Source organism: Echeneis naucrates, chromosome 4, assembly GCF_900963305.1.
Source record: "Echeneis naucrates chromosome 4, fEcheNa1.1, whole genome shotgun sequence".
In the NCBI taxonomy this organism is placed as follows: Eukaryota; Metazoa; Chordata; class Actinopteri; order Carangiformes; family Echeneidae; genus Echeneis; species Echeneis naucrates.
This window is the reverse complement of record NC_042514.1, coordinates 12,542,501-12,790,391: the sequence shown is the minus strand read 5'-3', so window position 1 is coordinate 12,790,391 and position 247,891 is coordinate 12,542,501. Positions and strand designations below refer to the sequence as shown.

The following is a 247,891-nucleotide window of genomic DNA, read 5'->3' as shown; positions in this document are numbered from 1 at the left end:
TGCAGTTTGAGCAATTGATTTTGAAGGTCAGTGTGTTCCTTCTCATCTTGTTGTGTTTTATCTTGGGCGGCAGTGAGATGATGAACGAGGTGCTTTTCCCACACACACAGGTGGCATCCCAGCATATCAGGATTGTTTTTCATGGCCTGTTGCACTGACTCAGGGACTCCATTCAAAACAGCTTGGCGGAACCACTCGGCCTGAGAGCCACTATTTCCTGGATGCAGTCCTGTTTGAGTGGTCCAAATGTCTTTTGCTGCACTTAAAAATTGACGAGGGTTTTGTTTTGGGTCCCATGTGATTTTAGGTATAGCAGTAGCGTTGGGCAAAGGGAAGTGAGTACGCATGGCAGCTCCAATTTCAGTACAGTGGTTTAAGAATGGGCTATTATTAGGTAAATGGTGAATGTGCGTGTCTGTCTCAGTGTTTTGTGTGTTGGGTGTTTCAAGGCTCATTATGCCTTTATCTATGTAAAATGTTGACACAGGATACATTCCTAGCGCTGGAGGTGCATATGGCGGGGGACATGTGTAGGTGTCAGACGCAGTTACCAGTCCGGAGAGTTGCTCCTTTTGATGCAGGTGTTTGGTGCCTTGCCAGTGAACCAGCAGCTCAGACCACTCCTGTCGCTCCTTCTCCCCCTCCTGCTCCTTCTTCTTCCAGCTCTGTCTCTGCAACATACCTGCGCTCTGACCCTGCTCTGCCGCTTCCTGCTTTTTGTTTATGGCTGCTCTGTCTTTATCTACGATGCCAGATAATAGTTGTGTTCTAATGTTTTTATATTGGTTGCGTACTAATCCGTCGCACCCTCCATACTCCCCACACTCCCTCTCGAACTCTCCCTCCATGGTAATGTAACAATGTAGTCACACTTTTACAAGAATTATCAAACTATGTTCCTTTGTAACTACACGCCACGTGACTGCGACTGCATGCAGATCACCGCGGACTTACTCTTCCCTTTTACTGCTGTGATTCTGCTTCTCAAGTTCCACTAGCTGCAGGCCGACACATCCAAGCTTCTACACCTCTCTCCTAAGAGGGTGCGGGATGCCTATTGCTCGGCGACAGTTAGCTTCTATCTTGAGGCAAAATTACACAACTTCCTCCCTTATGCCCCACCGAACACGACACCGCTCGAGATCCGACAAAGCGCTGGAATTTGGGCCACCTCTACTAGGCCCTACACAGCACTTCCGCCTCGTAAAAATAGCTGGTTGTCGGTAAACCACCCACACAATTTATACCACAATTATTTTATACAAACCAACAATACTTCATATCTTACACTCTCCAGAAATGGAGTGGTTTTGCAAGCCGCTGAATATACGTGTCTCAATTTGAGCGATAGTATTCAGGTTGAGGATCACATGGCACACGCTCCCCCGCTTACAAAACTCCGTAACCTCTTTTCTGTGTTTCCACAATCAACACAGGGGTCTTTCAACCTCTTTTTCACTCTTTAGTACTTCTCTCAGGACGCTCACGACTATACCACCAGCTGTCCAAGGAGCCACCTTATGGATGTCTCCCCGAGCTATCTATATCATTACCTGTCCAAGGGACCACCTTATGGATGTTCCCCCGAGGCGAGGTCACCTCTGTAGAGACTGGATGGCACACCCTAAGTCTCAGGGCCTCTTAGACTATGTTTAATATTTAGGAGATGATTTTATGAATCATTCCAGGGCCATTCCCCCGACTATGTCTCGTGTTTGGAGAGAGTGCGGACTTAAGGTCCGTCTCCGGGCATCTCACCCCCGTCCTGTTGTCGACAACTTATCGTTTTAAGCTTTATTCTTTCTGCTTTAGGTTTACTAGGAGGCTTTAGTTAAATGACAACACACTTTTGGTATGTCCAATTGCAGAACTTTTGATTAAACAGGCGTCTGCTTACCTTTCGTTTGTGGCCGGCCAAGTGTTGTCACCGAACTGCGATCCTCCGCTGTGTACTCCTTTTTTTTTTTTTTTCTTTTTCTCCGTCACTTCTCCTTCTTCATCACGTCGGGGTCACCAATTTGTTGGAGAACAGTGTGCTCAATCTACTAAACAACGTACTCTATGTGTGAGCCGTCTCCAGCGCGTTCTTTTATGAAGAGAATAGGAGAAGATATTCGGTCTCAATTCAAGTATTTATTTAATCCAGCAGAAGAATAAAGCTTACAGAGCTCTGGGTCGAAACTTCTTTCCCTAACACCAACAAATGTGTGTCAGTTCACGAAGTCTCACACTCTGTATTTCCCTGACCCAGTATATAAGACGTAACAGTTCAGATAAAATGTGCACGCAAGCCGTTGTCCTCTTCTGATTGGTCCGTTGTCGATGTCCCCGCGTCGTCTTCCACTTCTGATTGGTCTGCTATGAATCTGCGTGCAGTGCACCTGTTTTCTCTCTGATTGACCTAACCTCGCTGCTATCTGACTCCTCTTTGTCTGTCTGTGAGAGATATTTCCTTTCTGTCACAAGTACGCACACTCTCTGTCATTTTCTGACGCACACACTTTACAAGGACATCTACTTCAAACCATGTGTCTTCTGTATGTTCATTTCTAACGGACACTCTGTACTTTTCCACTATCCAAGCAACTACATATTCTTCATAACACATCAAGCTTGGAAGCACACATCTTAATACAAAAAGGCATACTGGTGATTAACTGTTATCTGAATACATACTTTTAATATGTACAATATCCCAACACTGGAAACAGTGTCAATATTAAGTTAATAAATTGTTTTATAGCTGTGTTTCTGTGAGATAAATATCCATCAAATGCAAGAATGTTTTGTACTTTTGCCTTTTTTTTGCTTTTTCACCTCTTTTTTTCATTTCCTTTGAAAGAGTAAAATCTCAAGAAATAACTAGTGCTTCGTGTAGTTGGTTTTGATTGTTTATTGTTTTTCACAAAAACATATTCATCCGAATATGCTCCTTGTCACAGTCCACTCCTCAGTTTCCCCTCTACCTGCCTGCCTTCCTCTCCCAATCAGTATCATTAGACTCACCTGCCACCTGGGTGCCGACACCCAGCCGGCTCTTAACCAGCTCCTCCACACTCACTCTCTGTCAGATTGTCGTTGCTTCATCAACTACTCTGCAGCACTCTTTTCTGGACGGATGGCCTGGTACCTAACCTGCCTTCTGCCCCGGTAACCTGACCTGCCTCCTGCCTTTGGACTTTGCATCTGCTTGCTCCGTGTCAATCTTCCGCCTGGACTCTTTAAGTTCCTGGACCTTTATTAATTTTTGTAATTCGCTTCCCCCCCTCCATCTTTATTTATGCGTAATACAATACAATACAATCATCATTCTAAAGTGAGCTTTAAAAAGCGTGTCCGTCTTTCCCCCTCCATAAACAAATCATCTCAGTTCTTTTACTGGTCTAGTCTGTGGACGCGTCCTGTCTCTGGTCGTCTGGTCTCGGTCCGTTCCTGGAGAGGGTGCCGTCACCCGTCTGGTCTGGTTCGGCCTAGGTCCTGGGGGGGGCGCCGTATCTGCATTGGCCCAGTCCATTACTCGCAACCAACTAACTCCGTAGACACGTTCAGGTGCCCACACCGGGAATGGACCTTTACATTACATTATACTACATATACATTATACTACATACATTTAGGGGTACATTACATGATACAGTATATTTACATCACATATAGGTATTACAGTCCATTACATCAATTAACCCCGGGGTTACATTACATTACATCATACATTACATCATACACTTACAGCGCTTACCCTAGCCAGGAATCGAACCCCTCCCTCCTGGGGGCGGGGCGGCAGCGCTACCACTGCGCCACCGTGCTGCTGGAGTTGCCGCCCACATTTGCGCTATTTCGCCGTTTCCCGTTTACGTCACCTGCCCTAAAGCCGTGCTGCTCAAGTTTGAAGGCAGAAAAAAAAAATCGGTAGATCAGCATCCTCCAGCTGTATTTTTCATTTACAACCCGAACTGGGAAACAGAAATATTATATTTTTTGATTTATTTTTTATTATAAAAATGATAGAAAACTACGTTATTTGTCCTGAGGGACATTTACATGCATCACTCATACAACAGACATACAGAGACATCTTCTGTGTGAAATTAGCCCGGACTGCTCGTTACCGTGCTTACCGGGTTTACCGGCGTCCACGAGCCGAACTGAGGTGAAACGAGACTTAGCTTTAGAGCTAGCTACACTAGCATAAGCTGAGCTAGCTAAAGTCATCCTGCATCTACGACAAGAAGTACTATCATAAAAGGAGGCAGGGGAGGAACTAGACATGGAGCACATCAATCAAGGTGAAAACACAGCAAAACCAGCAGAGACCGGCGTGTTAACCGACTTGGTTCCCCCCAAGTTCCTGTTCCTCTTTACGCCGATTTACTGCTGAGTCGTGCGTAGGTGCTAAGTTACCGTGCGCACTTAAGGAAGAAACGCAAATAGAAAGACAGCTGGCTGATACACACCAGGTAATAATACGACCAAGATGTATGATGTAGAATTAGCCGATCGTTATGGAGAAATAATCCAGGTAGGATGAGGATTATACATCGTGGCCATGTTTTTACCTGGAACACGTACAGAGGTGCTCACGTTACAAAAAAACCCCTTTACAATTAAAAATAATGAACGAGTAATGTCAGATTAGATCAAACTCTTGAAAAATATATTTAAAGACCCAACAGATCAACTTCCTCCTTCCGTAGACATAAGGCAGTAACCAATCAGGTACGAGTTCCAATATTTTCGACCAATCACAAGCGATTACGCTAAAGTCCCAATGACGTACAACTCCCTCACTTCTCAGCGCGACAGCGAACCACTGTTCCGCCGTGCTTTATTTTATATCTATTTATTTTTTATTTGATTTAGCTGCAAAGCTAAATCAAGCTGTAAAGTTAAATCACCCTTGCGGGAGGCAGGTGACACTTTTCTGACGACATCTGCCCATCTCCCTGACAGCTCCGGGTTTTTAAGATTCGGTAGACATAAGGCAGTAACCAATCAGGTGAGAGGAGAACTGCATCATAGAGACATAAAAAAGTAAGAACCTCAACACTCTCAAAATGTTTGCTGATTACATCCAGACGTTGTAACTGAATAATTACAAACCATTTTTTCTGGTTATACGGTATATAATTCTTAGTTTGATGAAAGGATAAGATTAAAGTTAAATCAACATATGGGATTGCAATATTGTGACGTTATGTTGTTTTCACATGGTCTGATAATGAAGAAAATTAAAGGAGCATTACAACATTTTTAAAGGAAAAATACGAAAACAACTACCATCAATATGGCTCTTATATTTACTACAATCATTTTTAATTCTTTATTTGAATTCTTATTTCATCAGTAACAGTACATATTAATGAACTGTTCAGTAAATATGCACAAGATAGCCAGAAGGCCAGTTTCCATTTGCTGTCGCTGGCCAGATGTTACAATAGGCTCCCAAACTGCCTGTAACTGCTGCTGCCATCACCTTGTGTGTAATGCTCACTTTGCTGTGAAGACATACCCACATTTGCACGCTTCAATTTCAAAACAATAAAAATTTTGAAGCAGCCAGGACTCCACAAACTCACACACGCTCACACAAACAGGGAGGCAGAACTCCATAACACCCACTTATAAACAACCAGTGAGTCCGGAGTCTTGATTGCCACTACATTTGTGCAATTTTACACTGAAAATAATGCACAAAATAAAATCGCTCTTGAAACAGTTCGCACAAAATTCATTGTGAGTACAATGTACTCTTTGGGAAAAGTAACCAGTAGCTACAGCTAATGACGTGCCCAACTCTAGCGATTACCCACAATACCATGACACATGACGTCACACACGGCATATTTCCCATCTCCCTGACAGCTCCGGGTTTTTAAGATTCGGTAGACATAAGGCAGTAACCAATCAGGTACGAGTTCCAGTGTTTTCGATCAAAGCCCCAATGAGGTCTACCTGCCTCCCTGGAGGAGTATAAATAGCAGCTGTGAGCTCTCCCCTCTTCACATCTGCCCTCAGGGTTGGAGGTGAACGTCCTGAGACTCTGGGGGACGCTCAGGCTCCGGCCTGAGAGCCACTGACAGCGCCTTTAGGTAAGGGGCGCTGTTGTGGGGGCCTCTGTATCAACTTGGACGATCTGAGGCTCGTCCTGAAAAGCCCCCCAGAAGAACAAGTACAGGGAGGAGTGCGTCGGCGGCCCTGTATTTGGAAGAATCTGGGTGTGTTGCGAACCGGACCAGGCGCCTGGCTGAGCTTTTTAAAGCTCAGTTTAGAACGGTTATTGGATTGTATTGTATTGTATTGCGTTGTATTGTATTGTATTGCGAATAAATAAAGATGGAGGAAAAAAAAACCCAATAAAGATAAAAATAAAGCATGGCGGCACACAATAAAAAAATAAAAACAAAAAGCTCAGTTTAGAATGGTTATTGCATTGTATTGTATTGCGAATAAATAAAGATGGAGGAAAAAAAAAACCATAAAAAAAGAATAAAGATAAAAAATAAAGCATGGCGGCATCGTGGTTCGCGCTGTCGCCACACAGTAAGAAGGTTTCGGGTTCGGTTCCGGCCTGGAGCCTTTCTGTGGAGTCTGCATGTTTCGTCCGGGTACTCCGCTTTCCTCCCACCATTATGCAGCCTGAGTCTGTGTCCCAGAGTAAACACTTATTCACATACGGCTCAACCTCAGTAACAGTAACTTACCAGAGACTTTGGCCAGGATCCACAAGAACAGCAGCAGACCAGGTGAGTAACCAAAGGCAGTAACCAATCTCATGAATCTTTAGTCAAACTATAATACGCTACTGTGAGGAGCAAGGAGATATAAATCATACTGTAAGAGTGGCATCCTGTCAGCCCCTTTTTCATTGTCACAATTTCAAACTTACCCTGGTGTTATGAGTTCATTATTTAATACATTGATCATTTATGTTTTGGAAGTTTATTTGTGTCTCTGTTTTTGTTTGGAAAGATGCCGATCGATCTGTCCAGTCTGTCCGAAGAGGAGCGTCGAGCTCGCTTGAAAAAGAGAGATACCAAGAAGGTTAAGAAACAGACAGCCATCCACTATGAAGATGACTTTACAGTTGACAAATACAGCAAATTCTGGCAAAACAAGTAAGTGGACGTAAAACAGGACCAAGCCAACATCCAGAAAAACCACACCCTTGTGCAAAGCTTCATTTTGTCCATACACAGTCTATTTAAAGTGAGTCCTTCTCATTCCAAAAATAGAGATTCCCCTCCAAAAGCAGGACATGGGCTGAAAAAAGAAATTCTAGTCAAGTGTAAATAACATTGAAGCTGGAAACAGTGTCAATATTAAGTTAATAAATTGTTTTATAGCTGTGTTTCTGTGAGATAAATATCCATCAAATGCAAGAATGTTTTGTACTTTTGCCTTTTTTTTGCTTTTTCACCTCTTTTTTTCATTTCCTTTGAAAGAGTAAAATCTCAAGAAATAACTAGTGCTTCGTGTAGTTGGTTTTGATTGTTTATTGTTTTTCACAAAAACATATTCATCCGAATATGCTCCTTGTCACAGTCCACTCCTCAGTTTCCCCTCTACCTGCCTGCCTTCCTCTCCCAATCAGTATCATTAGACTCACCTGCCACCTGGGTGCCGACACCCAGCCGGCTCTTAACCAGCTCCTCCACACTCACTCTCTGTCAGATTGTCGTTGCTTCATCAACTACTCTGCAGCACTCTTTTCTGGACGGATGGCCTGGTACCTAACCTGCCTTCTGCCCCGGTAACCTGACCTGCCTCCTGCCTTTGGACTTTGCATCTGCTTGCTCCGTGTCAATCTTCCGCCTGCCTGGACTCTTTAAGTTCCTGGACCTTTATTAATTTTTGTAATTCGCTCCCCCCCCTCCATCTTTATTTATGCGTAATACAATACAATACAATCATCATTCTAAAGTGAGCTTTAAAAAGCGTGTCCGTCTTTCCCCCTCCATAAATAAATCATCTCAGTTCTTTTACTGGTCTAGTCTGTGGACGCGTCCTGTCTCTGGTCGTCTGGTCTCGGTCCGTTCCTGGAGAGGGTGCCGTCACCCGTCTGGTCTGGTTCGGCCTAGGTCCTGGGGGGGGCGCCGTATCTGCATTGGCCCAGTCCATTACTCGCAACCAACTAACTCCGTAGACACGTTCAGGTGCCCACACCGGGAATGGACCTTTACATTACATTATACTACATATACATTATACTACATACATTTAGGGGTACATTACATGATACAGTATATTTACATCACATATAGGTATTACAGTCCATTACATCAATTAACCCCGGGGTTACATTACATTACATCATACATTACATCATACACTTACAGCGCTTACCCTAGCCAGGAATCGAACCCCTCCCTCCTGGGGGCGGGGCGGCAGCGCTACCACTGCGCCACCGTGCTGCTGGAGTTGCCGCCCACATTTGCGCTATTTCGCCGTTTCCCGTTTACGTCACCTGCCCTAAAGCCGTGCTGCTCAAGTTTGAAGGCAGAAAAAAAAATCGGTAGATCAGCATCCTCCAGCTGTATTTTTCATTTACAACCCGAACTGGGAAACAGAAATATTATATTTTTTGATTTATTTTTTATTATAAAAATGATAGAAAACTACGTTATTTGTCCTGAGGGACATTTACATGCATCACTCATACAACAGACATACAGAGACATCTTCTGTGTGAAATTAGCCCGGACTGCTCGTTACCGTGCTTACCGGGTTTACCGGCGTCCACGAGCCGAACTGAGGTGAAACGAGACTTAGCTTTAGAGCTAGCTACACTAGCATAAGCTGAGCTAGCTAAAGTCATCCTGCATCTACGACAAGAAGTACTATCATAAAAGGAGGCAGGGGAGGAACTAGACATGGAGCACATCAATCAAGGTGAAAACACAGCAAAACCAGCAGAGACCGGCGTGTTAACCGACTTGGTTCCCCCCAAGTTCCTGTTCCTCTTTACGCCGATTTACTGCTGAGTCGTGCGTAGGTGCTAAGTTACCGTGCGCACTTAAGGAAGAAACGCAAATAGAAAGACAGCTGGCTGATACACACCAGGTAATAATACGACCAAGATGTATGATGTAGAATTAGCCGATCGTTATGGAGAAATAATCCAGGTAGGATGAGGATTATACATCGTGGCCATGTTTTTACCTGGAACACGTACAGAGGTGCTCACGTTACAAAAAAAACCCCTTTACAATTAAAAATAATGAACGAGTAATGTCAGATTAGATCAAACTCTTGAAAAATATATTTAAAGACCCAACAGATCAACTTCCTCCTTCCGTAGACATAAGGCAGTAACCAATCAGGTACGAGTTCCAATATTTTCGACCAATCACAAGCGATTACGCTAAAGTCCCAATGACGTACAACTCCCTCACTTCTCAGCGCGACAGCGAACCACTGTTCCGCCGTGCTTTATTTTATATCTATTTATTTTTTATTTGATTTAGCTGCAAAGCTAAATCAAGCTGTAAAGTTAAATCACCCTTGCGGGAGGCAGGTGACACTTTTCTGACGACATCTGCCCATCTCCCTGACAGCTCCGGGTTTTTAAGATTCGGTAGACATAAGGCAGTAACCAATCAGGTGAGAGGAGAACTGCATCATAGAGACATAAAAAAGTAAGAACCTCAACACTCTCAAAATGTTTGCTGATTACATCCAGACGTTGTAACTGAATAATTACAAACCATTTTTTCTGGTTATACGGTATATAATTCTTAGTTTGATGAAAGGATAAGATTAAAGTTAAATCAACATATGGGATTGCAATATTGTGACGTTATGTTGTTTTCACATGGTCTGATAATGAAGAAAATTAAAGGAGCATTACAACATTTTTAAAGGAAAAATACGAAAACAACTACCATCAATATGGCTCTTATATTTACTACAATCATTTTTAATTCTTTATTTGAATTCTTATTTCATCAGTAACAGTACATATTAATGAACTGTTCAGTAAATATGCACAAGATAGCCAGAAGGCCAGTTTCCATTTGCTGTCGCTGGCCAGATGTTACAATAGGCTCCCAAACTGCCTGTAACTGCTGCTGCCATCACCTTGTGTGTAATGCTCACTTTGCTGTGAAGACATACACACATTTGCACGCTTCAATTTCAAAACAATAAAAATTTTGAAGCAGCCAGGACCCCACAAACTCACACACGCTCACACAAACAGGGAGGCAACTCACAACTCCATAACACCCACTTATAAACAACCAGTGAGTCCGGAGTCTTGATTGCCACTACATTTGTGAAATTTTACACAGAAAATAATGCACAAAATAAAATCGCTCTTGAAACAGTTCGCACAAAATTCATTGTGAGTACAATGTACTCTTTGGGAAAAGTAACCCGTAGCTACAGCTAATGACGTGCCCAACTCTAGCGATTACCCACAATACCATGACACATGACGTCACACACGGCATATTTCCCATCTCCCTGACAGCTCCGGGTTTTTAAGATTCGGTAGACATAAGGCAGTAACCAATCAGGTACGAGTTCCAGTGTTTTCGATCAAAGCCCCAATGAGGTCTACCTGCCTCCCTGGAGGAGTATAAATAGCAGCTGTGAGCTCTCCCCTCTTCACATCTGCCCTCAGGGTTGGAGGTGAACGTCCTGAGACTCTGGGGGACGCTCAGGCTCCGGCCTGAGAGCCACTGACAGCGCCTTTAGGTAAGGGGCGCTGTTGTGGGGGCCTCTGTATCAACTTGGACGATCTGAGGCTCGTCCTGAAAAGCCCCCCAGAAGAACAAGTACAGGGAGGAGTGCGTCGGCGGCCCTGTATTTGGAAGAATCTGGGTGTGTTGCGAACCGGACCAGGCGCCTGGCTGAGCTTTTTAAAGCTCAGTTTAGAACGGTTATTGGATTGTATTGTATTGTATTGCGTTGTATTGTATTGTATTGCGAATAAATAAAGATGGAGGAAAAAAAAAACCCAATAAAGATAAAAATAAAGCATGGCGGCATCGTGGTTCGCACTGTCGCCACACAATAAAAAAATAAAAACAAAAAGCTCAGTTTAGAATGGTTATTGCATTGTATTGTATTGTACAAACTTACTCATAGAGCCTGCAATCCTGCATGAAGCGAAAAGTGACATCTTACCACTCAGATATTGATACGCTGTCCAGTGAAGTGAAGTGCAGGTGCATAATTCCCATTAACGGGTGAGAGAAATAGCTATTATTATGAAAATATATATTTCTATCTTGGACCTGAACTGATTTACTATATTTGTTTCATATTGAGGTTGGCTGTTGGCTTCTGCACGTCACCTGAGGAAATAATTACGCCACACGACTTAAACTGGCATTTTCTGTTTGCCCTTATTAATATTATATTATGACTTTACAATGAATCAAACAGGCCTGCATTAGTTGAAAAAGTAGAATTGCCAGTGTCTTTTTTTTTTCAGAATTCAAAATAATTTGATGTTTGGTGTCAATAAATGGAGAAGAAAAAAGTCAGTCATTTTCTGTTCATACTTTATTTCATAAAGGTAACACACTGTCATAAAGCATAAGTCAAAAGAAACTATATGTATTAGCTTCAATTTAGTGGTCAAATAGTTTTTGTGGCTCCGAGTGGGTTTTAATTTGGTGGAAATGGGCCCAAATGGCTCTTTTAGTGCTAAAGGTTACTGACCCCTGGTGTCGAGTTTGCATGGGTTTCCTCCAGGCACTCCGGCTTCCTCCCACCGTCCAAAGACATCATGTTTGGACTCACTGGTGACTCCAAATTGTCGGGAGGTCTGAGTGTGAGTGTGTTTGTGAACAACAATGAGAGCTTCAATTGGGTTTGATTCTTGTCGGGAGTAACTGAATCAACTACCTACCTGAGTGAATTGATTTTATTTTTTATCTTTCCACTTTATGAACGAGTGACTGCAGCTCCAAACTCCGGTCCGGTAGGTGGCCGTAGAGCATTACAAACTGTCCCAGAAGTCACCTCACACAAAGGGGAGCAACAACACACTTCTCGCGAGAGTCTCGTCCTCCATACTTTGTCCTTGCTCAGTCTGAAATGGGGTACTGGGACGAACCGGAGGGCACGGACTGCGTCGGCAAAACATGGATCACCACCAAACTCGCCGCAGCTCTGGGTAAATATCAGCATTATTGAAAGTGTTCCGACTCGTGTGCACTCCGGATGCTCTCTGATAGCGTTAAACATTTTAGCTGATGCTAACGCTCGTCAGCTAGCAGGCTAACCTCTGGCTGCCTTCAAACAAGATGCGTTCAGTTGACTGCAGAAACTCTCCGATTAGTGAATTTTATTTGATCGAACTGGAGTGCTGTAATTTTGGCAGTATAGCCGACAACGTATCAGTTGACCGACCAGTGGTGCATTTGGTGTCTTTATGAAGGAGACGACGAAGACAACAACTCCTCACACCGGCTCTGGTGTTGTGTAGCTGATTGTTTTCACATCCCAAGTTTGCTGAATTGGAGATGAATCTATTGTACTGGACCCCAACTGAGTTTATTCTCTAAAATAACGTCTATTCTATGCAAAATCTGTCAATCTATGGAAACTTATCAATAAAAATGTAGTGAGTAGTCATCCATATAGATAAATGAACCTGCTGGTTCAAACCCGTTTTGGGACAGTAAATATTTGTGAGAGGGGCTAAGTGGATTTACAATCTGTAGCATAGTACAGCCAGTCCAAGGATTCAGATCAATGCCCTCAATACATACATTTGTTGTAATGACTACAGACAAGTAAACTAACGATAACTAATAATAACTAAATGCTGTAATGTGTGTCTTTGTCTGTGCTTTCAGGCCTTGCTGGTTCAGCCTACCACATTATGGCATTCCAGCCTGACACTGCATTGGAAGCACTGCAGAGGGCAACCAGCACCACTGTTACCTTGGGTATTACTATTAATATTATTATTGTTATCATTATTAGTGCTGTCATTGTTGTCCACCTTTAGCTTTCTGATAGTCTTTTTGTGACACAGTGTGAACCATTAGAGGTGTGGGGTTAGTGTTTAATCCAATAAATTTAGTTATTCCCACAAAGTACTTGCCAATTAAAATACTTGTAGTGAAGCACCTTATGTTATTTAATAAGAAATTCAGAAAGCACCACAAAAAAATCAAATTTTGTGGGGAATTCTGGTTCCCTCTGTTGCTTCTGTGCTGGAATCCACCAGGTTGTGTTTCAAATTCAATGAAATTTTGAATTTGAATTTAATTGTTTTATTTTACATCCAAAGGGTTGGTGTACAGAGTCAGGACCACCAGGTTTTCAAGTCATGTTACAGTTTGTTTCAAATGAGCTTATGTACTGACCTATGGATGCCACACATTTCTCTGGTTGGTTGCATAAAATTGTGTAAGGCTGACATGGATGTCTGTTTGTGTTTGAATCAGCCTCCATGGGAGCCATCTTTAGCATGGCAACATGTCTCACTGCTCAGGCTCGTGAAGCTCCAGATGACCCTCTGAATTACTTCATCGGAGGCTGCGCCTCTGGGATCTTCCTGGGAGCCAAAAGTAAGAATTAATTCTAGCATTGGAAATACTGCATGTTTCTTTTCAAGCCTATTTTTCTTCCACCTCCAGTCTGAAACAATCACCTCTGAGTATGTTTTTAACCTCCAGTTAGTTTTAAAGATAAGAAGAGTGGAGGCTCCTGATAGAATTTCTATATCCTATCCTGTAGTTTTGGGAGTTTTCCTCTCGGCTTAATTTTTACATTAAAATTTGAGGTTAAAGGCAATTTAGTTGTGTGTTGTTTTTTTTGTTTTTTTTTTGGTTTGTTTTTTTTTTTTATGTGAGTGAACCTGCTAAAAGTAGTCGTCAACTGTTTTTGCACTGGTCACTTCAGAGCATTATCATTCCATACACATAGTGGGGACACACACAGATATGTGAGCTGTTTTGGTCTGTGGTTGTGGGCTGCAGCTCACTTTATCGTCCCCATGTTCCGTGTAGCCACTATGTTAGTTGTTTAACAGCACAGTGCTGGGCAGGCTATAGGCGATAATTGCGATAGTCAATAAAGATGCTTGAGAAATCACTCATCTGAAACCAGTATGCTTACATCCAGGTAGAAATAGAGTTTGAGGTCATAGTTCAATGAGCGTTTTCTCTATCTTATGATCACGTCATCTAAATCTTTGAATTCATGATATCTGTTGCTTAGGAAATGGTTCAACACAAAAATAAACTGGAGGCAAAAATTACCATCCAAACAAATACCCCATGGAGACAAAGGGATTTATTTCTAGCAATTAAGTTTATAACTGTTTCATAGCAAATTAAGTGTAAATATTTTTGGTAATACTCCACCCAAATTAAGCTATATTGTCTTCTGTGTATGTGTGTCTGTACATCTTCAGCCCATAGTGCTATAACGGGCACATCAGCGTGTTTGGGTCTGGGAACACTGGCCTTCTTCACAAAAGTGGGCAAGATGGAGGGATGGAGGATAGCTGGACCGCCCAAACTATAAGGAGGAAGATGGCTGTAAGATTTCCTAAATGGTGTACAAAGAATTCATGTAATAAAGTTATTGTGAAAATTACAACATAAACTCTGCATCAGTGATGATTTCATTGCAGTTGTAGAAAATTATATTCAGTTGGTTCCGGGAGTATTAAATAGTGTCATCTTGAATGCATTTATGTGTGAATAGTCGTGCTGGTTAAGAGCATTTCAGTACCGAGTTCTGAGGTAACCAAAGTATTATAGTTTCAGCGCCCTACAATTCAGGCTACATGAACATAATCTGTACATGCATGCGTGGATTTATGACTTAAAACTGAAACCCAATCACATCATGGAAACCTAAAATTAAGTCCATACGGGAGGGGGGCGTTAAATTGATGTTAAATTGAGGGTTAGCCAACAGGAAATAAATTACAAATAGGTAACGGTTGTTGCCGCTGATCTCAGATGCCTGGGTTGTATTTCTCACATTTCAGTAGCAGCATCTTCATTTCAAAGAAGAACCATCTGTCAGAGACGGACAGCAGTTCAGGAGATAAAGACAAAAAATGTACTCAAAGTACTCAAAGGTTCAAAGTCATTCAGTGATGAATCCAATAAAGACCAAATATTTTTATGCTGGATACAACACATTCAACTTTGCATCCAACAGACTTGTGTGTTTTCGGCTGCTAGTGAACACTTGTTGTAAATCACTGGTCTTTGTTCGGTGTCATGTGTACAGCTGCTCACTGAACAGGAATGTGTTGTGTTGGTTTAACACAAAGGGAGCTAATTAGCTGACGTATCTGGTCAGTTACAACCTGTGTATCAGACAGGTAATCATTAAGAGTTCAGCACTACAAACCTTTATTCCTGACTTGGCTGCTGATGATTCCAAAGGACCTTTAGATGCTTCTTTATTGAAGCATTAAATTAATATGCAACTTAATGTTGTAATGACCTTTTAAACAACATGCCAAACTAAAAACCTAACTGTACAACTGACATAAAGGACTAGCATATACCTCTTTGCAATTGCCTTTGAGCATTCCAGCATTGACCAATTAAATGTGTATTCAAACTACATACATTATCTAATGAACTTTTACTGATTTTCTGTATGTTCAGTTTTTGCCAAACCGATTATTACCACTCAGTGAAGTTTGACCATATTGGAAACAAAGTGATTAATAATTAAACTAAAGGCTGTCTTCACACATTCACATACCTCTCCCGTGTTTACCAGCAGGACTGACAAATTCTGTTAGACAGACTGAGAGGAACAAAATAGGTGAAAAGTAGGAAGACTGAGTGTTTGTAAGAAGTCAACAGGATCTGGAAGACTGGAATAAACATGTCCGGCAGCCTCACTACAGGTATGAACCTGCGTTCTCTCAGTTTTATGCCCATAAAATCTGTGTTTGACTGCTTCAACAACAAACTGTACTTTTATGGCAAGTAAAATGCAGATTTTATGTACAGGTGGAAACAGGGATACTGTATACGAGACAAATTCAAAGTGATTAATAATTTGTTTTCTATATCCGAAAACAAATGTTCAACAACATTTACCACCTGTTCTGATGTTATGCATGACCATGAACTTGGAGTTCTTTAAGGAAAGCCCACAAAGCAATGTATAGGCATATGGCCAAGCTAACAATTCACATTTGAAACAGTGGGGAACTTCCGGGATCTGTTTTTCCTAAATCAAGCTTGTTTTTCTTGTGGAATATTCTTCACTCTGATTTTTTTTATTTAACAATAGAGTACACTAATAATACAATGACAGTAATAATGTGATTATAATGTAAGAACACTTCACAAAGTCCATGTTCCTTACTTATTTGGAAACCTGCCCACATGGATCTGTAGTGGTTATTCATTCGCAGTTACTGATTACTGCCTTTAGTACAATAACAACATGTCATAATGATCTGTGTTCTAATCCTAACTGTGATATCTCACCCCTTTTCAAGCTCTTTTTCTCCGTATGCTGTAGTTTACAAGCAGCTTTAATATAATACCCTAACTGAGGCTAAAGGAGCTGAACTTTATTATATTTAAGAACACATTATCGTTCCCACAATGAAAAAAAGCCTTCCTTAGCTGTGCAAGAAAACAGAACTAAATAAGAAGTCACTAATTTCAGTTTTGTTTGTGTAATCTGAAAGTTCTCACCTTCCAGTTTACTATTTCAGCAGCTGTAATCTATTTTCTGATCCAACAGTGTAGTGCTACAAAAGCAAATCGGCCTGAGTGTAAATGTAGTAAATACAGTAAAGACACATAATGTATTAATTATGTTGGAAGGACAGGAGGTTCATAATGTTAAACCAAATGTGACGACGTAGCTCTGATGTAGGTGAATTTACGACGTAGCTTAATTATGCTGTTATATTACAAATGATGCAAAAATGCTCTAAACTGGGTTCTTTGGATTGAGCAGCCTCTTTCCATCCCTCCACCCATTCATTTTCTGCTGCTCATCCAAAGCTGCAGCAGTAGAATGTCAAACAAAACATTCCAGCTGTCTCCCTTCATAGGATCCTTTTTCAGCTCCTCCTGGGGGATCCTGATGTGCTTCCAGGCCACATGAGATTTGCACTTTGCGTTGCTTTTCATACAGTTGGAAATGATGTGTCTGCCTGTTCTGTACAGTCGGCAGCTCCTCTGGGGTCACGACTGCAGCACCTCCCAGCACACGTCTCAGTTTGGATGCTATTGACATCAGTGTGCTTGTGGTCTACTTTATCTTTGTCATGGTGGTTGGAATCTGGGTAAGATGTTTTTTTTACACTCACACCTTCAGCATTGTTGTTAGTATTATTAAAGAATCAGAAATATGCAAAAGTCGATAATATCTTGGAGGAAACCCAATTTGATCTTTTCTTGATCTTTGGCTCTGTCTCTTCTTTAGTCATCAGTACGGGCCAATCGCAGCACTGTAGGGGGATACTTCTTGGCCGGTCGTTCAATGACATGGTGGCCCGTGAGTACCTGTTGTGCCTGATGTCCATATGTTTTATATCCCTCTTACTGTCAACACACTGCTGCATTGCTGCTTTTACCCTTAGCGTAGCATTGTACTGCACCTATATTTTGGAATTCAAAGTGTAGCTTTAGGAACAGCACAAATAACAAAACAGTTATCCATGATAAGGTAGCAAAAAAAGCAGAAAAACTGTGTGCCACGTTCACTTAATAAATGAAAAAGAAAATAGAGACCTTTCTAAACTTGTTGTCTACGTCCATACTTATTCACTGCCCGATAATATGTCACTGAATGGCAAACAGCATGAACTGAGCTACAGTAGCCATTTTTGTCCAGCAGGAGGTGGTGGGGCTGCATTTTACACCCCCGTTCTTTTGCACCTTCTGCACTTCACACTTCATTTCCTCTGGGTCTTACTGGCTGTAGGCATTTCTCACACCTCCTTCTGTTGGTGACATAGTACCACAGTAATCGAATATGTAGTCGAGCAGTGATTCATTTAATGTCACAATGCTAAGAAGATATGACTGAGGCTACATTTGACTGACATTTACATATTTGGAATAAATAACCAATTATTGACTGACTGAGTCATTTGTTTAAGTAAATGTAAACTTGTGTCGTTATTTTTCTATTACACGCATGTGTTTACAGATTGGAGCGTCGCTGATGTCCAGTAATGTGGGCAGCGGGCTGTTTATTGGTTTAGCAGGAACAGGAGCAGCAGGAGGAATTGCTGTTGGAGGATTCGAATGGAATGTAAGACGTGATCTCATACAATATGTGATGTGCAGTGCTGTGGTTTCACAAAACATGGGGTTTAGTCTGATGGCTAAATAGCTCCAATTTTAGTCTCATCAGACCTTCCAGCTCACCTCAGAGTTTTCTGGGCATAAAATTTTATAAAACAGTGTTGCTAAGTATGAAATGATTTCATGCTGATTGCTTGTGATTTACATGAAATCAATTAGACAACCTGTGATGATTCAGCCAAGCATCATTACAGTAAGGTACAGTATTTGTGTAGGCTCAGCCTTTTTGTCTTGCTTTATTTTAAAATTTTGTGGGTAAGATGAGTGTGTGTGTTTGTAGGCGGCATGGGTCCTGGTGGCTCTGGGGTGGATCTTCATTCCTGTCTACATCTCTGCGGGTGTAGCGACCATGCCTGAATATCTGGCCAAGCGCTTTGGAGGCCAGAGAATACGAATTTACATGTCTGTTCTGTCACTCCTCCTCTACATTTTCACCAAAATATCTGTAAGACATTTGCAAGCCCATTTATTCATTTGGCCGATTCTTTTGTGTAAAGTGCCATGTAAGAAAGATACAAACTAAGACTGGGTGTGTGTGTCTTTGTTACCCAGACAGATATCTTCTCAGGGGCTTTGTTCATTCAGGTGTCTTTGGGCTGGGATCTGTATCTGTCCACAGGCATACTGCTGTTGGTCACTGCTGCTTACACTGTGGCAGGTAAACACACACACACACACAGCTCTACATGCTTTTAGATAAATAGGAATCTTCATTTGTTCAATCCAAATTCAGTCATCTGATTTTTAATGTGGTGAATTTTGAGTTATTTTGTGGAGATGTGGAGTAAATCTGTCATCTCACTCAGGTGTAAAAGAATTTGAAACAATGAAGACATAACTGTGTGTGTGTAGGTGGACTGACAGCAGTGATCTACACTGATGCCCTGCAGACTGTGATCATGGTTGGGGGAGCCTTTGCACTAATGTTCATCGGTAAGAGTCACAGAATACTGCTATGTTTTGTATCAGCAATGAGTATCGTAGAATAGAAGAAGAAGAAGAAAAAAAAACCTAATAATTGCAAGTCAAGTTTGTGTTTCTATGCTTTTTGCAGCCTTCTCCAAAGTTGGCTGGTATGAGGGCCTGATGGAACGTTACATGTCAGCAGTTCCCTCAGTGACGGTGGCCAACACCACCTGCCACCTACCTCGTAGTGATGCCTTTCGCATGTTCAGAGACCCGATCTCAGGGGACATACCCTGGCCGGGTCTGGTGTTTGGGCTCACGGTGCTGGCCACATGGGTCTGGTGCACAGATCAGGTGACTTTGCTAAGACACTAAGACACGTAGTTCATGGATTTAAATGTTTTACCAGACATTGTCAACATTTTAAGTGGTTGTCCTTGTGATATCTCATGTGGCGGTTGGGTGTTTAGTGGTGGTCCTTAGAGGATTAAGGAAAGAACATCTAGGTTATGTGAAAAATGAAAGAGCATTTCGGTATTTTATGGTTTTAGGTGAAAAGTTGTGTCCATCTTTAACATGATGGTTCAAACAGCATGTGGAATACACCTTCATGAAAACATCTGAAACTGTTTCTGCGTTAGCTCAGGTTGCCATGACCATTCCCTCTCTCTCCCCCTCCCTGTGCATGTACATGCATGTAGGTTATAGTGCAGAGATCTCTGTCAGCCAAGTCTTTGTCTCATGCCAAAGCAGGCAGTGTGCTGGGAGGCTACCTCAAACTCTTGCCCATGTTCTTCATTGTCATGCCAGGCATGATCAGCCGAGCGCTGTTCCCAGGTCAGTCCCTCTGCCTCTCTGAACTGTCATGTCAGGGGTTCTTTATATTTAATTTCAGACACCATGTGATCACCGCATCATTAAAGCACACAACACCGATGTTTACTTCTACCTGTGACACTGGCAGCCGAGGGAGAGATACAGGGTTTAGCCCTAAAATCAACTAAACGTACATTACTGAGGTCATTGGCTCAGTTTCCTGGTGTAACTGGTGAAGTTGTCACTGTTTATGTGAAACTAACTAAGACAAGTGATGCCTGTAATCTGACTGAACTGCCTTATCATTTCATTTTGAAACACCTGCTGTGCATCAGGGAACAATAATCTGGACCTGGAGGGGCAAGTCAGGCATCCTGTGACTCCCACACCGTCCTATCATGATTGTTTACCAGGGACAAGGCAGTGACACTGATGCTGTTTGGCTTCAGACATTTTTTTTTATCTCCTGAAAATATAGAATACTATAAACCTGCACAAACCAACATGATCCATTTAGCTGCTCATGTGTTTGTGCTACCCTTAAAACTGTATGCGCCTAACTGCAGCCTGTATGCTGAGAAAGTTTTTTTTATTTATCTGTGTTTTTGTTGTTTGTTTGCTTTTTTGCGTAACAAAGTTGCTGTTGTTTTTTTTTTAGATATTGTCAAATTACACACATCTCTTCACACCAAATTGCAATCAAAAAGTGTTTAGTTTTTTTTTTTTTTTTTGTCAGTTTTCATGTAGCCCATAGATTTTGGGATCAATTATGTGCACTGCATGAAGTACAATAACACTTGAACCGACATCACTGTGCTTGTGTGTTTGTAGATGAAATAGGCTGTGTGGCTCCTGAGGTGTGTCAGAGTGTGTGTGGCGCTTCGGTTGGTTGCTCCAACATTGCCTACCCGAAACTAGTGATCGAGCTAATGCCTATGGGTGAGTTTCACACACGTACATGAGTTTTCAGTCCAGCTCCAGTTGGACCACGGTATTCTAAGAAAGCAGTATACATGTTGAGACAGTTTATAGAGAAATCAAATCGCGATGAACTATTGCTGCGTTTTTGACATATTGGACAGTCATACGTTTGGTATTTTGTCATTAACTTCTGTCTTATCAGGGCTGTTCACCTGCGAACGCTGAATGCTTTCTGTGCGCAGGTCTTCGAGGCCTGATGCTGGCAGTGATGTTGGCTGCTCTAATGTCATCTCTGACCTCCATCTTTAACAGCAGCTCCACTCTGTTTACACTGGACCTCTACCACCGATTCAGACCTAAAGCATCAGAGAGGGAGCTCATGATTGTTGGAAGGTAGCGGTGCAAAGATGAACTTACACTTTTTCATAACAAAAGGACCCTCTCACTCTGCACTCCTGCAGTGAGTGTGTGTGTCTAGTTCACTCCGATTTCCACTGACACGGATCACACCACCCCAACAATCTGACAATTTTGTGCTCCCTGCTGCTTAACACGGAAATCCATTGGATAATGAAAGTCATATTAAAGTCATGGGGGGCTGAAGTCAAATTCAGCTGACATGGCAGGTAGGGCAGGCCTGACATATAGAGACCAAACCAACAGCCATTCACACACACACACACTAATGACCAATGTGGGGGGGGGGGTTAGAGGAATCCCTCGCAGAGAGGATGTGCAAACCTTGCACAGAGAAGCCCAAAAGTTCGAGCCCAGATTACACTTGTAGTGAGGCAATAGTGTTTACCAGGCGAAATCATGGTGATCAGTTATATATAATTTTTTTAAATCATGGACCATTTCATGAATATATTATTACGAAATTCAAAAAATTTAATTAAATTGGATATGATTGATTATAAAAAAAGATGGTGAACATTTTGGGAAATGACTGTCCCTTATTTAGTCCAAAAATCAAAAGCTGTAATTGATGACGATGTTTTTCAGTTTCAGTTTTTGTGGTGACATTAATACTGTGTGTGTATTTTCAGGCTGTTCATCCTGCTCCTGGTGTGTGTCAGTCTGTTGTGGATTCCCATCATCCAAACAGCCAATAGCGGCCAGCTCTTTGATTATATCCAATCAGTGACCAGCTTTCTTGCTCCTCCCATTACTGCTGTCTTTCTAATGGCTATCTTCTGGCCACGTGCCAACGAACAGGTAGGTTTCTCTCTCTCTAACACACACACACACAAACACATACACACAAGTTTAATTCCTCATGAGATTAGGTTTAGTCTCAAAAATTGCCACTGCTCTTTTGATAAAATACAGACTTTTGATAAAATACAAATCTCAACCTTTACACAAGGAGCTGGAAAACTCACAGCCCACTGGCAGCCAGGAGTGTAACTTGTACTGTCATGTTGTGACAATGCTTGTTTGTAGATTATAAATGAACATAAATAAATGTTTTTACACATATGAATGCATTAACCTCATCACGGCTTCTTCTCCTGTGGTGATAATGTGTTAGTTTCTAGTCATTTTGGTGATTTGACTTGACGCAAATGTATTTTTTAAGATTTAGCCTCACTGCTATAGTTGCAGTCTTTTTTCTGCTGCTGAATGTGGTGTATTGCTATTGGTTGTGAAGTTATACTATGTCTTCTGAACAATGCTATGTCTTCAGGACAAACCAAAAGCTACAGTGTGCTGCTATTGGAAAGTTTCAGATTCCGTAGAAGGACTGAAGCTGTTTTTCACAACACAGAGCCACAAGATTGAAAATGCTGAATCTTCCCTTTTTACTTGCCGTTTTTTTGATCAGTTTCATGTGTGTTTGTTTTGAATATTTTGTCTTTATATATCTCAGGGAGCATTCTGGGGTCTGATGTCGGGACTAGTGGTGGGACTGATCCGCATGATTCTGGAGTTCTCCTACTCAGCTCCTTCCTGTGGTCAGCCGGATCGTCGGCCTGCTATCCTGGCCGATGTCCACTACCTGTACTTTGCTCTCATCCTGTTGGCTCTCACCTGCCTCATCATTGCTGCTGTCAGCTTGGCCACACCCCCAATACCTAAAGAAAATGTAAGGAACAGAAAGAGAAGATAACCTCAGCACCTGTATGTTTTTTTCCTTCCCCATTTCAATGAAAAGGTCTATACTTGCCAGGGTTGTGGATTGAGCTCTGGCTCGGAGTGGTCTCATCTAAACTGGGTTAGACAAACAAAAGACACATGCTGGACTCATGCAGTCATGCTTCTAATGTATCATATCTGATTATAATGAAGGCCTTGTGCATAGAAGACTTTAATTACATGACTCAAAGCTGTGGTTTCAGGTTTTATGATACATTTCCAATGTATCATAAAAACTAGATTGTTTCCTATGTTAATCTTTAAAAGAACTGCAGTGGGATAATCATAATTCCAGTTTGCAACACAGACACTTATATTTCAAACTGTACCACTTTGATTTATACCATTTTAATCTTGTTAATGATTCTTTTGAAATGTATCCTGCACTTGTCTGACTGTGTTCTAGCCTCATCTTCCCTTTTGTGATCCTTCCTCAGTCCTTTATGTTATATATTCTTTATTCAAAACAAAAGCAAAGCTGCTGATAGCTGAAAGCACCCACATACTGAACATATACAACTAATATGTTGTATGTTTTATGTTCTTCCTCCTCTTATCCAGCTGCACAGGCTCACCTGGTGGTCCAGACATAGCCAGGAGCCTCGGATTGACCTCACAGGACCTCCAATCACTTCTGACCCAGCGACCTCTGACGTCAGCTCTGACTCTAGCCCTCCGCCAGAGCCCAGGTGGCGGAGAGCTGCTCTGTGGCTCTGTGGTCTGACCGGTCCGAACTCTGGCTCTGCACCACCAGTGAATGAACATGATGGACTGGACTCACTGAAGGAGAATCCTTTCTGGCAGAGAGTCTGCAATGTTAATGCCTTGCTACTGCTGACTGTCAATGTGTTTCTCTGGGGATACTTTTTTTAATGTGCAGGTGTCGTGAACAGCACAACTTAATACAGGTCTGACTGGTGTTCAGGCATCTGCTCCTCTCATGCTGAAAATATTTGATGAAGTGAAAGCTGGCTGGTTGCTGTGGATTTATATTCTGTGCAGCAAACGACTGTTGATTTATAAGTAACTTATCAGTAAAGGTATTTAGTTTGTAATGATTGGGCTTCACTTTAATTTCATCACTGACAGAATCTATAAGTGACTTACAGGTTCTGTTTAAGTTATCAGTTCTTAAAAGAAAAGCTGAGGGGCATTCATTCACTGAGAGTGGTGGTTAAAATTCAAATGCCCTTATAGAGGGAATGGAGATTATTTACTCTCATATTTCCAGAACCCGCTGATGTAAAGTGGTGCGACCGCAGAAGTATTCTCCGAAATCCCTGGTAAGTCACAAGGTCTCATGTGTGGTTGGGATAATTAAGCAAAAGAGGCCTGTGGGAATTCTTTTTTTCTCCACCCCAAGTTAAAATGCCCTCAAATTTCTCTGAATTAGTAATTACTCTTAATGTTGCAGCTGCCCACATTAACGACTAGTTTGATGTATTTATTGCAGGTTGTGCAAAGAAGAGATATAAATGTTTAAGCTTTGAGTATTGAGGGCCATAGACTGGGACGAATACAAATAATCCAACAGAGTCAGTACTTCACATTTTATATCACAGATAAAGCTGTAGTTGTTTTTGTTTGTGCAGAATCAAACCTGAACAGCTGGAACTACACAATTAGTTATCCACAGTTGGAAATCTTTTTTGTGTTATTTCCTCTACGAAAATGACTAAAACACAACCCTGGGCCTGCAGACACTCACACACTCCAGAAAAATGTGGACAACAGCTCTAAGCAACAGAAGTGTCTTTTAAAGCTAAAAGGTATTGATGTGGATATAACTTCAGCTCGTGCTGTAATAATGTAACATGACTTCATTAAACAGATACAGAAATGTATTTATTACTTTCCAAAATTCAAAAAGTACAAATAATTGTTGGTCAGCAGTTACATGAATGAAATAATGAGACGTGGAATTTGATTTATCAGTAAAGGAGATTTTGATGGCATGTTCACATTGTTGTCTCTAATTTACTGAAATGGTCACCATAGAGTAGAGGGAAACAGGAAATAGAGTTTTTGACAGTGAACAACATCACTATCATCTGGTATCCACTGCTAGACACGTGGTCCCAAACTTAAAACTGAACAAACTCAGTTTTTTCCCATGTCTCAATGACACCATTGGTCCTATTAGAAGCAGTTGGCAGTATTCGCTGAGGAGGGGGGTGCTGTTGTGACGTTTTAGCTGTTTTGGGAAGCCTGTTGCATGATGACTGAACAGAGACTCAACATCTGCAGGTACTCATCTGCCCCATCTGCCAGGCACTTACTCACAACCTGAACAAGAGAGAAAAACAAGCTGAAACACTATTCAACTGAGTCAATGTATGACTAGGGAACTTATTTCTTGGGAAACTAGACAGGCTAAAATTAAACCTTTTAATTTCTTCTATCCCCACACTCTTTGGTTTTCCACCAATTACTGACATCTCTATTGAAGTACATTATAGTGAACCTCTTTGTGTTAAGCTCAGTGAGATAGTAAAAGATTCCCACCCCTTCTTGACAGTAAGTAATTTTTCCCTCTCAGCTTCAGGACCACTGGAGTTGCACCGAAATGAACACTTTCTAAAATCACTTACTGCCATTTTCTCTGTGATGGCTGACTTCTCCTTGTCACCCAGGTCCCTCTCTATGATAGACTCATGGAGCTGACTCAGGATCTGCGTAGCTGCGTAGCCATCATCCACCATATTCTGACAGGAGACACTCAATGTGTAAGTATGTGACATACAGGTAAAGACTAGTTTAGTCATTTAATGTATGTTACAGATGAAGCTGTTTTCTATTTATTGTAAGAACTCTTTATTAATTAACATCTTTAATTTTACATCTTGAATATTGCATTTGGAAAAACTGACATATCAGCACCTACCCTGATTGCAACCTCTAGTTTCTCAAATGTTCCTTTGAAGCTGATTTGGAGCAAATTGTCAATCATTTTTGAAGGGACAACCTATAAAACAGAACAACAGAAACACAACGAATAGAATATAGTGAGATTACAAATATGCAACGTGTTTTAATGAAAAAAATAAACCACAAATATATACAACATCATAGAGAAGTATATCTCACCCCAGCTATTTCAATGACTGCTTGCTCTGTGATCTCCTTGTTGCTGTTGAGGCGTGCGGCGCATTGGAGGAAGGTGATTGCTTTCCGCAGGTCTCCTTCAGACACCTTCACCAATGCTGTTATACTCTAAGTAAACAAAAACAATAATTAGACCTCCCTAACACTGGCTGTGCAAAGAAAAAACTGAAGTGAAGTGAACTTGAGACATGTGTCCTAGACTGATGAATAAACAGCTCTTGATGCTAAAGCTGGCGATTTAGAAATAGCAGCACATTTATTGCTGCAAAGACTGTAACATCCTCTTGACCCTCTGCCTAAAAAGATGTATTTAGGTCCCAACTTGATTTGAAACAATTAATTTTCATTGCCATCACGAAACTTTGTCAGAGAAAAGTATCTTTCAGGTCAACATAACAACAACTCAGCCATATCCTTAATTTTGTTTTACCTCTTTGGTGTACTTGAGGTTCTCCTTGTCACAGATTTGCAGCAGGCGCTCTTCTTGGATCTGATTGGCTAGAGGTTTAAAGCGAAACTTGGAACATCTGGAGGTCAGTGGTTCAATAATCCTATAAAACACAGACGTATGGCAAAGCCAGGATCAGTCAAAAAGAAGAATGTAAGCCTGGTGGAAACTGTGTTTGGTGAGCTAACCTGCTGATGTAGTTACAGATAAGACAGAAGCGAGTGGTGCGTGATTCCTTCTCCATGGTCCGTCTGAGTGCAGCCTGAGCTGGTGCTGTCATAGAGTCTGCCTCATCCAGGATGATGATCTTAAAAGGAGGACATGGCTTCCCACTGACACAACAGAAAAACACAGTGAACTTTCAGCAGTTGTTCTGAATTCACTGACAGAAATAGCTGAAAAATTATTCATCATAACATTGAAGGTTCTGCCAAAAAGTAAGACTATTTTCAGTTTAGCTAGTTAGGGAACAGCTTCCATCAGGAAAACTACACCATGTTATTATCTCCATTCTGACTCACTCTGATCGAGTTCCAGCCACAGTGAGCTGGGCAAAGTTCTTGACTTTCTCTCTGACAACCTGGATGCCTCGTTCGTCTGAGGCGTTGAGCTCCAGCACTCTCTGTCTGAACAACTCTGGACTGATTGAGAGACAGTGCAGAAGGAGGAGAGTTATACAAGAGAGAAAATTAAATGAATGAGCAGAAACGTGAATAACTAAATCAAAAAGGGTAACTGTGCTCAAGTGCTGAAGTCTCTGCTTCTTACCCCCACCCTCCATTCACAGATCACTCACCCATAAAGTTCTCTGGCAGCAGCTAGGATGGTGGACGTCTTTCCTGTTCCAGGAGGGCCATAGAAAAGCAAGTTGGGAAGCTGCAATCAAAACATAAACCGCAATGAGACTTTACCCTTTCAACTTTTTTTCAGGACATCACAGAATTAGCTTTTGTTTATGCTGATTTAATTTTGTTACTAAGGCCTTTATTTGTAGGCAACATTACTGCTTATTTTAATAATGATATGAAGATTTTTTTTTTGTATCCACACAAATGTGGAAAGAGGTCCACTGCAGAACTTGCAGAACATATGAAATCTTACACTTAGCATGTAGTCAGTCACTTTTGCACAGTCGGTCTAAACGTGGTTTGCCAGGCATACTTTTTTGCTAATACATATTCTTCCCGTTCTTCAAAGAGTTAAATTTGATTTTAGAGGGAGAAGGGAGAAACTACTCGATCGTGGTCCTAATAAAAATGCATATTAATGTAAAGTCTTATACGTACATCTGCTCCTTCCAGAGACTTCTTCAGCACTGCTACCACCTCCTCCTGAAAGGCAACCTCATCAACTGACTTTGGTCTGCTGGGGTGTGCAAAAATAAAGTCTGTTAATATTTATTTACTCTACATCACTGAACAATTAGACACATTATGATATAACTTTGCAAGGATATCATTCATCCTCACAGATTACACGCACTTAATGGTCATTTCTTTTTTAGGCAAAACTGCACAATATATTGTGATCCAATACAACAGCTCTGCCATTGCATTAGGCTGCAAAATCCATGTAAGAGCTGATGTATTGATGCACTAACTTCTCTACTCTATCTGTAATTATTGCAGTTCAAGTCTGTGTTTTACTCGATTAACTCATCTGAATGCTGACAGTCCATAGGTATATGGGATAAGATTTGTAAGTATATCCAGACTGATGACTGCATTGTGTGCGGTGAGTGTGCATGTGCATTCATTCAAACGAGAGAAGTCAACGGTTTAAAATAGAGTTGGTTCTTTTCTATTTTTCTTTCACTAAGAATTGTGAGATTGCCTTTGATTACTTCTTGTAATGTACACACTACCTACACAAAAAATCTATGTGTAACAAGCTTTAAAAAACAAACAAAAAAAACCCAAAAAAAACAAGTGATTTCTTTTCTTGGTCATATCACCCTATGTAAAAGCTGGTGATCATGGTGGATTCACACAATCCAATAGACACAGCACACACAACACATACTTACTATTTTTCAACCCAAGGAACAGCCTTGGCTTTCTTCTCTGTACTTGGTCCTGCAGCTGTCTTGTCTTTCTGAGGTCTGGCAGTGTGAGCAGTCGCTCCTTTCAAAAATGCCTGCATGTCTCCTGACTTCTGATTTCAGTGAAAACAGCAGCAGAAAAATCCAGGATTGATCAGCATATAAATGCAGTGACAGGTACACAGGTGAACAAATACTACTAAGTTTCATTGACTGTTGGTCATTAGCTTCATTTCAAAGTAATTATATGAGCAGGAGAAAGTGAGAATACAGTCAAAATGTCAGTTTATATTATCAACTCATTCATAAACACAAGTGATTGTCTTCTTGGTGACGTTTAACTCTTAGTGTAGCTCGACCTTATCCAACGAGTTTAACTTTCCAAAAGAAAACATTTGCTACTAATTAGCCGGTTGGTTATTTGTATGGTAGGTGGTGGAGTTAGCATAGCTACTTTAGGTAGAATAAATATAATTTTAATAGGTTTTTTTTAACTAGGTTTGGCAGGATAGCTCTCAATAGCGGGTGTATTTCTCCGCCATGTAAACCGTACCCTGACCGCGAAGCATTAACTTGACAAATATGGATGTAAGATGGTTTAGTTACGATAAAATACAGAGTAGCTAACGTTAAATACCCTGTTAACAGTGGTTAGCTGGTACTGGCCTGTTTACTATGGATTGGCTAATAACATTAGCCAATCGTTTACATGTTGTTACTGCGGATAAAACCGTCGAGCTTACCCTATATATCAGCCGCTTTTAGGACAAGTGCTGAGCTTAAGTATTCTGCGGGCGGCCAATGTTTGATAAAGCCGAACCGATTTTAGTTTGTGTAACGTCGCAGTGTTGGACACTGTCCGGTTGTTGACATGCGTAACAGCGGTGGTGGCGTTTCCCGCTCTGCCTGCAAACACCACTTCCGGTGACGGCTTTCTTGGCCTCCAATCAAATTCCGCTGACGCTTTTCTCACCGTGTGTCCGCGTGTACTATTTTTCTATTTATTTTTTTTGTAAGTAAAGGTTTTCCAATGAGCCTTTCATTTCACATTTAAATAAAAGTTATAAAATCAAAAATGTTGTTCAACTTTATTTCTTTTCATGATACTGATTTCAATAAAACACATTTTCATTGAATCCTTTAAAGGGCTTATTGCAGGTTAAAGACCACTTTGAATCAAAGTTTAGAAAAATAATATAGGAACAGTTTTTTCAAAATAAATCGGTAAATACATTAATTATACTTCTAGAGTCGTTTTTGTGAGAAATCTTTACTTCCGCATCCGAAAAAGCTAAAGCGGAAGTGACGTAGGCAGAGGGAGCGCAGTGAACCTGTGCAATCGGAACCCGGGATTTGATGCTTGCTGTCTGAATCCCTCCGTGCTTCAGACAGGTAGGCCAGCAGACACGATGTTATGCAGGACTTCAAGTACTCCGACGACGTGCCAGATCTCTGGAGAGTGTCCTTGGACTAGATTAAAAAAAGATCAAGATAAAAAGATAAAAAAAAAGAAAAAAAAAAAAGATATAAGATAAAAAAAAAAACAAAAACAAAAATACGGGATACGGGATATTGTCCGGTTCGAGCAGTCAACTGAGTTCATCTATCAACAGAATGAGAGTAACCAAACTAACTAACTATCAGCCAATCAGCAGGGGTGGACAGGAAGGAAGTCAATTTACTTGAGTATTGTATTTAAGCACAGTTTTTGAGTATCTGTGCTTCACTTGAGTATTATTTTTGGGGGATATTTTTATATTAACTTCACCACATTTGAAGGGCAAATGTCATACTTTTTACTCCACTACATTTCTATTGATGCTCTCGTTACTCACTCCTTTCGCACTAATCTGACATTACTCGTTCATTGTTTTTAACTGTATTTTTTTTTTTTTTTTTTTTTGTAACATGAAAACCTCTGTACGAGTTCCAGGTAAGAATATGGCCACGATGTATAATCCTCATCCTACCTGGATTATTTCTCCATAACGATCGACTAATTCTACATTATACATGGTGGCCGTATTATTACCTGAACACGCATTAGCTTATATCCAGAGTTTGGATGTCTTCTGTGGACATCACTGACAACAACACGGTCCAACTCTTCATCACAGAATACAGGTCTGTCTGTCTGTCTGCACACACACACACAAAACATTAACACCGAGCAATGTCCCGGTCCTTGTGTGTGTTGTTGTGTCTGAAGCGGTGGAGTACTTCTTCTAAATTTGCTGTCAATATCTTTGTGCGGAAATAAAGCCAACAAGTTAAATAAATGCCCTCCACGTCACTTTCTCTGTGACCTGACTGCAGCTGCAGCCCTCTCCTCTCTGCCTCTCTTCCTTTCTGATGGAGCTACCAAACTCAGCTGTTTCTGTCAAAGATACTTTAATACTAATGACGTTAGCATTAGAGCTGGTCAGTTAGCTTACGTTACAAGCTATCTGCGCTGTTTCTTGCTCTATTTCTGTTTCTCGTCCCAGCTTCATCGTCACCACCTTTAATTCATTTTTTCAAAAAATGTCTTCGCACCTTTTCCCACCGTATTTCAGACTTCAGAAAACAGGCTAGCATAGTTTAGCGAAGGCTCGGTGGCCTAATCATTTGTTGGAGGTGGGGGGGTCCCTGCAACAGGATCTTTAAATATTGAAATAATTATATGTATGTTTATATTTGATGAACGGGTATTTTAAATTCTCCCCCTTGTCCTACATAGATAAGTCATCTCAGTGGGTGATTCGTTCTTTTTTTTCTGGTCTGATTTTGTCTAGTCTCGGTCCAGTACCTTGCGTTAGCCCGGTCCATTACTCGTAACCAATTACCAAATTAACCTAGTCGTGTTTGGTGCCCGCACCGGAAATCCAACTGCGTCTCTCTGGTCTTTTCTGGTCTCTTTTCCGGTCCTGTTCACCGTCTGTCTACTATCCGCGTTTCATTGCTGTAGCCCCGTCAAAAAGAAGTGAAATTGGGCTTTCAAGTATTTTATTTTAGTAATTATCATTATTTATTTATCAATTTATTTATTATATTTCATACCCATGAGTATTTACTACAAATGATCTTTTTGAGGATTTTGTGCCAAAATTTACACTAGCTTTTTGTGTATGTTGAAGTGGATTAAAAACTTTATAGGCATCAGGTGAATCCCTGGAGCAGTGAAGATGAGGATCGTGGTTTGAGTAATTTGGATTTCATTATTTTTGTTATGATCATTAGAGCAGAGCCATTTTTTTACTCATACGGATTTCATTTGAATATGGCTTTTTGACACATAAAACTGCCATCTTTCCGCTCTCTGTTATGGTAATAATTATAGTGCAACACAAGTAATATAAAAAATATTTAGCAATATCTTTCATTGTAGCCATTTTGACATGCTTTGGAAAACAAGTTTCTGGTTAAAACTGATAATTTAGGTTACCAATGTATCTCAAAACTAACTTACCACCATCCACGGACTAACAGACTGACCTCTGAAGTCGACATAGCTTGTGCAGCTCAGACAGTGCGGAAAGTCTCTGTGGGCAGCGAGTTGCAACATTTTGATGCCTATTGCATTTTTATATGTTGATATTTTTGTTAATTTGGTATTTACAACAAGTAATTCAAATTAAATCCATTGTTGCGTATATAGTCAACAAGGTAGGCATATTGCACCCATTATAACACGTTTGGAATTATTGTTTGCTTTGTTTGGCAGCTGCTGCCATTGATTCTGCATGTGTCTATTGTCTGGGAGGTTTCAGTTGGCAGGGCGCACAGTGTCAGGCTTAGGCTGTGCGCAGATGTCTCTGGTTAATGGTTGTCTCCCAGCAGTCCACAAGGTCCCAGGAGCCTTACACTGATGGAGAGATGCTGATGCCCCGCCCAGGCATCATTGCTTCAGTCACAATGGAGAGGGAGGGGCGTTGAATGAATCCTGGCAGCATGGATTATTGACAAATTATGGAGGCTATTGATTTGTTTTGTTTGTGGTGAAATCAGAGATATTTGGCAGTTATATTGTCTTTGAAGTGACTTAAAAATCCATTAATCATAAAAAGAAAAAGAATTTCAGTTATTCCCCCTACACTGGATTTTGTCAAAAAATTAAGAGTGTATCAGTTTGATTTTTCAGCCTGTGTCAGTGGCTCCGATCCATGTGCAGTTTAGCTCCAGACACCAGGTTTTGTGTCTTAAAACCAGCCCCCACCCCATTATTCATCCACCCTCCCATCTGTGTCTGCCTCTCCCTCCGCCCTGCAGGTATAGCAGCTCTCTGATTCGCTTTCCCTCTACGTGACTCATCTTCTTTATTATAGCCAACAGAGCATCATCAAAGCAGCAACAACAGTGCTTTCCTACACAGAGCCTGAAGGGTCTTACTGTAAGTGGAGTGGACTCACATTATATATATATATACACATACAAATATCTGTAGAGAGAGAACTATAGGAGCAACCTGTGTTTTTTGTAGGTTTGCCATGTCTTAAACATCTTTTTTGCTGTGGGGATTATTGTGGTTTGGACTTGGAGAATAGGTGTGAACGCATCATGAAAAGGTCTGAAAACTGTCTGAGTAGCTGATGTTTTGCTTACATCTAATTAAATCTTTTTTGTGCAGTTTCTTACAAATTTACTGACTGTCTTTTTTTAATGGCTTCCTGACAATTTTTTCTTTGATTGCGTAGTTTGCTAACTGACAGGCTGATGGTCCCTTATGCTACATCACTGTTTGACTGACTGAAATTAACTTAATTATTATTGTAATTTTGATCACTTAATGCTGGCTAATCATTTATCTTATTTGCTGACTGGCTGAGCTACCTCCTGTTTGATTATCTCATCCATGCTTGGCTTACAAACTGATTATTTTATTCCCAGTTTACTGTTTTGCTGTTTGGTTCAAAGTCACATCATCATCATCAACATCCTCAGGATTTTTGACTCTTTGGATTTGAAGGAGCTGCGATAAAGGAGAGGAGAGGCTGGACGGAAGAAAAATAAAAAAAGAAATAAAGACAGAACAAATCAGAGGGAATAAAATCAGAGAGGAAAACTCGGAAGGAGAGAATCAGATCAGGAAGCATAAACGGCGGAGATTGTTGAGGAAGGGAGAGTGATCGGAGGAGGCGTGGCACCGGAGAGAGAAGGAAAGGAGAGTGGATGCAACCCACACCCTGAGATGCTGTGCTGGCTGAGAGAAGACGAGATGTCGGCTCAGGAGCTACTACAGAGGGTGCAGTGTGTCATCACTCATGTTGGTAAGTCATTTCTGTCCCTTTTTCATCATCCTGTGTGGATTTCACGCTTCGAGTTGGTTGGATTCAGAAGAGATTCTGGTCCTGGTCTATTATGGGTAAAATGTGGCGTAAAAAGGCAAAACCTCTTCTCTTTAACTATCACAGTTAGTTGAAGCAGAAGTGGGGGATGTACAATTGCATGTCTTTCTTTGGAAATCCTGAACTGTTTGTAAATGCGAAGAAAGAGAAGAAATGAAAGGAAGGCTGAGAACCGCCATCCTCTCATTAGGACTGCAAAGTGAGGAGAGATGCTGCGGGATGCTTTGGACAAGGGCAGAGGGAAAAGAATATCATCAGCATACCACAGGGGAGTGTTTGAATTTGATTAGTGTTTCAGTTGGTTATCAGCCTTTCACTGTACTTAATCTTTGCTGCGATGCTCTATTTTGCTGTATAGCTGGATTGTGATTGTGTGGATTGGAGTGATTATTTGCTGATTGCAGTTTGCAGTATTTCATTTACTGCTTCATTTTGAAAGATGGATTATCTTTAGTGTTGCTGAGGCTTCCAGCTTTTATCAAATTAACTATGTTTAAATTGCAATGTCGGAGAATAGTCATGAATCTTATTCACATATTTTTAATTAAAAGAAATACAAGCTCAATATCTATCGCATTTACAATCTTACATTGCTATTAGCTACTTCAATTTATCCTATACCCTGTTACCTTTTACCTTACTTTCTCGTCCTTATTTTCCTTGTCCTTCCATTTCTTGCATTCCTTTTTTTTTCATGGTCATTTTCCTTCATTGCTAATTTTTTCTTTCCCAACTCCATCCTCCATACATCCTCACCATTCTTCAATCCCTCCCTTGCCATCCCTTCTGTCCTTTCTTCTGCTTTCCCATCTCCTCCTTTCCCTCACTCGATTCTGCCTTCCTTTTCTCCTTCCATCCTTTTCCCTTGTCCTCCTCCTCCTTTTCTCTTCTGCGCCTGGGTCTTTTTCCGGCTGGCGCGGGAAGTAGGTTAATGTGCCACGCTGGAAACTATGGCATAGCATCTTCCATGCTGCACTTCCTGTATTGCGTCGCAGCCATTTGTTAGTAGGTGGGTGGTGGGGGTTGGGGTTATTACAAAGATGATTACCATGGAAACTGAGCTAGCTTCTCCTAACCAAAGGGGCTTGTCTCAGTTATTGATTTCCTAGATGAGGAAGATGTTTACTATTGCTGTTTACTTTGACATAGGGGAGTAGGATGGAAGATCTTATTATATAATCACAATTGCGGTCAAGACTCATGTGCTTTTAACACTATAACCACCAAGAGGTAATTTTGACCTTGCTTCACTACAGGCTTTATAATTGCAACTGTGCCGTAACATAAACACCCCCCCATCCTCCCGTGCCCTCGTGCCCTCTTGGCGGTTCTTTTTTTATTGAAGAATCACGAAAATGCATAAGATGATGTAGAACACAATTTTAGGAAAAGTCATGGACTGGGAGATATAGGGGTTTTACGCAAACAGAGTTACATGCATTTTAAGTGGCAAGAGAGGTCAAAATGACCTCACAGCGGTTCTAGTGTTAAATGATACAAAAGGTGACACGGAAGGAAACACATTGTGGCATATTTGTAAGATTATGTGAAGTTAAAGTTGTTCTGAATCTCTACTGTCAGTATATAATTTGTTAGATAGTAGCTTATGGGCCATTACTCTTTTCATGTGTATTTCATGTATTTCTCTCTGTTCAACATCACACATAATATTCCTTCACCAGCAGGGAGCTCACTTGTTCCTATTTGAACCTCAACACATCTTCAGACAGGGCTACATTGAATAACCACATGCATGTCTTTCATGTGACTTTGTCAATGACATAACCATCCTTTCAAAATATAAATGAAACAAACTGATCTTGAGAAAGGAATTCCCCCTACTATTTAAAAGCAATGACAGCCCATCCTCTTCTCTTTACATTTCTATTAACTTTTTAAGACATCCTATTGTCTGATTGTCATGTTGGCTCTTCATTAGTGTCATGTAGAACAGAAAGATCAAGTGAGGGGAAATAATACATCTCATTTGACTGAAGCTCTCCTCACTGTTTTTGTCAAACATCACATAATCATCTGATGCTGCTATCTTCTTGTCAGTTTTAGCCAATTTATATTGTGTTGATATTCTTGCTTGGGGAATTTTAATGTAGCTTTTTATATTGATTTAATGGTACTGTAGTACTTAAAAAAATTGTTTGAGTACATTATATAAATTTTGTTGAAGACACAAGGAGCTGAAATGAGGACTAATAAGATACGGACTAACTTGTCAACAAATGTGAAGCTATGTAGCTGATCTTTGTATTTGTATATGATCTTTGTTCATACACCATGTAATAATATGACTCACAGCAAAATCCTGTATTGGTGGGCAATGATGTCAAAGCAGCACTAGCATGTGTGATTTCCCGTAATGTCTGTGTTCCCCTAATGAATAATTCATGACGGCACAGGCTGCTTTAAGAATGCCCGATCTAAAATGGCTACGCACGTCCCACTAAAGCGTGGTGATTGAACAAGCGGTTCTGAGGTCTGCAGACAAGAGCTGGCTCCTCAGACAGCAGTGACATTGTTAATCAATGAAGATCCTTTGAACAGCAATCCACGCCCCCTACTCCGCTCTGTCTGCAAGTCCTCGGTCAAAGGGACCCTATGAGTAGCGTTAGGTTCTAATGAAATGGTCATGGTTTGTCCAATTGATTAAAAAAAATAAAAAGATTTTAATAGCACCCTCAATTAGTAAATTAAGTGGATTCTCTTCACGCCACGCAATTTTTTTTTTTTGAAGAAAGAAATTAGCTTCAAAGTCAAATCCTATCCATTAATATTGAAAATATTTTCTTGTTTTTATGTGACGATTAAGAGAAATTTGTACAACTTGTAATATATGCTCTTAAAACATTTTTGTGCTCCCTTAAGTTAGAAATTAGACTAAAACTAAAACTAAAGTTACTCTATCAAATATCCACCAAACTTTGCCTCTTTAATTTAGCATATGCAGCACACTTAAATATCAGATAACACCTTCTTTCCAGTTTAAAGTATGTGCATATTGGTTAAGCACACCATTTCCCATACAACACACATACAGGGTTAATTTTATATAACAAAACTATGCTAAATGAATATAGAGGCTTAAATGAATGAGTTAACTTGGTGAGGTAGAAAACTGGTGAAATCTTTTAAGTAGGCTACAGACTGTGACATAATAGTAAAAAATTACAGTTAGCGGCCATGTAGGACATAAAACTTCTTTAGGAAGTGAGCGTCTTCCTCTGTCTGCAGTGCGTGATTACAAAAACTAGAAAATTTTGACCATGATGCATTGCAGATCTGCAGCTTCTTGCTGTGTATTGGTGTTAAAGAAAGGATTTCTGCTGTATACACTAATAATGCTGTGAATACTACAGAAACTTGTTCCAGTGTAAATAGAGAAATGGCAGCTGTGGGGTATTATTTTCGTACATTGGCTAAAGGGGCCAAGAGGATTAGTATTATAGCCACAACTTGATCTGGAGCAAGGCCTTTTTCTTTGCATATTTCTCCAGAATAATTCAATACTCAACAGCAGGAATGGGGATGCTGAATGGGAGAGCATATTTATAAACTTTAACAAACAGTCAAGAGAGCCATTATGGGAGCTGAAGCTCCCATAATTTTCAACATGTGACAGCAGTTTTAAGATATGTGCAGTCACTTCAGCCAAGAAATGGCTTCAAAAATGATCTCTCTACTACACAACAGGCACATTGTGGGAAGCACACTGAGAGTTTGGGTCTCCACACCTGCTAGTTTGGCACATCAAATCAACCATGTAGTTTTTCTTCAGAGATGGACTTTTGAAAACATACCTGTGCAAAACCTGGGACCCAGTTTTCACCTGCTTTAGTATAAACCTCCTATCGAGGGTTGCATAATTCTGGAAATTTTCAAAGTTGGAAACTTTCTGTGGGAATTAACAGCAAAACATAGGAATTAATGTGAATATAATGGAATAAACTGTAAATTTAGCTTTTTGATTGGGTGGGGGTGGTGTATATGAGCAATATTTTACTTCACATTCAAGGTTTTTGCTGTTCAATGAAAGAATTGATTTTGACGTTCAATACAGTTGAGCCTCCCATGGAAAGTTCCTGGAAATTTACCAGAAAATGTCTACCCCTTTGCAACTCCTACTTTATCCTGTATTTCCTTCCCCCTAAATCTGTACAAAGTGCGTTCTGGACAAAACACCTCAATACCTTCCAGTCTGGCAAAGCAAAGTTTTAAGTTGAGCAAAACTCCACTGCAGCAGTTTGAGTGTTGACGTTGCTCCTGCAGTCTTGTTTTAAGAATAAAAATACTGATATTTTCTTTCAATGTGGCTTGTTTTTCTTTTTTTTGCCCATCAAATCTGAATAAAACATAGCCAAAGCTCCAGTAAACATATGGATTAACAGAACAATCACTTAAGTTAAAGTCCATCTGGAAAATGGGTAATATCCTGTTTGCAATAGCAAAGTAGCATTACTCTGAAGTGAAGTTGTTGAGGCCTGGAATAAAGAAAGGTGAATAACCTGTGTCCTAAACAGGGAGGTGTCAAATGGGAGGGTCAGAGGCCACAGCTGGGACAAATTCTTTCATTTTTAATCAAATAGTTTCCTTCCTGCCCATTTCAGGCTTCACTGGTTACAGTAAAATGAAGGAAATTTTAGGTATTGACAGCAGCAGATATGTAACCATGTGATGTGTTTTTAGAGTAAACCTGAGCCCATTTACAAGACACTTTGCTTTGAAGTATGCAACTGCCAGCTTATGGTAGCTGCAAAAATATGTATGAACTGAACCATATACAGTACAGGCCCAAAAGTTTGGACACACCTTCTCTTTCAAATGAATAGGAAGGTGTGTCCAAACTTTTGTATATTAAAAACACTAAATATTATTATTGATAATATTATTAATTGGAAGCTGTTGTTCCTTATACTTTTGTCTAACTACAAATGCCTACTTTTTACTAGGAATTGTCTATTCACATATAAGTCACTATCCACAGGATGGTAGTAGAAACCCAAGCACAGGTAACTGGAGAGGGATCATTAGAAAGACATCACTAGAATGCCATGTTGAACTACTTTTCCTCTCAATGTGATTTGGGGATGCTACTGCTAATTGCCAGTTTTCCCCTTGTCCTTCTCTTGCAAAGCTAACCATATCCTTACCCCAGCTCCATACTTAACATGGACATAGATTGATACACATTTTTAAAGCGAAATAGATATAATTCCCAAGGTTAGATTACACATGAAACCACTGCATTTCCAAACACAACTTCAACACACATTGCATTATCATTGAAGCTAATAGATGACTATGTAACATTGGCCTTGGATAGAAAATGGCATGTTTTTGTTTGGATATTAAAAGGAAGATTTTCTCAAGCCCCCATGTTGTTGTCGTCATGACGTCAGAGCTGTATTCTCTCTGCTTCCTCTTCCTCTCTATGATGGTGTGGCGGTAGTGGAAGAGAGGGTTAGGTCACTATATCTTTTGTCTTACTTTCTGTCAGCTGGACTGAGGCCAGCTGACTGGTGTCATTCAGAACAACACAGCTGAACAATAGAATTGATCCACTGGGCTGCAGGAGGAGTTTGATTTCAAATCTGTCTTAGTTTTGCTTCACACAGTCAACATCAAGATGAGACTATACTAAACAGCCAACTGTATGCCTTTAGTATAAAGATCAAAAACCACATGGTCAGGTTGGGATGAATGAATGGGCTAAAAAAAAAAAAAAAAAAAAACAGGACTGTGATGCAGAAAAAATTACTATGTTCATTATTCTAGCCATTATGATGGCTGTATCACCTCATCATCCAACTCAAACACCTCCTAGAAACTCTTCTGCCATTAGCCATTTTGGCACTTCATTCATTCAAAGGGTTAAACTATGGGTATGAAAAACTAGAAATATAAAACCCTCCGCCCTCTCCTTCTCCCTCCACCCTTAGTCTCTTATGTGCATCTTAGTGATGGATTACAAAAGCATCACCTCAGAATATGACTCAGATAAAGAAATGTCCTGTGCTTTGTCTTCAAAAGCATAGTTATGGCTTCATAAGTTACACTTAAAGAATGGAAGCCACGGAAAATCTAAATGTTAAAAATATAGCAAAATGTACTTAAACCTCTAAAGCTCACTGAATGATTAATGGAAAGCAACACATTAAGTAACATGCATATGGACTATAGTAATGTAGATAATGGTAAAATAATAAGATGCCTAACTGTATTCCATTGTTGAACTACTGAGTTGACAAATCTATAGACAAATCATAGATATATGACTGATGCAGATAAAAAATGAATATAGTATTTGATAGTCTTGTCTTCTGCAGCCTCCTCCCTTCCGTTCGGGACTATAGTGCTGTTGCTGAGCTTTATTATTATCCCAATATTACTTTGTTTAGACTATTTGATTGAAAACCAAATCTCCGTTCCCACATTTGACTGTTTACATACTGTCGTGGGTATCTCTTATGTGAGTTGTCTATTTTTGGAGAGACTTAACTGGAGACAGTGGTTTGTGGAAAGTGTGTGTGTGTGTGTGTTTGTCTTGCAAGGCTGCACCCTTTTACATTGTTTCTACATGTACAGTACATGCACATGGCACTGAAATAACAAAGCTGTCTTGACTGATGATTTATTGAGGGAAAAGTTCAATTTCAATGAGCAGACCTCTGATGTGTGTTTACTTCAGGAGCAATTGCCCCTCAGAGTGGCTACCGGGACAGCAGAGGAGGCGGAAGAGGTGGAAGGAAGAAGGGGGGACAGTTTAGACATGTGTTCCTGGGAAGGGCTGAGACTCTGGACACATAGGTTGACCTCAACGAAGAGAGCTTGGACTATGAGACAGGCAGCATTATGATTTGGCTCCAGATGTCTTTTCCTGGCGTTTACATGCGTTGGTTTTACTGCGATACCTATAAAAATACTTAATGAGGAAAATGCATGGCAGTTTATTGACAGTTTGTCTCAAGTCAATAGAAATGGGGGCAGCAAGGAAATTAAGTTTTGAAGAAACATGATTATCGTTACCTAATTAAAAGCATAGGAGGCCCATCTTTAATCCGAATGACTGCGGTCTGATCTTTGAATTTGATGTGCAGGTCTTCATAAATCCATCAGAAAACTATGTGAATAACATCAGGAATAGGATTAGCATAGATTTTGTCCTTGTATGAATTTGAAAAAGCAGTATGATTTCACATGATGCTTCTGCGCCCACTGCATGACGCTCATTGGTACAGATGAAAAAATTCCGGGGAAGGATGCAGAGGGAGGTCCTTGCAGCCTAATGGGAGTGTTGCTGACCATAACTGTCTAAACTATAGTAAGAACTGAGCCGCTCAGCTGGTCACAAGGCTACCAGAGAGGCTCAGACCAAAACACACACACTGAACAACCTTCACGCACACATTAACACACACACACTTTGGCATTCCCCTTGTTTCTCCAACCCAGTCACCATCTCTGTCTCTTGCTCTCACACTAAAGAAGTGGTCTTGTGCTACAGTAGTATGGTAAAAGTGACAGCCCTTAGGACCGGACTGTAGTGTCGCTGGATTTGTGTGTGTGTGTTATGTTGCCGTGGACTTCTGACTGGAGGCTGGTTTAGCTGCACGGTTCAGCCCCGTCTCTATGTGAGGACTGCCTCAGAGCAAAAACAGCATCAACATGGGATCCGTAATGTGTAAGTGATGAACATGCTGACTATTTTTTACAGTGTTACCTGGGTTTTTGTGGCTGATATACTTGCTCACTGCTGGCTTGGTGTCACTTTCGAACTATCAGCGATGGGGATAGTGATTTCTAACCTCTGCCACACATCGGAGTGTGTGCCAGGAATAATTTTTTTTAAGGTGAACTTTTAAACAACTTTAAAATTAGTTCAGTGTATATAGAGAAATCTAGGTTGTTTTGCTAAAGCTAAACAAAGGTCAAGTGTCTTTGGTATGGACTGACAAAATGCACTGCTTGTGTTTGTGTGTATTATTTTAAAATTTCATGTTTTAAGAACATTTGTCATTCGCCATGTCCTCACAGGAAAAGAACAAGATTTGTTGCTCAGGTCTGGCAGCATACTAAGAGTAACAGGGTCAAAGTGATTGTCTGAAGAAAGAATACTTTAATAGAATCAAAATAAAATGAAGTGAAAAGACTAAATGCAAAAATTGAGAAGTTTCATTTCTACTGGGAATTAACCCATCTCACAGCTTTTGGGACGAAGCTGTTTTTCAGCTGTGATGTTCTGGCTGTGATGCTCCGCAGCCTTCTTCTTGAGGGGAGTCTGTTTTTTGGGTAAATGGGACCTGCAATCCCCATTTTTCTCAATTGCTATACCCAAAAAGACTTTCTTGTCCTTTCATAAAAAATGCTGAAAGAAGTTCAATCCGTAGAAAGACTTTTTTTCTCAAACTAACTGAATCACAATTTGAGAAACAAGGTTACATGTTAGTTTCAGAGCGTCTACTTAACATGAGGCGTTTTGAGGGCGAGTGTCATCATCCTCAACCGCAGCACCCAGTTTAATTGTCATTATATTTACACCTTAGCAAAGGAATAGAGTTGACAGAGGTTAAATGAACCACCACCTGAGTGTCATTTCCTTACAGTTGTAGCTGTTCTTGTGGCTGTGGGTGTTTGTGGTCATCACTCAGGACAGGCATATGCAAATGTGCTGTAATTGGCTTTACTTCTTTACTTTCTAATGCAGAGATTACAACAGAGAAAGACAGGCTGAGAGTGGCAAGGAGCTTAGAGGCACATTGGTGGCTCTACAGGGACACATGCAAGAACAGCTGCAGTCACATTGCCACAGGGAAGTGAGTGTCTCTGCTGCAGAGCCAGGAGACAGGCTTGATGTGTACAGTCGTTTGGAGAACAGTCACTCTCATCCCAGATGAAATTAGGATTTATCACAGGAGATGGATGCTCCAGGCAGGTTGGGATACCAGACCCTCTCGTCTAGATGTCCAAACTGTGGTAAATATGGACGAGCTTATTCCACCGTACGGATCTCTACTGCTGAGATGCAGTGTTATCACCACTTCCTGGGGGTGTGTCAGGAGACTGAATCAACCATACTAAGAAGTATGTCTACACAGCCCTCACCCTCCACCGCTCATTCCATGCTCCCTTCAGACATATCAATTTGTGTTTTAGTATCTAGAGCCTATGTTTGTTTTGAGATATCAGCTTTACAGGTGCATCACAAATGTCTTTGCATTGTGTCGTACTGATGTTGGTCAAAAGAAAGTAGCTACTTGGTTGACACTTTGCCACTGTAGGTCTTTTTTTCCCAGGGCCTTGTAGCTTCTGTAGGTGTTAATATTATTGTAGGCAGTGGCATACAGATTGGCTTCTATGGTTTTTAGTTGGCATCATATTTCATTGCTATACTACATCAGCATGAGACAATAGTCTCAATAGTCTCAGAATAATTGATTATAGAAGCTCAGGGGTAGTTTGTGAGGTGCTGTATATGTACCTATATATACCTATTGTTCTGTGGACTTCACTTTAAATCCAAAGTCATAAAAAGCAGGAGTGCTTAGGAGTGGAAGGGACTTAGTATCAGCAAGACTGCATGGACTACAGCTTTGGAGTTGCTTTATGTGACCGTATCATGCTGCTCTGAGATTTCGCACTAATGTCAGTTTGCAAGTCCCACTATCTTGGACAGCTATATACAGCAACAACACAACAATCCGATATTATGTTTGACCTGAAGAACTCCAACCTTATGAAATGTAATATTTCATGAGAAGACAGAACACATAGAAAGCCTGGAGTGCAAATCGGAAACAAGCCTATGTCTTGTCTGTGTGTGTGTGTGTGTGTGTGTGTGTGTGTGTGTGTGTGTGTGTGTGTGTGTGTGTGTGTGTGTGTGTGTGTGTGTGTGTGTGAGCAAATGCAATATAATTGCATTTGCAACACATTTGCAATTAATAATCATAAAGAGAATGCTGTATAAAGACTTAGGTGGTGTCAGGTACAGCAAAAGTAAATTCTATTCCTCTTCCAAAGCAACAATACATGTACAGACTTCAAGTTGTGTAAATTGTAGTGAATGTGTTGTGATCTCTTTGTGTGTGTGGAGATTCAGTTAATATAAATATGTAAACGGTGTAAACAACTTCCCATTTTTAAACATTTGTGTTCCACATTAAGACAGAATAGAAATACAATATACAGAAACCCTCTGCTCAGCGTAATATGGATGCTTAATGGCCATTTCTGTCAACCAGTGAATGATTGTGCTGCCCCCAAGGGGTCAAAAATACCACTTATTGCAGCTTCAATACATTTTTTGAACCCAGAACACAATGAGACCCAAACACTGTCACACAAAGACAGTAGTCCAATAACAGAAAGAGCAGAGTCATATTCATCGTCATCATCATAATCATCATTATAATTTGGTGCAATTTACAAAATATGTTAGTGTGTTTTTCAGTGCTTATTCAGAAAGTTTAAATGACAAATCTTTTTATTTTTATACTATACACATGATTCAGAGCCAATTTCAGTGTAAAGATAAAATTCACAGCAAAAGTTAATGATGAATCTTCTCAAATTATACAGGTGTCAAATTGCCATCAAATTCCACATGACCATAAACAGCTTTGTTTGTGTGTCTAAGGCCTGATATATCTCATGTGTCTGTGCCACAGAGATACATTGCGATCCATCTGATATAAAAAAAAAGAAAAGAAAAAAAGTGAGGTATACTGGGTGACATGTTCTGCCACAAAATAAAGTCCCCAGTACAGTAAATGTTGTTTTTGCTCCTGTTTCAGTGACATTTAAAAAAAAAATACGTTTAAATTTTTTGACTGAACATGTCCATTGACTTACGACAAAATCTCTGAAACCTCTTTCATGCTCAGATTTATACTTGAAGTGATGACAACAAAGACATGTACACTTTGTCACTGCTCTGAACTTGACACATGACATGACTTGGTCAACCCTTCTATTAGGACACCATCAGGCCCATGCTTTTTTGTCCGGAGCATATATTTCACAGGCGATGATGATATTCATTGTAGGTATCTTTGTGTGTGTATGGTATGCGTGTGTGTGTGCCCTGTTATCAGCAGATCCTGTCATTAGACATCCTCTGATTGTCTTCTTGTTCTGACGCCTTTTTCCTGAGGACCAATAGGAAACCCCCCTTTCCTGGACCTTGAGGTGCAACCACCCAAAAATAATACAAGTTCTCTCTCTATCTCTACGTGTAGGACAGTGTGCAGCATTTATTTCCATTTGGTGCATTTTCTCCATTGAAATCATCTCAAGAATCTTTATTTTGGACATAAAAGATCTTGTTGAGCTTAGTCTTCAATTAAAATTGCTTTTGATATTTTAACAAACCAAGATGCACATAAATAAAAACGTAAAAATATCAGCCTTTAACCTCAGTCAGACCCATAGTGGCTGAAATCCACTGCCTCAGGACAAAGGATTAGCTTTAGCTGGAGAGAGAGGAATGACACAGAGAGGGACAGAGAGCTCTACAGTGACTCATGATGATGTCACATAGCAGTGATGAAGTTCATGGTTTTAATATAAAGTAGGCAAAGCATTTTTCTGCTAGGCTCTCTCCCTTAAGGCAGTAAGCTCTATGAACATGTGAGAATCAACAGAAACTGCTCTTACTTGTCTCAGGAGTTCACACATTTATAAGGATAGTTTATGTAAGACTGAGACATTAATTTTGCAGTAAGAGGAGTGTCAACTGAACCTTTTACCTCTGAGACAGTTTTAGAGCTGTTCACTGGTGTTCAGAGCTCTTACCCAAAGAGCCAAATGGATATTGTCTGTAAACATATAATATTGGACAGGGGTAATAGATGGGAATAGCCTGTCTGATCTGAACATATGGGTTTGTGTTGTTGGGCTTGCTTGCAAAGGATTATTTATGACAAGCACCATGTGTGAGTATCAGGTGGTTCCAAACTGTATTTGTTACTGGGCCCAACTGTATTCTATTATCAGGTCTGCTGTCTTCACTCTTAGACGCTGCTGGACAAATCTGCTAAACCCAAATATGTACTACAGCCATCTAGCTGAGGCCCATATCCATAAAGTCCTCAACTCTCAATCTCCCAAATCTGAATGTGTGTTGTGGACCTGAAATCTTGCGGGTTGTGTTGAGAATTGCAGTCACTAGCGGTGGAAGGGTGATTAAAGATAAAGGCTTTGAGGCATAATTTGAAATAAATAAATTCACTTATTTGAGTTGATTTTATGAGATTTGAGAAAGTATCATGACAAGTTAGTAGTATGTACATATGTTGTGCAAATTCACTAATGTGTCTCACTTTCAGTGTGTCTGTCCATCTGAGTGTGTTACCTGCTATGAGAGGACAGGCTCTGTGTCTGGTTTTTCCCAGGTCATGGGATGTTCTGCTCTGCAGGCTCAGGGTGTACGGGTCACATGTTGACTCTTAAGTGTAGGCCTGCTGAGAAGAAAGACAAGGGCCTTTTATAACTCAGACTTAAAATCATTCTTACGGAGTGGGGGCTAATGTCAAACCAGCTAAACAATGCAGCCTAACTTGGAACTTTATGTGGGAATGGCTCTGTTTTGAACAGGTCAATCAGCTTTTCTTGTAGAGTTCACTTTGTTTTTATTGAGATCAGAACGGGCATCTGGAGGATAACAGACTCGGAAGCAAATGTAATGTGATTAGTTCTGTAAAGTGTTCAAATGGTTTCAGACAGCCCTGATATGTAGAAAGGAACGTAGATATACATTTCAGCTATAGGGGAAAAAGTTACACCAAACGCCAAAACAAAAAAAAGAGAAAGTATACAGTGAGATCAAATGTTTTCAGCCCCAGCCCCTAAATACCTTTCCTCACATTTTTGATTCAATTTGATAAATCAGGATGCAGTTACATATTACACCAATAATTGTAGATGTGCAATGTGAGAATCTGTGGTTCTCTTTGCATGCTATTTTTTTTCTACTTCCTTTGCCCAAAGTCCTTGATTTTGAAAACTTATGTAGAGTCTGGGAGTGAAACAAGCACTTCTTTCCTGGGAATACAGTAGTGTTTATGCACTTGTAGGAAGTAGTTCCCAACGGACATTCAACAACTCAATACACATTGTATTGAAAACAATGCAGTGCGTCAGCAAGTGTGTCTGTGTATGTGTGCAGTGTGACTGTGCATGGGTGTGCATGTACATGTGTATCTATTGGGTGTGTGTTTACAGTTTATTATTTCACTGTTTACTGTTTATATTACTGTTACTGTTTATAATAAAAGTGGAAGGAACATGTGCTTCCTTCATTTATTGTATTAAAATATAAATCCACATGCACAGAAACACATGGAAACATACATCTGAACAATGTCAACATTGTTATAAGGTAATTTTAATACAAGAGAAATCACTGATCAGTAAAAATGGAGGAACTTCATCAATTTTATTGGAATACCTCAACCGCAGACTGAATCCTCCTGATGACTGATTCTGCGTGTAATACTGGTGAAAGAAGATTTTAACCTTTTGCATTATAGATACGATTAGTGACATGAAAAGACTTTTTCTCCTGTGCTGTTATTCCCCGGACAGGTCTAAACTGATGTCTTTGCTCCATGTAGTCGAATGGCCTTGTGATCAAACTCCTGGGCTTTACCGAGGCCCGACTAACACAGTGGATGCAGCAATGTTTTCTTTGTTGATGTCAGCTCAGAGAAAAGAAGGCTGTCACAGTAGAGAAAGTGATCCATATTTTCAAAACTGATTTTGTGAATGTGGAAATACTGATACTCAAGGGAAGTATGGTTTAGCTAATCTATACACTGTAGATCTTCTCCTAGGGGAAAGCTGTTGGAATTTGGCCATAAGCCACAATAGGTTTAAAGAACTTGATGTTTTGCACAGAACTTAAACACCAGGTTGTTGGTAATTCGGCCTTGACACACACTACCACTAACTGCAGTCTAGAGACTTTACACAGCTTAAAAAAGGGGGAAAAAAGCTGCTAAATGTTACATCCATCTGAACCAAATATCTTATTTTTAGATTCTCAAAAAGGACCTTTAAAAAAAAAAAAAAAAAAAAAAAAAAAAAGTAAAAAGATGGATTTTGTGTTCATTAAGATTTTGTATTTGGTTATGCCAGTGACAGTGAACTTCAGTCCCTCATCTGGTTTATGAAGCCTACTTCGACAGACTGCACACAGATCTCATAAAACACCACAGACGTACCAGCACTCAGGTACTGTGTGAGCCATCCGCACACGCAGACACAGCAGCGCGGCCCCAATCTGTGGTTTTCTTTCTCCCTCTCCCTCTCTCCTTCTCCTTACCCCTCCCTGCCTGTCTTTTATTTTTCACATGCACGAACACCCTACCCTGTCTGCTCTGATAGGCTGCTGCTCACAGTAGAGCTGTTTCACTACAGCTGGAGCTGGAAAAACTGACCACAGTAACAACTATAACACACTCAGTTCAGGGCTCTGCTCCAGTTGTTTGTGTGCTCTTGAGGCTGGAGAAGCAAAGAAAGGGCAAAACAAAAAACTCAACGTGCTCAAAGCTGGTTTGTTTGGATGTCAGGAATCGTCTGAGTTGATGTGGAGAATGTTGATGGTGATGAAGGAGCAGCTGCTGCTGACAGACTGATATTGCCGGGTTGCCCTCACTGGATGTGGATACCATGAGATTACTGCCATTTAATTGGATCACTGCTTTTCCTGGAGGGATTTACATATACGCCTGCGCGTCTGTTCAAGCCAGGAAGACGTTGAATGGCGATGAGTGTCAAACACATTATAGGTAAAGCTCACACACTCACTGTAAAACTTAACAGACAAGCACAAGAGTTTGGTCTAAGGCCGCCACTTCTCAGTTAACTTTGATATGTCTCAATCTGTCACACTGTCTCAAAACCAGCTGAGAAGTTGTGTCTCGCTATAGATTTACAACTGTAAATGTTCGTGTGCTTATAAACCGTCTTGTTCTATTGGAAGACTTTTGGTCAGGAACACAAACACACACAGACACAGAAACACACACACACACACACACACACACACACACACACACACACACACTTCTGCTCCCAGCCATGCTTCTTTCTTTCTGTCTGCCTTGTCATTAATTTTCCATTTCCTCATCTGCTGGTTAAAGTGACCAAGTCCCCAATTATTCCCTTCACCTTTAAGTGGAATCTTAGATGGTGTGAAAAGTGGACACAGCTTGTGTTGACAAAGAAATTTCTAGATAATATAAAGTTTCAATAGAGTGCAAGTTAAAATAATTAACAAGTATCAATTAGTCTGTTTCTATCACAATTAGAAAATAAATAAATAAAAAAGTCCAATAAAAAAATAGCCGTTGTATCCTTGTATTTAATCGAAGATTATTTTGGTATTCACTTCAATGATGACTGGATGACAAGGCGCGGTATTCAGACTGTCTCTGAATACTGGCAGCAGTGACAGTGTGTGAGAGCATGCTGCTTAATCCTTTTAAATTTAGAGCAGATGGGTGAAGGAAGGTGTCAGCCAAAGTGTCTGTGTTGTATCTGTGTGTATGTGTGTGTAGACACAGGGTGAGGTAGTGATGGCACCATCAGTGTGTTGCCATGGAGTTTCGACACCTGACAGTGTGGCAGAGGATCATCCATGGGTGTCACAGCTGAGCCAGTCACCTCCTTGAACCGCTTTTTGAGATGGTTACCTCCACATGATGGCGTTTCATGAATCTTCTGTTTACCAGTGGATTGGTTCATTTGTTCTGTTTCTGAACACAGGACAGCATCTCTGTCAGCCTTTTTTCCCATCTGTTTGAATGTTTTTTAAATATTACAGTGAGCCAAAGCTTGTGTTGCTTTAGTTGTAAGGAGTGCACGTGCAGCCAAGGGTGGAGTGGGAATGCAGCTCAGCCTGGGACTGCCCCACCAAAACCCAAAACAGACTTGTGTCACACTTCACTGTCAATGAAAATAACGTTGTGAAACCTTGTTCATCCTTTCATAAGTTGTATGCTGTATTTTTAAGAACTGTAGTGAACCAATGACAGTTTCACAAAAAATAATTCACACAGAAGGATTTACACAGAACCAAGGAGCCAAAATAAACCCAAATGTGGTGTTACCGCACGTTTATTATTATGCTATTTTTCATTAGGTAATTAATAAGTAAGTACTCCTGTCGTTCCATATGATTTAGGAAACATATATCATTTGTGCTTTTAATAGCCAGAAATATTTAATAGTACTCTGAATACCATATACTCACAGGCAAGCGTTGGTGGTAAAATGTATTTGTTTAGGCCATTAAACAGAATATGAAATTGAAGTTAAACTTAAAGAAGCTAAAGGCACCACACGAGAACAGTATTTAGTCATTTGGAAGGGCTTGTGCATGTCTTACACCAACTATGTAATTGTTGAGCGTCTGAAGGAAACTATGACACGATGCCTAAATTAGATGAGTATCTTTTAGTTACATCTCTTGCTGTTTGTGTCAGAGTTGACCTTTCTTAGTCTCTGAAGAAGCAGCATGGTCATTGATTAAACACAGATGCATTGTATTTGAAAATGGACAAGCATGCTTGGTCATTCTTTTTAGCTCAAATTATGGTCTACTTCCAGATTTACAACTGTTGTATTATAGATAGTGTAATTGACAATTTGTGATCAGTGATCAAACTACGAATTCGACAAGGAAACCTATACTCTGACGAAATTTCATTACCTACGATTTGTCTCATTTTCATTCTTCTTTGAGTGTTCTCATTTTGCCTTCTAAACAGGAAGTCCTTTGTCAAACTGAGGAATGTCCCAGCCTTTGAAGAGGCCCTTCAGGGTTTCCATCTTTACCCTGACAACCATAACTTCAATTATTGTAGGATGGAATAGGACTAGCCCAAAACATATACAGAAAGGCAGGCACGGTGCTTCCTAAATACTCTTAAAATTTAATCTCCAAAATCAAGAACCTCACTGGTCCCATTCATGTGTTTCTGCCTATGTAACCTGACATCTGCTTATGCTCTCACCCTGTGTCTCCTCAGTTGCCTGTCAGTTTCTAAAAACAGAGCGTGTCTGTCTAGGCTCGGAGTGGTCGTACATCAAGGCTGCGTCCACCACTCCCTTCTACTTTGATGTTGCAACAATGCAGAACATCCTCCATGCTGAAAAGCAACACATTGGTTCCATAACCCTGTAGTTCCATATGTTCCTGAGCAGCTCAAAGAGATTTCCTTGATCCTCTTCCCTATCCCTCTTCTTTTGCACAGACATTTTACAGATGATGCAGTCAAATCGACACATCATAAACGCACACTTTACACCGGAAGCATCTAATAACCAGTCGATGAACAGTGTGAGCAGCATAATTTTCCATGGTGTATTCACCAATTTGTGAGTAAAAACATTGTGATGTGTGTACATTGTTTATTGATAAAATTCCACACTTTGGAAATTCAACAAGTTCATACTGAAAGACTTTTCACCTATCTCTATCTATTATGATTTGTACTGGATAAAAAGAACAATTTGGTATATGTAAATGGATTTTTTTAAACACAGCAAAATAGCTTCTTTCAATGTGAAGTATGTGCTTTCTTTCTCAGGTCTCAGGTCTTAATCATGACATAAATCAAACCCTTTGAGTATCTTTGATTTTCTGTGGAAGCTTTATGTGAAAAATTTCATGATTCATTCAGAATTAGCAAAAATAGAAATCGTCTGTGTGGGAACGTGTCTGTAAGGGAAACTACCATGATACCCTTGGTAGGTCAGCAGACTGGGATACTAAGAACAGATGTGCATTGACAGTTAGGGGCCAGTTTGACTATCAGCTACTGTGTTCTTCTCTTTCTGTCCTTCCAACACACATGGATGTTTTAGCATAATAAATCACCGTCAGTGTAAAACCATGTCTTTATTCTCAGTGACAGAGAAAGGTTTGTTCACGATACACTGTGCTTTAAGGAATCATAGCAATCATTAAACTTGAACAGGCAAGAGTCAAATTCATGGTTATGTATGCAGACATGTCTGAGAATGCTTAGTCCTGGTTTACAATATATGGGACCGCCCATATGGATACCAGTCAAAAATAGTTACGGGACAGGCAACTTGTGAAGACAGTCTGCGACCAATTATCATTTTCTGAATGAAGTAGAAAACAACTGTTCAGTCAAAATAATTTGACTCACTCCCCATTTAGTCTGCATTTTTCACACGCATGCACGCACAGTTTTCTACTGTAGTCACTTTGGCGAATGTACTCGACAGATTACCGCCATCTTGTTTTCACCTCAGCTCTAAACAAAAGGTGAACTGTGAGGTTGGACATTCCTTGGTGGCCTGAGGATTTCTCAAGCCTGTGTATGGTACTTACCTACCTTGTATTGTGTGTTCACACTACTGCCAGTGCGGCATATCAACTTCCCACATTGCCTCTATTCAATGAAACAGCTAGCACAGACCACCTGTTTTTTTTTTTTTTTTGCTACTGAACAGTGTGTTGCAGTGAATAAGAAATTGTTGTGGTTAAGTTTGTTGCCATCTGGAAAGTGTGTTTTCTGTGATCACATTATTTTTTATAATTGATCTGGTCTTATGCTTTGTCTGTCATTCAGCTAATTTGGTATGGGGCCTGTGTTTCCTTTCACCCTGGCTGTATTTGTTTTAAGTCTTTCAATTGATTTTTACCATGAATCTGATCAGGGTTAGTGTTGTTGCCCCACAATAAGAAGGTTGCGGGTTCAGTTCCTGGCATGAGGCCTTTTCCTTCGTCTGTCTCTGTGTGTTGGCCCTGTGATGGACTGACAACCTGTCCAGGGTGTACCATGCCCTTGCCCAATGTGAGCTGGGATTGGCTCCAGCAACCCTGAGACCTGGAAATGGATAACTAGTAGAAGATGAGCGAATGAATGAATGTGTCTGATCAGCATGTCTCTCCTTGCAGATGAGATCATGCAGCAGGAGATCAGGCCGCTCTTGGCTGTGGACATCATAGAGCAGCTTCATCGCCAGTTTGCCTTGCTTTCAGGTATGTCACACAACTCTGCTTTTGCACTGCCCACACCTGAGGTTTATGATCAAGAGTTTGGGAACCTGAGCATTTAGATGGAAGACTGGGAACATTAATATCAGTTATGCTGGCAAGTTGCTATTATGACAAAACCTTACGTGGTAATCTGATCAAATAAAAGGTAGTCGCATCAAGTTGCAAAAATTTAACACTTAAGAGGTCTATTTTGTGTAGTAAAGTCACCCTTTACATAATCAGCAAAAGCTATTTCACGACTTAAGAAGAGCATTTACCTTTGGTACTCGTTTAAAGTTGAAAAACTCACACAAGTCAAATAAGGGCATTACCTATTATATCCTCTCAGATAAACGTTTCTACAGGGACATATAGGACTTACAATCATACAATTGCAATTACACCCCACATTAGCCACACCCAATCTGTACATTACATTAGATGACGTTTCCTTTGTAGTTTCACAAATGTTACTTCCAACAGACCAGTTTTGTTAGATACTGACCACTTCAGAGCAGGACATCCCAAAAGAGCTGCTGAGATGCTCTGACTTAGGCCCTTTTCACTCAAAGCGACTGACGTCCTTACACTTGACAGTTTTTGCAATGTCCAACACATCAATCTCAGGAAAAATTGTTCACTTGCTATTACATATCTCACTCACACATACTGTTGTTGCTTTTTGTTATGCAAAAAGCTGTTGATGCATGGGGTCAGCAGTCCATGTGCAGTACTCAAGTCTAAACTGCATTTAGTTTGATTAGTACTTTAAACATTGAACTGAACGACTGAATGTTGAATTTATAATAGCCAGTGGTTGTTACTGTAATCTGCTGCTTTGCAACCTGCAGCTCTGTACAGGTTAAAGATGCACTGATAATGGCTGAATGGGCCAAGAACAAGTAATGCACATCCATATAATATCAATATAAAAGCAACTATCATAAATGCTCATAGGAAAGCTGCTATTCCACTCCAAACCCTAGCAGAAAGAACCGTCTACTCCCCTCAACTAGCTTGGACTGTGTGTTCAACACTCCCCTAATAAGCCTTTCTCACACATTTGTGATATAAGTGAAATCAAATAACACATCGTGCCAGGCAAAGACCTTTCATCTTCAGCAAGTTGATAGGATGGATAAGTGTTGATTGACATGACTTGTAAGTGAGAGAACAGACAATAAGTAATACAGTATGTGAAATGTGGCCTATAAAACTCTACACTGAGTCATCTAAAAAATTATCGGCAGAAATAGTCCTCTGTCTAGCCACAGTAAAGAGAGAAGATTTTTAGCTCGAGGTTGCCATCTTGTGGACGATATTTCATCAGAATCTGGAAGTCCTAAAAAAAAAAAAGACTTTTGCAGGCTGTTCCATGACTAAGTTACTTACCAACGGCTTTAAGATGGTCCAATTTTCCTGGCTTTAAATGCTGTCTTTAAAGAGACGAACAGTTTAAGAGTTAAGAATTAAGAGTTTATATTGGGCTTTGCAGGGGGACGAGGGAAAGATGGTGCTCCCATCATCACTTTCCCAGAGTACTCAGGCTTCAATGACGTGCCAGATGAAGACTTCCTCAATGTAGTTACTTACCTGACCAGCATCCCCAGGTAAACACCCTCTCATACACATCAAACCCAGTTTTTCCCGTGGCCACTCTGCTCTTTGGGCATTATTGAAATATATGGTGCAACTTATTTCTTGTCATTTGCCTGAGCTGGAACATGCATGATATTTAGATTACTGGAATGGAATCAGTATATTTTAAAATATATTTTATTTTAAAATATTAGCAGCAGTGCTCATTAAAAAGCAGTTGTACACAATACAGTAGTTCCTCATTTGTAAGGCTTGTATCTATTTTCAAGTGTAGAATTAAACCTGTCTAGCTAATTATGCCTTCACTTGTTCTGGTTACACTGCAATTATTTAACATGTATTACACTGTTTTATATCTTCATTTAAATGAGCAAAATGCTCCAGTTTTAGGGAATTTGATCAACCTGACTTACACACATGCATTGGTCCAAAAGTAGCACTCCAGTTTACATCATACTGTTTCCAGTCTGGATGCTGCCAGTATCGGCTTCATTATCATCATTGATCGGCGGAAGGATAAATGGAGCTCAGTGAAGGCCTCTCTGTCAAGGATCGCTGTGAGTTCTTCAGGATGCCCGATATTAAAATCATTATTACAGTGAACACATGGATGTTTACACATAAATAAAGATGTTATTATCCAATTAAGCAAATGCCAGATGTTATACACTTATAGGCTGTCTATAACATCTGAGAGAGACCCTTTGACTTGCTCACACATAAGCAACTAAGTTACATTTCAGTGTCACTCAGCTGCTGCAGTAATTTGGTCCTTTCATGATTTAATACCAGAGATATGTCTGCTTCTGCCATTGTGGTCTTAGTAATTCTCTGCTTGTTGTTGTAACCTAGTTAATGTGAAATTGCTGAATGAATGAGTGAATACACTGATGAAATGGCTGAAGCATGTTACATCCTTATCTAGGGGGCATTTCCTGGAAACCTGCGGCTGGTGTTAGTGCTGAAGCCATCAAAGTTTTTCCAAAGAGCCATAGCAGAAGTTGGGATCAAGCTGCATAAGGATGAATTCAAAATGAAGGTACTGATAAGCATGCTTGAATTACCATGAACATCATCTGCAATCACAAGGAAAATTGATTTATTTGTTGCCAGAAACGAACCATAAATGAACAGAACATAGTTGAACAGATCTAACTCTACCACCAGTTCCACCAGCAAGTACATATTAAAATATTTTTATAATTTAGATTTAAAATATATTTTGGTGATCACATTTGTGCTATCATATTTATTCTCATAGTTAAATAATGCCAATTATGACATGAAAGTGTATTATGTTGACTGTGTTTGCAGATAGTGATGCTGAACTCTCTGCCTGACCTTTACGGGTATGTGGATAAAGGCCAGCTGACCCCAGAGCTCGGAGGAAGCCTAGAGTACTGTCACAGCCAGTGGATACACCACCGAACTGTGAGGAACCGTACTAGCACTAAATACTGATACCATAATGTTGATAGTAGTATTTCGCAAAAAATGCTTACCCTAACAGCTTTGGACAGACAGAAGCAATTGCACATTTGACTCCACAGCAGCTGCATGGTCAGTAAAATTGAAGGACACGCATGTGGGTGCTTTTCCTTAGGCCATTGAGAACTTTGCCATGACTGTGAAAACAACAGCCCAGATGTTACAGAAGTTTGGGACAGACCTGGCAGAGACGGAGCTGCCCAATGACGTTCAGTGCACCAAAGACCTGCTCGCAGCACACGCAGACAAACACAACAGCCTCCAGGTGATTTAGCACATTTAATACACTATCTCATAAATCCAGACACACACATGCAGAATGCAATATTCATGTTATTTGTAATGTGTCTCTACTCTAGGATGAACTGAAGCTAGCTTTAAAGCAGGGCACCACTTTGTTAGGTTGTATCAAAGAACAGGCAGCGAAGTCAGAGAATCACAAACCCAACCCAGATGAGATGGAGAATCAAACCACTGTGGAAAGGTGAGAGTCTGCAAATCTGTTCACATGTATTTGATATTGGTTCTCAGATTTTCTGATGGCCATGTAGTTGCACAGAACCTCCCAGTGTTTGTCTGTGTAATAAGCTTCCTGTTGTGTTTCAGGCTCCTAGCCCAACTGGATGAGACAGAGAATGCCTTTGAACAGTTTTGGTGTAAACACCATCTGAAACTGGAGCAGTGCCTGCAGCTACGTCACTTTGAACAGGACTACAGAGAGGTATATCTGTAGATCTGTCAGTCTCTGTCAGCCCTGCGCTCACTAGTGTCTCTTCTTCATATAGCTTCAAAAGACGTCAACTGTGAAATCATGCTTTAACAAAAAAACAAGCTTTATAAAACATTGTCCGGTTGAGAAATACATAACTCTGCTTTACACCCTGCCTGACACCTCTTCTCTTAAACTGTATGGAAAGCTCTGCATTCCATGTTTTCCATTGCAATGTCATTGAATATGAGCATTTGCTTGGCTTAGGAAATTAAACCTTACTCAGGATCATTCAAGTTCAAAAGGTGAAACTCCCTCAATATAACTTTCATTCATGAGATATCTATGGAAAGATCTTGTGCTTTAGGTAATCAGTGATTACATTATTTGACTTGAACTATGCTGAAGTGAAACTGATTGTGGATTATGTGAATAGTTTTTTGTCTCTTTTTTGCTCTCTGTTTCCTCTCTCCATTTTCGCTTTTCCAGGTCAAAGTGTCTCTGGACAGTTTAGGGGAAAGTCTAAGCAGTTTATCAGTCATTGGTGATTGCCTGGCCAGAGTTGAGCAGCTTCTAACAGAACTGAAAACATTGGAGGAGAATGCTCGGGTCAGTCCCTGGTTATTTCTTTTTGATAATTCATTTTTTAATTCTTGATAGATCACCAACAAGCCATTAACCAATAATGATCTAGTAAAATTACACACTGGCATTACTAATACCAATGTGAGTACAGTATTCATGTATTTACTGTTTGTATAAATTATTTGGTCACATTTTCAACAGCCACCTTAAAGGTTCTGTAGCCCATTACCACTGACACTAGATGTCATACTAGACCACTGGTTTCATTACAAATCATTACAAAAGTAATGATTTGTCAAACATACTTGAGTCCTCTGTGTGGCAGCAGCTCCACAGCTTATGATTTTATTGTCCTGTGTCTGGTAACTGATGAAAACAGACATGTAGCTTTAAGCAAGTTGATATTGAATGTTGTGCAAGGTGTTTAGACAGGGATGGGAGAAAGGCCAGTTCTGGTGCCCTCCAGCACCTCCTGGGGCTGTTCATCTCTAAAAAACTCAGACCAGTACTGGCCTCACACTCAGACTGGGAAAGAAATACAGTCTTGGTCTTCCCCTCTGCATCCACAGTTGTCAAAATGACAAATAACTGAGCTGGCAAAAACTGTCTGAATAAGTTGATTGCCCACTGGTTGACCTGGTTTGAGCCAGTGGTCCTCTTGGCCTGGGTTGGAGTGGTTTCTTCAATGGAAGGACTTTTGGACACTTGCTTTCATGTGATGGCCACATGAGACATGCTCTCTCCTCAGGACAATATCTTTACATAGAAAATAGTTTATTGTTTTATTCCCATTGTAAAACTCAATAACCTTCTATTCAGAATTATTAACAAATGCTTAACTTTCTCATAGATTGAATGGCTCTGAAATAGAAACCACTGACCAGAGAGATATATTTTGTGTAAACAAATTACCTGCTCTAATGCACTGTGACTTGCTATCCTTCCAGCCAACTCTAGAAAAGGCCCAGCTCCATGCACTGCATGGTGACCAACTGATCCAGAGCAACCACTATGCTGTGGACTCGATTCGGCCAAAATGTATAGAGCTCCGGCGGGTTTGTGACGACTTCAGCAATGAGACCAAGAAAAAGACAGATGTGTTGTCCAAGTCCCTCCAAATACATAAGGGCATTGAGAAGGTGAGGACATGATCTATGACTTAAATAGCTGGCTATGACTGTCCAGTGTTGCAATCAGCACTGCTCCTAAGAAGTAATTCGCTGGACTGTAAAACACTGAAATCGTTATCATTTAAATGTTTTGTTGATTTCAGCAGCAGTAACAAAATGTGATCTTGAGATTACATGTTTGATTTAACAACTACTCTATATAGTAAAATTTTGACACAAGAACTAATGGAGGTTTTTAGATTTTTTTTTTTTTTTTTGGATTAGCTTTTTAACACACCTCATCACAATGTTTTGCTGATCTTGTAATTTCCTTTACAAGCATAGTGGCATCTTAAAAAGAATGATAGACATAAAAAGAATAAGACCATGGTTGTACAAAGCCACAGTGTTCTTTTAAATATGTAGTTCCAGTCTTTTTGCAACTTGTCATACTGTATGTCCTATAAATAGACTTTTTACATTGAAAATCAGTTAAACATAACTATATGGTCACCTTGAGGCCTCAAAGTAAGTGTGTAAAGAATGTGAAGTTGGTTGATCTGAGATGATGAAGAAGATCAGTACAATACTTTCTTGCTTGTAAGACCCTCTGACCCACCACATAGGAAGGGATGATGTCTGAAATGGTGGCCCAGTATTTACCTGTTTGAATTTCTCCTGTCTGCAGGTAAACCAGTGGTGTGAATCTGGCATCTACCTGCTAGCATCCCAGGCTGTGGATAAGTGCCAGTCACAGGAAGGAGCAGAGTTGGCACTGACTGACATTGAGCAATTTCTTGAGTCAGCAGAAATGAACCAACTGACAGAACTAAGGAATCTCCACAACCAGTATGAGGTTGTCTTGTCAGAAGATATCAAGGTATGGTGCACAAAACAACAGTTATAGGCTGAGTGGATATTCTGTTTCAGAGACAAGGACAAGGTTGATGGTGAGCTTTTTAACTACAGGCCAGCGTCCTCAAGGCATTGAAGCGACTGGAGGATGTCCAGGAGATGTTTGAGAAACGAAACGTAAGTCTAAAGAGGCTGTCAGCTAAACAGACAAGGCCTGTCCAGCCAGTCGCCCCGCGGCCAGAGTCCTCTCCCAAACGGCCCACACTGAAGAACCCTTCCAGGACTACAGGGACTCAGCAGCGTGAGTCTGACATTGGTAACTGATTCATGCAGCAGATAATGAGCCTGCAGTAAGAGGCTCAACCTCATTAAACTCTTACTGAGCTTCAAACCTGCATTATCAAACTAGCTTTCTTTTTTAAACTATTATTTGAATTTATTGTAACCTTATGCATATTATGTAATGCAAGCTCTACTGAGAGAAATTATTAAAGTTACTTATGCTGTGTCACCTCAATTCATCTCAGCTCTGGCTCGCAGACCTTCTGATAATTCTAACAGCAGCAAGCAGCTAGCTGAAGCTGATGCCAACAAGAAGAAGAACATACGAAAGGCCAAGGGAGGCATCAAGGTACCCTCTGATGAGCCCAGTCAGTTCTCAGCCATTACTGAACTATAAAAAAGGTAGTATTGCATAACAGTTTCAGTAGTTGATGCTCAGTAGTACCAAAATATATTGGGTGGTATCATAAGAAAATTGTTTTATTTCAATATGGTTTATACAGGACAATGATTCACCAGGGATTATGCACTGACATCACTTTGGATGCCAGAGTTATCTGTGGGTGTTGAATTAGTTCCAGATATTCTTATTAAAGTACAGAGTCAAGTTTTGCAATGCAATTGTATCATGCTGGAATTAGCCAGGAGAAGATGGTAAGGGTGAGGGGTGGAGTCACCATTAACAGGTCACCATCACTGGGCCAACACACAGAGACAAACAACAACCACTCATACTCACACTCAGACCTACAGACAATTTAGAGTCACCAGTTAACCCAAGCATGATGTCTTTGGACGGTGGGAGGAAACCCACACAGGCACGAGGGGAACATGAAAACTCCACAGAGGAAGGCCCCAGGTCGGGAACCAAACCGAACCTTCTTATTGTGGGGCGACAGCACTAACCACTATGCTGCCGTGCTGGCCCATTTGGGAACCAGAAGAGCTAAAGTCCTAACTAATTTGTTGGCTTTTGGACCCATTACAGCCTTACTGTTCCGTGTAGATGCTGCTTTGTTTTTTATGACATTGCTGCTCTCAACTAATTTAACATTTTAACAGGATGGTTAATTTGAGCAATAGTGAACTGTTTGGTTGCCTGGCAACTACTCACAGGAGTTTGACTGAGAAAACCTAACCTGCTGCCTGCTTAGCTACATACTGAGATTGAGATTGGATTTGATTTTCTCATTTAAAACTCGGCAGGAAAGAAATAGAAGTATTTCCCCAAATTGTCAGAAAAATCTATACAATTATGTACAATTCAAAATAGGCTTGTTTAGACTAAAGTTAAACTAAACTTTGCTTTGACATGGGGCCTGCTATTCACATGGCAGGCTGATAAGAGTAAGATAATTTACCCTGTGAGGAGCTACATACTGTACATCATACATCCATCAGAATAACTCCTGGCTAATCATACAGTGGTGAAGTGGTTATGTCACCTATGACATATCCTAATAATGTGAAGAACACCATACAGAAGGTTTTCTATTTAAATTACCATTAGAAATACAAAAAAAAAAAACAAAAACCTGAAAATGTGTAAATGATAATAAACCAAAACCATCTTTCTTTGTTGTAAGGCCATTCACTTCAATCTGAATACTTCTTCCATTAGCCTCCATTTAGGTTCAGCACAGAGAATTAAGGCAAGTAATAGGGACGAGTAAAAGGAAAAGTCGTGGCAAATCAGCCAAAAGGAGCAGTCAAGATGAAAAGCGCGCAGAAGGGATAAGGAAAACCTGAACTAACTTTTTGTCTGTGTCATAAAAAACAAAACTTTGTGCAAGTGAGTGTAATTTGTTGTTTTATATGAAGTGATTAGAGATGCTTCTCACAGCCTGAAACAGGTGCTCAGTAAGCATATATAGAGTTGCCGTATGTAGTTGCTGAGAGAGATGAGTTTTGGAATAATAATAAAAGTTACTTACTTGTCCATTGACAAAATGGCCAATAATCAGTCCCCACCAAAGGCTCCCTAAGACAAATGGGGAGAATTATCCCTCAAAAATCATCTAAAAAAAATAACCACTAAGGGCCATATAGTCATCACAGTAATGTACATAGAAACAGCTATATATGTACATTGCTGGTGGATAACCTGCTGTTTATTCATTCTTAGTTTTATTACTGGTTGAGTTAAACATTTACTAGTGCCTGATGAATGCAAACATCAGGAATTACCTGAAAGTAGCATTAAATGGTTCTCCTATGCCAAAAATTGAGACGAAAAGAAAAGGTTATCAAGTTCACATCTAGTTTAGTTAGTCAGTGCAATGGAACCTACTTTGGTATTTTTGACATAATATGCAAAGCCTGTCTCCTTATAATTAAGTGTAATATTATATTTGTATATGTGTTTTTCTCAAAGATTGAGGTGATGCATGAGGAAAGCCAAGGAGGTTCAACCCATGTCATTGTGAACAATGAAACAGAGGAGAGTTTGTCAAACAGACGCAGGTAAGGACAGAAAAGACAGGTGGGGTTCATGTGATTACATGCAGTTCTTTGCTCCACTGGAACATCAGTGGGGCTGGAAAAACAACACGTCTTGGTCCTCAAATGAGGAGTCATATTGGAGAGCTGTTCGAAATGCGCAGATTCCAGAGAGTATTAGTTACAGGCCATAGATGGTATAAAGTTGGTGTGCAGTAGTACTGTACCACAGCACAGTTTATGTAAAGAGCTAATTTCAGTCAGAGATGGTGTAAGAGTTACCATCCAGGAGAGTGTTGATGCAGGACCCCAGTGTGGAGTTTATTCATGTTTAGCTTTCCTCTGTGCTGTGTTATTATTGTAGATACATCTGTTTTATCTTCTTAAGACATTTGTTTGGTTATGTGAAAACACTGCTTGGATGAGTGTTGTGTTTGATATTGTTTCTAGCTTGTGAAAAACTCTCAAAAATAGATCAAAAGTACAAACACAATAGGTCTAATACATCACAGAAAAATCATTTTTCAGTGTACTTTTCACTTGCATTTTCATGTTGCACATGAACACAACTGACTGCATCTCTTTATATCTATGTCTCTTTACTGTATATAGTATTTCTATCTTCCAATTATTCTAGATTTGGTTCCTTATTTGTTGTTATTGTAGCTTCCAGTTATGCTTTTTCTCTTGTGTGGCTCTGTCAATTTAAATGTGCTCTATCGGGATCAACAGAGACACGTTATATTTCATTCATTCATCTTATACTGCTTATTTGTTTCCGGGTCACGGGGGTGCTGGAGCCAATCCCAGCTCACATTGGATGAGGGTGGGGTAGGCTGCACATTCTCCAAAGAAAACGAGGAGGATAGTCAGCACATGGCTACTCCTATAGAGATATTTCATTGGGAGAATGTCCTTTTCCTCTGCTAACAAGGACAGATTTCACTTTTGAGGAAGTGCAGTGGTGAGGCAGGTTCATGCAGATCAATCAGCAACTACTTACAACATCTACAAGGCCTGCCCACGGGTGCTGGAGAGATTGTCAAAGCTTTTCTGCTCATTTTGGAAGAAGAAGCAGGAACCCTGGCTCGGGACACTAGCTGAGGGCTGTTTCATCCCCAAAAAGCTAAACTCATCAGACCTTCGCAAATTCAGAGATCTCTTGACTAGATATTGAGGGAAAAACTTTCCAGGCAAACATCATCTCTTTGCAAAAGGGGATAATTTGGAAAATCAGTCAACAAGAAACAATCTGCTATTAGATGGAGTGCCTGGCTCTAAATGAGAATTTTGGACTGAGACAGAGATCAAATTAAAAAAAAAAAAAAAAAGTCTTTTCTGACTGCCTGAAAATAGACTCCAAGCTTATAGAAATTGAAAGATCTCATTGGACTGTGAAATACGACCATGCTGGTCGTCCAAGATTCATTGTGGTAAAATTACTTCAATACAAAGACAAAGAAGAAATTCTGAAGAAAGCCAAATCCCTGAAATTGCCAATGATGTGCCACCACAACTCACAATATGATCGACCAGATCCACTTAAACGTCCTACACTATCACTCTGTCACAAATTTCCCAGTTTTTAAGTAACATGTTACAAGTCTTCTTGTTATGTGTGATGTAACTGAGTCATATTCTATTTTACCAGCGCAATTAATCCACATGATTTAAATTACAGTAAGGACATGTATAATGACTGATTTGAAGTATGAAATTCCTTAATTTTGTAAGTGTCACGATCGGTTGCAATTATTGCCCCCCAGATACTGATAGTGTTTCCAAAGATGTTCTTTTCAGTACTGTAGAGTGGATAAGTAACAAAAAGGAAGCTATGCATTCCTCTTTGAGACTTCAACACTGATATTCTCAAAAGTGAGTCAAATTTGTATATTATATTTCATCACACAAATGTTTTCAATCTGTTCACATTGAAAGGAAATATAATAAAAAAAAAAAAATCTAAGCCCTGGGTAGCTCCAGGGCCAAAAGATCCTCTATGGAAAAAAAAGTGGTGGTATGTACACCTGATTTAATGTTGAAGTTATTAAAAATATAGAAATCACTTCACTAAATTACTACAGACTGCAAAAAAAACCAAAACAAAAACGATAACAAATAAACAAAAAATACAACAGACTTTTCAAAAAATTGGAACAGTTTTGTAAGTTTTTGTAAAAAAGCATCATTAATGAATTTGAAAAAGAAAAATGCCTTCAAAACCTTCTTTACTTTGAATATGAATATTGGTCATTCTTCCTGTAAAAATAAAAAAAAAGCATGCATATGAACGCTTGCTTGTGAATACTAAGAATCAGTATATTTGCATTAGTATGTTTGACCCTCTCACCTCGAAAGAATCGCTTTTCTGGAATTTGGCAATGAAAAATTGTTGCTAACCTGCTTGCAGCAAAGCATCTTTGATGTTTATATCACCCCTGGTGCTGCTCAATGTCAATCATGTTATCCTCTCACATGGCATCTGCATTACAAAAGCAAGTTCCTCAGCCATCAAGGACCTTTATGGATAACAAAACCGTATCATCTATCAAACCTTCACAACTGCCTTAATCTACAGTAGCACTGTACATTGCACCGAATTATATATTGTATCCATATTTATTCATACCTCATCAATCATCTAGAGAGTTACATTCAGCTCTTACAGTGACATGTATTCATCTGCCTCAGTGTCATGAGGATTCATAATATTTAATGGATGATGTCAATGTAAGATTTTCTATACATTGCTTCTATGGTTGGCAGATGAGTGAACAACGAGATGTTTTATGGATGTGTGTACAGAGAAACCTGAACACCATAATGTCAATAGAACAGGGGAGGGATTAGGCTTCTTTTTCCCTTCATCTTAAACTAAATGAAGACTGATCCCTGTGAGTGAAGAACAAGTTCATGCATTCATTGTTTGCCTAATGGAACAGCTTTCATCTTTATTATTAGATTGCAAATACATAGTAAAGCCAGCAAACAGTAAAAATTAAATGAAAGAGAAAAAGTATGGCAGATTATCTATATGTGATGTTATCATTTGTTTGCTTGGTACATGAAGCTGTTTATGTAAAAGCTGCCATGCAGGAGTACGTATTCTGGTAGTATGGCAGACACAGCATCATCACCCTTACTGCAGTGCAGTACAAATTACCCATATATCCTCTGTAGTTGCTGGTAATTGTAGGGTCTGTTGCTGTGTGCCATAGTGTTCGCACATCAGCGGCATGACCATGTGATGTGATCATGTGCTCATAGATGCAGGGGTGGTATGGGGCCTTGCCCTCGCCTGAAAAATATAAATGCTCCTGAGGATAAACCCCCATAGTCTTGGCACATATCCCCATAAAGACATCGTCGATGTAGATGGAGGAGTTTGTCACTAGAGTTGCATGGTAGATCTTTGCTACCACATCACGTGAAACCACGTACCCTGCTCCAGCAGTGTAGTCTGGGTAGGAATACCAAGGGTACAGATCATAGGGAATGTAATATTTGCTTTTCATACGGCGGACTGGAGGGGCTCCTCTATATACGTGCCCCACCCACAGGTCTTTGGCGCCCGATTGACCACTCTCGAGCTGCCGAAGGTACTTCAGTAAATTGGGCATGTGGATGAATACATCATCATCTGCAGACATGAAGAAGTGTGCTTGAGGACAGTAATTGTGGCCCCAGTGGTACTGCAGGATCAGTTTGGCAGTCAAATTGTGGAAAGAATCCTCAAAATTCTGCTGTATTAGGTCTCCATAGACCTTATCCTCCTGCAACAATGCGGCCTGCACCCTGGATCTTTGCCTCACATCTGGATGCATGCCCAGGGCAAACAATAGCCTCACATTTGCCCCAAGTTCTGACCAAAGAAAGCTTTCATTCCCCCATGTGTCCCTGATGGCCTGGCGCTGCTCGAAGTTCTCAGGGGATGATTTCACAAACAGAAGTAGGAAGACATCATCCCAGCTTTTATCTCCATCTCTTCCTCCACATTTTTGTGGGTGGTTAATGAGGTACGAGTAATCCCATAACCAACCAAACACATTCGTAGAACTGCTTTTGCTGTGGGGATGTTTGGAAGTGATGATGAAGGAAGAATTGAGGAATTCATAGCGGTTGATGAGGTAGCGGTAGGTATACGATCTAATGTGGCGGACTACATGGTGATCCGCCTCCTCCCAACACACCATCACCATACACAGCACCAGGCCTGTGGTCAGAAGCTGCAAGCACTTGCACTTGTGGATGCGCCGAAAGTTCACAAACATTGCTACTAAAGCCAAGCTCTGTCTCAGGAGTGACAGCGGGTCTAGACTTGGACGCTCCTGGAGCTGTATCTCCCTCTGAACTCGGTTCTCTTTTCAGTGGAGTGGTATACTATTTCATCTCTGCCTGCTTGTACTCCTAAACTTGAACTAGCTTTTGACTACCTCTCACCTTTGCTAGGTTATGCTCTTTTCATCTAATGGTCATCTCTCTCATCCTCAAGTGTGTCTTTGAAAGTCTGTCTCACTTTACACATCCCTCCTTCCACCTTTCTCCTGTCCCACAAGCTGGCTTCTCATGTGTCAAGTCCAGTGGGCCTTTGCCATGCTCTTTAGCAGTTTAGATGCTCTGATACTTAACTTGCTCCGCTGGGTGAAACAAAAGCTCTGCTTCCTCATAGCAACCAGACTGCTCAAGTTTGCTTTGTCTTCCTATCTTGAGTTTAATCCCCCTCCTTTTTTTTTTTTTAACTGATTGGGTTTTCCAGTATTAGTGTAACATAGGATCCCACGGCACCTGAAAACAAAAGAAATAACAAAAGATCAGTGTCTCATATTTAAAAATATGCACGCTTAGGCCACACAGACAGAGACACTTCTTCAAAATAAGATCCAAAACCTCCCAACCCATGCATGTCTTTGGACAGTGGGAGGAAACCCAAACAGGCATGGCGAACATGCAAACCCAGGCCTGAACCCGTGACCTTCTTGTGGGGCAACACACTAACTACTATGCCACCATGCTGCCCATCACACTTTCCTTAAATACGAGAATCCAAGATTTGTAGATAACATTCCAAAAATGAAACACACGTCCCACAACTTTGGTGGAAATATCAAATCCACTGTAAACTTTTTAATTTCTCCTCATGACATCTCCATTGAAGTACATGACAGTCAACCTGTTTGTGTTGAGCTCAGTGAGTTACTTTTGTTTGACTTAGCACTTAGCACACACAATTTTCCTGACAGATACGTTCCTTTTTATCCCTGCCCAAAAAATACTTGGGTCCAGTCTCTCATCTCATCTAGTCTGGCGGTTTGCAAAATGAGGAAGCCATGTTTATTGTTTTTTTTTTTTTTTTTTAATAAAGCGACTTTATACAGTTTTATGAATGAAATTGTTTTGAATGGAATTGTAGCCCCAAAAATCTGAATTGAATAGAAATGAATCATGAGATGATAAAAGATTCCCACCCCTAATGATTAGTTCTTCGGTTTTACGAGCGTTAACAGACAATTTCTGAGCAGAGGTGATTCATCAGCTGTGTCACTTGCTTATGACTATTCATGCAGTGGTCACAAAAGACATCCTCCATGCTTTCAGATCCTTCCCTAGTCAGTTTCCCCCTTTTGAATATTTTTCATTTTATTTTGAACCACTTGTATTGGTGGGATTGCATCCCATCTGGCATCTAGGGTGAGAGCCAGGTTATCATAGCATAGATGTATAAAGACGCACAAGCATTAACACTCAGACTTTAATGAAATAGTAGTAGTACTAGTAGTAGTAAAAGTTCAACCCCATTGAAGTTCATGAGAGCTCTTTTTCTCTTTTTTCTTTTCTTTTTTTTTTTTTTTTTTTGTGAGGACATCAAACTGGTGATGGTAGTTGGAGGGTCCTGTTCTCTCTAACCAATTGTACAGTTCAGCAGCTTTGGGTGAACCAATATTTTTCTGGCTAATTAATTTATATGACCAAGTTTTTGGTGGTGAAAGCACTGTGTCAAGTTGAAATGTTGTAACTTCATACAGTTTAACAGTATTCGACATAAATAAACCGTGCTTCAACACATAATAAGATGGAAAGGTTTTTAAAAAAACAACTTTCTTTTGCAAATTTACTTGCCTGTAGCCACAGTAATTTAGTCAATCAGCTGGCCATATCACAGAAATATGAATAGAAACAAACATCACTTTGGGAATATCATTAGATGAACTATGTATGTCTTCTATATAATCTGAGATAGATCATATTTGTATTTGCCAAGATGAATGGGAAAGAGGTGGCAGAAGATAAAAGTCTCTCTTTTGAAGCTTAAAATGTTGACACACGCCAACAGTGAAAGAATTAAGGTCAACTGAATCCTGAAAAACATGGTTGTAAAATTACCTTAAAAGTTTTATTAGTGCACTATTGCGAAAGTACTTAGACATACCCAGTAGAAAAATATAAATGTAAGGCTTTTGAAAAAGGGAAACTAATTTCAAATACAGAATGTTGGATTACAGAAAAGTATGAGCTCAATACTTGGTTGGGGCTCCCTCTGCTTGAATTACTACAGAAAAACATTGTGGAAAGGAGGAAATGATTGAGATGCAGCTGTAGATATTTTTTTCAATTTGTTCACCCAAGTGGAACCAAAACAGTAGAATGCCCCTCAGAATCAGACTGGTGGACCAAACACAAAAATAACCATTATATGTTGGACACTGCCTGCCCACCATGTTGTCTATTGTCTTTAGCTGCGCATGTAAGTGCTTACTGGCACATAGAGCTATAATAGGGGCTATAATAGGGCTTTAGCTCAACAGAGGCCCTGAACAGGGAAGCTGCCGACGTGTGCTGTGCTGTGACACAACAGCCTAACTACATTTACACGGCAGCATATTTTGACAGGTAGGTCACCCAGCAATAGAGAGCTCTTATAACACATGACCAAGTCTCAATAAATGTCATGTTGTGACTAATCATGATTATCCATTAAGTAGTAAGCTATTCTCATCAGTTCTCATGTAGAATTGGTACGCTCATATTATTCAACACAAGAGGGGAATCATTTTCTCCTTCCTCTCACCAAGCGTTAAGAATATTTGGGTTGTGACACATGAATGAAGTCGTGACGGGTTTTTCTAACTGAGCATATGGAAAAAGTAGATGAAATCAATCAAAAACTGATCTGCTGAAACAGAAAAATAAAAGTGCAGGAACATAGTTCTAGTCTTATATTCTGTACAAGTAGGCTAGTACTAAATATTGTTGAAAGTCAACCACTTAGTACATGTTTTAGAAACAAGATGCCATCACTGTCTTCCAAGAAGACGTGATGATTTGTAAGTCGGGCATCCAATCTGACGTCTCCCATAACCTCAAGTAATTCAGTTTAAGAACGAGAATAAAATGTGTGATTTTATATTTTCAATTTCTCTGTCCAGCATTCTGAGAGCCAAAAATGTAAAAAGAGGTGCAAATCTTAATCAAACAAGGATCCAACCTTTACGCTGTTCTTTGTTTTGCAAAGAAGCTGATACATGCACTGAAATTGTCGGGAATTGGGGTGGTGACTGGTACATTTGATCCCTTCACTTTCAGATGGCCAGAGGTGAACAATAGCAGGCAAACTCAATGGACAAATCTTTGTGAGGAAAATATGACATGAGTTCACCATTTGCATCTCCAAATGAAATTGTGTTTGGTCTCCAGGCAGCTGAGAAATGGCAGCAGTGTCATCTGTTTACATGTGTTGCTTGCTTTGTAAATGAACTGTTTTGAATAAAAGCAAATGTTCCAATGGCAGTGGGAGCAGGAAGAACTAGTCAGTCATCATTCTCAAGGTAATTTAGAAAGAAATATCTTTCTGATGGATATCGCTGTGTTACGCAAGCGAAACTGAAACAACTGAATAAAACTAGACAAACCTTAATCTGATCATGTTTTAAGCATCTCTCAGCACACAATCACATTGAAACAGACCGTGTTCCTGACTTACCAGGAAGTTTTCTGAACATAGGTAAATCCTTGTCCTGTCCTCCTCTCAGCTTCTCCTTCTCCTTTTGAATCTGTCTTCGTGCAACATTCACTTTGTTTGCCAAATGATGCTGCTTCAGTGTCTGTTCTGCCCTCTCTGCCTTCTGTCTTCCACCTTCCCTCCTTCTATTGATATTCCCCTGTCAGATGTAATCGCTTATCTGAGAGAAGCTTTAAATGTCTTGTTGGCATCTAGGTCCCTGTCTGTTCATGTTTGAAAGAGAGACAGAGACACACTGTGAGTGGGGTGGGTGGGGATCTGTTCTAAAGGAGGGACTACTGTAGAGAAAAGGTCTGAACTTCCTCTAAATGTGTCTATTTCACAATCACACACACACACTCACACACTCACACACAGACACACACACACACACACACACATTAAATGAGTAACTCAAAAACTAATTCAAGGTATATGTTGGAATCCTAAAGTTAATTTCAATACCTTTTTACAACTCTTTAAAGATCTTCTCAAAATATTTGAAGAACTGATCACCAATTTAAGCATAAATCAGGAACGCATCTTTAACTTACTGAACAATGGTGGTTTGCAACCAAACCTACAGAACACAACCAACAACACAACTCAGATCAGTTGTGAAGGAACAAAGCTGAACAGAATAATTGAAACCAAAGACAATGTTTATTAAAACATATCTTAGGTGACAACAACTAACACTCTGACAACTTGACAACGTAGTGGATGTGGACCAGGGCAACACTGACACCATTCTTCTTCTTTTTACAGTCTGGACAAACAGTTATTCATCACCAATTAGGAGTCAGCAAACTTATAGTTCCTCATTTCAGAACCTGTTTGGCAGCTTGAGAAGGGTGTTAGCTTGATGTAAAAATTTCCTGGAAAAGTTCTCGAAAATACTTGCTAAACATCTACAACATTTACCTGGCGCATAACTAAACCACCCTGAATCTCACCTGCAATTTCTTTTTCAGATTTTTTTTTTTTTTTTTGGAGTGGAGTGGAGCAAAAGGTGCCAAAACTAAAACAACTGAAGTAAAGAAAATTACTTAAGTACTGCAGCAAAGCATAATTAAACCACTGGATACAGTACCCTTTGTTACATCCAGCTTCCCTAACTCAGATTAACTCTTTTCATAATCAGAATGGCACAGCAAGAAGAAAAAAAAAAAAAAGATTTTTTTGTCCGACCCTTGCTTGGTCATATACAATCTCAGCAAATGGTCTGTAATTTCTAGTTACAACATTTTTTACCAGACGCTTAAACCAGATGCATGCTCCATTAACTACACCATGTTAACTAAAATAAATTCTGACAACATAATAATAATGACCATCAGCCTTAAAGGTAGAAGTAAAACAAAAAGAAAGGATGAATAAGTTAGTTATGTTTCAAGTTCATATTGTCAATTTTTTCTCTCTCCAAAATTCTTTTAAACTGAAAAATATTTGTACATCTCTTTAAATCTATTTCCAAAGTTTTACACTGACAACTGAAATACATATCCAGTTTAAACTGGTCCAAGCGCATTGATGCGTAAAATGAAACCTCTTTCTATGATTTTCATCATCTGAGCTAAACACAAACGGCTTTTGCACATTCCTTGGCAATACTTTTAGCTGATGATATCAGCATTCCTATGACTGCTTTATGTTTAAATAATCCTGACATGATTACCAATCTATTAATTTGTTCTCTAAAGTCTGCTTTATATTCACAGTGGCGGTTAAGTACAAACCAATAGCTCTACTGCAAACAGAAAAACTGCAGTAGTTCACACACCATTTCAATGCATTACCATCCAAGAAATATGAGGTCCAAATATGGACCTCACAGTCATATGTCAGCTAGTATCTGCTCCCAGAATAAATGTAACAGCCCTGTAGAAAATGACAGTGACTATCAGCAGCTCCTACAAAAGAGATGGCAGGATAGCTCGCTCTGAGATTTTAAACCTGTGGTACTTGTAGATAGTAGTGTGGGATTTTTGGACATTGCTGCTGGTCATTGGATTGCTTTGGTTTCAAGTAACTAGAGTCTCTCAGTATTCCCGCTTCTCTGAAGCAGGATGAAGACTCATATTGCCAGGACAAATCAAACCACACGAGGTTATCACTTGTTTTGCTGAACATTAACGCAAAATCTTAATGTAGTAGAGAAATGTTCAATAAAATGTGTATGCACTTTAGCACTTAGATCTTTAAGGGTTTCCCTTTAATGATTTGCAGGACATGGTCTAGAGCCCATGCTGCAAGTGCATTCACTTTTGTAACACTATTTTAACAGTGGGTTAGAAAAAACATAGCTTATACTTAATCTCTCAATTATCCATAGAAGTGTTTTGGGTGGAACATGCAATAAACCAGAGTGCTATATCCCATTCCCTTTAAAAGCAGCCAGGCACACTTGCACCTAGTGGAACTCCATAATGCCACTGTTTTTCACACAGACAAGATGTTTGTGCTAAGCTGATTACATATTGTAACTGACAGTGAGAAAAGAATGCTTCTCTGTAGGTTGTTGTGCTGTGGATGTGTCTAAACATCAAAGCACGTTTCCAGCACCCTCTGCTGTTCATACATAACAGGTGTGTGCATGGTATGCATCGGGCTAAGTAGGTGCAATTTTACCCTTTTGATAATGCACCATTAAAACATTTTTGAAATAGTGCATCACTTATTAAGGCTAATGCCAAAACAAGCCCATGGACACAGGTCTGCTTTATAGGAAAACAGCAACCAAGTTGGTCTGAAACTAATAAAGACACCTGTGGTAAGATAGCGCTCTAAGTCTTAGAGGCTATTTTCTGTGGTTTTGTGAAGCAACCCTGCAGTGTTAACTAGTTACTATATTCCCGTGATGTCCGTATCTTTGTACATAAAGCATCAGACTGTTGCACTGTACCCAAGACAGGGTAGTATGATTACTTTCCTTTTTCCAAATGTTTGTTCTTGAATATCCATGAATGAATGTGCTCTAAAATACAAAACCAAAGCACTTGGGCATGCTCAGTGCTATTGATGCATATCAAACCATTATTCAATTTCAGTACTTAACTCATGTCTTGGGAATTCACAGTTATACAGAGAAAACTAAGTTGCCTGACTATTTGCTTCGAACACTTCGAACACAGTCAGCACCATATATAATGAATATCCTCAGAGTTACAGAACCTCATACAGATATCATGTGCAGCCTAACGTCATTATGGCTGTGCTTTAACAGGAGGATAAGCCTCGGTCTGTGAGCATGAGCACATGCGAGAAATTTCACAAATTAGTGCCAGCACTTATGCTGTAAGCACTCTCTAAGATAGGAAGTTCCACACTAAGCACATAAAACAAGCCCATTGTGTACTTGTACTTCTGGACATTCTTAGTTATAATTAAGTTAGCTAGAATTACTTATGTTACAGCCTGGCTCTTGCAAAGAGTTTGCGTGCCCACTTAAGGCAGAACCACAGTGAGGTTGCTTAAATATCTCCTTGAAAGGAATTTGTCAGACAAAATAATTTCATCTGGTTCCTCTGTGTCTTATTTAACCACAGAGCAGCTGATGCAGTTGCTTTGAGCTTTATTGGCCCATAAAAGTACAATATATGTCAGACAGCCTTTAAGCACATTTACATGGGACAAAAAAAAAGGTCCAATACTGCCCATTCATGTTTGTGTTGACCAGATTTTGTTTTATGATTATTATTAACACTTTAAAACGAGCATCAAAAGTCATCTCACTGACAAGCCTTTTTTATAGCTAGCACAAAGCAGATAGTAAGTTGTAAGTCAGTCTCAAAGTCAGGAACAAACTTTTATATCTGTAGCAGGATGTATCTGTACCGTATGGGTTGGAGATTTACTTTATTCATACCTTAAAGTGGCTGCAGTTATTATTACTGTATCTTGTTTCATAATTTGAGAATTGAAGACACTTTTTTTTTTTGGTAATTGTTCCCTTTTGTCAGTTGGAAAACAAATCCTGATGAAGTCTAATCCCACTGCATATTGAAAACACCCACAAAACACTCCTCTCATATGTCATTATCACAGTACCAAGACTGAAAAGCCATTATTGTGTTTCAATATTGCTGTCATTAGGTAGTTAAGGGGACCAAATGTGTGATTTTGCTTAGAATAGCATACTGACAGTGGGAATTTGCTTGGGAGGCAAAATGCTGGTCTCATGGGACCAAAGAGCACTTCACTGATATATTTATTGTTACTGATTTATTAGTTTGTTTGTAAAGTTATAAGACCAGCACTGGATGGATTAATAGATTCATGGTTTTGGGGGAAAACTGAACAAAAAGGCTTTCATTATTTGTGAGGAATGATACCTTTCTCTCCTCTCGTTTTGCAGACACATCATGACTGAACTGATTGAGACAGAGAGGCTATATGTGGAGGAACTGCAAAGCATCATGGAGGTATAGTCTCTCCACCACCTACGAGGCTGGACTTTATCCTTTATGACTTTTATTTGATACGCTTCAATAGATTAATATTGCTTTCTGTGGATGATAAAAGAACATTTGCAAGTCCCTTGTTGCATCCGGTAACACTACTTTAGTAAATACACTGATTACCTTCGAGGAGAAAGAATGCTGCATTTCTTTTCCTTACACTTGCGACATCCACATAATTGTCAATGTATGAATTTCCCATGATCTCTAGGGCTTAACGTGTTCAATCAGTCTTCTTTTATACTAGACATATCACCAGGACTAAACGACAAGAATGCTTTGACTGGGTAGAATGTTTACTCCAAGAAATATTGCCTGGAGTGTATCAGTTTAATTCTTTATCATCACCCTGGAGTTGATCTCTGTTTCTCTGATTGCCTGTGGCTGAACTGATCTGTTATGATACTTTCGTTTCATTCCTTAGCGTCTCAACTCTCTACATCTTCTCCCCAGGGTTATTTTGCAGAACTAGATAACTCGGAGCTCAGCCATCTTACACCCCCCTCCCTGGAGAACAAAAGGGATGTTCTGTTTGGCAACCTGCCAGAGATATATGAATTTCACAACAGGTTGGTGGAATCTATTTTTGGAAATGCTTTATTGTCTTGGCAACACAAAATTTGTGAGATACAAAATGAGATAAACCACTCCACTCCAGATAAAATTAGACGTAAACAGGGGTCTAATGATTTCTCTCCATTTATACATCATGAAGTTTTTGGCTTTTAAAGCTCATTAATGAGCTAAAAAAATTAAGGAGGTCTTTAAAACTAAAGGGCATTGGTGTCATCAGTTACTCTATATTTTATATAAAATAAAGATTTACAATAATTTAGATAGAGGGTTTTGAAAGAGCATATTTGTTGGTCTTATCTGAATTTATGAAGTGTGTAAAATGAATAAAACACACAATGTTTTAAGCATCAGGTGCTGGTGACCCTAAAAATTCAGGCCACACTGAAAACGCATGAAAATATGCCCCATTCATGGCACAATTCAGGGAAAAAAAAAAAACTTTAAGATATAGAAAGTATCTGGCAGGTGAACAGTCTGACGTTAGTGTAAGCGACAATTCAAAACAACAGAAATTTCAATTTACATTGCTGTTACTTTACCAAAAAAGTCTCACAAAAATTAAGATGGTAGCAGGTCTTTTGATTTGCCCTTAGTTGATTGTGGCATACATAATTTTGTGCCCATTTGTGTATCAATTGTTGAAAATTCACAGCTGTTAAATAACTGTGCTTGCTTCAGTCTTTTTGAGATTATGATACAGCTAAAAGTGCAGTGGTTGGTACGAAACAACTTCAAAAGATCTGTACTTCATCACTCGTTCTTAATTCAGTAAAATTTGTGTTTCAGCTTCTGTCTTCGCTGAAGGCAGCTGCCCACAGCCTCACACATTCACACACCCACCCAGACATAATGTTGGTCTAGCCGATTGACCTTATCATAACCATGTCACCAATAAAAATCTAACCTTACCCTTAGGGTTCCAAAACAACTTCTCACCTGCAGAACGGACTTCCTGTTCCCATTGTGTTAGTTTGCATCCAGGTCCTCACTAGATCTTAAGAACAGCAACAATATGTGAACACCCACATATATACACATACACAGCTATTGAGCCAGTTCTCATTATCTTCCAAGGGAAATAGCAAATGAACTACATCAAGTGCATTACCATATACACTTGGACTCATATTGTAACCCTGGGCTTGCACCTAATCGCACTGATAATATGTCATAAATTGACTAAATTGTGTGGTATTATTAGTTTCAGAGGCTGTGCTTGCATTATCAGCTGTCATCCGATGTATGTTGGTGGGATCAATATCAATGCTATTTGTAGTTCAATTTTGTGCACTAGTTGTTTATTATTTCTCCAGTCAGTCCTTCTTCAACTGTGGATGCTTTTTAGAGGTAATGTCTTTATCAGTCAAGTTTCAGGTTACTTTATTTATACCTGTTGTGTAGGTAGGGTTAGTTTGTTTTGCAGAAAGAAGATAAACATCCACTCAGCAGATAAATGCTAAAAAAAAAAAAAAAAAAGCAATAGATAAAAGTGCTTAAGGTCCCAAAAGGCACCAATAGATAAGTAAATAAAAGAATGAGACAAGTTCTGTTTATGTCCAGAATTTGCTACAGCGTATTCTTGCCAGTGATAGCAGCAGGAACAAAGTTATTCCTGTACTTCTGTGTCCTGCACTTCAGGATGAAAGCCCTTTGACCAGAGGAAAGAAACTGAAAGCCACTGTCATCATTTAAAATCGAGGTAGCCATCCACTGCAGCTGTTTGGTATACAGGGACACTGTGTAAAGCTGAGACCTACCGATGACTCACTTGACCAAAGGAAAACAGATGACAGAATCAATAAAAGCCTGATAAAACATGACCCTAATGGCTTGGTCAGTGTGAAAGTGGGACAGTTTCCTCAGACAGTTCAAACCACGGTTGACCCTATCAAAATACAGCTCGATGGTTATCTTTACAGTTCAGTTTATCATCTGAGATGGTCCCAAGTTATTTGTAAGATTGCATTATATTCATAATATTGTGTGTTTTTAAACAAACAGTACCCGTGTCTCTTTTATAATGACACACTGGACTTGTTAAATCTTACTTCACCTTTGATCTAATAGCACTTTTATTTGTTCTTCCGATAAAAGTAAACATCACTCCTTTGGTTACGATTCCTGGTAGGCCATTTTAGCAATTTACAGTTACAAAGGGTTTCTGGTGGATTGTATCGCCTGAAGGAGCTAACACTGAAATGATTCCAGCTGAGCCGTAATTGCCTGAAATAACAAAACATTAAGATAGGCGCAGGAAAGTGTGTCCAAACTTTTGACTGGTAGTGTATGTCAATATAAAAGCAAAAAAGCATTGTGCAACATTATGATTAAATACAATAAAAACTAGTTTGGGTTGCTCAACTCTCATTGGATGAGATCTGTTCAAGGAACCTTTTCAGTTAGATCAATTTTCACTCATCAGTTGGATTTCATCCTCTTTGTCTTTTGTAAAGATTTGTGGGAACAGTATGAAACAAATGAGAATATTTTGTAGAGTGAACTGTTGTTGCTCTGAAACCAGCATGTGCACGTTTGAACTGTGGAGCACTGATTTGTCTTCACCTCCCTAAATCATTGTGCCACGCTGCAATTTATAAACCTGCGTGTATCCTTAGCATGTGCCCATGTGCTTCATGTATAAACAGAATGAAATCAAAAGCAGGTTACATCCTCTCTGCTAATTAAATCTTCCCACCCCCACTTAGTAAAGCAGACTTTTTATTCGCGGTCTCCAAAGATGACCCAATGCAGCATGAGGTTTATTTTTTCAGTAGCTTACATCTCAATATTTATGCCGTTGAAAGGAACAGGCTTTGAACTATTGCAACAGGAATGGCAGAAGAATCCAAGTCAGTGAAATTTACATATTTTGGCTCATTGGCTAGTTTATCTAAAACTTGTGCTTATTTTATCACCTATCTTATCAAAGGAAAATAATAGTTTGTATTCTAATACCGTTCTGTCCATAAATAACTTGCAGGACGTTTCTGAGGGAGCTGGAAAACTGTATAGAGAAACCGGAGCTGGTGGGAACCTGCTTTCTGAAACGAGTAAGTAGAGACAGTGACAGAAAGTAACTAAGTGCACTTAAATAAGTCCTACGGTTCAGCACAATTTTCAAGTCCATGTATTTTGCATGATTATTCTCATTTTGTTAGTTGAAGGCTTCACTACATTTCAGAGTGAAATGTGTCTATAAAGGATCCTTGTTTTTATAGAGTTTTGTGAATTTACCTGAGTATTACTGACTACTTATTGTAACTTTTATCTGTTGGATAACAGTTGGAGTCTACATATACTGTATGTCACATTCACATTAACCTTGACACAATATAACAGTATGCCATAGTGCTGAACTGACCTCCATCGTATTGGGAGGTGGTAGTATATGGTTAATATAAGATAGTGGGGTCCTTAAATCAAAGGTGCAGAATGAGTACGTAAGCAATGTGTAGAATTTACATTCAAATATTCTGGCTGCAGTTGTAATTGGACTGTAATTTAAGGATGTCTCTTAACCCAGACATATATTTGTGTTGTCAGAAAGAAGAGCTTCAGGTGTATGAGAAATATTGTCAGAATAAACCACGCTCTGAAGTCCTCTGGAGACAGTGTGGAGACAGCCTCTTCTTTCAGGTGACACACACAGACACACACACATACATAGAGGACGAAGGTCATGAGTAAGTTTAGCCATGGGAATGTGATGCTGCTGCTTGTAATGTTTGACTTCAATATTGGTTTTGTTACTTCCCCGAGTCAAGAAATCATTGTCCAACCTTTTACTGTATTGATGGTCACATTTACAACATCATATCCTTGACAGAAAGACAGAGTTTGCCCATTGCAGCTTTAACTCCAAGTCAAGTGTTCTTTGCTGATGGAAAGTTGTTGGTACTTCTGAGAACAGGAATGTCAGAAGAAACTGGACCACAAACTGTCCCTGGATGCATACCTCCTAAAGCCTGTCCAGAGGATCACCAAATACCAACTCATGCTCAAGGTACCTACCTACACACAGCTCAAAGCTCAAGAGGTTTGCTTGTATGTTTTGGTTGTGCTGCTTGTTTAATCTGCAAGATCACATAAAAAATTATTCGTAATAATACTCTGTTAACAACAGAATATTGTTTTGAGTAGAAATCCGAATAATTATTTTGGCCTGCTCCAGATAATCGCCCGCAGGATTAACAAAAGGCTCATTTAGCCTGAAATCCCAAAAAGGTGTCAGTCTGTCCCCATGGAAACCAGAGTGATGAACATCTGAAGATCCAGTCTGTAAAATTATATTAAAATAATAAATAGATGATAACATGTCTACACAGCTCTGACGTTAATACAATGCTGTGATATAAACAAGTATTCATTAGGACTCAAGGATCAACCGATTCAAAGGTTGTGGTGTGTTAAATAGCTGCTCTGTACACTTGATTCACAAGTGTACATTGGTAAGGACTGAATTCAATCAAAGATTGAAAGTCATAGTTTTCATTGGGCTAGCATTGCTTTCAGTATTAGAAAAAGAAAGAGAGCATGGCTTTGTTGAATATGTGTCAAAGACCCAGCCAGTTTCCGTCATGAACAGGAACTTCAAACAACAGAAATGAAGCGTCCCTGGGGTGTTTTAACTCTCAAACAGTCCACCTCACCTGTTACTATATATATATTGCAATATATATATATTGCAACTATATATATATATAGTTTTGCAAATTTCAAATCAACAGACCTTAAGTTATAATGAATAAAGTCATAACATGAAAATGAAAAGTAGACTTTAATGAATATAAATGATCAAAACCGTTATTTACAAGTTTAGAAAGTTTAGTTTATTCCTCTATGACATTTTACAATGTAGAGAAGTGGTTGCCTTTATAACAGCTTGACATCTTTGATCTGATAAATCTGTGTATGAGCGTACATCTCTTCTCTTCGAAGTTACTCCCGTCTCTCCTTGTTTATTCAGTCCCACCAACAATATTCCTCCTTCCTGTCTTCTAGGAGATGTTAAAATGCAGTAAAAGTGAGGGGGTGGCTGAGTTGGAGGAGGCTTTAGCAACCATGTTGGACATCATCAAGTCTGTCAATGATTCCATGCACCAGATCGCCATCACTGGGTTTGAGGTCAGTATGTATAGATTATTCATGTACATCACCACCACCATCGTCATCAGCAACATTGTGGACCAACTGATATTTTCAGTTTCAGATTACATGAACCTTGGAAAAGGAGAAACCCGTTGTACAAAAAAGGGCAAGATCGTTACTACATCTGTCAGTACTTTGACTTCGTATAGCAATAGTGACAGATATCAAGAGTAAGGGGGCTTACATGGCATAAGATGCCAAGAACATCTTTAGCTATGAGAATGATATCGATGTGGCAGTCGAACATGAGTGAGATAATTCATTGTCTTCTAGGTAATTTTACAGTGCTGTATATTGAATAGAGGAGGTTTTCCCTGGTGCTTTGAAGAAGCAATCGGAATGGCGTTGCTGTTTTTTTTCATCTACCTATCAACCTATGAGCTGTCTGCCAAAACAATCATGCAAAAAAAAAAAAAAATGTCTGAACTACTAGTCAGCTGCCGTGAAATGATTTGCATCACACTACAGTGTTTTATGTTGCTTGCTCAATAAAGACGTTACCCAAAACATTCAGTGCTTCTCTTAAAACCGTAAACACAAATTCAAACAGCTTTCACAAATCTGCTGTATAAACCGTACAGCTACCTCACAATCGCATGTGTCCTCAAAAACCAAACGCTGCCAATCAGTGGAGTGAAAACACCTCTTGTCATTCATTGTCTTTCTAACAGAGTAAAGGTATATCAAGCTTTAAAAAAATGTTCACAGACAACTAAAAAGGACTGTGGGTCAGAGATTGGGTGTCTTTTCACTGAACAAGTGAAGATACAAACTCTAAACCTGGCTACCGAAATGAAACCATTGTGTCTCTGGCATCAGTGTGGCACTTGACAGTTTGATAGTCATAATTATGCTTGATACATGGAATGGCGTTTTCTCCTTGAGCTTGAACCATGAACATTTATATTTATTATCAGTGGAGATGAAATGAATTTGAAGAGTAGAAATTGGTAGTGTAAGAAAATCATTTTGAATAAAGCTAATACTAACGCTGTGGTATGAGTTGTGAATAGCAGCAGAGATATTACTGGAATACATTCTGCATGATAAGATAAATATGATGTAAAGTGAAGCATAATCTAAAGACATTGCTGTTTGCAAGGCAACACATTATGATGTTGCCTTTGTCTTTATTTATTTATTTATTTATTTATTTAATAAATAACAGATTTTACTTTACCCAACTTAACATACCCAGATCTATAGTAATTTTCACACTGCAGAATTCTTAGTCCATTTAAATTGACCCCTTTTCACACACAGATTGTTAGCTTAAGGTTAAGCTACAGTAAAACGTTTCTCACTGGCCTACTGGGCTAAAGGAATCCCCTGATGGATGTGAGAGCTGTTTATGTTCTTCACTGACATCTCTTAGCTGACGTAACTTTGTTAACCTTACTGTTGTAGCACCCATGGTAGCTGAATCATATCACCCAAGAGTGTCGAAGCTGTCCCCTTTAACAGTGTACTTGCAAGTCATTTTTGCTGCACCAGAGGCTGCTTTGTTATCTTAACCAGGGGCTAAGCTTAGTTAGATTGCGCACATTAAACCAATCTTCCATCCTCCTCCTGTTGTAAACTGCTATGATTATTATTAATGAGTGGTGCTTTGAAAGTCTGTCTGTGTGTTGATGTTTACAGGGAAACCTGAGTGAGCTGGGGAAGCTGCTGATGCAGGGCTCCTTTAATGTGTGGACGGATCACAAGAAAGGCCACAGCAAGGTGCAACCCCGTATTTCTGTAGCGTTGTTGTCCCTTCATCATCACGTAAAGAAAACAGCCTTAGCTTGCTCCTTCCCTGTTGCTGCAGTTGCTCCCCTCTTCAGCTCTGGCAAACCTACGACTGTTAAACATAAAATGCATTGCTGGCCATGCACCAACATTACAACGTTACCACAGATCAGACTACATTTAAAAGGCTGCCCTTTACCAATAGGATTTATCATTAATTAATCAATACTGTGGGAACTCTTTATCAATGGCTGCTCATTTGTGTGTCAACACTTAAGTGTGAAACACAGCAGTGGGTGACGCATGCAAAATGAGTTGTGTAATTTTTTCCATACTTATCAAGGAAGGAACATGAACAAAGAAAACCGTTAATGAGTGTAATAGCAGACAAGGGTGCTGTAAATGGATCTCAAGATTAGGAAGAGTTACAATTACTGATGATCAAAGGACAGAGTGCTGCAAAACATTTATCCTCTTCAGTGAGGGAAAAGATACGAAGGTGGGGAGTGCAGTACGTGAATTCATATGGTTCTTGAAGAAAATGGTGTTACCAGAGTCATATAAGTAATGATCTCTTAAAACCCTGAATTGTTTAGAGTTACCATACTTGATCTGACTATTGATACCATAATGTTTTTCATAAAAGTTGAACTGTGAAAATAAAGCAACTCAAATATGCAGATAAAATGACTGAGTGGCTTGATTTCAGGTGAAGGACCTGGCTAGGTTTAAGCCCATGCAGAGGCATCTCTTCCTGTATGACAAGATGCTGCTGTTTTGTAAGAAGCGAGAGGAGACCTCCGATGGACATGAGAAGACCCCATCCTACAGCTTCAAGCACTCGCTCAAGGTTAGATACAGACGGTGACTTCACCATCACCATCAGCTCTAAAAAAGCTGTCCCCTCAGTTTGATTTACTTGACTCCAGGGTGTCGGACCGACTCTGTGTTACCTGAAAGTCTATAACAGCAACAACTCAAGTAGGAATTGTCTTTAAACTGCAAATGTTTAAAACGTGAGTGCTCATTTCAATGGTTGCTGCAGGTCAGGTCATTTTGAACTGAACTGTATATGAAAGCTTCCCTCTGGAGTTACTGACCCGTTTTAGTTCTGTGCAGATCTGTGACTGGTACATAATGATATGGGTCAAAGACATTTCATTTGAAAAGAGTCATTTGAGGTGATACATCCATAGAGATCACTTGTTTGGTCTTTCAGCACTGCAGTGGATTTGAGCGTCTCTTATGTTTTTGTCCATTTTTATTTGCTTCTTGCTCATTTGCAGCAGCAACCCCCTTTCAAACAAAATATTCCTTTAAACTAATTAAACAGTACCTGCCCAGCAACAAAAAGCGGACAAAGTCAAATATTTAGCAAAAAACAAACATTTTTTCTCATACGTATTGAAGCAGAACTCGGAATGAATGCTGAAGTTGACATTTTTCTCTGAAATGGGGATGACTGCAGCTGAAATTATGTTGTAATGAAACTGCTAAATGACCACAAAAGGTTATTTCTCGTTCTATTATTTTATCTGTAGCTGTGTTCAGCTTATTCATATTTGTCACTGGTGATATTTTTCAGATACTGCCCTCTTCACGATGAAATCAGTTCAGTAAATGCACAGTGTGTTTGAGAGCGGAGGTGGTGAGAGCTTTAATAAAATTGGACTCAAAAATAACTTATTTTCTATGGCTAATCTTTAAAGGCTTTACACTTACAGTGCCTGCTGAAAGCTTATTTTATGTGTTAAACATGCAAGAAAAACTGCACAGTTACGCTATTCTTCAGTTGGTTCCTGTGCCTCATGGAAAATAATAAATCCCGAATAACCTTTGGTGTGCACTATTATTTTTTCGAGGAGAATGTCAGGACAACATGTATTTGCCAGTGTGTTTGGCTAGGGAGTCCCAAACAACTTTTTCCCCTCAAGCATGCTGATCTGGAAATGTCAACTTAGTTTTCTTATGACTGGAGGTTGTTGTAGCCTCTTCAACTTGTTGACGTCGAAGATTTTGCATATTCTAAACTGTAAAGGCAAATTTTAGATACAGCCTCATTTGCTTCTGCTTCTGCAACCCACATTCACCTCCTGTCTATGCAGATGAGCGCTGTGGGCATCACAGAGAATGTCAAAGGAGACTGCAAGAAGTTTGAGGTCTGGTACAACGGCAGAGAGGAGGTTTACATCATCCAGGTATGTTGATGCTGTACTGGAATGTGACCAACCTTTCCTTCTATCTCTGCTTTCAGATCATATTTAAATGAGCATCTGATCACATTAGGTTTTCATGTTTGACAGGTTTTAAATTTGGTTTAAATTTTAGAAATTGTTACATGTGTCATGAAGGTACATTTCTTGCGAAAAATTATTTTTATCGAACCTGTTTGGATGAATCAAAGTTCATATATCTCATAACTGACAGATTTTTCTACTGATAGAAAAAATGCCCAACCTTTGTTCTTGTTGAAGTCAACATCTTGGATTTAATTTTAGGTAATTTCAGTAGGGATTTTGTACAGGAGATTGTAAAAATCTTGCAGTATCAATCAATCACTTGTTTCTAAACTTGCATGAGAACTATGTATTTGTTTTTGAAATTAGAAGTATTGTTCTGGAAATTAAATGTAGGCTGTAGTGACAATAACTGTTTTGGAGTCCCAATTTAACAAATGTGTGATGAAATTTTAATTCTTAATGTTTTAATTTGTCCTGAAGTAGTGCTCAATGACTTCTACTTTACTGCAGAGTTAATGTTCATTGTCCTTTACTGTCATTGAAACTGTGCTGTCCTGATGGTCTACCTGTCCACATCATCCCAGTGACAGCAGGGATTTCATGTCATATGCCTATAAGAGGTTAACAGTTCCACTAAAGAAACCTGCCACATCTTTTCTACCAAAATGTTCTCTCAAAGATATCTGGTGGCTGTTAGAGAGAGCCTGGTCCTTTAGCTAAAAACCCGATTCAGATAAAAATATCTAGCTGTATCTAAGCAAATAAATTAGCTTCAAGTGATAATGATTCACTAATAGTACATTTAATCCAATGTCATTCAATATGTATTTTCTATTACATATCCAAATAAAACAGTTTTTTTTTTGTTTGTTAATGTATATTCATTTTAAAACCTAGTAATACCTGATGGTAAATTAAGTCATATGTACATGTTTTTTTTAGTCCTGTTATGATGTCTTCACTGAAAAGATCACTTTATTATTTTATGATATTTCATATTTAATTCTGTCATGCTGCTTGTTGAGAGGCAGCCAATATGCTTTTACACAGTTCTCCTCTCGGGGACAGTATTGTACTGTACAGCATCCCCACATAGCAGTTTCTCATTCAAGGAAGGACCATAAGTGTTAAGATGCTCTTGTTGTATCTCTTGCTTGATTTTGTCCGTGCATGTGCGCGTGTGTGTGTGTGTGTGTGGTGTGTTCCCCAGGCTTCTTCCATGGATTTGAAAAATTCGTGGGTGTCAGAGATTCGGAAAGTTCTTACAGGCCAGCTGGAGGCATGCAGAGGTACGCACAGCTCCTGCGCACTTGAGAGTAAATGCCCATAACAACCTACTTCAGCTCCAACCTGAAGCTGTAGGCCAGCAGTTAAATGAATCCATTCATTTATATATCTGATATCTGCTGGACCACCAATATACAATATTTACATACTCAGAGTAAATATACAGCACACATGGACACATACATACATGCACTGAAAAACCTTATTCCTAATAAAAATTCAACAAGCTGCCTTGTCAAATTTTCATTATTTCACATTTATTCAGACACAGATTTGTTTGTTTCTGTAGGTTGAAGTTTAATTCCAGCTGTAAATACCTTGTTTTTCTTTGTTAACATGACCATTTTCTGATCAACATCGTTATATATCTGGAGACTTTCTAATATTAGGAAGTCTGTGACCAAGCCAACAAAAAATCATAATCACAGACTATTATTACTATTTTGAATTTCTGTTGTTGTCAGAAAGACACAAATATATGTGACATTATGTGAATCTATTCTATGTGTCATTTGAAATATTGGAAGTGCTAAGTAAAGGAAATATAATTTTATTGTGATTAAATCACTGCCCACAAATGTAATTCAGCCTTCAATAGCTAGTTTATCTGTGCCTCCAAACGCCTCCAAACATATACTGTGGTTTCCCAAATACCCGGTGCTGCTTTTATTTTTCTGACAGTTGTAAGTTTTATAAGGATTCACCTTAAGGAAGCGCCCTGAGAGGATGTAGACCTCCAGTTATTAAACAATACTGCTGACAAAGACTACACAAGTGTATATATAGCAAATACTGTCACCAACCCCATTTCTTAGAAATTACATTTTGATTTTCAAGTAAATTTTCTATATCAAACGATTACCACAGTCTTTCCCATATCTTAACCACGATAATGTTAAATGATTCTGTGATGGATATGAATAGAAACTATATTTCAAACTAGATATTTTGCAAAAGAATTAGACTGGCTTTCAGTAACATTTTAGACATGTCAGTCATGTTTTTCCTTATTATTGTTGATAAAACAAATATTCATCTCTATTAAACTGTTGAGATGTTATTCACAAAGAGGTCCATTCCAGTTTTTCCAAAACATATCTAGTCAATTAAAACTAGAGCTCTAATGTGATTGTGATTCATGTTAATCATGTCAAAACATGATTAACATGATGAAAATGCTACAAAGTCTCCATAAAGAACTGCTGCCCTGCGAGAAGATTTTTTTAGCTGGCATATTTAAATCTGTGCTGTCATCAATGCTGTATTAATACATTTTATCTTATTATGTATACTGATTATCCATCAGGGTTGCAGCAGTTGCTGGAGCCCAGTCTGAGCTGAGGTTCCATGCGTGGGTTGGGTTGCAGAATAATTCTTTTTATTAAATAAGAAGTTGATGGGCAGCTTTAACAAGGCAACTCTCCGACACTCAACATCATAGCATCAGCTTTAACATAGGCCTACTGTTCAAAACGTCTTTCATCCTGCCATCCTGAAGCCAAGTAATTTGTGAGCTGCTCTTTTAAAACCTTAGGATTGTCATTTGGCTGCCACCATCTTAACTTTTTTTTTTTCAACCAATAGAAACAATAATTGGAGGAGTCAGTGGAGCTGAAAAGTAGAGAGGGGTGGGTGTGACCTGCTCTATACTCTAAACTGATTGTATAGCAGGTTGCCCTTCTGTTACACAGTGGCCTAATGCATATCCTGCTTTATGGTCTATTTTCCTCTAAACTGGAACCACAAGACAAAACAAAAAGACTGGAAACTAGTCATTGTGACAATAAATGCATCAGGAAGATGTTTGCTGAGGTAACAAATCAAATGAGTGGAGCCATTTTGCATAGACTTCAGTAAAATCAGACTTCTTTTCAAAACCACAGGCTTCTGTAATCCTCTCTCCCCATCCAACAACCATCAGCCGTCCACAGTTCCACTCTGTGGTCCTGACTGACAGGAAAACCACCCTCCGTGCGCCACACTCTCCAACTGACAACCCATCTGTACGTGTGTGTGTGTGTGTGTGTGTGTCTGTTTCTGTGTGAGCAGACTGACTAGTAGCACAGCAGCCATGTTATGTAAGCCTGGAGAGTAGGGGCTGCAGAGCGTTCTGATAGTCCAGTGCAGTGTGTGTCTGTGATTTACAACTGTGACTGTGTGTGAGGAGGGTAGAGGAGAGACGGTGAGATAGAATGAAATTGGACTGGGAAAGGAGAAGGGAGGAGATTGAACCTGATGGGTTAAGAAGAGGAGAGAGGGCAAGAATGATGCATGGTGAGGAAAAGTCAGAAAGGAGCGATTTTTGGGCTGGAGCTGGAGGCTGAGAGGCAGCACAGAGAAAATGAAGGGAGACCTGAAGGGATGAACATGAAAGGAGGGAGGGAGGTGTGAGGAGAAAGCAGGGTGAAGAAAAGGATGACAAAGAGGAACACCAGCCATGTCAGCTTATGTGCTGTGGAGAGGGGAAAATAGTATGAATTTGGTGTGAAGCAAAGAGAGAATATATTGAAAACATCAGGCAGCAGTTTGGTTCTTTATGCAACTTTTAGGATTCACTTCTTTGCCACAGAAACATTGTGCCATAGCTCAATGTACTTTTTCTTTTTTTTTGTCAGTTTACTGAATGTTTAAACACTCGTCATCTCCCTGACAGCTGGTACAGATAATAAGATAGATAAGACGATGTTGTTTGAAAAGCTAGCAGGAGAAATTTTATCTGACATCTATTTGCAAAGTTGAGAATGAATTATCATTCTAGACTATGATAATGTCATCAAAGCACGTGCTGTGATCTGTGATGATGTGGCTACAAAGTAATATGATTGGCAACAGTAAAGGTAATAAAATGATTGTCTCCAGTTGGGATTCTTGTTTGATAACTCATTGAATTTATTAGTTTGTGAGTTGGAGTGAAAAAAGACTTTTCATGTTTATCTTTCCCTTGGAAATCTACATTTTTCCCTGAGAAATTTGGGCCCTGGGGTGGAAAGTATTTTGCTGTTATTGATGTTAAAGCAGCTCTCTGAAAACAGAATGAGACGCAGAAGAAAGAGGAGAGAAATTTAGAGAAATCAAAATGTGCAAACACATCAATCTCGAGACATAAATTATATCTGTTGAAATGAAAGCAGTTGTCAGATTTCTATATAATTCAAAGAAATAACATGGTTGATTGGTAAAACAGATAGAACTCCAAACTAAACTAACATCAATGTCGAGATCATCATGCAGAATTCGAGGAACACGTGTAGCTCCCTGTTTGATGATATGAGGGTTTCAGTTCCAATGATAAACATGAACAACAACTTGAGCACTATATGCACAATTTGCTCGAAGGAAGCTGTAGTGAAAATAGATAACACAAATTTTAATGTGAACAGCCTTTATAAATAAAACATGGCCAGATCCATAATGAAAAAAGATATCCCTTTTGCTGAATACAATATTTGGAGCATATTGAATGGTTTTGCCGACTCTGCACTTCTGCAATAGGTTCATTGGTTACTTGGACAAGAGGTGTCAAGTCGGATCATTTGCATTTCAGTTATGTGAGCTATGCATTCGGGGAAGGCTATGTGTCTTTGTCTGCAGTTATGTTGCTCGTCTTCTCTCGAGATTTCTTGTCAGACAAGAGGCCAGATTTGTTAACATTGCATCTATGAACACTCCTGTTTAAATATGGCTTGGTCTCTGAAGCTGTCTCCCAAATGACTTTTGTTCTGAAGTTTCTCTTCTTTCTAAAGCCACAAAGTGATTTCTATCTGGCCAATAAAAGCTGTTTTCAGTTGACACAGCACTTTGGGCAATTTAGAGCATGAAAATAGCCCAGATGTGAATAGAAGAAGCTTCTTGGAGAAAAAGATGTTATCCTTTAATACTGCTAGGCCACTAAAAATACAACCTGAAACCCGTTACCATCCTTTTCTGGTTGATCATAGCAACATTAGTATAGCTGTTCTTATAACCTGTCCTGCATGTGTCCTTGATATTTTCAAGTTCTCAGCTTTTAACTCATATATGTTCCCTATATGTGTCTATTCTTCAGTAAGCGGAATCCAATAAAAATTTATTTTCCTCACAGCTTCTAACTGTCTTTGCCTCATACTGCCTCAAGTAGTCGCCCGCTATTGATCAGAAAGCAGTCTGATTGGCTGAAAACAGATATTCTGACAAGTTCTTATCTTGTCCTGTGCAATAGTGATAGTGCAAAAATAAGACACTTATACAGTACAGACAAAAGGTTTGGACACACTTTCCTATTCATTTGAACGAGAAGGTGTGTCCAAACTTTGGCCTGTACTGTATATAAAGACACTTACAAACCTTACTTACAAACAAGGCAACAGATCAGAAAATGCTCATGTGAATCATTTCTATAGTTGTATGTTGGGTCCAGTGGCTTACTATGAAAGGCATAAACAACATAGACTAACATATATTTTCTCGATTGTGTTCACAGAAGCCAGCCAGCTGAACATCTATGGAGCACCGATGAGGTGAGCAATCAAGCACACACTGAGTTTCACTGACTCGATGCCTCCATTCTGCTCACAAACAAGCTACAATAGGTTAACAGTTGAAGTAAGAACAATTTTTCTTTGAATTTGAAACAATGCAACATTTATATACAATGAATTAAGAAATAATTGTGCATATCATGTTGCAATCCTTAATCTCCCTTATCCCTATTAATGTCAAAATGAAAACAATTTCAGAAAATTCTACAATCTATTCTTCTAAAAAAAAAACAAAAAAACACAGCTGAGCTACTGACACTCAAAAAAGGCAATTATTGGCTGTGGTCGTTTTCAAACCGGCTGCCCCAAATACATTGAGCCAAATTTGCTGCTAACCCCAGTAATTAGTACAGGTGTTTCCATAACAGCCATCTTTTCAGATTTCCACTTAAAACCCCGCAGATCGTGATAAATTAACCTATTTATCTAAAATCTAATGAGATTTTGTGTGAAACATGAATCTTTACACTTAGTCAGAACATCCCCTTAAAATATTTCACATAGAGGTGATATTGGGAAATTAAAATGCTAACATTCTGCTGCAGCCATTCCATCAGCTTCGACCAATTTTACTTGTCCCTCCAATCCAACAGGAACGTGCGGAAGCTGGCACTGAGACAGTCTGATTCATCAAGTCCAGAGTCTGGCTTCAGGAGGGCCAACCCCAGCCCTAATATGAGACAGAAGAGAGGTGAGAGGTCACTCTCTGCCTTGGAACAGCTCTGTCCTGCAAAAGCATCTCAGTTTAAGTATATTGTTAGCATTGCACAGTAAAAAGGGTTAGTGCACTCAGACACGCACAGATTAGGAAAGGCCGCCATGGGAGTTCCCACGCTGTAACTATTATACATGTCACTGAATAACAGTTTTACAGGCAATGTAGTTCTTGGAGAGAACAAAACAAAAATATAAAGTAATGCTAAAATGTAGTCAGTATTATTGGCAGGGCTGCAGCCCCACTTACACTTAGATGCCCTGTGTAACATTTGCGTAGGTTACATCACTGCAAAGCTTTTCTGAAAAAGCCAGCAAATTGTACAGCCAAATCTATTCCACTGGAATCACAGTAGATTAGAGGACTTATGTTTTTAGGGCGGCACACATTTGCCATAATAGATCTGATTCTTTTCCATAAAACCAACAAGTGACGGTCGTTAGTAACATTACAGAAGCTCTCAGAACGTACTGAATGTGTGGATTGTCTTTCAGCATTTTGGTTTATACTGCGTTAAAAAAATGTCTAAGCCTCCCTGCTTTCTACAACATTTTTTCCTCTATTTTCTCTCTTACTCGGAACTGGCTTTACACACACACAAAAACACAAACACTCTCACACACTCCTCACTGTTCTTCCAATCACCACTGATAAAATGAGGGTGAAGGTTAAGGCCGGTTGAAAGCAGCCGTTATTTTTGGTCTCACCCCTGAAATGGGTGTGCGATCTCTATTATCAAACCAACTCATACCTGTCTCCTCGCATCCATTTGCACCTCTTACTTTGTCTTTCTCTCTCTTCCTTGTCTTTTCCTTTCACTCACGCCCTCTTCACCCTTCTGGTGACTTTTTTCCACAGTCCTTCAATTCATTCACTGCTTCGTTGTCCCTCCTCAATTTCTCATCTCAGTTTTTTCTCTTCTTAACATCATAGATAACATACCCCGGAAATATTATTCTTCTACGTAAGGTTCAAAGCTTACCTACTCTCAGGAAGGTTATAAACTGGGGTTAAATTAGGCTGGGCCTGTCTGGAGTTTAGCCCTGGCACTTCATTGTAATCTTCTTCTCCTTTTTCCATGATCTCCTTAAAAGCAGCATAGCATGTAAACTTTTGCTGCCAAAAATCCAAAAAGTAATAATTATTATTTTAAAAAATGACTTCAGTCAGACTTCTGTCATTCAGACAGTCACAGCACAGATGGATGATCTGATCTGGACTAGTCTCTACAGGAGTCCCGTCTCTGGTCTACTCTCTGCTCTTTGCAGGGGTCTGGTCCCTGGTCTAGTCTGGTCCGGTCTAGTCTGGTCTGATTTGGTCTAGTCTCTACTCTCTGCAGGGGTCCAGTCTGGTCTCTGGTCTATCTCTCTATTGTGGGACGACATCACTAACTACTACGCCACCATGCTGCTCAGGTCACTACATACATTAACATCAAGTCACCAATTAACCAATCCACCCACCGGGAATCGAACCGCGTGCTGCTGGGGTTTTTCAGTGACCTCTGCAGAGCATTTTCCCGAGAGATATGTTCCTTTTTATTCCAGAAAAAACAAAACAAAACAAAAAAAAACTTTTATGAAAAATGTCGGCCACTTCTGTTATTCCATGTTTATAATGAATTCTGTTTTTAATGTCCAATTCCGTGACATGAGCTTGACAGTGTGCAAGGTTTGAAAAGTGAGGATCAAGCACTTCTGGAACCCATGTTTAACTGCGCTATCTATTTTCATAAAGAGACTTTATACACTTTTATGAATCAAATCATTTTGGGTCAAATATAGATTTTGAATCGAATCGTAGACCCAAAAATCGGAATCGAATCGTGAGATAGTAAAAGATTCCCAACCCGAATAATTTATAATCCAATTCATAAATGTTTATACATTATTCACCTCTGATATCCTGGGGTCTATCTATTTAATTTAAAAATAAAAATAATATATCTGTCTATTCAGATTTGACCCAGTTGTGAAATATAGCTAGTCATTCGTGGTTGGATTAGTTTAGTTGGTGTAGATTAGTTGGTTGCATTGGTAAGGAGTCCAAATGAGCCAGCCTTTTATCCCATTTTTTTCTGCAAATCTCAAGGTCTGTCAGACTGAATGGGAAGTATCTGTGAACTCCTATCTTCGGTCTCTCCACAGATGTCCTGTAATGCTTATGTTAAGGTTAGGCCAGACTACAGCATCGTGTTGGCTGTAAGTCCTTGCTGAAACATGAAAAGGTGACTAGTCTCCCTGTCTCTGTCTCTGAGAGGGACCCCCATGGCATTAGGTAACCCCACCAGGCTTCACTGTAGGGATGGCACTGGCCAAGTGATAAGCAGTGCCTGGTACCAGATATTGTTCTTGGAGTTCTGCCCAGAGATCAATATTTGTCGCATCAGACCAGAAAATCGTTTTTGCTCTCATAGTCCCTTAAATGCCATTAGCAAATGTTTACTAAGTGGCTTCTGTCCAGTCAGTCTACTATAATGTTTGCTTTCTGGGTTGATTGTCCTTCCAGCAGGTTCTGGTCCCTGGATCCTTTTTCTGTGTTACTTGCCAAATTTTTTGAAAGAGTCCTGGTAATTCAAAACATCATTTTCATCTCATCCACACTACTGTAAAGTATCATGACTGCATATTACTCTTTTCATGTTATAACAAAGAGTTTGTCCACTGAAGGACAGGTGTCGAAGGACTGCAAATCCCTCCTTTGTGTCAGTTCCTGCTACAATACGGACAATTTCTGTTGTCTGAGTTTTCATGTCCTCCCCGTGTCTGCGTGGGTTTCCTCCCACCTTCCAAAGACACCATGTTTAGGTTATTGGTGAAATTGTCTGTAGGCCTGAGTGTCAGTGTCAGAGGTTGTTGGTCTCTGTCTGTACTGGCGACCTGTCCAGGGTGTACCCCGCCCTTGCCCAATGGGACTCCAGCAACCCCGCAACCCGGAAACAGAAAAGCAGTTGAAGATGAATGAATGAATGATGTCTTTGGATGGTGGGAGGAAAACCACGCAAGCACAGGGAGAACATGCAACTCTGCACAGAAGACCTTATTATGGGGCAACAGGACTAACCTCCATGCCGCTGTGCTGCCCCATTACAAACTTGAAAGGTGAATATAATACTTGCTCTGCAGTGGCAGTTGGTAACTATGCCCAGTTAGGGTTCGGGTTCAGGTTAATTTGCAACAGCTGGACTTCAGTCGCGTTTGACACTTCTCAAGGGGAATTACAGCGATCCTAATGCGCCTGACTGCAATTTGAGTTTCAAAGCAAAGCGTCAGCGCAGAAAGTGAAAAGTGAAAATACTTTGTGAAGCTGCTGTAAATGGGGCCAGAATAGATGGCTCTCACTCCCGGTTTTCGCCAGTGTATTCCAACCTGAAGGTGGTTCCCTTTCAGGGCTGAGCATCAGGGAATTTGCACACACGGTTGGAAACCCAAGCCTCAGGTCAACTCGGCACAGCTGGCACCCACCCCTACCTTAGTAATGCTGTAAGAACAAGAACAGCCACAATCTGGATGGCCACTGGGCGTCTATGAAAAAAGCATCTCTGTCAGTCTCTTTACCATTCCTCTCTGTGTGCCCGTCATTGAGAGCGTGCTGTGTGCATATGTTCCACGACTGTATCTGTGCTCTCTAATGGTGAGTGATTTGAGTGAATATGTTTCCGCTGACATGCTGCTGCTTCTACTTCTCTTCAGAGCTATAGTTATAGTGGTTATAATTATAGCTATAGTGTTTATCAGCTTTCTTCACTAATACCTCGGCTTATTCTCTATCACATTCCTCAACAGTTGGCCATTTTGGAACAGCTCCACTCTTGCCAGAAAAAGGCAGTAAATTCATGTAGATTCTTAATGTGTAAGGCTTCCATTATTAACATAGTAGCAAAACTGCAAAAACACACAGTCAAAAACTAACCTGAAGTTCAGTGCCAGTAAACATTTCAATACTAATGTTAATCTCACAATTATGTTTTGTTTTTTTTTTTTGTTTGTTTTTTGTGAAAAGTATCATTATTCTTTTCATGAAAACTTCTAGGTTCCATTTTGACCTTTCTTTGGCTGAAATTAAATACTAAAGCAACTACATATGAGCAACATACAATTTTTTTATTCCCACAGAATGTAATATTTTGGCATTGGTACCAATCAATATAAAACATTTTCCAACAATGCTCGACGTCTCCTCTTACTCATCTGTCCCTGCTCAACTAACTCCAGCTCCTTCTTGCTTTCCCACTCAGTTGATGCTTCTGCCAGCCAATCAGGCCAATCGGTTGCTAATGCTAGGAAACGCTTCACACTGCAGGGACTTTCCAACAGGAGGTCTCTTCCAGCAGGTAACAGTATGATACTGGCATGTCAAGTGCTCGCTTATGCCGCCTTCATTACTGGTATCGTCTTCAACGCCGTCGTTGTCTTCGTTCTTGCTGTCTGTTACTGGTGTCGCGATGCTCTTCATCATAATGACAATCATCATCATCCTAAACAACACCACCCTCTATCCTGGTGCAGTCCTTTCTTGTTCAGTCTCCACTCTCCTGTGTTATGACTGCTGTTGTTGTTGTTTCCTGTTTTTTCCGAGCAAAGGTTGTGTAAATTTCTGTGGCAGTGTGTGTCTCACTGTTGGGTGGATCTTTTTTGCACACCCCAGCACCTGCAGTGTCTCGGCATAATAAAGGGCACATCTCCCTTTACTCCGCTCTCTCTGTTTTTATGAGTTTATATCAGTATCGTCTGTATCTGACACAACAACAAGGGAGCAGTGTTTTCTTTTAAAGAGAGGGACAGGACAGTGTTGGAGAGACAGAATCTGAAGACAGGTAGACAGTAGGTGATAAAGAGAGAGACACAGGGACAAAATTTTATGCTCTAAATGCCACCCTTTAATATTCAAACCCTTTTGACATTTGAAAGCACATTAACATTTTTGGAGGAGTGTGAACCTTTCAGCTTTCTGTTGCTGTTTTCCACGGTGCAGCAGTCCAACCAGTCTTCAAGCCACACATGCACCTAATGAGACTAATGAGGGAGTTGGGGAGTCAGGTAATGGAGTCAGCTGACTGGTCCAGCAAAATCATCCAGAAAGCCCACGGTCCGTACAACAACAATGAATGCAGCAAGGGAAATTGAAATGTTAGTGTGTTTTATGGACAGCGTCTTAACACCTTTTTCCACATCCAGAGTGAGCTGCAATTCACTGTAGGATGATTAGAAATTTATGTCAACACAGAAACTTTTTTTTTTTTTTTTTTTTCCAATAGTTTTTTTGTTCTATTGTGGGATTTTCCCTGAACTTCTATATAACATCTGGCTTTAGTTGAAAATTGAAAAGGCAACAATTGGCATTCAGACCCAGGTAAAACGAGCACAGTATATCGGTACTTATCAAGTGACAGTGCACATTGACATCATCCATTGATTTCTGAAGTGTTGTTTTGAGGTTTTAACTTGGATCTGACCTGCTCTGTCCTCTATCCTGATTGTCAGCCAGGTTGCTATTTCTGGTAGGGCCTGTCAGTTATACAGTAGCCACAGCATAATGCATACCTTGCTTTATGGGCTATTTTCCTCTAAATGTGGGGCCATAATAAAAAAAAATTATCATGTTTTATTGACAAAGACATGAAACGAGAGGCTGAAACCATGAAAACATTAGTAAAAGCTTTTACTGAGGTAATCAGTCAAATGACGAGTAGCAGCATTTTCCCATAGATTTAGAGGGCAATTTCTTCTGGTTCAGGTTAATGGAAGCCAATCCATACAGCCTGATTCAAAGGTCTGGAGGAAAATCAGAAGTGCGGCTGTTATTACAGCCATAGATTCATGATCATGGTTCATAGATTCCTGGCATCCTGACAAAATGTCCTTTTTGTTGCCTTTAATTCATCACGCCACCATCTATCAGTGCTGATGTGCTGTGACAGTCAATAAAAAGAAGATACAGAACTGTAAATTGCTACTGCCCAAACTTTGTCCACATAAAATAAGTGCGCCAGCCAAACACACAGTCATACAATATACACACCATCCTGAACACTACCCTGAGGGGTGAATGTGCAGTCTTCTATATGAGATGGAAATCAATGCTGAATCGAAGACAGGAGTGCTCTCTGCAGCCTCCTGTGCTTCATTATTGCTTCATACGTCCACTCAATAAGTACAACGTGGTAAATCATTGAAGAATGGACTCAGATCAACAGGCACTCTTTTTGCTGCATCCGATGACTTGGAAGCAATCTGACACTCTGACATTGGCTGTTTTCTAACACTTAAACACATTCCAACTCAGCTGAGAGAAAGAGTTGGAGGTCAACCCACAGTTAACCTTCTACATTCGAGTCACTGACAGGGAGGCCTGTCAGTCGGTGGAAAACGTTTACTTTTTAAAATGAGGTGAAGCAATTTCTCTGTGCTGCTGCATGAAATACAATGAGACATCCAAGCTGGAAAGAAGCTTTTTTTTTTTTCAATCTCTGTAGGATGACAGCTATTTATATAAAACCTTGTGCTTTGTCAGTGTTATGTGAATGCTGATTTTCCTAAATCAGATCATGAAAGGTGATTGTATCGAGCAATTCTATAAAAAGCTTAGATTTGAGGTGTCAAGAGATTGAAGATAAAACTCATTTCAACCAACATTTAAACCAACTTCAACTTTTTTTTTTTTTTTACTTTCTGTGGAATGTTTTCATCTCCCAATCCATCTGCAGCTCCTTCATTCATTTTCCCTCTTTCTCCCTTTTCCCCATTTTGCTCTTTGCCTAATGATCCGTGTCTCCTTACATGACTGTTCCTGCTTCCTTGCCCTTCTCTGCATGTAGAGCCAGCTGCTAAGGAGGCGGACGTCCCCCGCCGCTTCTCTCTCACTTCCTCTCTCGCCTCCTCTTCTTCTTCCTCCTTCGCAACGCGGCGCACAAAAGGTACCTGATCAGTGGCCTCTCTCTGAATGCTTGAGCTTTCACATTTTGTGTTTGTCTCCTCACTTCTCTTATGCAGTCACACACACAGCTAACAGCGCTGAATTGCAGCTCAGCAGGATGGGAAGTGTTTGCTAAACATTGCATTGCTTAATAGATTTACTCAGTGGTTCGGAAGTCCAATTCACACAGCATTATTTTACACTGTTAACTTAAAGTCCAACTGGAGTTAAATTGCATATGCTTTCTTTTTTCTGTATCCAATCAGCATATTAGCTGGCCTGCACTTCTTAAAAAAAATCTTTATTTAAAAGGAAACTCTCTCCGTGCATGGAATGCTGTTTTTCTCTGCTTATGCGAAACAACCTGCCAAAAGTGTTGTACTTAAAGGCAACAGTCATATTGTTCACATACAATGAGAGGGAATATACAATCTGTGGCATAGTACATCCTTAATCAAGTTTGCAACATGTATGTATCCTCGTAGTTATTAAATTCATAGGTTTATCAAGCTGACTGCTTCATCTACAAGCCACTGTTATACCGTTTAAGTATATATGCTCCAAGAATTTTCATGAAAAGGGAATACCCATGCACACTTCAACTGAGATGATTACATACTCAACCCAAATAAATACAGTCAAAGCATGAATAAAATATCACAGAAATGCAGCATTAGTTAAACCAGGCATTACAAGACACACAAGGAGATGAGGACATCGTTTAGGTGGGTTTGCACATGCAAATACATGCAATTTTACTCATTCTCATACCAGCAATACTCAAAATGAGAGTTAAGGAAGACAATTTTATCTATCCATGCACATTTGCATTTTTTCTATAAGCTTCTCCTGATTTATTGCCAGCTTGACATTTATGAGATGCAAAGATAAAGTCAAGCCTTTGCTGGGCCTCAAAACAACATTAAAGCAAAAGCAAGCTCCAAATGAGTGGACGTACATGTTATTCTTTAAAAGCGTAAAAGAAAAAGAAAAGAATTTTGATAAGTTGACATTTGGAACGTAGGGTGACATTCAAAGTGGTAATACAAGTGCAATTTGCTGTAGGAATACAGATGAGAAGCATGGTGGGAAAACATAACACCAGAGGAGAGCTACTGAAGTTTTCCCTTGAACTGATTCCTCATCACATGTGAACAGTTAGTGTTACGGCTCACTATGGTTGTAGGGCGCTCAGTGGACTACAAGAATGTGGTTTCAACTTTTTTTTTTCTGATTTAAACTTTTAACCTCTTTATACCTAAAAAAAAAATATATATATATGTTTGCACATAAACATTTGGTTTGGCTGTGTACTCCTTCTTTTTTGTACGCTTTCTACAGGCAATTACACTTTTGTAGCACCACAGCAGAGCATAGGTTCCATATGAAAAGTAATGTCTAGTGTAAAGGTATATTTTGAAAGAAATAAGCACTGCATTCAGTAATAACAGCAGAGATCTGGATCTAGAGATCATATAAACATAAGACTCTGTAGTCGAGGAAACACGTCAATTTTTTTCTTTTATGTTTAGAGAAAAACTTTGTAAATTGTGAATAAAGACACTCTGTGGTGTCACAGAACTTGTCATGTATTAAACCAGGCCACAGTTTTCTGTAAAACTAGGCAACTCCTTGGGGGGAAATCATCTGATGGAAAAAAAATATGTTGTCTGATACTGTATGTTCAGTGTCCCCACATTTGTATCTACCCAAATACATAAATTAACAACATATCCTCATTATATTAGCAGAAAATGTAATCTGTTCACAATTATGTTTCGATCAGAAGATTTTAGCAGTAGCAGCTTGGTAGACGAGGTTGTTTTCTTTTTTTGTTGTAAAAAATGTAAATCTCTGGTTGTTATGTCATTTTTCCTGACCAGGACCCCTCTCTGCTAGCATAAAGAGCAAGAGACATGAGATAAAGAGTGATCCCACTCCCTTTGGTTATGAAGGTACATACACAGATATGCCATGTACAGTGTCTTCAGAAAGTGTTCTGCCCCCATCACTCTTTGCACACGTTGCGATTTTAATCATCTACTCAATAACCTTCAGCCAGAGACAGCAGTTCAGAGATGCCTCCCATTCAATCTGGCATCTTGAGAGGATCTGCCAAGAGGAATTTGATGTGTAAAATTCAGAGGCTCGGCCTAGAAGACTCAAACTGTTACTGCAACCAAAGAAATATCTATAATGCTCTGAAATGAGGGTCTGAATATTTGATGATGTGAACACTTGAAAATATTAATTAATTCCTTTTTTTTTATATTACAGTTTGTCAATAGTTATGGAGCACAGATTGGCCAAAAACAGTAATTAGTCCGCTTAAGTTTAGAAAAGTGCAAAAAGTGAAGGTCTGAATACTTGAACTCACTGTATCTAATAGAGTGGCTCTGAGCATGCACGCAAGCATGCAAGCATTTGTGTTGTGATTTCTATTTCGACATTTCAAAATGCATGTAAGTCAAATTAAAAGCGTGTTGTGTATGTGTGTATGATATTTGTCGGTGCTGACGCCTGCTGTGTACACATTTGATTTCTGCATGAGTAGTAGAGTTGCACTGCTGTCTTGACCAGATGGACTGAATTTCATTTGAATTATCGAGATCTGATATTTTTGATTTTTGGTGGTCGTTGGCAATGTTGAGCAGTCATTGAGTGATCGTGATAAAAAGTACAGTATAAAGAATTTGGCTTCCCTCCAGACACTTTACGTGGTGCTATGGCTGCAGCCGGGAAACGTCAGAGCATGACAGGCAGCACTGCTGCCACTGCTGCTGGTGGCACCTCAGTTGTCCCTAGATCCACCTCCCAACCAGGTAACTGTGGAGGGCCCATCTCCAACATTGATGTGGTTATTTTGTTGTTGGAAATTGTTTCAGTTTTACATGTGCTTACAAGTTGTTAAGAAATGTTTTTTTTTTTGTTTTGTTTTGTTTTGTTTTGTTTTGTTTTTTTACATTTTTTTTGTTGAAACTTTTTGTGTGATGTGTAACTTGAACTCCTGCTGCAGCACACTCTCCCTCAGATTGTACACCAATGTAATTGATCCAAAAGCTGAGCTTAATTACTTAATTTGTCTCTTTCTAACCAAGAGGAAGGTTCTTCAAAAAAAGAAAAATCCCATCTTCCTTTTAAACAAAACAAGATTAAGCTGTCAAGGGCAACAGCACCTTGTAGGGTACCACAAAGTGTGTTTGTTTTATGAGCTGAAGAAATATTCATATAGGTTCAAGGTGCTTTGTTTGTCATTCAAAACATGTAGACCTGAAAGAACGAAATTTGAGTTCCGTGGCCAGAGAAACACTAAACAATAAAATAGAATGTAGAATATATAGACACACTAGATATAATACAGACAGAATCATATAAAATCTAATCTAAAAAAAACCTAAAAACAGAAGTATTGCACTTAGTCAAGTGACTACACTTGACAGCAGTAACAGTGTGTGTGTGTACTGTTCATCAGTCTCGATTGTTGTTAATTCTGATTGCCCCAGGGAAATAGTTGGACCTCTTCCGTTGGAAAATTTCCCTTACTAGGACCCAAAACAGGGAAACCAGGGCTCTCTCATGGAGCTAGGTCAGGCGACTTCCCTGGCAAATGTCTCGGGTCTGGGTCTTGACCCATGGAGCCCAAAACCTGGATAGGACCGCCTGCATGGATACAATCTGGGTCATGCATGATGCAAGCAGGTTAATACTGTAGGGTTGTGTGCACACTGAACCCCGACATTGTACTGCTCTTAGGGACATTGATTGTGAACAACCAGCAAGTTTGCGGGTCTCCTGGAGAGGTTGTGTAAAGGTGGAGTAATAAACCAAGTATTACGTTCTGTCGGTTAATTGGAGAGCAAGGTGTTTTACGTATGACTGGCTTGTGGGTCTTCTAAAGAAGCAAATGGGAACCCAAGGAACAGAAGAAGGTGTGGGAGGAGCTCCCTGAGTAACGGCAGCATTTTAGAGGGGTGAAGATATCTGCCCAGGATGGCTCCTGGGCATTTACCATTGTACATTAAGGTACAACAGGGTCATCACAAGTCACTAACTCCAACTGGACTGTGATGAAATGAATGCTGAATGCTGATGACCTTTCTGGAATGGTGTCTTACGAAAAGTCCAGTTAAATTAGAGCTTGTTGGTAAATTACATGAGCTGTGTGTTTATAGAGGTACATTTAACCTCACAATAAACGCCATCCACACTGTGAAATAGAGACTCAGTTATGCTATGGGGTTGCTTTGGTTCATCTGGCATAGGAAGCAAGGCTTTCTGAAGTGAAATATCCTGAAATCCCAGAAATCCCAATAATCTTTTCATTTGTTGTATTATGTGAGATTATTTGTCATATCAAAAGCAATAAGCCTGTTATCAGTTTCAACTTCTAAAAGAGAAAATTGCGTATTGCGTAAAATGTTCCTTTCAAAACAATGAAAACAGTTTATGAGTCTTGCTGATTCTATCTATTCTTTCCAGGCCAGCTCCCGCTACAGATTATAAACCATCCACCAGTCAGCCCTGAGCTCACACTGCTTCCACCACTGATGTTGACGATCACATGACAGGAAAACATGGAATATTTTTAGCATGTCAACAAATAAATAATGCTTTAGTTGTTACTTTAGTTGTAATTCCTCAAGGTTTCATTTATTACAGCGTCAAAGAAATTTGGGAATGGTCTTCTTTTAGTGACAGGATAACGTTTACGTTTTCTCTTGTGTGCTTACCTAAATAGACTCTACATATTAGGCGCTCGATAAACAGTTTAATTCTTCCAAACAGATTCAGGATATGTGACATAAAATCAATTACTTAATTGTGGAGTGACATTGATTTCCTATCAGTGAAGCACCATTACCTACCAAATGTAAAATCCCTATTGTTTTTCAGTACATGTCAGTGGATAATAATTTGGATGAATTCTCCTCAGGTTGGACACAACGGCGTCTTCCTTCCATGGACACAGAGGACTTTGAGACGATCCCATCTAGTGCTGAGGAATCCTCCAACTCTTCAGAGGAGGAAAGCAACAATAAAAATGTAGGTGATTTTTGAAATTGCAGCTCATTTTGGCAAAAAAAAAAAAAAACTTGAAAAAAAGTTGAATCAGGATGTCCCCTGGAGCATTACTGAACCTATTTCCTAAAATTTGTCCAATAATGAAACTGAACAAAAGCAAAAGCTGCAAAAAATTTGTTCTGAATTGAAATAGGATGAAATTCCAGGTCCACTAAGCAATCATCAAGCCGTCTTCAAATTGAAAATTGAAGCTTGATCAAATCCATTCTGGTGCTGCTGGGTCATGTCAGCTTTTGCTATAAATTTCAAAAATCTAGGATCGTTCATGTCTCCCTCAACAGCTCTCAGCTTTTGTTTCCTCTCACTCATTCATCACGTTCCGCTTTTCTACAAAACCCCTCGCTAATCCCCTTTAAAGAGGTCCCCTCTGATCCTTAATTATTTCCCATGGACGTTTGTCATGTTAGCAGTGGGCGCTGGGAACTTGACATTTAAGAAACTAGTGAGAAGAGACGAGGGGTAGGATTATGGCTCCGTAGGTCTACTGGATATGGCAGGCTTTCCAGATTCATTATAATCAACGTGGCATACATCGGAAAGGCATGCATGACGCACATTGACCATCTTAGTGGTACACACATCCACACACTCTTACAAGGAATTGACAATTTTACACAATGAGAAAGCTGGCAGTTTAAAATCCCTCTGCTTATCAGCAGGAAGAGTAGTGGCGATGTCACTTGGAATCAACAATGATCAACTGGAACATGCAGCTTTCTTATGCTGGTCCAATGTAATCAAAGGCTCATATTCGTGTTTCCTGTACAATGCTACAGTCCAGTCCAAAACTGATAAATTTGCATTCAGCCTATCTCTTGAATCTCTTGAAATCCTTTCAAGTTGCACTGACCAATATTTTTATGGAAACCGAAAACTGTTAAGTGCACTGAAATATGTGTGTTGTACTGCTTGTTGTGGATTATAGCAGCTTGAACTTCAATTTACATTTTTCCCTCAACATTTTAAACACAATAAAGTAATGCCAAAGATTTAAAATAACAAAAAGTCTTTGATGCACGGCAGTTTTGAGTAGCATAAATGATGACATTTTGATTCGAAATGATAAAAAAATATGGAAATGATTGATTTCATTGCTCAGTAGCTGCTCAAAACGCTGGAGGTCCCAATTATGAACTGAAATTAATCTTAGAAATTTGTATATATTCTAAAATGTAACTTTATAGCCATCGAAACTCCCCTGAAGTGACCAACTACAGCAGATCATTTCACTATAGGTCCTCCGTATTCTCTGTTCGTGGAAATACAGTTATATAGCTGAGTAATGGTCAAGCATCTTTACTATGTTTAGTTGTGGCTTTTGGGAATGCTACTTTACTAACATCGCCCTGATCAATTTGTCAGTGTTGGTGTTTAGTGAATGTAACCTTTTACCAGCCTGGAACTATAGCCAGAATAAAATTGGCTAAATTGAGAGCTTGACTCAGTCATTTCGTTTTTCAGGGTGATAGCAGTCGTTTCCAGGTACAGCTGACTTATGAGTCTCAAGATGCAAAGGACCTTTCTCTGGAGAGGGGTGACTTGGTCCAATTTCTGGAGGAAGCAGGGAGCGGACACTGGTGAGTTCCAGTTGTCACCATTGTGGGACTCTTAGAAATCAGTCAGCTTCTTCCTGCCAACTCTGGTTTGCTTAAATTTGTACTTATTTGATATCTGGGGGTAACCCTAACCCCCCATCTGCCGGTTCAAACAGGCTTTGTTCCTGGATAAAGGTAAAAGATAAGTAAAAGATAAAAACAGAAACCTAACTGTCTGTTCCTGGTGCAGGAGCAAGAATCACACGTGAGACAAAAATAAACTGGAGTTGCAATTTTTCTTATTTAAGGCACTTGAGTCTAGCGTCTCATTAACTCTGTGTGCCCTCTGTAAACTATGCAAATCTATTGTTTCTGCTCTCAACTGTGGAATGTTTTTTTTTTTTTAAAGTTCTCCAACAGTTCATATTTTTACTGAGCCCTTCTGATGGTGATTCTGCTTACTTTAATATTTGTTGTTGTTGTTGTTTATTCTTCCTTATTCAAAACTCAACAGATATTAAGTCTGCATGTTAATATACTTGTATATATTTAAATGAGTGCAGGAAGGCCATTGAATAAACTAAGGCAAGCACAAAATGAGGTGGCTATATTCACTGAAAAGTCACTTTAAAAACTTTAAAAGCTAAGTATTTCTTTATACCAATCAATCCTTCTTCACCCCTCTTTGCTGAGTACTGTTGTTAATTATGTGCATCACTTAAAAGCCACAACATACCACCATTTAACTAGTTCTTCTCAGTCTTACCTCTAATGGTCCAACATGCCGATGGTACTATCAGATAGAGTTTTAACAGGCTGAATAAGGTTGCCTCCACGTTCAGGGCTGTTGTCATTACCCCGGGAGCATGATAATGTTATGGGACAATGTAAAAAATTATAATAAGAAATAATTATTTTACTACCGCCAACTGCATCACTACAACAGTTAAATCACAAGTCAGATGTGTATATAACAATGTCATCTACGTATAACTGCACAAAAAAATTTGTGCAAATGTAAGGAAGCAAAAAAGCACTGTTGTAGCAGATCCTTCTTCACATTGCTTAACATGTCTAAAATGAGCTGAAACTTTGCCTAATTAGAGTTAATAATGGTCGAATTCCATCAACTGTGACAAGTTAGTTGATAATATTTCACAAATCTCTTTGTCTCATTTCGCAAAAAGTAATTATCCAAAGCTGTGGAAACATTATAGAGCACATTGTCACTGGGGAAAATTAACTGAGTTTCTCACCAATTTAACTGTGGAATTATTTCTAATTAAAAATGTTGCTTTCAAGCAGCAAACAGTAAATAAGTGCCTTGTCCACTGTCCTTGGGGGCAAGTCCCTGAAATATTTACATATAGATACTCCTGTACATGATAAGTTTGTTTTGACACATGTACCGTCGGGGGGGGGTTCTGTGGGGGGCAGAACACGTCTATAACCGGCCCTGCATTTGGGCTGGCTGTAGATGTGAGGAACCCGTCATACATGGACATATGATCACGTTTAGGCTGCAGGCACTCTTGCAACTATACATCCACAGAAACTATAATTTCAGCTTGAGTTTTTGATTACTTTGAAACAGCTAGCGCAGCAGTTGCGCAACTGCCTACAACTAAAATGACAAAATTATGGATTGCACCTTTAAATCCTATGCAAAGAGGAAACAACTGTCATCACTATGCAAAGCATTAAATACTGGTCTAACACTCGGTGACATTTCCCTCTTCTGTTATTGTGAATAGATTAAAATCTGATACTAATTCTCTGTGGAGGTGGGTGATTGGGGATGAACTGTTATTCCAAAAGAAAGTCCAGGCCATGCGGTTTTAAAAGTTGAACCTGGCGCAGTGATCACTGTATTCATCCACAGCTGGCTCACCCATCTACATTAACTTCTGTGGTCATTTTCTACCATCAGACATCTCAGTGGACCATAATGGTCTCATTGTTTTTCTATAGAAACCTGCCTGAATGACCTCAATAGCATTGTTTGGTCCCAGCTATTTAGAACGTACTAATCATTCAACTATCAACTCAATAAAATGGATTCATGCAGTATTTGACATTAAAAGGATGCAGTAGAGTGAATAAGTTTCCTGAATGTTCATTCTGTTCCTCCAAACAAAGAACTGTTCTTTGGAAGCATGACTGTGCCGTTAGGAAACAAAACATCTAATGCATGGGTCTATTTATTCTTGCTTTAATGCAGCAGTGGGAAGTTACCCATAATTATGTTTCTTAAGGACACTGATTGCAGTCTAAATTGTTCTTAGTCTTTACGGACATGTTCTTTTAGGACTTTTCTTTTTTTTTCCTCTCTTTTCATCTACAAGACTATTCCACGTAAGACAAAAGGAACATGTGCATATTACAGGAGAAAAAAATTAAATAAATAAATTCCGGTAGCACAGGCAGAAGTATCAGGAGCAAGGGTGTAAACCACAATGAGAACTGACAGACGGATGCACCAAAGGCAAGTACAGGAAGGCTCTGTGATTGTAAATGGAGACAGGTGGAGACAGCAAGTGGAGCACAAACAACATCAACCAATACCTCAGCACTCCGTCCGTGTTTTTTCTCAGTCACATTTAAAAATGATGCATCTACTGAACACCAGCACAGATATTGTTTGGGATTATTGTAGATCGTTGGTGATGTAATGTCATTTGGCATAAGGAAAGCTTTCAACTTCTGTCTGTAATCAGCATCCATACTGTTGCTTTCTCATTTAATAGTCGATGTAGTTCTAGTTCTAGAGTTTGGTTCCCAATAATCAACCACGAAAGGAAATGGGACTTATGGAACAGCTGCTCCTCTGCCAACCCATCCTCTCTCCACCAGGATTAGAGGCTCAGTGTGGCTTGTGCAGAATTAATTTTCACTGTAACATTACCCTGATCAACCAAACGTGTGACTAATAGTCTACTGCGAAATCAAGGGAGGCAGCTGAAATCACAATGGCTTCAGATGAATAATAAATCACTGTTTCATTTCCGACACCATCACCATCTATCCTTTTTTGGCTTAGCAAAAAAACTGTGGCCAGTGTCTTCATAGAGAAGCAGCCTCTGGAATCCATCCCTGATAAAGTGTTTTCATCTCTTGCAAGCTCTCTGCATTTGGAAGTGACTAATACCCTGTAAGATAAAAGTTTGACTGGCTTTGAATATTCCTGTTTTTCATCAGCTCATGCATATTTCAGCTTTAAAAAAAAAAAAAAAAAATCCTGTCAACGGCATCTGTTTTTTCTTTTTTCTTTTTTTTTTTTCTTTTGCCACCAAAAAGTCTCACTCACACTTGTCGTTCGTCCTCACTTGAGGAAAATGAAGAATTCAAATCTCTCTTTTTTCTTGTGTTCAACCATATAGAACTTTGGAGAATCTCAGTGATGAACTTTGTACCGTTGCATATGGCAGATACACTTTCATGTGCGCTGTATACATCTATAATGTACACGTCTTCATGTGTATGTCTTTATGGGTTTAGGTTCAACTAGTTTGTGTGAGTGTGTATCTTCATGCTGCTGATGGCAGCTTTAATGTGCTTGCTGACGTTGCAGTCCCATGAGCGTGTTCCATCTGTCTTGATTTAGACTTAGACATTTCACACCCACAACACACACTGTACCTGTGTCAGCCCCTGTGGGATATCTGTTGACAGTGTGGTATATTTGTAAGGGCTGAGAGTGGCACATCTACATACTGTCAAAGCTAAGTCCCCGTATGGAATTACTTACCTCTGGTGTAGAACATCTAGAAGCAATTTGCGGCATCTTCGAAGTCAACTTTTCAGATGACGCCTATAGTTTGAGAATTTATAGTTTTAGGAATGTGACGGTGAGACAACTGATGAAATGTTGAGGAAATTTGATTCAGGATTTTGAGTTGACCAATATATTTTTAAATTGAAATGTGTATGGCTTACATAATTATAATTATAAATTATATATATATATATAATCTATAATTAACGTTTGATATGAAGTGAAGTTAAATGCTGCAGGTGACAAAGTTAACAGGTAAAGCCATAAAGCCTAACGCGCTTCTTCACTGGTGAGCGAATAAGCGGCAGTGTTGCCGAGCTACTCGGCCTGCTTGTCCTCATCCTAGTTGTTTGAGAGTTATTTCATATTTTCGTTTTTTTAAATCTGTGAATTTAAGGCTGTTTAAAGCTGGGAAATCAGTTCCACTTTGATGCCAAGCTTATGAAACATTCCATTTGTTTTATTTTAAGCAGGCTCCTGAGATCATGTTTCTCACTGCACTCGAGCTCTCCTTCTCCCCCTGTTGACTCTGTCAGACCGGCCTGTTCTCAGAGGCTGTTTGACAATGGAAGCTGCATTGCCTGTCTGCTGTGTTTTTCAGTAAAAGTGAAAAATAAAGACTTGTTAACAAATATTACTGCCCTACTCCTACCTCCCCAGCTTTTCTGTTTTGCTCCCTCACTCTCTGACTTGGCAGTCGGACCATGTGCCAAGGGATTAGTTGGAAAGGGAGTAACTCTTGGGTTGAGTATCTTTGGCCTGTTTAGTTGAAAAATCGGAGCATGATGTAACTGACTGTTGCTCATTCTTGTTTTGGCATTATCCCCAGAATTTCTCTCCCTCTCTCTTTCTCCCGCTCTCTCTCTTTCTCTCTAGTATATGTCTGGGAGTGGACGTAGAAATTTGAGGCCAGCATTTAGTGTCGCGGTGGCGTAATGTTGTAGAACAACAGTTAAAACTGTCAAAACAATGTTAACTACAAGTCGTGCTCACTGTAATAACAATAGCCCAACAGAAATAAGTTTCGATGTGAGAATGACACTAAAAGACTCCTGGGAGGGATATCAGGCTGAGACTAAGAAACTCTTGAACATGGCCTCCTAACTCTTCCTTAAAATCTATTTGAAATAGCGTCATATACACATATCTTTTGTATTGATATGGATCTCACATGAAGCTGATGAATCCACAGCTTGATGCTGTAAAAGCCGACAGTCACTGTTTGGCTTTGTCCTCCTCTGTCTCCCAAAATTCTCTGCGCCAGCTGCTTCTTTTAGTGGCCGGTCTGGTTTTTGAAGTGTAGTTTGTGGTGTTGAGTGTTTTGTTATGTCACTCCATCCACCCAACACCACAAATGCACAAATGCCTTGTTGTTCTCACTCCCCCTCAGGTAGCCCATTCAATAAAACCCAATTTCATTTGTCTGCAGCGAATGCCCATGTCTGGAATCCTTATCATTTTTTATTCTCTGACCTTGTAGACATTGTTAGGGATATTTTATGCTTGACCATTTCAGCATGCAGCAAACCCCTTTTGCGAAAATGTTGAGTGATTACAACTTCCGTCCCTTTGAAAAAAAGAAATAATTGATGAATCCAACTATAATAAAATGTCATTTTTTAAACTAACAGCAACAAGAGTCTCAGTTAATAATCAATTTTGTTTTTGTTTTTAACGTTTTCAATTTCAGTCTTTTTTTGTTGACAGATGTGATTCTCTTGACCATGGATGACCCCGATTTTACACAAATCTGTTGACAGGTTTTCAGCTATTCTTCACAGATTTTGTTTTTGCTTAAGACGTTTAGTAGCTCTGTCCTCCACATTAAAAGAACCAAATGCTTCTATTAGATTGAAGTTGAGGTTTCTTTCATTAAGGTCTTTGCCCGGATTGGCCTGATATCAAATCCTGTTTATGATTTGTATAACAAGTTGGATGACAAGTGATCAATTTGTGCTGATGTGGAAGTGTGAAGTATTGGTTTCCTTCATGGACACCGTCACTGTTGTCTAATCAGTCCGTCAAACTGACTCCCTCATATAGTCAGAACCACTGACCCATCTATTTTTCATAGTTTTTCATAGTTGCATAACAGCAAATTTTGAATTTTGTGTTAGTTTTTTAGGCCAATAGCAGAAGCTGCTGTGCTTTCTGTTATTGATGGTATCGCTCTTCCTTCAGCTTATGATGTTCATGTACCCACTTCCATCTTCCATCAGTTTTTCGACCAAAGCTGTCGTGTTTACAGGGTATTTTATAGTCCTGTTCAGCAAACTAGGAAATCATATGCACTCTCACGGACATTGCACTGACTTTCTCCATTGGGGCCTAATTTACACTGTAGACTTGTCTCAGAGCTGAGATATACAGACAGACAAGACTAAATACAATGAAACATTGTAAGAAGATCCAAATACATGATTTCAGCGACATTGTGCAGGAAAGTACTAATAATTGTGTATACTGGTATACTGTATACTTTTCATGTGTTGTCCTGGTCTGGGCTCTATGTCCCACTTCATAAATATTGTTTGAATGACACCATTTGCCCACATTTCCCCATTTTTCTTCAGCTTTGTACAACATTGTGTTTAAAGTAAAAGCTAACATGAATCTTTCTTTTTTTTTCCCCAGATATCTTCCAGGATATGTGTACAGCAGCACTCTCCGCCTCAGAAAACAAAGCCAGTACGTGGGAAAGCTGATCGACACAGCTAACTGAACTTGATTCACTGGACTGCACACAATTTGTTGGACCAAAAAAATCTGACTGGCTCTTAACTATAGTGTTGCAATTTCCTAAGAGGAACATGAAATATCAACAACTTTTAATTTTCTACCTGCACCTCATGTTTTGGACTATGAATATGGCCTGTTGATGCTTTTAAACTACAATTTTTTCAAGTCTTACTTGGCGAAGCTTCTCATTTGCAACCTCTGAAAATAGCTGGAACTTTAACATGCCTGAATGCCGCCATGGGAAAGCCATATAAGACTTTAAGCCAACTAGCTGTTGTAATTGTGGAGCTTAAGACTGATGGATGTAGACAATGAACTGTATATCCACTTGGGCTGGATATCAAACCCCATTTATAACTTGTATAACAAGACAAGTGATCAATTCCATATACTGGTCGTGCGTGGGCCATTACCATGTGTCCTGTTCTGCTGATAAACTGCTCTTTAGCAAAAATCTTACACCCAGGGCCACACTGCATGCCTTACTCGTGCTTTACAATGTTTATATTTGCAGCTTAGAGCAGCCGCACTTGCCAGCGTGAGGCATGTATCTGAGGCGCGACTGGAGCAGTGCGTCATGTGAAGTGTTGACATGGAGCTGGTTTCTCTGAGGTTTGGCTTGCAGTCCTCAACAAGAAGACACACTAAAATGATCTGTTGATATTCTTCTTGATATACCAGCAACTTCAAAACTCAATCTGATACCTTTTTAATCTATTTTATAGATCAAATGCTATTAAAGGAGAAAGTGGAGGCTATACATGCATTGCAGTCCAGTCACAGCAGAAACCTTTTGTCAGCTGTTATTACAGCATATTATGTCAATAAGTAAACAGCATTAGTTGACCAGCAGTATTCTCTCTCTCGCTCTCCAAACTTACAATAAAAAGACAGCAAATATCATATTATTGGTAGCATAATCAAATGCTAACTGTGTTTAAAGACAGGGCTGGTTACAGTTCAGCAAGGTAAATGTAGAGCACAAGTGAGGGGAAGCATTGTGACTCAGCCGTCCAGGTTCCTCCTCTGCTGCGTCACCTCATCTTTACACATAGGAAGTAACTGCTGAAGAGCCTGGAGCTGTATTGCTTTCCTTTCTTCCCCCACTTATTACTGTACTTCACTCATTCTTCACTCTGTAGACTTTCAAATGATTTCGACAATATTCAACGACATGTCCCTTTCAGGAATGAATTGGCAGCCCAAGTCGGGAACCCACAAAATATTGTATTATATTGTGTTTGTTTATTTGTCACTTAGGGGCAGAAGTTGCCTTATGAAGGTGATGTTGCTACTATGTTAGGAAACATTTGCAGGCATCGACTTACACTGGAATCCATAGTCCGGCAAGCCACTTTATGTCTTTCTAGCTGCATTTTGGCCGTCACCACCTTTTGAGGAATATTCCTTCTGTGAAGTTCGTGTATGATAGTTTGTATGCTTGTAAAGAAGCTCTCTGATGTACCTCTAATGAAAGCTACAAGTCCAAAACAACAACAACAACAAAAAACATGACTAGGTCAAATCCTAATATATGGCTGGTCCATTTAAGTGTGATATTGAGGACATTGTGGAAAACTGCTGTAATCAACATGTTTCACTGTAAAGTAGGCGAAGACTGAAGTAATACACTAATCAGTATATTCATGACATCATTGTTGTGTAGTTGCGTCAGCTGGGTTCAGTCCTTCATCTTTGTATACTCGTATGCAGTATTTATAACAGAACTGAACTCCCCCGAAGGCTGTTACAAGTTTTCTGTTTCCGTTGTCAGACAGTGCAAAAAGTATTTTACAAAAGTGACTGATTTATGGCTTTTTATGGCTGCATGTTAAAATACCGACCACACCCAGGAAAGTTCAATGTTACAGAATCTGTTCACTCCTATTCATGTTGAAAGAGTAATTGCCAATAGTCTAACTCTATCACGTCTGATAATCCATAAAATCCATAGCCCATACATAAAATCAATCAGTCAGGGGTGCAACTATTGAGAAAATCTCATTTAAATTAATAGAATTTCCTTAATTAGCTAAACTGCTTCCCGGATGAAAATGTGAAAAATTAATCAATCATAATCTGTTTTTTTCAGTTTATTCTTTATACATAGATAGTGAATAGCAGACGGAAGGAGCCAAATGGCTTTTGATGCAAATTATGCGTTACTGAAGCACATCTCCTCTTTAGATGGATGGGCTGCTGGTGTAAATCATGTTTTTAGGAAACAGATTTATCTCGCTGACATGTTATGCTACTTGGACTCATCTCAGCATAATGGGATTTTCACTAGCACCCTTTTTGGCAACATAAGTTGCAAGAAAGGTCAGGGAATTGTTAGGCTATTTCCTTGCAAGTGATTGTTCAGGAAAATCCTTTTTTTTTTTTTTTTTTTTTTTTAGCAAGCAGCACCTGGGTTGTTCCCTAAAATCAACTTCATCAGGTTTGCCTATTCAGACAGGAAAATAGCACTGTAAAAAGGATGGAAAGTGCAAACAAGCATAAGTGAATTTTAGGTTTTGTTTTTTTCCTCAAGATACATTCTCCTGTAAGATTGCTGTGCTGCTGTGCGTCATTGTCACTTTGACACTTTTTGGCATTGTTTTGCATTTGTTATGGAAAAAAAAAAAATAGGATTCTAGCAACAGCTCCCAGAGAAATCCAACGCTGCGCTTTTCTATCTGTAAAAATGTTGCATCATCTCACACGAAGGAGCCAAATATTTCATGTTTATACATATTTGAATTTTTGACTGACAACTAGTCTGTAACTTAGTGGAAAAGTAAAGATGTTCTGATACATGTCATAACAAACGAATATTTTGTTTCTCTGCAGTCAGTAACTTCAGTCATAGATGGATGATGGCTGTGTGGTTGGTGAGAGAGATGGATGGATGTCACAACAGATGGATGAATGGTAGAGTCAAATTAAAGGTCATATGTATGATTGTAAAAGAAAAACACTATTGAACATGTTGTACATTATGTTCCCTCTATGTAAAATGAAAAATATTGTATCTTTGTAAGGAAAATATTTCAGTTTCACTGCGTCCTGCTGCAATTTAATTGCTTGACTATTACTATAGAATGCATCAAGTCTGTATATTGTATCTGTCATTGTACATATTATTTCCTTGTGATAATATGCATTTACAATATGAATTTTGTCACAATGTTTTTATATTTCATACGTATATGTTATTCACACCTTAGAAATGATCTCAGTGTCATAAAGTAATCCAACGCATTTCCTGCCAAATTTTGCCTGACAACATCAGCAGAAGCTGCCAGTCCTCTCAGTTCTGGTTTTGTTTTTGTTTTTTTGGACAAGGTAAAATTATTTTACATTAACTGTGCAATTCCTAGTAAACTCTGTGATTAGTAATTCATTTTGACCTCCCTAACACAGATTTTAACACTAATTTTTCACACTGTTAAGTGTATTTAAAGGATATTACTGTAAACATCAGTTTGTTTAAAAGGCAAATGCCAAAGTATATCATCCATATAACCAAGTGGCTGATTTTAAATTTGAATGATTTAAAAACTTGCATTTGATTTATTTATTTTTGAACAAAGTGGAAGTTGTTACAATTCATTTTGAGAGGGGTTAAATATCAGATTGAAAAAGAAATAAAAAAACTGCAGTTCTTTGAATGGTCACTTGTAGGTCAGTCCCTCCTTGGTATCCCACGTTAAAACGTTCAAGCAGAAACAGCAGAAGTTAACGTATTTACTATTCATAGTTAAAGGAATACGGTGTTCAGCTTCTTAATGACACTAATGCAGTGATGTTTCAGCACAACAGAATAGACCTTTTAAATTGTGAGGTAAAGTTAATGTCCTGAATGGGTCAGATAACTATACTGTATACTTAAATAACACCAGTGTCCATGAAAAATATGAGCAACTTTAGATTGATAAAATTGAAAAAGAAAAAGAAAAAAAAAAAAAAACAGTTCTGAAAAATCAGACATAGGTGTCTTTATCTTGTGTTGTTGGTCCGTATCATCACCACAATAAAAGGAAGGAAGGAGCTTTAGAGATTTTTGGTCAAAACTCACAAATTCATACATTAATTATGACGTGTATTAACTCAAATGTCTGTAGGGATAAAATAAAACGTGATGAACTTTTATATCCAAAAAGTCCAAGGTCAATTTCACTGTGACATCCAGCGAAAAACACAACACGCTTCAGTGATCAAACGCAGGCCTTAGACCACTTAATGACAAGATGCAGCAATGCATGATGGTCTTTCAAACTCAGAGTAAGGAACTTTTCCAATACCTTGCAGCATCTTCTCCGCTGACCCATATTCAATACCATAATTGTGGTGGGAAATGTCATCTCCTCCTCGTCCAAGCTCAATTTGCCTTTTGAACAAAAAAGGGGGGGGAGAAAGAAAGGGAAAATGCTGCTAAAATCATTAGAATTCATGTGGCGGCTGAAAACTCATCTTTACCTCAGTGGTATTCAAGAGAAAATCTTGTTGTCAGGCATGCAGTTGTACAACAATATCCCTACTTCAACCTTGACTTTTCTTCTTTCTTTTGTGGCTGTTTTCACTGTTCCCTGAACAAGAGGGGAAAAAAGCATCTCACTTGAATTGAAACGGCAAAGAACATGCACAAAAAACGGTGAGAGGATAAAACATAACAAGAATGGAAAAGATGTGATGCTTCCAACACCTTGCTGTGTTCTGTCTCCCAGACAAGACCTGCGAGTGATGGGTGCTCAAACAAGATGTTATTTAAGTGTGTGTCAGCAGGCGGTGAATTCACGCGTTGCCTGAGAAGAATCCTGTATCTTGCGCGCTGTCACAACTACTTTTATTTTAGCAGCGTGCTAAAATTAAGTGTAATTATTCTAAGTTGGGTGAGCAGGCACAAACAGTCTGTCTGTTTTTGTTGTACACTCTATATTCGAGGTGATGAGTCTAAGTTGCTTTTCCTTCACTGCAAGTACGCCGTGAAATATTGGCACCATGAAAAGTGGTGCATTTCTGTTATTTTGTGGCCTCCTCGGGTACGTTAAAGCTGCAGCTCATTACCATTCCCGCCAGGTCTTTTCGTGCTTCTTTATGGAGGAAGGAACACACTATTAATGCTAAACTGAACGCAGGATATATTGTCTGTAGATGAAATTTCAAGAGAGGATGTGCATAAGTGTGAAATGCTGCAGGTTGTCGGTGTGGCCTCACACAGTGACATGGAGATGAGTTCAAGCCGCCATTTCTATTGGGACGCTTCCACTTACATACTTTTCACACTTTCTGTCTAGATGTTAAATTGAAATTAAAATTATTTACTGCCAATATATTCCACAGATTGAAATCTTTATCTGTGCTACCGGTTTAGTACATTGGATGGCAAGGTCATTAGCTTTGGTTTTGGGCAAACTTCTGAACAAATTCAATTTCATACAAGTGAGGTGCTGAGCAGATAAATGGTGACACACATGAATTCTCAGTAACAGATCAAAACAGACAGACTGCAGTTTGGGAAGACCGTCGCTGATATGAGTGGTTGAGGGACTTCACCTGGGACTTAGCTGTCTTCTTTGCTGTTCACCCTGTACACCTCAGACTTTGTTCCTTCATGACCCTCCAGGTGCAGGGAGTGTAAGTGATAGGTGGGGAAGGATTACAGAGTCCTGGTCGATGTCTTTGTGGAGTGGGCTGGAAAAACCATCGCCTACGAGCATCTGACACCAGAGTGATAGTGATCGACTTCAGACCTTAAAGGGCGACCGCTCCGTCCCAGTGTATTCGGGAGAATGTTGATGTGGTGGAGGACAAGTGTCACTTTGACACCGGACTGGAAGACACAGAGGCTTTCCCTAGGAAGAGGACGAACACACTTTATTTCCTGAGGAAGCTGAGGTGCTTGGACGTGTGCAGCAGGGTGTTATAAATCCTTTACCTCAGGTTGTTGCCTGTGCCTGGTACTTCACTGTGATGTGCTGACGGTGCATTATCAAACCTGGCAACATCACCAGACAGCTCTGAAGTGCTGGTGGGGGGGCAGACGCTGAACTGTTATCCATTATGGATAACCACTCCACCACCTGCTGGACAGGTAGCAAACTACTTTTTCCAACAGACTGCCTCTGCTTGCTCAGTGGCCGATACAGGAACAGTCCTTCACAGTTCCTTACAACACTGCATCTCTAAAAACACTCATCTTTATCTGTTCCCATCCACCGTACTAAGCTCCACTTGTCATTCATTTGTTATGTATACTGAAATATGTTTTTATCTTTTTTTGCAGGCCCAGAGGGAAGACACTTCACTGCTTAACACACAGCAGCAATAAGTATTTGCATATTATCGGAGCATCTTGTACTTCACTGTCTGTTTTCTTTTTAGTGTCGCAGAGTTGACATGAGAACACATAAATGGATGCTTTAATTTGACTTAATACTAAATCCTTTTACTATAAATACTCTAGTCTAGATGCTTAGGCGAATCACTGAGCCTTTTTTTTTTTTACTATTTGTTGATAACCTTTGTTTGGAAGAACATTCTTTAGTAAGAAGAAATGAGGCTGTAAGAGACTTCTTTATTAGGATTTGCTGAAAGTAACATTTTTGAATCAAGTTAGAGATGAAAATAGAAATATATTAATATAAAAATATGGATATTTAAACAATCAAAACCAACATGAGACAAAAAAACTGACAAAATAAACATTTCCTTGAAAATAGACAGCCCATGCTGTGCCTTAAATTGGATGCTTCAGTTATAAACTCACATGGTTACAACGTCTACAAACATACTCACCAAAGCAAACAATAGAAATGTGCATTCACTGAAAATATCAATCACAACCGGCGCTCGTCCCCCACCTGCCTCAGCCCTTGCACAATTTCCACTTAAAATCTTTTCACTGTCTTGTGTGCCACCTGCATTCTGTCATGTGTAACTATGATGTGGTCTCCCTCAGGCTGCCATTTTCCCAAGTTTGAAAATAGGTTTATGATCCCTCTCCTTCCACCGCTTCACCTATGTGGTGGCTGCTATGGGTGGAAATTATCTATCACTTTTTTTTTGACCGATTCGAGTACACCATCTGGGTACTTATGCTGCCTGCTAATGTGAAAGCACTAAAAGCACTGAAATCAGAAAGAGTCAGTATGGATGTGCTTTAGTGTCTTTGAGTTTCTTCCTTAACATTTTGTTCGAGGTCTGTTCCACCTCCACGGACTGATCCATTTATTACGCACTTCTACTCTGAGGTCACAACACAGTCTGCTGCCTCTGACACAAGCTGATGGTGTTTTAGCAAAGGTCCATATTTATACTGTAAACCCCAATTTTCACTCCAAATTTAAGATCAGCTCTGCATCATTCCAAAGCCCACCTCGTATTACATCTACATCAGTCATGTTAATATGCTGGACTGTAGCAGATGTGCTGCAATGTGAACTGACAGTTGTATGTATGAGTGCAAATTGATGCAGACGTGGTGAAAAAGATACAACAAATTGGTGGATCCCTTGAATCAACAACATCCGAAGAAGATGCCCTTGGGAGATAACTCTTGAAGGTCCAGCTTTTATGGATGAATAAATATTTGTGAGGGTTATGAAAAGAAAAAAAAAAACAAATAAAACGCTACTTCGCATAGAAGAATAGAAACATATGACAATATATCAAAGTTGTCTTTATTGTTGTCAGACAAAAAAAAAATATATCAAACCATTTAATGTAAATGTATAGCTGTATAGACAGTTGATTCTCTGTGGAGTGCTTTAGCCTTTCAGTGTACAAGTTTTAAACTGCAAAACACTGCACACATTTGCTTTGTGTGCCGTATAAAAGTATACACAATAAGGTGACTGTAGCCTGATGATCAGACTCTGAATTGCTCTTTCATTTCACATTCTTATTAAATGTGACATAGTGTTCATTTGGCAAGAAAAGGTGGTGGTGCTGGTGTGTGTGTGTGTGTGTGTGTGGGGGGGGGGGGGGGGGGGGGGGGGGTGCACAGTTGGGAGCAATGTGTAGTAATCAACCATCGCATTAAAAATCAAGGAGGTGGGTAAGTGACAAAATACAGAAGTTAACAAGATAACGACTTCTTTTTTCACCTTTTTCAAAACACACTTTTCCAATGAAGCCAGACATAATAGATACAGTGAAAGTACAACTGAATGTGAGAAGCACTCAAAATAAATGTTACCAGACATCGAAAAATAAAACTGCCCCTCCATTATACTGCAATTCTGATCAAGACTTCACCTATCTTCTGTCTTTTGTTATGAAAGGGACATTGTCATTACATTACATTACTACATTATTTTACTGATTATTAATACATTTGAGATTTCTGTTTGGACTTTGTGAAAGGTGAGCAAATTTCTTTCACTTTTCACACATTCGACATGTATTGAATTGCCCTGATGACGATGCAACACACAATGAAAGATATAAGAGAAACATTCTTAAATTGATATTTTCTATTTTGATTGTATCGGATAAAAAATAGCACACAACTTTTCAGCAAAAATAAGGGAATTGGTAAAAGAGTTTAACCTGGTGATTTATGCCTGTGTGGTGGTCTTGCTCTCTCAAGAATGTGTGGCCTTGCTTTTCCCTTTGTGTGTATTGTGTGTATATTGCTGTTCATTTGGTGACTGAGCATCAAAGAGCAGAGGACTCAGCTAGAAATATAAAACTTTGAAGATGTGTAGGGAGGACAGACTTGGATAGAAGGGAGATGTGGTCTAGACAAAGCTTTGTTCCGCACAGTCAACCTCCTGATGGCTGAATATAGAGAGACGGACAGCGAATGGCTGTGTATGTGTCAATAAGATGACTGGAGGAGCTTTCTAACAATCCCAGGAATATGATACGCATACTAAAGATTTCACAAGTCGGTGTAGAAGAAAAAAAGCAAAGGTGTAGCTGGAAGGAAATGACTTGAGTATCCTGCAGACAACATGCTGCTTCCTGAAGGGCCACTTTGTGACTTTTTAAACTTTGTATGAACCTGATTGCATCATGAGTCTTTGTCTTTTGTGTGTTTGTGCAATAAAACAACTTGCTCTATTTCTCTTGATAATGTCAGTGCCTTCACAGGCACAAAAAGATGAAGTCCATTCTTCAAACTTGAGCCATTTGTTGCATCACTGTGCAGCTACACTAGCTGAGGAATTGGGCCCAGTATTAAGATTAAATAGGTTCAGCATTATTTTGATATTTTCTTGTTTCTTTAATTAAATATATTTAATATTGACACTAAATTTTGTTCCAGAAAACTGTGTCCATGGGCAGCATGGCAGCATACTGGTTAGCGCTGTTGCGCTAACAATAAGAAGGTTGTGGGTTTGGTTCCCAGCCTAGGGCCTTTCTGTGAGGAGTTTTTATATTCTCCCCTTGCCTGTGTGGGTTTCCTTTATTGATCCCAAACTGGGTAATTCCAATGGTGGACAAAGGTGGACTTCCTTTGTCCAGTGCCTTTACATCTAAGGAAACCAAAAGCAGACCAGCTGCAGCTTTGTCTTTTAGGGTTACTCCAAGGTTTTGTTGTGTAAGGCCTTACAACAAACAAAATTTCTCAATACCTCTTACCTCATATCTGCACCTACCTAAATAGCACAGTGACCCCCTGAAGCTCTCAGCATTGGGACAAACTCCATGCGGAGCTTCTTTGTTCTCCTAACATCTGTCAGGAGGTGTTGAAGCTTCAGGGCCTCTTCTTCCAAGCTTTACAACAGCTTTTTCCCTCAAGTTGTGAAGATCCACAACAGCTTGCACACCAGGCCAGCTCCATCCTCCCCATAGAAAATGCCATAGGCCTGTGTCTCCCACAGGCACAGCAATGACTGCAAACATAACTGTAACCCTCTGCCTCTTATTATCCACTGCACTGTGTACAATAAACTACCAGTCCTTTGTTTATTATTTACAACAAATACAGCTGCTAATGTTTTTTAGTGTTTCTTTTTCTAATGCTAATTTTCACTTCACCGTTATTAATTTTAATTTAGAATGATTTTGTTTTCTGTTTGAACATATTCTACATTAAACTTTGCTCCATGAGGATTTCTGTTTCTTGTGTGCATGGAATGGATGCTCTAATATTTCAGCATGAGGCCATGGACTACTTTTTATGATAACAATTACAAAGAAAGTGTAATTTAATGGGCATGGGCCATGCTATATCTAAAACTGCATCCACTCCACGAGGTTAGTATCAGTGCGTATGATGAACATTATCTCTGTGTGTAGTCACATGAATTAAAAACGCTGGGTTGGCAGTGCTGGATGCACCTCTTTTTCACATTCCTTGGAAAACAAAAATTCAAATGTCCATTGGAACTTACAACACTGCCTTTCAACGTCAACGTCCTGCACATGTAGGGCCAAAATTGTCTTCACTTGCCTTTGGTGTGTGCAGGAAACTGTTGGGAACCTTTGACAACACTGTGGTGGCATCTGCACTTTTCTATGCTGTGTCTGCTGCACTGAGAGAGACAGAAAGAGGCTGAACAAACTGGGTCAGCTGAGTTAGATCTAATGACCACCATGGACAACTCCACTCACCCTAACCCGCTTCAGGACCCTTAGCAGCTCTTTCAGCAGCAGACTGCTCCACCCCCCCTGCAAGAGGAAGTGCTGCAGCAGGTCATTCATTCCAACTGCAGTCAGACTTTGCAACTGCCGAAACTAACTCTCCACCTAATCCACAGACACCAGTCACTTTATACATGCTACACACTGTGTGTCTTTAGGAGGTGTATACAACGTATGGTGTACAGAGCATATATATATATCCACACATTATAAACATTATTATGTTATTGGTTCCTCCCCTTTTCTTTTGTCTAGCTTATTTTTTTAACTGATCAATAAAGGGTACTTTTGATCTCATGTTATATTGTTGTTTTAATTTACTGCTTGTCGTTATCTCAAACTAACTCTGGGAATGTAAAAGTATAAAGGTGTAGAGGCATACACGTAGTTGAAGGAAATGTAACTACTACTTACTACAAAATTAAAATGAAGTAAATAATTACAATATAAAATATTTCCCATCGTACCTGAAGGCCTCAAGTCGAGGCAGAGCAAACACTGCGCATCGTGATTTGAATGAACAGACCAATCAGCGCTCTCGCTCAGCGGAAGCCGTGACGTTATGTCACTGCCGACCAATCAGCGCGCGGCTCCCTTGTTTTCCTTGCTTTTTGAATTGCGCTCTAACAGCAGGCTGACACTCTGTCGGTAATACTATGAAGTTGTTAGCTTCAGTGAGACTAAAGCAGCTGCATTTTGAGCACTTGGACTGTTTTCGCACAGAAAGGACAACATGCATTGATACCAGACGTGAGATTTAACGGAGACATGTTTGGCATTTTGTGAATTCTTTGGGCCGAAGAGGAAGTACGACGAATCCTTCATTGTGTTGTTAACTTACTAGCTCGACAGCTAGCTAAGTTAGCAAGTGACCTTGTTGAATTGGTCCAGCTGCCGGTTTGGCCCCGAAACAATCCCTTTCTGCTGTTATTTAGTTTTTTCTTTTTAGTACGGGAGACCGAGACAGTCGGTGAGTAAGGTATACTCTATACATTGAGTATTTTTTTTAATAACCATAGTATCTAACGTTGCTAAATACGTTAGTAAGTTCTGCTGAAGACCGGTAAAGGGAGTTCGGAGAAAGAAGGTAAGGCGTTGTTGGCCTTTTCTGTATTTGACAATAACATTTTACTTTAATGTTATGTAGCAGAACACGAAAACAGAATAGTAACGTTATATCATATCGTATATATACTAATCTAAAAGGCTTTTCTAGGTTGGAAGGACACTCCTCTTTCTTTGCGTTTTGTCCTGAATACGATTTAGCCCCAACCAGTAAAGTTACTGTGGTTTTTGTTTTAGATTAACTGCTCTGTTTCGTTAAGTTTTGTAGAGGATGGATCGCAACTGTCATACAAGCAACCTAACAAATTTAAAGTTTGAGTGTAAAATTTCCACCTCGCCCAGTTTTACGAAAGTTATCACATTTTACAAATGTGTTGCTTTCTCTTGAGTTGAATTGCCATGCTTATGCAGTATTTGTGTTTGAAGACATGCCAAGTGTTGTCTCTTGCCTTTATTTTGACAGTTGTCACCCTTGTCCTCTCCTTCTTTTTGCTATACTTTCTTCCTCCCTCTAGTCTGCCTCACTGTGTTGTCCCTCTGTGTTGCTCTCAGTTCATTCCTGTAACTTTTGATAGTTTGGACAGTTTGGTGCTTCCTTAAGTTCCTGTCATGGCTGACAGCAGCATTGTGACTTTGGGGACAGCTCGAAGTCTGTTGGTGGATTCTTCAGTCTACGATTCAAGGATTGGAGAGACCACCAAGGACCATGTTTTTCTGGGGATGGCATGTGAAGATGGGGAAGGTCAGTCTGCAGAGTCCCTGTGTTTTTGTTCTCTACGACTTTCTTTTTCTCTACATCTTTAACTGTCCAATATGCTACTGTTAAAATTAGTATGCTGATATATAAACCATATGTGACCCTCAATTTCTGTGTAGTACTCACTAGTATGTATAACACAGAATGAAAAAAGTAACAGGCAGCAATTCTATAGATACCAAAAAGCTTTAGAAAAATGGTGCACTTATACCTGAAACGAGAGCAAGTTGAAACCTAGTATATGGCCTCTGCCCTCTTTCAGGCTATCTGTATTCTATTTCACGTGGGCTGGTTTCATGGTTGGGTTGGACTTCTCTCATAATCTCTCTGCTCACATATTCAGTATTTTGATATTACACAGGTTCCAATAAAGCTGTTCAATAAACAAATTCGTCTATAACGCTTGAAAAACAACAGAATTAGTTCAATTTACATGTAAGTTGAAGATGAGCATGCTGTGGTTTAGCTTTGTTCATTTGTTAAATGATCACTCAGAGAGAGAAAGTTGCAAGCTCATTTGAGTCAGTCAACATAGAGCTGTACCTGCAGAGAAAAAGCCCAACTTTTGTGTTTTTTACACAAGTGATTCTCTTCAAGTCAGGTTTTCCAAAGTATTTGCTATGTGCTATTTTTAGGTGGAATAAATTTGTAAAGGGGTGTAAAAAGTAAAGAAATTTAAATTGGTAACACAGCTAGTCTGAGAAAATAAGAGGAGAAATTCCTGTAACTAGCTGTTTAACTAAGTATGTCACCTTGTCAGCCAGCCAGTCAGCAACATTTGCATTTCTAAAAGTGGTTGGCACTGTAAAACATGCCTTGAATTTCGCAGTGTGTCCTGGAGTTTATTTGGTACATCAAGACAATGAAAATCAAATAGCGAAAAATTTCAGTCTTCAGCTTTTGTTAAAATAGTTTTCACTCTCTTTGTTGTTTTTGGTTTAGCTTGTGTCAGTTTTGTTAGTGTGTGCTGTTGAGAATTTTCATGGATTATTTGCACAGGTGGAGCTCAGTATAATGGTCTGCACTGGGCTCCATGTTGTACTTGTTTTAGCTAGGTGGACCTGACATAGTCTCAGCGGCTCAGTTGTGCAAAACAAACTCAGTGAATGAATGATAAATGCCTACCAAGCCCAGTAAAAACTGATGTTATAACTTACTTAGATTTCTCCCATTGTTCCTGAAGTCCAATCAGATGATGGAAAAGACTCTAGCAAAGATAAAATAAAAAATATTTTATTTTCCTTGAAAGTGTTTGCACCATTGTGACAATAGCGTGTTCATTTTATGCAGAAAGAATTTTGTGCTATTGCCATATTTTATATTAACTATTGATGTTGGCAAATAGTTTTTTATATATGCACACTTAGTTAAACGGCTAGTTACAGGAATTTCTCCTCTTATTTTCTCAGACTAGCTGTGTTACCAATTTAAATATATATTACAAGTGACAGCCATGTTGTATCTGACTTCTTCAGTGAGTTGCTCCTACAAACTTTACCTCTCAGATATATTATGCAACAATATCAGCTTTTTGTCCATGGAGAAAAACAATTCAACTGTTTCTTTAGTCACCAATTTGGCTATTTCCCCTCAAAAGAATCGACTATTGATCAAAATGAAAAACGCTTGCATCATTCTCCGGAGACGAATGCTTTTATCTGTCTTTTCTCTAATTTTCTTTTGATTGTGTGTCTATTTATGTCATTCTTTTTTTTTTTCTTCTTACTCCTTGTTCATTCTGTCCCTGTCGATTTTTTCAGATATGCTGCCAAAAGTGGAGACTAGAGTTGTTCTTGTGGGAGAAGCATGCAGAAATGGAGCACTGGTCAAAGCACTACAGGTACATTATTCTTCTGTTAACCCCAAAGGTAAACTGTGGTGCACTGTTTTCTATTAAGGTGGCATGTCTCCACTATCTGACTCAACATGTATACTTTATCGATTTGAAGAAAGACACGGAAACTGTTTTGCTCAACAATATTTTCTGGTTGTAACTGTCGGCAGATTGCAGCGTTCTGACAGTTTTAATAGATGAATTTGCCAGGATTAGGCTGAGCGTTGGGATTTTCACTACACATTGCATCAGATGAGAAACACAGCTGTGTTGACATGAAAAAGAACATTAAAATGCCTAACTGATGTCTTAGTTAGGAATCAAGATGCATACTTATATTGAGTTTGATTTATTTTAAAGTTGTCATCAACATATTGCTGTCAAGGGTAGGTGTCACTGATTGGCTGGTAGATGTTGTTTCATCTGTTTTGAATGGTATGCCTATCCCATACACACATTGCTGAACCATGTTTGGCTTTTTAATTGGCTGTTGCATCACAGTCTGGTTCGCTAACTATCTCTGTATTCTTATCAGAAAAAGAATATTCTCTGAATTAGTATTCATTGTAATGGAAAACAGTTGAATAAATCAACCCCTGCGTTTGATGGCAGAACCACATCTTTTATAGTCCAAATTCTAAATAAAGAAAATATTTAGCAGATAAATGATCAGTTTTAGCCTTATTGTTATCATGACATCTACTACGGTTACTTTTACTACTCATTGCTATTAATGATGTAACAGCTGACTCTTTCGCTTCTTTCAGTTTGTCTTTTTGGTATAGACATTATACATGTTAAGTTGTGATTTTTTTTTTAATTATTATTATTATTATTATTATCATTATTATTATTATTATTATTATTATTATTTTATGCCCTTGTATAATGTGTGATTCTGTTCTTCTTTTTGTTTTTTTAATCATGTACTATTTGATGTGCCAGGAAAAACAACTTTATTTATTAATTTGCGAACATAGTCAAAATGTATGTAAAGGTGAGAATTTTGAGCGCTCATACTTTGACCTCTCATTCTTTAGGATGATTAGGCATACTGATACAGGGGGTGGGTCTGGCACTAATAGTTGGCAGCCCGCAGAACCCTCAGAACCTGGAGTTTATGAATCTAGCTTGTGCAGAGAAATGAGCGACTTGTGATACCTTTTTAAACAGCTACTGGCTGAGGCTGGTGTCCTTATTATCACAACCACTCTCCAACTATTCCTGGCTATCATTTTAGTCTAACAGCAAATGTGAGCTCACTGCCTTGTTTTACACAGCTTAGAGGGTTTTTTGTGAAGTGTTTGCATGTGCTGAATGGATCAATTTTGTAGAAAGTGATCTTTCAATGTTTTCTTTATTATTAAGCAGGTGCTATACTTAAAAGTTTGTATTTTGCTTAAGGACAGTTAAACAGAGGGGGTGGGGGGGGGGCATGTCTATCAGTGTCTGTTTGTGTCTTGTGTCAGCAGCATCTAATATTGCGTCTTTGAGTATAACCATGTGAAGGTGATTTGGAGGTGTGGCAGCAGACTAAGTGCTGCTAGAACGACTTCCTTCACAGGTCTCCTGAGGCCTGTCACTTCTGAAAGCTTCCTGCTTAAATCATCTATTTCTCCCTGCCAATCTGCAGTGCAGCCACATCCAAAGACATCTGCCCGACAGCTCCATCAGAGCGCTCCCGATTGTCTGCCTGACCGCCCACCAGCATTGCTCTGTCAAACCACAGAAAGAGAGCCCCCACCCCACCCAACCACTATTTCCTCATGTCGCCTTCCCTTTTTGTCCTGTTCTTTTCCTTTTCTCCTCCTTCCCGACGGCTTTGAACTTTTCTATTAATTTTTGAGGGAAACTTCTTCTCCTCAGTCTACCCCCTCTGGAGCCTGATAGTTGTTTGAAGTCACCGTCTTTATACTTCGCAAGGACACAGGCCCCACCCATCTCCTACCCACCTCCTTTCTTTATCCCCAAAGCCAGCCATTCTCCTTGTCTTCATGTGAGATTATTTTGTATGAATTTGTTACTGGCAATCTCTTTACTTCTGTCTCTTTTCCTCATTCTCTCTCAATCTTCTGTCCCTTCCCCTTTTGTTCTGTTATCCTGATTTTAAATGCCAGTGTTTAACATCCACTTCCTGCTGCTTGGTTTTTACAGGCTATCAAAGTAATGGAGGTACCAGTGGTAAAGATAAGAGAAGGCGAGGCGGGTGCTGAGGAGAAAATGATGATAAAATCTATAGTCAATATGGTACAGTACAGTGTCTGCCTTTGTCTGACTGCTTGACACTTTGATGGGAACTTTGGGAACTGCTGCATGACTCTTAATTCACAGTGGGCACTCATTTCATTATTGTGCATGGCCAACTCACTGATATGGAATTGATTTGGGGGTGAATGTTTGATTATAACTAATGTGATACTTGACATCTGAATCATCTTTAACTGAAATTTGCACTCATGTCAATAAAACATCATAGACTGAAGAGTAATATTAAAAGCTAAATTATGGCATTTAGAACCATCAATTTTCAGTAGTTAATGTGAAGGTTAGTCGCAAGCAATTCTACAAAAAGCCATTTACATTCAAAGGATTTCATCAGACAGGCCTATAAGCATAATGCAAAGCATCGAAAAAGCTGTGGTTTTTAGAGTGTCAAACTTTGTTAAAGAAAGAGTTTATGACTTTGTGAAATATGTAACTTTGCATTCTTTGAGAGTGAAATGAAAAGTTAACAGTCTCGTGTCTTTTCAGAGCTAATGTCAGGATGGTGTTAACTTAACATACAGTTAATATACATTAATATACAGCACATATTAAACCTCCAAAGCTTAACCATGCCCTATCAGTAGTGTGCTAGTTTAATTTCTATATGAAAATGAATGTTGATAAATGTGTGGCATCTGGATTATGTCTTGACCCACAACAATGCAGTCTTCTGGCCACAACTTAGGTTCAGTTTTCACAGTATAAGTGTAGATTGCCATGATTTGTTCTTAAAGTTGCAGTCTCAAATGCTAAAAACATCAACTCTAACAAGATATTAGCATTTGGTTAATGCATCATTTTGGTCCAGATTGAAATATCTCAACAATGATGGCAATACATTATTGTAAAATTGTATACATATTATGGATCATGAACTCCGACCATCCCCCAAAATGTCATCTCATGTCACCAGCATGTCAAAGTCCTACTTGTCATGTGACATATTTCAACTATGCCTGGATCTTTTCGTCTTTGTGCAGCCTCACAAAGTCTCTAGCTGTAGCTGTAGACTCTCAAATAAGATTGAATATGGTCATTCTTGTAGATGTGTTGTTTTCCTTGTATTTTTGACAGATCGAAGATTGAACATTCAGTTCCCCTATCTCTTGGGTCCTTATATTCAGCTGGGCTATACAAACATTGACCAGTTCTGAATTCAACAAACAAGTGTGTTCATCTCCTCTTTATATAAAAAAAAAAGCAAACAAGTGTATTCTCCAAAATGTTGAACTATGTTGAAATACTACTTTTAGGTGTTCACTCGAAGTAATGTGGATCCTAACACTAATAACAAATGTGGTTTCTAACTCTGTGTGTCACTTGAACGATTCCTCACCACCTCCTCTGTCTTTGTCTGATGTACTTGGCTTTATGGCCATGTTTTAAGGTTGCATGAGTGATTTTACCTCTTATGAACATAAGCAGTTTAATACCTAGTTTGGGTTTACATTTTTGCTCCTTGGGATCACAGCCATCGTTTCAAACAAGCTTCCTCTGATTCAGAGTAATACATTTAATCATCTGAGAAGGCTGAACTGATTGTTTTCACGCAGCTCTGAGCAATTGCTTTTCTGCTGTATGGTACAGAGAGAGAGGGGAAAAGATTGTCTACTGGAAGTGTAAGAGTGAATGACTGTGCATTGCAGTCTTCAACTATTTTGATGGATTAAAGCTATCTGTAGCATTGACCATGCCACATTGACTTTTTGGACATTTTTCACAAAATAACAGTTAAAGTTTTCAGTGAAAGTATTGAAAAACAGCCAATGGGCCAAATTGTCTATTTTAAATCATTCATGGTTGTATTACTGTAAAACTGTTTTGATGGCTTTTTTCTGAAAACAACTTGTACACATCTGTTTGCTTTCGACTCAACCAATAATAAGCTGTTGAAGGCAAATATTTTGTTTACAGTCATGCAAAAGGTTTTCCTTGAAATATTGAAAGTTATTTCTTGATTCAGCACTTTTTTTCTGCTCGGTGTCTTTTGGTTTTTCAATAACTGTAACAAAATGTAAATTCAAGATCAAAATGGAGACTGAAATTGTCATTCTCCTTATGTCAATAGCATAATGACTAATTGAGGTGACGGTATATCAAACCTATCCAAGGACCTGCCTAATGCAATATTTCAAATGAAAGATAAAGCAATTTTGAGTCATGGTATGAATGTTTGAACATAATGACTAGCAAATATGATTTTTGGTCTTTTCGTAACAGTCAGAAAATGCAAAACTATAAACTCAATTTTATACATCTTACCAATTACTTTGGAAATGTACTAATAAACTACCAATGTCCAAGGGCCTTACTAACAAGAATAACAAGCCTCTTTGGTAATTTGCAGATGAATCCTATTTTTATGGTGTTCCAATGCATACTTACTGCATTGTGATTCTTCTAAATACAGGATATCAACACGCCGTGCATAATGGCAGACAACGCACAGGAATTTGGGGATGAAGAGAATACTGATTTCGAGACAGTATTTGTCCTCACAGACTTTGATTCTGCTGACTATACCTACCTCTACAAACGGGACAATCGCATTGTTGGGCCTCCAGTTGTTCTTTACTGTGCTGCAAAGGAAGAAGTAAGTCATCCACTGACTGAGACATACTGAGCCCCCCCCCCCCCCCCCCCCCCCAAAAAAAAAAAAAAAAAAAAAGTCACCACCTAGATTTAACAAAGCGAATGGGTAAGACCTCCCATTGGATAATTACTACATGGATGATTATGTTTCAGCTGGCAACAAGTTATTTAACCCTAACTGATGCAGTGAGTAGCTTCTCATTTCTTGAACAGCCATGTTGGAAGACACGTCCTGTGGTCATGGAAAAGATGTTGATTGGTTTCAGATGGGGCAAATCAAAGAAGCCTTTTATTTTATTGGTTTTTAAAAATCAGTGGATATCTGAGATTGCTGTTGTTGACTACAGATGTTAATCAGTAGTTAAGCTGCCTTGGGAGAATGACTGAATGGCGTTGTTGTTGTTGTTGTCGTTATTATTATTATTATTATTATTATTATTATTATTATGGGCTTTCAGAGAGCAGGATTCAGAAAATTTCAATTAAAATGCTGTTTTTGCAGTGTCAACTGTTAACTGTTTTGTACTTGTATTTCCATTCCACTTTGCCTTCCCTACAGCCTCTACAGTTTTCATGTCGTCCTCTGTATTCAACCACCATGCTTAATGTGTCGCTGTGTTTCACTGGATTCAGGAACAAAGGGGAAATGGTGAGCACATTAACTTTTGCAAGAAACTTTAGCATAGTATGTAAGTCTTACTGTGTTGCAATAGAATACTTTTCAAGGCATAGTACAGTGAAGTTGGTTTCATTAATGGCAGACTGAAACCTTCAGTCTACTTTGTATTTGCCCTTAGTCATAATTTTATATGGTGTTTTTATTGTCTTTGCAGAAGAACTTGGTGAATCTGGTACATCACATGGGTGGTACCATCCGAAAAGACTTCAGCACTAAGGTCACTCATCTCATTGCCTACTCCACTCATGGGGAGAAATACAGGGTATGTTTACTTTTGTTTCCCCTTGTATGTGTACTTTCTCTTAGTGGTTGGGTCATTTTAAATCTGACATCAATACAATGAGCAATGCACATCCTTTTTGAATGTGTGCATCAGGTTTATATGTCTGATTTGGTAAAATCACAGAAAATGATTGGACAAATAAGGAAATTAAGGCAAAATACTGAAAATGCATGTTACAATAATCTAATTCAAAATACTCTTACCAGCTTTTCTATGACAACCAACTGCTAAGAATAAGCAATATTTGATATTAATTCCTCTAAGTCTTAATACAAAAACTGAACTACTGAAAATCAAGAGTCCTGTGTTCCATGAAAGTTACTGAGTAAGTAAAGGCCCGCTTTTGGCAGCACTATCTATTTATCCTTTATTCATTCATTCTTTGTGTGTGTGTTTAAAAAATATTGATACTATAGATTTGACAGGTGAAATGCATGGTTGTTTTTCTTACCGCTGTTGTCTTTTCTCTGGTATTTACTCATTGGATGTGGGTCAGTGCATAAAGACTAATGACAGCAGTATCCATAATTTCAACAATCCCTCAAAAATAGTACTGGCTCAGAAACCAAAATTTACCAAACACATTCACCTTGACCAACTCAAAATAACACAGAATAATCAGGAAGCAAGACTTTATCATGTTCATGTAGTTGCAATTACAATTTTTTTTTTTTTAATTTATTTATTTATTTATTTTCATTTGCATTTTTATTGTACAACTCTCCTCCTCTGATTGTATTGCTCCTTTTCTGCTCTCTGGAAAACAAACGAGCCGCGAATACTGTGATGCCTCTCAGTCTATTTTAAACCCTAGTGTCTCGGTCTGATGTCAGGAAGTGCTAATTTAACTCAGCTGGATCTTTTTTACACTAACTTCAATGCATGGCCTCCTTCATAGATATATGCAAAGATGAGGGGATGGATAGATGAACAGAATGACACTCATCCATCTTTCTGCTCTTTATACCATTTCTGCTTTATGTGTCTCTCCCACCTCTCAGTTACTGCCACTATTTTTCACATCACCACCTCCCCTCGTCTCTTGACAATCTTGTAGAAGTCTCCCTCATCTCAGTTATTGCCTTCAATTTTTTTTACTTCACTACCTTCCTCTTCAAAGACTGGTGCACCCAGAAAAGCACAATTCAGTAGGAATTCAGTTGTTTGTTTGTTTTTTTTTTTTTTTTTCCCCTTTTTGACATGGGGTCACCACCATTTTCTATTAAACTTAAAATAAGAGAGAGAAAAAACAGTTTGAACCACCAAGCATCTTGTACTTTCTATCTGAAAGTGGGAACTGTTACTCTGAGTGACAAGTCGTTTAGGAGTAATGAAAACAGCCTGAGGAGATTGCTGTACTGAGACCGCTGATGGAGGAACTAGTTATAAAATAGTTTGGAGATAAATGTTATGCCCTTTTTTGTGTTATGTCTCGCTTTAACTACTTCATATCTTGGCACTATATTACTCTTTGTGTACTGTTTCCTCCCTCTTTACTCTGTCTTTTTGTGTCTCATCTCATAGTTGGCAGTGTGTCTGGGGACACCTATCCTCACTCCATCATGGATTCTTAAGGCATGGGAGAGAAGAGATGATATGTAAGTTGAAAATACTTGAAACAAACTTATGAAACGCTGCACTCTCGAAACACAAGTTTTATGTTCAAATAAAATTGGATATGAATGTGAAAGGTTAATTGGGCCAAGAATTTTGATGCTCACATTCACTAAGCTACACTAAGCTGTTTTAGTTGGACAGACCATTTAGGTAGCAATTTCTCATTTTGAGCTGGCATCACTGTCTATAATGCAAAACAACAGCAAGTTATATCACCTCTTACTGAGCAGAGCAAACCAAAACTGTTGCTGTTGCCTGCTTTTATCCTCTCTGCAAGCCATTATCTGCATTGAGTGTAGGACTTCCCACAGGGAAAGAAACTTTACAATGCAATTCTCCTGTGCAGCTGTGTAAATTTGTATGTAATTCCCACAACTCTGTATGAGACTGTGGGTGCTCTCAGCAGCTCCTTCAGTCAAACTCATACATCCGCACCGTAGGAAGGAGCACTTTTGCAGATCCTTCATCCCGATAGCAGTTAGACTGTACAACAATATGCAAACTCGTGTGTGTGTTTTTAAAATCATATCATGCATATTTTTCTGTAAATAGCATCTCTGTTCTTGTATATAGCTTTGTTTTGTTGATTTGTAATTATATTTTATGTCATTCTGTTTCTATTCTGTCTGTGCAGAGGTGTGGTAACAGAATAAATTTCCCCAAGTGGGATCAATAAAGTCTAATCTTATCTCTCAACTCCAGCACAGGTGCAGGTGCCTGTGTCAAGCTATCATTAGATTAAATTAAGCTTTTATTCATTTGAATTAACCTGTATAGAAAAATATAATGTTGAATTTAGCAGGCTTAACGTCTTATTCCAAGTTTGAATTGAAATCAGGGTTCAGTCCCGAAAGGGACACCTGCAACGAAATGGATCATTTAGCCATTTGACAAATACTTGAAAAGTAGATTATGTTCATGCTTAGGAGGTGAAACTAATTGTTTGATGTAGGAAAATGATGAGGGTTTGGTGACAGTGCTGAATTATTACAATCTTTGCCTGACAAGGCAGCCATTACAAATGAAGAGGCAAAAACAGTAAGTTTATGAACAAAGTAAAATGTCCTAAGTATTTCGATCACTCTATAGTGTAGAGGGATCCAAATACTCTACACTCACACAACAGTCTATTGTATTTGTGTAGAGTCTACACAAATACAATGGATTATGTTGTGGGGAGTATTCCTAGACCATTTTATTCAAATCAATCTCATGTTCAAAAAGACATGAAAATGCTATGTCTACTACTGACAGTATCTTTCTAGCAATTGCTTGTTCCTAACCACCAAAAGCTTCTGGGAGTATTGAGAGCACTTTGCTCTGTGAGTTTTAGTGTGTCATAGATTTAATATAAATAGATAAGATTGCAGTTTTCACTCAATCTACTTCTTGGAACCCACAAGGGTGCAGTTGAAACATTCTGAGAAAAGTTCGCATGTTTATTAAAAATGAAAAACTGAAATTATTTGTACCCTTAATGTAATATTCTGTGGCAATTACAGCTTTGAGTCCTTTTGGGTAAATCTTAGCAGCACGTAATGTGCAATTCACTTCCATCCACAGAAACCTCAATGATGGTCTGCTGTTAATATGATCCACCTTCCAACAGCTGCTCAGACTCATCAGTGGGTTCTTTGTCACCTTTCTCTGGGACATTGTATGCTTATAAATTTGCCATTCTAAATTATTTAATGTCTATTCACTTGAGTTACTCCAATGAAGTTTTGGATACATTTAATTTCAAATTGAATCACCGCAGTATGGAAATTCACATCAATTTGTCTGAATACTTTGTAAATGACAGATTTAAGGTTTTAAGTAAAAATCCTCATGTCTGGAAATAATTACGTTTTTTACTCATCCCTCACATGTTAAGGTACTTCCATGCAGGAGATGAGGAGTTCCGAACAGAGTTCAAAGTGCCTCCTTTCCAGGATTGCATTCTTAGCTTTTTGGGTTTCTCAGAAGAAGAGAAGGCCAACATGGAGGAGAGGACTCTAAAGCATGGTTGGTGCCCAAGTACACAGCATTCCTAAATACCTTATGGCAGAAATAATATAACAGATGCCTAACATTAGCTACAGTCCAACTCTGGGGATAAGAAGTTTTGACAGAGACCCACAGGGCAGTTTCATCAGTTTAAACCTACAAGCTTTACATTTATATTTTTCCAGACTCTGCACTTCCCACACCACACAGTCCTAAAAGTATAACGCAAATTTTCCATATTAAATAGTCGAAATTCATATTTAGTGGAGTTTTTACATTATATCAAAATCTTCTAGCAAATTTTTGACCTTGTGAAATCTGATTTTAAGTTAAGGGTTTCTTTCATTTGGTTACCTGTCATTGGCATATTGTCCCCTATCTGCATTTGCTGAAGAGGCTATAATTTTTATTTTTATTTATTTAAATCCAGGCAGTTTTTTTTTTTTTTTAATAATTTATTTTAGGGCTTGCTTGCTATTAGTATTCTATTTCAACCAGATGACAGACTTTATCGATTGGAAGTCTCCACCCAAAGTGTTTATAGAAGCAAGACAAGGAAGTGTAAGCTACAGTTTTGCTCCCAGCCTTTCCCAGACTTCCTGAAGTCAAGACACATAATTTGTAACAGGTAACTGCCGTATTTGGCTTTTTTACCAGCACCATTTACCTGTTCTGTTCTGTTTTCATATTGAGGGATTCCTAACGGGAGAAGTAGATAGCAGTGGTGTCGAACAATTCCCCTGCTGCCTCACAAAGTCACACTGTTATTGTTTTGATTTAGAGATCAAGACAAAAGTGAGCACTCGAATTGGCAGCAACAACTTAGATGTAAACAAAGTCGTATCTCTTCATTGGGGAAGATATACTATCTGGCAAAGTTTTTTTTGTTTTTGTTTTTTTTTTTTTAACAGAAATTTATTGTTTATGTATATCCATCCAGTTACAGTATATCTTCTACATTTCTTTACATGTTGATGGAAATCTAGGCAAATTAACACTGACTTGACTTTTCTTGTATTCTTTACATTGTTTTAATGAGGCCAAAGCACAGAGACTGGAAAAAATAGACATTATGCAATAATGCATGAATAGTGGAAATATATATACATATGTATATTTTATTTGAAAATAATTTTCCCTTTTCCTCTTTTTATTAAGGTGGCAGTTACCGTGAGGTTGGCGATGAGCACTGTACTCATATGGTGGTGGAGGAGAACTCGGTAAAGGAGCTGCCATTTTCATCTTCCAAAAAACTATTTGTGGTCAAACAGGAGGTAAGCCTCTCTTCTTCTTGTGATCAAAACATGTAGGAAATATCTTCTGCAAAAGTTCTTATTCATTAGAATTTAATATTTTGTAAAGTAATTACGTTTTAAAAGCTAAACTAATTAAATCAAAATGTCTTTCTTAGTTTAATACTGCCACAGAACTGCACTGTTTCAGCACTGGCTACCACTGGATACCATTCTGGATGTCTCTGTGATTTTGGTCAATTCCTAGCTTAGTGTTATTTATTATTATTATTATTATTATTATTATTATTATTATTATTACAATGCAAGGTTTTGTTACAGGACGATACATAAACAACAAGGCAAATGATCATCTGATAATGATGTCTTAGGTTGAACAGGAATGGATATAGTCCCTGCTCTCCCTCTCTCTGTTTGTGTTGTCAGAGAGACCTATTAACAGTAAATTTCCCCACCCAGTATTTTGGTACCGAGGTAGAGCAGTAGTTTAGCCGTAGTTATAACAACCAATGTAGCCATTTCTTTACTGCCTGTTTTATTAGTTATTTGATTTATTTATTTTTTAAATAAAGCAAATTCTCTGTGCTTTTAGTGTATTGTTCTCTTTTCCTATCCATTTGCCCTAATACAGGAATCTTAAAAAACATCTCTTTTCTGTGACAGTGGTTCTGGGGAAGCATTCAGATGGACGCCCGGGCTGGAGAGTCCATGTATCTCTATGAGAAGGTGAGTATGTGAGAGGTACTGTTATTCTATGTGAGTGAATAACTTCAAGCCAAATTTGAACTGTATGCAGACATCGTAATAATCATTATTTAATCAGCTTGAAACCAGGCCATGGACTCCTAATCAGGATCCATGTGTATTCCCAATAGGGTGATTAATTTCATTTTCAGGGTGATTTAACGGCCCTCTGCTACATGTGTTTGCCATCTCTGAATACATTTTATGGAGAAATGCATCTACTCACACAAACCAAACCTCTGAAATTAAAATATGATGGACATGAAAGATTGAGACTCCCATCAAGCTAGATCTTCAATACATATGAGCAGCATAGTTGAATGACGAGCTGTTGCCATGCCTTTGGCCTCAGTTATTTTTCTGTGTATATAATAGTGCAGTTATTCACAGTGCATTCATTGCACATTATTGAAGTCTGACAGAGATTCAGCCTAATGTTTTGTTAGAGCCATCTCACACTGTGTGACATGCAATAGATTTGCTCGATCATTATAAACATTTTTAAAGGCACCTGCAGGAATTGTGCTGGTGGGCATCTTTATGAAATGAACCCACCCCAAAGGCAATATTTCAAAATTTTGGAAGAGCTGCCATATTTCCCACAGCACAACTGCAAGATAAAGATTCAATTTACTCACAACAGCAATATACAAATAGAAATTAATTTTAAAGCAAGTATGATAGTCACATTTCTCATGTGCCTTCTTTTACTTATCAACAAATTGTATGAATATTACCGAAGGTTTTTACCTCAAGGATAATCTTAGTCTTTACACACCTTCTACTTCTCTGGTTCATATTTGCTTTTCATTTCACACTTTAGAATGACAGTCCAGCTATGAAGAAAGCAGTTTCCCTCCTGTCCCTTACGACCCCGAATAGTAACCGAAAACGTCGACGTCTAAGGGACACACTGGCTCAGCTCACTAAGGAGACAGAGATCTCTCCCTTCCCTCCCCCACGAAAAAGGCCATCAGCGGAGCACTCTCTGTCCATGGGCTCTCTGCTTGACATCTCTAACACCCCTGAGACTTGCAAGGCCTTGACAGGTAAGTGGAAAATGATGAGGGAATGGAAAGCACCTGTTTGATGTAACCTTCGCTGACCAATGGTGTTTTGTAGTTAGTTTTCTCTTTTTCATAAGACAACAGTAATAAGATTTACCCTTCTTCATTCTAGAAAATAGAGTAGGATATGTTTCAGAAAACAAAGGACATAGTGTTGTGACCACAAATAGGCAGAGGAGAAGAAGCAAAAGCAGGAAAAGGAGGGTTAGGACAGACAGGGAAGAGTGGAGGAAAATGTCCTACCTAAGTACACAACCCCTTCAACAGCCAGAAGTGGAGCATCAGCAGCAGCAAGGAACCTTTTCAGGTCAGGTTTTGCTTCAAGAGTACCAATTTGCTGACATTGCATGTAGATTTTAGGCCAGCTTAGTGAAGTCTACTGCAAGCATGAACATGGAACAGAAAGTGCATCACCTTGGTTGACAGCCCAATATTTGTATTTAGTGTATTGAGAATAAACAATAATTTAAGGAGATGTGCAACATCTCAAGCAAGTCGCATACTTACACAGGCTAATATTAGCTATCTCTGGTTATTGTGTGAGCTATGGCTTCTTTCATTGTCCAGATATTGGCTTCATACATATATATGGCTAAAAAAAACAACATAATTCAGCAAATTGTGCTAATAGTTCAACATAATTGGCGACTTTGATTCGTCCCTATTTCAAAGTCATTTCTAGAAAAAATAGATCAATAAAAAATATTGGATGGACAGCTGGACATGGCTCTATGAGCTTCAATGCAGTCTGTCTCCTTACCACATGGCTTGTTCTTCCAGAGAGTTCGAAGCCATCTAGGAGTTCGACTCCAGTTGTCGCCAAGCAGTCAGCCAGATGGCAAGTCTCCAAGGAGCTCTACCAGACTGAGAGCAACTATGTAGACATTTTAAGCACCATCCTACAGGTACGTGTGTGCGCGTGCCTATGCACAGTATTAACACTTCCTCTCAGATCGGCCTGTCAGCTGGTCCAGACATCAGGTTATGCTATAGCCATTGAAGGTATGTGTGTGTGCTTGGTCTTACTCGGTGTGTCTCATCATTTGGTCCTAGTAGTGTCAGGCATCTGAGCATTGAGGGAGAAAATGGCCTGCCTGACCATTACTGTCTACCTTCCCTTTAAAGTGTTTCACTCTTTTGACTCTACAGTCCTTCTTAGGTCTCATTCCATTTTCTTAGTTGAGTCTTTCTCATTCACTGTTTTTTGTTGTTGTTGTTTTTTTTTTTTTTTTATGCTTCAGTTTTTGCCATCTCATAACTCTGTCCTAGTTGTGTTCTGCTGGGGTTTAATTGTTCCTTGTCCTCACAATAATCAAATGGCTCCTTGGTGTTCCCTGCTTTAAAACTGAAGACTTAAGTCACAACACGCTGCTTAAACCACCTAAATAATTTTGCTCTATTTTAATGGTACCATTTATGGAAAGGAAACTCAGGCTGTCTCCATAATCCAGTTACCACCACATGCTAGATGGGAAATGTGGAGTTATATATATATATATTTTTTTTTTTTACAGCCTTGCTTTTTACTTGAGTTACGCAGCTGGCATAATGTTGAAATGGGCAGCAGATGAACCCTGCCAGTTAAAGCTCAACCTGACATAGGTACATAGTTTTGGGGTAATAATTTAGGTTAAAATGAATTATGTCGTCTTCCACAAATGTATATGAAAAACAAAACATATGAAGAATTAGAGCCAAAGAATTCAACATATTTATTTATGAATAACAATAATGACTAGTGAGAATATCTTTGACGATTTCTGTTACAGTATGGCAGTGGATATGAAATATGATTTTTGTCAATTCTGTTCATGTATATTTGTACATATGTATTTTATTTGAAGCTTTTCAAACATCCATTGGAGAAAGAAGGGCAGGTAGGAGGACCCATCCTGGCTCAAGAAGAAATCAAGACAATATTTGGGAGCATCCCAGACATCTATGAAGTTCACACCAGAATCAAGGTAGTAGGTCCAAATGACCAAAACATTGTTGTGGTGTCGTTTTTTTGGACATGTTATTGTTGACCTGTTTTCTCTCTATGATTGTAATCAGCATGACCTTGAGGAACTTCTGACAGACTGGTTAGAGGAGAGGAGTGTAGGAGACATCATTCTCAAATACGTGAGTTAAAAAACTTAAAGCGCTATTGCTTTTATTTCACTGACACAAGGTTGGACAATTTCTTGTTATTCAAAACACAATCACCACCAGGCAAGTTGTTATTTGAAATGGTCTTCCAGTTATAGAATTGTATGGTGTGGGAAATGCCTATTGAACACATTAAGATTTTTGTCATAAACATAAATCTGATTGAGGCTAATGAAATTTTCACCAGACTTTGGTATTTACTCAAGAAATCTACATATATAAATAAAATAAAAAGTTTAGGTCCATAAATGAAGTTATGTGAAATAAAGTGGAATGGAAACGGTATTAAACATGCTAACTGAACCTTAGTTAATACTTACTGGGGAAGTCTAGGTTTGTAATGACAGCTTCAAGATGGTTCCTCTGTGAAGAAATTAATTGCCTGCAGGGTTCTGTTGTGATTTTGGCCCATTTGTCTCAACAGATTGTATTTAAAGTTTGAAGTTTCTCAGGAGTCCTTTTGTGAACCCTGATTTTCAGTTGCTTCCACGATGGCTCAATTGGATTTAGGTCAGGGGATTGAATTGGCCATTTTAACACATTGATTTTCTTTCTCTGAAACCAATTGAAAGTATCCTTTGCTTTTTGTTTTGGATCATTGTCCTGTTGGAAAGTCCAACCACGTTCCCATCATCCAGGTGGATGGCATATTCATCTCTAGTCATTGTTTACTGGAATTATGTTAAGTCTTCCAGTATCATGAGATGAGAAACAGCCTAGAGGCATGATGCTCCCACCTCCAAACTTCACTGTTGGTATAGTTGATTTTGGCTGCTGTGCAGTGTCAATTCTCCTCCAAACAGTGTGTTGCATGAAACCCAAAAATTTCAGTTTTTGTCTCCTCTAACCAGACTATATTCTCCCAGTATTTCATAGGCTTGTTCAAATGTTCTGTAGCATACTTTCAAGAAGCTTCATGATGCCTTTTCTTTAGGAATGGATTATTGTGGGGTGAGTGCATGTAGAGGCCATTTTTCTGAGACAGTGGTGCTTGTTTCTTCCAAGTCTTGGTGGAGCGCTTTCCGAGTGTTGCTTGGCTCTTGGGCTAGTCTTCTGTCTATCCCACTGACTGGTCAGAAATCTTGTGAGGAGATTATGTGCATGGCTAGTTGATGATGGAGCAATGTTTGTTACACTTCCAGATAATGGCCCCAATGGTACTTATTGGAATTTTCCGATGTTTTGAAATGCGCCTCAACTTCTGGTTTGCAGAGGTCTTTAGAGTTTTTTGCTCTTACCACTCATTAGTTATTTCTTGTGTGACACCTTGGTAACAAAATACCTTTTTGTAGTCGTATCGATGTGTACAATTCCAGCTGATATGAATTTGTACTGATAGGAGATATAATTACTTTCTTGCTACTTATGGATTTCAACTTGTGACTTTCCATTGGTTACCTTTGGTGCATTTTTTTCTCCCCCCTTAGTGTAGTCAATGCTTTTGATTACAAAACACTATCTGAAATGTAATGTTTTGATTCATGTATATGTGCAGATTTCTTGAGTTAATGCCAAAGTCCTGTCGCAGATTTAGTGATTCACAAAAAAAATGTCAAAGTGTTGACTCCCCGCCGTAAGTATTATGATATTGTGAAAAATTGAAAGAAATATGTAATTAATTAATAATTGTAATTGTAAAATAAATAATAACCCCCCCCCCCCCCCCCCCCTCCAAATATAACAAAAACACCTATTCTTTTATCTGCAGTCGCCTTATTGAATCTGATCTTATTCATTTTCAGTCAAAAGAATTGGTGAAGGCCTACCCACCCTTTGTCAACTTTTTTGAAATGAGCAAGGAGACTGTTGTTCGGTGTGAGAAACAAAAGCCACGCTTTCATGCTTTTCTCAAGGTATGACCTTTAACTTTGCACTGCATGTGTATTTGCCTGACTGATGCATTTCACACACAGACACATTTTTAATAAGCGACTTGGAAGAAGTGAAAAAGAAAAAAGACAAGGAAAACTTGACAGCACTTCACAGCAACACCACATAATACAGTTTTGTCCATCAGCATACACTTTTTTTTTTTTTTTTTGGTGTTGCCAACTCAGGAAACAGGTGCTTCATAGCCTATTTTTCTTGGTCATTGTTGTGAATGATTATTTGATAATGATCCATTAAGAACTCCAGGAACATGCAATGTTAGAACATTTCCATGGGAACTTTCAGGAATTGAAATGAGTCAACACAAATCAATAATAAATAAATACATTTGTTAAAAATGTAAGTTAGACTGTAACAGGAAACTTAAACATAGTGGGGCATAAAAGCATTGTGCAGAATAATGTTGGTTAAAATTTAATGCAAATTCAGCTTAATTCCAACCCTGTATTGTGCATTTCTGCACCAACTGGTTTGTAGAGTCCTGCACACCTCGAGACAATTGAAGTCACATCACTGCCTTTAAGCCAATGACTACATCCAGTCAAGTATGTTAATATGATTACTGGTTTAAATTTATTTGATCTATGGTGTTCAAGTTTAACTAACTAATGTATTATTACAGTAGCCAGATAGCTAGTAAATTAGGCATGCTAAATGTATGCTATGTATTTTACTAGTGTAACTATGATAGTGTTTATTCAACTTTCTACTTGCCAGTTTTCTGTTATCAACAAGAATTTAGGTTATAGTTTGATTTAGCATGCTGATTGTGGAGTGTTCATCTATTTATCTATCTCACCCTTATTTCTATTAATTTGATCAGCAGCTCATCAAATATTTTTAAAGACTGTTATAATTGTTTAGCTAAACATTTATGTATCTATGTGGCCTTGTATTGCTGGGTTTTTTGTTTTTTTTTATTAAGCAAAACATTTTTCAAAGGGACACATATAAATGCAATGCATTTTAAGGAAAACAAACAGAACACACTTGTTGACATAAAACTGGTAAGGGATTCTTCCTGGAGAATTCAAATTTATGGGATTTAGTTTGTAGTTGCCTTGCATGTGCAGATCAAGACTTTATGCAAGATAGTAATGGTGTAGTAGCTGAGCAGTGGGATGGAAAGAAAGATAATTGCACTGTCAATCTGTCGTTGTACTTAAAACAATTCCATACCATGTCTGATGAAAACTGGATGTAATGTTCTTTGTTGTCTAAATAAGTTTCCACTGTCTGAGCATTTGACTGACTGTTAAATTCAGACCCTTCCACTCCACTGTGCATAGTTTGTGCTACTATTGAGTCTGCCCTTTCACTGTTGTGTCAGTCTCCTTCAGCATGCACATTAAGTTAGAAAGCAGAATTTTATGTCACCTGTATGGATAAAATGTTTAATTTATCCAAAATAAAATGAGACTGTTACTGAAATGTAATCATTTCCCTATTGTAGATTTATAGTGACAAGCTTACTGTAGTGTAGAAGCCTAACATAAGTGATCCAGTGTCTTCAGTGCATGTAAACTTGATTCACAAGAAACTTGAGAAAAGTAGTACATTATATTTATACAAGTGTCTTACATTGCATTTTGTCCATCAGGCACTCACCAAACATTTTATAAGGATTGCACATGCACATGAGACTTGTGTGTGGAATCTCCTTGACTTTAACTAGGTCCGGACTGCTGATTCCAAAGCTTGCTCAGAATGATTCCTTGTCCGCTAGACAAAGATTGTGAATTAGTCATTGCACCTTTTATGTTTTTGAACATGGCTTCAGGACTGAGAAAGGATTTTATTACTACCCTTTTTGTCACAGAGAAATGGAAAACCATAACAAGAAGTGTGTAACTTCTCAAGCATACAGAAATGACTCTGAAAGTGTCAGAAAATCCAACATGGGACTACCTGAATATTTTCTTAATTTATGCACAGTATCATACTCTATCAACTTATGTGGGCTTTATTGCACCAGTAGGAGTCCCTTAGGAGTTGTCCTTTTCTCAGCAGGCAGCCCTAGTTCTCAATAATTGCATTAATGTTTCACACATACCCCATTTGGACTGCAGCTTACTCCTCTTCAAATGGCAGCTTCTAACATTATCATTCACCATGCCACAAAAAAAGCTTCCTTGGGCTGTTTTTTGGGATTATGACCACATCTGAATACAGTAGAACATCTTTTGGATCTGGTATGAGGATTGGTAGCATAAAAGTGGAGCTGACACATCTGCATATGTAACATGATACAATCATGCCAACATGGTCCAGAATCTAAAAAGTTTTGTTTCTAACACTTTGTGGATTTTTGCCATTGGCAGGGAAGAAGTCCCCAGTATAGTATACTATTGTGTAGTGTATGGTATAGCAGTACTAGTGAGATTATACAGCCTTTTTAATCTATGTATTTTGCCCATTCACTGAATGTTGTTCATTTAAAAGTTCATCGCAAAAAGCGATTTTAATGTTTGAGTGAGTTTTAAACAAAAATGCTTTTATTTAACAGATCAACCAAGCAAAGCCTGAGTGTGGCAGACAGACACTAGTGGAGTTGCTTATCAGACCTGTACAGAGACTGCCTAGCGTGGCCTTGCTTCTCAATGGTAGCGCACACACTCAAATACACATCCCTTTATTAAGAACATTAAAGAAAAAAAAATTTTTGGTAATTATATCTTGCCTCGGTTTTTTTTTTTTTTTTTCCCCTCCTTATCACACTCTTTTCATACGTGCCTCCGTTTTCCTCTTGATACCTGTCTGTAATGTTCCTTATTCTGATTCTGTATTATATTCATATTTCTCTGCATGATTTTCATCCATTTGCACTTTCTGTTCACCATTGCAGACATAAAGAAACATACATCAGATGACAATCCTGACAAGATAACACTGGAAAAAGCAATTGATTCTCTGAAAGAAGTCATGACGTGAGTTGGCTTGACCTTGCCCTGTCTTTTGTCATAATTATACTGCAAGAATTGTTTGATAATTTTCCTTACATTTCGTGAACCCTCTTCCATCATCCTAGTCCATTGGCCTCTATGACTATATTGACCATTGTTGAGCATTTCATGCTTGTACTTATTCACACAATTATGCCATCAGGCAATCATCTGGGGTCGGTGCATTGTATAAACTCATGCAGACACAGGCCAGATGTTTCAGTTAATGTTCACATCAAACAGTATTAAACAGAGTATTAAACCTCAACCACGGCATGATATGGGGGGCTATAATTTGATGTAGGATTTATTTATTAATTATTGTTGATATTCTTTTTCCTTTTATTACTTTTTTGGGATCCAATTTACAATAGAAAGGAAAAATAATAATAATATGCTTTTCTTCCTAACCAGCCACATCAACGAGGACAAGAGGAAGACTGAAGGCCAGAAGCAGATTTTTGATGTTGTTTATGAAGTTGACGGCTGTCCTGTAAGTTTTTTGGATAGCTTAAATGTGTATTTTTGCCATTGTGTAGACCTGCCGGCTGGGCAGCCTTCTATTTATTTATATATTTATTTTCCCCCTATATTTTAAGACTCACTTCAGAGGATGTTTCTTGTATATTACAAACTAAAAGAAAAATGTGATGAAGTTTTCTTAAAGTCCGTCACTTTAACCAACACCAATCTAGTTTAACTGATGTATTCTGACTCCAAACATCAGTTACCTTCTGTGGATGTCTTTAGTGAAGAGTTTCAGTGACTTTCTTCTAGTCTAAAGTTTTAATTATTGAATGATGTTTTCAATATGGACCATACAAAGAGAACAATCTGTCTTATAAGTTGAAAGAATAACCACTACATTTTAAGACAAATACCAAAATGGAGGTAATTTACTGACTTTATCTTGTCCATCATTTATTGTTGAACTCTGAAAGAAAACCATATAATATTAAAAAGGCGTAATATACTTAGGTAAAGGCATTAACTTGATTTAAACAAACAAAAATCTAATTTTGGTCTTTGGTGTTTCTCTAGGCAAACTTGCTGTCATCCCATCGCAGTCTAGTTTACAGAGTTGAAACAATTGCCCTGGGAGACCAGCCATGTGACCGTGGAGAACAAGTCACACTCTTCCTCTTCAATGACTGCCTTGAGGTGTGCACACAAACATGAATACATTTGTGACTATTTCCAACACAAGTTACGTTTTTAATCGGCATAGTCTAAAGGTTATCCTACACTACTGACTTGTAAATTATCTTTAAGCCATTAATGACTTTTTACCCACTTTCTGCTATTTTGACGAACTGGTAATACACCCATATAAACTGGAAAATAAGCTAGTGAAATCAATGAATAGATTTACTTGCAGGATTAAGTAAATATACACAAATACCTCATCACAGTTTCAACCTTGGTGCTTAAATAATGTAGATCTAGATGGTTCAAAATGAGTCATTGTAGCTTGTCAGCTGAGAGAAGAAGACAATAACTGCAGTAATATTTGGAGCATTCAATCCGTGCTCCCTGACATATAAAGACAGCAATGCTAGCTTACTACTAATTAAGTAGTGAGCCAGCTTCCCTTAACTAATTACCTTAAAAAGCTAGTTCATCAGCGAGGTCTGCAAATCACAAATCTTCATAGCACATAATCCCAATATAGTTTACATTTTGAAAATATGGCAGACTAATGGCAGAGACTTAGTTCAGTTTACTTTGGTGGATGTGTAAGAAACAGAAGATTAATTAATGAACGGGTTGTATTAATGAACAGGTGACAACTATGTAGAAATGTTGTGATGCAGTTATATCAACAGGGAGAAAATGGACAGGTCGCCAGTCCATCACATCACCAACACACAGAGACTGACAGAGACAAACAACCGCTCACACTCAGACCTACTGACAATTTAGGGTCACCAATTAACCTAATCTTTGGATAGTGGGAGGGAACTGGAGTACCTGAAGGAACCCACACAGGCACAGGGAGAACATGCAAACTCCATACAGAAAGGCCCCGGGCTAGGAACCGAACCCGTGGCCTTTTTCTGGGGCAACAGTGCTAACCATTATGCTGCCATGCTTGATTCATTGCTAAATAAGCACAAGCAGCTTTGTACTCATGTATCTACACGTACAGGAAGATATTTCGGATGATGCCCTTCTTCATGTTCATTTCTATATTTGCCGTTTAATTTTGTCCATATGTTTGGATGCATGTGCTTCTTCACAGATTGCAAGGAAACGACACAAAGTGATCAGTACCTTTAAGAGTCCACTGGGACAGACAAGACCACCACCACCACTCAAACATATTGCGCTGATGCCGCTATCGCAGATTCGCAGAGTGCTGGACCTGCAGGACACAGAGGGTAACAACACACACACAGCAAATAACAGGGGTTCACAACAGTTTTACAGTCAAAATGACATTTACGATATGACAGCGCCTTCCAAAGACACCATACAATAATGACAGTGCTTTAAGGCAAATAAACTTTTCCAAATGGACAGAAAAGTTAACTCTGCACACAACTCAATTCTTCCCTCAATCTTAGGACTTTTGTGTTATTATATTTAACAAGAAAAATCTGAGAGCGGTTGTTAATCAAACCATCAGCATTTTGTCATTTTTATTTAGCATTTCCAGTCTCTCTTAATGACTGTTTTGGCAAAAGAATAGCTCTGTTCTCACAATGTTTACAACAGCAGAAATTAAGAACTGTTGAAAATGGGAAATAAAAAAGAAGAAATTAAAATAACCCATTATAGAATAATCAGCAACAGAAATATTAATATTGAATTCTGAATATATTTGAATATGAATATTTTTTTGAACAACTGCACCAAAGATTCAACTATGTATCTCTTTATAGCCCTCCTAACCAACAAGGTGAAATATTAAAACAGTTTTGTGAAGTAACTATTTCTCGTTAACACTGCAAAGTCCTGTAGTATTTTAAAGTTAAGGATGCCAGAAAGCTAGTTTTGTTCGTTCTTTACTGTCCATCCTTGTAGTTTCATGTGAAAGCCCATTGTTCAGAGACAAATGGAGGCTTTAGTCAAAGAATAACAATGATTGATGTTTAAGGAGTTTGGATAGCGCACTGAAGTGAATTTGTCTTTTGCGCTTTCTGTCTGTTTCACTTTCCTTTCTCCCTTAATCATCCTTATGCTATTTTATCCCATTTTCTTTATCTCAATCTCTTTGCTGGCTGATTATCACCCCCTACATTCTTTTTGTCACTCTTCATTATCTTCTTCCTCTTTCACTCTATCACTGTCTGTCCTTCTTGCTCTCTCACTTCCTCCCCACAGAATGTGTGAATGCATTCGCCTTGGTGGTTCGCCCCCCAACTGAACAGGAGAACTTGTTGTTCAGCTTCCAACTGGCTGGAGAGGAAACAGTTAAAAGTGCCTGGCTGCGAACACTTTGCCGCCATGTTGCCAACACCATCTGCAGGGCTGATGCGGTGAGAAGCCACACACCCACACACACACAAAGCAAAGAAAGTAGTTTGACAGATCAGCAGGGAGGGAGGAATCAATTGCTGCTTTAATAAAGTAACTGCATATTATTTCCTCCAGTTAAAAATTGAATGAAATTTCTTTAAGACTCAGCAATTTCCTGTATTTTCAATTAAAAGTTACTCAAATGGAAGGAACTAGTACCTCGGTGGAAAGTTTTCAGTAGAAAGGTGTATTTAGTCTAAATAAGCTAGTGTGTATATACATAGCCATAAAAACTCATGCCCAACTGTTTAGTCCGTTGATGCATTTTCAGAACAAGTTTTTGTTCACAAGTTCTGTACCACAGAGCACATCAGCAGTATCTGATAGGTGAACCCATTCAGGATTGTATAGAAAACAGACTTGTAATTATTTGATGAAACTTAATGAATAAATTACTCACATGAAGATGTAGAGATGAGGCTGTTAGCTGTATTTAGCAGAGCAGACAGCAGGGGGTGATGTAGGCCTCTGGTCTGCCTGCCTCACAGCTGCATTCCTAATGCTGTTTTCACTGGGCCAGCACTGCAATGTGAATACCAACTAGATAGAGCCCTGCTTGTTAAAAAGAACTGCAGGATGGGGGGGGGTGGGATAAAGACTGTCTGTGAATCTCATTTCTCAACGTTTCTGCAACTGACGGAGAACCATAGTGTACATTTTGCCATTGATTACTTGATTAACAATGTTTTGTCTTGATTTTTTTTTGTATTGAATTTTGAGGCTCTATCTGTTTTGTAACCAGGAGGACATGATTCAGTGTACAGACCCAGACTCACTACAGGTCAGCACCAAGGATATGGACAGCACCCTGAGCAAAGCTTCCAGGGCCATCAAGAAGACCTCTAAAAAGGTAGATAGAAAGAAGAAGAATCAATTACTCATAATTAACCTGCCCTACTGCACCCGTTTCCAGATTGGACCATTATAATATATTATGAGCATCAATCAGAGCAGTGCTCCTCCTTCAGTGTCCAAGAATTCAGCTCAGTAGTAAAGAACACCCCAAATCAACTCATACTGTCAGTTCACCCAAAGAATCAGTGTGTTTATGTTAACGTTTTATAGGAGTGTGTGAAGCAACACAACCAAACCAATGTGCTCACAACACAATGGAAGTGTTTCCACGGTACACTAAAAGTGAAATGAGCAAAGACATGTTATGTTCATTGATTTGTGACCTTTGAAATTAAAAGCATTGAGCAACCATGGTTGTATTTGGATACTTGTATTAAAATACTGGGAGGGACAGAAGATGACATGCAGCAAAGAGCTATGGCTCAGGTCTCGTTGCAGTTACGTCAGCCACAGGGGCGACCCCCTCATTACACCTTTATAAAACTAAAGTTTATTTTTAGTATTTCCGGTATGTTAAGCTTTGTGTGTTTATTTGATTTGTGGAAAACTGCAGCACATTTGTTGTCAAATTAATGAAGAGGATTTTTTCTTTTTTTTATTATTATATTATTATTATTCTCTTAGGCTGTGGTGCATTGAATTCATAGGTTCATCTTGTTGTCACAAAATGACCTGCTACAAAATGAAAATGGAGGTGATGATTAAAATGGAGAACAGTTTATTTTAGTAGTAGTTTTTGTTTCATTTGCTGGTACAACACACACCAACAAAGTTGACTTACCTTTCATACCAGATGCCATTTCACTGTATGTACTGCTGTCCATCTGACAGAGCTGAAGTAATCATAAAACTCTCAATCAGAAAAATACATAAAATCAGTAAAAGCATAATCACAAACAGTGCCAACTTTCTTCTTCTGAATATCCCTATTGGGTACCATTCCAATTCAGACTCACTATAAATTGTAGATTACATCATTATTAACATCATCATCACATGCAAACTACTTCATACTCAATCACAGAAAAGTGAAGGCAGCTAAATATTCAAATCTTAGGCTGCAAGAATCTTTGGAACAAAGACAAAGTTTACAACTTCAAACAGCAAGACTCTCTTCCTGTATGATGACTTAACATCTCCTTAAGGAAACATCAGCGGAAACAGTAATTCAGTGCAGTGAATTTAAGACGTTAAGAGTTTTTGCTTTCCTCCTCTCTGCTTGGAATCACTACAGGGCATCAGGCCTCAGTGTTTTCCTGATACTGCTCACTATGAATGAAACCAATAGCTTTATTATTTAAATTACTCAAGTAATAACCTGAGCCTTTCAACCTGCACATTTAAAAGCGAACAATCAAAATTAACACATTTAAATTATCTGACTACCTGATGAAGCACCTGCCTGCCTGACAGATTCAACACTTGGGCCGAATGGCTTATTGCATTATGAGGAAAAAAAGGAAAGAAAAAAGAATTTAATGCCATCCAGATACACATGGAGTCCAAGGAGCAATGATTTAGTACAACACATCCAATTTAATATTAACAACTTTTCAGCATAGAAAAGGAAATTCTGACCATTAATTTGTTTGCACAGTTTTTGCTGACAAGACGACAGCCTGATATCTGAGCACTGCTGTTTGCTCATGTTCGCTCCTCTCCAGGACCAATATGAGTAAAATATAATTACGGCAGTGTTCAGGCAAATTCAATGGCTTCACATGTCATAGCCAGAGAAAAAAATCTCTTCAACAAATATAAGCCAAGAGCTCAGATCAGAGTGCATAGTCTGTCAGTCTATTCTTCATGAAGATGCAACCTCCAGATTATGGATTAAAGGATTATTGGCATGGTTTACTATCCACAATGATCCACAATTAAAGTTGATAAAATACATTTGGGAATAATTTGTGCTACCTGCTGGCCCTGTCTATTGTCACACCGCTTTGTAGTCTTGAGCAATAATTTTGCTCTGTATAAACATGAGATCCAAAGATATACAAAGAGAGAGAACAACCATAATTCACTTGAAGCTAAGCTAAGTAACTAGCAGGTCTGTGTTTTTAACTGCTGAATTGGTGATATAGTTTTAAAAAGGAGTGGAAAGCTGTGAGTGCTGGAACAAAAAAAGTGTTTAAATGTACAGCAACTACATAGTGTGATGAATAGCAAAATTGCAACATTAACTTTTTAATATTTAGATAAAGCACCAATAAATGCTGCTGGTGATTAAACTTTACAAACCAAATTAAACAATACAACAACGGCAGCTGCACACTGAGGCTACAGAATTTTCTTAATTTACCTCAAGTAAAAGTGAACTAATTGTGTAAAAGTGTAGTTAGTCTGAGTAAACTTTGCGTTGTCTTACATCTTTAAACGGGAAGGTGACGGATAAACTTCTTATATGGTGGTAATGCTTTTACAGGATAAAACTCAAAATGTGCAATTCTTTGCTTATCACCAGATGGCAGCACTGAGTCAGCTATTAATTCCAGGCAAATACTTATTGCTCATACCGGTAATTACTTAGATACACCGAGTTGGCATTCTCACTAAAACTGCAGTCCATATCTGCAAGAAATCCTGCTTCATGGCATTTATCATTTAACTGCTTATTTTGGAGAATATAATGTTTTTTTATAACTATGGTATTATTTATAGGTTTTGACTTAGTATTGGTTTTGGAGTTGGCCACAACACAAAAACATAACCTACTCTAGATTGGCCACAATATCCGCTATCCACTTTTTTTATTTAGAATAATTTTGTCAACATTCTAATAAATTGATTTCCACAACGTAGACATTGCTATTTATATTTATTTGTAAGCAAAGAACATTTTGTAATAATTAATGCTAAGTGTGAAAATACAAAAATATTACCAAAAAAAAAATAAATCATTAATCACTGACAATCTCTGGGTATGTGCTCGCCAGGTGACAAGGGCATTTTCTTTCACAAAAACTCCTAAGCGTGCGATCCAGAGGGCATTCCTGGCCAACAGTACACCTGATGACAAAAATCAGAGGCTGAGTTACGAGAACCGCATTGGCAGCAGCTCCACACTGGCTGTAAGTGTACTTTTTTATTTAAAAATATCAGTCTTTTACTGGGAAGAAAACATGAACCGTAATGTTAAAGCCACACCAAGAGAAGCGACTTAATTCATTTGTTTTCAGGAATTTACTTCAATTCACAAATCTGTATCCTTTTTTAATGGCAGAGTGAAAGAAAAATTCTATTGGAATTTTCTTAATGAGTACAAGACTAATCTGTGTTCATCTTTGGTCATCAAAATGCCTATGTTGTGATTTCAACAACATAATACAATTAACGCTGTGAGGCAATCTGTTGTCTCTGTTGATCTGTCCACCTCTTCTGAATCCCATTCCCATCATGGTTTTCTCCTTTTTCTGAGAATTGAAATTGATCTCTTGTCTCTTTACCAGTTTGTGATAGAAGAGCTTTCAGTTGTTGTCAGTTGCCTTGATGTAACTTAATTAAAAAGCAGGAGTGGGGCTTGTGTTAAATGTGCTGAGATCTTTTCTGCTCTTTATATGTTATTTAGAGATTTCTTACTTCTTTTCCTACAACTTTTCTCTTATTGCCAATGTTTTACATGGTTAACTTGTATACTGGGTTTCCATGAGGTCTCATGAGTGTGTATGAGGAACCGAAGGGGAAGAAAAGGATGGGATTGATAGTTTTGGTGCCTTCGTGGCTAAAACGTGTAAAATAACAATAATATTCCAGATTTGACTCTGGCCAGGGAACCTTGTTGCATGGCAAAAATACCCAAAAACAAATTTGTGTGAGAGTAAAGGAAAAAAATTGGGTAATTGCTCTGTCTTTGTTTTGTTGATTATTTTAGTCTTTATTTGAAATCACAGCCTGCTGATTTTCACTCTGACATTATGCCACAGATAAGTGCTCAATTTATATTGTGTGTGTGCATTAACACAAGTCCACAATACAAACTGTTTCAACAGACTGACCGCAGATAAGATAAGATCTTCAGGTTTGCATTTAAATACTTTTGTTTTCTCCATAAGCCTTTACTCCAGGAAAAGAATTGTTTTTCAAGAATAGTGGGGCTCAGATTGTTTGTGATCTAATCTATTGTAGGCCTGCATGTTTTCCTCAGTAAATCATTGCGAAGACCCCTCAGGTCATTTTAGTTGAGAGGAAAAAATTTATCAAAGAGCCTACAATTCACTGGGAAGAAGAACTGGATGCAAGATTAAAAAGTTACCTAGAAATTGCTTGCTAAGAGCACTGTAAGTTGCTCAACCAATGTGTTGCATAGTAAATACATTTGAGAAAATGGTACGAGCACAGACTTGTTTCAAACTTGATGCCCAAGGATCAAAACTTGATGGGAGACGGTCACACTATTTGCTCATTCCATGTGTTAGCACTGCTGTAAGTTGGTTCTGTCACAGACTTGGTGAAACCAATTATGTTAGAAATTGGCAGAAAGGCATTACTTGGAGGATCTCAGTCTTTATTCTGATGAATATGAAAGTCTAAAATTTGATTTATAAATTGTCATATTGCTCCCTTAGTTAGTAGCTCAAGTGTGTATTAATGTAGTCAGGTGTATTTTGCTGGTTTCTATATCAACAGAATAGTGGCCATATTTGTACAAGACTGCTGAATTTTTATTGCCAGCTGGGTCTGACATGCAACAATGTTCCCGGATCTTTCCAGTGCTAGAGTACAAACTTTTGTGTTCTCAACTATGTGGGATTTGCCCGCTATAGTGACAACAGCCTAGGGATTGGTCCAGATAGCTGCTTCCAATATGGTAAATTAACTGTAAATAAATCCCTTGTTAAATTTTTCATCCCTTTTTCTGTTTAATGAGTTTCCCTCTTTCTCTGGCAGTACAGACAGGCAAAAAAGTGGCATGCACAAATTAATAATGACTCAATGAACTTGCTAAATATTACTGGATTAACCATTTCAAGGTTATTAAAACTCCTTCAAAATGCAATACAGTGTCAAGAAAAAGTGAACTCTAGATTTTTATTTATTTATTTTATTTTATTTTATTACTGCCCCCATTTGACATTTACAGCAGTGGTGGGAGAAGCGAACCTTATAACCTGGTTGAATTCCTTGATAATTTTGGAAAATTCACACACTATCCCCTCGTTGATTGGAAAATTGTCCAGGCCTTGAGGTGGCCAAGCAGCCCCAAATCTTGATGCATTCTCATTTGGATGATGTTTTCTTGCTGCCCTTTTTATGCCAGATGTACTTCAATCTGCTGCGTGTTCTTCCCAAACAATACAACTTTTTTTTGGTATATTTACAAAGCATTTTTCCAGTTGCATTTTCATGGTGATCTTTGTTCCCTCAGCAGTAATTGTCTTGGAGGTAAATGTTACCGGCCCTGGATACCCCGCCTGTTCAGTGTTTTGCATATAGTAGACCCATGAACAGATTTTTTTCAGTAATTCTTTCTTTCTTTCTTTTTGGTGTAACTCTTACGCATTGCTTTACCTCCTTCAACACTAAGCGTTTTGCATTAGGATCATCATGGCAGGACACTCACTTCTAAGGACCGTACCCACATTATAAAATTGTCTCCAGTTATGGACTACAGATTGATGAACACATTGTTTTTGTATTTATTCTAACTTTAAATAAGCTTAGTCTGTATATTAAGATGCATATGAGAATTCCAGAGGTTTTTTTTTTTTACTTTTTCTTGTCACTGTAACAGGTATCAATTATGCATTTAGCATTTTAAACTGCTGTATTGGTGAATCCAGGTATGACATTTTAAATTTTCTTAGAAAAACGTGTCTTCCTTACTCCATATAAAAAGTTGCAACCAGATATTTTATCTTGGATTGTGATATTTTCTTAAAGATAAGATTAAGTGATTAAGATGAAGTTTTGGACTTTGCCTTTCACTTATGTGGATTTCTCCTCTCTTTGTACCATGTTCAGCACATATATATATATATATATACACACACACACACACACACACACACAAACTCCTGACCTATATATGTTTCCCTTCTATTACATATTCTAGATGTCTCGCTCTGCCTCCACATTCAGTTTGAGTGATTCAGCGAAGAGCAGTGCTGTGGTGCAGCGCTCCAACTCTCTTGACCACCCTCCAGTCAGAGCCAGGGTCCCTGTCTGTATCCGTACTCCCTGCAGCCCAGTGCTAGACCCTGCCCATAGTCCTGCTCCGAGACCAGCCCCTGAGTTCAGCCAAACTCCATGTCCCAACACTTGTCCTCAAACCCAAGAACCGAAGTCCAGCGTTCATGCTCCGTTAATGACCCAACCAACTTCTCAGCAATCCACCTCTTCCACCCATTCTACCTCAACTTCCATCGTAGCTTACCGAAATTCAAGTCAGCTCCGCTCCAAGGCCTCCCAGCCAAAATCTAGCCAGAATGTGTTCAAGCATCTGCCCCCAGTAGGGTTCCAAGTAAAATCCCTGGCTCCACAGCCTGTTAATGTCAAAGGCAGGACCTTGTCTGAGTCGTGCAGAGATCCCCAAGTTCCCTTGGACCCGCAAAAGGCTGTTCTGACCAGTCATCGCAGGGAGACTCTGCTCTAAACCATCGCTAAGCTCAGTCCTGGAGCTTCATGTGAGCAAATGTTATTGTTGTCTGGTCTAAACTAAGGCTACAGCAATGCTATGCAATGTATCCTCACTATCTAACGTATACTGTTTCGTGCTTTTTAACATCCACATACCACTGGTGCATTTCTTGTCCCAAATCAACTCCTTAGAAGCAGATACTCTTCAGCAAGGATAGATTGCTTTAAAAGGGGCTGTTCAAACTTCATTAGTTAGATATGGGGGGTGAGAGGGTAGGAATATTTCAGTAATGTGGGTGTGATGCTTCTCCCCACATGAGATGGGCATAAGTGTAAGAGCAGCGATTTTTAAGGGTTGATTTGGAATATCTACATTCCTGTGAATAACCCAGGTTACTAACTGGTGGTGGCTGGAATTATTCACCAGGTGGCTACTAATAAAATTGGGCTATACAAAAAAGGGTGTGTTAGAACTGAGTAATAAAAGAGCTTCATCCAAAAGAAAGCATGTTTTTTTTTTTTTTTATGTCAATGTATTCATGGGAACTAGGCTGGCTTCTCATCTGAGTTTAAATGTCTGATGGTCATCTGTCCTACATTTTCCTCAGGTTAAGCATGTTATCTGCAATATTCACCACAGTCATCTAACCAACTTCCCTGTGATCACTGGTCTACCTGTTTGAACAGTATTCCTGATTGAATAATTGGATTTCAATGTTAATGTTTGGAAATTACTTAAGTCTACTATTTATGACACGTAAGGCTGTTAATGGAATACGACCAATGAGCACAACAGTTTAATATTTTGACACATGGTTTGCAGATCAATGTGCATCAATGCACATCAATGCGATTTTTAGCATTAACATTTATAGAGCAAATGGGTTCATCAGGAGGGAACTAGGAACTAGTTGTTAATCAAATCTTGTTTCTCATAAAGTTGGATGTAAGTGCCAAATTAATTCATATCAAAAAATAAAGAAGCCACACCACATATTAATAAAGCTAAATCTATCATTTAAAGTTTGTAGTTATTACTAATTTATACTCCAGTGGAATATAATTAAAATTAAATTTGAGCAGCAGAACTATTTGCCCATCCAGCACCTATGTTGTTTGAATACTAAATACCCATCTAAGCACCCATGGGCATGCTGGTTTTCTTAAGACAGTGAAAAGAGTTTGAAGGCCAAGTTTTTATTGGTTCATTGCCCAGTTATTTAAAGGCGGTATCAAGAGAGTAATATGCAGCTACATAGGTGGGAGGTTTTACGGAGACAGTGCTGAAAATGCGCTTCAGCTGTTTTGATGTGTTAGGTGGAAAATTGGAATATAGCACACAGACAGATCAGGGTTTTTTTTTTTTTTTTGTTTGTTTGTTTTTTTTAATATACATATTCTGTTTTGCACTTCATTGCTTTAAGACATCCATGAAGCTGCGATCTCATAATATGTAACCAACTCACCACTAATGGAATCTAATGCTTTGTGAAACACTGTACCAATATCCACAACGGTGTCAGCACACCTGACTTTTAAAGGGAGAGTGAGATGGCTGTGTATTGGATTATACCTTGTTCAATAAAAAAAAAAAAGACAGGAAAACAGGAAAATCCCCTACATAATGACCATTGAACGCTACAGTTGGATCATTATGAGAGAGCCCTAAACTCATTAGAATATTCTATATTCTTTACCTAAAAATGTCTGGTCCAGAAGTGTTATTGTAGATTATAACTGGTTTATAACAGATGTAAGCTCCACCCAAGTTCTGGATAGTGTTTAAAAACCAAACTTCTGCTACTGCAATGGTGTTCCTGCGGCATTGGTTCTTTAGTGATTAGTTACAAAATAAGAGTGAAATATAATGTAACAAGAAACATGTAATAGTCTTTTTTCCTGGCGCGCTTGCTGATGGTGTTGGAAGTGATGACTGGTTTGATGTACACTTCAACTGTTTGTATCACTGGAAGCGTGGCGTGTTTGTTGGTGTATTTTGATGCAAGACTTGAAGAAAAACTTGGGTTCATTGGTCTTAGAGATTAATTGTGGTAAATGTGTGATGAGGGTCAGACGTTTCGTTGTGCTACCCGACCTTCCCCTTTAGTAAAAGCAGTCAGTTTACCTCCTGATTCATTTAACCTTGATTATATTTGCATATGTAATCAAGGCCACTGTTCATCTGCTGCCACAAAACAAGAGAAGGAGAAAGGCAGTACCTGCACTGAAAGGCTCATGGAAAACTGTTTGTATGTGTGCTTTCCAAAGTGAGGTGGAAAGTTACTGAAGTGTGATTGTGCTGGCAACAGTTGCTTGTCTCAATTACTTCAGTGCCAAAGTTGTCTTTCAAAGGAAGAGGTGCAAACAACACAATTTACCCTTCATGCACTCACTAATTAAATAAATCTGGAGAGCATAAACCTATCCCTGTTTTTCATACATTCAGCACGTTCATACATACACTCCTGGCTGTAACCAAGACAGGTCACATGACACTACCTAGGCTTTTAAAAATCTGTTGTTAATAGGGGACTGGATGCTGGATGAGTTGAGTTGCAGAAGGAAGAGCCGCTGAACCCACTCAACGTTAAACTGTAAAACTGGGTCCTCTTGCTAACATCTCAAGTGAAAACTAGTTTATTCCGAATCCGTTTTTCAATCCCATTACAGACTGATCTCTCTTTGCTGATTCCAGTCACTTATTTGATAGAATTGCATTAAAAATGTCCACTGTACATTACTAATCCTGTATGAATGTCAAATAACTGCTGTTGTTATGACTCTAAAAACGTACGTAAATATGATGTAATAATATTTAATAATTACGTTGTATTCAATTGCTACATAGACTAACATACTCACATTTCCAAGGCCATAATTTGGGGATTAGTTGGGGCATTTCCAATACAAATATCGTATAAAAATGTAGTCCGGAGTGCAGTGTTCTCAATAAAACGTTGTGCAAAATGAAACAGGGCGATATTTTTCAAATTCAACTAAATTGAATTTAATTCAATAGTTGGCAAATTTAAATACTAGATTTTTTTTTCTCTCTCTCTCAACTACTTCTGAGTCATTTTTCTTTTTCTTATTTTTTTCCTATTTTGTTTTTGCAGGCACACCATTCTCCCTCCATGGTCAATCTGCATTCAATGTTTGAGAGGAAGTACCACACATTCAGTCGCTCAACTACCCACCTCTTCTGAGATGATGCTACCTCGGCGACCTTTGTCACTCAAGGGCCTATGTGTACAGTCGACAAGTAAGGCGAAGTAGTATTTGTCCCTACTGGATCCAAATAGACTTTCCAAGTCCAGTAGAAATTGCATTCAGCTGCACTGATGCACTGAAGCCAGAGACTTCGCTCTGATATGTGTCAGTATCAGAATTATCTGGCTAACTGCTAAGAGTGCTCCCCAGTTGGAACTTGGCTCAAGTAGCAGAGTTAAAACAATTTACCAGTTGTTCATATGACAATACTGCTTCTGAACCAGCAAGTTTGCAGTTTGGGGCATCTTTTCATTCCAACATTCACAGTGCTTGAATAAACACTGTACCACTAACTGGACCGGTACTAGAACAAACTAGGCGCCAGAGGTGTACCACTGGTAAGGTTTTACTTTACCCCTGAAAATGAAGGATATTCTGCTTTGTTTCTGCATTTGTTAGTAGATCATCTCTACATGATTCCTTCTTTTGTCAATTTGTTTTATCAGATGCTTCTTACATTTTGTGTACATGGGTTGTTTAATATGTCACCATGGTACAACAAAGTGCTAAATAAACACAACTCCTCTGGTTGAGAGTCATGCTGAGGTAACAAAGGCTAAGGTAACGGGTGCCAAAAGCAGGTTGCTGACCTGTTTGTGCTTTTTGTACTAGTTCAAACTGACTTCGCTTTCCTTTTACGTGTGTGTGTGTGTGTGTGTTTTACTTGAGAGACCTCTTTACGTTAACTGACATTTAATGTTTTATTGTTGTGGGGATGGATTTTATTTTAACCTTGACTTATTGTAATTAACGCACCGTAATGTAAGCAAATGATAGTTTCCAGCTTTTATAAAGCCATTTTAACATTGAAGAAATCTAATAAGAATAAAAGTGCTTATGCTTGTATTTCCTTTATGTTCGTCCATGTTTTTAAAAAGTACGTCTCTTCGTCCTGTTCAAGGAGGGAACTTCCATCATTGTACATATTTATTCTTGATAATTACATTTTATACTTGTTCTGCTTTCTTTTTTTTTTTTTTTTATATTTATGTCCCCCCCCACTTTTATGCATCACTAAAACTGTTTCCATTGAGCTATAATCGCCTCCAGTTGTATCATCTCTATATTAAATGCACTTAAATATATAATGATGATTTAAGCTTGTTCATTCTACCCCAGTGTGTCTTCCATCACCAAAACAGAGAAAGTCAATTCCATTCATTTGATGGAAGAGCTGAGTAAATGTGCCAAACGATTTGTGTGGTGTAGGAGAGAATTCTCAAATACCCTTATTTCCTTTGAGAAATATTTTGATTCACCAAAACATGCACTCTTCCAGTTTCCCTTCCTGTGATAAATGTGAGCCTCAAATTCAGAGGAACAAACATGCATTACTTACAAATGGAGAACTATCCAGCAGATATTTTGGTTGAGATTATTTTATGGGGAGTTCCAATGTAATCTAAGACTAAACTCTTTAATGTGAACAGGAACAGAAAATTGTGCCCTCTACCTGCAGGATTTTATGCTCTGCACTTCTGCTACATGATCGGTCGACATGCAATTGTGTTTGAGTGCGTACATATGTCTGTCTAATCTGAGAAACAATTAACTAGCTGTCGGGTAAATTTGCCAGCACAAACTACAATAAGACTAGAAAAAAAAGGCATTTAATTACTATTATTTAATTATTACAATGTAAGGGTTCTGTCTAACAAAATTGTGACGGTGACAATTTTTCCATAACTTAATAAGTTGATAGATTCTAGTGTAACATTAGGTTTTAATATGCATGAAAATGAAGACAAAGGTAATGCCACCTTAGTTCAAACAGCTGTAATAATGAAGTTTCTTGCTAGCAAGGGAAGTGCTCCTGTTTTGTGTTCTTCATATGCCACTGCTTCAAAACTTTTCAGAAAATGATCTTTATCTCCTGGGTAAAGCACAGACTGTGCCAGGCTCCCGGCTAGTAAGTGAGATAAGAGTGCCATGCAGGCCTGAGACAAGCTGAGACTGGAATAGCCATAACAAAAAGGCACCTCTTCACAGAGGACAGTCACTGTTTTCATTTTTGCCTTCACCCCAAAGTGTCTCTGGCTGTTTAGGGGTCTGCTAATCCCCACATACCATCATGAAGGACACAGTCTGAAAACATTCAGTGTAAGTAATGAAAAGCATTACTATACAGTGTAGTCTCACTAAATTCTGTAATTGAGGTAGATGCTCCTTTTTTGCACATGAATATGAGGAAAAACAGGAAAAAGTTCACTTCCACAAACGGCTTACACAGCAGAGACATGACTAGCAAGAGAGAGCAATTTGACATTGTAATCCCTCAGTGGAAAACGAGTGTGTGGAGATTGGCCCTATTTTATGCAATGGAGGTCCAGACTGAAAGTTTCTCTTGTTTAACAATGACCCAAAACTTTGCCATTTGGAACATTTCCAAACTCCAAACTCACAGCAAGAAGGTTTTGGCTCTGGGACCTTTACACGGGTCAGTAAGCAGACACACACATCAGGTCTGGCCCATATTGAAACTAGCGATTGAGAGCAAAAACTAATTCTGAAAACATTTCCTGAAGCATCAAGTCCAGTGTGAATTAAAGCCATTTTTTCACTGACATTCTTTTCACACAAAAGAATCTGACCCCCTCACCACCACCACTATTGGTGAATGGCTTGTGATGGTCATTAGATAGAATGAAGCTTTAAGGCAGACCTGCAGTCAAGATCCCCCCCAGCCTGCCCCTCAAGTGTCTGTTATGCTCTGCCCAATTCCTCACTTAGATCCTATGAGTGCTGTCTCAGCTAATTCAGAAATCAGATGCTCACTAGCCTGTGACTCAGCCCAGTCTCGTGAGCGGAGCAGCGGACCACGAGAGTTATCACGTATTGACTGACAGCTGTGAGCTCCCACCCCTGACTTTGGCCTGGCTGTCTGTGGTTGGTTTGAAGGTCAGGAGAGAGTATCGCTGCACTGCTACCTATTTCTTCATCACAAATCAGATTTATATATTAGAAAAAACAGCCATACATGATACCGTTAATGATTTTGACATTGACGGTCTCAATAAATGTAAGACAGCGAATCTGGCAGTTGTACAATCAAAACTGTACAATCCATATAGATAGTGCGACCATTAAAATAGAAAATGGGAGGAACGCATGAAATACCATTTATTGTTTTGCCTAACAAAGCAGCCAGGTGTGTAGCCTTTTAATCTGCAGGCATACATAAAACACCCTCATTTTGAAACCTGAGTTGTTATTTTTTTTTTTTTTTTTATCCAATCCAAACCTCAGGCCAATTTAAATCACACAATTACTGGGGACCCTTCCACACCTGAAAAGACCGGAATAGGTTGTGTTGATCCTTCTTTTGGGTTTAATTGGTATTTCAGTGGGGCGATACCAACTATCACTCCTCAACACACCTGTCAGTTGGATTCCATGGCATATGCATGGAAAGTGTTCTTTTTCTTTTTCTCTCAAACAGTGAAGCACTGTCACAACAAAGCTGCAGCTCTTAAATCAATTAATGGATTTCCTTGTGGTAGCAGCTGCCAGGTTTCTCTGGGTATTGTCATTCTGGGTCCCTCTAACTAGGCCCAGATGAATTAACACGGATGAGAACTTAATTAGGACACAACGCTATTTTTTCTCTGCCTCTGTCATTCTTTCTCATGGCACTTCATTTTTCTTCTGTTCCTCACCGGGCTTCTTGTTCTTTTTACAGTTTCATAATTGCTTTGAATGAAATTCTCTGGCTGAGATGACAGGCTGACACGGGAGTAGCTACTGGAACTGCACGGGAAATCAGAAGCACAGATGGAGAAGGAGGTGGGGTGAGGGGAGGGAAGGGGGCAAGGAGAGGGAAGGTTAGCAGATGATTGTGGATCAATGTCTCAAATGAAGTAAAATGACTATAGGGTCTCTGGCTACTTATAAGTCCTTAAACAGGTGAGAAAGACTATTGATGTCTTGCCAAGCTACGTGTTTTCCCACTACAGAGAACATCAAAGGCAAAGAGACACTAAACTTATTTACATGTTTTACCATAGTAACGATAGTCCGGGGCGTTCAGTTCCCCTTCACTTCTCCTCTTCTTACATTTTCCACCATATTGCAACTCTGCCTTCATAAACTGTGCTGTTTTGGCATGCTCTTCTTGGTAAGCTTGGTGCTAAGAAGAGATTCTGAAATATAAAACGTCTGTCCATCCACATATCCCTCTTTCATGTTTGCTGTCAACAGGCCAAAATTAATTACCAACACAAAGATTTCTGATTTATTTTTTTTTTTAACCTCTCGCTTCAAAACATATGTACCTTGAAAGGATGCCAAGCAAGTTGCTGTTTATGAGACTTTGAATATGCGACATTCAATTCTGAACAATAATCGTGTCGGGTGCAATATTTTCGAAGGACAGGTTGGTTGTTGCTGTCAGCTTCATAAAAAAAAAAGAAGAAAAAAATAAGTACACTTGTGTCCCTTTTTTTTTTTTTTTTTTAAGAAATTCAAGACACAGTTTGAGTCTTAAATGTAGACTAAGCAGTGCTGGATTTATCCTGCTGGTTTTTTCACAATAACACCCTCACCTCCATACCCCCTTCAGAGGTTCTGTGTCCTGAATTCAAAGGGGAATATCACAGAAGGACCAACGTGGTGGAGAGTGTCTTACAGAGCTTATAAGTACAGTAGATGTTTCTCAGAGTGGAAGAAAAACAAACTTACTGATATGAAATATCAAACAAATAACATCCACACGACCAAATCACCACAAACACAGAAGAGGCTATGTTACCCGGTAAATTGTTTTGAATAATGCATCTAGACAAATAAATCCACTATCCAAACAAACCAGTTTTTGGGTAAACTGCAAATAGTTGGGCCAACTATATAAACAAACAAACTGACTGACTGATCATATTCTCATCATTATGCCACCAAATGCCATGTGACCAAGCTGGTCCCCCAAGATGCTCTGGTTTCCCAGCATGTTCCAAATTGCAAGAAAGCAAACCACAGCCAACTGACTACTTTCATGACAGGAATCATAATTACTGAAGCAGGAATAACAACGCGAACTACACTACTCACAGGACGGCAATAAAAGCCCTGATAAGAAATATAGGGCGCCAAAGGCTTTTAATTTGAAATAGCCACAGGAAGTGTGTTAAGATGTCAGGCAGCATCTTAGGCTGCTGCTCGACTAGCTTTTTGAATCTGTAGATGTCCATGAAAGTCTTGAACCAGCCATACCGCTCTCTGCTTCTCTGTGAAAACTTCTCTTCATGTTTTAGTTTGTATATTAATTACATTGATAGATTAATGATGATCTATTGATCTCCTACAGTGGGAACCAAACATTTTTAAATGTGAATATGACTTTATTATTATTTGCTTCCTATATGAAATAAAACAGCAGCTTGAATCCAATTATACAAATATATTGGCTCTAGGGCCTGCGGCTCTTTGAATGCAAATGGCGAGAGCTGCATGACGCTCTACAGGAATTGTGAAGCTGGACCTTCCGATGACCCCGCTGAGTCTCTTGAGCTCCCCCTTCTTAGCACTGCTCCGCCAACAGGCGCAGACGTGAGACATCGAATAACAATGCACAGTTTGTCTTTACCTCTTTTGTGTTAGAGCATAAGACAGAGCTCAAAACAGATTTGAATTGTCAAATGCAGCTTTTCCTTTCCTAAACACTCAAGGTTACACCTTTGATGTCTATCTCAGGATGCTCTGAACCGCCTGCGGCAGCAGACTGTGGCTTGTGAGGGCTGGACTGTCAACCTGATCAAGTGCACCAAGACTCCAGACGAGGTTAAAGGAAGACTGCAGTGACACACAGTCAGTGTGTGTGTGTGTGTGTGTCTGTGTTTGCTTTCATGGTTAGTTTTTGATTAGCATTCAGAGCAAGGTCTCCTTTTCCTCTCTCTCTCCACACGCACATAAAGAGTTTTATACCTCATTCAGCCCACAGACGGGCACAGTAAAGTGGTTTAACCCCGCTTTGGCGAGGTCTATCACGATGGGTCCCACATCAGCTAACCTTTCTTCACAATCCCCCTCTCACCCTCACGTGACTGAACCAGCCTGCTGACAATAAAGCACTTCACTTTTGTTCTCAGAGTGCTCAGAGCAGTGAATGTGTCAAAATCACCCTGAAACACACAAAACATCCCGCCCGCATGTTTGGATGTGAAAACAAAACCACCAAATCGCATCAATTGCTCGCTTTCTTATTCTCTTTGTCTCTCTCATTCTTTTCGGTCTTTCTGAGCTCTGGCGGAGAAGTGCGGAAGGGTCAGTGCGCTCAGGAAGTGCTGCTGCTGCTGATGAAAGTGGAGAGGCAGCAGATGAATTGACTTGTCATTGGCTCGGTGCTTCAAATGAGCTCTAACTGATGGGGTGTCTGCCACTAATTCAGCCTGTTTGCCTATTCAGTCGAGGGCAGTTCTTCACCTTTTTGACCTCTGGGCCCAATTTTCCCAGTACAAAGTGGCCCAGGGCCCATTCAAATATAAACACTTTCATTTTAATTGATCCGAGTCGTGATTTGTTTTGTACTCAATAACGAAATCAAGTCAATTTACAGTTTAACAAGCTAAAACCTTGTTAAATAAATGATATATGATACACTGTGATCATCTCAAACACATTAATTCATAGTGTGTGTGACATACACGCTACAGCAGAACTTAATAAAGTCAGGGATCAGCCACAGATTGCAGTTGTATAATGGCTTAATTTAAAGCTCGTCCTGGAGGTAAAGCTGCAAGAAATGCCATGATGTCCTCCAAATCAAACTACTTTCTGTCCCACTGGTGAGAGTCAGGGTTCAGCCTCTGGTTTACAAGAATATTTCCTGCTGATTTAATGGAAATCCAACCATTTCTGTTAAAGGATGGGCTGACATTCCTTCTTTCCAAGTCTGAGACAGTTTTTCATTGTGCATGAAAATTATTCCTCCATACCGACCCTCAGGGATGCAATTTCAAAGTAGATGATGGGGACATGATCCACAGTCAGCACTTAAATTCAGTCAAATGTGTATGTTTTTAGCCTTTTCGTGCCTTACTATCACCAACGCCTGTCTTTGTGTTGGGATACCCCCCCGCTGCTCTGCAGTGGCCATGTTCAGGCATGGCGTTAACTTGCATTTTCAAGTGCACAGCTCCAGTGCATTTGGCATGACAGTTGCATCGCAGCATTGATCATGCATACGATAGCAATTCTCCACTTTATATGTCAATAGTCAAATATGCATTGTTGCCATTTAAAATGGTAACTGTGTTGAAAAAGAAAAAGAAAAATTCAATTGTGGCAGAGGACAGTTCAGTAGTTGAGTAGGTGGCTGTTCAATGAACAGACAGCCCACCATGAAGTACCCACTCGGTCATTAACTGCTGCTGTGAAACAGGAAGTAACTGTCTTTGAAGTAGTAAGGTGTGACTCTGACCTTCTCTGTGTGATCCTGATTGTCAGGCCGTTCACCATGTCAGTCATGGGGTAGCCACGCTCTAAGTTATGCCTGGTTTTATTATCCATTTTGCTCCAAATGGGAGCATTCTTTAAAATATTGACATCGGGATACCGATGGCCATTAGATAAAAGCAGGCTATTCAGTTTTGGCTTCACATTTCAGGCCTGGAGTCTTTGTCTATGCCCGAGAGACATTCATTTTCATGCTGCCTAAAGAATGTAGCCACTTGTGGCCCAGCTCGGCTCCAAGTCTGGGCTCTGAGCGATTGGATCACATATTCTCCCCAAACGTACCTTATGCATGTTCACGCTCGGAGCTGAGCTGTCATTGGCTCACCTGAGATGGATGTTAATGCCAGAGCTGGACAAGGCCACTGTCTGAGGACGCATGAGAGGGAAATTCATATGAAGGAGTAACCACTTAAGCTTTACATAAACAGCAGCAGCTAAATGATACATCAAAGTGTTTGCGTGGCATATCGACCACTTCAGAAATCTGCAGTTTATAAGGGATTGTCTACTGTCAGACGGAAGCCATTCAATGATGGACACACATAAGAAATGCCACAAATAACTGTGTTACAATCAGAGCAAAGCTTGAGAGACAAGCTCAAACTATGGTTACCTTTTCAACTATTTTTTCTGGATGGGAAAATTATTGCGTGTGTGTATTTTACTACCCAATATAGATTCTTTTTTCATAGAGGGACTATTAAAAAGATGATTATATCACACACGATAATATACAAAGAAGTAATGGACAATGGGAAATGGAGATGAGCACTGTGATTTGCAGAAAATGTAGAGAGGGACATAAAAAAGCACATTGTCCTTATTGGAACAAAACGGAATATGACTGAGATTTTTCAGGACTGCTTGTCACACCAAAATCTGATCGCACCTTTAACCAATATTGCTGGGGCTGCTGCCGGTGCAGGAAACCACACACATCCTCTCAGTCGGTCCAGAATGATCACACAATCTGCAAAATGAACCAGAGAAAACTATCAGATGACGTCATATAGAATTGACGTCAAAACAGCCATTTGACTTCCTTTTTGAATACTACCAGAAAATAAAGGCTTCCCGTCATTTTTTCAACTTTTGTGATCAAAAAGATAAATATTGATTTCTTTTTTTTTCTTTTTTTTTTTTCCAATGTATTTTTTTGTGAACACACTTCCTGCTACTTTTTGTGTGAGTCATTACAGCAACATTTTCCTCGTGGCCTCTCCCAGATCTGTACCTTGATGCACTCCTGTCTTTGCATTCTGGAGGATGATTAAGATTAGCTGGAGTCTTGATATCGGCCTTATTGTCTTAAATATCCAACTTTTTCAGTGAACAAGAAATGCACCTGGGAGGCTTTGAAATAATAATAATAATAAAATAACATTTCACACCGTCCTTCACACCCAGAGAAGGCTGGCTGCTCTCCTTGACTAATAGGTGTATAACATTTATTTTCCAGTCATTTACTAATTGTGTGTCGTAAAAAGGCATCCAGACACCTCTCATCACAATGCCTCTGTGTGTGTGTGTGTGTGTGTTTTGGAGAGGGAGATGAAACACAGGAATGCTAATACCTTATTGATGATGTAATCCTGGAGGGGCCTATTGAAAATGTTACACTTAACCACTAGGGGATGGTCAAAGAAAGGAGAGAGAGGGAGCGACGCAGTGTTTAACCTTGATGTGGAAATGAATTTGGACAGAGGAAGTGGGACCACTTCTTTTGGTTGTTCATAACATGTGACCTATTTTCCTATTGTGGTTTTCTAGTTCAGCGTCACGGGCCGAACACATCGCTCTGATGACCAGGCCACTTCCACATAACTGTTGCTCAGAGCAACTGAAGCTTGGCTCCATGAGCTACATTAATTTATCCCATCGTTACTCTGGCAGGATCTCACATTCTAACTGTGCATACATTTGTGAATATTTCAATTTCAAATTTTGTGCCATCGTGTTTAGAGCCCCAACGAATGATTACTTAGATCTCCACTTAGGTCGAGACTAAAATATCTCATCAACCCTTGAATTCATTTCTTTCATTTCCAAGGTGAATTATTATGAAAGCGTATGAAAGTGTACTAGAGGTTCACGTTGCAATTTTTGCTCAGACCTTCCAGCTTGGTTCCAGTTTCTAGATTTTAATGAATCCACCATGATGGAGCTGCAGCACCTGACCTGGAACGGAGGAAACTTGCTTTTTCCAATGGTCAGTGGTTTTATTTAATGGTTGGGCCTTGAGCTGAGCTGCAGGGCCTGGTCGGATATAGCCTGAAAGAACAACACAGTGCGGCCACCCTGTAATCTTGGCCCAGAAGAGAAGAATATCAAACTCCAAAACAAATGACATTCCCATCAGCTGTCATGGTTGGTCATGGCATTTCTTTTATATATATTTTATATTTTTGTTTTTTTTGCAGGCATTTCAATTTGTCTACTGCTCTACTTCTGTTTTCTTCTTTTTAATTAGTGTTCATTCTTTTTAAATTGGATTTGGTACACAAAACATTTCACTGCACTTCGTACTGAGTATGATTGTGCATGTGACAAAGTAGTTGTAATCACAATTAGATGTTTAGAACTAAATGGTGAGTGTTACGCCTCCCAACATTTTAAATACACATGGCATACACGGTTTAAGAACCTAAAAATCCCATTTGTGGCAATTTGTGTGAGTTATGAGTCACATCAAAGTTTGTTCAATTCAAATCTAAATGTAACAGCAGTCACATTTGTTCACATTTGTTGAGAGTTATTTTTGCATCACGTCTGCTTCAGGTAACTGAGGAAAGAAAGAAACAAATCAACCTGGACCAACAGTTCACGCAGGGCTGGCCTGACTTGCCTGCAGTTAGCTGCGTGAGTCACAGCAGGTTCTGAGTATTTACTGTGGTCGGACCAGAAAAGTGAGCACCATTTCTACTTGTCTGATGAATGTTGAAACTATTTTCATGCAAATAGTCACAGAAACACAATTATGAACAATAGTAGATTTCATAATTTGAATGCACTTAACTTGAATGTCGACAAATGTATTAAAGATTTGTGTGCGAATCATTGTGTAGCCAACATCTTTGTCACATGAAATCAGGACAAAATGTTTTTTGTTTTTTTTAAATATTCTTTAAGGTTGAAATCTCCCTTATAGTTTATGCAATAATTTATCACCAGAAAACAAAATACATTTTCATCTCTGGAGTACCTTTTCCAAGCAAAAGTCATGAAATTACTTCTGCTTTAAACCAAACAGCCGATCTGCAGATCTACAGTCTTACCTACTTGTCACCACTTTTTTGTTATGTTTTGTTTTGTTTTGGTGAGTCATTATCAGCTGGTAAATAAATGGGCTATATTTAAACCGATGTTTTATCTAAAATATCAGAGAGGAGTACGGCCATATTGAGGAACATTAGCAGTTGGGTTTAATTAAAGCTTAATTGACAACTTCTGTCAATTGTACTGCTCCTTTGTTCCTCTAAAGCTCCAGTTTTTCAGTCCATGGGCTATCTCAGACTATTACACACTTGAGGATATTGTGATCGGGATACGCAGCTGTTTTATATCAGGATTTTCCTCTCCCTTTCTGCCTCCGTGCACATGTGCATACAGTTTCCACCCTCTTAGCTTTTTGACATCTCTTTCTGTGGCTTTATGTCTTAGAGTTTTGTCTTTTTCAAATTCTCCAAATATTCTTTTTCCCCGTGCCTATAGGTTTGTGTTCTTTCAACCCTTTAGTTCAATTGGAGGGGATTCGCACACAGCTATAACACTAACAGTTAAGACGACAGTGTGCATGTGGTCTTTGCACGAACAGAAAATGGACTATAATGACAGCAGCTGCATGTTTGTGTAAATAAAAACCGCCAGGGAGCTGATTACAGAGAGGTGTTGGGTGGGGGGTCGGTCTGAGCATCAGACCTTTACCTGGGCCATGAATATTTGATTCCCTCTATTGTTCAGGAAAAAAATATTCATGAAATCAAGACAGCTTCCCTTGGCTTTAACTGCCCCCCACCCCGACAAACACACACACTTCACCACTTGGCCTGGCTCCAGTCTCCTCTCCAGTAATTGCCCCAATCAAAATCCTTCTGAAGAGAACTGGAAGAGCTTTGTGTGCACTCTTTTATGTAATGACGACACTGAGTGTTCACAAATGAGCTGGCAGCGTTTTCATTCAACAGAAGGTGATAAGGAGGTGAAGTCGGGGGCCAGAGGACAAGGGGAGATAGGAGGAAAGGAGGAGACGAGGGGAATGACAGATAAACGGTGAAAGAGGAGGGGAGATGTGCACAGAAATCCAAAGTAAAAGGATCACAAAAGGGAGAGAAGATTTAGTATGAGACAATAAAGTGCTTGCTTTCACAAAGACATCAAAAATAATCAAGGCAGCTCCAATTAAAACATCCAAAGAATCCATCTTTGTGAAGAAAATGTATATATATGTCAGTGAGCACCCTAAATCCCTGCTTTTATTTAATGCTGTCAGCACATCTGTTCATTTTGAAAACAGCAGACGGCTGGAGCTTCGACTTGATCCCACTAAAGTTCTTTTTCTCTATCAAGGATACTTTTCCAAAGCTTTAAATGCTTTAAATGCTTTGTTTGAGCGCTATGTGTATAACTCTCTATATGTGAAAATAATCTTTCGAGGTTTCGGTGTGTCTGTATTAAAATTTAGTGCATTTACTATTGACTGAATATTGTTTTTGCGAACAGACTGACAATATAACGCCCTTCATCAATACAAAAGAATCCTATCCTTGACAGAGTTCAGTTAATTTGCAAAGAAACGAAAAACATTTGTGAATGCTGTCTGAAAACTTGGAACTTCTGAACAGGAAGTTGAGGATGAACTTTTTATTTTGGAATCTATATGTTGATTCAGCGTCGGTGGATTAGCTTTTGACACACACAGATTTGAGACGGGCAATCTGCCAGTCTGACCAAAAATCACTTGTATTTTGCAGTTCCAGTGATCTGACTGAATCGCTGCATTGTGTTAAATGTCCACGTGGTGGATGACTGATTTTTTTCAGGCTTCAACAAAAATTCTAATCGTATTTTTGTGCTCAACTTGAAACAGCCAGATACCATGATGACTGTATTCTAGTAAACCGAAGCAACAAACCGTAGTAAGTACAAACAAAATGAACTTTTGAAAACTTGCCATACAGGAAAACAATCTAACTGAATGTCAAACGTTATATTTGACATTTTTTAAAAACTGTACCTGCCTGAGTCATTTCAGGCTACTAGATGTGGGATATTAGTGTGATGTTATCGAATAATCTTGTGTTAGAAATGTTCCATTTAGTGAGCCGTGACTGTTTGGGAACACTGGCTGTTTTCGGCACACACACATATGGTGGACAGCTAGTAGAAAGTCTAATTAATGTAATCAGTAGTATCTGTATCTGCGTTTGCATGTTCGCCCCGTGTCAGTGTGGGTTTCCTCCCACCATCCAAAGACATCATGTTTTGGTTAACTGGTGACTCTAAACTGTCTGAGTGTGAACGGTTGTTGGTCTCTGTCTGTCCGTGTGTGTGTGTTGGCCCTGAGATTGATGGGTGACCTGTCCAGGGTGACCTAACCCCTCACCCAGTGGGAGCACCCCCAATGACCCAGAAACGGAAAAGCGGTAGTAGATGAATAAATTAAACGAACGAATTGTACATCTTATTTTTTTTGGTAAAATTTAATTCATTAACGCATTAACCAGCATCTTAAAGCAGCATGGCAGCAAAGCGAAGGCCTCTCCCTGTCCAGGGTGAGCTGGGAGACGATGAACTAATGAATTATCTCATGAACTCTGTAACGTGTCATTTTTTCTAATTACATAATCCCAAAAAGTTTTTGAGGCTTCTGGGGGCTTCCACAGTTTGAGCCTGTAGAGTGAGAGTCCCTCTCTGGCTGACCCACTTTTCAGAGCGTCCCTGTCAGGCTGAGCTGGCTCACTTCCTCTCAGCTCCAAACACACATCAATGACATGAAAATAATTTACAGATTGGCTCTTAAGGACTTTTCAAATTCCTTTGGGGCCAATGGATCCAATTCAATAATAAACATCTAATTTCACCATTTAGAACATCTTAAATCCATGTCTTTATAAGAATTATGTTTGGGGAGAAATTCTTATGGGGCCAGCTGACGTTTGAAACTTGACCAAGCACACTTTGACCAAAAAAATTACATCACAACTCAGTGCTGCCACTGGAGAGTTTGGATTTTTTTCAAAGTGACTGGGTTAGAATAGTAGGTCATACCCTGATATTTTATAAAAATTATTTTTTAATTCTGGACAAGGCACATTGTCAACAATGTGCAAGTATGATTATTATTCAGTTTTTCACATTAAAAATCTTTCATTTCAAGCTGCTAACATAACATGAAGCTGCTGACATCACTGAAGGATTCTCTTCAGTTTCTCTTTCATGAAGGGAGCAGTTTTTGTATTTTCCAATTCATTCCAATAACCTCTTTAGAAATCAGAATTTATTGTGTTCTCATAGGTTGTATGGGGGCACAATAAAGCATTGTGGGAAATGTTGTCCAGTCTGAAAATTGTCTTTTTAGGTAATTCTATTGTTGCTGGTTCATTTTGGTCTTTACTCTGTAGCACAAAGTGCACTGTGAATAAAATGTATTATTATTATTATTATTGCATGTGGAAACCAATGCATTTATTTTTTTGGATGAAAAAGCAGGCAGAGCCAGAGCTCTACCAGTTCCCTGGGCTATAACCATGAATGAGGAACAGTACTGCCAGTGGCTGACGCTGACAGTGCCTAAACTCGACTCAGGCTGAAGGACACCGGACAACTCCACAGATTTGAGCATTTGATTGATGAGCTTTAAAAAAATAATCCAACAAAAGATCCCGTTGCGATGATATTACTTCTTCTTTTATATTAATCTTAAATTCACTTAAAGTTTTCTTTTCTTCAACATTCAAACTGACACCAGTGGCCACAGACACGACTACTACTACTGCTCAGATAGCACACACATCAAAAGAGATGACAAAATTCACAATTAATGAATAATTCCTATTGCTAGAACCAGAACCAAACAGGGTGAAGCGGCTCTTCGTGTTTATGCCCCCCAGCTGTGGGACAACTGCCAGAAAACCTGAGGCTTTCAAGGTCTGTGACCTCCTTCGAGAGAGGTCCGCTGCATTCAGAAGGTCCATCGCTCCCTTGTAGTCGGTAGTTTGTAAGTTCTTTTTAAATTGATTTTACTGTCTCATTTTGTTTTAATGCTTTCACTGTTTTTAATGTTATAAATCTTGTTTTAACTCTGTAAAAGCACACTGAAATGCTGAATGTATAAATGGCACTATACAAATAAAGTTGCCTTATTTTTTTTATTTTTTATTTTTTTTATATATATATATATATATATATATATATATATATATATATATATATATATAAAAAACTAAATGACCAAGAACTGACATGAAAGAGAACTGTTTACATTTTAACATTTATCTCAGTTACTGTTTGAGCTCTTTCAGCTCAAACAGTAACATAGTAATCTTGGTGATTAAGCAATGAGAAGGAAAAAGAAAGATGTTGATGATTATGTTTTTAAACTGGAAGAATGAGAGAAAGAACTGAAATGAAAGTTACTAACTTGTCACTTCAGGGAGAGTTTTAACAAGGCGTTACCACCGTTCCTTTAAAGCAGCCATGTTTTCAGCTCATGAGAACTAGATTTGTCATTTCTATCTTGAGCCTACAAAACAATGACTCTGATAGTATTTGTTTGAATTCCTAGAAATTTGATCTAAGGACAGTATCCAAAAGATACATCTGAGAGAAAAAGCGTTGGTAATTATGGCATAGGGGCATTTTATGCCACACGGATTGGGCAGTACTGCATATAACAAATGTTCTATTGGCCCAAAAGCTGATTTTTGGATTTTTGGAATCATTACTAATAATATAATACTGACACTGTTACATTAGCATCGAGCCGTGCACACATTTGCCTGATCTTTGAGTATGGAGGCAATTCATTTCTTTGTTTAACATAAAACACACAAGTTGACATAAAATATCCTTAAAGAGCTTTGGAGGATTAAAAAAAAAAACAAACAAAAAACAAGACAGCATTGCATTACTTCACCTTGCCTCTTTTTGCTCCAGGCTAGTAGGCGAAATAATGCTGGTTTTACTGAAAACTTAACTATTAGTCAATCTGTCTGAATCTCTGTGGTCTGCGGCTGAAAAGAAGAAATAATAGTTTTTTAATTATTTCTACACATCATAAGTAGCCACTCATAGCAACCTGCAAAGCTGAAGTCTCTGTGGAGCAGGAAGGTTAAAAAAAAAAAAAACTCAAAGGAAGTGCTTCATTCTTGTGCTCAGAAATTATAAAGTATCATGTCACTTCTCTGTTATTCTCTCTAGCATTCAACGGGTGAACACTCAATTATTTACAAGGTTGCAATGCAGCAGAATGCAGCGACTTCTTCTGTGGACCAGACTAAACCCAAAAATATGGGCCAGACAAAAACATAACCTTTCCTTTAAGTAGTAGCTGCACATCTCCAGTGCAGTACACAGGAAAAGGGTCGGCAGTTTTCAAAGTGTGGTGTGCACCAAGCTGCCTTTATTCCTCTCTGTAGGAATAAAGCATGAGCATCCAAGTCATGGCAACGGCTCTATCCCCTGCTAGTCACCATACAACTTTGTTTTGTTACACACAAGCAAAGCGCGTTCCACACATTAGAATAAGCTGAACGGAACATCATCAGAACACAGCTCATAACAGGTCGGCGCTTTCTTGGGCAACTAAATGTCCAGAGAAGCAAGAGGATTTGTAGAGAAACATAAATCCGACGGACTTGTCAACTAAATTTGTCCAGAGATCCACGATGAACTGAAGATTTATTTAAACTTCTCATCATACTATATATAAGATGCCCACCATTGTGATTTGTGCCGTAACTTCTTTGTTGAGCTGTGCACAGTGCAGTAATTCACTCAGTCCTTCCTTTACCCCTCAGAGCCGCATATCAAGACAAAATCAAAACACGTTTGTCTGCCACGAGCATATTAAGAAAAGACTAACACAAAATCTTGAGACAGAGATATGAAAAGCACCACTGTGAACGGGACACAGCGATGATTTACTTCAATATGGCCAATGAATATTGTAAAATATGTAGCAAAATTCGAAGACTTTGCCCTGAAAAGCTGTTTTCAGGTTCTCAGAGGGAAAGCCTTTAAAAATTCTCTCATCTGGACTGCTTTAAGAAAGGAAAGGAGAGATGCCGGAGCTTAATTCTCGAAGAGTCGTTACATTTGTTCACTGACAAATAGCCTATTACTTTGCCTCAAACTTTTCAAATTTACTGAAGATGCTGCACAAACATGATAAATGAGTGTAATTAGCTTGTTTACTTGTTACTGCTGTTTCTGTGCATAATGAATCTGATATCATAACTGATCACGGAGCAACAGAGGCTGAGTCAAGGGCATATTGCCTAGGACATTTTGGCTGCTCACTAATCACCATTCAAAGATCCCAGGATTATCCTCAGTGTGCATGTGCAAACTTCCAAATTAGGATGCTCTCCTCTCTGCTTGCCAACCTCCAGTTTTTGTCAATAGGACACGGTCGCAGCCACGAAACCAGCATAGCCGATGAGTGCAGCAGAAGGAAATGTGAATTTAATGATGAGGGCACAAAGCAACAGGTTCTTTCTGAGAACGGAGCAGGTAACACCGGTATGGATTGTGGCTGGAGTGTGCATGGGGGTGAAGCTGTGTTTTAGGTTTATGCATTTTGTTACAGGCAGTCCACCCAGCATGCCTGGCTGGCCTGGCACTTTACCACAGGAGGGAGAGAAGCCACTGACAGCTGCCACGCTTAAAAAAACAAAAAACAAAAAAAAACTAGGAGACCTGAAACCGCCTCAAATAGACTTTCTTTTCAACTTTATTTCAACTTTCAAGTTGAAATAGTGAATTGTGGATCCCAGATGGAGGTTAAAGGTAAAATAGGAAATCTGTTGTGAGTTTGAGTCACTCTGGCCTGCTACAAAAGGACTCTCCTCCTGGTTATTGCTCTTTTGATGGTTTCTGGTTACTGTAGGGGTCAAAATCTATTGTTGCCATTGGATATGCTCTGGAAATAGCCAATATCACCCATTCATTCATTCATCTTCTACCACTTATCTGTTTCAGGGTCGTTGGGGGTGGTGAGGTACACCCTGGATAGGTCACCAGTCAATCAGAAGGCCAACACACAGAGACAGTCACCAGTTAACCCAAACATGATGTCTTTGGACGGTGGGAGGAAATCCACGCAGACGCAGGGAGAACATGCGAACGCCACACAGAAAGGCCTCTTGTGGGGGGACAGCGTTAGCCACTGTGTTGCCCAATGTCACCCAGTTTCCAGTGAATTTCCAAGGACTCTCCTCCTGGTTATTGCTCTTTTACCACCCGTGGATTAGACAAAAACAAAACAGGTGCTGCTCATGCTGATTGCTGTGCCACCACCCAACTGCAATATGTAATTAATGAATAAATGATGACAGTCAATCAAGTTTCATAATACAGTTTTGTTCAACTGGCTTTGGCATATGACAAATCTATGGCAACACCTCTGCTGTACTATATTTACACACGACAATATTTCCTCTTCTTCACGAACAGATGCCTAAAGTTATTTGCAATATTGAAATCTGTTTGGGCTCCTGCATATTAACCTGTATGACTGTGTTTTTGAGTATGCGTCTCAGAGGCAGATTCAAAGTTTTATCTCAGGGCCAGCAGTAATATCTGTTGATTTACTGTGGCTGCCAGTTTGTATCTCATGCTGAAAGACAGACTCAGCCTCTATTTCCCTCCCACTCTTCTGAACCTGTCTGCAGAGAGTGACAGAAAAAGAAGACAGAAGTCAGACAGAGAGAAATGAATCATTCACTATGCAGGCAAAGATGTGAAATTTCAGCTGATGGTTTGGCAGAGGTGTTTCAAAGTTCAGCCAGGCATGCTAAAGGAAGTCATGGGCACAAACATTCAGGAACTGACTGGTCCAATTTTTTAAATCAACAATCTTTTTTATTCGCTGCAGGCAAAACCTTTGGTTTAAGGCCACTCAAGGTGCTTAATCATCTGTACTAAAGTAATTTCAGACAGATCATGACACATGACTAAATGGAGGGAAGAGATGAGTGAAACGGTCAGTAATTTGAGGAAATAATTCATACTTCAACGCTTCACTTTGTTAAGAACCTGTTAAATTGAGTTGTTTTCACATGCACTAATGTTGGCAGATGCCTCAGAGATTCCAGTTTGTGAGGACAGTCAGAGAAAGCTTTGAACATCAAAGTATTACTGTAAATGCTGATACAAATGTTCCAGTCTGGATTTTCATGGATTAGTTTTTTCTCTCAACAAACAGGTGGAACAGATTTGATGATGAAGCACTCAAACAGCGCTCTGAAGAACACCTTTCCCCGGTCTTTTTTCATGCTCATATGCTGTTATAAAAAGCAGATTAAAAACCTGGTTACCTGATTAGGTAACTAATTAGGCGCTCAGATCAGCCCAAATCAACTACTGCACCGCCACGCTACGCCACCCTTAGAATTATCAGACACATATAAAAAGTTACGAAACACAATTATCCTGGTAGAACAATAAACCATCTTTTCTAGGTTTTCTAAAAACGACCAAACAGGTCCGTCATTAGACATAGCTGGGCCATGTGGTTATTTGCAGTGACAGCTGCAGGAGAACAGGCAAATTTATGCAATTACTTTTGCCCGATTTTAAAATGTTTCATCTGTGTCGTCAACATTTAATAAACAACATTTAATATGATTTACTTCAGAATGACACTACACAGATATACAGATTTAGCATTACATGTGTAATATTAAATAAGAATGAATAAGAACTCATCCAGAGGTTTTCTCAAGTAATGGCAGCTGCTGACCCATTTAGGTGGTGTTGGGTTAAAAGGTGGAGGTGGTCAGTCCAAAGCCGCTGGAGAACTCACCAACACAGATTTACAGTGGCCTCCTTCTTGATGATTAAGGCGATAATACTATCGAACACTATTTCAAATGTTATTTTCAATCATCAATATTAAGCATCAAGTTCTATTACTAAAAAATAATAATGAAAACCTGATGTTCGGATTGAATTTTAAAAAGAAAAACTCCCTTTGCGCTTTTGTAATAGTGTTTTTTTTTTTTTTGTCATATCTTATATCTTATATCTTATCTTTAGTCATATCTTACAGCTTATTTCTTATCTTAAGTAATATAAATTTCCCTGAGATTAATTATTTTGATGAGTTATTACAATCTGAGTTCAAAGAATAATTAAAAAATGAATACATTTAATTTAAAGGGTTACAACAAGATAACTGGCGGAGTAACGCAGAACGGCTCTGAAAATGTTTCTCTCTGTGCATTCACTTGCCATCCAACTTTGTGCTCAGTTGTTCTGTCTTCCTTTTCAGAATGTCTCCAATTCACACCTCCAGTGAAGCCAATGTCTTAATTTTGGATGAAACTGATTTAGGATGTAGATGGGGCCAATTTTCTTGTCATCAGTGTGTCTGTGAGCAAACTGACTTAGAAGACGTAAATTGACACATTCATCTGGAAAGTGGGAGGTAATTAGATATATCTTTAATGGCTCATTAGGTGGGCTGTATAGGATAACGAATGTTGAGTCTATCATGAATCTCCAGTAGGGGATGATTTAGTGTTTGTTGGGGAATAATAGTGAGAAAATGAAGTCTTCAAAGCCAGAATTGCTGGACTGATTTCCTGCTGAAGTTGTTAAGACTGGCCAAGTATGCCCCCTCTGCCCACTAATGTCGGACCTGGCCTCCTCTGGTACCAACGGATGTTCTGTTTTTACTTTTCTGTGGTGGGGATTGTTGGGGAATGTACATTTCTTCCAATGGGGCAAGAAAGTGAAACGTTTTTCTAGTTCTGGAGTGGTTGAAAACATTACTGCAGGAGCCTGGTGGGAAGAGCCTTGTTGTTTGGGAGATTCAGCTCAAATTGTCTGGCTGCACGACATAAGCAGTCAACCAATCTCAGTCTCATCTCCCTGCCGCGGCCTCCTCTTGCTTATTGTTGCTTCTGTTCTAAATTTCCCTTTCTGCTATTCCAAAAATGTATGTACTTATTTTTGTAACCTTGAACAGGGCTGGCAAACTATCAAACAGCAATACCTTCTTTCTTTAGAAAAAAATAAACAAGATCTATTATGCTTTCTTGTTTGGTTTAATGGGAAACATAAGAAGAACAGAATGTCCCATTATTGTGGATTTGGGATGTTTAATCAGTCAGAAGCTACCTGATCATTGTTGTCAATCTTGGCATGCTATACCTCCTTAGCTGAATTTTTAGATCAATTGTCCACTATTGAATTGTACAGGGGCAGCGTGGCGGCATGGTGGTTAGCACTGTTGCCCCACAACAAGAAGGCCTTTCAGTGTGGAGTTTGCATGTTCTCCCCGTGTCTGCGTGGATTTCCTCCCACCGCTGACCGGTGACTCTAAACTGTCTGTAGGTCTGAGTGTGAGTGTGAGTGGTTGTTGGTCTCTGTGTGTCTCTGTGTGTTGACCCTGTGATGGACTGCTGATCTGTCCAGGGTGACCCCGCCCCTCACCCAATTTGAGCTGGGATTGGCTCCTGCAACAACGCAACCCAGAAACGGAAAAGCAGTAGAAGATGAAGGAATGGAAATGAACTAATTATACATCTTATGTTATTTAGTAAAATTTCATTCATTAAGGCTTACCAGCATCTTAAAGCAGCATGGCAGCAAAGCGAAGGCCTCTCCCTTCCTTTAAAGAGGATGAGAAAATTGATTGTCCATTCCTGTCCACTATTTATATTTCTTTAGTATATACAGTATACATCCATTAAAATAACAGAATGTGAGCATGTAGAGGTGTTCAGGCCAAAGGTCTTACCAAGCATAGAAGGTTTAAGTAAATTTAAGTTTTGCGTCATGCTGAGTTGATGTATGTAATAAGACAAAAAAATCACTGCACTATGACGTCATCATTTTCACTATTAAACATCTTACTCTCTTGGTTTGGGGTTGTGCTACTGTTGCCGATCTTTGTCTCTGGTGTAACACTTGTGTTGGCTACAGCGACGGCTCTATCCTCAACAGCGATGGCTCAGTGTCATTGTGCAGCCTTCATGTATAAAATATGCTTATACATGCTGATTCACTTTACAAAGTGAGGGCAACTGAGGCCTTGCATCAGCTATTTAATCCGCTCATTAATTATACATGAATTTGTAAAATTATAATAATTGTTTACCAATTGGAAAGCACCTGGGGCACAATTAATCTTTTTTAAATATGCCAATATAGGAACAATGCCAACACAGTCTCCTCACTATGTCTCACGATTCAATGAAATGCCTACAGATTTACTCGGTGGTGAAATGAATGCATGTCCATATTGCTGATTCCCACATTGTGTATGGCTGCCATCCCACAGGACAGGGACGGGAGGCGGGGGGTAAAGAGGGAGAGGGACGGAGTTCAATAGTGTGTTAGAGAGAAATGGTTGAAGAACGCCCAAGAGCATGGAGGGCCGGACTGAAAGAGACAAAAAGCAACGACAAATGAGCCAGCTGTTGTGTTTTTGTGGTCATTTGCTATCTCTGTTGTTTTTGTTTCTTTTCATTTAATATATTTATCCATGAGCATACAAAAATTAATTAATCTTTGGAATAGAATTGGAATAGAATTATTTTAGCATCCATTTTGAAGTAAATATTTGGTTTTGGTTCTTGATAGATACTGCAGAGCTTTCTGTTCTTCGTTTTTTGTTGTCATTCAGAGTCTCTGTGTCATTTTGTCATGGACTTGTAGTATCAACATCCAACTTAAATTTGACTTTGACTGTATGAACACTGAAGTGCAGATTTCAAAGTTTGAAGTACTTTCTAACCAGGCTACAATGTCACACCTTACAGCAAAACTTTGAATATTGTCAAACACCAGTCACCAATTCTTGAGTGTTGGGACAGAACGCGTTTTAAAATAAATTTTTTTAAAACGCACATTACATTCATTAGAGATGTATATTTCTATAGAGAAAAGTCTTAGCTATTTAACCATGAGAAGGAACACGTTCTCAATAAAAAACCATTTTTTGACAAAAAAACATGATTCCCTTTCAAACTTGATTTGTGTCAACTCCATCAGACACAATAAGTAGAATACAACCTTAATTCTACCAGTCCAACAAAAATCTCAAATTCTGAAGTAAGTTGTAATAGGAATTAGTTACTCTGATATGAAATACTGCCCACAGCCACCTAAAACGGCCTGTTACAAAACCAGGAAAAGCCGCTTTCAGCCTTATGGGCCGGCTGAATGAAACTAGCTGAGTACAATTGTTCTCTGATGAGCCACTATTGCTTTATAATGATGGGTGTGTGAGGAAAAAGCCAAGCTTGAGCAACTTTTTTTGGCAACACCATTAAAGTGGGAGAAAAGCAGGATACAATGGCATCACAGCTGTGGAATTATGTAGTTATGGACAACACATAGACCAGCCTGCTCAATGTGGAGAACTTGTGACCAGGACAAATCTGCCCGTTTTGGCAATATTGACCAGGACCTACTTGCCGCTTCCAGCCATCAGTATCAGCATCACTGCCTTTGTCATGAAGAAGTATGTTTTAGTGTGGTCCACACTGGGTTTAGGGTGGTTGTGAGGGGAGCTACCTGACTATCTGACTTCCTTTAAAAGTCACAGTGTCCCACAAGGTTAGCCAAAGTTTGTTTTTCATATATCAAACTTTTTTGGTGTTCAGAATTTGTCAGTAATATCTAACTCTGTGTAAAGCAGGCCGGTCGAATGTTTTGAGATAACTCAGAAATAAAAATCCTTTTATAATACTAATATTATTGACGGGAGATTGCTAGTAAACCGCATCAGGTCCATTAACATTAAACGGCCGCGGGCAGACAGTGAGTGAAAGACAGGAGTGTTGATGACACCGGTGTCATGTCGGGGTGATTGGCGGTCCCACAGGAATCCTGCTCACTAACTGACGGTCTGCTGTGTTGACTCTGCTGCGGCTGCTTGCGTACACATGTAGAGGCTTCCTCCCACTGTTTACCGTCATACTCCTTCCCTGGGGACACATTTATCCCTCCAAAAAGACACACGGAGACATGAACGCATGACAGGACAGCTGCTTGCGTGCTCAATAGTCAATTTCAGCTGAACAGGTAAAAGAAAAGGGTTTGGGGAGTTTGATGTGTGTCTCGTGTCCCCTTGGGGGTTTCGGTCCATGGGAAACTCTTGCTCCTGCAGTCTCGCGGTGCGATCAAAGGCCTTGAATAGCCTGTCTATCCTCCATCTGAACAGGAGGAGAACAGGTTCACTTTGATCTGGATCGATGAACAAGGTTTGGATGCAATGATTCAATAATAGGCTTCACACTGCATATTCGATGATATGATATGCAGATTTATTCGCAGTGTGTTGGACGACCAGCTCCTCTGCACTGCCAAGTGTTAACATATAGGAGATGAGTGATGAAGCCTAAAGCAGAGAAAATGAAGTGACTCCGAGAGTTGTCTCCAGTCAGCGGCCGGTTGACAAGCTATGGTTTTAAAATATGGTTTATTACAATCTGGGTTTCATTTCTTTTTTTGGAGCTCAGCAGTCTGTTGCGTCATCTATGCGCAAGTTCAGACGCCACTTAATTTGCGTGTATGTGGGAGTATGCAATAATTTAGCAGGTTTAAGTCATTCCTCACATGCCTACCTTTGGGAGAGATTAGAATAGATGATGGGAGACCCTGAGGACAGAGCTGCCATCAGTGTCTCCTGGTGATTAATGTACTGTTTGAGACAGTCGGCATCTTTTGATGTTCACAATGATGCTGACAAGCATGTGTGATTTGCCTCTCAGTGAGAAGAGATGCAGAACATCCTTAATGCTAATCAGGTACATTACACAAAGAGGAATGGCGACCCTCAGTCCATCTCTCCTGCTGTACTGCTCGTATAACATGAACTGTACATCTGTTCTGCTGCACTGCTGTCAAAGGCCCGATCACAGTTTGGTTTTGTTTTTTTTTCTTCTTAAGCGGCAGTTTATGTTGCATCTCCACTGTTTCTTCACCCGTCTTTTACAAGGTCTAAGATTTTGGTCATCCTTGTCATTGTCAGTTCATTAAATTGGGTTTCCTTGGCTCTAGCTGAGATCTGCCACCACTACGGCAGGAAGGAAACACGGGGGAAGACGAGATTCAAAAGACAAACAGCCACAACATAACTTAACGGTGTCATGAGAAATAAATACAACAAATTAAAAAATATAGTAATTACTCTCTTGTAGCTAGTCATTTCAGTTTAGTTTGGTTATACTTCAGACATTGCAAACAAAAGTTGGGTTTACTGTTTACTAGTTAACTGTTGTATTCACGTCATTTTAAAATTAACAACTGAAAGTGCATGTTCCACATGTGCTGACTTTCAGCAGCCGGTGCACTTTGTAAGCAAACGATGACATGTAGCCTCTGTGCATGGTTGGTATTATTATCAAAATATAATTTTTGCGGCTGAATCCAAATTGAAAAACGATTTACTGTCTCTGTAACTTAAACAAATGATTTAAGTGTAGTGTTCTCCAGCATCTTTACCGATTGCTGCTGTTGTTGCTGAGCTTCAGCATCATTACAGCTTCCTCATATGCCACCTGCACTCCATTAATCTGTTTTACCAGTCTTGCCATCAATAAAATCTGGCGCTTGTATTCAATTGGGACATGAGAAGAAAATACCACCGAATAACCTGAATGGTGCAAGCAGTGTTGCTGGTTAAACACAAGGTTAAATTTTGTTTTTATAACGCACAAGAGTCCTGGTTGTTCCAAACATCTACCATTTAAGAATTATGGAGGCCACTGGGCTCCTGGGAACCTTTAATGCGGCAGTATTTTTTGTAGCCTACCCCCAGATCTTGAGCCTCAGTACACTCCCTCCTCCTGACAGCTTGGGTTTTGGCTCTAATATGCATTGTCAGCTATGAGAATTATATAGACAGGTGTGTGCCTTCCCAAATCATCTTCAATTAATTTAATTTATTGGACTGCTATCAAGGTATAGAAGCCTCTCAAAGACAATCTCGAGAACTTGGAGCCAGCCAAACTAAATTTCAAACCTCATAGCCAAGTGTTTTTCTTTTTACTTTGTCATTATGGGGGCTTTATGTACACATTCATGAGTGAAAAATGTATGAGGTTGAAAGGTAATGCGAAGGTGTCTGAGTGATTTCTAATGCGCTGTACTCAACATTGTTGAAATCACTAAACTTGCAATTGCTGGGTGACCTGCTGTATCTTCTGTGCCAGAGCTGCCTACAATATAAATAAAATACCTTTTATTACACATATACCATCTGACAACAACCTTTAAAAATAAAGTAACACTTTTTGGTGCCACAACACTATTGATATAGTTATGTAGTATCTCTGAAACCAAGAATCAGACACTGTGAAATGTCTGCACATATTTTATTTAATGCAATATTTCATTTCATACATGCCTTTAAATTAGGACACTGCTGGTGAGCTTGTCATTTGCTGTTTCTGATGATGTCAAACATGTAACTTTGAAACAGAATAGCAAAGAAAAGCAGCTCCCAGATGCTGGTTCATCTCCTGGTGTATAAGCTATCAGGCTAAAATAACATATCAGGTAGTCTTGGTCAGATTTTCAGGTGAATGTGACATTAATTCAGCTACTTTGTGGTCAGTTGCCACTGTTGGAAAATATTTTGTGGGGATGGTGGATCATTTCCTTACTTTGGACTTGGAAGCAAAAAACAGGAGGCCAGCAGCATAAACCCGAGGCACTGATTAAAATTATTTCAAAACCTTTGTTAATACTGCGAACACAGGTCTAAAATCTTTACATTTACATTTGAAATCTTGGAAGAAATCTTTCGAGCAGCCAAAAAGTCACTTTTCAACCCTACTTTGTGGCTCAGGTCAGTCTGAAGGATAATAATGTCTGTCTTTAGTCTGATAATTATTTAATGACTACACTGGTTCGTATTGGCTGTGCCCCTCACTTTCTCTGTAGTGTTGAATCATCAGGGCAGAATGTGTGGATAATAAATATGCATCACGCTGGTATAAATATTCAGTAATGTCTATAAATATCTGGACGTAAGACTCTTGCATCCAAACCACTCCAAACCAACTACAAAGGTTTTTCACTGCTTTAGATTCCCGTTGACGCTCTTCCCTAGCATACTCAGTATGGTGCAACTGCCACCAGCAAATATTTACACTTCATTGCACTTAATGCAGGCTTTGGGTGCATTTTACATAGTCAATTTAAACAGTTGTGGAAAAGTAGTTGTGCTTTTCTGATCATTTGAATCTGAATGCTGTCTAGTTTGTTCCAGGATATAAAACAGTAACTATATAACTGCAAGCAAACACAAATTATTAATGGTTTATGATGCCACCAAAGGTTTTTGAAACAGGTCAAGAAGTAATGGACTGGAATTTATTTGGAAAACAAAAACAAAAAACAAAACAAAATATACCACCCCCCACCCACTTAAAAAACATGGCTCACTGGCCCTTTAATTACTTTTTCCTCATTAATCTGTCCACACTTGTGCTTTCTAGCTTTCTAATGGAAGTAGCTTTTCTTCAGTGAGTGAATTTGTTCCTCCAGCCAATGTACCTGAACACAAAGTCACAACATACATACTTAAACTCAAGATTAAGGTCATGGGTTCACATCACAAGCTAAACAACATCAGCAGTGAGTGAAGGAAAAAGGTTGGAATTTAATTAGAAAGAATGGATTAGCTAAAATAGTTGTCTCCGGAAAACATTCTGTCATTGCTGACATCCTTTTGCCATCCTTCATGTTGGATTTTTCTTGTGGGCAAATCCCATAAAAAGACAAAAACCAGCAAATATTTCTGACTGCCTAGATCTCATTCATAAGTACATTTCTTTATAGTTCTAGTTATACAGCTGAATTATTTAACATGCCATTGCTCATTATTTTCCTATTTATTTCCTATAAATTCTTTGGTTTGGTTGCATGTAGATTTCATGTAAATTGTAATTGTGCTTTCTTTTTCCTAATGCTTATTGTTAATTGTGTGTGCTTTCTGCTAGCCATACCGCAAAGCTAACCTTGATCCTGTAGTTTCTATGTCATGTCACTCAGTTACATTTTGTTGAAACCTGTTTTCAGTGACACATTATTCTACAATGCAGGGGTCTGTAATGAGCATTTGTGGTGAATGTACGACAAAATGAATGCTTTTTTTTGTTTGTTTTTAATCTTCCTGAAACTCAGCTTTATTGACTTCATGGCAAATAGACCTCCACAAAGAGATTCAGGTCCACTTGTGCCCACGGTTGTTGTGTGACATAAGTGAAAAGTTTTATTGCTGAAGCTGTGGCGTTAAGAGGGTAAAACTAAACAGTGTCTGTTCATGGCAATTCATGAGATTGGCCCACGCTAACAAACGCACACAACGGCCAGCAAATGTGGTCTGCTGTCGTTGACAGAATCATCAGAACATGTCGGACGTTAAGATTTGTCGTCGATAAGGATAATGCCTCTTAGTGACTGGTTTACTCTTTGGAAGTTCTTTATCAATTAATATGCAAATATCATCTCAACTAAAGAAGTACAAGTCCTCTCACAGTTACACTGAGCAGACTGCTTCTCTTGACGCTCACTGCATGAGTTTTAGCAACGTGTATTATGCAGAGTTCAGTATTAATGGGCAAGCTGAGATGACTGAAGTTTCCCTGAATGCATAATACAGATGGAAGTATAGTAAAAGTTTTGTTATGTAGTAGACTTTGCTTGCGGTGTAAATTCGGCCCGGACGGCACAGACTCCCACCACTACCGGCTGTAAACTAGCAGAGAGTAATACAGTTTGGACAGGTGGCACCAGGTTATGTATTGGCTATTTGTGAGCCAAAATAAATCTCCCATTTCTCTCTCTCTCTCATTCGCTCCCTCACTTTTGTTCCCTCTACCGTCGGCTCCACGAAATTCATTTCAGAAATCAGAGGATTGTAGAAAATAACTGAGAAGGAATAAGTGATGGCAAGTTGAACTTCATGGGTCCTGTGAAAGAGAGTCCAAGTACACTCATATCCACAGACATGCTCAACTATGCAATTCACGGTGTGTACAATCTTATCAGAATGAGCTTGTTAATGTTTTTCAAGTATAAAAGAATGATTTATTTTTTGTTATTCACTGCTTGCTGGCAGCAGTAGGAAATAAAAAAGCTATTTCACTGACTTAGCACCTAGCTATGTAAAATGATGAGAGCTTTTTTCAAGATTCAGAACAGTCGCAATTACCGTAAGTAGAAATGCCTTGCCACCTTGTTTTTAGATAAACTAATACATAAATAATATACTTAAATAAAAGTTGTGGCTTGTCTTAAATTTACCAGGTGGAGGTTCTCATGGTTCGTTTATGAAGAAATTCAAATAGCCAGAAAAGTGTTTGATTCCCTCTGCTTTCTCTGCTAAAGGTGGTTGCTCACTTCAGTTATTACAAATACAGTACAACTGCAGATGTATAGCGGCACAGATATATTGTTGAATTGTGTTTTGTTTATTACAATATGTCATGATCGATTGTGAAGAGGACACATTAAATATGATTAAACCCAAATGACCTGCAGCTACCAGCATCTCTAAAACTGCTAATTACAGATAAATGTGTCCCACTTTCAGATCAGTCAAGGAAGTGCAACATTCAAAAGCACCCAGTTAAAAAAGGCTTTAAAATCCTTTGCTCCCAGCTCGAAATAAAAAGCCACATTAGTTAATAATGCAGTGCCGTTTCGTTCAATGCTCAGCACCCAAGAAGTTGCTGTTTTAACATATTTGCAAATTTAAACTCAGAGAGGGAGATTTTTTACTATTTAAGCAAGATTACAGGATAAACAGATTCAAAAGACACAACTGGTGAACATTGTCTGTACATGGGCTCGCAAGCTGATTTGAACCCTCAAGGAAAGCTTGCATTGGCATAATGACTGATGATTTAGAATCTTCCATCAGGAAAGTTTTGGGAAAATTGAGGCACGTGCAGGAGGTCAAAATAGACAGGAAGTAAAAAAAAACAAAACAACACAGACATTACTCACAACGGGTAACGTCTCAAATATTCAACCATATGGACAGGAGAGCTATTGATGCTATGTGTGTTCACCAGGGTGGTTACATGAGGAGCAACATCTTGTTCAGCCACAGTACAACAGAAAGTAGCAGCAAGCTACAAAGGCGACCTATATTAGGACAATATATCAAAACCAAATACTGGCATAATTGGCTTGTTAGCTTGTATGGATAAAAAACGAATAGAGAGAGAGATTTCACTGATTATATCTTAAACTAAAATTCAGGTCCCTCGAGAAAATCTTAGCAGAGACATTTGATGTCTTCTTCAGTGTTTTGCTGTCAAATTCAGTGGACTCTGATTACTGTGCTGGAGAGGAGAGTGATGTGAATAGTCTGAAAATTCAGCCAAAAGATTCAGGCGTTCTGTAAGCACCAAAAATCTCTAGTTTTAAACCCCAGATGACTTTGACACACTTGTGTCCTACCTGCATTAAAGATTTGGATCACTTGAAAAGCTAAAATTCCTCGACTGACTGAACCCTGCCTTGGTATTGGCTTCACACTACTTAAAGAGACATAAAGGCATTTCTTTGAGGTTGCTCACCTCCACAATGAGCCCATAGTGCAATATACAGCACTTACTCTGGCTGAAAAGACTGTGTCAGAGTTGATATCCAACATAAATGAAACAGGGGTCCCATAGGCCACGGTCCAAGTCTGCAGACCCTAAAAACCAGCGTTTGTGGAAATGGAGGACATTTTCTGTTCTAAATTAAAATGTTCACTTGAAACACTTTTAATCACCTGCATTTCACTGGTCTGACACCAAAAGGTCAAAATCTGCAAAAACCAAAGGTGGCACTTTGTATCAAAAACTCAAGCTCTGGCTCATGTTCACAGTCAGTGCAAAGTAGTGCTGCCAAGACGTTTGGATGATTTTTTATGGAGGCACTGTGAAATCACGTTTTTCTACTGAAGGGGTGTGGTGTGTCTTGTTAGCCAACCTAAGCTATGCATGAGGCTAAATGGATTGTTTGTGCCTAAAGTAAGAGATGGAGGCTCCTATCTTACGCCCAACACAAAGCACAATACAAGTGCCAAGTTCCTAATTTCAGACCGACGCAATCTGGATTTTCCTGTCCAGTGCCCAACTCGCTGAAAGAGCACCCGTCTGAGCACCCATGAACTTCCAGGCCATAATATGAGTTTAAACCAGGCACATTGGTTGAGTATTGCTATCTTGAGGGAGCAGAAAGTGACTAACGAACAAAAGCGCAATTGTTTGTTATTTAAAGATGTATTTTCGAGAGATGTAGTGCCAACATAGAAGGCCGCAGATAAGGAATATGAGGAGTTGAGGCAGTTCAGTAAAGAAGAATGGTACACCCCCCCCCCCTCAAATATCCACAGCTACTGGGAACCCATGATGACGTTATTGCTGCCAAAAGAGGTTCAACCACTTAAGTCTCAGGGTCTCAGCACATTGTGGTTGATTATCCACTTGACAAGAACAAATCATATTATATGATCAATAAAAAAAAAAGAAAAAACAAAAAAAACTGTTGTTCTAAAGGGTTTTCCTGCCACTGGCATGCTTCAAATGAAGGAGTGACATTTCCAGAAGTATATGGATTGTTGAATCACTTCCAAACGGTCAATAAACAACACTTCAGCTTTTTAACCAAGCACCATCAGGGCAAATGGGATGTTCACTAAAATTGGAAGCACACGTGTAAAATCATGAAAAATAAAGTTGCTGGTTGCGTGTGGATAAATTTGATTCTCTATTTGGTTTTAAAAATATTTCTTAGTAGTATCTGAATACAGAACGTAAAACAATTCTACATGAAGGAAAATCTACATTAGTTAGACTTATTGTATCAGAATAATTTGTAAAAAGTATTTAGTACAAACCAAAGACTTGAAACAGCTGATACCAACTTTAGTCATCCTCCCCACCCCACTGAACATCAACTAGTAACAACCGTGACCTAATACGACTAGTGCCATCATGAAGTTGACACACTTTTGAATGAACTGTAAAAAATTTTTATTAGAATTTCCATCGAGGGCTCCTGGCTTAAAGCATTCAAACTTTGTTCACTTCCCAGAATTCTTCACAGAGTAAACAGTTTACCAACCCAATAAAAGAGCAACAGAAATCCTGGTCCCTGGAACATTTGCCCGTTAAGTGTATCAAAAAATGAAAAGCTCAAAGGAACCGTGAACAAGTGACATTAAGAGCAAAGGGAACGAAGAGAACGGGGGAGAGGAAGAGATGAAGGTGAAGAAAATAAAGTGAGAGTCTGGGTGGTGTTGGGGCAAAAGTCTGGAAATAGACCTCACATAGATGAAATAAAAGTACATCCTCGCTACTTCAGCAGAGTGGCACAGTCCGCAAATTCTCTTATAGATATTTTATGGGGCGGAAAACATTTGATGCATCCTGACTATTCTGGTCAGAGCCGAGATGGAAAAAGTGCAAAAGAGAAGAGCAGGAGACGGGGAGAGAAAAAGAGGATGATGTGGGCTGCAGATAATTTTATGTAGAGGACTTTTTAAGGAGGGCAGCAGACACAAGGAAACGAGTCACTCACATCACAGTGTAAGTATACAGTGAAATATTGGAGACTACTTCTGTTTCGAAACAAGTTCGGTTTCAAAAGTCTGGGAATATTTTGGATGAAGTGAAGTAAAATCTGTCATTGGCGTGCAGAATCAATGATGATTGGCAAACAAAAAATATGATGTAGAAGAGAGAGAACATTAATTGTGTTTTCAAATAAGGGTCCTTTTGATAATTTGAGAAAAGTTGGATTTGATATTTTTACCAAGTCTTATTGTGGAGGAGTATATTCAGCAGAAAAAATGTTTTAATTCCTGAAAGTTGTATTTTGACTGTTGCCTGATAGAAAAAAAACTTGTATCGCGTAAAGTCATCATCTAAATGGACGTGGATGAGTCGGTCAACAAAGTAGCCGATTAGCAGTTTAAAGAGTAACTAATTACATGCAGGAGGATCACATCACGAAATAAGAAAACAGAACCTAAAAAGAAAACAATTACTTTCAACATGAAGATTTGAGTATTGAATAGTATTGAGTCTTTTTTTTTTTTCATATAGAATATCTGGCATTCTGAAAATCTGTCTGCACTCATTCTCACATTCACACCTACGATCAATTTAACCTATATGACGTATGCATTTCTTTGGATGGTGGGAGGAAACCCAGGCCAGGAACTGAACCCACGACCGCCGTGCTGCCCAGCACCTGTTTAGTTCAATGCAAATCAAGTTCTTATAGCCCTAAAAACGATGTGTAAATGAATTCACGACATTGCCAGCACATGTCAGTGTGGCAGCTTGCCCTGCTAAAATACAGAAATATATTCATGATTCTCCTCATTGAAAGGCTGTGCCTTCGTGGCCATTGATGCTAAAACTCGGTTGGAAGAGACAAGCAGACACACGATATGAAGTTTTAATATTTGTACTTGACCTGTAGTTGAAGATTTTCCTAAATAAAGTTGTGCTTTTTTTTTTTCATAACACTTAAATCATGTGTGGGGGGGTCCTTGGAGTAGCGCCTGCTGCATTCACAGGTGACTACGAGGTCTTCGTCAGTGACACTGGTTTAGCTATAATTAGCATCATTCTCTCTCTTACCCCCCCCCCACCCTTTTTTTTTATTTGTCCTCATAGTTTAACGCCATAAGATGTGTGAACTTTTGAGTGTTTAAGAGTGTTGAGATGTTTAAATGTGATTAAATAATGCACTGAAACCAAACTTTTGAGATTTTAATTGACTAAACCCACCATATATTTTGTCTGACTAAAATCATTATGGTTTTAAATAAACCATTGACCAAAACTAAAGGAAGGAAAAAAAAGGAAAAAGAAATAGCATTTCCATGAAAATACTAACAATAAAATAATTATTAAATAAATAATTAAATAAAAAATGTAAAAATAATTTCATAAATGAAAATTACCTGTTAAAATGAATCCTTGTTGACACAAAACTGACTGTTTTGTGTAGTTTTTTGTTGTTGTTGTTGGTCAAATAAAACATCTGTTTCTCACTTGACTGACAGGTCGCTGACAGATGATTGGACTCATCAACTTTCAGGGGGCGGCCCTACACACAATCTTATCAATCTCCTAATTTTCCTTCATCTTTTCAAATCCCTTACTTACAAAGGAGTGATTCTGTTGCTTTGTTTAGAGGTTTTATGCCAATAAATAGATAAAAAGATAAATAATTAAATAATCTGTTTTGAATCATTAAGAATTCAGTGATGAGGACATAGAGAGAGTAACAGGAGTGGGAGGAAAAAACAAACCTTACAAATAAATGGAAGAAAAAAATTGAAATTATAAATCAATCTTTGTGCAAACATAAAAGTGTTCATAAGTAATGAAATTAAATCTGACAAGTGATTTGTTCTCTAAATGCTTCTGTAATGTTCCGTTGAGTTGATTTTTCTGCAACACTGAAAGGTCCATTAGGGACAAAATCCATCAAAATTACAATCTAGAAACAAATGAATACAAATATCCAAATAAATAATGAATCCCCCAAAAAGGACACAAAAGATTTCATTTTGATTAATTTCAATGTTTGGTCTGAATGTGCTTGTGCTGTTGGTTTCTATTTCTTGAAAAGTCAATTTTGACCACACTATTAAGGTAAGCTGTAATTTTCTTCCCAGACAATGCAGTCGACTAGAAATGATTTTTATGCGCAGCTAATTTGCAGCAACAAACGCTTTTTGTCGGACACTTTATTGTGACAATCAATTAAAAAAATGCATAACTACATTGTGTCTTGTCCTAAAGTAATCAGACTATGCTGGCAATTTTATATATTTCATTACTTGTAAAAAAAAAAAAAAAAAAAAGTTGTGACTGTGAACGTGTCAGTAAAATGTGTAGACACAGTTTATGTTTTCTTGAAGGAAAGAAACAAAAAGACACAAATACAGATATGCCAATATGTCCACCATAGGGTGAGGGTTAGGTTTAGGAAAATTTGTAGGATATGAAAGCAGTGTAGGAGGCAGGAGCTGAATCTGAGCTGAGTCTACGCTGTGGTTCTGTGTCCTATTAGCATGAAGTGTTAAATGAACTGTTACAATCCATCCGGTTATTGCGTGTCACCTTAACCTTATGAGTATTTTGTGCCACCTCAGACAGAAGTTCCGTCTAAATCATCGAATTCATTTGAGTACGTTTAACCACAGCAGCAAAGTCTGGTTGAGGCTGGTGCTTAAATTTATTGTAACTGTGAAGGTATTTGTTAATTATTTTTTTCAGTCAATGATAGTTTAGGCAACTGCAATGAAATTCCATTACGGAGAGCCCAAGGTGGCCGAATCAGAGTTAAAAAAAGCATAAAATCCCATTTGAGAATATGAAACCGGGAACATTTTTGGCATTTTTGCTTTACAAATTACTTTAACATGAAGGATTGAAATGTATTTCAATCAGCAAAGCAATTCATAAGCTATTTGTCTAAACCTGGGGAACCATGTCTTAAACTGAATGTGCACGATCTTTAAAAATGGGAGCTCACTTAAATACTGCTGCTCTGGTTGCATTTGTCTAAAAACTACACAGCAATTTGTCTGCATAGCAATAATAATATGTGTTATTGAAGCGATAAGCACGTTGCAGAAAACGAGGTGAGTCATTTTTCCTGTCTAGTTGCCTGGGATGCATAGGTTGGTTGGATTTCTGCAAGCAAGAGTGATGTGTCTAATAGTTAGATTTTTTTTTTTTTTTTTCCAATTAGTTTTCTTTCACTGAGTGCACATGACAGTGTTAAGCCTTCATTTGAAGCTCTTTAATCATGGAGGAAGTTGGCTCTCTCAATTTTCTTAATACTAGAATCAGGGAAGAAGAGAGTGAGTGCTCTCTCTGGTCAAACATTAATCTAGCTGACTGACATATCTCTGGTCATTGATGCGAAATTTGTGGAGAAAATGAGAAGGGGCAGTTATGCTATAATTTACCAAGGCAGTAATTGCAGGAAACCGCAGGCCAATAAAACCATTAAGATGATTCGTTGGAACATAAACACTGATTGCACAAAAACCAGCAGAAGACAGTCTGAATGGAGTTATACCATGGCGTGTGTCAGACGGAGGTGATGGAGTGATTAATGCAGGTTTTAAGCAGCAGTCTCACTTCGCTCACCTGGCTGCTGTCTAAAGTACTCAGATACACAGACAGAAGAAAGTACACTCACAGAAACACACGTTCCCTTCAGTTGAGGCGACCCTCTGCCTTCTTACTCCTTTTATCTCAACCTGCAGACTCCAGCGTTGCAACACCGCCTCAGAGGCCATCAGCTCCGGTTCACCAAGAGGTTGTTGCAGAGCCAGAGAATCTGAGCGTCTTTGTTTAATAAAGTAGTCCATGCTAAAACTAATGCAGTAAATACATTTCTCCAATAACTCCTGCTTCATGAAGATTTATGTTGAAGCAGTGTTGATTCAACTTTATGGCCACTCTGGAGGTTGTAGTTTGTGTTTAAATATAATGTATTGTCTTTGTCTACCCAATTTACATCTATAAAAAGTAAAAAAAAAAAGAAATTTGAGACTGCGCTGTGACCTACTGCATAGAGCTAACTTTCTCCACATAAGGTTAGTTCCCTTGCTCATATGAAAATTTCTGAGGCGAAAAAAGTCAGCAGCACCTGATACTGAGAAGAATCACAGCCCTCTGTAATGACCGTGTGTGTTAACATTGGATATATCAGATTATCCTGCTTTCATACCCATAATTAGGACACAAAAAATCTGGAAGATTCCAGCTCCGCAACTGAGTATTTTGAGTTTCAGTTTTACAGCATTTCTACCCAATTCAGAAAGTACAAGAACAGTTAGGAGAGAAAGCTTTGGTCTTGTATTTATAATTATACCCATTCCTCTGAAGAATTCCTGTAGAATTTGGATTTCATTTTTCACTTGCAGGAACATCTGATGAGAGCAGATAACCAGGACACAACCTAGAACAAGACTGTGGTATTGGCAATGTAGCGTCAGGGCTAAGTTTCAAGAAAAACAAGCCAGTGTAGTCTCAGTAGGGGTTATATTCACTTTCAGTCAGATGCTTTGTTTTCCATGATTAATGTGTTCATCTTAGCCAATTTCTGTTTGACAAATAGGGCTTCCCCCCTTTTCTTTTTTTTTTTTAGCAGATGACATTTTCATTCTGTCAGTATCATTTTGGAGACACGAGCTGTGTTATCAGTTGTGAGACGTCTTTTGTGTTTTATCGTAACATCAGAGGGAAACGCAGTTATTGCTTCTACAATCCACTTGTGACAACCTGCACAGCTGCTCTGGTGTCAACCACAATTTCCTTTACATTTTTTTCCAGGTACGATTTTTCTGGCAACAAACCTCCCATTCCTAAAGCGGCTGGCAAAGCTCTGATTAGTTAAATTGTGTTTCCGACAAAAGAAGGTCAGCCACAAATATGACATTCATAAAACTCTGGCAAAATTCTATGTATGGATGACAACTCTGATGCTAACACGCATGTGACTTTGGTCAGAACTTTGGTGCGCCACTCTTATCAAATTTGAAAATTGTAAGAAAAAGAAAAAAAAAAGAAGAAGCAAGGATTAAAGAAGTGAAAATACAAATGAGATCAGTGATTTGACATGACAACAGTTGTGGCGATGTATCACGCTATTTTCCTTAACGCGTCCTTATAACCACTGAAGTCTTTAAAACTCCATGTGCCTCATGCGTAGCTGGGTCTGTTCTTATGTACTATAACTATTACTACTAACTATACTACACTAACACTATATCATCGGGGGATTTTTTTTCAGACTAGTAGAAAACTGGACTGGCACCTGATATTCTTTGTTTACATTTCAAAACAGGATCACATGTAAATGTGAATGTGTTTGGAGGAGCATTCCCTAAATAAGTATTCAGCTTGGAGAACTGGGGACTTTTGGGGATGTAAACAGGATACAATAATGTTGCTATAGAGTCAGTAAGTGGGTCATAACTTGAGCCCTTGTTTTTTTTTTTTTTTTATTAGCCTCTACTAACAGGTACTATTAAAAACATGATGGATGGCAACGCAGTCGGATTAATTTTCTATGTTCTGTTTTGCTTAGTTTATGCTGATTGACTCTTATTCTGCAGGTGCAGTTTGCTTGACTCCGGAGCTGCAGGATCAAAGTCTGCTGTTAACATTATAAAAAGCAGTCTGGCAACACTTAAATTCAACAACATAGACAACTGTTCCCGGCCTCTCTTCTCCATCTACCATCTGTTTTTTCCTCTGTGATCAACAGACAGACATACAGACAGCCACTCATCTGTGAGTCTGGAGTTTTTGTTTCTGGTTTGTTTTTCTTTTTTCCCCACTCTTGCCCCAGTTGTCACTCATGGTGGCAACTTATTGGCTTCTATTTATGCTGTACAGGCCTGACCTTACTTTGTAAAGTTACTTCAGATGATATAATTTGTTTCTCTAAAGATAGAACTGAATTTAAATGAATTATAGAGAAATATTACTGCTTTATTTTCATTCTGAAGAACGCTATGGAAAGAGAATAGAAAACTACCAAACAGTCACGCCTTTAAAACTGACACAGCACCCTTAACCTCTCGACAGCCCTCCCACAGAACCATGTGCCACAGTTGGAAAACCCCTGGTCTATTGCTATTGAGTTTTTGCCATTTTTAAAAAGGCTTGAAATGTGTGAAATTTAATATTTTCCTTCTCTACCAGTATTTCAATCAAGTGTCAGGTTAGACGTGACAACCATTATTAAAATTGATTGCCTTCAAACTTCAAACAAAAGAGGGCTATTACCATGATTTTCTGAGTGGTACTGAGGCTGTGGAACGAATAAATCTGGCTGTTACTGGATGTGAAGATTCGGTAACAAATAAGGCATAGGAGCTAGTCTCATACCATGATTTAACTTAGTGCTATGTTATCTCCAGTTACATAAATGCTATATAGGCTAGTGCAACCAGCTGTGGTGAAGTGCTGGATAAAAGCAGCAAACTTAATCTTAACCTTGACCAAGCGGTTTATATGCTTAATACCAATGCATGGTATTCAAGAATACTCAGTACCAACCTATTGGGCTCGCAGTGGGACATAATATTCAAACATTTGTCTCAGTCTCTCACTCAGACATACAATTTCTACCCCCTTACCTTGAGCAATTTATTCCAGACACGTGCAGCGCTAGTCCTCTGTCTTTCCAGTTCATCCATGATGTCTGTCAGTAGGGCCTGCAGCTGTGGAGATACAGACAGTTGAGTGATGCCACTTTCTTGCACTGAAACACACTGTCTCACACAGACAAACACACAATTTACCCATCGGTAATCCCACAATTTTCCTGTCCATAGCTGATCTGAAATGTGCATGTGCTTGGACAAACACGCATGCGCTCTCCCTCACACACACACACACACACACACTTTTACAGCTAATTAAAAATACGTTTCCTGGGCGATTGAATGCTGTACGTGTTCCTGGCTGTCACTGCCGCTCTGCCATTGAGACAGGATTTTCTGTATGTTTCTGTATGTTTGTATTTTCCATGACATCTTCTCTTCTTGTTCTCTCTCCATCCCCCCTCCTCTCTTCATGGTCTCTCATTGTACCCCTCTCGCTGCCTCTGCTTCTCCCTCTCTCCTTCTGTCTCTCTCTCAACCCAAGCAGTCGAGGCAGATGGCTGCCCTCCCTGAGCCCGGTTCTGCCTGAGGTTTCTGCCTATTAAAGGAAGTTTTTCCTTGCCACTGTCGCCAAGTGCTTGCTCTTGGAGAGATATGATGGGTGTTTTTAACAACTCCAAAAAGAGTTTGGTCTAGACCTGCTCTATATGTGGAGTGCATTGATGTAACTTTGTTATGATTCGTGTCTTTTCCCTGCTGTGATGCCTGTCAGTGCACGAGCACTGTGAACAGACTCATCACCTTCCCAGCACAAAAGCTGGGTATGTTGAAGCTATGCCGAGTGCAGAAATTTAAGAGTGAGCTGCGGCATACGCATATAATCACGGACTGAAGGGTTTCACACAGAATCTCCAACACTGACAAAAGGTACCAACGCGGGGATAATGGCCAGCCGAAAACATTTGGCATGGTGGTTTAGAGTTCACTCTCTCTCCTCTGTGTCTGTATGTGATGACACACCTCTGCATTTGCTTTGGTCTGTGATGCTGTGGTCTAGTTTGATTAGTCGCAGTGATTTAAACCACACAAGTACTCTTAGAGTAAGAACCACTCAAAGCGTCTTCAGTTTGGAGGATTTTCATTCTGTTTCTCTTTGAAAGAACTTTGACCTGTCTTATAAGCGGCAAATGCACACAGGTGCTCCAAGTACGAACACACATTCACCAACTTTAGCCTACTCGGACCTCCTTTCACACATTTTCCTTAGGTGGTAACTAAGCTTTCCATTTATTACAAACCACTGTTTGGCTTTTCTTTGGGCCCTTTATGTCAAAGCTGGATGCTGTGGGTTATGAATTATTAATACTCTTGAGAGGAGAGAGCACTTTTTACATGTTTCTATCACATTTTCACTGGCACATTTTCATTGGACTTTGAAATGAACAAATAAGCACATTTCAAGTTTTTGGACCTTCAAAGTTTCCTTGGTGCTGCAATACTGCAACATAAAAACATGTTCTTTTAGTCTAGATAAATACTTAAATGGAGCATTAAATCTTGCCGACATTTTCCGCGACTACACAGTGGCATTTTATTTCAGTGCAATGCACTTTGGATAATCTATACAAGACCATACATTTTCTTAAAATGCAACCAAAAATGAATTCTGATTTTAGGTTTGGCTACCAGTCGAAGCAGAAAAGGCCCTTTTTTTGTTTTGGTTTTTGACTCTAGACGTGTCTGATGACAGCTTTGCATAATATTGCCACTATCTTAGCCAACTCCTTGAAAAAGTCAACTGAAATGTCTTAGTAATAACTTAGTAGTAACTTAGTGGAATTTCTTGTCTTTTTAATGTGTTTTGAGACCATCAATTGTGTCACGTTAGTGTTGATATAAGGTTAACAGTCCTAATGCATAACTGTATTAAACCACACTATGTCTACGAACTCAGCAAAGCTCAACAAAGTAACGAGAAGTTCAACTCAGACTTTGATGGTGTTTTCAACTCAAGTTGAAGATGAACTTGCTTTTCATGAGGACAAGGAAGTCAAAGGGTCACCTCTATGGCAGAAAAGAACTTCATGAGACTTAACTGCATCGGAAATAATCAAATATCAGCAGCTCAGAAAATAACCTGGACTTCAGAGTTCACATAAACAAACAACATCTACTGTCCAGAGGAGACTGTGGTTAAATTTCTGCAAAAAAAGCCGAAGACTGAGGGAAGCCAGAAAGGTGAAGAGAATATCTTGGGCCAAGGAGACGTTTAACAAGCATTGCTGTGGTACTAATGCTGGCCATCATCACCACTAAAATTGATCAATAAAGCACAGCCAATATACTGAGAGGTTTGCCAGAGTATTGTGAAGAGAGTGGTTGGCAATGTCCAAGATCGCTTTTGGGTTACAGTGCGCAACAGCCCTGAGTGCTTTGAGGCAAGCACAGATCCAGCTTTTTAACCACTTTGTCCAGTCTCCGTATGTCTGTCTGGCATACTGATGCCTGAGCTTCCTGAGGAAAAATAAAAGCCAAAAGAGGCTCAGTCGGAAGGGCTGACAGCACAGCCCCTGAGCACACCATCTGGACTGGCTGCCTTTCTAGGAAGTAGCCCTTTGAACTCTACCCTCACCTCACCTACTGTCTGAATCCAGTTTGCAGAAGCAGCATGATACTACATGAGAAGTTCCGGCTGAAGCAATGGGAGAGAACAAATCAAGCGTCTTACGCTCCCTTGTTGGACAGGAGAGTAGTCGCGTAGGACAGAACATACAAAGGAAAGGCAGGTGTGGTGACAGCGTCTGCAGCTTTCACCTGTGGTTGAATGTAAACAATAGTGACAATGTGACGGCACTTTCAATGCATACTAAGGCCTCATGTCAACTACCAACAGTTAACAGGGTGACAGCAGATCTTCGTCTCCATTGTTACATGATTATAGTGCACTCTCTGTTGTTCACAAACACAAACAGTCCTCTATCTTCATTCTTTCCACTTCCTTGGGCAGTTCTGCCTGATCATACTCCAGTGAACCAAAGTAAACCGACACAACAGCTATCATGTACACATCAAGTACACATAATAGGCTTGCTCATTCAATACACGTGCCTCCTGTTCACCCTGTTCACGTGGCTCCTGTTCATCACACTTTGTGATCTGCGGTAGATAAGGCCTAAACCACCATCTTCTAACTTTTAGCTGGCACTACTGTGCCTGGCACTCTTTAAAGCAAGGGGGGGCTCCCTCATGAACACCAATTTCTCCATTGTAAGAGACAAAATAGACAAAATAAAAATAGAACACAAAAAAGCAAACACAACTTCAAGCTTTGAGGCCCAGCTGGCACACTCATATCAACACATCATTCAGAGCAACTGAGATAGGAGGCTTTTGATTATTCCAGTTAGATACAGTTTTAGTTTAACATCATGTCTTTTCATTACTTGCCAGCTATATCTAGTGTTAAAACTGTTTAGCATGTATTTCTATCACTGTATTTCCTTTACTGAAATTAGTTCTGGTCCAACTGGACCATCTCATCAGTATTAGTTCCTAAAGTTATGATGGAGATCAGTTGGCTTAGACAAGCAGTGTTGCTCAATGGGTACATTATAACCGCTTGCCTCTCAAACGGAGAAGTGGCTGAAGAGCAACCATTCTTGCCAAGAAACCTCCATTTCCCAGCATAAAAAAACCTTTCATAAAGCCCCTTTAAGAATAACACCTGCCACACAGTTTCGAAATCTTTCAAACCCTCCACACGACTTGTTGAATGCAGTTCAAATTAGTGTGAAATCATTTTCCATGCACACTGTCAGGCAGCCTGGCAAAAGCCAACCAACATTTATAAGTAGGAAAAAAAAAACTAAAAAAAAGAATATATAACCAACAACTGAAGTCTTTAACTTTGAGTTTCACTCATCCATGCTATTGCTATTTTTCAGAGCTGCATAGTAGATTTATGAAAAGTTGTATTTATCACTGCAGCAGTAAATGAACTAATTTGATTTTTACTGTCCCCGTAAGAATACAAATACAACACACACACACACACATTCACATATGCTTAGGCAACCATAGAAACATTTCAGTTATTACCCACCTACACACAGGCAGCTGCTTCTTGTTGCGTGCTGATCTGTGGCAGGTAGGGAGCGGTGGTGAGCTGAGCCTGGCAGCAGTGCAGCATTGTGCTGTGCTCTCTGTGGTAGCCCAGTTTAAACAGCAGGCTGCGATGCTGAAGCCACTCAATCAAACCCGAGCCCACACACGCACCTGAATGGGAGAGAAACACAATGTACAGCACAGACACATTCGGGTTACACATGCTGAAAGTGTAAGGATGATGAGTTGACACTGGGAGAAAAGCTATGAGCTTAACTACACACATGAAGAATATAGTAGACGTGGCTGGGAAGATGCACAGGCACACACAAGCATTTGAAGCCGTAGCAGAGGAGAAAGACGCGATGGTTGTAAAAATATTTATGTCGGTGGATGCATTTGAAAACTTTTGTCATGGTAGGAATTTGCAGCGCTGCACTCAGAAGAACACATGAAAACCAAGAAGGTCAAACTGTCTCCTGTCACTTCCACGCAGTCATCCTACACCTGTAGTGTGCTTTCACATTCATATCCAAACTAAACTAAGATGAATGAACACTACCTGTCGACATAAGCATTTTAATGCTGCCCTGTCAACACATTTTGATCAAAGCATAGCTGTGCATAAATTTAGACATACAAAGAAATTATCAGATTTGTCCAACTATCTGTGCATCAGCAAATTTAGGGTTGCTGCTCATTTCCATTGAGGTCACAAAGCTGTTTAACAAAAAGAAAGAAAGCCCAGATAATGCCACAGCATATTAAGAGACGGAAATGAACTACAGGTAGTTATCAGTGCTCATACTGTCAGGTGCCAAATGAGGTGATATTATTCTCCAACCCTGAAAGAACAGCTCACTCATGTCACAATCATGTCACAATCATGTCACTGTTTCTAATGATGATTCACTTATTTCCAGATTCTATTTAAATATATCGTCTTTAGCAGGTTGTTTATGCCTCGTTCGCATCTGAATCGCTCTACTTCTTCATAGACTGAGCGATGGAACAACCTTGTCTCAAGGAATGAGGATTTCTGTGGAAGCGATGGAGCCATTTGTCACTGGTGAAGCTACGGCCTTAAAAAGAAAAAAATACTGAAAAAAAAAAAAAAAAAAAAAAAAAAAAACGGGGAAAAAATTATTAGATAGTTTCAGTGAGTCATGTGACTTATTTAGATAACATGTCATAGAAGTCAGAATGATCAAATATCATATCAACGGCTTTTAACAGTGTCAACGAAGAATATAGAAGATGCAAGAACTGCTCATCACCCTCATTATAAGTGGATTAGACTAAAAAAAAAAAAAAAAAACTCGGCACAAAAATCTTTATCTACACCCTGTGTTTCTCTTTTTCCAAAAAATATTGCAGCATAACAGAGCTACTGTTTGTCGATTGTGATTGCAGCATTTAGCAAATTTCAGAAAAGTTTTGACAAACAACCACAGGGAGCATTGCTAATGTGTTGACTCACTGAGCCTTTGGTGACAAATTGGCACAGATGATATTGACGCACTACTTGCTTGACAAATCCATAGAGGTCTCATCGTCGCACTTCCTATGCGCAGCCAATCTCCCTCTATGCTAAGAATCTGTTCTTAGCAGAAAGACAGATAGTATTATATGCAAATTAGCATATAATGTCATCTGGCACTTTTTTGCAAGGTTTTGAGGAGCCAAAAGCTAGTTTCATTGGAAGAGAGTTGGCAGTAACCGAAGTTTTGCATTGCAGACATGCTGGCGGATGTTTCAGATTAAAAAAACCAAAAGAGACAAACATTTTTTTCTTCATGACAGCAACAGTTTTCTCAAGTTGGAAGTCATGAATCCATTCCATACCATTCGTGAGCAATTTCTGTGGAAGGCCACTGGGACACGCTCAGTTTTAAAAGTGCCAGTAATTACTATAAAGAGATGCACAGATGAATCAGACAGAGAATTGCGAGTGACCATGAGCCAGTATATGGCTCATAACATCTGATTAATATACTGACACAATTGATGAACAGGGACTTACCTACCTCATCAATTTCTTCTCAGATTTTTTTGTGTCACATTGAATTTGCCTATTTGCCCCATGATTTATGAGGCTCATCATCAAAATTGGATAAGAACAACACATGCACCAAGTGATGCCTTGGATTAAAGTGCCATTCAAATGAAAATTCAACATACATGCTCACACTGTACTTATTCAAAGTTTTCTACGTCATAATTTCGTCATTTACGTCATCATTTCTGACGTAGTAACATTTGTAAGATACTTGATTGTCACTGCGGCTGTTGATGCATATGGATTCAGATGGATTGGATATTAGTTTAGCAATGAGTAGTTTTTAACTAGACATGACTGGTATTGTTTTCACCTCGATGTTTGTCGTTGTCGTCACGTGAAATGAGACAGTTACTGAAGCAGGAACTACTACATAGATGGGTTTGAGTTCTTTTTGCAGATGCATCAAAAAAGTCCAAAAACATTTCAGTGGTGTAGTTGAACTCAAAATGAAGGCCAGGTTTGATGACAGGCATGATCTAATCCATGGACAGAAAACCCTTGTGTTATTATTCCACAACTATACCACAGCTGGTGTGATCCCATTGTAAGATGGTCTTTCATTATCTATTGCTAAAAAAGGCTGTTAAAAAAGGCCAATAATGGGGACATTTAGGATTATGGAAGTTTTGACTATGAGAATGTAAGAAACTAGGGTATGAAAATTAAAAACAGCTTGGAACTTATAATTTAAAATTAGAAAGCTGTGAAAATAAAATGAAATTACTAGTTCAATTAGAAGCAACAAATTCCCAGCATTCTTTGTAGTGGGTATGCATTGATGAAATGATAATCATTAACACCAAGTGGTAAAGAAATAAATGAAAACATTTATTACTATTTAGTTTTTTCATACTTTAAGAATTATTGTCACAGTTTTGGCCGCTAGTTTTATCAGTTATGAGAAAATTGCACTCAGCAAGTTTATTCCTGAGATCAATGAGTAAAAATTCCTAAAAGCCTTTTTGAACTTATTAATTGCATAGAAAACTAGCTGCACACATCTAGCATAGCAATATCTGGCAAATTTCTCCAGACAGACTTCCAGACATCCAATCGTGCCCTTTAAATGTCTTACTCTGTCCAAGGTGAAGACATTTAATATGCAACGATTTAAGAGAACCCACAAAACTAAATGGAGTTGTGCGCCGAAACTACTAAAAAAAAAAAAAAAAAAGAAAAAAGTATGGCACACTCAGACAAGAAACTCATTCAATTCATTCCTTCAGGGCAGCATGGTGGCATAGTGGTTAGCACTGACACCCCACAATAAGAAGGTCGTGGGTTCGGTTCTGTGTGGAGTCTGCATGTTCTCCCCCATCGGTTTCCTCCCACCGTCCAAACACCTAGTGTTACCTAGTGACTCTAAATTGTCTGAGTATGAGCGGTTGTTGGTCTCGTGTGATGGACTGGGGTCACCAGCACCCCCCATGACCTCAAAACAGAAAAGCAGTTGAAGATGAATGAATGAATACATTCCTTCAGATAGTAATAATAATAATTTCCTACCAGGGTTGAAAATTGATGGATAAAATACTTGGAAAAACATAGCAGATAAAGAATATTTTTAACGATTTTTTTTTTTTTTTTTTAATGAAATGTGTAACTGCTGTTTTTTCCCCCGTTGTGCAGTGAACCTGCACAACAACACACACATACACACACACACTCACAGGCACATTCAAATGAGGGGGACACAGACCCTGATCAGCCGAGCAATAATGAAAGAATGGGCTGGAATTCATCGTGACATTCTCCCTTTACCCTTTCTTTTTCTTCTTGTTACATTTTGTAGGAGAAGCTCTCCTCTCCCAAAATCCCAAATGACTTCTAGCTGTTGGAGGTTAATGGAGTCTAAATAACGCGCATGTACCAACACAGACATCAGCGCACACACAGCTTGTACTCCCTGAGGCCTCCATAGTTTACTTGGGATGCTACTAGTGAGCATGTGAGAGGGGAGCAGGCAGTAGATTTTTGATTTTTTTAGCACATACCGTAAACAAAAAGCCATGGCATTGTGCAGTGTCTCCTGTGGCTACCTGATGACAATCTCTCACACACACACACACTAAGATGATGGCCTCACTCAAATGGGGAAACATTGTTTGACATTTGAAAAGAAATCAATTCTTAGTGCTATTAGCCACAAGAATAAACATATTGTATTGGCGTCATTGTGTCAGAATCAAAGGGCACCGGCTTCAGCCATTTTACAGCTAGTTAAACAAACAAACAAGTAAAATATATTTTTTCCCAACAGCCTCAACAGGTCAGAAATTCAACAAAACTCTTCATATCCTTGAACATGCCAAGATGGCCCAGAGTAAACTACAGCTTGGAGCAAAGGCACGGTGTTCTGGAGTTGCTGTTGGAAATGAATGGCAGATTCTGACAATATGGAGTGACTTGAACATTGTTTGCCATTGACACATTGTTCGGTCTCTGTGTAGCCTCTCCACTAATATAATTTGTTCCCATTATTTATCATTCAAATTATGCTTTACAAAAATCGGGGGAAAAAAATCTTGTAAAAAAAAAAAAAAAAGTAAAATAAAACGAAATGATTTGTGAACCTTACAGTACAAAGTTGAAATGACCCTTTGACCCTGATAACTTCATAACCTTGTGTTAGCGCTAATGTCACTCAGCTTAGTTTATCTAGATTGTATATTAGACAATTTAAAATTCATCATATTAAAACAACAACGCAGATGCTGTGTTTAATATTACAAATATTTGTTTAAGTCAGGAAGCATTTAGGTGTGAAACAAGTAACAAGAATCTCAACACATCTTTTGATCTGCCATGCAGGATGAGCACATGTCAGACTAATAACTAAAGATGCCACCAGTCTGGCAATTAGTGAAGGAGGGAGGAGAGAAGACCAGTCTGTCGGAGAAGAGACGGTATGCTCTGTAATGTTACTTTTTCTGGAAAATAAAATCATGTGGCAAAATCCAGCAGTATTTGCTATTTTTGAGAGGTTGACGGAAATCACCAAATCTGTTACACTTTCAAAACATGTCACAAACTGTAGGCTCAGCCAAAGCCCTTAAAGGAAAGTTGTGGCAGTCAGTAGCCATCTTGGCAAACAAAACAGGGCTCCTTTATAAATGAACAAGGAGAGAACTGCACCAGCTCATTGAACTGCATCTATAGAAGTCAAATAAAACCTGCTTACACAATTTGGTGGCTTTTTCCCCAGAAAAGGTTTAAGAAAAAAAAAAAAAAGTTTCATTGTCACTTTTATTGTTAATAATTTTTATTCTTGGTGTCCAATACAACAAATACACAACAAATCTTACACTGTACTTGATTCACACTGCTCAGGGTTATTTCTGTCCTGCCAACCTAATGAGTTTCAGTTACAGGACAATCTTGAGCAAGAAGGTAGTTAATAAACTTTCACAAGCCAGACTGAAGGGGAAGCAGCCATACCTACTGCCGGCCAGTCAGGAAAAACAAGAGCAGGAAACGGACGGTACAGCTGCTGTCAGCCATAAGTTAAAGGTACGCAGAGAAGCAACCGATGGAGAGCAAGGCATTTCTTTGGAGAAACTCATTATTTATACAGTATATATATTTTATGATATATAATTATTTAAGTCATTAAAATGTTTGGCATTGACATTCAGTTCACAAACTGAATAGAGAATTTCAAATTGAGAAAAAATTGAACTTTTATAGTCTATAGTCTTTTTTTTTTTTCCTCCAGTAGCCATGTGTCCCCTGTACCTGCTTTAATGGTCTCGTCTGAGGCTCAATGATGTCAGCTGCTAAGCTATCAAAACACGCCCCTGCAAATGAAATGCTGAACAAATTGAACAAATCACATATCAAGATGAAGATAAAGAGTTTTTCAATGTTAAATAATCAAGACAATGAATTAATGGCCCTGGATAGTTGAGAATTTGCTACAGCTGTGGATGATTGAGCCCATTTCGGAGAGCAGCCGGTTCTGGAGTCAGTGCCAATGTTGGCAGATGATAACCACTTCCATCTTCACATGTGGCAAGATGTTTGTCCAAGATTTCCCAAGAGCCAAGTTTTGAAACATCCAAATGCATATGCAATACGAGTTCTGACTCCAAAACCCTACCTACACTTAATATTTTTCACCTAAACTAATTTGCTGAACTAAAATGTCCAAAGATGGCAAATTGAAGTAAAAAATCTAGTAATGTTTCACATTTAAGATGATTAATCTACAATTGATTATAACTCATAGTGTTGGATGCTGCTTTAAAATTAAACTCCCACGGTAATTTAAAATGGTTTCAAGTGTTTAAAATGTTTTCCGCTCCTCATTTACATAAAAATCTACTACAAACAAGCAAACAAACAAACAAACAAAAACCCCATACGTTCAGCAAAGACTACAAGCTAAATCTGACTCAAACAATTATTTGTTTCAAAGGGCTGTTGGACTGCATTACTGTGTAAGATGATCCTATTTTTTTAATCGCATAAATATATATAAAAATAAACATAAATGATCAACAACTATATGAACAATTTAAAAGTGAAAATGATGACCCTATAGAGAATTATTACCAGATTCTGTATATCTTCATAGCCAATCTTTGGAGCAATATACAGTTGTTAGTTTGGTTTTAGGGCCCACAGCTGTACGCTTTGGTACAGTCTCATGACTAAGATTCAGGCTTTGAATGCTATTACTTTATGCTATAAAGTAAAGTTTACATTTCAGTTCAGTAGGATTAGATACAATTGGATTGGATATGATATGATATGAGATGGGAAGACCAGCATTCATGTTAATGCCTAGTTGACTTCTTGAACGCAGCATCTCAGGATCAGGCCAGCCCCTCCCTAATTAACCTGAGCGAATTTAAAGCACCTGTGGCATCATGGCTGCCTTTTTCACTGTCTCTTCCTGGTTGCCACATTGGCCTCTCTCTGTGACTGAGGTAGGAAATGTAGCCACTGATGCATTACTGCGTTACTCTACTCAATTCTGTCATGTCTGGTAACCGAGTTGCAATTGTTTGCCATAGCTTTCCTTTCTCCCTCGTGATAGTGTCTGCTTCTGCTGCTGGTGGATTAAAGTTTACCTCCGATATTGTGAATGATCAAACTGCTACGTTTTCTTTATTTGATACATTTTTCCCATTTTACTACCCAGTCTCTCCACAGATGCATCCAGCTTTCAATCATTTAATTTACAATGAATAAATTGGCTTTCTTTTGGAACCAGGTCTCCGTCTTGTTTCAGTTGTTGAATCTGTGTTGCCTTTTAAGGCAAGTGAGAGCTTAGCTCAGGTTCACACAAAATATTTCCTGGGGTAAAGTTTCCCAGGTGGCATTGCCAGGTAATCAGGTTCTGTTGACTTGTATTCACATTGGCCCTACCACAGATACAATCTGATCTTAAAGTAGACAATTGTATATGATGAAAATAAGTCACATGGAATTATAACCTTTAAACAGATTTATCTATAGATGCTATAAATGCAGGTATTACATTTTCTGTCATGCTTACAAATGTAAGTATTTGTAAATATTGGGTGGTGTGCATCAGATCCAGAATGGGCAGGATCTTTTGGAAGATCTGTTGCTGTTGAGGATTTAGCAGTGTTCCTTTTCCTCCCGAGGAACAAAGACATCGATCCATCAGCTCTACAGCGCTTTGTACCACACTCCATTCCTCAGACTACAGTGACTCGAATACCTGGACGTCATTTACTTCCAGTGCACATAGAGTGAAACCTTGTTTTTAAAATCCTGCAACATATTTCATTTATGTCTTTATACCAATTATTATGGGATGTTTGCCTTATGACTTATTCCTCTAGTGTCTTGCATCATTTGAAAATGGTTCGAAGTTGGAAATGAAAAAGTCTTGTAGTCTTTTATAGCCCCCCTCCCCCCCCTTTTTTTTTTACTTAATTTAAATTCAACTCAAGGCTATGTGGTGATCATCTGATTTTGTAAAATATGTCTTTTATATATGTAGATGACTGAAAATTTGCTAGTACCTCAGATAAACATGGACAATGTGACACACAGATGCTCTTGTTATTAGTAATCCATGTATGCTGCAGGTCATATAGAAACTGCAACTATGCCGGTGATACTATAGAAACCCCCACGTAAGAATCCACACACACCAAACTTGGGGTCTGGCTAGTCCCATTCAAGCTTGGTAAACACAATAACAAGCATCTTTCAACCTTGTCAAGCAACTTTTAGAACTCATATAAATACCATTTTGGACATTATATTTAGTTTTTGTCAGCTGTACAAGTAATTAATTGGAAAACACCATATGTGATATGATAATGTCTGTCGTAGTAATTTCTGTCACCGCAATAATTGTTGAGGTCTGAGAAGACTTCAGCATCATCCCAGTGAGTTTCAATTAGCCAACAAAAGAGGCTGCAATTTTCTTTTATTTTGAGGTTCAGCTTTTATTGAAAGTCGGTCTGATCGTACCTTGAATGTGGCGTCACTGGAACAGATCTAAGTTATTCTTCTCCAGGTATGACTCTGTCCCTGCGCTATTGCTGCTGATTGACCACTTTAGAGCTTTATAGAGCTCTTAATACCTCTATACTTCATCTTGGCACTTCCATCCATCCATTATCTATACCGTGAAGGGTCACAGCGGGGTTGGAGTCAATCCAAGCTGACACTGGTTGAGAGTGGGGTATACCCTGTAGCTACTATCTATACACGTAGGGCCACAATCACTCACAGTCACACTCGTGCCTTTGGGCAGTTTTGAGTCAGCAATTCATTTAAGTCATGTCTTTGGATTGTGGGAAGAAGCTGGATTACCAGGACATCCAGAACTGCCAAACAAACCAAGGGACCACTTTCTACCCTGCTGGTTAAACCTTAATTACTAATACATAGTTTGCATATATGCCCACAGTGTTAAAATGCCATTGGTGGTTAAATAAATATATTTCTCTCACAGTCAATTAAAAAAGTCATAAAAATGTAAGTATCTGGTCAAATGAAGTTTGATGTGTTTAGTATATTCAACCAATGATTTTTTTTTTTTTTTTCCTGCGGGGGGGGGGGGGGGGGTAAACTACAATAAGTGCCATACTACATTAACAGTGCTAATATTTAGGTACTATAGAGGTGGATAGGACTAAATCAGTGACTTCACATTCTGAACACAAACCTGGGAAAGAAGGCCTTGAGTACATCTTCTTGAGGGAGTGTTCATCCTCCTGAGGTAATGATGATGAGGTAATATTGGGGAACCGCAGCAGGAAACAACCCATCAGTGGTCTGAAGGAGAAAGTGACCATCTCTGGAGTCTGTGGAAAATAAGATCAAGATATTATGTGCTGGGATGTGAATGTATGAAGTTTTGTTCATTACAACATTCACATTCAGTTTGAATTGTGAATATTACAGCTCCCAAAGTGTCTCTGACTGCAGGTTCATGTCTCTATTTAAGTGAACAGGTGAATAATAGTTATATTGGATTACTATCATTGTTATTTTAGCCACATACAGAGGGAAATATGAATTAAATGATGATTCCCGTTGACAGTCGTTACACCAGTACAGGATCTCTGGATACCTGCCCCGGTTTCCTCCACCTGCTTATTCCTGTTTGAGGTCACTGGGGGATGGGTGTGTTAAAGTGTACCCTCACTATTAGAATACCCTGTATACTCATAAATGGAGAAAATACAATGATTATCAAAAATATGATGGCACTGACTATTATTTTAGCTTGGTTTTGTAGGTGCTTGTTAATGTAATAATGGCTACATTGAGATCTGGTGTGATCTGTTTACTATATGTGCTAAGCACTAAGTGAAAAAGCTCATGACATGAATGGGATAAAACAGAATCGAAGAATTTTATAATATAAGTGGATTTGTGGGGAGGAAAGTGAATATTAGACTTATAGCATGGTCAAAACATATCTAAAAGCTTTTTTTTTTTTTTTTACTTGAATGAATTATTCCATTGTCTGAGAGCATAAAAGACAGTCATGCCTACTGTTTGTGGTTATTGGAGTGCAGTTGTGGTACTGAAAGTCAGACTTACTGTGAAATTGTGAGTATGATGGCAGTTCTGGTTGATTTTTAGCCAAATTTCAGGATTACAAGCGAGGATACCCCCTGTGACCCAGAAACGCATAAGCAATTGAAGATGAATGAAAAAAAAGAATAACAGGGACTGAGTTTGGGTTTTTTTTTTGTCCTTGCATGCTGATTGTATCATCATAAAGAGACATTAGAAGTCCTTTTTTTTTTTTTCTTAATCAACAGGAATGACAAAAGAACCTAATTAATGATTTCAATGGCTTTCCTCAAGCTGACAAATACTTCAAAGATCAAAGCCCTTATCAAGTTCATCTCATATTTTCCAGGGGAAAAAAAAACAAAACAAAAAAAAACATTCATGTCGGGGGATGTAGTGAAAAAGATCACTGACCAACTGTGCTTTTGTGAGCCACACTTGTATTCAGGTAAGATATATCACCTCCTTGCAAAATAGGTTTGAGTATAGCTAATTTCCAGGCAGCGGGATATACTACATACTATACTACACCCTCTGATCAAAGGATGCACGAAAACAGGAAAAGGACCTCTTCAGAAGCCCGATGTTCAATCCAAACACTGTACAGCTGATTCTGTGACACTTATAAAACAAATAGCTGGTTATTTGTAATCCACTGATGAAAAGATTGTGAACCAGCTAAGGGCAATAAAATTTGCCATCTTCATAGAAATTGCCAATTTTACTTTGTAACTGACCTTTAGCTTTAGCTTTGCCTTTTAACCAATTTTGACTTTAAATCACTTTTGAGTTTAATGAAATCAATTTCAATTAACTGGATTGCAGATGTTACTGACTGTAAGCTATCAGTGGCCAGTTAAGTCCTTTGATCACATTTTCAAACACAGTTCAAATACAGGCCATAGTTTTTATTTATTTATTTATTTCTAAAATTGTGATACTATCATAGAAAATGAGAAACTGAAATAGTTCTAAAACTCTTTGGGTCAATATGCGTGTACAAGGGCAAGTGTATTTCTACCACCAAAGTCTTACAAGGTTTACAACAACAGGTTTTTAAATCGGTTTCATGTAGTCTGGACGGAGACTTGGATGGTAAACTGCTGAGTAAATGTTCAAGGCAAAAGAAATTGAGGAATGAAAGAAGGGAAAAACAAAATATGGCTTCCAGATTATTCTTTCCTTATCTCTCACTGCCCTTTCTCCGGACTGCATCAGTTAGTGTTATGATAGTAGTCTTGTGATAGTGGAAGCAATAACCAAGAAATTGTTGTTTGGGATTCTTCTCCAGCAGGGACTCGGAGATGGAGTACCATCCAGAGGAACTGGATAACAGGATACAGCCAATCTGTCATAAATGGCACCTCTGGAGAGAGATAATGTAAAGGTCTTGGGGAGAGTGAGGAGTAAAGTGGAGGAAAAAGGAGAGGAGGAGGAGTGGGAGAAAATATAAACTTGGCTCCTGACAGGAAAAAGTTGAAAAGGGGAAAAAAGTCTAGATGTGTTGGAGATGTGCTGGAAAGGACAAAAAGGAAGGGAAAAAGTCTGGCTTATACTGGGGGATTAATGATCTCTGGATGTGAAGTGGACACTTCATCTACCATAATTTCATTACAATTCTCAGTGGAGAGTTTGAGATTCCCGAGGTAGAGATGCCATTACCGAGGACTCCACTGATGCATTCAAGCGTTTCAGTGGGGAGTTCTGAGAATCTCATCAGCACTTGTTTCTTATATCAGTCAAGGTGTCTTGAAATAAGAAAATAATGGCATGCGTAGAGATAAAGAACATCTAGACGCCAAGCAGAGCGCTATATTCTTCACCTGCTATGTTTTATTGTGACCACAGTCACAAATTTGCCCTGTTTTCTAATCTATCTGCTCTTTCAGAGCTATTGGCCACACAACAGAGTTTTGGGGATATGAAACTGATGTAGCCTGACCAAAACTCCTACACAGAATTGAGAATTGTGTATTCTTCAACCTTACCTTGGCCGCCTTTGGCCTGTATTACAGAATATCTTCCTCCCAGCTTGCTCAAATACTAATCCTACCACCACCACGACAAACAAGATAAAACTGCTGAGCACAGTGTTTCTGTAGAAGACCAGTCTACACACAAGAGGACCGGAGCTGACACAAACAACTCTGTAGAAGACCCCGGTCTGAAAAATCCTACATCCTTGTTGAGCTGGAGGTGGTTTCTGTCACACCAGTCCACCAAGTACACAATCAGAGCTATGTAGGCCTGAAAGTAATCCCATTCAGGATTTAATTTAATTATCATCACACAAAACAAAACTGTGTAAGGAAATGAGTTCCTCTAAGCTATTCACTGAACTATTTTTGTGATGGAGTAGGCAGTAAGTACTCTGCAGTTTGACAGCCTGAGAAAGAAACTGCTCTGCAGTATGGCAGTACAGCAGAGGATACTATTGCTTGCCAGATGGACCAGCAGCAGGTGAACAGGCTGTGGCAGGGGTGGGTATTGTCTTTGAGTATCATTTGAGCTCTTTGCGACACTTCACCTCACCCATATCACTGATGCACAGCAGATAATGATTTTCTGGTTGGTTTTAATCACCCACTGCAGAGCCTTCCTGTCCTGGGCCATGCGCATCCCACGCCAGTTTGTGACGTTTCTAGCCTCTTCTAGTAAAGTCACGGGGGGAGTTTCTACATACATTTATCCGTCTGAAGTTTCCTTTGGAAGCCCAGTCACCTCTGAGCTGCGTACTGCAGGGCAGAGGTGTGAACTGACAGTGACAGATTTTCTGTGATCGTTGGATTCATAGGAACCTGAAAGTGCTCCACTTTCACTCCACTGATGTGGAGTCCTGCACATTTTAACAAAGAAATGGTGTATGCTGTTGAAGTAAGAGGGTAAATGTTGGTACAAAACTGATAGGTTTGTTCAATGTTATACATTATTTTATTTGCACTCAAAACGACCTAAATTCTAAAGGCAATGGGCACGAGGGAGGGAAAGAGATTTGGAAGTTTTGCAATTCTTTTAGCTGCTCGTTTTTGCTAACTGCATATTAAGATGAACTTAAATAGAATCCTTCTGAGAATCCATCGCCTCTAGTCTGCATTGTTGAAAAAAGCAGATTGGATCCATGGACATACTGCTGATGCCAGATTGTAATTTCCACTCAGCAAAAATTCAGGTTTTATTTGCATCTCTTTTTTGCTTCCGATACAAATTTCCCCCTTTCTAAACTCACTGGCTCAACAACTGATTTGCAGATGGTCAATTCTGACTGGCTCACTGAGTTTCTGCAGGACTCATCTGACTGGCTGACTCAACCTGATAGAGACTGACTCACTGGTCCTCGACCTTATCAGAGTGGCAGATGAAAACCTGAGAGTCAACTTGGCTCTTAGAGTGACTCATGTCGACACCATTCCAACCCACCACTTAAACATGATGAAAAGTCAATAGCTGTGCTCGCAGATCTGTGAAGTGGTATTTAAGCATAGTGGTCTTTCGCTTTCACACATTCACAGGTATCATCTTAACTGACATCAACGGGAACGTCATAAAGGTTTGCAGGCATTTTGTTACCATCAGTCATGCTATAAGAATGCAGGATCACCAGAGTCCTTCAGATCTACCATATTGGCCTCAAAATGTCCTTTATGGATTTCAGATTCTGTAGCAGTACATCCAGTAGGCAGAATATTTGTGTCTGGAGTGAAATGAAGGACCAACAAACTGCTTTCCACAGAGTCAGGCTACTAAACCTCTTTATCCAGATTTGGACTTGAAACGCACCTGTGTATATGAGGCCAGCAAAGCCAGGATGCTTCTTCATGTTGTCCATTTTTGCTGGACTGATGTTGTTTGCTGTTGGAGCTTCATGGTATGTTGTGTAAATGACAGAGGTTGACCGTGGTCAGGAGCCGGAGACAGAAGGGTGAGGGTTGGGTTTGCTCATGACACCAAAATTTACACACATGCTGTAGTTTTGTTGGCAATGGTTGAAAATAAGGATGTTTTACATATCTGCAAATCTCAAACTGGATTTATGCAAAGGATTAAGATTTTCAAACCTACACTGTTAAGCAAAGTTCATCACAACACAACAATCACAACTGCATGTGGACAACCACAATCACATCAAACCCCTTCAGAGGAAGTTTAGTCAGAACATTTTTCTGGGGTGATCTGTTTGTCGACCAATTGTTATCCAACTTCAGTCTGACCCATCTGTGAGGTATACTCTGAGTATGAATGAAATCAAGTGTCGCTATCACCTAGCTGGAGAGTAAATCAACGTCTGACCTTGGACTTGTGACGGATGTTGGTTTAATATTTTGCCATAAGACATTTTCTTTGTAATTTCTCAAGTTGCATTACTATCCATCTATCTATCCAAACTGATGGGGAAAAGACAACTCTCAGATTTTTTACCATCTGGAGCACTAGAGCCAAGTGCAAGCACAATAAAAAATCTGTCTAAATTGTTTAGCCATGCCCGACTTTGTGATTAGAATTTACACAGACTGCTTCAAATCTGATCGTCTATGGTCATACCTGGAGCTGGACTTGTGGTGTGTGTAAATACACACAATTTGGAGACTGCTGCTAAGAAACACACTTCACTCTAATTTCGACCTGTAAAGAAGCTCCTTCAAGTGAGTCACATCATTTGCTGTTGTTGTGGTACTTTGTTGACTTTGAAAAAAATGCAACCCATACTTTCATTTATACATATTATTTATTTATTTATTTATGTTTTGGTTCGACTCTTAAAAAAGAATGACTACTGAGATAGTTAAGATTAGAATCTTTGGTAAATGTGCACCTTTTTCCTATAAAATACAATTTGGACGAGTGAGTGAATCAATGAGTTGTTCTCCACAATGTGCCTTGAGTCTGCAGATTTTCATTCCAGCTAAACAAATCAGCAACTGCCTTAAATAATCAGAGCCACCCCCCAGTTAGTTTGAGAGAACAAAGCAATGAAATCAGCCACTGTAGCCTTTGATTAGAATAAAAATCTGCAGACGGTTGGGTCAGGGTGGCACACAGTTAGAAACCACCAGGGAGTAACTCAGGTTAAGAAGACATTAAGATAGTCATAGGACAGATGTGTGCCATTTTATGGATGCTTTTGATCAAGCGTCTGTGTCAAATAAAGGGATGCAAGAGGAGGCAAGGAGTGGAACAAGAAAAAAGTGTAAATCCAACAAGTACATTTTGCTTTGGGCCGTAGTGCTTTGTATACACAGACAGATAATGTTGGAATAGCATGCTATGAATATTTTCAACAAAAGACCCTGTCTTTAGCTGTAGCTACTCCAAAAATAAATTGGTTGCAGCACCAACTACAATCACACTTATGGTCATGATGATGATATTGCCTGTTCTTTCAATCTGAGACAAGTTTGAGTACCAGAGTCAGTACGTCTACTGTATATCTATGTCTCACTCACTCACTCTCCCTCTTTTGGGGCAAAAAGTGGAAGAAAAAGAAAAAGTTAAAAACATAAAACAAAAAGACAAAAAATGTCCTAGATGTTGAAATAAATGTATCAAAAAGATGATGAAATGGCAAAGGAGCATGATAAAGACTATGAAAGAGGGCTCATGCTTTAGACAGAACCGTATCTGGTTGTACTTCCAAAAAGTGAGGATGAAGAGCGAAAGAGGCCAATTTGTGGTGGTAGTGGGATAGATAAAAAGACTTCCTTGAGATACACTTTTCCAAACTACAGAATCCTTTAAGCAGAATGTGTGCATTGCACCCACACAGTCACTCTGCTACTTGAAAGTCTCTTGGGGCTGAGAAAGGGGGCAAGAGAAGAGCAGAAACCAGAAGTCTCTTGATGTGCTATGTACTAAAACCTTTCCTTGCACTTATCTAACATCAAGCAAATGCAAATGGCCAAGCTTGGATGGCGAAAACATACAGATCCGCACTCAAAGCGGCATATCCTTAAAACAGTCAGGAAGCCAAAGAGAAGGCATTGTTCCAGGTGGAAGCATTGAAGAGAGCCTTCATGTTGTCCTAGCAGCTAAAGGCATCTCTCTCCCCTGTCCTTAGAAACAGAGAGGGAGAAAGGAAAAGGCTAAAACAAAAAGGGAAACAACACACACACACACACACACACACACACAAAAAGGACACTGAGGAGTATCATATTCTCTGCCTTGCCCCTCTTTCTGCTTTTCAAGGCAGGTGAACTTATGACTTGCCGGCAAAAATGCAAAAATGCAGGCTTTGGTCCCAAACAAACAAAAAAAAAAAAAAAACCCGCCCTGAAGCATCCTCTGTCCCTTTGTCAGTTCGACTGAGGCCGAGGAAAGTGGTGAGCCAGTTTATATGAGAGGCGTTTGGAAGCAAACTTTTAGTGCCTGATGGCTGTATTCACTTCAGGAAAGCCACCACTGTTTTTCAGAGTCATATGGTCAGCCACAATATACGGAAACAAGGCTGAAATCAGCACAGTGACGGCAATCGCAGTGAAATCTCATTAACAATTACCCACTGGCACCGCACAGCAGACAGACAAAATGAATGACTACTAGTCCAGAAGTTCTCAAACTTCATGGAGACACGATTTATCATCAAGGTTGTATGTTTAAGGTTGTGAAATGGCCATTGATGAAAGGAACAACAGTCATCATCAGTTGGAAATGGGAAACGGTGTTGTATGTTTGGTTGAAGTAAATATTTTGTTAAGATTGGGATGGTGAGGGAAAATTGTGATTTGGAATAGAATTACTCACTTTTTATGGTTGGGACTTCTGTTTTCACAGTTAAAATAATAACGAGGTTGTCTTGGTTGGAAAAAGGTTGGCTCACAGCTTAAAAAAGAAAAGAAAAGAGAATCAAGCCTGACTTTGAGCTGGAAAAGAAAAATATAATCAAATCAACAAACCTCTCTGCTCTAGATAGACAGACTTTATTTGTAGTTACCAGGCTGAAGAACACCTAAAAGACCAAAGAAACAGTCAGTGACTTTCACAGGTTCAGGTCCACCCTTAAGCTGGTCAAAATGAAAGGGAAGGAAAGTGATGTTTGCACCTGGACAGTGAAATGGACAGGTACCCTGAAACCCTTTTTCTTCATGAAGCTCAATTCCTTCGATATCTGCAGTGATAGCCAGTGTCTTCCTTTATGCTGCAGTCTGCTGAGGCGGCAGCATGTCAGAAAGGACCATAAGGAGAGTGGACAAGCTGCTCAAATAAGCTACGGCTGTGCTTGGCAGATGGTTGGACTCACTCTGGACTGTTGTTGTGAAGACATGCAATGTAATATGTAAGCCATCTTGGACAATACCAACCAACCTCTCTACAACATTTGGTACAAGCAACATCTTATTTCAACACACCTCACTCAAAGGCAATGAAATTAATAACAACAATAATTATGTCAATGTCCATATTCACACCACTTCTAATGAGCTGCTTGGCACTTTCATTTCTCCAAAGGGATAAGTAACTGTCCATCTGTGGTTGAGTAGGAGTATTGGCAAATTTCATGGTATAACAAGCGTGATCTGTATGACGGTCATGACAAAATGAGTGATTAATGCCTGAAACAGCCAGATGGGATAATGGGTTGGTTAACATCTGACTTTTGTGAGCAGTGAGTTAGGCTACAGCGGCTCCGGTCTGCATTGATGTAAACACAGCATCTGTGTGAAAACACCAGTTTTGGCCTCTTTTCCTGCTGTACTGTATCTCAGAGCACACAGACACAGGCCTGACACCCATCCAATACAGTGCTGTTAAACCACAACCACCTCCACTACACTGAAGTTGGGGATTACTGAGTGAGCTGAAGTCACAAAGTGAATTTAAAAAATCCATCGCCAGACTGTGTCACACTGAGACTCTGGTACTTTTACAGCCGCAGCAACCTGGGAAATGATACGCGGCACACCCGATATATCAGTTTGCCAGGCGGCTTGCAGCTGACTCTGCGTCCATGTGTGCGCTCTGTGACTGCATGTGACGACACTGCTCCTTGCAGTTGTCTGTGTCTTCAAGTGGCATTGGAAAAAGGGGTCAATCGGATTTTGCCCGTCTTTAAAATACCTTCGTAAGATTGGGAAAGCAGTATTTTAGATCAAGCTACATGATCACATTGAAACAAAAAAAATCATGTAAACTATCAATATTGTCATGACAAAGCCCTGATAGTAGCCTGACATTAACATCATCTTCATTCATTGATATACTAGTCATTATTCCCTTTCTTTGAAACCAGATGATTTTTTTTTGAGCCATATTAATATTTTTGAAAAGATATCCCAGGAATTCATTCATTAAATTTCTCTATGAAATTCGTGAGAAGGAGGAATTCTTAGAACAAATGACTGACTCCCCTCCTCATATTCTGCTTCAAACGACATCTCAGGTAGGAAGGAAAGAGGATGGCAACTAAGGAAACAGACAGTTACAGTTCACGGTGCACATGTGAATTCGAATGAAATTGAATCAGTCCTTTATTTCTAAATTAATGTGTGGTGCTCTCCATTCAGCAAAGGACTTTGATTTGCACACTGCCAGGTAAAAGGCACAAAGTGTTCCTCAAAGACAAAATTAAAAAAAAAAAAAATTGCTGTCAACTCATGAAAGCCACTTAAATGGATGATTACTCAGAGGCTCACCGAGTTCACAGTGGGCTCAGTGTACTTATTAAGGCTGGCATCCGAGCCCTTTCCTTTTCCTCCTTTGATATTTCATGTTGGTATTTTCATTACTTTTGTAGCTTTTGTATTGTTTGCAGAGTTTTTCATTTGCAGTGGCTGCTGTGAGGGCTTTGGAATCCTAAAGATGAATGAATACAATACTGCTACTGAATGAAATGCTGAAATCTTCATGGTTTTGTTTCCTTTTTGGGGGTTTTCCTCATACAAGACATTTATACTTAGCTATTATGCTCGATATGGCTCAGCAAATTAAATACTAAAATTATAGTCCTCCTGTATGTACCGATGCAAATAAACATTTTGACTGTCTTAAAGACATTCTGCCTACTTTTTCATCTCCAACAAAGTTTTTACTGTTGACATTGATATCTTAATTTTCACGCCTTCCATCAGTCCTTTGCTGTTAACAGCTGTAATTTCTTAATTTTCCAATAAATTTCACATACATGCCACAACATTTTTTGCAATTACACAATCTTATTCTTTAATTTGGAACACCGATTTAAGCAATCTCCATTGCTTTAACTTCAACTGACGCTTTAACTGCTTTCATTTACACTTCTGTTGATTATCCACCAAAATTTCCTCTCTGCTTTTTCAACTTTTCATCTTGTATAGTTATATATTTTCAGAACTTCAGAAGAAAGCCCAGATTTGAAAAGAAACACTGGAATGGTTTCAGTGAGTAGGCTTGTAACTTGTTTGAGCTCTTGCATTTGAAAAGGTATGAACACATTTTGATATTAATATTTTAACTTACACTTCCAGTGCCTCAACTTCACCCTATGTCAGTTTTTCCTAATTAAACAACCCCGTACAACAATTAGCATTTACAGATTGTTTATAGCTATTGTATATATTTTCTCAATCTCAAAAAAACAGGAAACTCCACAGTGACTGAGGGGTTAGATAGGTCCAAAGCCAGGGAATGACATGAAGACATGCTAAACGATATATAAATTGTGTCCTTTACTGTTCCATTTTAACTGAAGACCACGGTGAGCGCACTGACACACACTTTAATCTTCCCCTTGTGGCTTCATTATAAACACTTTAGCAGACCTTACATAGCAGCTAGAGGATGCTAAATAGCCCTGATTGATAGGCTAGTGAACACTCCAGTTGGCAAGTATTTTGACCAATAATCATTCACATACCAACCCGTCCACTGAGCGCCCATCTGTCCTTCTCACCTGCCAATAGAGTTTGAGCTTCCTGCTGATATCGCGCTCAGTGCCACCCAACGAACAATACAGCCAGTCAGCAGTCAGCCTGCTCCTGGTGAGAAAGAGAGAGACAGAAGCAGTGAGTCAGGAAGAAAAGTACATCTAAAAATAATCCCACAGATTAGAAAAATGATACATATATTCATATATATTCATTACTTCTTGCTATATTGGCCGAACACACAATTTCATGTTGTTGCAGATGACTTTAAGCACAACTACCGAATCTTTTTGATATTCAGGGTTCTCTGCATTTACAGAGAAGAATACAATGCAGGAACAACTGCAAGATTTAGAGACAAGATTTTTCCTGATGTGACAACGCAAGAAATCTCCTTATCAGGGCAACCAATGTTCCATCTCAAGTCGATATCATACCCGACTGAACGGAAAGAGAGAGATAGGCCCTGCTTCTCCTTGTCTTTGTGTTTTTCACTATGTCGGGGCAGCCTTGGCTTCTTGCCAGTCAAAAACACTTTAATGTCTGTGCTGTCACTTGGTATGTGTTGGAATTTAAAGCGGCTGTGTGTGTTGCTTGTGGAGATGCAGGTGAGTGGGTGGATGAGGGGGTATAAGGGAGAATGTGTGTATACTTATGCATGTGTGTACGCGCTATGATAGGCAGAGGCAGCAGAAACAATGATCTCCTTTGACACAGTGAAACTTTAAAAGCAACGTTCTGTCACTCTGTGTGAGTGTAAAGTATGTCTCCACCGCTTGGAGCTTACACAGCCATAATTGGTGTTTCCACATATGTGTGTGCTGGCTTCAAATTCCTTTCAGGCGACTAACTATTTAATATTTTACAAAGGCATCCTCCATATCCTTGCTCCAAATATCAATATCCTCGCATGAGGTTTTTGTGAGTATTTTTTATTACAAGATAGTATTACCGGTGTCAGAAACTGGGAGAGGAACTCCCACATGTGCCTGTTAACAATAACGGGGCCAACAACATAGCTTTTTAAATGACAACAGCTCTCCAAGGTCAACCATTGTTTGTCATGCTAAGGGCCTCTCCAGGCGCTGCTTATTGGCTGAGTGTGTCCCTCAGCAAACAAGGCTTAAACAACCATTTGTGATTTGTTGGTGGGTGGGCTTGTAAGTGCAGAAAACTGGGGGTGATGCTAAATAGAAAAACACAGAGAGGAAGAACAATACTGAACCCATGTTGGGCAGAGCTCCTACATGCCACTACAGTTTTAACGTCAGTTACCCCGTTCGTTTTAACCCCTTATTCATTCATCTTCAACTGCTTATATGTTTCTGGGTCGCGGGGGTGCTGGAGATTGTTAATTTGACTATAATACGTAAAATGGATAGAAATTTGGGTTTGTTGCAAATTAGCGACAATAGGCCATAATGGCAAATATTAATGAAAACGTAATAAGAGATCTCAGGAGACGGAGATAGTTTTATTGATGTCACAAAATCATTTTCAGCGTCCTGACTATAACACCAACTATTATATAATCTAATTTCAAACAGAGCTCAAACTTTTCATTTACACTTAAAATGAATGAATCATAACACTGACAGGAAACACAACAGGTACGTATCGAATATGCACAAACCGGCTTTGGGGGAACAAACAAACTACATTGGTTGTTTCTGTAATGGAAGCGGTTTGTCGGTGGGAAGTTCAGACCAACTGAAGACACAACCCCTCACCAAGAAAGTCCAATCATAATTTAAATTTCATTTTCTGTGCATGTTTAGCAAGCAGATTCTGGCATGCAATTTTTTAAAACTCACAGAATACAACCTCAGATAATATATCTATTGTCTCACCAGTGACTCACTCCTACCCAGGTTTGGTTTCCCTAAATTGATTAAATTCACTCAATTTCCTTCTTGGCTAAATGTTGTTACCTCCTTTATGGAAAGCAGTGTTGATCTGTCAGTTGGGTAGTGTATCTCAGTCCAGAATGTCCAGAACAAAATCTTTCTCAACCACTCTGTGCTTTGTGCTGTAATTATACAGACATTAATTTTCCTCACAGTATGAATTCTGCCTACTTTGTTCATCCTCTGATTTCCACCTTCAAATTAACAATTTCACTAGGGAAATTTAAATAATAAAATGTCTCTAAAAGCGTTGGGGAGATTGTTAAATTTGAAAGTTATCCCCAGAAAATAACTTGTAATAACCCCTGTTTTTATTCTAGCTTTCCTAGCAAAGATTCCAATTATGCTATGCAATATTTAAAGATTAATTTAAACACTGAAGTTAAAGGCGGTTTTGTTTTTTGCTAGATTAACCATGAGCCAGTGTCAGCTGGGATTGGCTTCAGCCTGCCCACAACCTTGATGAATAAGCAGTAAAGATAATGGATAGAATGGACAGATTAGCTACTGTTAACATTAGCTATAAACTGATATGATATAATTGAAAAACAAAACAATAGTATCAATTTTTCCTTAATTCAAAGCTCTCATTTCAACTCGAAATCCCTCAGTAGACAGTGCAAAAACCTGGCAAACATTTTCTGAGTCATTGGGAGAAAACGTAACATTTTTACTTGACTGCCATTAAACACAGTAACATCAGGAATTCCCTAACAATGTTCCATCTTTAATAAAAATCACTTTGAGTCAACACGATTCTCTTTCAGGCAGTTCATCTGCACACTGACAGATACGGTCACAGCAGTGTGAAGCTTAAGCCATTTTCGATGATTAATCAGCAGTTTCAAAAAATGTGATGTCATTGTGACGAACACCAATTGTGTCATTTAGTCTTCCTATTTCTCACTGCTGTAAACAAGAGCTGTCGAAGAGACGCAATGTGTTTGTGAGAAAATGTGAAAACGGATTTTTCAGAGCAGCTATTATGGTCACTGTGGTCCACCTGGCTGAGTGACTCAGTGCTGCATGTCTACTCACCTCTGATTAGCCCTTTTCAAAAGGAAAACTGTGCGCTTTAATGATAAAGACTTTGTGGTCTGGGGGGAATTTTCCAAGGTATGATTTTATAAATGTTTAATATTGCCCTTTAATAATTAAATTTTTGTTGCAATTTTCAGCGCTTGTTTTATTAAAGAATGTTAAATATTGTACACGAGACTAGAATTTAGATTTGATTTGTTTTTGTACCGACCTGTCTGTCAGCCCTGTGATCTTTATGTATCATATGAAGTCCCCTCAAAATCTTCCCTATTTTAAACATATTTGCATGTTAATTCTCATTTATTGGAACCAAACTGAATCATCCTCTCTGTTGAGTTGAGTGAGGGCAGTTTTGTATTCTTCAAACGGTTTCACCTGTTGCGTCTCCGGATGCTCGGTCATAAACATATATGTGTAGACATGCATCTGATACAGATTGAGAGTGTCTCTCCTATCTAGATATGGAGCTCTCCTGCACCTGCAGAAACTTTTGTGTCATGCTCGCATTGAAAGTCATGACCTCATATGACTTCAAATGCAGCAAAGCACAAAACTAGAGATGAAATGAGATGTAGAAGCGTTTCTCATTCTTTTCATATTTGCTCAGGAAACTGAAAATCCTGAGTAACTCCTACAAACACCTGTGAGGTTCATGTGAGGAGCAACCAATGTCCCTGTCTTTACCGCTGCAGCTGCGCGCCATTTGAAAATATCTTTAATATAGTGCTCGTTATATAGCTCGTTTTGTGCTTACTTTAAGGGTGTATCTAGTCTTTATGCACTTCTTTAAGAGGAAACATGCTTAAGAATTTTATTTATTTTGCACAATTAGCAGTAAGTCTTATGTATACATGTTAGCAGAGCAGTGTACCTTGGAGTTGCGATTTAAAATTCATCACACACCGAGGACCTGCGTCTGTAAAGCAACCTCATTTTACTTCTCATTGCACGGCAGCCACTTGGGGAAACACTTATCATTGTCCCTGGTGGTGCTATACCAAGTATGAAGAAGCACTCTGCATCGATACATGCCTCTGTTCAAGCTGAAATAAATATGCGCTTTAATTTGAATACCTGGTATCCTGGGAGCATGTTCAGCCCTGAGAGCTGTCATCAGTTTGTCCTCTCCATGGTAAACAAGGGGAAAAATTAAGCCAACATTGTAAAGAGGTCCCCAGTGGACCTCACAGCTGAAGCAAACAACTCTTCTTTTCTGTCTGTCCAAATTGAACTGGACGTCTGGAGCTGACGTCTGCTCCTGATTCTCATTATGGAGATTGGAGAGCTCCCACTTTCAATTGTCTTGTGATCAATCAGTGTGCCATCCGGACAGTGAGGCTAGGACTAAGCTTAAAAAAAAAGTCTAGAGGTTACACACTGTTACACAAATATATGTAAAACTGCATCCATACACGTAGATTGCAGTGAAACAGAGGGATGGCTGACCATGGGGGCTTGCTGTGTGTGTGGGAAAGGAGGAGGGACATACACACAGATGCCCAAGGCCGACATGGTGTATCTCATATCGAGATAATGGCCCTGGTGGCCTTCTGACAGCTGTCTGAGGAGAAAATGTGATGAAGGATATAAGAGAGGGGAATAAGGACAAAGGCTGGCTGAAAAGTGGGGAATCACTGTTACAAGGAGACAGACCAAGCGGCAACCTTCAGGGCTGAAAGATTACGGTCAAAGACTGCAGTTGTGTGGATGGCCACTCGAGAAATGTTTTCAAAAGCTACTCAAATCCCCGGAGACTCACATGATATATATAGAATATACAACTTTACATAAGAATAAATCATGTTAACCACCCACTAAGTGGTCTCTTTAGGTAATTATCTGTATTGTACATAAACTATTATAGATCATTTAAAACAGTTAAACTATGCATATCTTTGTATTAATTAGCAGATATCAGTATCTAACAGGAATGTATCATAAGTATTGAAAAGTGCTCTTCAGAAACATTGGAGCAATTTTTGAGGCTATAAAAATTGCTGTTGGTTGTTTCACTCCGACAGCCTGCCACTGGCCTCAATTCAGACATTTTATTTTCCGACACCTGTAGCAATGGAATGAGACTGAGATTGGTGCCAGTCGACATTCAAGGTCCAGTACTGCACAGACCAACACAATGCTGATGAGTTTGGCAAAAAGACGCCACACAAGAGACACAAGGGAATTGGTCTCTACAGTGATTGAGTAGTCCACCTTAAATCATAAAAGCACACTCTTGTGCAAGTCCAATGTGTTTATTTCAAGCTTTGTGATTCTGCACTGTCAAAATTAGAGACTTGAGCTGCAGAGCGTGACTGTCTCACAAGTGGCAGACATGAACTTACAAACTATCAACCTTCAAAATCCAAATCAGAAGCAGCTCCGCCTGCTCTGAGGCTGCAACACTAATGCACTGAGTTCACCCTTCTGTCGATGAATATCAAGAGTGTTCCATAAACTACAAATAGCTTATGAGAGAGTTTGCTGTCATGTACGACATCCTGCTGCAAATAAACTGGCCTTTCTATCCGAGTGCCTTGAGAAGTGCAACATCTCAATCTCATCTGCAGAGAAACTCATCAGAAGACACACAGAAGTCCTTGAACAAATAAAAGAATCACTTGTTGCTTGCTAATGTAGGTGCAGCAAGAGGATTGGGGACAGTCGGAGTTAATTAACAGTGATAAAATTGTGAGTATCAGTTGGAAATAGTTTTCATCTAGTCTAACTAACAGCATCTAGGAACACATGTTCACCATGTGAGCGATAAGTGGCTGTCCCTAAAGATAATGATGTTCACTCAGACTGTAAATCTGGCTTTCTCAAACAAACAGAAGTCCTGGACAGCATCTCTTGGCGAGACTGCCCACATCCACGATGCAGAGAAAGTTGCATTCATTAAGTACCATCTGTGATACAGTATGCCTTCACTCTAAGCATACAGTATGCTTTTAAATGTATTCTTTCCCTTTCAGTTACTCCCCACAGAGAACAGCACAAGAGATTTACAGAATAAACATTTACTTTGCTTAGGCATCTAGCACCACATGTATTAATACAGCTGGAGTTGGGAGCATATTAGCTTAGTTACATACTTCCAATACATTTTTCATCTGTTCGTGCACATTGATTGAGTGAGTAATGCTGTCAATCAGCCTGAGAGGCATTGATGGGCAGATCTGAGTTTTGCGTGAACCAGGCTAGAAGTTTGCTCTCAGAAACACCAACATAGAAGGCATATTCATCTTTTCATTGGAACCATGTCAAGAACAGAAAAAATGTCAAATTATTACTTTAAGAGCACCATCTGAAGGAATGAGCAACCTGACGTGACCTGAGGATTATTGCAGAAATGAGTATAATAACAAACAACGCTCTTCTAAATTGGAAACAATGAAAACTTCTTTGAATGAACACATTTTCTCTGTGAACAGGTAACTATTTGAGGAACCCGCAGCCTACTGAAGCACCAGTCTATGACTTCACTGCTACACCCACGTTCCTCTGAACTGTAGGACTATTTAGCAGAGGGCTGCCTGTGTTCTATACACCTAAACAGTTGGATAAAGGGAGTGGTTTAATGAATGAATGTCAGCAACAGAGTGTCACTCTGAATTATGCCAAACTAGAAGCCAAATAGCCTGTAACCTTAGTAAATGGCCGACACAAAGACTCCACTGCCCCGTTTGTATTATTCAGATGCCCCCTAAAACCCCCCACACAGACAGGCTGGGGAACGGAAGGCACTGCGGCCAGCCATTTTACTTGCGTCAGCACTCTGCACACTCAAACCTATACACAACATTAAGAGCAAAAAGGCTTTACATATGGTCCTCACTTTGGCTGGGATTGCTGGGAAGCTGCCCTTGTGATCCTGACAGATAAGCGCTAGAAAATGAGGGAGAGACTGAGTTAGGGTTAACACATACAGGACCTCCATAATTTTCTAATATGCAAACGCCAGCATGAGGTAGGGTAAAAAAATGAGAAAACTGACAGCAGGGCAGAAACAAGATGCTGAAAGATGTTTGCTGAGGGAGAGGTGACATAAGTTCATGCAAGACTGAATGTGTATGGGTCTGATTATGGAAGGAAAAAGGCATGACAGGAAAGACAGGCCAAGAAGAGATCAGGGATTTAAACAAGAGAAGCCGGATCCCCTCTCCTGCTCGTCTTATCACGCTCTCCCTGCTTCTGTCACATCGAGTCATATACAACACATGGGAGAGATTCCTCATCTCACAAAAAGCAGGGAGCACGTCACCCGCCAGACAGAAACATAAAATGAGGCTGGGAGCAATTATTGGGCACATGACCACTAAGCCATGCTGCAGCCTCCTGCCTCTTCATATTTTCCCAGGTCAGCAGTGGCAAGTCTAACCTTTTCTTGTTCACTGCGTTGCTCACTCCTACCCAATTAGTTTGGAGATTTGCATACTGGACCAATATCAGTCTTTTTGGAAAAACTGATACAGTAAGTGATGGTTGGAAATGATGCAGAAAGAGACACCCAAAAAAATAACAAAGCTGCACAGTTGGTCCTGTGCACACCTTGAATTCAAACTAAAAGATGCGATACATGAGGAGGCTATATGCTAAAATATGCAAAATAAAGGAATGTTTTATTTATGATGAATATGTTTCTTTACTTGGTGGCGGCCCATTAGTGACATTAAATGCCTCTTGGATTTCATTCAATGTGTTTGCACTGGTCAAGACAAATGATGTTGGTGCTAAAACAGGTGCACTGAATGTCTACCAAAATCTCTCATGTCTCCTGTATGTATGTTCAGTTTGGGGTTTTCTTTTTCATCCAGCTGTCTGCTGTTTCTATATATGACAGAAATAATGATTTAGTAGAGCTAATCTAGCATGAATGAGAGACTAGAGAGTGCTCGTGGGTGAGTGAGAGCAGGTGGGAGTGAAGAAGCTGACATAAGAGAAGCTCGGACTGATGGGCGGACAGACAGGCCGAGCTCTGTCAGCACTGTCTGACCTGACATGAATGGACGAAGAGCTTGGACGGGAAAAGGAAATTAAGTGAAAGAAAGGGAGTCAAAGTGCTAACCTCCTCTCATTGGGGTGAACACACACCAGAACGCACACAACATTTTCGTTTGGATTTTTATGTCTATTTTCCTTTCCTCATTATTTGCATCACAATACAAAAACACACATGCTAAAGGATTTTTTTTTTTCCCCAACTAAACACTGTGTTGGTAAAGATGTGCTTCTATGGAAAATTGTGATATTACAGTGAACATTTAAATTCTACGACTTGATAGAAATTTGAATTGCTATACCGTAATTTCCGGACTATAGAGTGCACCTGAATATAAGCCACACCCACTAAATTTAACGAGAAAAACTGTTTTGTACATGTACATGTACAAGCCACATGTCGGAAATATGGGAGGAAATGGCATATGGCAGGAATTTTGTTACACAGAAAGATTTTGCCTTTCGCCGGATCGATCAAGTTTAACTTGAAAGCTGCATCATATGCATTGCTTCGCTGTGTTTTCCATGATAAGGGTGTTTGCATGAAGCACAAAATAAATGACTAATCTGAAGAATTTAGTGTGGGTGCGTTTAATTTACTTCGAACAATTTCATTGGTCCATTGTGATGCTAAATGTATCAGTGGCATGAAGTTCATTAGCCGTAAAAATCCATAAATAAGCCGCATCATTGTTTAAGCAGCAGGGTTCAAAGCGTGTGAAAAAGGTAGCAGCTGTTAATCCGGAAATTACAGTAATTGGTGTATTAATATCTGAGTCATGGCTGAAATCTGTGTTTGGCAGCTTCCCCGAGACACACAAATATTTTACTTACTGAACACATCTTTATTTCACTTACTTCCTGCATGCACTCCCATCTTGTAATGTGTTTCCATCCCTTTTGTATGCTATTGCGTTGTGTCTAAAATATCCCTCAGTCTGAACGAAGGCGGACACAGCTCTCAGCCTTAGAACTGAATGAAAGCCATTTTAATGCTTTCAAAATAGCTGGTAGTACCATGATGTCCCACACATATTCCAGGTTGTGGTGTGTCCTCTCCTGCAAAAATACAACTGGTAGCGTAGCAACATTATTATGAATCGTATTTAATGTGTTACTGAAATCTTACTAAACTGAAATATTACTTGGGTGTGATTTGACTCCTCCTAAACTATGCAGCCTATATACACACACTGCGCAACAGAGCGAAGAAAAATGTAATATTTACTACATTATATCACAAAGACAGCCTGCCGTACTTTTTAATCGATGCTACAAAATATAGTATGTTTCTACAGTGGGTAATAAAGCAAACCAGTATTTATCAGCTATTTTGTGAGGCGGTAAAAAGTTTTCCTTGCAGGAGGCTCCTGGAATTGAAAAGACAAAAAATAAATAAATAAACAAAACTTGCGTATCGACACGCAACGTCAACTTTTGACAGAATAAGCAGGCAATGAGAGGAAAAAAACGGCTACAATGGATGCATGACTCCGTGCACAACGAGCTGCAGACATCAGACATCAGATGAAACCAGGCTGTGGAAGCGGCATTGAAAGGGAACAACCAAGAACAAAGCAGCCGCATGAAAACATTGTCATTCCTAACAACTCCACTTCAAACACGGACAGTGCTCTGTTGCCACTGCTAATATCTTTCTTTCCACTGTGTTTCTCCTACGAGAAGGGAAATTAATGAATACCGATTGTGTCAGTCTGAGGAGAATACTAAATGAGTGAAGGAACAGAAGGACAGAGTATTTAGTCAGCAGTGTTTCTTGTTCCAAATGAAATGGTGCTGTCTTCACTCAGGTTTACAATAGTTCTGTATCCTGAAGATCATCACTCTTTCATTGGTCAAAATGTGACAGAATTCAGTCATCTCAGGAAAATATTTGAACTGTGGCAATTTTTCAATGTTGCTTCATCAAAGGTTCAGATGCTCTACCACTGCACAGTCACATTGTAATACATGATTAAATAACTCCCTTGGAATGTACAAAATCAACAATGGCTTCTAATTTCACAGCTGGAAGGCAGACTCACTGTGGTATGTGCAGAGTTGGTGTTCACAAAAATGAAAAGACAGAGCTAATTAAAAAGAAAGCGCTGTGTTGGTCGGCTCTCTACCAGCCAGCTACTGGATATGGATATGATGCATATCTTGCTTCACACTATAATGTTCTACTTTAACAACTAAACATTGTCAGGAGAAAGTTCACAGAATGAAAGTCCCACTGTGTAGGAAGACAACGGTCGAATCGTTACTAGGTTGTTATTGCCAGTTTTCTCTCATTGAACCAAATATATCTTTCTCACACGCAGTTTCATTGTCAATAAATTTGGTTTTCTGCACAGCTAATTCTACAACTTTCTTGATGCCTTATTCAAATTTTATTGACTGTTTAAAAAAAAAAAAAAACTGACAAAGAAACTTTGAAGGAAATCCTGAACATGGTTAAGGAGAGAAGCGACAGGTTCCATGTACAAATGAGCCAGCTAGAAGATGGAACAATCACTGACTGAGCCTGATTGAGCAACACTTTTTTTTATCCTTTTATCCTTAATTGTTAGCAATGGTGCTAAAAACAAGCCGGGGCTATCAGCTTCTAGCTCTCGGCGAAACTTGCAAAGATCTTACAAAGAGTTATGGGAAATGTTATAGGACAAGTAAAAATTAAGGGTTGATTACTATACAGTGCTATAAAAGCTAATTTAGACTCTGTTTTTCCGGGAGCCAAATTGACGGAGGTCCAAGGACTCCATGCGTATGCATAGTGACAATGCACAGTATGAGTTTGGCGAGTGTGGAGCATAGAATAAATTCAAACTGTGTGTTTGTCTTTATTTGATTGTGTAACTAACCTAGGTAAAAACGTGGGATGTTGATAAGTTTTTGCTGCCATTGAACTGCTGACATTCACCAGGCACAGCCCACATGGGAGCTGACACCGTGAGCAGCTCTGAGGAGAAAGTGATTTTTCCCTGAACTGAAGAATCCCCTATTTCATCTAAAAAGGCATCCAACAGAGAAAGAAGGGCCCAGAGCAAATTCTGACTGGCCTCCGGGACTTGAAAAATCTACTAAGTTCTTTTCTTTGGGGGGGGCGGGTTTGTTTTGTTTTGTTTTTGTGGCAGTAGGGAGTCCCAAATTGTGGATGACAATTGTCAGAAATGCTGGTAATCGTGGGTAAGCTCTACTGGTGGTGACAATTTACACACAATTCTTTCCCCCTCAAATTACACAAACATTTATTGAGTCCAGTTCAACAGATAGTTTTTAATTAACTTTTTTGATTTATATATAAAAAAAAAAAATCATAGTGGCCTGTATAATGGGTAAAATTGTGGCCTTTATGATTGAAGAGCTGTTGCTGGAAGAACAGACATTGGTGGGGAGAATCTGTCAATTTGTCATCACGTTAAGAGCTGTTTACTTAATGGCTGCACTTTGCTGTATTTCGTTCTCTCTCTGTAACTGTCCACTTTTGAAGAAAGCAGCATGCGCGCACACACGTGCACACATGCATGCACGCACACACACACACACGCACACACACACAGGATTTGTGAGAGGTGAGGTAGCAGAGATGTTAAGGATCGCAGGAAGTGAAAATGAGAAAGAAGGAGAAAGTGATGAAGATGGGAAAAATATAAAAGCAATAAAAAAGAAGGAGTGGGAAGGAAGGGGAACAGAAGGGGGAGAGAGGAAAGAGACTAGGTGAAGACATGAGGGTATTTGGAGGTAGGCTCAAAATAAAACAACGGTGGAAGAACAATGAAATTAAAGCAGATGATAGAGCGAGACAGAGGAAGAGATACGTGAAGGAAAAAAAAACAAGGTTGGGAAGAGATGTTGAAGAGGAAGAGATACAGAAAAAGGAGAAGGAGAGAAGCAAAAGGAAAGGAGAGCTGAGAAGAAATCTTATCCTGCGTGTGCTGCATGCTGCTCCTGATGAAGTGCTCTATCTGCTGGACAAGGTCAAGAAAACAATCTGAGCTAACCAGCTGCAAGAGCCTGTTAGTCTTTTTTGTTCTGGTTTATTTTTTTTCCCCAGCCAAACCCTGTCTCACACCTCAATACAACCGCCGAACTACAGTCCACTTCAACGGCAGCTTTTCAGAGCAAGTGTCGATCGATAATTGGTCTTCTTCAGTCACATTCCCAGAGAAATGAAAATGCAATTAGAAAAGTTGTCATTGCCATTAACCTATTTTGTGGCTGTTTGTGCTTTCTTTTTCCTGTTTTATTTTGATAGTCTCATCTCCCCCCATGTTTTCTTCCTCCCTGTGCTTTTCCCACCTCTGTGATTACCCCGGCCTGCCATAATGTGTTACATCCATCTTGTTGTCTTCCTCGCCTTATACTCCCCCTCTTCCCTCCTCTTAATGCCAGAATGTCTTTGTTAAAGAGTTACAGAGTCCTTTCCAGTGAGTTTCTGAGTGCAGCCTTTTGTGTATAACCGCCCCTCTTTTTGACTAAGTTTTGTCGAGCATTTTTGGATACCTCTGCCCCGTCTGTCTGTGTATCGACCTTTTCTCAACCTTGTGTTAAGTCTGCTCTCCTAGTCTTCTGCCTGAGCCTAATAAAAGTCATGATCACTTTTCCGACAACATCCTACATAATGTGCAAATAACTATATATATATATATATATATATAAGTTCAGTTTAATTACTATTTGACCTAACGAGGAAAATGGCAAGTTCACATACAACATAAACTGGTGCTTTCAATAACGTTTCACTATCAGCTTGGTTAGCGGTCAACAATAAGGGGTTGCACTGGTTACTGTCTCTGCTTCTGGCTCACTTTGGCAGCTAGGTAAGAATGAGCGAGTGTGGATATCTCCAGGCTCCTGAAAATACTTCCTGACGCAGTGGAGCAGCATGCTTTCCTGACACACTCTGGGCTCTCTGCTGTGGGTTTAGTCACTCACTGCTGCTTCAATAGCTAGATGGCTTCCTCAGTTTTTGAAAATCTGAAGCAGTGACAGCCAAATTATAAATTAAGGGTTTCAAAATCCTCACCTGTCCACTGCCTGAGTACATTTTCCGGCTTTTGTTCATCATGTGACTCAATCGCATGTCTGTACAAATTAGCCGTCTAATTCTCATAGCACGGCTAAAACGTCCTCTGTCTGAATATTTCAAACCACTGCCTGTCCGACTGTTGCTATTTGGATTCCTTTGCTGTAACAAAGCTCCTTTCACCAAGTACATATTGTTTGACCCGATTTACTCTGCCACCTAGTACTGTGTTTGAGTCCAACTTTATGAGCCAGAGGCGAGTTAGTTTCTCATTTTTCCCTTGTTGGCATCTTATTTGTAATTTTGTTTTGTATTGATTAACAACAATACCAACATTTTTAACTCCTTGCAGGGTTATTTTACATATCAAAGGCTTATGTCACATAACAAGATTGTGAAAATTCATACATCAAATCATGCATGAAGGACAAATGTTTTTGAATATCCAAACTTAGACCTTTCTATTTATTCCTCCATACAAAACTGAGAAATACAAAATCATTTTGTATAAATACAAAAACTCTGCCGCACTCATTGAATGTTGCTTTTGAGCTTCAGCCCACGCAAACACAACCAGCTGGCATCAGAGCCACAGAGATGTCTCAGCTATCAGGGAAAAAAAAAAAGCAAAAAATTTAAATCCACTTGAACGATAACTACACTAGACAAGAGAAAGATAAAAATAAATCTCACGACAAACTGCTCTGTTGCCTCTTTAGCAGAGAAATCCAACCAGCAGAACATTTACAAATGCATCTGTTGTATGATGTGCTGTGACAGGCAGAATGTATACAGCAGCACTGCATTCAGTGCATGCATGGTCTGAGGTTTGGTAAAAACATGACTAACTTTCAGCAAAAGCTTCGGCAAGCCCAGCGTAAATTACCTGCCCGCGACCGTACAGCAGACAGAAGCCAGCGACTAGGTGGTGAACAAAGTGGAGCATAGAGAGATTAAAAAGGGCCGGGTATTTTTCTCTGTTCAGTCTGATGACACAGTGTCTGCTAGATGTGTAAATGTTCATGTCATTTTACAGACAAGGCCGTTCAGTCTTCAGTGCAAGATTTTTACAGCATAAAGACCACATGCCAGAGCACAAAGGCCATTGAGTGAGTTCATCCCTGCAATTAATAACAACAACAACAACAACAACAACAAGATGAAATACACAAAACACTGATGACATGAAAAACATATCAAATAATTTTAACAACTAAAACAACACATTTTAAAATGGAGCCTGTTATCACCTCTCAATTTACCAGAAATGCTTTCCTCTGAAATATTTCCTTTAATAATATATAATGATATAATGGCCCTTTTCATCCATCATGTAATTTACTGCCCATTTGTGAGAGCAGCAGGGTATTGTCCGTGACAGCTAACTTGACATCTTATCATGTTCGCGAGTGCGATTGTGTACCAGTGAGAAGTGCCACAGTTTGGTGAGTAAAGTATGCAGAAGTATGCAAACTAAAATCACAAGTGCAGTGTTAGGCAGCAGCAGGCTCATCAAAGCAGAAAATGATATTGATTTATCTTAGATCTGCTGCAGGTTTGAGGCACAATCTTGCTACCGGAGAAGAAGAGCTCACTATTTTAGGAATAGTTCAATCTGTTGCTAGACGCTAAAGACCAGAGCAGAGTGTAAAGTAGCTAGTTCAGAGTTAGCAGGACAGTATTGATGCGCAACTAATCCAAGCTGCAAAGACACAACCTTGACATTTCGTCAGTAGCAAAGGCCACTGCAGCCGTAGGGCATATCAGTTTGGATTGCTGTGCTGAGCACATGTAGAGCTGCTGCTTCTTTGAGCAGGGCAATAAAAGTGAAACGAGGTAACTATGTTTTACAGAATTTCCATCCAAAAAGTGAACAGATGAACTTTTTTCAGAATAAGAACGTGCTTATGAAAACACTACGTTATTCCACCAACAGAATTATTATTTCGAAGCCATACATATTTATCAGCAAACAAGTAGTGGGATATTATACATAAAGACATTTAGACAAAATATATTTGCAGCATAAGTTTCTTCAACAAGCTTGAGTTATGAGACAAAACTCGAAGACTCTCTGGACAATTTCCCTGCATGTTGAACTAGACCACAGGCATCTCAAACCAGAACCAATGGCTCTTCAGCCACTATTCCAAAGCTAGAGCCATTGTATTTTAGAATAAATAGGGTTAAAACGAAGGTTTTGATGCCACTGAGAGGCTGCGCTATCTCACCTCTCTATCTGACGTGTGTGACTTTGAGCCAGCCTCAAGTGGCCTTACAAGAAAACTGCAGCTTTGGGCACTTCAGTATTGGCTTCATTTTTCAGCCCCTGAGGATGTTGCTTGGCCATGATCAGGGCACTCATCCTCATAAATACCATCCATCTCTTGTGACACGGAGCAGAAGTTTAGGAAAGTAGAACTTAATTTACAAAAGTTCACTGTCTCAGAGTTCTGGACCTCACAGTAAATAACAGCATCTTCTGACACCTTTGTTATTTTTTATCCAGCCTATAGTTCATGTTCTGCAAGTTAAGAGAATTAATGGATCATGAGGGATCATGGCCATACATGCTTGTTCATTCAATTCTTGTTATTATTGTAACAAGAACAGGAAACAATTTAAAATTACAGATTATGGCAACTCATTTTAATGAAATCGAATGTGTGTGTGTTTAACACTGAGAATTCGGATCTTACATATTGTGGTCCAGTCTTTTCTTTTTTTTCAGGGAGTTAAAGTGAGCCTGTGGGATGTGTTGCTCGAGCACATGCAGGGCTACGCGCATTCAGCCGTATGTTCAGTACTGACCGTGTGCATGTATGAGAGCCAAATGAAGAAATCGCTAGCCTTGTGTGGATGTAGCTGAAGGTCAATGTCCTCCAGATTTTAGCACTTTTCCTTTCGCATCAGAGGTAAGCTATAGCAAGGAGGAGACCGGGAATTAAAAGGTGCAATATCTGTGTCCCACTTTGACAAAAGGTAAACACCCTTAATGAACTTCCTTCATTACCATTAGCCATGTTTGTCAAAGAACTGCACATTTGCATGCTGAATGTAGCAAGACTGTCCAATTAAAATTGAGCTTTCATTAGGGGCAACCATTTTTACCTTGGAAGAGTTCTTTGTGTCACTTTAACGATACAAGTTTTCTAATGAATTAATAGTTCAAGAAAAAAAAAAGTTGAAGGAAAACTCTTATCTTCATATTTTATCTAAGTAATACACTAAAGAGAAGTGATGAAAGGAACCATTTTAAACAAAGAAGGTTGATTGAAATGGGATCAGGCCCGATAATCATTTGGCCTCAATTCCATCATTCCATTAAAAAAAAAAAGAAAAGCAGAAACAATAAGCTCCAGCTTTGAGTGACAGCACTGAACGTGAACAAAAAGTCAGGACTTGAACAAGATAAGCAGCATTATAATTACTTTAGCCATCGTAATGAGGGCCGCTGCCGTTATCTAGCAGTTTTGCCTTTTCTTTTTAGGCCCCAAGATGAAAAACGATCATCTGAATGTCAGACAGATGTTTGCATATGCTAAATTTGAAAAGTGTTCATATTGTAAATTAGCTCAACAGGAGCTACTGTGAGCGAAATGTGTGATTACAGGCCATACTCAAGCTGTCTTTTCCAAAACATCTCCATTCCCCAAAGACCACCCTAAATCATCTGCCACTTTTAGTCAAGAGTTGGCCTAGATGTCTGGCATGGTTTTACTACTTCATTTGGATTGATGATGCTTTGACCGCACTGGAAGAAAAAACAAAACATAACACGTTTGCAAACAGTTGGACATTTGCACAGCATGGTAGCAGTTATTTGGAGCTGTGTGTGCTTCCATTATCTATACCATTTATCTGGCTCAGTCACAGGGAGGCTGAAGCCAGTCCCAGCTGTCAGTGGGTACTAGTCTACTGCAGGTCCTTAGACTGTAGTGTGGTAGGTAACTATGGATAAAACAATGCTTTGGACTATGACCAACCTGTTTTACTATTAGCAGATAAGCACACCATTTTTTGGCACTAAGTTAAGGGGAGAAGCAGAATAGCGGCCAGAGGGCAGCAACCAGCAGATTGCGCTGTTGTTGGTTTCCTGTGGCTTTCAGGTTTCATGAATAGAAATTGAGCAACGACAAAAAAACAAACAAAAAAACAGGGAAATAAATAAAACAGCAATAATAGCCGTTCAACAGAGGTTACGCGGAGCCTGTACATTTGTGTATACTTTTAAGGACGTAGCTGCAGGGCGCCACAGAGAGACTGAACAGCAGTTGCTGTTGTACAAGTTTGCATCTGTTAACAATGCACACACACCTTTGTCAACCGAAGGCAGAAAGCACAGATGGGGTCAGATATGGCTTAATTGTCATGATTTACAAGCCTGATTCCTGAACAGGGAGGAAGACTGCAACACAGGGATGTTTGTAATTGATGGTAGTTAAGGAGGAAAATGAGCATGAGCACTTGATGCTGGACAAGATCTCAATCCCTAAACTCTTCTCTACATTCTGTAGCCTCCTCAAGTAGATGAATTGGTGTGAAAGAGAAGTGACATTATGCCTCCTGGGATTGCAGTCAGTTTGTTTCTCTCCTTGTCCTTTTCCGCTTTTTTCCTTTACATCGTGCCTGCCTTCACAGATGTCATTCAGTGTCTTTAATCTTTTAACCTCTTGTTCTGAGTTCTCAGCAGGGGGTGGTGAGTGATGTTTGGTAAGGCTTGGGTGTCTGATCTGTCTGCGGATCTGCTATCTTGCTGCAGCTCATTCTTTCTGTTCTCTTCCGCCGTTTTTTCTTGTGAACTAGTTAGTGAGGAAATAAACTCATACAAGCCACATTACGTGAACCTGTGTTTGAGAAATTTCCTCCTAATCTTAACCATTGATTTCACTACTTATTTCTAGCGCCAAACAAGCTTCCTGATGCAAAATCTCTTCCCTGGGGACAAAGTCCCATCCACTCCCATATGGGACTCTGGTGTGCTTCATTCATTAATAATGAAAACCATCTCCTTTGAACATAATGGTAGGCAGCAATTGTGACCGTCAGCACAATGTATTAAGAAAACTGTGAGAAGACAGTTCTTTTTCCATTTAAAGATTTTTGAAGAAAGCCACTGTCCTTTTGTAATTAATTTAGGTACAAAAATGTCCCATTCATGAGCCATTCTGAGTGAAAAACATTATTGTGTGCAGCAGTCATTGAATAGTGAAAAATAAATTAAAATAAAACAATTGCATTGAGGCAATTTACACTCCACATACTAATGAAACTAGAAGGTGGACTCACCTCTGCTTCACTTTGGGTGTTTGAAGCATGTCAGTCATGCTTGGAAACAAACATCCTGAATTCACCAAGCAGTGAAGAGCGTGTAAAATAAAAAGGCAAAACACAGGAAAATCAGTGGAAGGCCTAGGAGACACTGGAGAAACCCAACAGGAGCAGAGTGACAACAGGACACAGGTGAAACACTCACATGGCATGTAATACAGGAAGTGAAACATAAGGGGCAACACAAAGTATTTCAAAGTAAAACAGGCAAAGAAAAGTCCAGATGGGTTACATTGGAATAATCTTTAGCCTGTTGATTCTTTCAAGTGCCTTTAAAGCCACATAAAACATATCCCTTAATATTTTCATATTTAGAATGATTATTGTAGAGTGAAGCAAATTTACATCAAACTTAGGACAAAGACTTAATCATCAGCACTGGTACTACGTGTGCCATAAGGTCACAAATCTAACCCTAACCCTTTCAGAATATCCAATTTCATTTCGATTGAAATTCTTTGCTTCAAACTTCCAAAGTAGCACTAAACCTCCCAGCTGTCCCCATATATAACTCATACAAATGCCAACAGCCGAGGAGAATGCACTCAGCTCAACCAGAGTGTGCTTGACTTGCTTTTCACTCCATATCACATCCACTGATATGATAAAGACATTCAGGAAGTGTTCTCGACAGGGGTGTGGCTTTGGCCTGCTCTCTATTCCTTTTGCCCTGTCACAGCCGGTCCTCCATTCAACGCATCTCGGTACATTTATTCTTGGAATTCATGTACTATGTGGTCAAGCAATCCGACTGCAATTACCCAGAACATATCTTCTTCACAGTCTTATCTGATTCTCTGCAGGAATGATAATAAACACACACTTAGACTTTATAAGGAATGCCTGTCGCTGAAGCTAGTGTGTTAGACTGCAGAATGACTGTTCGTACAAAAAACGCTGTTATTAATTCTGAAACTTCTGATCTCTGGCAATTTTCACACATTTGCTGATGAATTAACACAGAATGGTGTGAAAAAAAAAATCTGGTGACTAACACTTCTTTAGATGGCAACAGTATGTCAATGTTGGGGTTCAAAAAGCATCTCAACATGATCAGCACATTCAACATTGAGGCAGATTCCATGGATTCATTATTTCTTTCTAAGTGTGAGGTCCCAGCAGAGCTTAGATAAAAGTGACATTGCTGGTAAATTGTCCTTCCCTCATCCACAAGCACATAATATGATGGTTGGCTGACAGTGACTAATGTTGAGCCTAAAAGTCTGCTATTGAGAGGAATCATCTTCAAGTGCTTTGGGTGGCGATATATGCCTTCCCGAGTAGCACTTACTAAGAAATAAGAATATTTGTTTTGTTTTGCACGTATTTGTGCGTGTTTGAAAGCAGTGTGTATTTTAAGGTTGTGAGATTTTGTGAGCACGTCTGCTGTCTTCCTTTTGATTGAGTGGCAGCTTTTTACCCGGCAATTTTATGTCCAAACCAGAATTGGACACAGAGGGAGAGACAGAAAAAGATGCAGAGTTGGAGAGACAGGGAAAATGGCCCACAAAAATAGTTTTCAGCCAATGGTTTTCACTAGTGCTTCCCTCATTTTTCTCTCCTTCTTTTGCTTCGTCTGTATGCTGAATTTCATTATGGACCATGTTCCAGAGTTTGGACATCATACGTGCTTCTGCAGCACAAACCAATACGTGAGTTGAGTTTAACCCAAGAGCAAAGACTCAGACTGACAATCAGACCAAAATTTCACCTTATTCATTCAGCTTGACACTGCATTCATAATTCAATCTTAAATTGAGTAGTTGCTGTTTGTTATAGGAAGGCAGTGTTTTCCTATAATGATCAAAGAAGCATGCTTACTTATTAAAAGTTACATTTTTTGCAAGTCAGCCTACAAGAACCTGTTCAGTTCTTGGTGTCATCCAGGAGCTTGTATTTGATTGCGTCATTCCAATATTGTAATTTGATGCATCACAATACACAGAAATTATATTTGGGTGGAAGTCATTTGCGAGAAAAAAGGATGCAATGTGGTTACGTTCATGAATGGTGCATAAATCCATGTCTATGTGCATGCGTGAAGTGTGACAGAGAGAAAGCTGTGTTTGGGAGCACAAACCGCAAGAGGCCTGGCCCCCAGTGTGGGTACAGAATGAAGAGAAATAAAGAAGAGAGGGAGAGACTGTTGAGTAGAGAGGTGGGAGGGAGAAAGTCAATGACAAGTCAAAAGAAGCAAAAAGAAGAACTCAGAGCACAATGGAGAAAATGAGAGGAGCTGAGAGGGAAAGGGAGGGATTGTGGCAGGGCAGTGGAGAGGCAGACTCTCTTGTAAGGTCTTGTCAGTTGTTTTCTCTATTGCATATGAATAGCTGTTTATATTTGTTTCATAGATTCTGCTTGCCTGTTGTTAAATGGCTTTAAAATTAGGATTTTTATTTGTGTATGTTTGTGAGTATTCAAGTTTCCCTACCAATTTAATTTTCTGACCTTAAACATGGCGACATTTTAAAATTTCATCTTGGCTAACCATTTCTTCCTCACGCTGTGTTTTAAGTTTAGAACTTGGGTTATGATTAGGTCCACCAATGTAGCCAAAATAGTGTGGTCCGAATCCACAAAGCCTGCAAGTTAGATGCATGACAAACTATGCCTTTGCCTTTCATACAGTTGGACAATGTGTGAGACACATGCACACCTTTGCTGAATGTGACAGGGTGGCACCAGGGACGACCTAAGGGAATTTTAAACTGCATTATGTCTGTCTATGGCTTTGTCTGTTTTCTTTTTTTAACTTCAAATATCGAAATCTTGTATTAATCGGGTGTTGGGACTCAACCTTTTCTCCCTCCTTTCCTGTGTTTTCCCTGTTTGTGTGTATGTGTGTGTCTGTGTTCCTGCTGGATGTGTCATTCTTGATTTTCGCCAGCCGACCTGCACTGCATTTAAACCTGGGTCAGCTGTCCACTCATCGCCATTTCGTTCTGCCTGTTCATGTGAACCTCCGGCTCCAGCACTCATCTGAATCCACGTCTTGTTCCTCCTCCCTGAACACCTTCCCCCATTGCCTCCCAGTCTGCCTGCCTGCCCACCCTCCTGTCTGCCTGTCGGCCTGGTTACCTGCCAATCTCTCTGTCTGCCTGACAGGTCTCCAATCTCCCACCCTCTTCCGTGAGTTTAGTCCTGTTCTATTCCCATGAAAAACTTGCTTTCTTCACTTTTTACTGTGCCTGCTGTTTGGGGTTCAGTTTCTGTATATTTGGACTTAAGCCTAACATCAAGCCAGAAAATGAAGCTGGAACACACAAAGGCAGAAGCAAATCAACCCCCCCCCCAAAAAAGCTGTGACCAGCCATGACACAGCACGGCAACACTACAAAGATAAGATCATAGACCCAAAGCACTTGTCCGACATGAAAAGACTGGCTATTTAGCACAACACAATAAGAAAACAGTGGTGCAACAAAATCACCAAATAAAACCAATTCAAATCAATCCAAATAAACAAAACACGGCTGTACAACTTAAGAGATTCTGACAATGAAGGACTAAGGAAATTAAACTAATTACTAATGATAACATCAGAACAAGGCAGCGTGGTGACATAGTGGTTAGATGCCTAACAACAGGAAGTTTGCGGGTTCGGTTCCCAGCCTGGGGCCTTTCTGTGCAGAGTTTGCATGTTCTCCCCGTGTTTGCGTGGGTTTCCTCCCACCATCCAAAGACATCATGTTTGGTTTAACAGGTGACTCTAAACTGTCCGTAGGTCTGAGTGTGAGTGTGAGTGGTTGTTGGTCTCTATCTGTCTCAGTGTGTTGGCCTTCTGATGGACTGGTGACCTATCCAGGGAGACCCCACCCCTTACCAGGAATCAGCTGGGATTGACTCCAACACCCCCCATGACCCGGAAACAGATAAGCAGTTGAAGGTGAATGAATGAATAAAGATATGAGCAACTGTGCATTGTGCAAAAATAAAAACTGCACACCACGAACAGTCACTTTGGAAAGGGACAGTATCAGCAGGGGAAAGTTCTAATTGCAATGTTGTTGCTACATTAAATTAGTATACTTACTTGACTTACACAAAAAGTAGTACTTCAGATTCCATGTGCCATCTCTATGTTACTCATCAAGAGAAAGAAGAAGGGAAGGAAGAGTGGAGGGGGGAAAAAAGAGAGAAACTATCCTGCTTTTAAATTATGAAACCATCCATCTTCCACCGCTTTTTCTGTTTCAGGTCGCGGGGCAATGTGAAAGCAGTTTCCAGAAATACGCTGGAATATAGTTTCTGGTTTTCTGCTGTCGCTTGATGTTTTGCACAAAAATGTTGTAAATGTGTTTCTTCAAGGTTTTTCACAGTTACATACATGTTTGGCTTGGGGATCACTGTACAGTAACATCAGACACTGTTTGACTAATCATCCAATTTTAGGGGAATGTTTGTAAAATCTGTCTCAAAAGTCTTTTGAGGCGTTTAGTACACAAACAATCAAATCCTGAAGCTCAAATTTACTGACTGTCACTTAAATCAGGAGCTTTTGTCAGTGGGGAATCTTCTTAATCGCAATGAATTCCATTTTTCAAAGTGTGGCCTTGTTTGTTTAGCTGGTTAAAACTTACCACAGGACTATAAAAAAACAACACTGTTATTATGAAATTCAATTCTTTATTTATACAGGGAGGGTCATTAGCGCTCTTATTTTTCAGACACTGTGAAACAAAATATACATCAACAGTTATATTTGAGAAGCAATAATCCACAGACATAAATGTGAAGTGATTGCTCGAGTTCTAAATATCACAAATCCTCAATAATCAATTGCGTTGCCCAATTGGGGGTGGCATGACAAGCCGTAGACTCAACAGTCACATATCACTTTACAGTATCTGAAAGCCAAACAATTCTTTTGAAGCGAGCAGTAAACTGCATTTGGGTTGTCAGGATAATGGCTGAGACTCCCACAGGCTGTGAGAGTTGCCTGAGGCATTACAACACCTGGTGGCCATGTCATCTTCAGTCTGTCTGTAAAATTTAGATGTGTTTAACACGAGGACTTTTTCGAACTCCCACTCTGCTCCAATGCCTCAGGTATAGTTGTCATTTGAGATGATGGAGCCACGTGCTGCTGTAATCAGATGTGTTTCATGCAGTGGGTTGACAAGATGGACAAGATCAGAAAAATATATATTTACCTTTGTTTACCAAGTTCTAATAAATATATATGACGCACCTCACTGAGCTCAGGAAAACACGTAATGCCCCAAAGGTTTCAAAAATGCACACAGGTATGTGATAATTGGACAGGGCAAACATCAGTGAAAAATCACCTCGGCCATTCAAATAAATAATAAATCAGTCAAATAAATAAAACAAATTGTGTGAGATTTTGGCGTACCCTGGCTACACTGACCTTGACCTTTGACCACCTTTTCATTTTTCTAAAATTAAGATACTCACTATACTATACACTATACTATTTCCTTGAATAGTATTGTATCCAATCACCTAGCTCAAGACATTCCCTCTGGGGAACATTTTCTCAAGTTGCTTTTTTCTTTTTTGAGTTGTGGATTTTATGTGTTTGTTTATTATTGTATGAAAAAAATAACAGTCACCTGATGTATGAAAGGCACAAAATGGGGTTATCAATTAAAACCAATGGGCTGAACCAACATTTAATCTATCTCTCGAACATCTGTTCTGTGATGCAATGTCATATAATGCCATGTTATGGATGTAAACATGCTATTGTGCATCTACATTCTATTATTTTGTCACTTCAACTTCAACACCTGTAGCATTTTCAAGAAGAAGAAAGAAAGAGGACACAGAGTGTATTGACTAATAGATCATAGGTGTTTTACTCACCTTGCTGGCCCTGTCTATGGGATAAGCATTATTGAGGGAAATGGTATTCTTCATGAAGATAAATGGGTAGCAAAAGTGTCCATCGCTTGTATGAAACTGCTTCGTGCAATGATATCAGCAGTTCCATAAACATTTTGAAACATTTTGCCATCTATCATCAATCATCCCTCTGAGAATGACCTTCTTGATCCAAATCAGTCAGCTTTTAAGGGCAGCCACTCCACTGCTATTGCCTATGGCAGAAGCACTGAGGGCAACAGGAGCTCATTCTTTTATTCTTTGCACCATTCTGTCCCACTGCCTGTACTCTCTAACAAGGTGGTTAGGTGCTTTCTTAGTTCTATTCATCATCAGCTATAACATGATGTCCACCAGTCATGTTGTGCTGGTCTCCCTTTTGCTGCCAAAAAAAGTTCAGATCCATGAAGACATGGACTGAGATAGACCTGAAAACGTTACCAACACATTCTTTAAGTCTTCGAAGTTATAAGGTTTGTCCAGAGCAGCTGTCAGATGCCTGAAATATTTGACATCTATTAAATTTGGAGTCCAAGTCAACACCTTAACTCTTTTTACAGTGTGACAGGGAGCATTATCCGGCTGCAAGAGAACACTTCCACCAGGAAATACTGATTTCTTTAAGGGATGACCTTCAGGTTTGTAGCAACATTCTGGTTGGTGGTGTATGCAAAAGTAACATCCAAATAAATGACAACGTACAAATCTTCACTCTACTAGATTGCCCTTTTCCCATAATGCAGCCTTGTGCCAATTTTCCCCACACTTACCCAGCCATGCACATTATGGTAACAAAATCTCATCAGACCAGGCCACAGCATGGGCACCTTGACTGGTCTGCAGCTTCACTGCTTTATATAAAAGAAACTGTGATGCACTGTCTGACACCTTTCTATTAGAACCAGCATGACCTTTCCCAGCAATTTGAGCAACAGTAGCTCTTCTGCTGGATTGGACCACATTGGCAAATTTCACATCCCACGTGCATGAGTGCACCTTGACCTTTTTCTCTGCTTCCGGCAAATCACCTTGAAGGACAAAATCTTGCTTCCTAATATATCCCACTGACTGACAGGTGGCATTGCAAAAAGAGATTTAGTGTTATTCACAGCACCTTTTCAAATACATAGAGACGAAAAACAGTGGAGCAACAGTTGTTAACACCTTTTTGAAAGTTGAAATTGCCCAAACAGACAGAAATTAAATTTACGTACCTGTCAGCACCACAAAGCTGAAGGTGGCCTGTGCAGTATCTGTTCATCGACCACTTCTCTTGTACTTATATATGTCACTCGTGGTGCATATAATTCACAAGCAAAACATACATTTTCATTCATATGCAGATGACACCCAATTGTACCTCTCCCCTTAACTCCAGTGGAGTAAATCAAACGAATGTTTGCATGCGTAATTCCAAATTTGTGTCCCAAAACTTTGAAAAGACGAAAATAACAGTTGGCTTCAACACAGCTAACGCTCCACCTCCACACCTCAAGTACCAAAGATCTCTGACTCACAACATCCCTGATATCCCTGATAACATGCAAATTTTTTTATAAATTCTGTTTTTTGCAGCTGAGGAGACTGTCCAAGATCAGTAAAAATTTTACTAGTAAGATTCTAAAGCCTGCCATACAGTACTAGCTTTTACTTCCTCTTGGTTAGACTATTGTAACTCACTTTATACATGCCTAAGCCAAGAGTGTAAATAATTTATAGCTCATCCTAAATGCAGCAGCCAGACTCTTCTCCAAAACCAAGAGAGAAGGGCACATTACTCCTATTTTATTCAACGGCTGGTGGTACATTTTAGAATTGGCTTAAAGATTTTATTGATTGATTCAGAGGGAGGAGATCCTCTTTTAGCTGTTGATACTGAAGTTGACAGTCAAGTCCAGTTTTTTTCTTAATTGAACTGGCTGTACACGAATCATCCCACCGATTAAAAGGAAAGAAATTTAACAAGGAAAGACACAAATTCCCATGATGGATTAAAAGTTGCCGTTCAGTGACATGAACTTTTGCGAGTCCATGTTCTCAGTAACTCCTCAAAAAATCCTCTTCAATTTTGGCACAAATATCCACACGGACTAAAGAACCAAGTCATTAGACTTTCATGGTCAAAGGTCAAACATAAAGGTTACAATGATCTCTCAAAATATAGATTTGGCCTTGAAAAGACAATATCTCTCTAATGCCTTTAGTTTGTCACAACC

General features: G+C 39.2%; 6 protein-coding genes across 12 annotated transcripts; 4 read left to right on the top strand and 2 right to left on the bottom strand.

Annotated features, from left to right (window-relative positions):
- The first annotated feature begins 11,995 nt into the window (after nucleotides 1–11,995).
- Nucleotides 11,996–14,565, top strand: ndufa11 (NADH:ubiquinone oxidoreductase subunit A11). The gene is made up of 4 exons (XM_029500692.1): nucleotides 11,996–12,127; nucleotides 12,813–12,905; nucleotides 13,410–13,532; nucleotides 14,381–14,565. The coding sequence occupies exons 1-4, from the start codon at nucleotides 12,049–12,051 to the stop codon at nucleotides 14,491–14,493; spliced, it is 408 nt and encodes a 135-aa protein (XP_029356552.1). The 5' UTR covers nucleotides 11,996–12,048; the 3' UTR covers nucleotides 14,494–14,565.
- A 1,169-nt stretch (nucleotides 14,566–15,734) lies between these two features.
- slc5a9 (solute carrier family 5 member 9) lies at nucleotides 15,735–24,974 on the top strand. The gene is made up of 14 exons (XM_029499289.1): nucleotides 15,735–15,847; nucleotides 17,133–17,251; nucleotides 17,392–17,463; nucleotides 18,121–18,225; nucleotides 18,559–18,723; nucleotides 18,831–18,936; nucleotides 19,131–19,211; nucleotides 19,333–19,538; nucleotides 19,886–20,021; nucleotides 20,832–20,939; nucleotides 21,164–21,314; nucleotides 21,971–22,139; nucleotides 22,795–23,010; nucleotides 23,622–24,974. The coding sequence occupies exons 1-14, from the start codon at nucleotides 15,826–15,828 to the stop codon at nucleotides 23,931–23,933; spliced, it is 1,968 nt and encodes a 655-aa protein (XP_029355149.1). The 5' UTR covers nucleotides 15,735–15,825; the 3' UTR covers nucleotides 23,934–24,974.
- On the bottom strand, nucleotides 24,880–29,541 carry rfc4 (replication factor C (activator 1) 4). 2 transcript variants are annotated; one of them, XM_029499291.1, is made up of 11 exons: nucleotides 29,398–29,541; nucleotides 28,640–28,767; nucleotides 27,900–27,978; nucleotides 27,410–27,489; nucleotides 27,135–27,254; nucleotides 26,802–26,945; nucleotides 26,596–26,716; nucleotides 26,148–26,273; nucleotides 25,945–26,025; nucleotides 25,652–25,765; nucleotides 24,880–25,346 (listed from the first exon to the last, which is right to left on the bottom strand). In XM_029499291.1, exons 2-11 carry the CDS (start codon nucleotides 28,753–28,755, stop codon nucleotides 25,251–25,253), a joined length of 1,077 nt encoding a protein of 358 aa, XP_029355151.1. In that variant the 5' UTR covers nucleotides 28,756–28,767; nucleotides 29,398–29,541; the 3' UTR covers nucleotides 24,880–25,250. The 2 variants fall into 2 exon arrangements, with proteins under 2 accessions (XP_029355151.1, XP_029355152.1); XM_029499292.1 differs by having other exon boundaries at nucleotides 28,640–28,764.
- A 4,280-nt stretch (nucleotides 29,542–33,821) lies between these two features.
- Nucleotides 33,822–114,387, top strand: mcf2l2 (MCF.2 cell line derived transforming sequence-like 2). Of its 4 annotated transcripts, none has more exons than XM_029499628.1 (30): nucleotides 33,822–33,900; nucleotides 52,925–53,008; nucleotides 54,501–54,615; nucleotides 55,071–55,161; nucleotides 55,530–55,643; nucleotides 55,919–56,035; nucleotides 56,208–56,357; nucleotides 56,452–56,576; nucleotides 56,699–56,813; nucleotides 57,291–57,410; nucleotides 58,334–58,525; nucleotides 59,184–59,375; nucleotides 59,465–59,651; nucleotides 59,878–59,981; nucleotides 62,007–62,095; nucleotides 74,425–74,491; nucleotides 74,981–75,096; nucleotides 78,084–78,153; nucleotides 78,647–78,739; nucleotides 79,014–79,106; nucleotides 80,105–80,227; nucleotides 81,893–81,973; nucleotides 82,692–82,832; nucleotides 84,088–84,180; nucleotides 85,433–85,511; nucleotides 89,969–90,005; nucleotides 90,620–90,717; nucleotides 102,590–102,699; nucleotides 104,200–104,315; nucleotides 110,683–114,387. In XM_029499628.1, coding segments are annotated over exons 1-30 (3,192 nt in total). In that variant the 3' UTR covers nucleotides 110,684–114,387. The 4 variants fall into 4 exon arrangements, with proteins under 4 accessions (XP_029355488.1, XP_029355490.1, XP_029355489.1 ...); XM_029499630.1 differs by lacking the exon at nucleotides 33,822–33,900 and adding an exon at nucleotides 41,563–41,671; XM_029499629.1 differs by lacking the exon at nucleotides 33,822–33,900 and adding an exon at nucleotides 48,508–48,776.
- Nucleotides 64,997–70,268, bottom strand: b3gnt5a (UDP-GlcNAc:betaGal beta-1,3-N-acetylglucosaminyltransferase 5a). Its single transcript, XM_029499632.1, has 2 exons — nucleotides 70,050–70,268; nucleotides 64,997–66,856 (listed from the first exon to the last, which is right to left on the bottom strand). The coding sequence occupies exon 2, from the start codon at nucleotides 66,340–66,342 to the stop codon at nucleotides 65,146–65,148; it is 1,197 nt and encodes a 398-aa protein (XP_029355492.1). The 5' UTR covers nucleotides 66,343–66,856; nucleotides 70,050–70,268; the 3' UTR covers nucleotides 64,997–65,145.
- A 7,641-nt stretch (nucleotides 114,388–122,028) lies between the features above and the next one.
- ect2 (epithelial cell transforming 2) lies at nucleotides 122,029–159,677 on the top strand. 3 transcript variants are annotated; one of them, XM_029499799.1, is made up of 26 exons: nucleotides 122,029–122,335; nucleotides 122,946–123,172; nucleotides 124,948–125,027; nucleotides 127,176–127,268; nucleotides 129,697–129,879; nucleotides 130,438–130,527; nucleotides 130,712–130,819; nucleotides 132,365–132,438; nucleotides 134,334–134,464; nucleotides 135,605–135,720; nucleotides 136,363–136,425; nucleotides 137,267–137,492; nucleotides 138,291–138,415; nucleotides 139,355–139,474; nucleotides 139,566–139,634; nucleotides 141,404–141,514; nucleotides 144,058–144,154; nucleotides 144,397–144,478; nucleotides 144,908–144,986; nucleotides 145,535–145,654; nucleotides 146,736–146,874; nucleotides 147,821–147,975; nucleotides 148,758–148,865; nucleotides 151,810–151,944; nucleotides 154,926–155,496; nucleotides 158,566–158,691. In XM_029499799.1, the coding sequence occupies exons 2-25, from the start codon at nucleotides 123,040–123,042 to the stop codon at nucleotides 155,463–155,465; spliced, it is 3,177 nt and encodes a 1,058-aa protein (XP_029355659.1). In that variant the 5' UTR covers nucleotides 122,029–122,335; nucleotides 122,946–123,039; the 3' UTR covers nucleotides 155,466–155,496; nucleotides 158,566–158,691. The 3 variants fall into 3 exon arrangements, with proteins under 3 accessions (XP_029355659.1, XP_029355660.1, XP_029355661.1); XM_029499800.1 differs by lacking the exon at nucleotides 154,926–155,496 and having other exon boundaries at nucleotides 158,566–159,677; XM_029499801.1 differs by lacking the exons at nucleotides 127,176–127,268; nucleotides 154,926–155,496 and having other exon boundaries at nucleotides 158,566–159,677.
- Nucleotides 159,678–247,891: the final 88,214 nt, after the last annotated feature.

Bases quoted from the DNA above. Each gene is read 5' to 3' on its own strand.
- ndufa11 (XM_029500692.1), top strand. From the start codon at position 12,049: ATGGGGTACTGGGACGAACCGGAGGGCACGGACTGCGTCGGCAAAACA. The intron at 12,906-13,409 runs GTATTACTATTA...TGTTTGAATCAG, and splicing joins CAGCACCACTGTTACCTTGG to CCTCCATGGGAGCCATCTTT. The intron at 13,533-14,380 runs GTAAGAATTAAT...GTACATCTTCAG, and splicing joins GATCTTCCTGGGAGCCAAAA to CCCATAGTGCTATAACGGGC.
- slc5a9 (XM_029499289.1), top strand. From the start codon at position 15,826: ATGTCCGGCAGCCTCACTACAG. The intron at 17,252-17,391 runs GTAAGATGTTTT...TCTCTTCTTTAG, and splicing joins TCATGGTGGTTGGAATCTGG to TCATCAGTACGGGCCAATCG. The intron at 19,539-19,885 runs GTGACTTTGCTA...ACATGCATGTAG, and splicing joins GGGTCTGGTGCACAGATCAG to GTTATAGTGCAGAGATCTCT.
- rfc4 (XM_029499291.1), bottom strand. From the start codon at position 28,755: ATGCAGGCATTTTTGAAAGGAGCGACTGCTCACACTGCCAGACCTCAG. The intron at 27,490-27,899 runs GTACGTATAAGA...TTTTGATTGCAG, and splicing joins AGTCTCTGGAAGGAGCAGAT to CTTCCCAACTTGCTTTTCTA. The intron at 25,347-25,651 runs GTAAGTGATTTT...TCTCTTGTTCAG, and splicing joins CCATCACAGAGAAAATGGCA to GTTGTGAGTAAGTGCCTGGC.
- mcf2l2 (XM_029499628.1), top strand. From the start codon at position 33,822: ATGCTGTGCTGGCTGAGAGAAGACGAGATGTCGGCTCAGGAGCTACTA. The intron at 56,577-56,698 runs GTGAGAGTCTGC...GTTGTGTTTCAG, and splicing joins AATCAAACCACTGTGGAAAG to GCTCCTAGCCCAACTGGATG. The intron at 80,228-81,892 runs GTCAGTATGTAT...TGATGTTTACAG, and splicing joins TCGCCATCACTGGGTTTGAG to GGAAACCTGAGTGAGCTGGG.
- b3gnt5a (XM_029499632.1), bottom strand. From the start codon at position 66,342: ATGTTTGTGAACTTTCGGCGCATCCACAAGTGCAAGTGCTTGCAGCTT.
- ect2 (XM_029499799.1), top strand. From the start codon at position 123,040: ATGGCTGACAGCAGCATTGTGACTTTGGGGACAGCTCGAAGTCTGTTG. The intron at 129,880-130,437 runs GTAAGTCATCCA...CCTTCCCTACAG, and splicing joins ACTGTGCTGCAAAGGAAGAA to CCTCTACAGTTTTCATGTCG. The intron at 138,416-139,354 runs GTACGTGTGTGC...TTTTATTTGAAG, and splicing joins TTTTAAGCACCATCCTACAG to CTTTTCAAACATCCATTGGA.